The sequence below is a fragment of the Tachyglossus aculeatus genome, chromosome 7, assembly GCF_015852505.1.
Source record: "Tachyglossus aculeatus isolate mTacAcu1 chromosome 7, mTacAcu1.pri, whole genome shotgun sequence".
In the NCBI taxonomy this organism is placed as follows: domain Eukaryota; kingdom Metazoa; phylum Chordata; class Mammalia; order Monotremata; family Tachyglossidae; genus Tachyglossus; species Tachyglossus aculeatus.
The window spans coordinates 44,758,378-45,046,024 of NC_052072.1; the positions used below are offsets into that span (position 1 = coordinate 44,758,378).

Here is a 287,647-nt window from a genome sequence, read left to right on the forward strand (position 1 = left end):
AAATATTAATTATGGTATTTGTTAAGTGCTTAATTATGGTATGTGTTAAGTGCTTACTATGTGTCAGGCACTGCTCCAAATGCAAGATAATCAGGTTGACACAGTCTCTGTTCCACATGGGGCTCACAGTCTTAATCCCCATTTTACAGATGAGGGAACTGAGGCCCAGAGAAGTGAAGTGCTTAGAACAGTGCTTTGCACATAGCAAGCACTTAATAAATGCCATCATCATTATTATTATTCTTAAGTGACTTTCCCAAGTCAAACAAAGCAAACAAGTGGAGGAGCGGGGACTAGAACCCATGACCGCCTGACTCCCGGGTTCGAGCTCTATTCGCTAGGTCATGTGCTTATTATGTGCCCATATATTAATACACAATATTATGTGTATTAAGCGCTGGGGTAGATACAAGATAATCAGGTCCCACATAGGGCTCACAGTCTAAGTAGGAGGGAGAACAAGCATTGAATCCCCAACAAACACTGAAGCCCATGTGGGGCTCACAGACTCAATCCCCATTTTGTCCCCATGAGAGAACTGAGGCACAGAGAAGTAAAATGACTTACCCAAGGTCACACAGCAGGCAAGATGGTGGAGTTGCTATTAGAACCCAGGTCCTCTGACTCAGGTCAGTGCTCTTTCTACTAGGTTATGCTACCACTGCAGTAGGGGCTGGGGCTGGGAGGTCCTCAAATATTATCCATTAATCAGGTGGATAAGAGGGCAAGGAAACTCTAGGGCAGATTCTGTAGTGTAAAGAAGCAGCATGGTGTAGTAATAATAATAATAATAATGATAATGGCATCTATTAAGCGCTTACTATGTGCAAAGCACTATTCTAAGCGTTGGGGAGGTTACAAGGTGATCAGGTTGTCCCACGGGGGCTCACAGTCTTAATCCCCATTTTACAGATGAGGTAACTGAGGCCCAGAGAAGTGAAGTGACTTGCCCAAAGTCACACAGCTGACAACTGGCGGAGCCGGGATTTGAGCCCATGACCTCTGATTCCAAAGCCCGGGCTCTTTCCACTGAGCCATGCTGCTTAGAGCACAGGCCCGGGAGTCAGTCACGGACTCTAATCCCAGCTCTGCTACTTGTCTGCTGTGTGACCTTGGGTAAGTCACTTCATTTCTCTGGGCCTCAGTTGCCTCATCTGTAAAATAGGGATTGAGACTGTGAGCCCCATGTGGGACAGGGACTGTGTCAACCCGATTTGCTTGTATCCACTCCTGGGCTTAGTACAGTGCCTAGCAAATAGAAATCACTTAAATACCATTAGTAGTAGTAGTAGTAGTAGTAGTAGTAGTAGTAGTAGTAGTAGTAGGATTGATAGACCAGTGCCCCACACATGTTCCTGTTCTCCTCAGGTGAGTTACCACTTCCCCTCAAATGAGGATTGGCATGGAGTGTTAAATGCTTAGTTAAATGCTCTGCCCACAGTAAGCACTCAGTAAATACCTCTGCGTGGTTGATTGACTGATGTGTGTGAACAAGAGAGAGAGAGAAAGAAAGAAGGAAAGAAAGAAAGAAAGAAAGAAAGAAAGAAAGAAAGAAAGAAAGAAAGAAAGAAAGAAAGAAAGAAAGAAAGAAAGAAAGAAAGAAAGAAAGAAAGAAAGAAAAAGAAAGAAACAAAGAAAGAAAGAAAGAAAGAAAGAAAGAAAGAAAGAAAGAAAGAAAAAGAAAGAAAGGAAGAAAGGAAGAAAGGAAGAAAGGAAGAAAGAAAGAAAGAAAGAAAGAAAGAAAGAAAGAAAGAGAGAGAGAAAGAAAGAAAGAAAGAAAGGAAGAAAGAAAGAAAGAAAGGGAGGGAGAAAGGGAGGGAGAAAGGGAGGGAGAAAGGGAGGGAGAAAGGGAGGAAGGAAGGAAGGAAGGAAGGAAGGAAGGAAGGAAGGAAGGAAGGAAGGAAGGAAGGAAGGAAGAAAGAAAGAAAGAAAGAAAGAAAGAAAGAAGAAAGAAAGAAAGAAGGAAAGAAGGAAAGAAGGAAGGAAAGAAGGAAAGAAGGAAAGAAGGAAAGAAAGAAAGAAAGAAAGAAAGAAAGAAAGAAAGAAAGAAAGAAAGAAAGAAAGAAAGAAAGAAAGAAAGAAAGAGGAAGGGGAGAGAGGGAGAAAGAAGCAATTTGCCAGAAAGAGTAAATAGTTGTCTTTTTGAAATACCTGTCACACCTTTTTGCCTGAGAGGAAATGCCATTTATAAGTCCAACCAACTGGAAATGACAACATGGGATTTTGCCAGAGTTTCCTAACACAAATCACAGATGACAGCCAGCTAAAAGGAAAAAATAGCTCAAAAAGTCCATTTATATTACAAGGAAATTTGAAAAAGGCAGTTGAAAATAGGAAGAGGTCCTCAACCCCAGGTTTATGTCATACTAGAAGTGTCGTGAGTACTGTATTTTATACTTTTCAAACTACTGGCAACTTCTGGGGTTCAGATGGGGAGGAAGGAGTCCCACAAATATTCATTCAATCATATTTATTGAGCACTTACTGAGCTATGTCCTCATTACAACTGGACTGAATTTGAGGAGCTGCAGAAATTCTGTTTTCTTGAACTCTGTGCTCAGAGAAAACTGTTCAAATCACTGCATGAAGAAAACTCCTCTGTCCAGAATTAAGCCCAAGAGCTTTCAGTTACTTAGAGAAAAGCACCCCTTGAATGCAACAGTAACAATAATCAAATCATATCCTTGAGTCCCCGATTTTTGAAGGCAGTTATGGTCTCATCAAAATATTCACAGAAATTCTTTCTTGAACTCTGTGCTCAGAGGAAACTGTTCAAATCACTGTATGAGGAAAACTCCTCTGTCCAGAATTAAGCCCAAGAGCTTTCAGTTACTTAGAGAAAAGCACCCCTTGAATGCAAACAGTAACAAGAATCAAATCATATCCTTGAGTCCCCGATTTTTGAAGGCAGTTATGGTCTCATCAAAATGTTCACAAATTGCTACCATAGTCTCACCTAAAAAAACTGATGTTTCACACCTATCATTCCCCCTTGCCTCCAACCCTGACTTCTTACATTTAATCCAACCCCCGAAGTTAATCAAGCACAAGAGCGGTACCATTTTTGAACAGTCCTGGTCATTTTCATCTTATTTTAAAATAGCAACAAAGTTTTTCCCAGCCTTAAAGCCGTATTGATGTTTTTCACATTTTTCTCAGTACATTGCTCTCCCCTCTCCCTGAGGGTCCCCTTACCTCCATTTGCACCCAACGTTCACCAAAGCGCCTCTGATACCTCGACAATGAATGAAGCGGGAAATTTCCATGAAGCTGGCAGGATTCGGGTCCTTTGGGTAACTCTGGTGACTCGGGGATGGTTGTCCCAATTTGGAGTGGATGAAAGCAGTTTCACTCACATACGGAGCCAAGCAGATGGCTGGCACAGAAGGAAGGGTGGGGCCAAGTGGCAAAGGTTAGCAGTTTAGTCAATAGATAGCTTACCTGAAACTTAAGGTGATACCACAAATTGGGAAAACGGAAGGAAGGAAATGTTCTGCATTTTACAGCACCTGAAAATAGAAAGAGCTCCTCAACCCCAGGTTTATGTCATACTAGAAGTGTCGTGAGTACTGTATTTTATACTTTTCAAACTACTGGCAACTTTGGGGGTTCAGATGGGGAGGAAGGAGCCCCGCAAATATTCATTCATTCATTCAATCATGTTTATTGAGCACTTACTGACCTCATTACAACTGGACTGAATTTGAGAAGCTGCAGAAATTCTGTTTTCTTGAACTCTGTGCTCAGAGAAAACTGTTCAAATCACTGCGTGAAGAAAACTCCTCTGTCCAGAATTAAGCCCAAGAGCTTTCAGTTACTTAGAGAAAAGCACCCCTTGAATGCAACAGTAACAATAATCAAATCATCTGCCCTGAGTCTTAGACCCCAAATTTTTCTCCCTCACCCCAGCACCCCAGTTTCCCTCCCAAAGGACGCTGCGCTTGCCTGAGCCCAAGAAACAAAGAGAAGGAAGCTCTAACAGCTGCATTCTCCAAAGGATTATTTTCTATTTCTTATTGCTTAAACTGTAACCCTGAATTGCCCAAATGAAAGATGGGAATACTCTCAGGACAAAAGGCTGACTCTAGAAATAGAATATAATCTAATCTAGAGGCCCAAGAGAAGTGAAGTAACCTTAATGGGCCGGTGTCCTGAAACCTTATTCATTCATTTATTCACTCAATCGTATTTATTGAGCGCTTACTGTGTGCAGAGCACGGTACTAAGTGCTTGGGAAGTACAAGTTGGCAACATATAGAGACAGTCCCTACCCAACAGAGGGCTCACAGTCTAGAAGGGGGAGACAGACAACAAAACAAAACATATTAACACAATAAAATAAATAGAATAGATCGGTACAAGTAAAATAAATAGAGTAATATGTACACACATATATACATATATACAGGTGTTGTGGGGAGGGAAATGAGGTAAGACAGGGGGATGGGGAGGGGGAGGATGGGGAGAGGACGGACGGGGCCTGATGTCATGTTACTGTCGTATTTGCTGCTTATCTTTTATCTACCCCAGTGCTTAGTACAGTGCTTGGCACATACTGTTTAACAAAAAACACTATTGTTATTATTACTATTATTAATAAATTCATTTGATCTCCAGTTCCTCACCATATATCTGTCTCCTAGAGTAAAATATCCATCTCCCAGACTGAGCCCCCTTTTTCCTCTCCCCCTCCCCATCCCCCCACCCTACCTCCTTCCCCTCCCTACAGCACCTATATATATGTTTGTACAGATTTATTACACTATTTATTTTACTTGGACATATTTACTATTCTATTTATTTTGTCAATGATGTGCATCTAGCTTTACTTCTATTTATTCTGATGACTTGACAACTGTCCACATGTTTTGTTTTGTTGTCTGTCTCCCCTTTCTAGACTGCGAGCCCGTTGTTGGGTAGGGACCGTCTCTATATGTTGCCAACTTGTACTCCCCAAGCGCTTAGTACAGTGTTCTGCACACAGTAAGCGCTCAATAAATGCGATTGAATGAATGAATGAATGAATGAAAAAGTGAAGATGTCCCCTGATGAGGGTTACAAATATCAGCTCCCAATAACATTTTCAGGCAAGCAAAAATAGGTTTTTAAATTGTATAGACTGCAAACTCTCCCTTATAGCTCTTCAAATAGTTCAGACACCTTTCGTGTTTCGCTTACACCTCCCTTCTGTTCTCTGTTCGTTTGAGGAACTCAGAAACCACCAGTCAAGGAAGAGGAAGTTCCCATTCAATGCCTCTTTACATAATACTAGCGGCCCCTTGTCTGCTCAAGCTAATCTTCGGCATAAAATTCTGACATTTATGAAGATGTGATTCCTATTTGTGACTCAGAATTATTGATGGAAGGACCAGACTGGCCCTCGCCAGGAAAATGGAACCACTCCAGTGGGCAGTGCCGTGGTTGTGTGGATCACTCTGGGCTTGGCCTGGTCCAAGGGGCTCCTTACTAACGTGGAGTTTAAAGCGATCAAACATTGGCTCATAACCAGCTCGGAAAATTGCAGGCAGAAGTAGAGACACTTCAGCTCTTCAAATCTAACTTGTCCCTTGACCACCCCACTCCCAGGCCCACGGCATTCATGCACAAATCCTTATGCTCTGCCATTTCCCCTATCTGAAATTTATTTTTAGGTCTGTCTCACCCTGTAGACTGCATGCTCCTTGTGGGCAGGGATCATGTTATTATTATCATTATTATATTTTTAAGCACTTACTATGTGTCAAGTACTGTTCTAAACGCTGGGGTAGATACAAGTTAATCAGGTTGGATACGGTCCCTGTCCACAGGGGGCTCACAGTCTAATCCTAGCTCTGCCACCTGTCTGCTGTGTGATCTTGGGCAAGTTACTTCACTTCTCTGGGCCTCAGTTAGTAAGAACTTTAATGGAGTGCAATACAACGGAGTTAATTATCTGCTGTGTGACCCTGAGCAAGTCACTTCACGTCTCTGTGCCACAGTTTCCTCAACTGTAAAATGGGGATTAAATCCCTGTTCTCTTTTATTTCATTAATTGTGGTATTTGTTCAGCACTTAGTAGGTACCGGGCACTGTAAACTCTGGGGTGGATACAAGCAATTAGGGTTGGACACAGTCCCTGTTCCACATGGGGCTCGCAGTCTAAGTTGGAGGGAGGAGGATGTACTCCCCATTCTACAGATGAGGTAACAGGCACAGAGAAATTAAATATCTTTGCCAAGATCACACAGCAGACTAGTGACAGAGCCAAGATTAGAACCCAGGCCCATGTTGTGTGACTTTGGGCAAGTCACTTAACTTCTCTGTGCCTCAGTTACCTCATCTGTAAAATAGGGATTGACTGTGAGCCCCCCATGGGACCACCTTATCACCTTGTATCTCCCCAGCGCTTAGAACAGTGCTTTGCACATTTTATTAACTCATTTAAATGACCTCTGACTCCCAAGCCCAGGCTCTTTCCACTGAGCCATGCTGCTTCTCTAATAATAAGCACTTGAGTACCACAGTTCCTATTATTAATGAAGTTCTGGGTGTTTCTTTTACAGTATTTTTAATGGTGTTAAGCACTTACTAAGCGTACCAAGTGCTGAGATAGATACATGCTAATCAGGCTGTACATAGTCTCTGGCCCACAAGGAACTAACCATCTTAATCCTCATTTTACAGATGAGGTAACTGAGGCACAGAGAAGTTAAGTGTCTTGCCCAAGCTCACACAGCAACAAGTGGTGGAGACACTGACACAGCCTCTGACTCCCCAGGCCTGTTGCTTCTCAAAGTCAACTACATATCTGGGTTTGTTAGCGCTTAACAAATACCACAATTACTGTCATTAATGAACTTCTGTTTCTTTTTTCTGTATTTTCCCTCTAGCACAGTCAACTATATATCTGGTTTTGTGTGAGGCTTGGTATTTTTGGTTCTGGACAGGGGAAAACCACAGGCTGGTCTCAGTTCTAAAACGAATACGCTGTCTGTCAGTTTCGTGTCAACGCTTGGGAAATGGTCAAGCAACGGGGGAGAAATTTACTTTCAGAGGATGCCAAGAAGCCTACAATGTAAGATTCTGTTACTATTCTAGAAAAGGGAAGTGTAACAACCTTAGGGTTCAATAACCCACAATTAGAGACTCCTTTCGACTGTAAGCTGATGGTGGGCAGGGAACATGTCTACCAACTCTATTATATTGTACTCTCCCAAGCACTTGGTACAGTGCTCTGCAGACTGGAAGCAGCGTGGCTCAGTGGAAAGAGCCCGGGCTTTGGAGTCGGAGGTCAGGGGTTCAAATCCCGGCTCCGCCAATTGTCAGCTGTGTGACTTTGGGCAAGTCACTTCACTTCTCTGTGCCTCAGTTCCCTCATCTGTAAAATAGGGATTAAGACTGTGAGCCCCCTGTGGGGCAACCTGATCACCTGGTAACCTCCCTAGTGCTTAGAACAGTGCTTTGCACATAGTAAGCGTGTTATAAATGCCATCATTATTATTATTATTATTACTGTAAGTTTTCAATAGAGAAGCAGTGTGGTCTAGTGGATAGACTATGGGTCTGGGAATCAGGCAGTCATGGGTTCTAATCCCAGGTTTGCCACTTGGGCAGGTCACTTCACTTCTCTGTGCCTCAGTACGTCATCTGTAAAATGGGGATTAAGACCGTGAGCCCCATGTGGGACCAGGGACTGTATCCAACCCGATTTGCTTGTATTTCCCCCAGCACTTAGTACAGTGCCTGGCACATAATAAGCATTTAACAAATGCTATAATTATTATAAAGTATTATTATTATTATACATGGGAGAAGTTAGCCCTTACTGTCTCTTGAATAGGTATTGATGTGACCATCCAGACAATATCTTGATGAGAAAAGTTATCCTTCTTTCCTGGAAGTTCGTTTTTCTAAAAACTATCCTGTCCCTCTTCTTCCTCCTCCTCCTCACCTTCATTGTACATATGAGCACCATCCTGTTCTTCTGGGAAATTTTCAGCTTGGAGGTGCCTCGAGGGCTGCAGATGAACAAGATGTTGCACTGTATCTAGAAAGACGGCCTGTTTCCATTTGCCACTTGATACTCATAACCCTGGAGAATGTAAACACTAGACTGTAAACTTGTCTTAAGACTGTAAGCTCACTGTGGACAGGGAATATGTCCGTTATATTGATATATCGTACTCTCCCAAGTGCTCAGTACAGTGCACTGCACATAGTAAGAGCTCAAAAAATATGACTAACAACTGACTGGAGGAGCAGCCATATTGGTCCAGGGCAAGTTTCTGACTCCAGAAGAGTGGCCAAGAAGTTCCGATAGATGACCTCCTCCCCTCTCCATATGTCCCAGGAAGGAAGAATAATTCAGACAACCCAGGACGACCTGGAGATCAAACAGTTATGGGGTTTTAGGTTGGGAGGTTAGCCAGAAACTCTATTGGCAGAATCAGGAGTCCTAGTCTAAACATGTTTTGTATGTTTTGTTTTGTTGTCTGTCTCCCCGTTCTAGACTGTGAGCCTGTTGTGGATAGGGACCATCTCTATATGTTGCCAACTTGTACTTTCCAAGCGTTTAATACAGTGCTCTGCACACAGTAAGCGCTCAATAAACACGATTGATTGAATGAATAAATGAATGGTCCCCCGGAGAGACACTGGGCAGCACATGAGCCTGAAGCAGCGTGGCTCAGTGGAAAGAGCACGGGCTTTGGAGTCAGAGGTCATGGGTTCAAATTTGGCTCCGCCACTTGTCAGCTGTTTGACTTTGGGCAAGTCACTTCACTATGCCTCAGTTATCTCATCTGTAAAATGGGGATTAAGGCTGTGAGCCCTCCATGGGACAGCCTGATTACTTTGTAACCTCCCCAGTGCTTAGAACAGTGCTTTGCACATAGTAAGCATTTAATAAATGTAATTACTATTATTAAAGCCCAAGACACCTTGCAATAAAACCCACAATACAAGTTGCTACCCAGTGGTTTCCCACCCAGTTCCGCATCAAATAGAAACTCCTCACCATTGGCTTTAAAGCACTCTATCACCTTGCCACCTCCTACCTCAGCTCACTATTCCCCTATTACAACACAGCCTGCACGCTTCGCACCTCTAATGCTAACCTTCTCACTGTACCACAATCTTACCTGTCTCTCTGCCAACCTTTCTTCCATGCCCTACCTCTGGCATGAAATGCCCTCCCTCCTCATATCCAACAGACAACTACTCTTCCCCCTTTCAAATCCTTATTGAAGGCACATCTCCTCCCTGACTAAGCCCTCTTTTCCTTTTCTTCAACTTCCTTCTGCTTTACCCTGACTTGCTCCCTTTATTCATCCCCCCACTCCCAGCCCTCCAGTACTTACGTACGTATCTGCAATTTATTTATTTACATTAATGTGTGTCTCCTCCTCTGGACTGGAAGCTTATTGTAGACAGGGAATATGTCGGTTATACTGTTATACTGTACTCTTTCAAGCATTTAGAACAGTAAGCATTCAATAAATAGAACTGACTGACTTACTAGATGCTTGGGCCCCTTCAAGATCACATGAGGTAACTGGTAGAGGCTGCTAGGAAACCTTCCACCTTCTCAGTTCCTAGTGGCAGCCAGCTTGGGATCCCTCTTGCCGGAGCTGTCCTGAGGAGAGAATTTGTTTTGGGGCAAGGAGGCTGAGTACAGATGTGAAGCAGTGTGGCCTAGTGGCTAGAGCCCAGGCCTGGGAGCCAGAAGGACCTGAGTTCTAAACCCAGCTCCGCCACTTGTCTGCTGTGAGACCTGGGGCAAGTCACTTTACTTCTCTGTGCCTCAGCTACCTCATCTGTAAAATGGGGATTAAGACTGGGAGCCCTACGTGGGACAGGGACTGTGTCCAATCTTGCTCCAGAGCTTAGAACAGTGCTTGGCACATAGTAAGCGCTTAACAAATACCAAAATTATTATTATTATCATCTACCCCAGATCTTAGTACAGTGCCTGACACAGAGTAAGAGCTTAGCAAATACCATTTTAAAAAAATGTGGGAGATGAAGCGGACAAGGAAGAGGGTTGGAGAAGTGATGAGAGGAGTGTTTCAATCTGGAGCACAGGACTGGCGGGCTGGAAAAACCTTCGGCAGAAAACTACGGGGTCGATAAAGGTGCAGAAGGGGCTCTGAGCTGACTGTATTTGACGATGAGATGAGATCCGAGTTTTCCTGCCTTGTAACTCTTGTATCAACCACGTCTGTTTACCTGTGGATTTGGGCAGATTCCTCAAGAAACTTTATGACATTCCTTTGAAGTAAGAGCTGATGCAAGAATCAGTGTTAAAGTCCTACTAATATAGAAGCCCCATCAAATGGCAGAACAAGGAGGCCGTGGAAAAGAGACTGAGATGGCAGTGACAGGAACTAGGGTGGCATCCACCCCAAAAGCAGCAGGAAAAGCAACTGGAGAAAGACAACTTATGATCCTTAGAAGGGGGTGAGACCAAAAAAGCAGGTGGGAGGTACAAACTGTGAGGGTCCAGTTTCATCCTGTCTGCTGTGTGACCTTGGGCAAATCACTTAACTTTTCTGTGTCTCAATTACCTCATCTGTAAAATGGAGATTAAGACTGTGAGCACCACGTGGGACGTGATTACCTTGAACAGTGCTTGGCACATAGTAAGCGCTTACAAATACATAATTATTATTATCAACCTCTGCAGAGCACTCACTCATTAATTAATTCAATCATTCATTCATTCCATAGTATATTTTGAGCACTTAGTATGGACAGAGCACTGGGGGAGTGGGCAGTGGAGGATAAATTATTATTAGAACAATAATAATGATAATGGTGGAATTTGTTAGGCACTTACTGCATACCAAGTACTACACTAAGTTCTGGGGTAGATATAAAATTGGACATGGCCCCTGTCATTCATTCATTCATTCAATCGTATTTATTGAATATGATTGCCCCCTCGTCCCCCTCTCCATCCCTCCCATCTTACCTCCTTCCCTTCCCCACAGCACCTGTATATATGTATATATGTTTGTACATATTTATTACTCTATTTATTTATTTATTTTACTTGTATATATCTATTCTATTTATTTTATTTTGTTAGTACGTTTGGTTTTGTTCTCTGTCTCCCCCTTTTAGACTGTGAGCCCACTGTTGGGTAGGGACTGTCTCTATATGTTGCCAACTTGTACTTCCCAAGTGCTTAGTACAGTGCTCTGCACACAGTAAGCACTCAATTGATTGATTGATTGATTGTGTGCAGAGCACTGTACTAAGCGCTTGGAAAGTACAAGTTGGCAACATATAGAGACAGTCCCTACCCAACAGTGGGTTCACAGTCTAGAAAGGGGAGACAGAAATTACAGAAATCCCCTGTCCATGTAGGGCTCACAGTCCAAGTAGGAGGGAGTAGGATTTAATTCCCATTTTATGATGAGGAAACTGAGGCACAGAGAGGTTTTTGACTGGCCCAAAGTCACCCAGCAAGCAATAGGCAGAGCCCAGGTCCTCTGACTTCCATGGGCCCGGGCCCATGCCCATGCTTCTTCTATTAGACCATGCTGGGGAAGAGCTGGGGTGGGGGGATGAGGGGGGAGGGAGGGGGAGAGAGAAGAAGGGCAATAGACCCCCAAGGAAAGATTGACATGATAAAAAAAAGTACAAAACCACCGAAGAGCACAGTGGCGACAATAAAAATCAATAAAAGCTCATGCCAATAATGTGTAAAGGGGTAGTTTCCAGGTTTTTCATCGCTACGGCAATCCAGGCCAAAAGTAACAGTCCAGAATCCAACAGTAACAGGCTTCCAGGATTCCAAATGTTGAACGGAAAGCAGGAGCTTCTCTTCTTTTCCGCCCACCCGTGTCACCCCTCCGGCACTGCCAGCCGGCTGGCGTCCAAAACAGAGAGCGTGCAGGCCCGCCGCACTCTACTGCTGAAAGAGCAGTGGAAGTCAGCTGGTTCTGGGGGAGACCTCTCCCCGGGCCCTCCCTCTGAACCCCCTCCGGTCAGCTCCTATCCCGACAGGAGCAGAGAGCAATCGGAACTGAGACCACCATGGCCAGAGGCAGCTCTGTGGTCCACTGGGTTGGGGTCATGTCTACTACTCCTATCATACTCTCCCAACCACTTAGTACAGTGCTCGGCAAGGAACTTGATAAATACTACTGATGGATTGATTGAAGGGGAAGTGCCCGATAGTTGGGGCAGCATCCCCACTCCCGATCAACTCTTGGGAGTGAAATCCCAAAAGGAGACCCTTCCCCACTAGCAGAATACCTGGTCGGTGGTGGCTGTTCATAATTTAGGACTGTTTGCTTAGAGCATTGAGATATGCAGCTAAACCACCAAGTGGAGAACCTGAAAGCAGTCAACTCTCTCCATACAGTGGCTTAGCTGCATATCTCAATGTTGCTCATTTTTGATGATTGAATTCATAAATTGTAATTTCTGGTAATGTTTCTTTCACCTAGACTAACAACAAGAATGTGATTAAATGATCCAGAGTCTGAAAGATGTGTTTCAAATCCTGGTCAACATGGACATTTGGTGCAAGAGAGATGTTGAGTTCAGACCATAAACCATTTTGCTGAATTTTAATGGAAAATATATTGCCAAGCTGTAATAGATGTAACCAGCATGGTCTAGTGGAAGGAGCAGGGGACTGGGAATCAGCGGACCTGGGTTCTAATACTGGCTCTGACTCTTGCCTGCTATGTGACCTTGGACAAATCACTTAACTTCTCTGGAAACCTCAGTTTCCTCATCTACAAAATGGGACTCCAATACCTGATCTCCCTCCCACTTAGACTGTGAGTTCCATGTGGGACAGGGACTGTGTCCAAAATGATTATCTTTTACCTACCCTGGTGTTTAGTACAGTGCTTGGCACATAGTAAGCACTAAATAAATGCCATTATTATTCTTATTAATAATAATAATAATAATAAATTATTCATTCAATCAATCATATTTACTGAGTGCTTACTCTGTGCAGAGCACTGTATTAAGCACTTAGGAAGTACAAGTCGGTAACATATAGAGACAGTTCCTACCCAACAACGGGCTCATAGTCTAGAAGGGGGAGACAGACGACAAAAAACATGTAGACAGGTGTCAAAATCATCGGAACAAATAGAATTAAAGCTATATGCATATCCTTAACAAAATAAATAGAATAGTAAATATGTACAAGTAAAATAGAGTAATAAATCTGTACAAATATATACAAGTGCCGTGGGGAGGGGAAGAAGGTAGGGCTGGGGGGGATGGGGAGGAGGAGTGGAAAAGGGGGGCTCAGTTGTATACAGAGAAAATCAGCCACCTCATAGAAAAGATACCAGAAGTTTGCGCCATCAATTCCCAACTGTTCCCTCCCTATTACTGTCTTTTTTTATTTTTCTCTTGCAGTCTAATTTGCACTGCCAGCAAAAGGTGGGCAGAGGAAAAAGGTAATGAAACTCATAAGGATCCATTTTGCTATGCTTTAGTTGTGAGGAAATTTTAAAAGTTGACTGTAGGTGAAGGACTATAAACAGGGAATTTGGGGTGGGTAGTACTAAGGAAATTGAGACTCAAAGCAGAGTTACAAATCAGTTCCATGGCTGGTGGTAGCTGCTTGTGGAAAAAGTTGGGTGAGGTTCATAAGTATAATCTGTCCAGGAACAGTATGTTTTGCCAAAGGATTTAGACACCAATCATATTGAAGTTTGCCTTGGTTACTTTCAATTCGGTTCTTGTGGGAGGTAGACAAGTGAATAGTTTGTTTTCTTTTCCCTCAACTGATTTTCAGTCACTTGGATAATCGCTAGTATTTGCTGAAGCGCCTATTGTATGCAGAGCACTCTAAGTGCTTGGGTTTTGTTTGGTTTTTCATGGTGTGTTATCATCATCAATCGTATTTACTGAGCGCTTACTGTATGCAGAGCACTGTACTAAGCGCTTGGGAAGTACAAGTTGGCAACATATAGAGACAGTCCCTACCCAACAATGGGCTTACAGTCTAAAATACGTGTTATACTCGGTACCAGGCACTGCACTAAGCACTGCGGTAGATACGAGGTAATCAGATTGGACCGCAGTCATGAAACATCAGAAGATTTTTGGAGCTAAAAGTGGTTATTGGCTAAAGAGAACACACGAAGAAATATTCAGAGGCAGGGATTTGCCTTTTGTGCAGAAGGGCCAAACAAAAGCTGTTCTTGAGTAGTTGGTGCAAAAATAGTCGATCATACAATTTAAAAAGAAGAGGAAGGGGACAGGAGGAGAGGGAGAGACAGAGAGAGAAGGAACACACTTATTCCTCATTCTCGCCTGTCCCGCCATCGACCCCCAGCCCACGTCATCCCTCGGGCCTGGAATGCCCTCCCTCTGCCCATCCGCCAAGCTAGCTCTCTTCCTCCCTTCAAGGCCCTATTGAGAGCTCACCTCCTCCAGGAGGCCTTCCCAGACTGAGCCCCTTCCTTCCTCTCCCCCTCGTCCCCCTCTCCACCCCCTCTTCTTACCTCCTTCCCTTCCCCACAGCACCTGTATATATGTATATATGTTTGTACATATTTATTACTCTATCTATTTATTTATTTATTTTACTTGTACATATCTATTCTATTTATTTTATTTTGTTAGTATGTTTGGTTTTGTTCTCTGTCTCCCCCTTTTAGACTGTGAGCCCACTGTTGGGTAGGGACTGTCTCTATATGCTGCCAATTTGTACTTCCCAAGCGCTTAGTACAGTGCTCTGCACATAGTAAGCGCTCAATAAATACGATTGATGATGATGATGATGATTCCTGGGTTTTTTTTTCCTTCGGGAAGAAGGGAGAATGGAACTCAAAGTTGAAAATCACTATGCTTAGTATAACTGCATCTCCTCCTCTTCCTCCCTTCTCCTCCTCCTCCTTCTCACATGCTGCCAATGCCGCCGCTCAGGACCTAGGGCCTATGGGAGGTGAATCTTTCCTTACAGCACCTGGCACGGAGGCTGCTTTTTACCCCGGGGCTTTCCTGTCCAACATGCAGTTTACTGTTGCTGTGCCAGGCACATGATGCCCAGTGTCCGTCAGGGCGAGTGACCTCTTTCCCTGCCCAGCATGGCTGGGCAACCGCGGCACTGTTGCGGCTTGCTCAGGCACTGGTAGGGAGAGGAGGGGGGCTCAGAGAACCTCCAGCTCACCCTGTTATCCACTGAGGGTGTTGGGATAGTAATAATAATAATAATAATAACAACAACAACAATAACTGTGGTATTCGTTAAGTGCTTACTACGTGCCAGGCACTCTTCTAAGTGCTGAGGTAGATACAGGATAACTGGTTTGGACACAATCTCTGTCCCACATAGGACTCACAGTCTTAATCCCCAGTTTATAAAAGAGAGAACTGAGGCCCAGAGGAGTGAAATGACTTGCCCACGGTCACACAATGGATAAGCGGCAGAGTCAGGATTAGAACCCAGATCCTTCTGACTCCCAGGCTTGTGCTTTATCCACTAGGCCACGCTGCTTCTGATCCCCAGACCGGGTGGAGCCGTGCCCGGCCAGCAAAGGACAAAGACTGGAAGTCCCATCATGACCCATTTTACAGATGAGGTACTGAGGCACAGAGAAGTTGTGACTTGCCCAAAGTCACACAGCTGAACTTGACACTTTCTTATGGTATTACAGCGCTTACTATGTTTTGTTGCCAAATTTGGTGCCAAATTGTACTTCCCAAGCGCTTAGTACAGTGCTCCGCACACAGTAAGCGCTCAATAAATATGAATGAATGGATGAATGAATAGAGGGGAAATGGCCAGAGGAAAGTGAGACTCGGGATGACTATGAGAAAGTACAAAGGGTTCTGATTTACTCTATTTTATTTTGCTAATATGTTCTGTTTTGTTGTCTGTCTCCCCCTTCTAGACTGTGAGCCCGCTGTTGGGTAGGGACCGTCTCTATATGTGGCCAACTTGTACTTCCCAAGCGCTTAGTACAGTGCTCTGCACACAGTAAGCGCTCAATAAATACAATTGAATGAATGAATGAATCCCCCTGGGTCTATTTCTAGCTCTAGAGGGTGGGTCAGACCAGCTACTTCCAGCCAAAAGCCCTCCGAGCTATTGACGTTGCCCTCCAGATGCCAAGTCTGCCTGAAGGAATGGGCACTTCATAGTTGCCAATCACAGGTCTGGAGTGATGCCTGGAAATAAAAGAGGTTATTGGCTAAAAAAATATGTGGAGTGAGATCCGTGTTCCTGGAAGAACAAGCAAGCGCATAAGGAGGATTTGATGCTAAGGATCTGTGGAACAGGCTTCTGAGCAGCAGGATTAGGAAAGTAGGCCAGACTTTGAGGGAGCTCGGTGAAGCCAAACACCCAAGAAAACTAAGCCAAGGCAACTCCAAAGGATTCAGATTTAAATCTTTAGGGGAAAGGGAGGCGGGGTGGCCTATATCATGCTCTAAAACATTTTTTTAACACCACTTTCTTTTGAATTTCTACATGAAAAGCTCATTATTTTTCCCAACTGTCTCATATCATTATGGTTGGTTTAGGTCTTCCTGCGTGACCACTAAATAAATCCTTTTTATTTAGACAGACTGAGTGGATGTCATAACTTCATTAAACACAATCCTCTCCTCTTTGGTCAACAGAGAAGAGGCATGGGTCTCAACTTGCTATTCAGAGGTGAATAGCCATTCAAAATACCTCCAGCCAAAACGGCAACGACACTGCGATGTTTTTCAGTCTAGTGCAATCAACTTCCTATCTGGACATCCACCTTTTGCACTGTTATTTTAATCAGGTAAGGAAGTAAGGTGTCTCACATTTTAAAAGCTATGATAAATAATTCATACTGGTAGGGGAATATCTGTGGAGGCAAGGGCACCTTTCTAGTCTAAACTACTAAGGTGCTATGATATCAGTCAATCCATAGAATTTACTTAACGACACAGAAAACTGTACAAAGAAATTGGGAAAGTACAATAGAGTTCAAATCAATCAATCAATCAATCGTATTTATTGAGCGCTTACTGTAAGCAGAGCACTGTACTAAGTCCTTGGGAAGTACAAGTTGCCCATCCCTAAGGGGCTTACCACCTAGCGAGGGAGACTCAAAATAATTTATAGGTAGAAGAATAGAGAATGTAAAAATGGAGAAGCTGATGAATATTTAAACAGTATGGAAGACAAATTGACTTTACAGAACTGCTACGGGTAGGTGAGAGTGTATTACTATGTAGTGAAAGTGGCAGATGGGGGATATGACCAAGGGGAAGAAAAATAATCAGGGAAGTTCTCCTGGAAGAGATGTGATTTTTGAAAAGCTTTGTGCATGGGATAACTGAGTTTTGGTGGATTTTGTGTGGTAAGTATTTATTATGTGTGGGGCACTGCACTAAGCACTGGGGTAGATAAAAGCTAATCAGGTTGGACACGGTCCATGTCCCACGTGGGGCTCACAGTTTTAATCCCCATTTTATAGATGAGGTAACTGAGGCAAAGAGAAGTGACTTGCCCAAGGCCAAACAGCAGACAAGGGGCGGAGCCATCAGCAGAACAGCAACTACCAACCTGTCAGCCCTGAGAAGTGTCTCAAGACTACGACTCCTGGTTCAGACTGATTGCTGCTCCATGATGATGTGATTGGCTGTGTCTGATCCCCTCCCAATCTATGATGATGATGATGATGATGATGATGATGATGATGATGATGATGATGGAGTCTCCCATCAGGAACAATAGATGAGTCTTAGTCCTGTATCTTCAGGACCCCCTTTTAGACTGTGAGCCCACTGTTGGGTAGGGACTGTCTCTGTATGTTGCCAACTTGTACTTCCCAAGCGCTTAGTACAGTGCTTTGCACACAGTAAGCGCTCAATAAATATGATTGATTGATTGATTGATTGATTGACCCAGAACCTATGCAGAGGAATTGATTCTAGTACTAGTGACTGGTGCAGTAATACATGAGAAGCAGTGTGGCTCAGTGGAAAGAGCATGGACTTTGGAGTCAGGGGTCATGGGTTCAAATCCCGGCTCTGCCAATTGTCAGCTGTGTGACTTTGGGCAAGTCACCTCACTTCTCTGTGCCTCAGTTCCCTCCTCTGTAAAATGGGGATTAAGACTGTGAGCCCCCCGTGACACAACCTGATCACCTTGTAACCTCCCCAGCGCTTAGAACAGTGTTTTGCACATAATAGTAATAATGGCATTTATTAAGCATGCACTATGTGCAAAGCATAGTAAGCACTTAATAAATGCCATTATTATAATTATTATTTTTATTATTATTATTACTTACACTCTCTCATCCCTGTTGATGCCATTCTGACTGCAGCACAGAGGGCAACAGGTGAAGAGGCAGGCAAGGATGCTGCACGTTGCAGAGCACAATGTATAGTCTCCCCCAAGTTAGCCAGCTACAGGCAGAACTGGAATTAGAGCCCTGTTCTCCTGATTCTGAGAGCAATGCTCCTGCCACTAGAAAAGCAGCATGGCTCGGTGGAAAAAGCCCGGACTTGGGAGTCAGAGATCATGGGTTCTAATCCTGGCTCCCCCACATGTCTGCTGTGTGATCTTGGGCAAGTCACTTAACTTCTCTGAGCCTCAGTTCCCTCAGCTGTAAAATGGGAATGAAGACTGTGAGCCCACCGTGGGACAACCTGATCACCTTGTATCCCCTCCCAGTGCTTAGAACAGTGCTTGACACATAGTAAGTGCTTAACAAAGGCCAGCATTATGTTTCACCTGTCTACATGTTTTGTTTTGTTGTCTGTCTCCCCCTTCTAGACTGTGAGCCCGTTGTCGGGTAGGGACCGTCTCTATATGTTGCCAACTTGTACTTCCCAAGCGCTTAGTAAAGTGCTCTGCACACAGTAAGCACTCAATAAATACGATTGAAAGAATGAATCAATGAATAAAGCAAGAATGTCTTTGACATTCCCACGCAGCCATGCCCAATGTTGCCACAAGGGATTTAGAAGCTCATGGAAAAGCCTCTGGGAACCTCTCCCAATACAATAGGATAAAAGGATCATTGAAACTTCTTAAATTTGTCTGTCCTATAGCAGTTGAGCTATATGAGGATGACACTGCTCTAAGAAGTACTCAAGCAAGATGCCATCTAGATCTAGGCTCTAGCAGTAGCACGCTCCACCACTTGTCTGCTGTGTGACCTTGGGCAAGTCACTTCACTTCTCTGTGCCTCAGTTCCCTCATCTGTAAAATGGGGATTAAGGCTGTGAGCCCGGACTGTGTCTAACCCAAATATCTTGTATCTACTCCAGTGCTTAGAACAGTTCCTGGCACACAGCAAGTGCTTAATGCCATTATTATCATTATTATTATTATTATCTAACAGCTTGTTAATCAGTCATATATATTGAGCACTTACTGTGTGCCGGGCACTGTACTAAGTGCTTATTAAACAACTACACCTGCTGAGGACTAAGAGTTTAGTACCTACTAAGTACACTACAGACAAGGATATCCCGTAGCATAACTGTTAAATGCTACCCCAGACAACATTTTACCCAATTCATAGGATAAACAAACATGTAGAAAACCAGACTAGGAAAATCAATGGGTTTTCCTGGAGGCTGAAGGAGCATAGCACCAACATTGCATCGAGCTACAAACCAAACTGAAGATCTCTTGAGGAATTGTAGTATCGAATCTCCTATGAAAAATTTGAGCCCCTTGAGGGACAGTGTTTGTGTCTACTTTCCAACTGCATACTCTTTTCCAGAGCTGAATACACCAAGAGCTTAATAAATGCTATTACTACTATTATTACTACTAAATTTAGTTCTCTCAGCTAGGTAGAAGTCATACCTGAATTTCTTAGGTGGTTCCATCAATGCCATCTACATGCCATATGTATGAAATAACAATGCAGGGTTATAAACAGTTAGCTCCACTGTTATTATTGTTATTATGCTAGTTACTAAGCATTTACTATAGGTCAAGCCCTGTTTTAAGCATTAGGGTAGATAAAAGAAGCAGCATGGCTTAGTGGAAAGAGCATGGGCTTGGAAGTCAGAGGTCATGGGTTCCAATGCCGACTCCGCCATTTATCAGCTGTGTGACTTCGGGCAAGTCACTTAACTTCTCTGTGCCTCGGTTACCTCAGCTGTAAAATGGGGATTAATACTGTGAGCCCCATGTGGGACAGGGACTGTGTCCAACCCAATTATCTTGTATCTACCCCAGCGCTTAGAACAGTGCCTTGCACATAGTAAACAATCCCTTCTTCACACATGTAAATATTATTATTATTATTATTATTTAAAGTTAATCAGGTTGCACACTGCCCCTGTCCCACTTGGGGTTCCCAGTTTAAGTAGGAGGGTCAACAGATATTGAATCCCCATTTTAGAGTTAAGGAAACGGAGGTACAGAGAAGTTAAGTGACTCACCCAAGGTCACACAGCAGAAAAGCCACAGAGCCGGGATTAAAACCCAGGTCCTCTGACTCCCAAAGCCCATGCTCTTTCCACTGGGCCAGGCTGCTTCTTAGCTTTAAAGCAGTGCTTATCTTTTCACAGCTAGTCATAAGAGGAGAATAAATGATGATGGATTTGCAGAAGTCAGAGACTGTGAAAAAGGAAACAAAAGAAGTGTTAAGTTGTTTTAAGACAATTATAAAATCGCAGCAGCAGCCTTGTATTGCCAAGCCACCGTGAAACTGCCATCATCTTTTGCCTGTATTACAGTAAACATAGCTGATATATTGCATGCTTGAAAGGCTTAGGGAGGATGTTGATAACAGAGGAGCAGTCATTACCAGATCTTGCACATAGTAAAAGACATTTGCACAGCAAAGTACATTTTTTATATGTTTGTGGAAGGGATTGTTAGTCAGCCAAAAGGCTTTAAACAGTCACACTTAACACCAGTGGTTAGGGAGACTATTCAGTTCCCATTTATAAAGTGGAGATAAAATTGTATTCCTCTTTTGGCAATGTTGAGATTGTGAGATAGTCTGTAAAGGACTATCGCTCCTTTGAAGACAGGATCTATATAAAACTCGTTTTACAGGGCTATAGTCTCTTATGGGCTGTCACCCCCTGATAGTAAATTCCATATCTAGGGAAGTGCCAAGATCCTTATTGGAAGTGCCAAGATCCTTATTCTTCTCCATGATATCATGGAACTATGCGGTTGCCACATTCAGTAGGGCAAACTGTCAACAACTAGGTTGAGCTTTTTTATTCTACTTCCTATTTCTTTGTCTATCTGTGCATGACTGGATAGTGTACTACCCAGGTAACAGATTTTAGTAACTCCCGATAAGAATGCAAGAGCTTCTCTGAAAGCTGCAGGCAGATCCGCCAGGAAACTCTTCTACCTCAATAGTTTGTGAGGATCATCCAAAGTCTTTGAGACAACACTCAAGAACTGCTCCAGGCAGAAAACTGCTTTTTACACTTACACACACACACACACACACACATGACATGCAAATAATTATGAGTGCACGCCATAGTGCTGGAAGGGTTTCTGGCTTTCAAAATTGGTCCCAGAAAAAATACTATACTACAGCAAAGGTCGAAAGTGTGAAGGTAGGAGTGTTCAATCACAAATTATAGAACAATAGGGATCCTGACGTGCATAATGAAATTAGAAGCAACAAAATGTATTCAGTTTTTAGTACTGAACCATCTGACATAATGTAAATCATAATTAATTCTAATTTCTAATTATGGTATTTAAGTACTTAATACATGTCATGCACTGTTCTAAGTGCTGGGGTGGGTAGGAGTTTATCGGGCTGAATACAGTTGTTTTGGGGGTTTTTTAATGGTAGAGTTGGTAGACATGTTCCCTGCCCATAAGAATTTACAATCTAGAGGGGGAGACAGATATTAACATAAATAAATATATTATGGATATTTTCAAAAGTGCTTTGGGGCTGAGACTGTTGTGTGGTACTCTCTCAAGAGCTTAGCGCAGTGCTCTGAACAAAATAAGTGCTCAAATACCATTGATTTATTAATGAATGGGCTTCCACCTGTCATGGACTCTCACAAGCATTTAGTACAGTGCTTTGCACCCAGTAAATGCTCAATAAATATAAGTGGCTGACTGACTGAATTGTCGTAATACCAGATCAGCATCAAGATGGTTTGGCTTTGAAGGCACACCTCCTCCACGAGGCCCTTACTAAGCCCCCCTTTCCTCTCCTCCCACTCCCTTCTGCATCGCTCTGACTTGCTCTCCTTCTTCATACCCCCGCCCAGTCCCACAACACTTTCGTACCTCCTTCCCTTCCCCACAGCACCTGTATATATGTATATATGGTTGTACATATTTATTACTCTATTTATTTATTTATTTTACTTGTACATATCTATCCTATTTATTTTATTTTGTTACTATGTTTGGTTTTGTTCTCTGTCTCCCCCTTTTAGACTGTGAGCCCACTGTTGGGTAGGGACTGTCTCTATGTGTTGCCAATTTGTACTTCCCAAGTGATTGGTACAGTGCTCTGCACATAGTAAGCGCTCAATAAATACGATTGATGATGATGATGATCTGTAATTTAATTATATTAATGTCTGTCTCCCCCTCTAGACTGTAAGCTCGTTGTGGGTAGGGAATGTTCCTGTTCATTGTTGTAATGCACTCTCCAAACAGTACAGTGCTCTGCACACAGTAAGTGCTCAGTCATTATGACTGAATGAAATAATAATAATAGTCATCATCCACACACCTGCCAAGCTAGCTCTCTTCCTCCCTTCAAAGCCCAACTGAAAGCTCACCTCCTCCAGGAGGCCTTCCCAGACTGAGCCCCTTCCTTCTTCTCCCTCTCCCCATCCCCCCCCGCCCTGCCTCCTTCCCCTCCCCACAGCACCTGCATATATGTTTGTACGGATTTATTACTCTATTTATTTTACTTGTACATATTTACTATTCTATTTATTTTACTTTGTTAATATGTTTTGTTTTGTTGTCTGTCTCCCCCTTCTAGACTGTGAGCCTGCTGTGGGGTAGGGACTGTCTCTATATGTTGCCAACTTGTACTTCCCAAGTGCTTAGTCCAGTGCTGTGCACACAGTAAGCGCTCAATAAATACGATTGATTGAATGAATGAATGAATCCGCTAACCCTCACTGACAGAGCTAGCTGACAGAGAAACTGGGGAGCACAGATCAGGTCAATTCCCCTTATCAATTTCCTCTGGATACGTGTTCATTTATCATTCATTCCTTCACCCATTCATTCATCTATTTCATAAGTCAATCAATAAACATCCATTAAGTATCTGTGGCACTATATGGGGCTCTAGGGGAGTTAAAAAGAATGCAGGAGCCACGTTTCCTGCCTTGGGAGCTCACGATCTAAGGTAGCAGTGTGGCTTAGTGGCTAGAGCATAGGTCCAGGAGTCAGAGGACCTGAGTTGTAATCCCAGCTCCACCACTTGTCTGCTGTGTGACCTTTGGTAAGTCCCTTAACTTCTCTATGCCTCCTTTACTAAGGCTTTGAAGATGGGGAGAGTAATTGTTACTGCTTACATTTAAGTACTTACAATATTCAAGGATATGAATTCCTCCCACTAGACTGGAACTCTCTCCCACTCCATATAAACCAGACCACCACACTCCCCACCTTCAAAGCATTATTGAGATCACATCTCCTTCAAGGGACCCTCCCCAATTTAGCCCTCTTTTCCCCAGTTCCCTCTCCCTTCTGTGCTATCCATGCACTTGGATCTGTGACCCCTGGGAATTTGCTATTCAGCCCACCCTCAACCCCACAGTTCTTCCGTACATATCTTTAAATTATATATTATAAATTACTTATATTAAAGTCTATCTCCCACTCTAGATTATATATTATAAATTACTTCCTCATATTAAGGTCTATCTCCCCCTCTAGACTGTTAAGGTTACTCTGGCCAGGGCATATGACTACCATCTCTGTTCTGCTGTACTTTTCCAAGTGCCTAGTACAGTTCTCTGCACGTAGTAAGCACTCAATAAATACCATTGATTGATTGACTGATGGATGAATTCAGGAACAACTTTTAGTCCACAAGTGACTCATAATATAAAAGGTGGGAGGTAGAGAGGTTAACAGGTAGCAGGGAACGTAATGACAGAAACATAGGGAAAGAAATAACAGGGGAAATGGAGCAAGCAACTATTCATCAACAACATCCAAAACAGCAAGCTATCATTGCTGGGAGGGAATAGCCCACAGCTTTCTCCTTGCTCCTGTCAGGACCTAAATGTCACCATCAGATCGCACCCCACAAGTTCCTAAATTTCAGAGAATAACTTTAGGGTGAGATCTGTTGGTGACCTTAAGATCTAAGGTAGGTCTCTGCAGATGGTAATTGCTTTCTCCTGACCTGGCTACAGTCTACATCAATAGAAAAGAAGGAAAGAAATATGTGGGGAAGAGAAGGAGTGGGAAAGAAAAAGTTAAAGAGTAGAAGCAAGAGACACTGTTCCAAAAGAAATCTCCTTTCCAGGTGGAAGGAAATCTCGGAGAAAGGATGGCCACCTCCACCAGGATTAAAATAATAAGGCATTGTGAAGCACTTATTGGAAAGCAGAAAGCAGCAGGGACACTAAGGGAGAACCGTTATGCTGTTTATACGGTTCTCTGGCTGGCTGTTTGGGTTGGGTGAGTGTTGAACCTTTGCTATTTTTAAGAAGAAGGCGGCTCTTCTGACCAGAAGAGGAGAAAAAACAACAACATTGGAGTCAGGAAAGCCAGAATCAAACACCTCATCTTCTTTCTAAATGGTTCTCCCGAACCAAACCATCTTGATGCTGATTTGGTAATAAGGCAATTCAGTTGGTCAATTATATTTATTGAGCATTTATTGGATACAGAGCATTGTACTAAGCGCTTGGGAGAGTCCATGACAGGCGGAAGCCCATCCATTAATCAATCAATGGTATTCGAGCACTTATGTTCAGAGCACTGTACTAAGCTCTTGAGAGAGTACCATACAACAGTCTCTGCCCCCTAGCACTTAGGAACATATCCATAATATTTTTTAGACTTTAATTTTTTAGACTGTGAGCCTACTGTTGGGTAAGGACTGTCTCTATATGTTGCCAACTTGTACTTCCCAAGCGCTTAGTACAGTGCTCTGCACACAGTAAGCACTCAATAAATACGATTGATTGATTGATTGATTGATTGATAATGTATTTATTTATTTATGACTCCCCCTCGACTATAAGTTCTTGTGGGTAGGGAACATGTCTACCAACTATGTTATATTGTACTCCCCCAAACACTTAGCACAGTGCTGTGCACACAATAAGCATTCAATAAATACAATTTACTGATTCTTGTTCATTCCTTAAGATTTCTTACAACTGAAGTAAAGCTATTATAGTGAGCTTCAGATACCTTAATTGTTAGAACTTTCACATTTTTAATCTAGGACACTATAGAAGTATGCTTTGCACATAGTAAGCACTTAATAAATGCCATTATTAGTAGTATTATTAAGTACTTCAGAAGATTGTGGAAGGTGAAGAAAGTTGAAAAACAAAATAGAGAGAAGAGCAAATTGGATGACTGAAAAGAGAAAGTATTAATAATTATGGTAATAATTACGGTATTTGTTAAGTGCCTACTATGTTCCAGGCACTGTTCTAAGCACTAGGGTAGATATGAGATAATAGGGTTGGACACAGTCCTTGTCCAACATAGGGCTCACAGTCTTAATTTCCACTTTACAGATAAGGGAACTGAGGCACAGAGAAGTTAAGTGACTTGCTCAAGGTCACACAGCAGACAAGTGGCGAAGTAGGGATTAGAATCCATGACCTTCTGACTCTCAGGCCCATGCTCTATCCATTAGGCCTCACCACCTTTTATATTGTAAGTCACTTGTAGACCAAAAACTGTTCCTGAATTCAATCAGACGATCAATCATTGGCATTTATTGAATGCTTCCTATGTGCAGGGGTCTATCCACTAGGCCATGCTGCTTCTCTGATAAAAGAGAAGAGAAAGGAAGTCTGGAAAGAAGAGAAAATAAATACTTTGCATCTCCAGATTTATGGTAAAATCCATTGCTTCATTTTACTTGATAGGATGTTTACTGCCTTGAGTTGTCCAAAATATGATGAAATAAATTCACCCAGCTCCCACTCCTTCCCTAGTAATTGTGCAGAATTCATTCTGTTTCGAGAAAGAGCCCAGTCTTGGGAGTCAGAGGTAATCCCACCTCCGCCACATCAGCTGTGTGACTTTGGGCAAGTCATTTAACTTCTCTGTGCCTCAGTTACCTCATCTGTAAAATGGGGATTAAGACTGTGAGCCCTACGTGGGACAACCTGATCACCTTATATCTACCCCAGCGCTTAGAACAGTGCTTGGCACATAGCACTTAACAAAAACCATCATTATTATTATTGAAGAGGAAAGTGTGAGGGTAGTTAATCAATCAATAGTATTTATTGAGAAAATAGAATTACCTACCTAATAGAATTACCCTATCCTCAACGAACTTACAGTCTAGCAGGGAAGTTAGACAGAAATTAATTTCCAGATAGAGGAAGAAAATGGAAAAAAAAGGGGGGTATGTGTATAAATAAGTGCTTAAACAGTAGCTGATGTCTAACAATTCAGTAGAGATTTCCTCAGAGCTAATTGCAAATTAATCATTACCACAAAAAGTACCTGATGGTTTCCTGGACCACTTCACTTGGCCCTAGGCACTGTGTTACTACTCTAGGTACATGATCTGCATCGCTTATGCATCTGGCTATATATCTCTTAAAATCTTTGATTGCCACCCCAACCCCACAGCATTTATGTACATATCCTTCCACTCCATTTCCCCTAACTGCAATTTATTCTAATGTCTGTTACCTCCTGAAGACTGTAAGCTCACTGTGGGCAGGGAATGTATCTACCAACTCTGTTGTATGGTACTCTCCCAAGCACTTAATACAGTGCTCTGCTCATAGTAAGCACTCAATAAATACTATTGATTGATTAATGATGATGATGCTGCCATCTCCCAACAGGAATGACGGATGAGCAAAGGTTCTGTTAAAGGAAGGGCAGGAACATGAGGCAGGAGAGATGAGAGATCAATCAATCAATCAATCAATCGTATTTATTGAGCGCTTACTATGTGCAGAGCACTGTACTAAGCGCTTGGGAAGTACAAATTGGCATCACATAGAGACAGTCCCTACCCGATAGTGGGCTCACAGTCTAAAAGGGGGAGACAGAGAACAGAACCAAACATACCAACAAAATAAAATAAGTAGGATAGAAATGTACAAGTAAAATAAATAAATAAATAAATAAACAGAGTAATAAGATGAGATGGTAGCGAGGCAAAGTGAGTAGTCTATCTTGTAATCAATCAATCAATCGTATTTATTGAGCACTTACTGTGTGCAGACCACTGTACTAAGCGCTTGGGAAGTACAAGTTGGCAATATAAGAAATGAAGAGTGCAATTTGTGGTGTATTGGAAGACTGGAGTGCTAGACTGTAAACTCCTTGTGGGCAGGAAATGTGTCTACCAACTCTGCTGTATTCTACTCTCCCTAGCGCTTACTACATTCATTCAATCGTATTTATTGAGCACTTACTGTGTGCAGAGCACTGTACTGTGCTCTGCACACAGTAGGCTTTCCATAAATACTAGAGAAGCAGCGTGGCTTAATGGAAAGAGACTGGGCTTGGGAGTCAGGGGTCGTGGGTTCTAATCCTGACCCCGCCACTTAACAGCTGTGTGACTTTGGGCAAGTCACTTAACTTCTCTGTGCCTCAGTTCCCTCATCTGTAAAACAGGGATTAAAACTGTAAGCCCCACGTGGGACAACCTGATTACCTTGTATCAGCCCCAGGGCTTAGAACAGTGCTTTGCACATAGTAAGCACTTAACAAATACCATAGTTATTATTGAGTGAGTAATTGATTGATAAGAGTTGGGAGAGCGAGTTGATCAATTACTGGCATTTTTTGATCGATCCTTGGTATTTAATGAGCGCTTTCTATGTGCTAAGTACATGGAGTATCAAAGCCAATGATCAGGAGTTTCTGATGGTAACCATTGTGAATTTACAGAACTCAAGGAAAGGCACTCTCCAGCATACCTGCCTGCTGGGAACTTAAAATAAATGAAGCAATTTAGAATGAACTATTACTGGGCCAAAAAAAAAAAAAAAAAATTAAGCCACATCAGGAAACCCTTATGGACCAGGAACATTGACCCACTTATATTTCCTATTTAACTTTGTGTCAGAGAGCGCTGAGCACATTCTAGGAAATGGATTTTTACAAAGGAAGAATGTCAGGATGGAATAGCTGAATAAATATTTGAATGTAAAATTGGTTATGTGCATGCAGAGTGTGTGTGTGTGTGTGTGTGTGTGCATGCTGAGGGTGGATAAGTACACTTGTGTAAAGTGAGGCTTTTGGATTGCTACAACCTGGGGAGCTTGGAATTAAACAAAGAAGACTTCTTGAGGAGGTGGGATTTTAGGATAACTTTGAAGAAAGAGAGCTGTGGTCTAGCAAGTTTGAATGGGGATTGAGTTTGAGGCATCCAAGCAGTTGTCATATTTCACCATCAACAACTACCCTTTGAAAAAGTTCTTTATAGAAAGTAAATGTGTTCATTGTCCTTGGGACTAGATGAGTAATACACATAGTAAAGATCAAAAGTGCCTTGTAAAACTCTTTGGGCAAAGAACATTACTTGTGTGTTAAAGGGTTTCAGTCAGACTGTGAGCTCATGATGGGCAGGGAATGTGTCTGTTAATTCTGTTATATTGTGCTCTCCCAAGACCTTAGTAGAGTGTTCTGCACATAGTAAGCACTCAACAAATACCACTGATTGACTGATTACTTTCACTTTACATTTCTTACGTTCACATTTCTTTTGAAAGTTCATGCAAAATGCCAGCATTGACATAATTGAGCCCCATGAGGGACAGGGGGCTAATAAATTAGTCTGACCTAATTAATTTGTATCTATCCCAGATCTTAGAACAGTGCTTGACACATAGCCATGTTTAACAAATACAGTGATGATGATAACAATAGTAACCATAGTCTTATTTATGCAATAAGCATCAAAAACTGCTTAACTTCATTTTCATTATGTTCTTACAGTAGTGAAACAAAGTGGAATGACAACAGAAATAATAATAATAGCATTTGGTAAGTGCTTACTATGTGCAAAGCATTGTTCTAAGCGCCGGGGTAGATATAAGGTAGTCAGGGTTTCCCTCTTAGGGCTCACAGACTTCATCCCCATTTTACAGATGAGGGAACTGAGGCCCAGAGAAGTGAAGTGACTTGCCCAAAGTCACACAGCTGACAAGTGGCAGAAGTGGGATTAGAACCCACGACCTCTGACTCCCAAGTCCAGGCTCTTTCCACTAAGCCACGCTGCTTCTCAATAATAATAAATGCACACTGTCCAAAAGCCACATTCAATCCTTTGACATGAAAGGAGCTAAGCCAAGAAACTGAAGATCTGCTTTCTTTTAAAGGCTTGAGAAGGTCTGATTTGCTACCAGAGAAGCTAATTTTCTATTCTACTATCATTGGCATCCCACAGTCCATCATAAATAAAGAAGCTTCTAATAAGTTAAGAGCAAAAGTATCTGAATTACAAGTTAATCCCCATTTGCTTTCAAATTAGAAAACATCACCTGAAGAACATTCCTCAAATTCACCATGGTTGAGTCTAAATATCTCAGGTTTCAGAGTTAGGGGGAAAACTTAGCAGTAGATGCCAAGTGACATCTTTGGTTGACTGGGCAGCAATCTGTACTTTGATATAGAAGATGGCACTTGCATTTTTGTTTATCAAACAGTTATATTTATTCAGTGCTTACTACGTGCAGGACACCGTATTAAGCACGGAGCCCCATTTTTCCTCTCCTCCTCCCCATCCCTCCCCACAGCACTTGTATATATTTGTACAGATTTATTGCTCTATTTATTTTACTTGTACATATTTACTACTCTATTTTGTTAACAATATGCATATAGCTGTAATTCTATTTATTCTGATAGTTTTGACACCTGTCTACATGTTTTGTTTTGTTGTCTGTCTCCCCCTTCTAGACTGTGAGCCCGTTGTTGGGTAGGGACCATCTCCATATGCTGCCGACTTGTACTTCCCAAGTGCTTAGTACAGTGCTCTGCACACAGTAAGTGCTCAATAAATATGACAATGAATGAACGATCTTGGGAACATACAACACAATATAATAGGCACATTCTCTGCCCGCAAGGAGCTTCCAGTCTGCTTTTGAGCAACACCGTTATCTCTCTCAGCAAGAAAAAATAGTTAACTGGTTTAAGGCAAAAGATACCAGGGGAATTGTAATATGACATGGTTTTGTATAAGTTTAACTGATCCTTCCACCATCTATTCCTTAAATAATTGAATCAAATGGAAAACTAAGCAAAGCCAAACAATAATGGACAGCAGACCCCACAATACAGCCATGTTATGTTCCTTGAAAGTATGGCTATATTGTGAACGGCTCCAAGGGTACAATAGATTGGTACCAGGTGCTTGGGAGGTGTCATGTCCTTCACCAACCTCTCTCACAAGCAAAGACTGTGGAAGGTCCACAGTGGGTCAATGGGACACTCAGTTAAACAGTAAATGAAGCCAACATGTTCCTAAGATAGGCTGTTGATTCCAAGAAACAATAATAATAGTGATGGTATTTGCTAAGCACTTACTATGTGTCCAGCCCTGTCTAAGCACTGGGGTAGATACAAAGTAATCATGTTGGACACAGTCCCTGTTCCACATGGGGCTCACAGTCTTAATCCCCTTTTTACAGATGAGGGAACTGAGGTACAGAGAAGTTAACTGACTTGCCCGAGGTCACAGAGTAGACAAGTGGTGGAGCTGGGATTCGAACCCAGGTCCTTCTGAGTCCCAGGCTGGGCTGTAGGAAATCAAGCAGGAGGGAGAGAGGAGGGGGCAGCTCTAATCATCACCACTGTAACCATTTCTCAATCATTCAATGATATTGATTGAGCACTTGCTGTGTGCCCAGTGCTTTACTAAGCGCTTGGGAAAGTAAAGTATAACACATGCTCCCTGCTTACAAGAAGCTTACAGTCTAGAGTCTCACTCAAATCTCTCCCTAGCTTTGTACCTCATGAGAGTTGAGTGGAGGGAAAAGCCTTAAAAAAGTATATTTCCTGTCCTGTTATTTAAAAGCTTCCCCACTTCCAAAAGATAACATAGAGAGCTTGCATGCAAAGTTCTGTCTCTCTCTCTTTCTCTCTCTCTCTCTCTCACTGAGCTGAGTGACAGCTTTTTAGGGCAAAGAGAAGCAGGTTGTGTCCTTGTAAGGAGCAAAGACACCAAGAGAGAGTGAATCCAAACAGCCTGAACTTAGCCTACTAAAAATGGCATCATTCCATTATCAACAAAATGGTCAAATTGAACATCTGTCTCTGTTACTTCTCATCAAATACGATTGAATGAATCAAAGAAAACACATGACTCTCCTGCTTTCTCCAGGCTGGACAGTAAGACAGAGTAATACTACTACTAATAATAATAATAAATAGGTAAGTGCTTACTGTGCTTGCTGCAGTTAAGTGCTAGGTACATACAAGATAATCAGGTTGGACACAGTTCCCATATAGGACTATCAGACAGAGAGGAAGAGAGAACAGGTATTTAATCCCTATTTTCTATTGAGAAAACTGGCACCAAGCAGTTACATGACTTTGTCCAAGGTCTCATAGCTGGCAATGGTAGAACAGGTGATAGGACCTAGGTCTCTTTACTCTCAAGCCTATTCTCTTTCCAGTAGGCTACACTGCTTCTTGTGGGGACACAAGCTCTTCCTCAAACATTGCCAAGGCAGGAAGTTGTTGCTTCCTCTCAAATTCTTCCCCTCTGGACCCTCATTAACTAATAATAAAAACAGTAATTATAATATTTGTTACAGTTGGGTTTGCTCTTCATCTCCCTGCCTCTGAGGCACTCTGTATCAAGCACTGATCCGGCTTCTCAGAGAAATCACTCTCGCACTCATTCCTCAACATACTCTTCTCCTTCCTGTTTCCTTTACCCACGTACACAGTTGGATTGTGGGGAGATGAGAGAAGAGTCTGGGAAACTCAGCTTCAGATTAGTTTGAACCCGAGAGGTGGAGGACTCAAAGAAACGGAAAATTGCAAAGAAAAAAAGCAATTATTCAAGTACCAGTTCAAACTTCTAGATTGAATATCTTATTATGATTGAAAAGTTAGGGTTCCTCGTGTTTTGTATTTCTTATCTTGCAACCTGTTTCTTTATTCACTGATTAATGGTGTTTATTGAGTGCTAGGGAGGGCGGGAGGCCAGCGGGTGGACCGTTCTGGGGAAGAAGGGTCAGAAGGAACTGCTCGCTGCCAGCCCAGTACCCAGTGAGGACCAGAGGAGAGTGGCGTGCCTCCTTTTTTACCTTTTACTTCCTCTCCCATCCCCTCACCTTCCCTTCCACTCTTCCCTCTTCCTCCACTTCTTCCTCTCCCAAAGTCCCACCTCCTCCAACCTCCATCCCCAACTTCACCCCCCTGCTCAAAATTAAAAGTTGGCACACCAGACCCTGACTTTCCCTCCTCAGAGGACCAGGATTCTGCCTGTTTCTGGCCCTCTGCGCTGCCCTTTAGTCTTGGTCCAAACTGTATCCTATAGGCCTGTGCCCTCATGGGACCAAACTGGACCCTGATTCCAAAACCTGCTTTCTGGGCCTTTAACCCTCAGCCGTATCCTGCACCCTTGCCGAGCTTCCCCACCCAGGTTCATTCATTCATTCACTCAATCGTATTTATTGAGCGCTTACCGTGTGCAGAGCACACATGCAAATGCAAATAAATGTACTAAGCGCTTGGGAAGTACAAGTTGGCAACATATAGAGACAGTCCCTACCCAACAGTGGGCTCACAGTCTAGAAGGGGGAGACAGAGAACAAAACAAAACATATTAACAAAATAGAATAAATATGTACAAATGCACAATAATAGGTACAACAATAATAGAATAAATATGTACAAAGAGCACAATAATATGTACAACAATAATAGCGTAAATATGTACAAAGAGCACAAATGCAAATAAATGTACTAAGCGCTTGGGAAGTACAAGTTGGCAACATATAGAGACAGTCCCTACCCAACAGTGGGCTCACAGTCTAGAAGGGGGAGACAGAGAACAAAACAAAACATATTAACAAAATAGAATAAATATGTACAAATGCACAATAATATGTACAATAATAGAATAAATATGTACAAAGAGCACAATAATATGTACAACAATAATAGCATAAATATGTACAAAGAGCACAAATGCAAATGCAAATAAATGTACTAAGCGCTTGGGAAGTACAAGTTGGCAACATATAGAGACAGTCCCTACCCAACAGTGGGCTCACAGTCTAGAAGGGGGAGACAGACAACAAAACAAAACATATTAACAAAATAGAATAAATATGTACAAATAAAATAGAGTAATAAATACATACAAACATACATACATATATACAGGTGCTGTGGGGAGGGGAAGGAGGTAAGACTGGGGGGATGGAGAAGGGGAGGAGGGGGCTCAGTCTGGGTTCCAGTTCCAACACCTCTGGAGACAGAAGGAAGCGCTTTTCCTATGGCCAAACTCACTTTCTGGGTCCAGAGGAAACGGCTGACTGATTAACATGAACAAATGCCATCCATGAAGGGTCAGGCTGCACTTTTCTGGGGGAGAAGTGAAAAATGGAGGCTTTTTTTCTTACATCCTTCTGCACTGCCCTTGCACTTTCATTTGCAAGCATTATTCACCCCAGTCTCAACACCATAGTACTTACAGACATCTCTAAAATTTACTTATTTGTATTAGTGTCTGCCTCCCCCTGTAAACTGTAAGCTACAGTCGTGGGCAGGGAACATGTCTACCAATTCTATTATCTACAGCTCTATTACACTGTACTCTCTCAAGTACCTAGTACAGTGTTCTGCACACACAATAAGCACTCAATAAACATGACTGATTGATTGATTTAGGCTGTGTCTCCACCCCTCCCTCCCTAATGACATCATCCCTGATGCCCTCCCCTGAAACTCTGCCCAGTGGTCAGGTATTCTGAGAATTTCCCTAAAGCACCCACAGGAAGAAATAAATGCAAAAAATGTAAATCACAAGTACCAGTCTAATCAGTTACTTTTAATAAAATAAAAAATAAACCTATTTTTTACATAAAAATTTTGAGAATGCTTACTGGAAACAGAAAGTACAAGGACATTCTCCAACTGTTTTTTCCTCAGAGACCTGGGAAGTTCTCACTCTGGTAAAAGCCAAACAATGGCTAGGAGTTTACAGAATTTCATAAATCATAAGCAAAACAAAACTGCTGGCAATTAAAACCACACATGATAAAGACAAAGGTCAGACTGTGCAATCTGGTAGTATTTCACTAGACAGGTTCTTTTGATTCTCAACAAAATGTTCAAAAAAAGTATTATTATGGATTATCACAGGGAATGTTCTCATTCTTACCTGAGGAAGTGAGCTGTGGGTGTTTCTTCTTTCAGAAGCTCTGGAATTTATCCCATCACCCTAGTGGTGCCTAAATCAGTAGCTCCTCCATGCATCTTCAATGCCTCTCATCAAACAACGGATCCAACAATAATATTTATTGATTGCATCCTCAGTGCAGAACACTGCACTAAGCACTTGGGAGAGTACAATAGAGTCAGTAGCTTACAATCTATTGGGGTACACAGGCACTAAAATTACAAACAGGAGAAAACAATAGAGTGTAAAGTTATGTACATAGAAGGAACTATTGAAGCCTGTTTGTGCAGTTGGGTCTAAATCAGTCAATGGTATTTATTGAGCACTTACTATGTGCAGAGCACTGTACTAAGCGCTTGGGAGAGTACAATGGAATTAGCAGATATGTTCCCCGCTCGTAAAGAGCTTACAGCCTCTATCAGTCCTTCTATTCACCTTTTAACTTCTCTTGCCCGTTGAGTACCCAGGAGATAACTCATAGCACCTGTTTCCAAACCAGGTTATTTAGCCCTGCCTGCTCTAAGGTAAATACACCCACCCTGCAACATTCCCCACAGCTTTCTGTCCTCCAAACACACTGCTTCATTTCCCCATGCCCCATCCTTTATTCTATTTTTATTCTTTTAGTTGATTTTTTTTTAACAGCCCCAACACTGCTGGGGGAACCTCATGGTCCTGCAGCCCCCCTCACAGCATGCATGGCTTGTGGGCCTTATTGTCCAGGCTAAAAAGCCAAGGACCAGGCCCGGACCAGATGGGATGGGCAGAGGCGGGTGGCCACAGCTGTAGGGGAGAGCAGAAAGCCAGAGTGGAGAAGCAAATGAGAAGCAGCATGCCCTAATGGATAAAACATGAGAGTCAGAAGGAGCTGAGATCTAATCTTGTCTCCGCCACTTGTCTGCTGAGTGACCAAGGATAAGTCACTTCACTTCTCTGAGCCTCAGCTGTAAAATGGGGATTAAAATGTGATCCCCATGTGGGACAGGGACTGTGTCCAACCTGATTATTCATTCAATCATATTTATTGAGTGCTTACTGAGTGCAGGGCACTGTACTAAGCGCTTGGGAAGTACAAGTTTGCAACATATAGAGACGGTCCCTACCCAACAGCGGGCTCACAGTCCAGAAGACTAGCTTGTATCTACCCCAGCGCTTAGTACAGTACCTGTTTTGTTGTCTGTCTCCCCCTTCTAGACTGTGAGCCTGTTGTTGGGTAGGGACCGTCTATATATGTTGCCAACTTGTACTTCCCAAGCACTTAGTACAGTGCTCTGCACACGGTAAGCGCTTAATAAATGTGAATGAATGAAAGTGCTGAACAAATATAATAAATAAAAACTGACAGTGGTTCTGGGGGAGAAAAGATGGTGGCAGTGGTAGTGGGAAGGTCAGGGAGAAGGTGGGAGAGGAGGGGAAAGGGGAGACTGCCAAGGAACTTTTAGCCTTCTCGCCCCACTCCACTACCAGCTTCTCTCTGCATGGTGAATGGAGAAGCAGGAGGTGAGTTTGGGGTGTGGAAAGAGGAGGACAAAGAAGCCATGGGAATTCGGGGGGAGGTGGAGGGGAGAGGGAGACAGGAGCAGAAGGAGGAGCAGGGTTACTTCCATGGCAAATTCACCCAAGTGGAAACCTGAGTAGAAAACTCTTCAAGAGGACCTGATTTCAGTCGGGTTGATGTGGAACCCTTTGATACTTCTTGTCTTCTTGCCTCATGTCTAAATATTGTTCCATCAAGTGAAGAGTGAAATCCTGAAGATTTAGTTCCTGTTGGGAGAGTTGCTAGAGATGAAAAAAGGTTTTAAAAGTGCTCGGTAAATTCTCTCCCCAGTGTTTGTTTATTCTTATTGGTCATAACAAGCAGAAAGAAAAAAAACAACCCTTAAAGAGTTCCATTTAAGGATCTCTTTGAACAAACTACAGCACTGAGAATGCAAGTAATGTAGTGGATAAAGCAAGGGCCTGGGAATCATCATCATCATCATCATCAATCGTATTTATTGAGCGCTTACTGTGGGCAGAGCACTGTACTAAGCGCTTGGGAAGTACAAGTTGGCAACACATAGAGACAGTCCCTACCCAACAGTGGGCTCACAGTCTAAAAGGGGGAGACAGAGAACAAAACCAAACATACCAACAAAATAAAATAAATAGAATAGATATGTAAAAGTAAAATAAATAAATAAATAAATCCAATCCCTCTCCACCACTTGTCTGCTGTGTGACCTGTGGCAAGTCACTTAACTTCCCTGTCCCTCATCTGTAAAATGGGGATTAAGACTGTGAGTCCCATGAGGGGCTTGAACTTTGTCCAATGTGATTAGCTTATAGCTACCCCATGACTTAGTTCACTTCCTGGTGCATAGTATGTGTTTAACAAATGCCATAAAATAACTCCCTATAATTGTATTTTCTCATCTTTTTCATTCATTCATTCAATCATATTTATTGAGCGCTTACTGTGTGCAGAGCACTGTACTAAGCACTTGGGAAGTACAAATCGGCAACAAATAGAGACGGTGCCTACCCAACAACGGGCTCACAGTCTAGAAGGGGGAGACAGACAAAAGAAAAAAACAAGTATACCATCAGAATAAATAGAATTATAGCTATATGCACATCATTAATAAAATTAATAGAGTAATAAATATGTACAAATACACACAAGTGCTGTGGGGAGGGGAAGGGGGAAGAGCAGAGGGAGGGAGGGGGTGATGGGGAGGAGAGGAGGAGGAGAGGAAAAAGTGGGGGCTCAGTCTGGGAAGGCCTCCTGGAGGAGGTGAGCTCTCAGTAGAGCTTTGAAGGGAGGAAGAGAGCTAGTTTGGCGGATGTGCGGAGGGAGGGCATTCCAGGACAGAGGTAGGACGTGGGCCGGGGGTCGATGGCAGGACAGGCAGGAACCAGGCACAGTGAGGAGGTTAGCAGCAGCAGAGGACAGGAGGGTGTGGGCTGGACTGTAGAAGGAGAGAAGGGAGGTGAGGTAGGAGGGGGCGAGGGGATGGAGAGCCTTGAAGCCAAGAGTGAGGAGTTTTTGCTTGATTTGTAGGTTGACAGGCAGCCACTGGAGATTTTTGAGGAGGGAAGTGACATGCCCAGAGTGTTTCTGTGAAAGGATAATCCGGGCAGCAGCGTGAAGTATAGACTGAAGTGGGGAGAGACAGGAGGATGGGAGATCAGAGAGGAGGCTGATGCAGTAATCCAGTCGGGATAGGATGAGAGACTGAACCAGCAAGGTAGCAGTTTGGATGGAGAGGAAAGGGCGGATCTTGGAGATGTTGAGGAGTTGAGACTGGCAGGTTTTGGGGATGGATTGGATGTGCGGGGGATGTGTTTTCCAGCAGACACGCCTTTTATATTTGCCATTTTGCATTACATTTTGCTTTACACTTCCTTTGGTTCTCCATTTATTTCAGAGAAACAATGTCCAATGTATCCCACTAGCATATTTCAAAATCAATCAGTGATACTTATTGAGCACTTACAGGTGTAAAGCACTGCATTAAGCACTAGGGAGAATACAGTGCAATAGGGTTGGTGGACATAATTCCTATCTTCAAGGAGCTTACAGTTTAGAGTGGCAGACAGACATTAAAATAAATTACCAATGAAGCAAGCAAATGAAGTATAAAGATATGTACTTAAGTGCTCTGGGTGAGGCACTGAAGTGCTTAAGGGCTATAGATCCAAGTCACGCAGAAGGGAGGGCAAATAGGGTGGGGAAATGAGAGGTTAGTCAGGGAAGGCTTCTTGAAGGAGACATGATTTGACAGCCTTCACTACTGCATCTGCCTCCTCACTGATCTCCTGTCTCTCCCCACTCCAGTCCATAGATCACACTGCTGCACGGATCATTTATCAACAAAAATTTTCGGTCCATGACTCCCCACTCCTCAAGAACGTCCAATGCCTGCCCATCCACCTCTGCATCAAACAGAAAGTCCCTACCATTATCTCTAAAGCACTCAATCAGCTCACCCCATCCTACCTCACCCATCTCCCACTACAACCCAGCCTTAATACTCCGCTCCTCTAGTGCCAGCTTCCTCATTTTGTCCCAATCTCATCTATCTCGCTCCCACAGCCTCCTCCTTCCTCTTCAAAACAAAGACTACACCTTATATACAGTGATTTCCAGTAGGAAGCAAGTAAAAATCCTAGAAACAGTCTCTGAACCGTGTCACTGAAATCTCAAGGAGTCTAAGACATATCATTTTCAAAATCCTTTCAGTCTCAAGCACATAGGAAATAGAAAATCCTCAAAACCTCACAAACTACTTTTGCTACACTCCTTATCATAAAAATCAAGCATCTTTTTCTACTATGCAATCATTTTGGGTTGTTGTCCTTATGCAGATTTATATCGCACCCTTAGTATTTTAAAGGTATCTTTAGTGTCATACTACGCCTAAGAGGCAGATCAGAGGCAAATGCAATTACTCTGAGTTTTCACAGATTGATCAAACAACGGTATTTATTGAGCACTTATGGTGTGAAAGAGCACTGTACTAAGTGCTTGGAGAGGCCTTCCCAGACTGAGCCCCCTCTTTCCTCTCCCCCTCTCCATCCCCCCCACCTTACCTCCTTCCCTTCCCCACAGCACCTGTATATATGTATATATGTTTGTACATATTTATTACTCTATTTATTTATTTATTTCACTTGGACATATTTATTCTACTTATTTTATTTTGTTAATATGTTTTGTTTTGTTGTCTGTCTCCCCCTTCTAGACTGTGAGCCCACTGTTGGGTAGGGACCGTCTCTATATGTTGCCAACTTGTACTTCCCAAGTGCTTAGTGCAATGCTCTGCACCCAGTAAGCGCTCAATAAATACAACTGAGTGAATGAATGAATGAATGAATGAACGATACAACAGTCATGTTCCCTTCCCACTACCAGCTTACAGCCTAGAGGGGGATGAGTAATGATGAGTAAAAGGGGACATTAAATAACTTGCCCAAAGTCCCGGTGGAAATCAGTGATATCTAAGATTAGGATCCAGGTCTTCTGACCCCTCTTCTGGTATGCTACTCCTACCTGAATATCTCAGCTGCAGCAGAGTGTTAAAATATTTATGGAAATCGCAATTAGAACGGACAACACAAGAGTGACACAGTAATTTAGACACCAGTCCATTTTCAATCAACGGAATCACAAACCTCATTTGTCATTTATTTTCCTGAAATTTTCTTTAACTGGGTGCTCTCAAATTCAATAAAACTAAAATTAACCGAAGTGGATGAACTATGGCAAATACAAAACAACCCAAATGTTTAATCTTTGGCAAAGGTCAATAACATCACATTGTCCCAATGAATGGAAAAATACGTAGATAAAAAATAATTTGGTTTCCCAAAGTTGGGGGCAGTCCCCAAAATCTGTTGTTCTCAAAAATGATTTTTATCTAGATCAAGAGTTATCCTATGTAGCTCGTAGCAGACTGATGAGCTGGTGAAATTAATCGGGGACAACAGTCCCTCTTAGATGATTTGTTGGCCCGCAGAAAACCAAGTATGCTCTCAGTGCTGCTGAAAGCTACTTCACCCTATGACAGAATCAATCTTTCTGGTTCCTTGACCAAAGATGTTTTAGGATTGACCTATCACATGGTCTGATGAACAATGGTGGTCTCATTTACTGAATCTCCATCATAGCTGACTGGGATATCTATCTACTCTGTGATTCATTTCAGTGCCTCTACTCAAATCTTAGAACAATGCTTGGCACGCAGTAAACACTTAAACACCATAAAAAAAAACTCTTCCTATTTTGCAACACACATCTACTACTCTCCTATGCTATGGTGATCTTCCTCCACTACTGAGATTGTGTATTTTTGAAAATGGTACTCAAGTCCTTGCTATGTGCCAGGCACTCTACTAAGCACTGGGGAAGATACAAGATAGGTTGGACACAGTCCCTGTCCCACATAGGGCTCACACTCTTAATCCCCATTTTACAGATGAGGAAACTGAGGCACAGAAGAGTTAAGTGACTTGCCCATGGTCACAGAACAGGCAAATGGCAGAGATTTGCACCCAGGTCTTCTGACTCCTGGGCCTATGCCCTTTCCACTAGGCCACATGGCTTCCCTGTACTTGTGGGCTCTTCAACATGTTCCTGTATGTTGAACACGTTCCATATTCATGTATCAATCTGCCCTGTCTCACCACTTAATAATAATAATAATATAATAATGGCATTTATTAAGCGCTTACTATGTGCAAAGTACTGTTCTAAGCACTGGGGAGGTTACAAGGTGATCAGGTTGTCCCACAGGGGGCTCACAGTCTTCATCCCCATTTTACAGATGAGGGAACTGAAGCCCAGAGAAGTGAAGTGACTTGCCCAAGGTCACACAGCTAAGTGGCGGAGTCGGAATTTGAACCCATGACCTCTGACTCCAAAGCCCATGCTCTTTCCACTGAACCACGCTACTTCTTTACCTCATAAACTCCTGGAGAAAGGTGATTACACTGTCTCCTTTACTCTTAGCCCCTTAGAACAGTGCCATATATTCAGAAAGCTACCAATATGTGTTTTTAATGCTGTTGATCTTGTCTTATTACTTCACCTAATCAGTCAATCCAAGGTATTTACTGAGCACTTACTGTGTGCAGAGCACTGTATAAGTACTTGGGAGAGTATCCCAACCTACTTCTCTAGGGCTTCTTCCCTTCAGTTTCCTACAGAGTCGTTCAATGAGATTATCTGCCCTTCATCACCCTGAAAATGAGAAAGACTGAAAAGCAGGTGGAGGAGAAAAAACAAACAGGAAAGAAAAATCACTGGTGCAAATACCAAAGACTTGACCTTACTGAGATGGTGATATTATTGAATTTATTTGGGGGTCTACGTATTTGCCTACTTTAGACAGAAGTCCAGGGGGTGAGAACTAAGACTTTTTCATTTTTCAGTGGTGACTGATGAACCTAGGCAGGGCTGAGAGAACAGGTCTGGAGGAGGTGATGCGGACAGTTTCTAGCCATCTGCCTCTGAGACCCGGAGCTATGAGCAATCCCAGTAGGTGAAACGTTGTGTACAACATGAGGAACACCCCTCCCGTGAGCTCCCGGTGGGTGAAACTCAAAGTCGTCACTTCTTTGCAGGAAGCTGCATTACAAAGAATCAATATTGATTTTATTTTACTATGGACAGACTTATTAAAATCCGGGTGGCTTGATAAATCTTTTATACTTGCCTCTTAAGAACCATCAACACATCACCTGTTTCTAGTTTGCCTAGGCATGTATTTTCTAGACAGGGAAGGGCAGCCCAGCACAATGCTTTCTCTATCTCAATCAAGTCTTTATCTATGACCAGCTATCTTGGCCTTCGAAAGTGTTCAAAACATAACACCCTTCCCCGAGGCAGGAGCCTCACAGGGCTCTGAACTGCCCACAGGAGGCTGACCACAACGGACCAACAGGAGGAAAATGCTTCAGGCAGCTTAGCTCCTGCTTGGGGCTGAAAAGGCTGGTACTCTTCCTTTTTGAGGTTTGCTGGGATGTGGTCATGGTGGTCATGGTGGTGATGGGTCAGCAAGCAGTTACTGGGTGCCAGAAACTGGGCCAGTAGCCTGGAGCTCAGACCCAGTTTACTCAACAGACGTGAGGAATGAGTCCTCTCCTTCCAGCCCTCTCCTCCTGCTCCCACCACCATCCCTGGCAGGGGAAAATCCTCTCAGTAAGGCACTAAGGAGGGGAAAGGGTATGTATTGCCGATGTGTACTTCCCAAGCGCTTAGTACAGTGCTTTGAACACAGTAAGTGCTCAATAAATACGACAATGAATCTGTGTGTCTCTCTGCCACTCATCAATGTCGACCTCTACCTCCAGATTTCTACCTCTCCTGACTTCTCATATCCCCTCACACCCACCCCAATCATTAACATTGCTTTCACAAGGAAGTAATAGAGCTAGTTCTAGTCACCAATTTCATTTTTCTTCTGCTCAATTTAAGAACAATGTCTTAGGTTGCTGATAATTTCAGAATTAGTCATTTTCAGCATTTTACAAGCACTCTTTTTTTAGCAAGTGTATACCCTCAAAAGCAGTCCGTTCTCAGGACTGAGTTTCGTATGTCTGTTATAGAGATTTACTGACTTCGATCTGCTGGCATGGCCCAGCTCCAAGCAGGACAACAGGGGTGATGTGGCCAGACAGTTTATTTGCTTAATTTTCTCTCCCGACTAATATAGCAAAGCGGTGTTGGCTATTCCTGTGAGCGAACCCCTCCGATGGCAAACGTTTGCCGTTGCTGGGCAAAAGAAAAGCTGGCCATTTCTACACCTGCTTCTCAGCAGCCGTCGCAAAGGAGGAGCAGTGTCAGCGGGACACTGAGGGGGGTAGAGTCTTGTAAGGGTTCAAGATGCCTTTGGGATCCAACATGGCTTTGAACCGCTGCATTAGCAGGATGGCTTCCTGCGGTTTACTGTAGCCGATGAAATGCTTCTTTTTGAAGCCCAGCCCGTGCTCGGCACTGATGCTCCCATGCTGTTGGGCTGTCCATTCGTACACAAACGGCTCGATGGCCTCCAACAGGGCATGGCTATAGGATTCGGCAGTCACGTTCAAGTGCAGGTTTCCATCCCCTGCAGAAAAACCAAACGGAAAGGTTAGTGAGTGCAGGTTAAACTCCGACCTTTGGACACAACAAAAACGAAAAATGTTGCCTCACTGAAAAGGACTTATTTTTTTCTACACTGACTTCAATATGGATAGCAGTCGTTTGCCAAAAGAAGGGCCGAGGATTTTTGTCTATTTTTTTTTTGTCTAGATTATAAGGCCGTTGTGGGCAGGGAACATGTCTACCAACTCTGTTGTATTGAACTTTCCCAAGTTCTCAGTATAGTGCTCTGCAAACAGTAAGCGCTCACTAGATATGACTGATTGACTGAATTGTACTCTTCCAAGCTCTTGGTACAGTGCTATGCATGCCGTAAGTGCTCATACCATTGATGATGATGAATATCTAGGGCCAGATAGGGAAATGCTATTACAGTAAATTTCTTATTAAAGGGCACTTGAGTGGGCATCTGTAGACCCACCCTCAGATTAATTACTCTAGCCCTTTTCTGGGGAAGTGAGTTTCCTTGGTCTTCGAGTTTAATTTTATCGCTCATTTTGTAGAAAAGAGCACTCAGGAGCATTGATTGCACTGTCCTAACCCAACCACTTCGACTTGAACCATACTCACACCTACAGATAAACAGTATGGCTTAGTGGATAGAGGATGGACCTGGGAATCAGAAGTACCTGGGTTCTAATCCCAGCTCCTCCGCATGTCTGCTGTGTGAGACCTTGGGCAAGTCACTTAATTTCTCTGGGCTCAGTTACCTCATCTGTAAAATGGGAATTAAGAGTTTGAGCCCCATGTGGGACACGGACTGTGTCTAACCTGAATAACTTGCATCTACCCTAGAGCTTAGAACACTGCTTGGCACATAGCGCTTAACAAGAATCATTATTATTAATATTATTATTATTATAAATAATAACAATAATAATAACGATGGTATTTATTAAGCGCTTACTATGTGCAAAGCACTGTTCTAAGCGCTGGGGAGGTTACAAGGTGATCAGGTTGTCCCATGTGGGACTCACCATCTTAATCCCCATTTTACAGATGAGGGAACTGAGGCACAGAGAAGTGAAATGACTTGCCCAAAGTCACACAGCTGACAATTGGTGGAGTGGGATTTGAACCCCTGACCTCTGACTCAAAGCCAGGGCTCTTTCCACTGAGCCACGCTGCTTCTCAGCAGCTGCTAGCTCGCCCAAGCCTACCAGGTTGCACAGTAGAAGAAGGAGAAAGCCACAAGAAGCTGAGCCGTGGGTGATGGTAATTCATTCATTCGTTCAATCGCATTTATTAAGCGCTTACTGTGTGCAGAGCACTGTACTAAGCGCTTGGGAAGTACAACACCATAGTTTGAAGTGTTTGAGCAGAAAATGAAGGCTCTCCAAAAGTTAAGTTCACAGGAAGAAATCTGTTGGGTTTTGGGGGCACAAGGAGAGCACCCAGAAAAGCCCAGTGGGCAGGGGGATTAAGTAGCAGTAACAGTTGAAAAGCAGTTATATTTTTAACAGATGTTCATCCAGGAGAATAGTCATTGTCTGGCTGCTTTTGCTATAGATGTGACAACATGAAAGTGGAAAACACTTGTGTGTTATAAGCAGATCCTGGCTGCTGGTTAGAACACAAGATGGGGCTTTTCTTTCTAGCTCTAGTTGGTCATTGATTTGCACTGGGACTATCTGCATATTTGAAAGGCCCTGGTTTCCTCCTCAATCAAATGTATCCACTCCAGGTGACCAGAAATGAAAAGAATAAGTGAAACAGCTCCGTGGTAGCCAGCACACAAGTGAGAAGCAGGGGGGTCTAGTAGATAGAGCCCAGGCCTGTGAGTCGGAGGACCTGGCTTCTAAGCCTGGCTCCGGCACATGTCTGCTGAAGCTTCTTGGGCAAATCGAGGTCACAAGTCATTTGACTTCTCTGTGCCTCAGTTACCTCATCTGTAAAACAGGAATTAAAACCGCGAGTCCTCTGTGGGACACGGACAACATCTAACCTGATTACCATGCTATCTAACCCAGCGCTTAATACAGTGCCTGGCATAAAGTAAGTGCTTAACAAATACCATTTAAAAAAAAAAGTGGACCTGAGATTTCCTCTATCTTCACTCCCCTGACTCTGGGCCCATTAAGCAGATCCATGAGATGTTACTTGGATGGTAGCTCTCCTTCTACCTCAGAATCAAATGGGGCGGATTATATTTTCCTCTTACTGTCATTCCCATTTCCTAATGTTGGAACAGTAACATGCAGAGTGAGGGTTTGTTCTACTGGGTGGTGAGCTTCCCGTTTTTCTGTTTTCCTTTCTTGTACAGAATAAAGAATGATTTATGTGGCTCTTTTCTTCTAAACAACTCAAAATAAAGTCCTCTGAACATTTTCTTAATTCTCTCAGCCTTCTGAAGAGGCAGGCATTTGGTAAATGTTACTTTTCGCCATTTTCAAATGGGACAGAAGCAAGGTCGCGGTCATACGGAGGTGATGTGGCCTAGGGGAAGGAGCACGGGTTGGGAAATCGAGAGACCTGAGTTCTGGTCTGGGCTCTGACATTGGCCTGCTGTGCGGTCTTGGGCAAGTCACTTAACCAATCTGAGATTTAGTTCCTTCACCTAGAAAATGAGAATAGTAATACCTGCTTCTAGCTACCTCACAGGGATATTTTGAGGATAAAATGATATTTTCTTTAAAAAATGGCATTTGTTAGCACTACTGTGTGCCAGGCAGTGTACCTAACACTGGGATAGATATGAGCTCTGGGATAGATAAGAGCTAATCAGGTTGGATACAGTCCATGTCCCACATTCATTCATTCAACTGTATTTATTGAGCGCTTACTGTGTGCACAGCACTGTGCTAAGCGCTTGGTAAGTACAAGTCAGCAACATACAGAGATGGACCCTACCCAGCAATGGGCTCACAGTCTAGAAGGGGGAGACAGACAACAAAAAATGTAGACAGGTGTTAAAATCACCAGAACAAATAGAATTAAAGCTCTGTGCACATCATTAACAAAATAAATAGAATGGTAAATATGTACAAGTAAAATAAATACAGTAATAAATCTGTACAAATATATACAAGTGCTGTGGGGTGGGGAAGGAGGTAGGGCGGGGGGGATGGGGAGGAGGAGAGGAAAAAGGGGGCTCAGTCTGGGAAGGCCTCCTGGAGGAGGTGAGCTCTCAGTAGGGCTCTGAAGGGAGGAAGAGAGCCAGCTTGGCAGATGTGTGGAGGGAGGGCATTCCAGGCCAGGGGGAGGATGTGGGTCGGGGGTTGACGGTGGGACAAGCAGGAACGAGGCACAGTGAGGAGGTTAGCGGCAGAGGAGCGGAGGGTGCGGGCTGGGCTGTAGGAGAGAAGAGAGGTGAGGTAGGAGGGGGCGAGGTGATGGAGAGCTTTGAAGCCGAGAGTAAGGAGTTTTTGCTTGATTCATAAGTTGACAGGCAGCCACTGGAGATTTTTGAGGAGGGGAGTAATACGCCCAGAGCGTTTCTGTACAAAGATGATCTGGGCAGCAGAGTGAAGTATAGACTGAAATGGGGACAGACAGGAGGAGGGGAGATCAGAGAGGAGGCTGATGCAGTAAACCAGTCGGGATAGGATGAGAGATTGAACCAGCAAAGAGGCGGTTTGGATGGAGAGGAAAGGGCGGATCTTGGCGATGTTGTGGAGGTGAGACCGGCAGATTTTGGTGACAGATTGGGTGTGTGGGGTGAACGAGAGAGCAGAGTTGAAGATGACGCCAAGGTTGAAGGCTTGTGAGACAGGAAGGATGGTAGTGCTGTCCACAGTGTCAGGAAAGTCAGGGAGAGGGCAGGGTTTGGGAGGGAAGATACGGAGTCCAGTCTTGGACATACTGAGTTTTCGACAGTGGGCAGACATCCAGATGGAGATGTCCTGAAGGCAGGAAGAGATACGAGCCTGGAGGGATGAGGCTCAAAGTCTTAATCCCCATTTTACAGACGTGGTAACTGGGGTACAGAGAAGTTAAGTGACTTGCCCAAGGTCAGACAGCAGACAAGTGGCAGAGCCAGGATGAGAACCCAGGTCCTCTGATTTCCAGGCCTGTGCTCTTTCCATTAGGCCACAATGCTTCTCTGTCATAATTAACATGAAAGCACTTTGGGAAAAAGAAAGTACTATATAGAAAACAAGGTACTATTCTTTTTTAAGATGGTATTTGCTAAGCGCTTACTGTGTGTCAAGCACTGTTCTAAGTACTTGAATAGATACAAGTTAATCAGTGCAGACACAGTCTCTGTCCCACATGAGGCTCACAGAGGGAGAACAGGTCCTGAATCCCTATTTTGCAGTTGAGGAAACTGAGGCAGAGAGAAGTTAAGTGACTTTCCCAAAGCCCCACAGCAGGTAAGTGATGGAGCCAGGACTAGAACCCAGGTCCTCTGGCTCCAGGCCCATGCTTTATCCATTAGGCCATGCTGCATCTCTAATTCTTCTTCATATTTTAATATCATAAAAAGGAAGCAAAGATGGAAACCTAGCCTTGATCTTCTGATGCAATGCTGTACTCTGGAGCAAAACGGAAAGGAAACCTAAAATGTTTTCTCCCGTCCCTGCTCACCTAGGTGTCCGTAGCCCACCACGTTCTTGGCACTTTTTCCCAGACGGGCCCTGGTGTCAATCACAAGATCGTACAGCTTCTCCACGGGGAGCGAGATGTCATATTTGTAAACGTAGCCATCGTGACTCAGGGCTTCGGTGATCCTCTCCCTCAGAGCCCATAGCATCTACGAGACAGAGGTTTGGGAGTGAAATTTGGAAAAAAAATAACCACAGAAAGAGCAATCAAAAGGAGCCAAATATCTTGATGGTTAATGGATCAAAATTAAATCAAAGAAATTCTGCAGTTGATATGAATCCAACATATGTTTTTCCTTTTGATGGAAACTGCAGTAAATTATAGCAGTAAAGTGTTTATGCATAGAATAATAATAATAATATTTGTACAGTGCCTATTATGTGTCAAGCACCATGCTAAGCACTAGGGTAGATACAATCCGATCAGATTAGACACTGTTAGTCCCTGGTCCACACTGAGCTCACACTCTAAAGGGGAGGGGAAAAAAGGTATTTCATCCTCATTTTACAGGTGAGAAAACTGAGGTGCAGAGAAGTTAGGTGACGTGCGCAAGGTCACAGAGCAGGCAGGTGGTGGAGCCGGAATTAGAACCCAGGTCCCCTGACTCCCATTTATGTGCTCTTTTCACTAGGCCACTCTGTTTCTCACAACACCCTAGGCAACACGTTTCACTCCTCTCAAGCCAACCTATTCACAGTGCTTCATTCTCATCTCTCGCGACACCGACCCCCTTCACAAGCCAACAGACCACTGTTCTCCCCATCTCCAAGGCCCTCATGAAATGGCACCTCCTCCAGGAGGCCTTCCCTGATTACTCTCTCATCTCCTCACAACTATTGCCGTCCTCGACAGCCACTTCAGTACTCCCGTGCCATGTAAGCACCTGGGTTAGGCATACCTACCAGGGCCCATCATTGCACTTGTGTCAGTCAGCCAATTGCATTTATTGAGCACTTACCATGTGCAGAGCACTGAACTGAGCACATGGGAGAGTATAAGAGTATGACAGACACATTCCCAGCCCACAACAGGCTTACAGTCCAGACTGTGAACCCCAGGTGAGCCAAGGACTGTGTCCATCATGATTAACTTGCATCTACCCTATTGCTTAGATCAGTCCTTGACACACAGTAAGCTTTTAACAAATACTGTTATCATTATTATTATTTCCATATCTGGACATGCTATTGCTTCTTACTACCTGCAATTTATTTCAGTGTCTGCCTCCCCCGACTACGCTACAAACTCCTTGAGCGTAGATATCATGTCTACTAACTCTATTGTATTCTCCTGAGTGCTTAGTACAGTCTCTGCACACAGAAAGCGCTCAGTAAATAGTACCGACTGATTGATTTCAGGAACTTAACCCCTGTGGTGGCAAGGGAAACGGACAGAGGCAACTATCAATTGTCATAAATACAGCTATAGTAACATTTTATTTGCATTTGGTATTTGTCACATCCTCAGCCTCACAGCACTTACCTACGTAACTATAAATTCTGCATTATAAATTATTTATATTAATGTCTATCTGCCCCTCCAGTGTAAGCTCATTTTGGTCAGGAAATGTGTCTACTAACTGTTTTACTGTACTCTCCCAAGAGCTTAGTATAGTGCTCTCCGTACAGTAAGTGCTCAATAAATGACATTGATTGGCAAATACTTAAAATTCCATAACTGAATCATCATCATCATTTCCCAAGTGGAATACAGTCCCTTGCTATTTGATATAACTGGAATCAAGAACAGCGTAATTATCAGCAAAAATTTACCCATGCCAAGAGCAGCCATATCCAAAAATGGGGAGGGGAAAAAATACCTTACACCTTAATTCCCTCCCGGTTAACAACAAGCGAGAATGATTATGAAATTTCCTATTTTGTACCAAAATGTTTAGAAAATAATTCACAGAAAAAAATGTATCTGTTCTATAAATAGCTTATTCTCCCTGTTACCCCATCAAAAACTTCTAAACCACATGAAAACCTGGGTTCTACTCCCCCTCTTCCATTTGCCGGATGTGTGACTTGGGGAAATGGTTTTACTTATCTGTGCCTCAGTTTCCTCATCTGAAAATTAGGGAACCAATACCTCTATTCCCTCCCACTTAGAGTTTGAGTTCCAGGTGGGACAGGGATTATATCCGACCTAATTATCTTGGTTCTACCCCAGCACTTAGTACAGTGCTTGCCAGAGTAAGCACTTGGAATGCATATCACAATTATTATTATGTGATCCCCAACAGTGTTTAATATGTACATCCACACAAAAAGAAACTAAATATGTTCAGATAAAAGAGAAAAATCACCTTCACTTTCTTGTTATCTGTAGCAACTGTGCCATCTGTCACCAAACCTGAGTTCATGACGTGCCCTAAAAAGTGATTCAGTTTTTCTTCATCATGAGCAGCATTACAGCCTGAAGTTTCGATCAGAACATAAAAGGGGTTTTCTGGGAATGAAGAAAAACAGAGACCAAATAAGTAGGATTTTAGGGCTTTGTGTCGGCAAATCATTTCTTTTTAACTAAATTCCTGAAATATGAATCCCATCAGTATCTGCTGCTGGAATTCCTACAGTTCCCATTATCATTCCCAACAATGGGCCCCTGGGAGGAAAAGCTGACTCGGAACTGCTATGAACTGCAAAAATAATTATCACAGAAGTAATATTTATAAAATATGTATTAAATTTAGATGCATTTATTATCAAGACCAGGTTTCTTCAGGCGTGGCTCAGTGGAATGAGCCCGGGCTTTGGAGTCAGAGGTCCTGGGTTCGAATCCCGGCTCCACTAATTGTCAGCTGTGTGACCTTGGGCAAGTCACTTTACTTCTCTGTGCCTCAATTACCTCATCTGTAAAATGGGGATTGACTGTGAGCCCCACGGGGGACAACCTGATCACCTTGTAACCTCACCAGCACTTAGAACGGTGCTTTGCACAGGGTAAGTGCTTAATAAATGCCATTATTATTATTCAGGCAAAGTGAGGTGGCAAATTGAGGCTATTAACTGGATAATTTAGACAACAACACACTGATTTCTCTTTGCCAGCAGAGACCTGGCCCAGCAGCATTCATGGACTGCTTAGTACAGACAACTCTTCAGTGGAGTGTTTATTTGCTGAGATGCAACAAAATCCAGCAGACACCTAAAAGATCACATATACAGAAAGCATTTAGGCAGATCCTAAGAAGCACAATTCACATCCACGGTCACATCGCTTTTCTAATCTTCATTCAGCAAAGTCTTCAAGGAAAGCATGGAAAAGCTGAAAGAAATGAGTATCGAAGACTGAAGTGAAAGAGTACAGAGCTCTGAAGGCAACAGGCTGGAGAGTGAGTCAGATACACAAGCAGCCTGGGGAAAAAGAAGGAAGAAGGTGAGATGAGACAAGTGAAGCGGTCAGGGAAGGCCCGGGAAGAAGGAAGAGAAAATAGGAGTACACAAAAGCAGAAAAAGAGGCAGAATACAACATGACGGTCAGGAAAAGTTGGAGGAAAGTGGAGAGAAGCCCCAGCGCATAGTACAGTGTAGCTAGCGCAGCTTTGTGCATAAAGCACGGGCCTGGGAATCAGAAGGTCATGGGTTCTAAACCCGGCTTCACCACTTGACTGCGGTGTGGCCTCGGGCAAGTCACTTGACTTCTCTGTGCCTCAGTTACCTCATCTTGTAAAATGGGGATTAAGACTGTGAGCCCCATGCGGGACAGGTATTGTGTCCAACCCAATTTGCGTTTAAGCACTCCAGCGCTTTGGACAGTGCCTGGCACAGTGTAAGTGCTTAACGATTACCATAATAATAATTACAATAATAATAATAATAGTAGGCGCTTAATAAACACCATCAGAAAAAAAAGTCCTTGAGGGGCAGAAACGGGACCAGACTTAAGGAAACAAGTGATATATGGAGTCAGGGGGTTGAAAGTCACAGTCTTCGAGACAGTGAGCCCACTGTTGGGTAGGGACTGTCTCTATATGTTGCCAACTTGTACTTCCCAAGCGCTTAGTACAGTGCTCTGCACACAGTAAGTGCTCAATAAATACGATTGTTTGAAAGAAGTGGAAAGTTTTGGCAAAGGGAATTGAGCAACTGGAGAGGAAGAGGAGGCAGCTGCAGGACAACTGAAGAAGAAGTTGCGATATTTGATAAATAACAACCAAGGAGGGGCAGAGTAGAGGCAACAGAGAGGACCTGATTTCAGAGAAAACTCCTGTGACGATGATGATGGAATAACTGCTTAAATGATAAACTACTTCTGTGTTTCCTTTCCTTCTTTTTTAGAAAGAGACGATGCATTTGATAGCTTCTGCTGCTTATTTTAGGTGTTTTTTCCCAATAAAATAGTTTTCAATGTTGTGTAGGTTTACTCCAGAGAAACACTACAGAGGCACTATATATGGTTGATAAATCTAGTTTCCATTCAGCCCCTACTTTTGTTCCTCAGTCAAATCTTCCTTTCAATATACATCAGTATAAAGAAGCTACTTTCTTTTTAAATAAAACCTGCCCTGAGGCCTTCATAATCTCTGAGAAGTCTAGGCAAATCTTATTTGAAATACGGGCCAAGATCCAGAGCTTAAGCACAACTGGGAGAGAAGTTCCTGATAAGCATAGGGACAAAAATGCTTTTTTTATTAACCAATAACTGAATGGTTGATTTAATGCTCCTAGGACAAAAGTCAGCAACCTCTTTAGTGCTGAGTGACAACAGCCACACAATCAATCGACTGAATCCACTCTGCAGAGCACTGTACTGAGTAATAATAATAATAATAATAATGGTATTGGATAAGCGCTATGTGCCAAGCACTGTTCTAAGCACTGGGAGACATACAAGGTAATCAGGTTGTCCCACGCGGGGCTCACATTCTTCATCCCCATTTTCCAGATGAGGTAACTGAGGCACAGAGAAGTGAAGCGACTCACGCAAAGTCACACAACTGACAAGTGGCAGAGCCAGGATTAGAACCCATGACCTCTGACTCCCAAGCCCGGTCTCTTTCCACCGAGCCACGCTGCTTCTCTGGTGCAAGCTTATGCATTTGGTAAGATGAAAAAGGAAAAGATGACAAGAAGATGACAGGAGAAGCAGCTTGGCCTACTGTAAAGAAGACGAGACAGAGAAGTCAGGCAATCCAAGTTCTATCCCTGGCTCTGACACTTACCCTTTGGACGACCTGAAGCCTCAGTACCTCAGTGTCCTCATCTGTAAAATGGGGATGAAACCCACCGTCCCTCCCCCTTAGGCTGTGAGTCATGGGACAATCAATCAATAGTATTTACTGAGCTTACTGTGTGAGAAGCACTGTACTACTCAATTGGGAGAGTATAATACAACAGAGTTGGTAGACATGATCCTTTGGACATCTGATAGTCACCCCAAACCTACAACTTATGAGCTTATCTTTAAATTACATATTATAAATTACTTATTGATTCATATTAACGTCTGCCTCCCCCTCTAAACTGTAAGCCCATTATGGGCAGAGAACATGTCTGTTGCATTGTACTCTCCCAAATTCTTATGAAAGAGCTCAGCACATAGTAAGAGCGCAGTACCATTGACAGATTAATTGACTGATCCCTGTTCAGCGAAAGGTTCATCTACATGGACAGATATACAGGGATAGTCTACAGGATATCTCATCTGATATCTATGCCAGTGCTTAGCACAGCACTTGGTAGGTATAATAAGCCCTTAATAAATAAGAAGAGGAAGAGGATGGGAGAGAGAGGAACACAGGGAGAGGAAGAGGGGGAAAGGGCAGAGAGAAAAGAAAGAAGGAATTCCGACTAGTAGAAAGTAGAAATGCCACCAAAAATTGCCTCAGGTACCACACTGAGAAGTAGCATGGCCTAGTGGATAGCACGGTCCTGAGGGTCAGGACCTGAGTTCTAATCCTGGTTTCGCCACTTGCCTGCTGTGCAACCTTGGGCAAATCACTTAAGTTATCTATACCTCAGTTACCTCATCTGTCAAATGGGGTTTAAGACTGTAAGCACTATGTGGGACAGGGATTTTGTCCAACCTGATTAGCTTGTATTTACCCTAGCTCTTAGTAGTACTGTATCTGGCACTTAACAAATACCATAAAAGTATATATATTCTTTTGTTACATATACGGTTTTGCTTTGTGCAAATCCGGCATACAGCATTCATTAATCTAACCCACAGAGGCGAATGTTTGTAATAACCAATTGCTTCCCCACTGTCTCAAGCATGATGCCCCGATGGGCAATGTGAAAAACCCAAAACAGCACTCCTTAGCTTATAATGAAAATGGGGCCAGACTCAAGCAATTTCCTAATTTTACATTTTAAATCTGTAATGACTTCAATGAGAGGTGATAGTACGGTATTACACAGGAAGGTAATAATCCTGCTAGGACTATAAACCGTCAAGCCCAAGGTTCCAGGACTACAAAATGTCAACTCCAGAAATGCCAGAGCTGAGCTCTTGCACAAATTAAGCCCCCCAAAACAGTACGCCAGCACTCTCGATTTTGGCCGTCTGGAGGTATGCTGAGACCAAACAACTGTTCGGCTCCCACTTTTCCGGAAAAAAAATGAAGTATTAGAACATAGCTTCATGGTCTGTTGTCATGGAGATAAAAGCATTTGCCAGTTATTAGAGTTTAGGTACCTGTAACTGGGTTAGAAAGTTTGAGGTGGTGCACAACCAACTTCATACACTTGTCATCCATGAACTCATAAGCAGACAGGATCTCTCCCAGCATCCCCTTGCAGGTCCTGAAGGTTTCCAGAACTTGATCAAAACTTGAACAACCTTTCAAAAGATTGCCAACAGCATCAGGATTACCCACCCTGATCACCATCTGAAAGGCAACATTTGGTTAAAAATCAGGGACCAGAGTCTCATCCCACAAAACTCCCTTTAGCTTCTCTTTTAGGGAGACATACAATCTGGCTCAGTCGGAACAGGAGTAAATGAAATAGGTTTAAAGAAAATTAAAAGGAATGCTAAATGGGGTCGACATTTGGAGGATGTTCAACCACAGATTCAGTTGAATCCAAACATTATCAGTGTCATCTCTGAATATGAAAATCATTTATATCGACAAGCAACAAAGAAGGAAAGTCATACAATGCTTTGGAAGTGTCATGGGGAGCTATAGGCGACAGAAGGGATAAAAAAAAAGGAGAGGTGTAGCCAATCTCACAAAGCTCAATAGCGACCTTTTGAGTTGCTCTAAAACAAATTTAGAGATTATTAAACATGGAAGGTGGTAAAATTCACTTTTCTTCTCATATGAATCCAGACAACCGGCCCTGCAATATCTTACCGCCTCACCAACTGCCAGAACAGGGTTGAAGGTACATGAGGAAAACTATGAAAACTATGACACATTCTTACTACAGTTGTGTCTGTTATATAGTCTTTTGGAATTCACTCAGTTCTGCCATAGTGTATGCTTTCACTACATGTTTTGGTTAGAACTTTACTGAGAAATTAGGGAATATTCTATGGACAACGTTTGCCAGTTTGGATAGACTGCAATGCAGGGCTGGAAACAATATATGTAGACATTCATTCATTCATTCAATCATATTTATTGAGTGCCTACTGTGTGCAGAGCACTGTACTAAGCACTTGGGAAAGTACAATACAGGAATAAAGAGAGAAAATCCCTGCCCATAACGAGCTCATAGTCTGTGGGGGGAGAGAATGTATGCAGTGTCAATTTAGGTGTAAATACCACATTATTTCTCCTTAACACAAGATTCTACAGGAACATACGTCCCGCATAAGAGAATTGATTTTTTTTAAGCGATATTTGTTAAGTGCTTACTATGTGCCAAGAAATGTATTAAGAGCTGGCATAGATACAAGTTAATCATGTTGGACACTGTCCATGTCCCACATGTGGCTCACAGCCTTAATCCCCATTTTACAGATGAGGTAACTGAGGCACAAAGAAGTTAAATGACCTGCTTAAGGTCTCCCAGCAGACAAGAGGTGGAGATGAAATTAGATCCCAGGTCCTCCTGACTCACAAGCCCATGCTCTTTCTACTAGGCTGCTCTGCTTCTCATTGATTGTACTTAAATCACCTTTTCGAAGGTGATTTAAGAAATCCCTTAATAGAAATCATTGACAGTAAATTACTAAATGAAACTGTCCATTAGTGAAATCGTTTTCTTTCACTGCCATCTCCTTTCCTTCACATAAGACAATTAACCAAAGTAGCAAGTTGTGATTCTGCAGAAAAGATATTGTCCAGATGTGTGCTACAGGGATTGGGAGAATGAAGTGGAGTTTAGGGCCCCCGTGAATCAATCATATCCATTACTTTTAGCAATGTTGCGAAGGTAGAACTGAAAGGATTTGGTGAAAAATCAAATATATAAGTTGAATGAGAGATGAATCGAGGATATGAACTTCTAAGATACAAAGGACAATGGTGTTGTCTACAGTGATGGGAAAGGCAGGGGGAGGTCAAAGTTTGGGTGGGAAAATGAGGAGTTCCATTTTGGACATCATGTTTGGTTTGTGGTGTCGGTGGGACGCCCAGGTATATTGTGAGTGTAGCCCGAATAAGAAGGGAAGGAGGAGAGGGAAGGGAGAGTGAGCAGGAAACGCAGGATGGTCTTCTGATTTCGGTTAGGTTAGAAGCAGCGTGGCTTAATGGAGAGAGCATAAGCCTAGGAGTCAGAAGGACCTGGGTTCTAATCCCGGCTCCGCCGCTTGCCTGCTGTGTGACCCTGGGCAAGTCACTTACCTTCTCTGAGCTTCGGTTACTTCATCTGTAAAATGGGGATTAAGAGTGTGAGCCCCATGTGCGACCGGGACTGGGTCCAACCTGATTAACTTGCATCTACTCCAGTGCTGAGAACAGTACTTGGCCCACAGTAAAGCGCTTAACAAGTATAATAATAATACCGTATTTGCTCTATGAGAAGCAAATTGACACCAAAGGAGCTGAGAACCAATGGCCATGTCCCTGAGAATGCTCAGCAGGGGGCTGGGCCCTGCCCTTTCCCGGGATAAGTGAACCAGCACGAGATGCCGTCAAAGCGGCTTTATGTTCACTTTAAAAATTACGGCCGAACCTTCCACTAGACGATGCTCCCGGTTAACAAGTGATCGATGCATTTCTACCTAGGAATGCCAAATTGACAGCCTTGGGTTTCCGTGGACACAGGATGGAGGTGGCTGTGATGATGCCCAGGGTGCCCTCTGATCCTATGAAAAGCTGTTTTAGGTCATAGCCGGTGTTGTCCTTCCTCAGTGAGGTTAAGCAATCCAGAACTGTGCCATCAGCCAGCACCTCAAAGGGTAAAAGAAAGAGAATATAATTTATAGGTGGTGACCACATAGAATACATATACATTTCTAGGAAACTGTTGGCTCGCTGAGATTTTTTGACAGGTACTGAGAACTGAAAGGTGGAAGTGTAACAATAGGGAAGCATAACGGTTGGACAGGGGAATGTGTTTATTATCGTATTTTATTCTCCCAAGCGCTTACTACAGTGCTCTGCACACAGTAAACGCTCAATAGTTATGACTGACTGACAGTAGTGTGGCAGCATGGCTGCTGAAAGGGACACACTCAGAGCAGAGCTCTCTGGCTTGTCCGAATTTCTTTCTTCTCACGGTTCTAGTATTGCCACTAGAACTAACAGTGACAGTGAAAGTCGCCATAAACTTTCTTTGCTCCCCTGAGAAGCGTTATGATCTAGTGGGAAGAATACAGGACTGGGAGTCGAAAGACCAGAGTTCGGATGCCAGCTCTGCCATTTGCCTGGTGGGAGACCTTGGACAAGTCACTTACCTTCTCTGTGCCTGTTTCCTCATCTGTAAAATGGGGATTAAATGTCTGCTCTCCCTCCCCATTAAACCGTGAGCCCATTTAAGGCAGGGAATGTGTCTGATCTACTTGTATCAACCCGGGGCTTGGCACATAGTGCTTAGCAAACATCTCAATTATTACTATTGATATGATTATTTTTAATTGTCCTTTGGCAAAATGCATGGGAGAGGCATGGCACCCCGTCCTGTCTGAAAGATGTTTGTCACATGGTAACCATTCTGTGTCACCACAGGTGAGCGCTAGCTTTCTGATCCCAATAGGGAGATTAAAATAACTCACGGTAATTTTTATTATTACCTGCTGAGAGGCCAACAAATTAGGAGATGCAGAAAAACTGAGTTTCTGACCAACACTGATCCTGTAGCAAAAATGTATATATCCCCAAAATGTTTGCAGCCAAGCCCATATTGCAGTCAGGTATCAAACGCAAGGGCTGTCTCCCATCTCTCAACTTGCCAGTGCTATATAAAGTGATCCCTTAATTCTGTCAGTCTTCCCTTTCCCTAGAATGCACTTGCAATCCCTTTTCTTCCTTTAACTTCTTTACCCTGCCATCACTTCTAGAAAGAGAAAAAACACTATATAAATTCAAGGTTTTATTCTTTCTCCTAAGAACAGCTTTAGAGGAGCTGCAAGGCCTAGTGGAAAGAGCGTGGGTCAGAGGACCTGTGTTTGAATCCCAGCTCCGTCGGTTGTCTACTGTGTGACCTTGGGCCTCAGTTTCCCCACCTGTAAAATGAGGACTAAATTCCTGCTCTCCCTCCTCCTTATAATAATAATAATAATAGCATTTGTCAAGTGCTTACTATGTGCAAAGCACTGTTCTAAGCGCTGGGGGGATACAAGGTGATCAGGTTGTCCTACATGGGGCTCACAGTCAATCCCCATTTTACAGATGAGGTAAACTGAGGCTCAGAGAAGTTAAGTGACTTGCCCAAGGTCACACAGCAGACATGTGGCAGATCCAGGATTCGAACCCATGACCTCTGGACCCCAAAGCCCGTGCTCTTTCCACTGAGCCATGCTGCTTCTCTATATACTGTGAGCCCCACGTGGGAAAGGGACACTGTCCAACCTGATCAACTTTATCTACCCCAGAGTGTAGAACATAGCTTGACTTGCAAGCATTTAATTATAATAAGGATAATAATAACAATAAATGATAATAATTTAGAGCCCTGCCCATGTTATCTTCCGACCTAGCTCTAAACTCATATGTTGATCTTTATAGGCAGGTCCTCTTCTAGTAGAGTACTGCTGTCATTATCCCGGGAGAGTGACTTCTTTTCAAAAAAAAATCCTTCTTTATCAATACAGGAAGGGAACCAAGAGACCCTCATCCCAGCCTCTACTCTGATTCCAGGGGTAAGACTCTCTTTTCCTCACCATATATGTTGCCTATTTGTACTTCCCAAGCGCTTAGTACAGTGCTCTGCACATAGTAAATGCTCAATAAATATGATTAATGATGATGATGATGATATATGGGCCCTCACTAGGTAATCCTGCTCTACAAATACAGGTTGATGAGAGCAGAGAATGTATAAAAATGTTCATAATAGTTCTCAGGGGAGGTTCAGAAATTCAGTGAAGTCTCAAACAATAGCTGTGAGATTCACTACAAAATACGAGGTTCCAGGCAATAAAGGTTTTTATTCAGACTTCTTGAAATGCTTGGAGAAAACACCTGAGGGAGGAAAGTGAGGCATCAAAACTCAGAGAGCTGAGAGTTGTCCGGTCACAAGATATAGATCATCAGGCTGCCCAAGGGGGAGACATGCAGTGGCTAGGAATTTTCAGAATCAAGCAATCAATCAATCGTATTTATTGAGCACTTACTGTGTGCAGAGCACTGTACTAAGTAAGCACTTGGGAAGTACAAGTTGGCAACATATAGAGACAGTCCCTATCCAACAGTGGGCTCACAGTCTAAAAGGGGGGAACAGAGAACAAAACCAAGCATACTAACAAAATAAAATAAATAGAATAGATATGTACAAGTAAAATAAATAAATAAATAGAGTAATAAATACGTACAAACATATATACAGAAATATATATAAATATATAAATAATATATATAAATAAGAATACATTCAGAAATACTGTGACCTTGTGGGAACACAGCATGGGCTTGGGAGGAAGAGAACCTGGTGGGTTCTAATCCCAGCTCTGCCAACTGCTTGCTGCGTGAACTTGGGCAGGTCACTTAACTTCTCTGTGTCTCAGTTTCTTCACCTGTAAAATGGGAATTAAATCCTACTCCCTCCTGTTTAGACCGTGAGCCCCGTGTGGGACAGGGACTGTGCCCAACCTGATTAACTCATATCTGCCCCTGCACTTAGAACAGTGCTTGATACATAATAAGCACTTAACAAATAACATAAAACACGGTCAGCCGCCGATTTATTACATCTCACCACTTCCAAGCCCAGGACAGTCCCGCGGAGGGAGCCGTATCTCAAGAGTCGCAGGCCACCCGCGTTCGTTGCCACGTTGCCTCCAATGTGGCAACTGCCCTTCGCACCAAGATCAAGTGGCATGATGAAGTCCCGCTCCTCCACGTATCTGTTCAGGTTCTCCAGGATACAGCCAGCCTGGCAAACAAGAATTCCTGAAATACCAGATTCAAATTACTGGGTTACCCCCTAATGCATTCCTCTCAAGGGAAAACCGATCACCAGATAGATCCCCGTTTGTCCCCAGTCAAGAGAAAATGCTGGGAATCCATACACAGTCTCTTTCCCCAGGGCCATCGGTCACTTCTGGATCCAATGGAAAAGGAGGGAAATGGGTACTTCCCACTCATAAAGGAAATTATAAATGAGAGGTGCTCAGAGAAGGCTCATCCTCCCAGGAGCGTAGCTGACCCCACAGAAGCAGAACACTGAGCGAATTGCAATATAGATTTCCAATATAGGTTGCCACCAAAATCATTCCACAGTTGGTAAGGTGAGTTCCCTGTATCCATCCATCCATCTCCACTTCTTGGAAAGCTTCACTCGCTCCCTATCCCCATATCCCTTGAGCAGAAAGGCTAATTTTAGTCCACCTACTCCAGGTAAAGGGGCTGTAGATAACAGCACAGTTATTGATGTCACCCACACAAAGGTTCTGGTCTTGCAAGGGGGCAGGGGTCCCTGTCAACTTGGCCCTGGTTTGAAGAAACAAACAGGCTAATTCTGAACCAGTCCACAGCACAAAGTCAATGCCCATGGCCCCTGTAGCCCATGGTCACTGGCTTAGAGGTTTGCATGGAGTAAGAGATGGAAAGAAATGGAAATATATGAGAAAAGAAGGTGACAACGAAAGTGTCAGATAAGGTATGGAAATAGAAAGGGGAAATATAAGTCACGCGTATAAGTTAAATTGCTATACGCATGGCAAAAAGAAATGTTTTTCTCACCCTTTAATCTGGCCTAATGAAATCAGAAAATATTACTCACCGGGTGGCAAGCATAAGAAGCTTGGCTAAGAATTCAAAATGAACCTCTAATTGTCAAGGCTTCCTCATCTTCTGTATGAACTGGATTTTAGGGATTTTGCTAATGGCTCGTGAAATACTTCCGGTAACTTCCTTACTTTGGGTGCATAATAGATGCAATGATGAACGTCACTTCCCCTGGTTAATAGGTTCTTCTATCTACTCCCTTTTTCCCCCAAATGCTATTTTTCAAAAAAAGACCCCTAGAGAAAAGAAGGAATTATATATGTAGATGAACAGCAAAAAGGCCCAACAAACACTGATGAATTTGGAGAATTCAGGAAAGCTCTTCATTTTTTTTTGTTCTACAGATAACTGAAGAAAAGGTATATTTGGTGAAATACGTGCTTTAATTCTGGAATGGAAGGCAATGGCCAACCATCTCAAACTGAAAGTAAACAGTTTCTCTTTTAATAGAAAAGCCCTGGGCTCTCCGCGGCCCATGACTATTTTTAAAAGGTAGAAGTCGCCTTACCAGACACACTGTTGAAGCTGATGACTTGATTCATAAGAGCCGTGGAAAGGATGATTTCGTCAAAGACAGGAACACTGCCCCCCACCATACCAGTGTTCCCCCCTTGTGGATTTACGGCCAAGTTCCTCTCATTGCAGTACCTAAAAGGAAACACATTTTTAAATTGTCATTTTCCTTCACACCCATGCTTAAAAGCTCAGTTCTCACAGATCTGAAAGTCCAGTTACGTGAACTTTCTGAATCAAAGAACAGATCCGGATTTTCTTCGAGGTCAGAAACATGAATAAAATTAGTCCTGTTCTTTCTTTTGACTTGGTAAGGAAACAGTTTCTACTTGGTACACTTTCCACCGAGTACAGTTAGCCTGTGACATCACCTATCTTTGATGAGCACCTAAACAGAAAGATCTCTGGGGCAGAACCTCAAGTGGTCTAATGGCCTCACTGTATCAAAGCATTGCATCAGTTCTGACTTTACTTACGTCTTATTCAAAAATTTCACTAACTGGATAATTCTTTTTATTTGCCCTTCTATTCCTTTCCCTATTTTATGCTCCATCTACACCCACTCCCTTTGAGAAGTCATTCTCTCCCACGGCTTCAACTATCATCTCGACGTGGGCAATTCCCAAATCTACGTCTCCAGCCCTGACCTCTCTCCTCTGCAGTCTCGTATTTCCTCCTGCCTTCAGAACAGCTCTACTTTGATGTCCCACTGGAACCTCAGGCTAAACGTTTCCGAAACAGAACTCATCTTCCCACCTAAAACTCTGTCTTCCCCATGTCTCTCCCACAACGGTAAACACCGCCACAATCCTCCGCATTTCACAAGCCCAGAATTTGGCACTATCTTCGACTCATCTTTCTCATTCAACCCTGTCGATCTGTCACCAAATGCTGTTGGTTCTTCCTTCATGACATCGCTAAAATCACCCTTTCCACTCAATCCAAACTGCTACTAAGCTGAATCAAGCATTTATCTTATCGCGCCTCGATTATTATCCCACATGGCTTCCCTAAAATCTCCCCTGCTCCCTGACTGCCATTTTCAGCTATTCATTCTCCAATGGCTCTTTCCCCGACTGCTTTCAAACCTGCTCATGTTTCCTCTATGGTAAAAAAAAAAAAAACAACAACAAAAAAATTCCTCTCTGGACTCTATGGCTTCCTCCAGTTATTGCCCCATTTCCCTCCTACCATGTCTCTCCAAACTCCTTGAGCGAGTTGTCTAATCCCATAGCCTCAAGTTCCTCTCCTCCAATTCTCTTCTTGACCCCCTCCAAACTGGCTTCTGCCCCTTCACTTCACAGAAACCGCCCTCTCAAAGGTCACAGATGATCTCCTTCTTGCCAAATCCAATGGCTTCTACTCCACCCTAATCCTCCTCAACCGCTCGGCTGCCTATGACATTGTCAATCACCTGCTTCTCCTGGAAACGTTGGCTTCACTGACTTTGTCCTCTCCTGGTTCTCCTCCTATGTCTCCGGCCGTGCATTCTCAGTCTCTTTTGCAGGCTCTTCTTCTGCTTCCCACCTCCTAACTGTGGGAGTCACTCAAGATTCAGTTCTGGGTCCCCTTCTATTCTCCATCTGCACCCACTCCCTTGGAGAACTCATTTGCTCCCATGGCTTCAACTACCGTCTCTATGCAAATGATCCACGGATCTACATTTCCAGCCCTGATCCCCCTCCTTCTCTGCAGTCCTGCCTTCAGGACATATCTATTTGGATGTTCCACATATTCTGCCTTCAGGACATCCCTATTTGGATGTCCCACGTACAACTCACACTTAACATTTCCAAAACATAACTCCTTATCTTCCCACTCACACCCTGAACGCCCCCTGACTTTCCCATCACTGTAGACAGCACTACCACACTTTCTGTCTCACAAGCCCATGACCTCAGCATTATCCTTGACTCATGTCTCTCATTCAACCCACATAGTCAATCTGTCCCTAAATCCCATCGGTTCAACCCTTCACAACATCACTAAAATCTGCCCTTTACTCTCCATCCAAACTGCTACATTTATAATAATAATGATAATGGTATTTGTTAAGCACTTACTATATGCAAAGCACTGTTCTAAGCGCTGAGGAGGTTACAAGGTGATCAGGTTGTCCCACGGGGGGCTCGCAGTTTTAATCCCCATTTTACAGATGAGGTAACTGAGGCCCAGAGCAGTGAAGTGACTTGGCCCAAAGTCACACAGTTGACAGTTGGCGGAGCCGGTATTTGAACCCATGACCTCTGACCCCAAAGCCCGTGCTCTTTCCACTGAGCCACGCTGCTTCTCCAAGCAATAATCTAAACACTTAGTCATTCATTCATTCAATCGTACTTATTGAGCACTTATTCATTCATTCATTCAATCGTAATAAGCACTTGAAAAGTACAATTCAACAATAAAGAGAGATTATCCCTGCCCATATAGGGCGTATGCACTAGAAGGGGGGAGATAGACAGCAAAACAAGTAAACAGGCATCAATATAAATAAATAGAATTATAGATATATACATATATGCACAACTGCTGTGGGGCGGGGGGGAAAGAGCAAAGGGAGCAAGTCAGGGTGAAGGGGAGGGGAGTGGGGGCTGAGGAAAAGGGGGGCTTAATCTGGGAAGGCCTCTTGGAGGAGGTGAGCCTTCAGTAAGCCTTTGAAGTGGGGGAGAGTGATTGTCTGGCAGATTTGAGGAGGGAGGGCATTCCAGGCCACAGGTAAGATGTGGGCCAGGGGTCGAAGGCAGGACAGGCGAGAACGAGGCACAGTGAGTAGGTTAGCACCGGAGGAGCGGAGTATGCAGCTGGGATGTAGGAGGAGAGAAGGGAGTTGAGGTAAGAAAGGGTAAGGTGATGGAGAGCTTTGAAGTCAATAGTGAGGCGCTTTTGTTTGATATGGAGGTTGATAGGCAACCACTGGATAGTTTTGGGGAGGGAGGTGTCATGCCCAGAACGTTTCTGTAGAAAGATAATCCAGGCAGCAGAGTGAAGTATGGACTGAAGTGGGGAGAGACAGGAGGCTGGGAGGTCAGAAAGGAGGCTGATGCAGTAATCCAGTCGGGAAATGATCAGTGATTGTACTGACGTGGTAGCGGTTTGGATAGAGAGAAAAGGGCAAATCTTGGCGATGCTGTGAAGGTGAGACCGGCAGAATTTGGTGATTGGATATGTGGGGTGAATGAGAGAGCGGAGTCAAGGATGACGCCAAGGTTGCGGGCTTGAGAGACGGGAGGGATGGTTGTGCCATCTACAGTGATGGGAAAGATAGGGAGAGGACAGGGTTTGGGAAGGAAGATAAGGAGCTCTGTCTTGGACATGTTGAGTTTGAGGTGGCAGGAGGGCATCCAAGTAGATGGGTCCTGAAGGCAGGAGGAGATGTGAGCCTGGAGGGAGGGAGAGAGAACAGGGGAGGAGATATAGATTTGGGTGTCATCTGCATAGCTGATAGATGATAGCTGAAGCCTTGATTACTCCTTGCTGACCTCCCTGCCTAATGTCTCTCCCCACTCTTCTAGAACCTTCAGTGGTTGCCCATCCACCTCCACATCAAACAGAAACTCCTTACCATCGGCTTTAATGCACTCTATTGCCTTGCCCCCCTCCAATCTCATTCTGCTCTCCATTTACAACCCAGCCCACACAATTAGCTCCTCAAATGCCAACCTACTCACTGTACCTTGATCTCATATAACTCGCTGCCGACCTCTCGCCTGCATCCTGCCTCTGGCCTGGAACGCCCTCCCTCTTCGTATCCAGCAGATAATTACTCTCCCCACTTTCAGAGCCATATTTAAAGCACATCTCCTCCAAGAGGCCTTCCCTGCCTAATCCCTCATTTTCTCTACTCCCACTCCCTTATGTATCACCTTGCACTTGGATTTGCTCCTTTTATTCACCTCTCCCTCAGCCCCACAGCAATTATGTAGATATCCATAATCTATTAATATTAATGTCTTTCTCCCCCTCTAGACAGTAAACTCATTATGGGCAAGGAACGTGTCTACTAACTCTATTATACTGTACTCTCCCAAGTGCTTAGTACAGTCTCTGCACACAGTAAGTGCTCACTAAATACGATTGATTGATTAATATTGCATCAGCCCTCTAACTGACTTCGCTGCCTCCTGTCTCTCCCCACTCCACTCCATACTTCACTCTGCTGCCTGAACCATTTTTCTAAAAAAAACTGTTCCATCCACATCTCCCCACTCCTCAAGAGCATCCATGGTCGCCCATCCATCTCCGCATCAAACAGAAACTCCTTACCATTGGCCTTGAGCCCTCAATCAGCTCAATCCCTCCTCTCTTAACTACTTGGTTCCCACTCCAACCAAGTCTTTACTCTTCGCTCCACCAACGCCAATCTATTCACTGTACTTTGATCTCATCTATTTCTCCACTGACCCCTTACCCACAGCCTCCCTCTGACCTAGAACCCCTTTCTCCTTGTATACGACAGACAACCACTCTCCCCACCTTCAAACTCCTCCGAGAGGCCTTCTTCGACTAAGCCCTCATTTCCCCTCCCCACTCTACGTTTTGCATCGCCTATGTGCTTGGATTTGTATCCTTTATTCATTCATTTGTATTTATTGAGTTCTTACTGTGTGCAGAGCACTGTACTAAGCGCTTGGGAAGTACAAGTTGGCAACATATAGATGCATTTGATATTCATCCCACCCTCAGCCCCACAGCATTTAAGGACAGATCCATAATTTATTTTAATTTCTGTCTCCCCCATCAACTGTAAGCTCCTTGTAGGCATGGATCTCCCAAGCACTTAGTACAGTGCTCTGCACACAGACTGTGCTTAATACTATCACTACTTCTCCCCTCCATGGTGCCATTTAGTTTTGACCTTTTTTAACTCAAAAAACACAATTTGCCTCATTTTTTATCATCTTTAATTAAGGTGGGTGAGAAAACACGTTTTCTTTTTCCGATTCCATTGTAGCTTATGCGCAGCTAATATCAAAAATCTCAGAATGACTCAATTTTTCCTTACCACAAATGATTAAGGGCCCAAAAGGGGCTTGATAAGGAAATAGTTTGGAGTCACTCATTAATTAATCTAGCAGTAAGGCCCGCAGACTTGGTGAAGGAACCCTAGCTTGCAAAGCTCATCTAACATTTTAAAGGTAACTTACTTTCCCTCAAGGAAGTGTTTGAATCAAAACATGGTGGTCCGTGTGGCACTGCCATAGCTGTTCCTGGAGACTCTTGCCCCAGAGGGGCTCCTTCCCTCTTGACACGAGCAAACCCAGAGAGAATGCCCCCTGTTTCTCTGGTTCAAACAAAGCCGCTCTGGACCTATCTATTCTATTTATTTTATTTTGTTAGTATGTTTGGTTTTGTTCTCTGTCTCCCCCTTTTAGACTGTGAGCCCACTACTGGGTAGGGACTGTCTCTATATGTTGCCAACTTGTACTTCCCAAGCGCTTAGTACAGTGCTCTGCACACAGTAAGCGCTCAATAAATACGATTGATGATGATGACGATGGACCCTCCTGATTCTAAACCTGCCGTGGCTGAGGAAGCAGCTGGGAACCGAAGACGAGCACACTTCCCCAGACCACTCCCGGCCCAAGTTGGTCCCGACCAAAGTGGTGTTCACACTAAATGGCTAAGGACTCCTAGACAAGATCAAAAAGGAGCATAGTGGCTTCTCTTGGCAATATTATGGATGAAGCCGAAACCAGGCTGACTCAACCAACCCAAACAATTAAGCATTAGCATGACATACTTACTGACCTAAGAGGCCCTAAACCAGGGTAGAAAACTAAAAGTGGAAAATCTATAGTTCCCAGAAAATGGAAGTGATAACTGGAAGAGAAAGGAAACTCATTTCATAGACATCAACGTGCACGGAGAACTAGCCTCTCTTTTAACCTGCTAATTTATGTGTATCTCCTTGTCCTTTTTCCTCCTGTTTATACCCAATTTTAGTGATCATCTCCCCAGGTAGATTGTTAGTTACTTAGGGCAGGGATCCTGTCTACTTACTCTACGGTACTATCAATCAGTCATTGGCATTTACTGTGTGCAGAGCACTGTACTAAGCACTTGGGAAAGCACAAGCAAACTGGAAGACGTGATCCTTGCCCAAAAGAAGCTTACACTCTACAGGTGGAGACAGCCTTTAAAATATAATACAGGGAGGGGAAAGGGTACAGTATAAGGTTATTAAGTGCTTAGTAGTGTTCTACACACCGTAGTTGCTCAATAAACACAATTGTCTTGATTAAACTTACCTTCCACAATCTAATAAACAATGGCTAAGAAGGGATAGGGTCATCATTTATATTACTGTACAGTCTATGATCCACGTATCCCTTTTGAACACCTGATTACAGTCTTTTTCCCTATAACATTACTAATACTACTGGGTCTCTGTACTCTAAATTATGCCAATTTTTTTAATACCCAATGCATCAATTTCACAGTAAGCCCTTAAGAAACGTTTAACTCCCTGCCATTTCTCTCTCCTTCCTATATCATGATTCCTGGGAGCAAGAATGAAGGGAAAGTGGTCAAAAAGAGCCCACCATTCCCTAGTTAACCAATATATACTTTCTACTTGCAATTGAGTGTTTTGGACCTTTAGGGGTTTGTTGGTTTTCTGAAAGGGCATCAAGGAAGATAGAAGATTAATTGTTACCTACCTACCTCCTAAATTCTCAGCTCCTCAAATGCTATAGTAAACTTAAGAGTACAAACGTTAAACTGTTAAAAAAAAAACCTTTGCACTCCTGGTTTGATGTTTAGCTCAATTTTTATTGCACTTTCCTAAGCACTCACGCAGTACAGTGCTCTGCACACAGTAAACGCACAAAAAAACCCAATGACTTTGGCAACACTCAAAGAAAACTTTGACACTACTGCTCTGCTATAAAGTGGGTTCAGTTTTGCCTGTTAATGCCACTATGTGGTAAAATAGTATATTGCTGTTTTCCAGGAATTTTTCACGCAGAGCTCAGCAACATCCACAGAAGCATCCACAACTTCCCACACCAAGAGTTACTTGAATTTTCCTTTTATACTCCAAGAGTTATTTTCCCCTCTTTTCTATGCCTATTCATTCCATCCTTTGCTTCTTCCCTGTTCCACCAACACAACAGCATCTTCCTGGAGGTGCTTCTAAATGATCAAAGAGGACTGGAAAAACTGTTTGCTTTTTGTAGCTCAGGTGACAGTTCTTAAGAGAAACACAAATCCCTAACTTTATTGTGCGTTCAGTGGACTGTGGTTTTCATTCATTCATTCAATCAATCGTATTTCTTGAGCGTTTACTGTGTGCAGAGCACTGTACTAAGCGCTTGGGAAGTACAAGTTGGCAACATATAGAGACGGTCCCTACCCAACAGCGGGCTCACAGTCTAGAAGGGGGAGACAGACAACAAAACAAAACATATTAACAAAATAAAATACATAGAATAGTAAATATGTACAAGTAAAATAGAGTAATAAATATGTACAAACATATATACAGGTGCTGTGGAGAGGGGAAGGAGGTACGGTGGGGGGGATGGGGAGGATGAGGAGGGGGAGAGGAAGGAGGGGGCTCAGTCTGGGAAGGCCTCCTGGAGGAGGTGAGCTCTCAGGAGGGCTTTGAAGGGAGGAAGAGAGCTAGCTTGGCGGATGTGCAGAGGGAGGGCATTCCAGGCCAGGGGGAGGACATGGGCCGGGGGTCGACGGCGGGACAGGTGAAAACGAGGTAAAGTGAGGAGGTTAGCGGCAGAGGAGCGGAGGGTGCGGGCTGGGCTGGAGAAGGAGAGAAGGGAGGTGAGGTAGGAGGGGGCGAGGGGATGGACAACCTTGAAACCGAGAGGGAAGAGTTTTTGCCTAACGCATAGGTTGATTGGTAGCCACTGGAGATTTTTGAGGAGGGGAGTAACATGCCCAGAGCACTTCTGCACAGAGATGATCTGGGCAGCAGCGTGAAGTATAGATTGAAGTGGGGAGAGACAGGAGGATGGGAGATCAGAGAGGAGGCTGATGCAGTAATCCAGTTGGGATAGGATGAGAGACTGAACCAGCAGGGTAGCAGTCTGGATGGAGAGGAAAGGGCGGATATTGGCGATGTTGCGGAGGTGAGACCGGCAGGTTTTGGTGACGGATTGGATGTGAGGGGTAAACGAGAGAGCAGAGTCGAGGATGACACCAAGGTCGCAGGCTTGTGAGACGGGAAGGAGGGTAGTGCCGTCAACAGTGATGGGAAAGTCAGGGAGAGGGCAGGGTTTGGGAGGGAAGATAAGGTGCTCAGTCTTGGACACATTGAGTTTTAGATGGCGGGCAGACATCCAGATGGAGATGTCTTGAAGGCAGGAGGAGACACGAGCCTGAAGGGAGGGAGAGAGAGCAGGGGCAGAGATCTAGATTTGGGTATCATCAGCACAGAGATGATAGTCAAAGCCGTGGGGGTGAATGAGTTCATCAAGGGAGTGGGTGTAGATCGAGAACAGAAGGGGACCAGGAACTGACCCTTGAGGAACCCCTACAGTAAGGGGATGGGAGGGGGAGGAGGAGCCCGCAAAAGAGACTGAGAATGGACAGCCGGAGAGATAAGAGGAGAACCAGGAGAGGACAGAGTCTGTGAAGCCAAGGTTGGATAGCGTGTTGAGGAGAAGGGGGTTGAATGGCTTGCATCAACATTTGTTATCCATGACATTTTCTAATTATTTTGGGGGGATTTTCCTAGTACAAGCACATTTTCCTCGAGCTTTCAAGGCTGGATTGCAGGCAACTTCATTTGCTTTTACATGTAAGTGTATTATCCATAAGTGCTGGGAGACTTTCAAAAGAAACCTCCAAGCAAAGTCCCCTTCCACACAAAAAGAAAATAGCCACAGTTCGAATGAATAAACAGAAGTTACCTGAGTATCTGAGATATCTCTTCTGATGTCTGAGGTCTCAGTAACACCTTACTGCAGCCTGCCATAGAAACAAAACACAGTCGAGCCACTGAAGGTTTAAAACAGGCAAAATTAAAATCTGTTGACATTATTGTTTCTCATTATTTAAAGAAGTTTGTGCATGCTAAATCTATCTCTACCTTCATATTGCTTCGCAGAACTGGGTAAAGTAAATCAAGAACGAAATCTTGTAACATACGTCAGTACTGGGCAGCAATGACTATTTGTAAATCTTCTTTTGAAAATTAATCTTAAAATAAAAACAATCTTCTCTGGAGGTACTTGGTCAGTTTAACATGCTCATGACAAAGTATTTTAAAATAAAATATCATTTCTGCTCCCAATGTCACATGACAAGCCTCAGTTTGCCTATTAATGGACAAATACCAAGATCCATCATAGTCAAATCAGAACCCATCACAACTGAATGGACAACCAGATTCTCTTTTCTCTCCTCCGCCTCCATTATTTCTACATGGTGCCAGTTTTTGGATCCCGAATTAGTCCCAGACGTATTGGGGAGTAAGATGGGCGAGGGATGAACTCTGACATAGCCCCCCATGGGCTTCCCCAATGCAAAGACCCCACCGAAGCCTTAAACTGTCTCTAAATCTGCTAGGCTGGATTTAAACTGTAGAAGTAATCGTTTGAATTAAGTGCTTTAGGGGGACAATTTGAAATGTTTTCTCATGAAGTTTTCAGACCGGGAATTGTTCATCGGGAAAAAGGTTCCTTAAGAAGAAGCAGCACGGGCCTGGAGTCACAGGACCTAGGTTCTAATCTCACTCTGTCAGTTTCCAGCTGTGTGACCTTGGGAAAGTCACTTAACTTCTCTAGGCCTCAGTTTCCTCACCTGAAAAATGGGGATTCAACACCTAATCTCCCTACTACTTAGACTGTGAGCCCCATGTGGGACCTGATTATCTTGCATCTACCCCAGCGCTTATAGTACAGTGCTTGGCACACTGTAAGTCCTTAACAAATACCACAAAAAATACCATTATTATTAGTAATAATAATTGTTACTACTACTACTACTAATAATAATAATAATAAGTCTGGCTGACAAAACCAAAATTACCAGGACCACATATTACTTGATCCTATCCTCAGAACTGGTCTGGTAGAATTTTTCATGCTTTTCCTCACAACTCCACCTACTAACTGTGGTGTTAATGTCCTTAAACCTTGTTCCCAATCTTATCCCCAAGGATAAGTGTTGGGAACACTTATAGAGTTTATTACTCTATTTATTTATTTTATTACTCTATTTATTTATTTTATTACTCTATTTATTTATTTATTTATTTATTTTGCTTGTACAGATCTATCCTATTTATTTTATTTTGTTAGTATGTTTGGTCTTGTTCTCTGTCTCCCCCTTTTAGACTGTGAGCCCACTGCTGGGTAGGGACTGTCTCTATATGTTGCCAATTTGTACTTCCCAAGCGCTTAGTACAGTGCTCTGCACATAGTAAGCGCTCAATAAATACGATTGATGATGATGATGATGGCCTGCGGAGCAGTGAGGCCTAACACAAAGAGTACAGGCCTGGGAGCCAGAAAACCTAGGTTCTAATCCAAGTTCTGCCAGTTGCCTGCCTTGTGACCTTAGCCAAGTCACTCCACTTTTTCCGTGTCTCCGTTTCTTTATCTGTCATATTATGGGGTTCAATTCCTGGTCTCTCTCCAACCTAGACTGAGAGATCCATGAGGGACAGGGACTGTGTCCTATCTCATTAACTGATACCTACCCCAGTGCTCAGAACAGTGCTTGGAACACAGAGTAAGCTCTTAACAAATACCATAAGTAGTATTAATCTAGAATAAGTGAATATTTTTCATCATGGTGTTAGGTTGAACCTGTCCAGACACCGCACTGGTTCTTTTTCTTTTAAATGTAAAGTCTTTAGAGAGCCTGGAGCGTAGTTTGTGGGATGTGTACAGTTCCTAGCAAATTGTGAAGGTCTCATAAATACTAAAAAAGGGCGGCACCCACCTCGAACCATCTTCAGCCAGTCCACATTGGCGGGTTTCAGTTCATCCGGATCTGTGACGACTCTGCCAGGGATAACGTGTTCAAAGAAAGCTAGATCTTCGTCAGACACATGTGAGAAGGGCAACCTCTTCACTGCATAGCGATCGCTCGTCAGCATCACCTCTTGGGGACTGGCAGAAGAGATGCACAAGTCCCTCCGACTGAGGAAGCCGGCAATCCTGGCCGCCTGGAGGAACGAGGGTTTGGATGTCCTGGACTGGTCCTTACGTTTCCTCTTCCCTGTTTTCTGCTCAAGGGCTCTGGTTAATCCCACCGATGCTGTACAGTGGCTACTCACCATCCATCTTGGAAAGACTCCATGTCTCCAAACAGGATGCCTTGAAACAAGGCAGGAGATTGGCATGGTTTTCTAAAACACCAAACAAGGAATCAACTTTTCTTCAGGGCCTTATTACTGGGAATGGGAAAACCCTATGTGGCCGGCACTATCAGAATAGAAGATCCAAAAGAAATTTGTTAGAGAAAAGGCATCTCCCTCAAACAAAGGGTTGCCTCCCTCAAGTAAATCAATCGAAAGGCACCTCTCAAACAAGCCGTCGAGTGTGAAGTAAGGGGGTAATTGGGAATTGGCAATTGCTCTCCTAGGCTAGAAATGCCTGTAGGGATGGCGATTTAATCACTATTTCTGAAATTTTAGATTCTGCTAAATTGGTACACTGCTATACAGCAAGCTGCATGGCCTAGTGGGAGTCAGAGGACCTGGGTTCAAATCCCAACTCCACACTTGTCTGCTGTGTGACCTTGAGTAGGTCACTTCTCATTTCTCTGTGCCACCGTTACCTCATCTGTAAAATGGGGATTGAGACTCAGACCCCCGTATGGGACAGGGACCGTGTCCAACCCGATTTGCTTGAATCCACCTCAGCGCTTAGTACAGCCTGGCACACAGCAAGCACTTAACAAATACCAAAATTATTATTATTACCTCCTTGTTTAGAAGCCGCTTTTAGTGCATTCCTCTTCAGCGTCAGCTTTTGTTGCCCAACTCCTGAAATGAGAGATCAGTATTGGCTCCACGCACAAAGCAATCAATCATATTTATTGAGCACTTACTGTGTGCAGAGCACTGTACTAAGCGCTTGGGAAGCACAAGTTGTCAACATATAGAGACAGTCCCTACCCAACAGTGGGCTCACAGTCTAAATCCTTGCACCCTGACAGCAAAGGGAAATTTTGATTTCTAGTATGCATACAACAAGGCAGGATGGTTTAAAAATGAGTGATTTGGGGTTAGTGGAATGGATGGGGGTTGTTGGAGGGGGGGAGGTTGGACATATCAGAAATACTGAGCTGAATTTTCTCAAACACATAATTTCTCGTGAATCAAAGACCATGAATGCTTATATAAGTTATAGGGATGCCTCATCTTTTCTTTAAACTATGATCCTGTGGCTTGACATCAACATCAAAAACTATGACAGTGCCTATCTCATGGCACTGTCCTAAAATTAAGTTACAAACTTTTGACACAGGGCAGATTTCCACTGGGTGAAGCTTTATTTATTTATTTATTTTATTGGTACATATCTATTCTATTTATTTTATTTTGTTAGTATGTTTGGTTTTGTTCTCTGTCTCCCCCTTTTAGACTGTGAGCCCACTGTTGGGTAGGGACTGTCTCTATATGTTGCCAATTTGTCCTTCCCAAGCGCTTAGTACAGTGCTCTGCACATAGTAAGCGCTCAATAAATACGATTGATGATGATGATGATGATGCAACAGCAGAGTGATTTCCAAATCACACTGTACTTGGGTCTGCTGCTGCCTGGGCTTCCACACTTACCTTCCGAAAGAAATGGGCTCTGGGACAATTAAAATTGACGGTGGAAATCACTTTCTAACTAATCCATTACTGCTGTCATTATTGATGATGATGATGATGATGATAATGGAATGATTTTACAAGCAGGGAACTTGCCCACCAACTCCGTTACATCGTACTCTCCCAAGTGTTTCTAATCCTGGCTCCGCCACTTGTCTGCTGTGTGACCCGGGGCAAGTCGCTTCACTTCTCTGGGCCTCAATTCCCTCATCTGGAAAATGGGGATGAAGACCTCCTAGACTCGGAGCCCGTTGTTGGGTAGGGATCGTCTCTATAGGTGGCTGATTTGTACTTCCCAAGTGCTTAGTACAGTGTCCTGCACACAGTAAGCATTCAATAAATATGATTGAATGAATGAATCTTATTACTTTGTATCTACCCCAGCACTTAGAACAGTACTTGGCACATAGTAAGCGCTTAACAAATAATAATAATAATAATGATGGCATTTGTTAAGCGCTTACTATGTGCCAAGCACTGTTCTAAGCGCTGGGGAGGATACAAGGTGATCAGGTTGTACCATGCGGGGCTCACAGTCTTAATCTCCATTGTACATATGAGGTAACTGAGGCACAGAGAAGTTAAGTGACTTGCCCCAAATCACACAGCTGACAAGCAGCTGAGATGGGATTTGAACCCATGACCTCTGACTCCCAAGTCAGCAATACTACAATTATTATTAATTATTAGTAGTAGTACAGTGCTCGGCACATAGCAGGCACTCAGGAAATACCACCAATTGATAATAACACTAATTGGGGTATTTATTAAGCGCTTAAAATGTGCCAGGCACTGTACTAAGCTCTGGGATGGATCAAGCAAATCATCATCATCATCATCATCAATCGTATTTATTGAGCGCTTACTATGTGCAGAGCACTGTACTAAGCGCTTGGGAAGTACAAATCGGCAACATATAGAGACAGTCCCTACCCAACAGTGGGCTCACAGTCTAAAAGGGGGAGACAGAGAACAAAACCAAACATACTAACAAAATATAATAAATAGAATAGATATGTACAAGTAAAATAAATAAATAAATAAATAAATAAATAAATAAATAAATAAATAGAGTAATAAATATGTACAAACATATATACATATATACAGGTGCTGTGGGGAAGGGAAGGAGGTAAGATGGGGGGGATGGAGGGGGGACGAGGGGGAGAGGAAGGAAGGGATTGGGTTGGACACAGACCCTGTTCCATATGGGGCTCCGAGTCTCAATCCCCATTTTACAGATGAGGTAACTGAGGCCCAGAGAAGTGACGTGACTGGCCTAAGGTAACCCAGCAAGTAGCGGAGGCAGGATTAGAACCCAGGTCCTTCTGACTCTTAGGCCCGGGCTCGATCACTGCGCTCGGCCACGCTAGTTCCACAGAAGCAGTGTGGCTCAGTGGAAAGAGCCCACACTGCCTCTAAGTCCGGCCCACTAGACCGCTATTCATTCATTCATTCAATCGTATTTATTGAGCGCTTACTGTGTGCAGAGCACTGTACTAAGCGCTTGGGAAGTACAAACTGGCAACATCTAGAGACGGTCCCTACCCAACAACGAGCTCACAGTCTAGAAGGGGGAGACAGACAACAAAACATGTGGACGGATGTGAAGTCATCAGAATAAATAGAAGTAAAGCTAGATGCACATCATTAACAAAACAAATAGAACAGTAAATATGTACAAGTCAAATAGAGTAATAAATCTGTACAAACATATATACAGGTGCAGTGGGGCTAGGCCCCACCCACACTTGAACCCAGGCCCCACCCATTCTGCCCCTGAGCCCCCTTCCACTCCGCCTCTAGGCTCCACCCATTCTACCAGCTGTGTGACTTTGGGCAAGTCACTTCACTTCTCTGTGCCTCAGTTCCCTCATCTGTAAAATGGGGATGAAGACTGTGAGCCCCATGTAGGACAACCTTGATTACCTTGTATCCCCTCCCCGCCTGCCAGCGCTTAGAACAGCATGGCTCAGTGGAAAGAGCCCGGGCTTTAGAGTCAGAGGTCATGGGTTCAAATCCCAGCGCCACCAATTATCAGCTGTGTGCCTTTGGGCAAGTCACTTCACTTCTCTGGGCTTCAGTTCCCTCCTCTGTAAAGTGGGGATTGACTGTGAGCCCCACGTGGGACAACCTGATCACCCTGTATCCCCCCCGCAGCGCTTAGAACAGTGCTTTGCATAGTAAGTGCTTAACAAATGCCATTATTATTATTATTATTATTATTGTATCACCCCCCCCCATCCCAGTGCTTAGAACAGCGTGGCTCAATGGAAAGAGCCCGGGCTTTGGAGTCAGAGGTCATGGGTTCAAATCCCGCTCCGCCAATTGTCAGCTGTGTGACTTTGGGCAAGTCATTTAACTTCTCTGGGCCTCAGTTCCCTCATCTGAAAAATGGGGATGAAGACTGTGAGCCCCCCCGTGGGACAACCTGATCACCTTGTAACCTCCCCAGCGCTTAGACCAGTGCTTTGCACATAGTAAGCACTTAATAAATGCCATCATAAATACTATTATTAACAGTGCCCCCTCGCCCGCTCCTACCTCACCTCCCTTCTCTCCTTCTCCAGCCCAGCCCGCACCCTCTGCTCCTCTGCCACTCACCTCCTCACTGGGCCTCGTTCTCGCCTGTCCCGCCGTCGACCCCCGGCCCACATCCTCCCCCTGACCTGTAATGCCCTCCCTCCACACATCCTCCAAGCTCGCTCTCTTCCTCCCTTCAAAGCCCTACTGAGAGCTCACCTCCTCCAGGAGGCCTTCCCAGACTGAGCCCCCTCCTTCCTCTCCCCCTCCTCATCCTCCCCATCCCCCCCACCGTACCTCCTTCTCCTCTCCACAGCACCTGTATATATGTTTGTACATATTTATTACTCTATTTTCCTTGCACATATTTCCTATTCTATTTATTTTATTTTATTAATATGCTTTGTTTTCTGTCTCCCCCTTCTAGACCGTGAGCCCGTTGTTGGATGGGGACCGCCTCTATATTCATTCATTCAATCATATTTATTGAGCGCTTACTGTGTGCAGAGCACTGTACTAAGCGCTTGGGGAGTACAAGTTGGGAACTCATACAGACGGTCCCTACCCAATAGCGGGCTCACAGTCTAGAAGGGAGAGACAAACAAAACAACACGTATTAACAAAATAAAATAGAATAGTAAATATGTACAAGTAAAATAGAGTAATAAATCTGTACACCCATATATACAGGTGCTGTGGGGAGGGGAAGGAGGTAGGGCGGGGAGGAGGAGGAGGAGAGGAAGGAGAGGGCTTAGCCTGGGAAGGCCTCCTGGAGGAGGTGAGCTCTCAGTAGGGTTTTGAAAGGAGGAAGAGAGCCAGCTTGGCGGATGTGCGGAGGGAGGGCATTCCAGGCCAGGGGGAGGACTTATTATTGTAACCTCCACAGCGCTTAGAAAAGTGCTTTGCACATAGTAAGCGCTTAATAAATACCATTAGTATTATTATTAGAGCAAGTGCTTGGCACATAGTAAGCATTACTATTATTATTATTATCTCCCCCTTCTAGACTGTGAGCCGGCTGTTGGATCGGGACCGTCTCTATCTGTTGCCGACTTGTCCTTCCCAAGCGCTTAGTACAGTGCTCTGCACGCAGGAAGCGCTCAATAAATATGACTGAATGAATGAATGAATGTTGGGTCAGGACCGTCTCTACCTGTTGCCGACTTGTCCTTCCCAAGCGCTTAGCCCAGTGCTCTGCACCCAGGAAGCGCTCAATAAATACGACTGAATGAATGAATGAATGTTGGGTCGGGACCGTCTATCTGTTGCCGACTTGTCCTTCCCAAGCGCTTAGCCCAGGGCTCTGCACACAGGAAGCGCTCAATAAATATGACTGAATGAATGAATGGATGAATGATTATTATCTCCCCCTTCTAGACAGTGAGCCCGCTGTTGGGTGGGGACCGTCTCTATCTGTTGCCGACTTGTCCTTCCCAAGCGCTTAGCACAGTGCTCTGCACACAGTAAGCACTCAATAAATACGATTAAATGAATGAATGAGTTATTATTATCTCCCCCTTCTAGACTGTGAGCCCGCTGTTGGATCGGGACCGGCTCTACCTGTTGCCAACTTGTCCTTCCCAAGCGCTTAGTCCAGTGCTCTGCACGCAGGAGGTGCTCAATAAATACGACTGAATGAATGAATGAATGAATGATTATTATCTCCCCCTTCTAGCCTGTGAGCCGGCTGTTGGGTTGGGACCGGCTCTGTCTGTTGCCGACTTGTCCTTCCCAAGCGCTTAGCACAGTGCTCTGCACGCAGGAAGCGCTCAATAAATACGACTGAATGAACGAATGAATGTTGGGTGGGGACTGTCTCTGTTTCCGACCTGTCCTTCCCAAGCGCTTAGCCCAGTGCTCTGCACACAGGAAGCGCTCAATAAATACGACTGAATGAATGAATGAATGTTGGGTGGGGACCATCTCTATCATCTGTTGCCGACTTGTCCTTCCCAAGTGCTTAGCCCAGTGCTCTGCCCACAGGAAGCGCTCAATAAATACGACTGAATGAATGAATGAATGATTATTATCTCCCCCTTCTAGACAGTGAGCCCGCTGTTGGGTGGGGACCGTCTCTGTTGCCGACTTGTCCTTCCCAAGTGCTTAGCCCAGTGCTCTGCACACAGGAAGCGCTCAATAAATACTACTGAATGAATGAATGAATGTTGGGTGGGGACCATCTCTATCATCTGTTGCCGACTTGTCCTTCCCAAGCGCTTAGCCCAGTGCTCTGCACATAGGAAGCGCTCAATAAATACGACTGAATGATGGAATGAATGTTGGGTGGGGACCATCTCTGTTGCCGACTTGTCCTTCCCAAGCGCTTAGCACAGTGCTCTGCACGCAGGAAGTGCTCAATAAGTACGACTGACTGAATGAATGAATGAATGAATGAATGAATGTTGGGTGGGGACCGTCTCTATCTGTTGCCGACTTGTCCTTCCCAAGCGCTTAGCACAGTGCTCTGCACACAAGAAGCGCTCAATAAATACGACTGAATGAATGAATGAATGTTGGGTCAGGACCGTCTCTATCTGTTGCCGACTTGTCCTTCCCAAGCGCTTAGCCCAGTGCTCTGCACATAGGAAGCGCTCAATAAATACGACTGAATGATGGAATGAATGTTGGGTGGGGACCATCTCTGTTGCCGACTTGTCCTTCCCAAGCGCTTAGCACAGTGCTCTGCACCCAGGAAGCGCTCAATAAATACGACTGAATGAATGAATGAATGTTGGGTGGGGACCGTCTCTATCATCTGTTGTCAACCTGCCCTTCCCAAGCGCTTAGCAGCTTAGAGAAGCAGCGCGGCCCAGTGGAAAGAGCCCGAGCTTTGGAGTCAGAGGTCGTGGGTTCGAATCCCGACTCCGCCACATAATAATAATAATAACGATGGCATTTGTTAAGCGCTTACTATGTGCAAAGCACCGTTTTAAGCACTGGGGAGGTGCAAGGTGATCAGGTTGTCCCACCGGGGGCTCACAGTCTTCATCCCCATTATACAGATGGGGAAACTGAGGCCCGGAGAAGTGAAGTGACTCGCCCAAAGTCACACAGCTGACAAGTGGCGGGGCCGGGACATGTCTGCTGTGTGACCTTGGGCGAGTCACTTCACTTCTCCGGGCCTCAGTTCCCTCATCGGTCAAATGGGGACATGTCTGCTGTGTGACCTTGGGCGAGTCACTTCACTTCTCCGGGCCTCAGTTCCCTCGTCTGTCAAATGGGGGTGAAGACTGTGAGCCCCACGTGGGACAACTTGATCACCTTGTATACCCCCCGCAGCGCTCAGAACGGTGCTCTGCACATAGTAAGCGCTTAATAAATACCATCATCATTATTATTATTATTATTATTATTATTATTATTATTACTAGCGCAGGGCTCAACAAATCCGATTGATTGATCCCACCCCTACTCCTTCTTTACATCTCTTAATGTCTGGCTCCCCCTCGAAACTGTCGGCTCGCTGTGGTCAGGGAACGTGTCTGTTTATTGTGATATTGTATTCTTCCCAAGCACTTAGTACAGTGCTCTGCACACAGTAAGCAGATTGATTGAATGAGCAATCAATTGCCAATTTGTACTTCCCAAGCGCTTAGTACGGTGCTCTGCACATAGCAAGCGCTCAATAAGTACGATTGATGATGATGATGATGATGAATGAATGATTGAATGAATGCCCGGGCCCCGCCCCCTCGGGCCCCGCCCCCTCTGGTCCTCCGGGCCCCGCCCCCTCAGCCTCCAGGCCCCGCCCCCTCTGGTCCTCCGGGCCCCGCCCCCCTCCGGTCCTCCGGGCCCCGCCCCCTCTGGTCCTCCGGGCCCCGCCCCCTCAGCCTCCAGGCCCCGCCCCCTCAGACCTTCCGGGCCCCGCCCCTCTGACCATCCGGGCCCCGCCCCCTCAGACCTTCCGGGCCCCGCCCCCTCTGGTCCTCCGGGCCCCGCCCCCTCAGCCTCCAGGCCCCGCCCCCTCTGGTCCTCCGGGCCCCGCCCCCCTCCGGTCCTCCGGGCCCCGCCCCCTCAGCCTCCAGGCCCCGCCCCCTCTGACCTTCCGGGCCCCGCCCCTCTGACCATCCGGGCCCCGCCCCCTCAGCCCCCGCCCCCTCTGGTCCTCCGGGCCCCGCCCCTCTGACCATCCGGGCCCCGCCCCCTCAGCCCCCAGGCCCCTCTGGTCTTCCGGGCCCCGCCCCTCTGACCATCCGGGCCCCGCCCCCTCAGCCCCCAGGCCCCGCCCCCTCTGGTCCTCCGGCCCCCGCCCCCTCTGGTCCTCCGGGCCCCGCCCCCTCAGCCTCCAGGCCCCGCCCCCTCTCGTCCTCCGGGCCCCGCCCCCTCTCGTCCTCCGGGCCCCGCCCCCTCAGCCTTCAGCCCCCGCCCCCTCAGCCTCCGGGCCCCGCCCCCTCTGGTCCTCCGGGCCCCGCCCCCTGGCGGTAGCGCTCGTCCTCCGGGCGCTGTCAAGCGGCCCCCGGGACGCCCTGCGCGGCCCGGACGGCTGGGGGAGGCTCCTCCTCGGGCTCGGGGCCCCCCGTGGGCCCCCCCTCCTCCGTGCCCTCCCGTACCCGGCGCCCGACGGCCGTCCTTCGCCCACAGCCGGCTCCCGGACCCGGGGACGAGCGGGGCTGGAGCCTGCGCCTGCGCAGAACCCGGGTCCGAGCCGCCCCTCGCTCCGCGCGGGCGGGGGAACGGGAGGGGCGGGGCCTCGCTCCGCGCGCGGGCTGGGGGCTTGCGCCTGCGCAGAGCCCGTGTCTGACCTAAATAATAATAATAATGGCATTTATTAAGCGCTCACTATGTGCAAAGCGCTGCTCTAAGCGCTGGGGAGGTTACAAGGAGATCAGGTTGTCCCACGGGGGGCTCACAGTCTTCATCCCCATTTTACAGATGAGGGAACTGAGGCCCAGAGAAGTGAAGTGACTTGCCCACAGTCACACAGCCGACAAGTGGCGGAGGCGGGATTTGAACCCCTAACCTCTGACTCCAAAGCCCCAGCACCGGGCGACGCTCGCGCTTGGGGCGGGAACTGCGCCTGCGCAGAGCTCGTGTCTGCACCTCCCCTCGCTCCGCGCTGGGGGCGGGGCTCGCGCCTGCGCAGAGCCAGCGCCTGAGCCTCCCCTGGCTCCGCGCGGGCGGGGCTGGGAGAGGGTTCCGCGCCTGCGCAGAGAGCGGGGCTGGGGGCGGGTCCTGCGCCTGCGCAGAGAGCGGGGGTGGGGGCGGGTCCTGCGCCTGCGCAGAGCCCGGGCCTAAGCCTCCCCTGGCAACCGACCCTCCTCGGCCTGAGGGCGGGGGACTCTAATCATCATCATCATCACAATGATGCCATTTATTAAGCGCTTACTATGTGCAAAGCACTGTTCTAAGCGCTGGGGAGGTTACCAGGTGATCAGGTTGCCCCTCGGGGGGCTCCCAGTCTTCATCCCCATTTTCCAGATGAGGTCACTGAGGCCCAGAGAAGTGAAGTATGTTTGTATGTATTTATTACTCTATTTTATTTGTACATATTTATTCTATTTTATTTTGTTAATATGTTTTGTTTTGTTCTCTGTTTCCCCCTTCTAGACTGTGAGCCCACTGTTGGGTAGGGACCATCTCTATATGTTGCCAACTTGTACTTCCCAAGCGCTTAGTACAGTGCTCTGCACACAGTAAGCGCTCAATAAATACAATTGAATGAATGAATGAAGTGACTTGCCCAAAGTCACACTAGCTGACACTTGGCGGAGCCGGGATTCGAACCCATGACCTCTGACTCCAAAGCCCGGGCTGTTTCCACTGAGCCACAAGGTGATCAGGTTGCCCCACGTGGGGCTCACAGTCTTCATCCCCATTTTAGAGATGAGGTCACTGAGGCCCAGAGAAGTGAAGTGACTTGCCCGAAGTCACACTAGCTGACATTTGGTGGAGTCGGGATTCGAACCCATGACCTCTGACTCCAAAGCCCGGGCTCTTTCCACTGAGCCACAAGGTGATCTGGTGGTCCCACGGGGGGGCTCACAGTCTTCATCCCCATTTTACAGATGAGGGAACTGAGGCCCAGAGAAGTGAAGCGGCTTTCCCAGGGTCACACGGCAGACAAGTGGCGGAGCAGGGATTAGAACCCATGACCTCTGACTCCCGAGCCCAGGCTCTTGCCACTGAGCCACGCTGCTTCAGCTGTCAGCTGAATATATATTTAGAATCTATCTCCCCAGCTAAACTGCACACTCCTCGAAGGCAAAGATTATGTTTAATTGATGGATTGATTGGTTAAACTTACCTCCTTCCCTTCCCCACATCTTACCTCCTTCCCTTCCCCACAGCACCTGTATATATGTATATATGTTTGTACATATTTATTACTCTATTTATTTTACTTGTACATATCTATTCTATTTATTTTATTTTGTTAGTATGTTTGGTTTTGTTCTGTCTCCCCCTTTTAGACTGTGAGCCCACTGTTGGGTAGGGACTGTCTCTAGATGTTGCCAACTTGTACTTTCCAAGCGCTTAGTCCAGTGCAGTGCACACAGTAAGCACTCAATAAATACGATTGATTGATTGATTGATTAAACTTGATTCTACTAAAGCCTTTCCTAAACTGCAGCCTGTCTTTGTTATTTCCCTTTGCGGCTTGGTGATTTAGCAGAGGGGGGTGAAAGGCATGTGGATGATGGAGGGATTGCCACGATAGGCTAAAATGATGAGGACTCTGATGTGGAAAGCCCGAGGTGAACACATTAGTACAGTGCTGTGCACACAGTAAGCGCTCAATAAATATGATTGATTGATGTAAAGACGGGAAACATACCAAGTCATGAAGCAGGTGGATGAGGTGCACACATTTTTTCCATCAAATCCCACAGCTTTAAGACAAGGGGCATCCGTGAAAGCTTGAGAGTGGTAGATTCAAAATAGAGGGAATGTTTCTTCCCTCAGCTGGCGACCAACATATGAAGCCTATTGCCACAGTAAGTTTTGGAGGGAGAAAATATCAGCAGGTTCAAGGAGGCTTTGGAAGAATTCACGGATGGAAAGTCCACAGCGTTAAAGGTGAAGAGGGAAGAGTTTTAAAGTTTAGAGGTCATTCCCCGATCTTGATGTTAAAGAGATGGACCATGATATTATCCCTCCATGCATCCCATTGAAGCCAGCATATTAGGCTGAATGGATCACTGATTCCACCCAGTGATGGCACTTTATTCAACCTTGATAGCCTGTGCTCACCAACTTTGAGGCACAGGGTATCTATATGCAGTGCTTGACCTCTCCTTTAGGGAACCATGGTATTTTAGGGAAGCTTTTCTCAAGGCCAAATTCATTCATTCATTCAATTGCATTTATTGAGCACTTACTGGGTGCAGAGCACCTGCACTAAGCGCTTGGAAAGTAGCATATTTTTAGCTACCTTGCTCTTCAGATGAACAGCAATACAATCCATTTGAACATCTATAGTTTTCTGTCCTGCATTTTGCAAAACAATTTTCCTTTCCTGGTATTTTCCTACTGCACGCTCAACTTTTACTACTTTCATTAAAGCAAAGGTAGTATCGGCAATTTGGGTTTTACTTTTGCTACAGCATTTGCCACTTTGCAATTCCCATTTAAAGCTGATCAAAATCTTCGTCTGTGAATATTGGATATATAACTAGAAAATACCAAAACATAATATTAGTTGGGAACTTTTTCCCTATCCTGAGCTATTTAGACTGTGTTTCAATCAATTGAATCAATTCATTCAATTGCATTTATTGAGCACTTACTGGGTGCAGAGCACCTGCACTAAGCGCTTGGAAAGTAGCATATCCTTAGCTACCTTGCTCTTCATTTGAACATCTATAGTTTTCTGTCCTGCATTTTGCAAAACAATTTTCCTTTCCTGGTATTTTCCTAATGCACGCTCAACTTTTACTACCTTCATTAAAGCAAAGGTAGTATCGGCAATTTGGGTTTTACTTTTGCCACAGCATTTGCCACTTTGCAATTCCCATTTAAAGCTGATCAAAATCTTCATCTATGAATAATAGATATATAACTAGAAAATACCAAAACATAATATAAGTTGGGAACTTTTTCCCTATCCTGAGCTATTTAGACTGTGTTTCAATCAATTGAATCAATTCATTCAATTGTATTTATTGAGCACTTACTGGGTGCAGAGCACCTGCACTAAGCGCTTGGAAAGTAGCATATCTTTAGCGACCTTGCTCTTCAGATGAACAGAAATACAGTCCATTTGAACATCTATAGTTTTCTGTCCTGCATTTTGCAAAACGATTTTCCTTTCCTGATATTTTCCTACTGCACGCTCAACTTTTACTACTTTCATTAAAGCAAAGGTAGTATCGGCAATTTGGGTTTTACTTTTGCTACAGCATTTGCCACTTTGCAATTCCCATTTAAAGCTGATCAAAATCTTCATCTGTGAATATTGGATATTTAACTAGAAAATACCAAAACATAATATTAGTTGGGAACTTTTTCCCTATCCTGAGCTATTTAGACTGTGTTTCAATCAATTGAATCAATTCATTCAATTGTATTTATTGAGCGCTTACTGGGTGCAGAGCACCTGCACTAAGCGCTTGGAAAGTAGCATATCCTTGGCGACCTTGCTCTTCAGATGAACAGCAATACAATCCATTTGAACATCCATAGTTTTCTGTCCTGCATTTTGCAAAACGATTTTCCTTTCCTGATATTTTCCTACTGTACGCTCAACTTTTACTACTTTCATTAAAGCAAAGGTAGTACTGGCAATTTGGGTTTTACTTTTGCTACAGCATTTGCCACTTTGCAATTCCCATTTAAAGCTGATCAAAATCTTCATCTGTGAATAATGGATATATAACTAGAAAATACCAAAACATAATATTAGTTGGGAACTTTTTCCCTATCCTGAGCTATTTAGACTGTGTTTCAATCAATTGAATCAATTCATTCAATTGTATTTATTGAGCACTTACTGGGTGCAGAGCACCTGCACTAAGCGCTTGGAAAGTAGCATATCCTTAGCGACCTCGCTCTTCAGATGAACAGCAATACAGTCCATTTGAACATCTATAGTTTTCTGTCCTGCATTTTGCAAAACGATTTTCCTTTCCTGATATTTTCCTACTGCACGCTCAACTTTTACTACTTTCATTAAAGCAAAGGTAGTATCGGCAATTTGGGTTTTACTTTTGCTACAGTATTTGCCACTTTGCAATTCCCATTTAAAGCTGATCAAAATCTTCATCTGTGAATATTGGATATTTAACTAGAAAATACAAAAACATAATATTAGTTGGGAACTTCTTCCCTATCCTGAGCTATTTAGACTGTGTTTCAATCCCTCCTCAGAGCTCTAACCAAATAGAGCACCTAGAGATAGAGAGGTAAGACAAAGTTCTGTGCCGGAGGTATATGCACCCATTCCATCAACTGCTAATGGTAAAGAGTTTATTACCTCTTCGCACAGCTTTGAAACTTTACCCCAGTTCCCTGAAACGATGTGCTCTCAAACTTGTTTGTTCCCAAAAATACTTTTATTTATAACAATATATCCATAATCTATAACATGATCCAAAAATACAGATATACATCTTTACATTATTTTTAATAAAAAGATTTACATTATTCTCTTCCGTTTACAAAGGGAACAAATATTGAATTCCTTTGAAAATAAAACGTTACATTCATGTTAAAGCTGCATCACCTCCTCTCGGGATGAAATGAAGTAAAGCTGAACACCACTAAATGCACACGAGTGTGAAAAATCTTGTCTGTAATCTCTGGTGAAGCAGAACGTTTCTCTTTTAGATTTTCCCATAATTCTTCTAACCTTCTCAGCAAAGGTAATGAATATTCAACACTGTACATTATAACTTGGGGAGAATTATATCTTTTGATACCCAGAATCAAGCTTGATTCTTCACTTTGTTTAAAAAAAAAAAAAAGAGTTCACCCCTATAACCCTGAAATGAAGCACAGATACTGTTAAATCTGTGACAAGTGTGGGAAAGCGTCTTACTCTTTGGACAGCTTATTGCTCCGTGAAACCCCCTCTGCTATAATTCCAATGACTTGATGCATTTGAGAGGTTACAGCAGAAAACAGATCAATCAATCAATCGTATTTATTGATCAGTAGATCAGTGTGGTCCCTATACTAGAAATCCCTTTTTCTTTTATATACAGTGCTGTCCCTTGGGCTTTTGCTTCTCTAGGCAATGTGGAAGACATCCCCCATGTCCCCTCAATAGCCACTTAAAAACAGTTGCTAAGGATCTGTCTGATATATGCAACTGCATGTGTATCCCAGCGCTTAGAACAGTGCTGTGCACATAGTAAGCGCTTAACAAATGCCATTATTATTATTATTATTATCATTATTATTATTATCTAACTGTATATTCGGCCACCTCACATTATTGGGGCTATTGCTGTGATCTGGCTTTGGGTTGCATCTGTGCTGTAGCCAGCGACCCTCTGAAGACACTCTGAGATTTAGGGGAACTCCACTGGACAAATTATTGAAAAAGCATATGTTTCTCCCAGAGAAAAGTGGTTGACAGGTAATGTAGCATTAACAGAGAAAGCAAAGTAGAACCCGAAACTCGATTCTCCTTCTGAACAGAGCAAATTTCTTACTCGAAATGAAACATAATGAATGTGTAGGTTACATCACACTGGGCTCAGGGGTTTCCCCAGATGACAGTTCGGTTCCAGCTCAGGCCCAAGGAATGTGGGGGCAGATCACGGTCGGGTTGGGAGGTTCAGATCGGCCCTAGGTTATCCCTTAGTCGGAAGGACCCCATGAGATTGGGACTGGTCCCACTGACCGGTCCAGGGTTCGGTTTCGTTCTTGAGTGGGCCAAATGACCCGTTTCCGTCCCGAAGCCCTCCAGAGGGGATTCCAAACCCTAAATTAATCCCCAAATCAACTCTGCCTCTGCACGTCCTTTGGACTAGGGATGACCCAAGTACAGGCCCCTCTAGGTTGAGGAAAAAATAAAAAATAAACACAGGGCCCACTCTGGCCCAGGTCTGCAAGCCTGAGACTGGGGATGCTGAGGTCGGAGGAAAACGGCCCATCGCCCCACTGTGTTCTCTTCTGGATTGGATTACTATATGAATAGGCTTAATCTCTACACGAAAGTTAACTGTACTTTTCTAATAGCACATCAGGCTGAGAGACACCAAAATCACTCACTCTCTTTCCAAAAAATGCTTGGGGAGATTTTTCTATTCCGCTCTAAATTCTCCCTCTTTATTACATCGTTATGTGCATGTTGGTTGTGGTACTTTGTTATTTTTAAATGGCAAAATGGAGTCCTGTAAACACTGACACTTCAGAACATCACTGCATGGGATGTGTTACAACGGCAATCAGCATGATGTCACACTTTAAATAAAGCTGAAGAAACAGGAGTCAATCACCTTTCTTGCAAGTCTAACGTGACAGCAAAATAATTTAGATGATATAATCAAAACTTAATCAGTCACCAAAAACCTACAGTAATTGAGCATGAGTTTTCCCATGACCGCACTATCGTCTGTTCAGAGACCAGAGACAAACAATAAGTCAGATAACAGAGAACCGCGGGAAAATGTTAAAGAATCTGCCGTTACCGCATAAACTAATTGGGAATAGATCCAACTATGACACACTCTTCCCACATGGTTCTTGTCTTACAGAAAGGACAACTTTGACATCAACTTTTTTTTCACGTTTTCATTTTTCTAGACTGCAGAACTCCTCAGCACTCTTCTTTCATTGCTTTAACCTCATGATAGAGGACGTGCAATGCCGAGAGCACCGTCAAACCTCAACCTTATCTAGGAATCGGACAGGCATTTCACAGGATTAAAAATAAGCGATTCGGCTCCCAAATATGAATGATTTAAAATCTTTCCCAATCGATTTGCTTTAAATTAGTTTGTGATGAATTCTAATTAAGTAAAAAGTATACTTCGGTATAACTCAAGTCAAACAGCTTCAGAGCTGCTGCAGCATTACAAGAATTTCACACATCATATCACATTATTATATTCCCTAGGATTCAACTTGTTTTCTTGTTGATCTAGCAATGTGCAACATAAATCAGATATATAATCAGGCCTTAGTAGACTGGACTTTCACTTCATAGACACATCAGACCCCACTATCTTCATGCTCAAACACTAAACTTGTCTTCACAGTAAAAACTTCAGGAAATTCCAGAGAAACGGGCCATTAGTAAATCAGCTAGGACAACGCCGTCCCGCATTTCTGTTGACTTGCCCTTGGCTAATGAAGACCCACCTTTCTCCAGAATGGGTAAATCCAACCCTATTTAGAGGGAAGGAGTGAAAATTCCAACAAAAAGGGCGGGGTGCACGATAAAGCAGAAATTACTTCCTAAGGGTAAGAAATCTAAGACCCTCAACAGGCATATAAGAGTAGTCGTTACCAAAAGTACACAGTCACTGGCTTCAGAGTCAGAGATGACAGTTTAAAAAGAATCCTTTGCTGGCGAACACTAGGCCCCCAGAGTTCCTGTACACCACATGCATCTCACTCACAAAGGGGAAAATGTGCTTACAGTGGTAGATAAAAAGTGTTGGAATCCCCTGGTGCGATATGAAATATTTCTAGAAAACTACAAAGATATTACGCAAAGTACACTTTCCAAGAAATGGCAGTACACCAGGTTAAAAAGGTGCCCATCCACTTAATTTCCATGCACTCCTCTCTGGCGGTCCCACATCTCCTAGCATACTAGCAAATATCCCATCTGACTACAGCTGGGGTCACTTAGTGTTACCACCACGTTCAGTGCTAGACTGAGATCCATATAAAACAGAACTGAAAATAAAATCACTACAGCAATTTTCCCTACAACCTTCTCTCCTTACTCTCTTTCTCTCTCCTCCCTCCCTTCCCCAGCTCCCTCCGCTTCACTACCTCTTCAAGACGGCTTCTTTTGAAATACCGGGAATTACAACTGGCCAAAGGGTCATTAAATATAAATCCAACACAAGAAGGTAGTTTGGAAAATAAAGGTAAAATATTGCAATATGAAAGAAGGAATATATTAAATTATTCTTCATTTCAGTGTTTCTTCTTTACTTCTTCTTTCTCTTTTCCTGGACACAGCGGGGACAAAACCTGTTACAAAGAAGGGCAAAATGTATTAGTCTAGTTATTGCAACCATTATACCTGTGACCGGACCTCAATATTTTCCTTCAGAAAACTTGTGAAAATAATTGCTTCCATTGCCACGTTCCCACGATACCATCCCTACAGCAAGAATCAGATGAAGACAATTTTTCACCAAGAAATGAAATACTTCTACCTAGGGTAGCTATACAGTTCCACTATCCCCAGCTCCGCTACTTGTCTGCTGAGTGACCTTGGGCAAGTCATTTAACGTCTCTGTGCCTCAGTTACCTCATCTGTAAAATGGGGATTAAGACTGTAAGTCCCACGTGGGACAGGGACTGTGTCCGAACTGATCGGCTTGTATTACCCCGAGCTTAGAACAGTGCCTGGCACATGGTAAGCACTTTAACAAATACCATTTTTTAAAAATAGCCACATTCTCAACACTTACCATTTCCCTTTTGGTTTTGTGGTAAGGTCCACACAGGCAAAGTGAAACCACTCAATTGGACACTGCAAGTCAAGAAAAAGAAAAAGGATAATTAGCATTTGACATTCCTAGAAAGAGGAACCAAATATCTTTGTTGTCAAGTTTCAGTGCATGGTTTTTCCCTACCATGACAAAGGCACCTAATTCAGACTTAGCCAGGATAAAAAGAAGTACAGTGCTCTGTGCACAGTAAGCGCTCAATAAATACGAATGAATGAAAAATACCAATTTTTAACCACTTCTCCAAAGGACTTACATCTGGATTGTCACAACCAATCATTTCTCCATAAGACACCTGATGGCACAGGCAGTATGTTGGCTCATTGGGATCTACTGGCATGTCCAAAACATCAGAGGGGTGTACAGATAGGATGGTATCAGCGAACTCAGATCTACGAGAGAGAAAAAGTAAGTGGGTCTAGTGTAAAGCACAATGACCCGGGTGTCAAGAGATTAGCGTTTCATCCCCAGCTCCAAGTTGAATGACCTTTGACAAATTAACTCCCTACATCTCAGCTTTTCCCATAGGTTCCCATCCCTCCGTGATTTGAATAGTGAGATTTTTTTTTCTTTTATATACTAAAAAAATAGTTTGTGCAACTTGAAATTATGCACATCAGAAGTGCAATGTATTGCAACAATTTCTCTTAGTTATTAGGCTTCCAAAAACTTGCTTTCCTGATTTGTAAGACTCTGTCATTCTGACTGAAAAAATAGCTTCATAAATTATTTAATTTCTGGCCTAAAATCCTTTCCTCATGGACGGGCCAAACCAGACGTAACAAAGCAAACACGCTGAACAAGCAAATGACTGAAGGAAACCTGTGCCCCCTGAAAGGAATATCATCGTTTATGCAGCTTGAGAAAATATCTTTAAAGTATTAAAAACTTGTCAATTAAACCACCATAGTTACTAAATAAGGAGTGGAGAGAATGCAGTCTTACCCCCCTTTAAGCTTTTTTTTCTTCGGTGTGTCTTCCTCTGATGTTCTTCTTCCTCGACCTCGGGAGCCTCTCTTCTCCTTTTGACCTCGACCCTCTGAGAACAAAATTGGTCCAGACTGGTGTTTTGTGTGTTGTTTTTTTTAAATGGTGTTTGTTAAGCGCTCACTCTGTGCCAGGAAGTGAACTAAGCTCAGGGGTAAATGTAAATTAATCATTCACTCACTCATTCAACTGTATTTATTGAGCGCTTACTGAGTGCAGAGCACTGCACTAAGCACTTGGAAAGTACAATTCAGCAATAGAGACAATCCCCTGCCCATGGTGGACTTACAGTCTAGAAGGGAGGTGGCAGACATCAAAACAAATATACAGGCATCAATACAAATAAATAGAATTATAGATAAGTACATATATACACAAGAGCTGGGGGCAGAGAGAGGGCATAGAGCAAAGGGAGCAAATAAGGCGATGTGGATGGGAAGGGGAGCTGAGGAAAAGGGGGGCTTAGTCTGGGAAGGCCTTTAGACACAGTCCATGTCCCTTGTGGGTCTCACAGTATTAATCTCCATTTTACAGATGGGCACAGAGAGTAAAGTCACTTGCCCAAAGTCACACAGCAGACACGTGGCAGAGCCCAGATTAGAACCCAGGTCCTCTGACTCCCAGGACCGTGCCTTTCCATTAGGCCACACTGCTTCTCATTATTTAGAGTTATTTACTCATTAAACCCCAGGGGATGATCTCCCGTTTCTCTTGGAAATTCGGTTTAGTCAATTCTGGGTTCTAATTGAAACTCTCTCATTAATTTGCAGCTTCACCTTATTCCAGAAAGTCATTCCACCTCTCCGGACCTCAATCTCCCCATTTGTAAAATGGGGAAAATAAAACCCGCTCCCTCAGGATTACCCTCGGAGATGCTATGCACATTTAAAAAAGCATTTTACTGGAAGTTCTCCTATATCTCGGGGTTGTGTTCTTGAAGAGACTCACGTTATGGGAAAAATTGTCTTAGAGTAGCCATGGACTCGCTTGGACTCAATGGGCTATGGAATAAATGGTTTGAAGATACCACCATATCTGGCATTTTTTGATACAGATTCCTACGTCTAAGTATTTTGTTAGCAGAATGCTTAACACCCTTGCCACTCATTGCCCCTATACTGGATTAAATAGTATAATGTTGCAAAAACACAAAGTACTAGATGACCCAATACATTAATATTGAAGTAGACACTGAGCGGTAAGGCAGCCTCAGCGTGGCTCAGTGGAAAGAGCCCGGGCTTTGGAGTCAGAGGTCACGGATTCAAATCCCAACTCCGCCAATTGTCAGCTGTGTGACTTTGGGCAAGTCACTTAACTTCTTTGTGCCTCAGTTCCCTCATCTGTAAAATGGGGGTTAAGACTTTGAGCCCCCTGTGGGGCTCAACCTGATCACCTTGGATCCTCCCTAGTGCTTAGAACAGTGCTTTGCACATAGTAAGAGCTTAATAAATGCCATTATTATTATTATTATCATCTCATCTGATGCCTTGGGCCTGCAAACAATCATTTCCTTGTGGCAACCTGTTGACCGTATAATTCCAAAGCAGACTCATGCTGTGGGAAAACGTTCCCTAATCCTTCCTCTGTGTTGCATCTGAATAGTGTAGTGAAAATACGCGCTCTAGCCAAACTGGTTTATTTAACTACAAGGTATATTCAGCTTGAACCCATACATTACAATCCCGTCCCTCTGGAAATAAAGGTCTCACTTCTTGCAGATGCTTTCTTTCAGCTAAGTAGCAAAAATCTTGGGAAAGCAATGTTGTCGTTCAAAAAAGGTAAAGACAAGTTCCTCACTTCAAAAGTTCTTTCCCGTGTCAAAACGCCTCACATACTATATGACCTAAGGAGGTACCTTCCTTTGGAAATAAATGAGTACAGCAATGAAACATCCCAATACTCTCTAAAAAAGCAGCCTGGCCAAGTAGAATGAGCAAGAGCCTGGGATTCAGAGGACCGGGGTTCTAATCCCACCACTGCCAACTGCTTGCTGTGTGACCTTGGACAAGTCACTTACCTTTCTCCATGTTTCAGTTCTCCTCTTAGACTGCCCCACACGGGGCACGGACTGTATCCAAGCGATAACCAACAATTAGCTTGTCTACACCCAAGAGCTTAGTACAGTGCTTGACACCTAGTAAGCGCTTAACAAATATTAATAAAATAAATTTTTAAAATAGGGCAAAGCTTTCCCACTCCAAAAGAGACACTCAGCATTTAATTTACGGGCATACTTTTTAACCCTCGTCCTCCAGGATTTTCGAAATCGCTGCCATCCATCTTATCTTTCAGATCCGCTTCAAAGCGTGCCAGGTCTGCGTCGAGCCGCCGAATGTGTTTATCCACCTGTACACAAGGACGCTGAGAGTTTATTAAGGAATGAAAGAACTGACTACTTTTCCGGGGGTTTGCATGCACGAAGGACCAAAAATGGGGCACTTTAAAAGTACTCAACTCAACTCTCCAATTTACACTGTAGTGAAAAAGAAAACTGAAGAGACAATTGTTCCTCACAGGGTGTTCTGGAACTCTCTAGAGAAGCCTCGGGTTCAGATGATGTTACCAAGTGGGAAAAGACGGAGGATTAGGTAGAGGGACTGTCCGAGACTTTCTAAAGGGAAAGAAGCAGGTGACTGGAGGAAAGAGGGGAAACCAGGACATACTATGAGGATCCAATAAAAATGGGAAGGAATGTCCCAAAATTCAATCAGGAGGCAAGGTGGGATCTTGGAAGAAATAAAATAAAGGACTTAGTGAGCTAGATCCTACTAATAAAACACTATAACTTTGACTTTTATAGTTTCTAATGTGATTTCACTCTAGCCACGGTACTGGGAGGATATCACAGAAGATGACGTTCTGAAACTCAACAATACAAAACTATTGGCTCTAAAATGATATGAATGACAACTAATACAGAGATCCTAGCCCAGAGAAATAATTAAATCCAGCAACCGTTCAGCGATTAAAAATAAGTTTTATACTGTAGACAATACGCTGCCACTGAGAAATATTGGAACTTTTAGATCTCAAAAGATCAACTTCACCTCTCCAGGCCTGCTTTTCTAAACTATATGTTTTTTATTTGATCAAGAATTAAACTCTTGTAATTGAGTGCTCTAGCAACAAATGGAATGAACGGTGTTTTATTTTTCGTGTTTGACTTTTAGTCTTCTCGTTCGGAAATGACAAGTGATTGTCAGAGCAGTCCCCGTTGTAAAATAGAGAGAAGGGAAAAGTGCATCCGACTCTGAGGAAATCGTATTATGTTGCTTGGTGTAAGGGTATTTTGAAACTAACCCTACTACTACTCTTCTACCATGGATGAGTGGCAGGGAGAGGTTAAATTCTATGGACGACTGGGAAATCAAGGAGAGAGAACACACCCCAGATGAGAGTGCGAGTGAAACTTGTTGGATAGGAATAATCAAAAATAGGAATAATAATAAAGTCCACAGACAACTTGCTCAGAGACCTTTCCAATTACCAAACAGCTTTCTACCTCCACTTTTTGACAAGCAGAGGGGCATAAGAAATGTCCCTCCCCAATGTCAAATGAGGAAGGTCGGCCTCACCATTTCATAGGTCTGCATAGCCAGCTGCACTTTATCATCACTGTACTCTTTGCATTTGCTGTACGCATTCTGGATCTTTTGGAGGTGCTCCACTCGCTGCTCTGGCGAGAGGTTCTTCACAGTTGAAATATATTCTGCTGCAAGAAGATCAATTTCTGCTTTCTTATCTGACAAGCAAAGAAAGGCGGTTCAGCATTTTGGTGTCTGATGCCACCAATTATTTTAACAAGTCCTAAAACAGACAGAACCAAATCCACTACAATGTAGAGATAGCTAGTAAATAAAAACATTTCCTCAGTTTCCTTCTGGCTGAGAACATTCTGACTTCTGCCCTTTTATCCCCCCATCTATTTTCCTAACATTTGAAAACAGTCACTCTTTTCTGATGGATCTATTGAGTGTTTTTTGGATCCTGCTACATTTTCACACCTTCAAAACAGGGATCAAATTCACAGGGAATTTTCATTCTATCTTCAGTGTTCCCTTTTCTGATTTGCTTCCCATCAAAGGACCGGGCAAAAATACCTGCAAAGAGAGCCAATGCCATTTCTTCACAGTCTCTTAAACCTCAGTGGAGCACTTGTTGGGAGAAACCTCACCGCTTGCAGGAATGGAGGGTGAGAAGTCCACAAACCCCCAGCCTGGAGTCCCCTGACATCGGGGTCCTGGGATCCTACGGAGCTGCCTGAAATGTAAAACCCCACGTACACACCCCGCCCCAATCTCCTCTTCACGGTCCTGCTGTCTCTGGGGAGAAGGTTGTGATAGTTTTTTTCTCTCATTGGAACAGTTTGCCAGAAGTGGGGAGGTGCCTGAGCATTACGGACTCAAATTCTTTTCAGAATTTTTGCAGTTAAAACCACTGTGCTTCCCTCCGTTCTGATTCATTCAGAAGCAGCAAGGCCTAGTGGAAAGAGCAGAGACCTGGGAGACAGAAGACCCGGGTTCTAACCCCGGCTCTGCCACTTACCTGCTGTGTGACCTTGAGCAAGTCACTTAATTTCTCTGTGCCTCAGTTCCTTCATTTACCAAATGCGGATTTAATACCTATTCTCCCCCCTACTTAGAGTGTGGGCCCCATGTGGGATCTTGATCATCTTTTCTCTACCCCAGCGCTTATTATGGTGCTTGGCACATAGTAAGCGCATAACAAAGACCACTATTATTATTATTTTGATTGCCCATCTTTCCCTGGGTGTCTGTCATTCCACTCCACCTTTAGAGGGTGATCCCTTGTGAGCTGTGACTGGCAAAAATCCTGTATTTTGCATCCCTCCTAACCTAGCAGTACACCAGCACTGTCCAGGGCAGAGATCAGGGAGTGTGGGCCGGGGCAGGGCTGAGAGGGAAAGGACAGGGAGAAAAGAAATGAGGGAAGAGGGCAGGCTGACATCAAGGCAGGCCGCGGTGCAGTCCCAGCTACGGAGTACTTGGGGCAGCTTGGTGCTAGCAACAGTTACTGCTAGGCAGGCGGGATAAGGGAGATTCTGCCGGGGAATTCACTCACATAGAAACTCCTGACCCACCCTGCATCTTCGCTGCAGGTAACCATGGCTCACGTTGGGCAAATGGCAAGTATATAGGCCCTACCTATAGGCCAGGCCCTACATCTGATTTGTGTTGTCCCTAGTACTAAGTCCAGTGTTTTGCACATCGGAAACACACAGATGATATGGATGGACTGTCCCTGACCAGCTGGTACCAAGACACGGAGCTACTATGAGTCTTCATAGGTACTGCGTAAGCTTAAAATGGAACGCAAACTTTATACCACAATGGGTATCTTTGGTGACACGGGCCCAATCCCAAAAGATGAAAAGCTGGGTCCTCCATGCTTTCTCTCCCTTTCCCCTGGGGAGTTCTCAGTACCATGCCGCTGATGGTGCCTTGTTATCCTGGCTGGTTACTGGAATACCTGAACACACCTTCTGTTCTCTGATCCAGTTCGCGCATCAGCTGGAAATTCCTTTGTAGTTCACATGGAAGGTTCTCAATACCTGCAACACAAAGGCATCGGGACGGCATTCAGATCTCATCTGCAAAAATCCGAGTTCTCTTTCTTGTCAATGAAGTCCCTCGGAATCCACGGGATGCTAGAATACAATATGAATCATTTAGGTGGTGCCCTAATAAAATCCATACCTCCTAAATATGTATCGAGGTCACAGTGGCACAAAAAATCAAGCCCACTCAGGTTCTGGATGGTTCCCAGATTCCCGTTAAGTGTCCTGTTTATGGCAAGTGGTTAAAGTCTCGCTAAACTGAAAGAGGCCAGGCAGCTGCTTCTAAGGGGGCCCTGAAGTACATGAAATTGTACACGCTGAAGGGCCCGAGGGACCCCAACTCACTTGGGATTCAGTGGTGAAAGCCACTAGAGCCACTAGGCCTCAGCCAACAATCTATTCTATTTATTTTATTTTGTTAGTATGTTTGGTTTAGTTCTCTGTCTCCCCCTTTTAGACTGTGAGCCCACTGTTGGGTAGGGACTGTCTCTATATGTTGCCAACTTGGACTTCCCAAGCGCTTAGTACAGTGCTCTGCACACAGTAAGCGCTCAATAAATACGATTGATGATGATGATGATGATAATGAACCAGTGCCAGGCCAGACCCGGAAAGGGGCAGGGAGTGTGAATACCAACTCTGATATATTGTACTTTCCCAAGCGCTTAGTCCAGTGTTCTGCACACACAGTGAGTGCTCAGTAAACAACACTGGTTGGTTGATTGATTGATGGAGCTGGTGTGAGCCAGGCTGGGCCCTGGGTTTCCAGGCTCACCCTCTTGGATGTGGAGGTAAATAGCTTCCAGTTCTTCTTCTCCAATTAAAGGGAATTTTTACATGAGCCAACAATGGGAAGAGTTGGTCAACTGAGTTTTTAACCTAACTTGAAATTCACAACCTCGCTTGAGAAAAAGAAAGGAACCGGATCTATGTCCGTCTCTTGACCCAAGTGAGCCCGCTCAAATTAAACCAGAGGAAAAAGAGGGCAATTTTAAACAAAGGAAGCCAACAGATCCAGTGGCTTTTTGGGACTTTCTCCCTCCTCTTTTATCTCTGTTCCAGCCTCTCTTATCAAAAGACTCTATTTGACAATGACTCACTGTAGAGCAGGGAAGAATTAGGGTAATAGTTGGCTCACTACCGTAACAGGAAGGTCTCAGACAAACAGGGAAAAGTTCAAGGAGAATTCAGAATCAAGGGTAATAGAAAGATTAAGGAAGCCCCATCATCCCTTCGTCAATTAAACCCCAGAACCTCGTGTCCTACTGTAGACTATAAGCTCCCTCTGAGCAGGGATCATGTCTGACAACTCCATTATATGGTGCTTTCCTACACGCTTAGCATAGTGCTCTGCATACAGTACGCACATAATAAATACTTGATTGGCTACAAACCCATCAGTCATCGCTACCACTTCTGTAACTTTCTAATCTTCGGCACGCATATACACATACGATGATGATGATGATGGCAATTGTTAAGTGCTTACTGTGTGCCAAGCACTGTTCTAAGCGCTGGGGTACATACAAGGTAATCAGGTTGTCCCACATGGGGCTCACAGTCATCATCCCCATTTTCCAGGTGAGGTAACAAGCAATTACTTATTCTGAATACTCTACAAACACTGTTAAGTCTGTCTCCCCCATCAGAGTGTTTAGAAACTCATTGTGGACAGGAAATGGGTCACTTTGGTGCTTTCTAAAGGCTTTAATCCAGTGCATTGTTCCAAATGGGTGCTCAGCAAATACTCTCTAGTCAGTTCTTCTACAACTGAGGGGTTGTGTTCCTAAAGAACCTCACGTTCTCGAAAACTTGTATTCTCAAGCCTTGATTCATTCACTCATTAAATCGTATTTATTGAGCGCTTACTGTGTGCAGAGCACTGTACTAAGCACTTGACTGACACCTAGAACACACGCAAAACCATTTCTTCCACCACATCACGTTGTCTCCAGAAGTTTGTTGCAGGGAGAATATTGCCTAATTCCTTAACAGGGGTCTATCCAAAATGTGTAATGAAAATACACACTTAAAAGAACTGATTGTACCTGGCTGGCACTAGTCCTTAAATGGTTCTACACCTCCTGGCAGTCAGTCTTTGCTACCTCTGTAGAGTTGCTGGATCTCAAGAGAGATGGGGAAGAGAAAGTGGACAGTGACGCTAGGAACAACTAGAATAATTACTATCAAGTGTTGAGGAACCCCCAGGTTCGTAGTGATCCTTAACACTCAAACTCGATGGGGAGTTATCACAGATGGGTTTAAATTTAATCTGACCGTTGGTGAGATTGGTGGTTAGGGAAGAAGTGGGCTTACCATACGTACTGTCCCCTTGGCCGAAGAACATCCAAAAGGTAGCAAACAAGAGGAGGCGGCGGGCAAGAGAAAGTGAAGCTCCTCGGCCTCCCCCTTTTTAGAAACACTCAACATTCACACTTTGTATTATTTGCTCATTGTGGGCTCAGGGCTTCCTCCTCTGAGCTGAGCTCCAGGCATTCACATCTTGTTGCCCCTGATTGAGGCCTTAAAGAGTCTACCCACCAGACTTCAAACCCTTTATTGAGCTCTCTCTCTCAGGATGAATCTGGAGGGTAGAGCAAAACTTCAAACCCTTTATTGAGCTCTCTCTCTCAGGAGGAATCTGGAGGGTGGAGCAAACATGAGGTCTGAATTGAGGATTTTGTTCTACAAACTAGTTATATTTAATGATTCAAATATTCAGTGTGATACGACATATAAATTAGTTGTTTTTATGATGCCAAAAAGAAGCACCGGGGACTTAAGTTTTACTCACTGCACGCAGATCCAAGAGAAGCCATGAAATAATAATGAATAATAATTATGGTATTTGTTAAGCATTTACTATGTGCCAGGCACCTGTACCAAGCGCTGGGGTGGGTACCAGCAAATCAGGTGGGACGCAGTCCCTGTCCCACGTGGGGCTCACGGTCTCAATCCCCATTCTACAGACGAGGTAACTGAGGCACAGGGAAGTGAAATGTTTTGACCAAGGCCACATGGCATATAAATGGTGGAGCCGGGATTAGAAGCCTCTATTATTTACTTATTTTACTTGTACCTATGTATTCTATTTTATTTTGTTAGTATGTTTGTTTTTGTTCTCTGTCTCCCCCTTCTAGACTGTGAGCCCACTGTTGGGTAGGGACTGTTTCTATATGTTGCCAGCTTGTACTTCCCAAGCGCTTAGTACAGTGCTCTGCACACAGTAAGCGCTCAATAAATACGATTGATTGATTGATTGACCTTCGGGCTCACAAGTCTTTGTTCTATCCACTGCGCCATGCTACTTCCCATGAAAGATGGGCTCCACATCACCACCCGACCTATTTTGAGCATGTCTTCCAGGTACTGCCAGCGAAAGTGTATATGCACACCCCGCGCTTACAACAGTGCTTGACACATAGTAAGCGCTTAAATACCATTATTATTATTATTATTATTATTGTTATTATTATTATTATGTACCTAAACAATGGCTCTAGACAGATAATTTCCAAAGCTAATCTCACTAACCCCAACTTCTCCCCTCACTGGTTATCTCACACTTCCTCTTGTCTGAAAAACAGCTCCATTATGACTGTCCCACTAACACCTCGAACTCAGTATTTCAATGACTGAACTCATCTTCCCTCCTAAATCCTCTCCTCCAAACTTTCCCTCACCATTAGAGAGGCAGCGTGGCTCAGTGGAAAGAGCACGGGCTTTGGAGTCAGAGGTCACGGGTTCGAATCCCAGCTCCGCCAATTGTCAGCTGTGTGACTTTGGGCAAGTCACTTGGCTTCTCTGAGCCTCAGTTACCTCATCTGGAAAATGGGGATTAAGACTGTGAGCCCCCCGTGGGACAACCCAGTGGAAAGAGCACGGGCTTTGGAGTCAGAGGTCACGGGTTCGAATCCCAGCTCCGCCAATTGTCAGCTGTGGGACTTTGGGTAAGTCACTTGGCTTCTCTGGGCCTCAGTTACCTCATCTGTAAAATGGGGATTAAGACTGTGAGCCCCCCCTGGGACAACCTGATCACCTTGTAACCCCCCCAACGCATAGAACAGAGCTTTGCACATAGTAAGCTCTTAATAAATGTCATTATTATTATTATTGTTATTATTAATAACATTCCATCCTTCCCATTTCTGAAGTCCATGATTTTTCCGGTCGGTTGCTATATCCTGTTGGTTCTTCCTCTACAACACTTTCCAGGTCTGCCCCATCCTGTCCTCTTACAGGGGTACCACTCTGATCTGGGTGCTCTCGGCCAAATTTGACTACTGTATCGGCCTTTTCACGGGTCTCCCTGCCTCTCCGGTCAGTACTTCACTCTTACTTCTTGGATCATCTTTCTAAAACACTTTCTGGACACGGCTTTCCACTTCTTTAAACTTCCAGTGTTTACCCATTCATCTCAAACAAGCACATTTGAAGCGGAGTGCTTTAAAGCACTCCATCAGCACTCCCCCTTTAAACTACCCTCTTTCTCCAACTACACTTCAGCACACACTCTCCTTGCCCTCTCACTGTGTCTCATTTGAGGGCCCCCAACAACAATAATAATAATAATAATAGCATTTATTAAGCACTTACTATGTTCAAGGCACTGTTCTAAGCGCTGGGGAGGTTACAAGGTGATCAGGTTGTCCCACGGGGGGCTCACAGTCTTAACCCCCATTTTACAGATGAGGTAACTGAGGCCCAGAGAAGTGAAGTGACTTGCCCAAAGTCACACAGCTGACAAGTGGTGGAACCAGGATTTGAACCCATGACCTCTGACTCCAAAGCCCGGGTTCTTTCCACTGAGCCACGCTGTTTCTCCCTAGTACACCCCCCCTTCCTCTTGCCTGAAATGCTTCCCCCCTTCAAATGAGCTCTCCCATCTTCCAAATCTTTCTGAAATCAAACATCCTTCGAGGGGAATTCACTGATTGATTTTTCTTCTTTTCGGGTCACACTCATTCTAGCATCACCTCAACAACTTTTGCACCTTTGCAATCACTACTTCACACTGTACTTCCATTGTTTTCCATGCTGTGAGCAACCCTCCTCTTCTTTGTAATTATTTCTGCCTGTCTCCTTTACTATATACACTCCTTGTGATCAGGGGTGGTATCTTTTTCTATTGTATTCCAAGTGTTTTGTCACATTGTACTTCCATTGTTTTCTCTGCTGTGGGCAACCCTCCTCTTCTTTGTAATTATTTCTGCCCCTCTCCTTTACTATATACACTCCTTTGTGATCAGGGGTGGTATCTTTTTCTATTGTATTCCAAGTGCTTTGTATAAGGCTCTGTACACAGGAGGTACTCTGCTGCCTGGATCATTTTTCTGCAAAACTGTTCAGTCCGTGTTTCCCCACACCTCAAGAACCGCCAGTGGTTGTCCTACACCCTCCAATCAAAAAGAAACTCCTTACCACAGGCTTTAAAGCACTGAATCACCTTGCCCCTCCGACCTTACCTCCCTAATTTCCAAAGGCAACTCAGCCCGCAGAATTCACTCCTCTAATGCCAATTTACTCACTGTACCTCAATCTCATCTATCTCCTATCTGTCTATATATATATGTATATATATAGAGAGAGAGAGACATATATCTGTATATATATATATATATATATACACACTTTGGGCAAGTCACTTAGCTTCTCTGGGCCTAAGTTCCCTCATCTGTAAAATGTCCAGAAAGTGTATATATATATATACATATATATATATATATATATATATATATATATATATATGGTGATAGACAGATGATAGATAGATATATATATCTATCTATCATCTATCTATCACCATCCCCTCACCCACACCTTGCCTCTCGCCTGGAATGCCCTCCCTCTTCACATCCGATATTCGCTCCATCTCCCCACCTTCAAAGCCTTATTAAAGCACAACTCCTCCAAGGGGCCTTCCCTGAATAAACCTTCATTTCCTCTTCTCCTACTCCCCTTTAGGAGTCATCCTTGCACTAGATTTGCACCCTTTATTCACCCAACCTTATGTCCACTTATGTACACGCCTGTAATTTAATTTATTCATTTAAATTAATATCTGTCTTCCTCTCTACACTGTAAACTCGTTGTAGGCAGGGAACACGTCTACCAATTCTGTTATACTGCACTCTCCCAAGTGCTTAGTACAGTACACTGCACTCGGTAAGTGCTCAATAAATAGGATTGATTGTTGCTTGGGCACTATGATTTCACATTTATGCTATGGAAGAGCCACTTGATCCCAGAAACGTTTCTCTGAAGGATACTGTCAGGGCCTTAATTTGGCTCCTAATCAGAATAAACTGAAGCTATGAAGGCTGCCAGGCTACACAGAAAATACTATTGTGGCACAAAAAACTCCATCTCAGTCAGAATTTTTTCCACTCAGACAAAAAAATATATGTAGTGTCCCAGATAAAGCACTATCGATATGATGGAGCAGTCATCGTTAGAGAAGACCGGAAGAAAGACAAGAAAGGAATGAGTGCTGAAGATTACTCTGAAGAAAGCTGAGGAAAAGGCATTGCAGAAAGTAGAAAGTAATGATTGCAGAAAGTAATCATTCCTTCAATCGTATTTATTGGACGGTTACTGTGTGCAGGGCACTGTACAAAGCACTTGGGAATGTACAACAGTCACATTCCCTGCCCACAGCGAGCTTACAGTCTAGAAGGGGGGAGGTACAGATATGTACATAAATGCTGTAGGGCTGAAAAGGAGGGAAGAGCAAAGGGAGCAAGTCAGAGTGATGCAGAAGGGAGTGGGAGATGAGGAAAAGTGGGGCTTAGTCTGGGAAGGCTTCCCTTCCCCACAGCACCTGTATATATGTATATATGTTTGTACATATTTATTACTCTATTTATTTATTTATTTTATTTGTACATATCTATTCTATTTATTTTATTTTGTTAGTATGTTTGGTTTTGTTCTCTGTCTCCCCCTTTTAGACTGTGAGCCCACTGTTGGGTAGGGACTGTCCCTATATGTTGCCAATTTGTACTTCCCAAGCGCTTAGTACGGTGCTCTGCACATAGCAAGCGCTCAATAAATACGACTGATGATGATGATGATGTGCCGAAGTTGGATTTGAGGAAGGAGGGCATTCCAGGCCACAGGCAGGACGTGGACCAGGGGTGGGCAGCGAGACAGGAGAGACTGAGGCACAGTGAGAAGGTTAGAGGAGCGAAGGGCTGGGTTGTGGAAGGAGAAAAGCGAGGTGAGGTAGGAGGGGGCAAGGGGGTGATGGAGCCAACGGTGAGGAGTTTTCGTTTGACACGGAGGTGGATGGGCAACCGCTGGAGATTTTTGAGGACGGGGGTGACTTGTCCTGAACGTTTTTGTAGAAAAATGATCTGGGCCGCAGAGTGAAGTATGAATAGGAGTTGGGAGAGACAGGAGGCCGAGTGCTTTGCACATAGTAAGCGCTGAACAAATGCCATTATTATTATTATTATTATTATTCAGTAATCCAGGTGGGATAGGATGAGTGATATGGACGGGCCTCCTCCGCCCAGTTTCAGAGCCCAGTGCCCGGGCTCCTCCACCCAGGTGGCCCAAGGCCGCTGACTTGCCAATGGTCCGGTGGCTAGGGAAGCAGCGTGGCTTCGTGGAAAGAGCCCGGGTTTGGGAGTCAGAGGTCGTGGGTTCTAATCCCGGCTCCGCCACTTGCCTGCTGTGTGACTTTGGGCAAGTCACTTCACTTCTCTGCGCCTCAGTTACCTCATCTGTAAAATGGGGATTAAAAACCCCGTGGGACAACCTGATCACCTTGTAACCTCCCCAGCGCTTAGAACAGTGCTTTGCACATAGTAAGTGCTTAACAAATACCATCATTATTATTAGAGCCCAGGCCTAGGAGTCAGCAGGACCTGGGTTCTAATCCCAGCTCTGCCACTTTGCTGTGTGACCTTGGGCAATTCACTTACCTTCTCTGGGCCTCAGCTACCTCCTCTGTAAAATGGGGATTAAGATTGTGAGCCCCATGTGGGGCAGGTCATTGTGGGGAGGGAATGTGTCTGTTTATTATTGTATTGTCCTCTCCCAAGCACCCTCTATATGACTTCCCAAGCGCTTAGTACAGTGCTCTGCACACAGTAAGCGCTCAATAAATACGATTGATGATGATGATGACTGACTGCCTGAGTCCAATCCGATTAGCTTGTGTCTACTTCTACCCCAGCACTTAGTACAGAGCTTGACACATAGTAAGTGATTAACAAATACTATTAAAAAAAACCAACCGTGCTCCTAATCCCCTCCCCATTACCCCAACTCCCACCCTCTGCTGTAGCCCCCTCCTCACCCCACAACACTTGTGCATATATATATATATTTTTATTCTATTTATTTTATTAATGACATGCATGTATCTATAACTCTATTTATATTGATGCTATTGATGCCTACTTGTTTTGTTTTGTTGTCTGCCTCCCCCTTTCTAGACTGTGAGCCCGTTGTTGGGTAGGGACCGTCTCTAGATGTTGCCAACTTGTACTTCCCAAGCACTTAGTACAGTGCTCTGCACACAGTAAGCGCTCAATAAATATGATTGAATGAATGTGAGCCCGTCATTGGATAAGGATTGTCTCTGTTGCTGAATTGTACTTTCCAAGCACTTAGTCCAGTGCTCTGCACAGAGTAAGCGCTCAATAAGTACGACTGAATGAATGAATGAAGCCCCCTGAAAGGCCGCCAGTGGGTGAGCCCAGGCTTTGGAGTCAGAGATCACAGGTTCAAATCCCGGCTCCACCTATTGTCAGCTGTGTGACTTTGGGCAATTCATTTAATCAATCAATCAATCAATCGTATTTATTGAGCGCTTACTGTGTGCAGAGCACTGTACTAAGTGCATGGGAAGTACAAGTTGGCAACATATAGAGACAGTCCCTACCCAACAGTGGGCTCACAGTCTAGAGCGGGGAGACAGAGAACAAAACAAACATATTTACAAAATAAAATAAATAGAATAGATATGTACAAGTAAAATAAGTAGAGTAATATGTACAAACATATATACATATATATAACTTCTCTGTGCCTCAGTTCCCTCATCTGTAAAATGGGGATTAAGACTGCGAGCCCCCGCCCCCCCCTACGCCCCGTGGGACAACCTGATCACCTTGTAACTTCCCCAGGGCTTAGAACAATGCTTTGTACATAGTAAGAGCTTAATAAATGCCATTATTATTATTATTATTAGGTATATACATATATATGTATATCTAAATATATCCATATTTAGATAGATATACCTATATCTATCTAGATATATATCTATCTAGATATAGATATCTAGATATATATGTAGCTATATATAGATATCATCTATATCTATCTAGTTAGATATCTATCTATTTAGATAGATATATCTACACCTAGATTGATTTAGATGATATCTATAAATCTATATATCATCTATAAATCTATATATCATCTATAGCTGTATATAGATGCTATGGCTCAGTGGAAGGAGCCCGGGCTTGGGAGTCAGAGGTCACGGGTTCAAATCCCGGCTCTGCCATTTGTCAGCTGTGTGACTTTGGGCAAGTCACTTACCTGCTCTGTGCCTCAGTTCCCTATCTGTAAAATGGGGATGAAGACTGTGAGCCTCACGTGGGATCACCTGATCACCTTGTAACCTCCCTAGCGCTTAGAACAGTGCTTTGCATGTAGTAAGTGCTTAACAAATGCCATCGTTATTATTATTATTATTATTATTATTATTATTATGAGGGCGGCCGCCAGGGGGCGATCACGAGGACGAGCACGAGGGCAGCCGGCAGGGAGCGAGTACGAGGGCGGCCGCCAGGGGGCAAGCACGAGCCCGGACGCCAGGAGCCGGGGGGGGGGGGGCACGCACGAGGGCAGCCGCCAGGGGGCGAGCGCGAGGACGAGCACGAGGCCGGATGCCAAGGGAAGAGCACGAGGACGAGCGCGAGGTTGGCCGCCAGGGGGCGGGCACGAGGGCGGCCGCTAGGGGACGAGCACGAGGACGGGCGCGAGGGCGGCCGCCAGGGGGCGAGCGCGAGGGCGGCCACTAGGGGACGAGCACGAGGACTGGCGCGAGGGCGGCCGCCAGGGGGCGAGCACGAGGGCGGGCGCGAGGGCGGCCACCAGGGGGCGGGCACGAGGGCGGCCGCTAGGGGACGAGCACAAGAACGGTCGCGAGGGCGGCCGCCAGGGGGCGAGCACGAGGGCGGCCACGAGGACGGCCACCAGGGGGAGGGCACGAGGGCGGGCGCGAGGGCGGCCGCCAGGGGACGAGCACGAGGACGGGCACGAGGGCGGCCACCAGGGGGAGGGCACGAGGGCGGGCGCGAGCGCGACGGCGGCCTCCAGGGGGCGAGCACGAGGACAGGCGCGAAGGCGGCCTCTAGGGGGGCAGGCACGAAGACTGGCACGAGGGCGGCCGCCAGGGGGCGGGAGCAAGGGCGGCCTCCAGGGGGCGAGCACGAGGGCAGCCGCCAGGGGGAGGGCACGAGGGCGACCGCCGGGGGGAGGGCACGAGGGCGGGCGCCAGGGGGAGGGCACGAGGGCGGCCGCCAGGGGGCGGGCACGAGGACAGGCGCGAAGGCGGCCTCTAGGGGGCGGACACGAGGGCGGCCGCCAGGGGGCGAGCGCGAGGACAGGCGCGAAGGCGGCCTTTAGGGGGCGGGCACGAGGGCGACCTCCAGGGGGCGAGCTCGAGGGCGGGCTCGAGGGCGGCCGCCAGGGGACGAGCACGAGGACGGGCACGAGGGCGGCCACCAGGGGGAGGGCACGAGGGCGGGCGCGAGTGCGACGGCGGCCTCCAGGGGACGAGCACGAGGGCGGGCGCGAGCGCGACGGCGGCCTCCAGGGGGCGAGCACGAGGGCAGCCGCCAGGGGGAGGGCACGAGGGCGGGCGCCAGGGGGAAGGCACGAGGACAGGCGCGAAGGCGGCCTCTAGGGGGCGGACACGAGGGCGGCCGCCAGGGGGCGAGCGCGAGGACAGGCGCGAAGGCGGCCTCTAGGGGGCGGGCACGAGGGCGGCCGCCAGGGGGCGAGCGCGAGACGGGCGCGAAGGCGGCCTCTAGGGGGCGGGCACGAGGGCGGCCGCCAGGGGGCGAGCGCGAGACGGGCACGAGGGCGACCTCCAGGGGGCGAGCACGAGGGCGGGCTCGAGGGCGGCCGCCAGGGGACGAGCACGAGGACGGGCACGAGGGCGGCCACCAGGGGGAGGGCACGAGGGCGGGCGCGAGCGCGACGGCGGCCTCCAGGGGACGAGCACGAGGGCGGGCGCGAGCGCGACGGCGGCCTCCAGGGGGCGAGCACGAGGACCGGCGCGAAGGCGGCCTCTAGGGGGCAAGCACGAAGACGGGCACGAGGGCGGCCGCCAGGGGGCGGGAGCAAGGGCGGCCTCCAGGGGACGGGCACGAGGGCGGCCGCCAGGGGGAGGGCACGAGGGCGGGCACGAGGACAGGCGCGAAGGCGGCCTCTAGGGGGCGGACACGAGGGCGGCCGCCAGGGGGCGGGCACGAGGACAGGCGCGAAGGCGGCCTCTAGGGGGCGGGCACGAGGGCGGCCTCTAGGGGGCGGACACGAGGGCGGCCGCCAGGGGGCGAGCGCGAGGGCGGCCGGCGCGGTCCGGTCCGGGCCCGGGCCCCGCCCCCTCCCAGTTTCCATCCGGTGACGCAGCCGTAATTGGCGCCGTTGTGGGCTGGGCGGGCGGCCGGCCGGCCGGCCGGCCTTGCCCTCGGCCGCTCCCGGACCACGCTTCCCCCGCCCGCCTTCGTCCGCCGCCCCGGACCCGCCCGCCAGCCGGCCGGCCCGCCCCCGCCTCCTCAGCGGGGCTGCCACTGTAGGGGAGGGGGGGTGGGGGGCGCTGCCCGGTAACGGGACTCTCCCTCCCCCGCGGCCGGGCCCGAAGCCAGGGACGGACGGTGACACTTACTGTCCAGGTAGTGCTCTAAGTACATGGCGGTCGCCATCTTCCTCCTGTGGCCGCGGTGTCTGTGTGTGTGTGTTCTGTGTGAGTGTGTGTGCGCGCGCGAGCGGGGGGATGGGGGATGGGCGGGGGGGGGGAGGGGAAGAGGGTGTCCGCTTCTCGCTCGGCTCAGCCGCGCAGGGGCCGCCGCCAAAGCCGCCGCCGTGCCGTTCACTATTCATGAGCGGCGCCTTCTGATTGGACGCCGCGCACTCCCTATTCATGAGCAGCGCCTTCTGATTGGACGCCGGGCTCTTCCAGGGCGCCGATGGGGGCGCTCTCCTCCTCCCCGCCCTCGCGATAGGAGGGGCGGGGGGCGGGGGGTTCTGCTACTCATTTGGGGCCGCTGTCTCGTTCACTATTCATAAGCAGCGCCTTCTGATTGGACGCTGCGCACTCACTGTTCATGAGCAGCGCCCTCTGATTGGACGCCTCGCTCCAGGGAAACGACGGGGGCTCTCGTTCACTATTCATGAGCAGCGCCTTCTGATTGGACGCCGCGCACTCACTGTTCATGAGCAGCGCCTTCTGATTGGACGCCTGGCTGTTCCAGGGCGCCGATGGGGGCGCTCTCCTCCTCCCCCGCGCCCTCGCGATAGGAGGGGGAGGGGTCTGCTACTCGTTTGGGGCCAATGTCTCGTTCACTATTCATAAGCAGCGCCTTCTGATTGGACGCCGCGCACTCACTATTCATGAGCAGCGCCCTCTGATTGGACGCCTCGCTCCAAGGCGCCGACGGGGGCGGTCGTTCACTATTCATGAGCAACGGTTTCTGATTGGACGCCTCGCTCATCCTGGGCGCCGATGGGGGCATTCTCCTCCTTCTCCCTGCCCTCGCGATGGGGGGGAGGGGGTCTGCTACTCGTTCAGGGCCAACGTCTCGTTCACTATTCATAAGCAGCGACTTCTGATTGGACGCTGCACACTCACTATTCATGAGCAGCGCCCTCTGATTGGATGCCTCGCTCCAGGGCGCCGACGGGGGCGCCCTCTCACTATTCATGAGCAGCGCCTTCTGATTGGACGCCTCGCTCCTCCAGGGCGCCAATGGGGGCGCTTTCCTCCTCCTCCCCGCCCTCGTGATGGGGGGGGGGGAGGGAGTCTGCTACTCATTCGGGGCCACCGTCTAGTTCACTATTCATAAGCAGCGCCTTCTGATTGGACGCTGTACATTCACTATTCATGAAAAGCGCCCTCTGATTGGACGCCTCTCTCTAGGGCGCCGACGGGGGGGCCGCTCGTTCACTATTCATGAGAAGCGCCTTCTGATAGGACGCAGTGCACTCACTATTCATGAGCAGCGCCCTCTGATTGGACGCCGCGCACTCACTATTTATGAGCAGCGCCCTCTGATTGGACGCCGCGCACTCACTATTCATGAGCAGCGCCCTCTGATTGGGCGCCTCGCTCCTCCAGGGCGCCGATCGAGTTGTTCTTCTCCCCCGCCCTCGCGATGGGTGGTGTGGGAGGGGAATAAGAGAGGGAGAGAGAGTGAGTGTGTGTTTAGATAGATATTCATTCATTGAATCGTATTTATTGAGCGCCTACTGTGCGCAGAACACTGTACTAAGCGCTTGGGAAGGACAAGTCGTTAGCATATAGAGACGGTCCCTACCCAACAACGGGCTCACAGTCTAGAAGGGGGAGACAGACAACAAAACAAAACATGGAGACAGGTGTCAAAATCGTCAGAATAGAATTAAAGCTATAAGATGGATATAGATATCTATATATAATAATAATAATAATAATGGCATTTGTTAAGCGCTTACTACGTGCAAAGCACTGTTCTAAGCGCTGGGGAGGTTACAAGGTGATCAGGTTGCCCCACGTGGGGCTCACAGTCTTCATCCCCATTTTCCAGATGAGGGAACTGAGGCCCAGAGAAGTGAAGTGACTTGCCCAAAGTCACACAGCTGACAAATGGCGGAGTCGGGATTTGAACCCGTGACCTCTGACTCCCAAGCCCGGGCTCCTTCCACTGAGCCATATCATCTATATACAGATATAGATGAGATATAGATTGATAGATTTATGAACTATGAATCCCGGCTCCACCACATGTCTGTTGTGTGACCTTGGGTAAGTCACTTAACTTCTCTGAGCCTCAGTTACCTCATCTGTTAAAATGGGGATTAAGACTGTGAGCCCTCCGTGGGACAACCTGATCACCCTGTATCCCCCCCAGCGCTTAGAACAGTGCTTTGCACATAGTAAGCGCTTAGTAAATGCTATCATTATTATTATTGTTATTATTTATAGATACATAGATTTATAGATATATATCTATATCTATCTAGATTGATATAGATATATATCAATCTACATAGATTTATAGATATATATCTATATCTATCTAGATTGATATATATCTACCTAGATAGATATAGATGATTATATATAGCTACATATATATCTAGATATCTATATCTAGATAGGTAGATATATCTATCTAAATATAGATATATTTAGATATACATATATATGTATATATCTATCTAGATATAGATATATATCTATCTAGATAGATATGTTAGATAGATATAGAGGGAGGACCCATAGGGGCTCTCCCTGAGCACCTCAGCCATGGGCCCTGGCTCTGGGCAGGGGCCTAGTGTAGACGGTCTTTCATTCATTCATTCATTCATTCATTCATTCATTCAATTGTATTTATTGAGCGCTTACTGTGGGCAGAGCACTGTACTAAGCGCTTGGGAAGGACAAGTCGGCAACAGATAGAGGCAGTCCCTACCCAACAACGGGCTCCCAGTCTAGAAGTTAGACTGTGAGCCCACTGTTGGGTAGGGACTGTCTCTATCTCAATCAATCAATCAATCAATCAGTCGTATTTATTGAGCGCTTACTGTGTGCAGAGCACTGTACTAAGCGCTTGGGAAGTCCAAGTTGGCAACATGTAGAGACAGTCGCTACCCAACAGTGGGCTCCCGCGCGGGAATGAATGCGTTTTAGGATCTGGGATGTGTTCCAAGGTTACTGGGAATTACCTGCTGACAACAACGAGATCCTAGCCTATAATTTCAGTTAAGACTGGCTCAGGAACCCAGTATGTTTGTCTACCCTTTTCTCAGATAACATGGGGAATGTCCTTTTTTTAAAAAAAAAAATTGATCTTTAGAGATGGAATATCTTTTAGACTGTGAGCCCACTATTGGGTAGGGAGTGTCTCTATATGTTGCCAACTTGTACTTCCCAAGTGCTTAGTAAAGTGCTCTGCACACAGTAAGCGCTCAGTAAATACGATTGATGATGATGTTACAAGGAAAAAGAAAGAAGGTTTTGACAACAAAGTAAAAATTAGAAGCCATTCATCTGGAGGAGGATTAATAACACCTAGAACAGTGCTTTGCACATAGTAAGCGCTTAATAAATGCCATTATATAAAAAAAAGGCCAAAAGAAAGTTGGTCTGGAACTTGGGGCACAGACACGTACCCTCAGACTGGAAAAAGAGCAGGTATGATTAGGTTGTAGGCTCTTTGAGGGCAGGCGCTGTGTCTCATATTCCTCAGATTTGTTTCCTGGGTGTAACAGATATTCAATCATGGTGATGATGATCTAGAAAAATGCAATGTTGGAATTAAAAAATGCCCACCACAACTCCAAAGCAAGAGTTTGGAGGACACTCTGTGGTTTATGGAATGTTATAAAAGGACCATAGTTGAAGTGAAACACTGAACTCTGAAATCAACCCTGCAGTTTTAAGTGACGCTTTGCCTAGAATTTGGATGTGATGAAACTGAAGATGAAGCTTTTGAAGAAGGTTTGGTGGCTAACTCTACCCTTCTGATGCAGAAGTGGGCATAAAAGGAGATCAAAGTTTCTCAGCTTGCCTGAGAAGACTTTAGCAGTGAAGGAACAGGTGCACCTTCTAGCTTTCTATGACTGCTGAGGTGTTATCTAGTTATCACTAAATAGCAAGTCAGCGCTTCATAAAGAAAAATGATAAAAAGTTGTTTCTGATTTAATAAATAATAAATAAATAAATTTAATATACCCTCTTCCTCCCTTCAGGGCCCTACTGAGAGCTCACCTCCTCCAGGAGGCCTTCCCAGACTGAGCCCCTTCCTTCCTCTCCCCCTCGTCCCCCCTCCATCCCCCCATCTTACCTCCTTCCCTTCCCCACTGCACCTGTATATATGTATATGTGTTTGTACATATTTATTACTCTATTTATTGATTGATTTTACTTGTACCTGTCTATTCTATTTATTTTATTTTGTTAGTATGTTTGGTTTTGTTCTCTGTCTCCCCCTTCTAGACTGTGAGCCCACTGTTGGGTAGGGACTGTCTCTATATGTTGCCAGCTTGTACTTCCCAAGCGCTTAGTACAGTGCTCTGCACACAGTAAGCGCTCAATAAATACGATTGATTGATTGATTTAAGACGCACTTGAGCAAAGTTAGAACTGTTAGAGATTAGTTTTCAAGAAAACTCTGACAAGTCAATCTAATAGCAGGCAGTGACGCCAGTTCAAATAAACTTCCACTTCTTTTGATGAGGGAAAAAGACCAGAAACCACAAGCTTTTAAGACTAATAATAGCAACTGTTTGGTTATTGCTTATTTTGGTCAGAAAGATGCCACACTGAAAGCTGAAGCTGTAGAGATTGGTTTTTCCTCAGACTTTGTCCCATCATTCACATGCCATTGGCTTAGTACTGAGCACTTAGTACAGTGCTCTTCCCACGTAATTTCCCACGTAATATGCTTTGCACATAGTAAGCGCTTAACAAATGCCATTATTATTATTATTATTAATATACTTCCTCCACCTTGGGTCAAGGAATAATAGGAGCTATAATAGAATACAGTGTTTTGTGCACAGTAAGTGCTCCAATACGATTGAATGAATGAATGGTAGTACTAGTGGTGGTAGTAATAATAATTATGGTATTTGTTAAGCACTTACTACGTGCCAGGCACTGTACTAAGCGCTAGGGTGGATACAAGCAAATCCCATGTCAACCCCCATTTTACAGATGAGGTAACTGAGGTACAGAGAAGTGAAATGATTTGCCCAAGGTCACACAACAGACAAGTGGAAGAGTCAGGATTAGAACCCATGACCTTCTAACTCCCTGGGCCCATGGTCTATCCACTACGTTATGCTGCTTCACAATAGTAATAGTAGTAGTAGGAATTTATTAAGCCTGTGGCTCAGTGGAAAGAGCCCAGGCTTGGGAGTCAGAGGTCGTGGGTTCTAATCCTGGCTCCGCCACTTGTCAGCTGTGTGACTTTGGGCAAGTCACTTCACTTCTCTGGGCCTCAGTTCCCTCATCTGTAAAATGGGGATTAAGACTGTGAGTCCCACGTGGGACAACCTGATCACCTTGTATCACCTTGATCACCTTGGGAAGCAGGGTGGCTCAGTGGAAAGAGCACGGACTTTGGAATCAGAGGTCATGGGTTCGAATATTGGCTCTGCCACTTGTCAGCTGTGTGACTTTGGGCAAGTCACTTAACTTCTCTGGGCCTCAGTTACCTCATCTGTAAAATGGGGATGAAGACTGTAAGCCCCGTGTGGAACAACCTGATCACCTTGTATACCCCCAGCGCTTAGAACAGTGTCTTGCACATAGTAAGTGCTTAATAAGTGCCATTATTATTATTATTGTATCCCCCAGCGCTTAGAACAGTGCTTTGCATATAGCAAGCGCTTAACAAATGCCATTATTACTATTCTTATTATTAGCCTAACAATACACCCAGAAGCGCTTAATACAGTGCTCTGCACACAGTAAACGCTCAATAAAAACGACTGAATGAATGAATTCAGCGGTTTTTTCCAGCCGTTTGCAAAGGAGCGTGATGTAACTCTCTTCCTCCCTTCAAAGCCCTACTGAGAGCTCACCTCCTCCAGGAGGCCTTCCCACACTGAGCCCCCTTTTTCCTCTCCTCCTCCCCATCCCCCCCACCTTACCTCCTTCCCCTCCCCACAGCAACTGTATATATGTTTGTAATAAATAATACATAATGATGGCATTTGTTAAAGCGCTTTGTGCAAAGCACACACATTTATTATTCTATTTATTTTGTTAATGATGTGCATCTGCCTCCCCCTTCTAGACTGTGAGCCCACTGTTGGGTAGGGACCATCTCTAGATGTTGCCAACTTGTCCTTCCCAAGCGCTTAGTACAGTGCTCTGCACACAGCAAGCGCTCAATAAATACGATTGAATGAATGAATGAACATGGGGGCGCTGCGGAGGGAGGGGGCGCGGAGGCGGGAAGGAAAGGGGGACGGCGTGGCTGTTCCCGCTGGGCCCCCTCCCTCCCGCCGCTCCCGCGCCGCGGCCCTCACTGCGCATGCGCCCCGCCTTGCCTGTCCCACGCGTCGCCGGGCTCTACTGCGCACGCTCCCCGCCTTGCCCGTCCCACGCGGCGCCTCAGGCTGGAGCAGCCGCGGCCCCACTGCGCATGCTTTCCCCCCCACGCGGCGCCTCAAGCTGGAGCAGCCGCGGTCCCACTGCGCATGCTCCCCGCCTTGCCTGTCCCACGCGGCGCCTCAGGCTGCAGCAGCCGCGGCCCCACTGCGCATGCTCCCCGCCTTGACTGTCCCGCGCGCCGCCTCACCCTGGAGCAGCCGCAACACTAATAATAATGACGGTATTTGTTACGCGCTTACTATGTGCAAAACACAGTTCTAAGCGCTGGGGGGGATACAAGGTGATCAGGTTGTCCCACGTGGGGCGCACAGTCTTCATCCCCATTTTACAGATGAGGGAACCGAGGCCCAGAGAAGTGATTTGCCCAAAGGCACACAGCTGACAAGTGGCAGAGCTGGGATGTGAACCCATGACCTCTGACTCCAAAGCCCGGGCTCTTTCCACTGAGCCACGCTGCGCACGCTCCCTGCCATTCATTCATTCATTCGGTCGTATTTGTTGAGCGCCTACTGTGTACAGCGCACTGTACTAAACGCTTGGGAAGTACAAGTTGGCAACATTTGGAAACGGTCCCTGGAGAGACCGCAGCCCCACTGCGCACGCGCCCCGCCTTGCATGTTCCACGCGGCACCTCAGGCTGGAGCGGCCACAGCCGCACTGCGCACGCTCCCCGCCTTGCCTGTTCCACGCGGCACCTCAGGCTGGAGCGGCCACAGCCGCACTGCGCACGCTCCCCGCCTTGACTGTCCCGCGCGGCGCCTGAGGCTGGAGCTGCCACGGCCCCACTGCGCAGGCGCCCCGCCTTGCCGGTGCCACGCAACGCCTCAGGCCGGAGTGGCCGCGGCCGCACTGCGCAGGCGCCCCGCCTTGACTGTCCCGCGCGGTGCCTCAGGCTGGAGCAGCCGCGGCCCTACTGCGCAGGCGCTCCGCCACGCCTCAGGCTGGAGTGGCCACGGCCCCACTACGCACGCGCCCCACCTTTCAATCAATCAATCGTATTTATTGATAGTTTACTGTGTGCAGAGCACTGTACTAAGCGCCTGGGAAGTACAAGTTGGCAACATATCGAGACAGTCCCTACCCAACAGTGGGCTCACAGTCTAAAAGGGGGAGACAGAGAACATAACCAAACATACTAACAAAATAAAATAGAATAGATATGTACAAGTAAAATAAATACATAAATAGAGTAATAAATATGTACAAACATATACATATATACAGGTGCTGTCGGGAAGGGAAGGAGGTAAGATGGGGGGATGGAGAGGGGGACGAGGGGGAGAGGAAGGAGGGGGCTCAGTCTGGGAAGGCCTCCTTTCAATCAATCGTATTTATTGAGCGCTTACTGTGTGCAGAGCACTGTACTAAGCGCTTGGGAAGTACAAGTTGGCAACATATAGAGACAGTCCCTACCCAGCAGTGGGCTCACAGTCTAAAAGGGGGAGACAGAGGACAAAACCAAACATATTAACAAAATAAAATAAATAGAATAGATATATACAAGTAAAATAAAAAATAGAGTAATAAATATGTACAAACATATATACATATAAACAGGTGCTGTGGGGAAGGGAAGGAGGTAAGACGAGGGGATGGGCGAGGGGGAGAGGAAGGAGGGGGCTCAGTCTGGGAAGGCCTCCTTTCAATCAATCAATCGTATTGAGCGCTTACTGTGTGCAGAGCACTGTACTAAGCGCTTGGGAAGTATAAGTAGGCAACATATAGAGACAGTCCCTACCCAGCAGTGGGCTCACAGTCTAGAAGGGGGAGACAGAGAACAAAACCAAACATATTAACAAAATAAAATAAATAGAATAGATATATACAAGTAAAATAAATAAATAAATAGAATAATAAATATGTATAAACATATATACATATAAACAGGTGCTGTGGGGAAGGGAAGGGGGTAAGACGGGGGGATGGGCGAGGGGGAGAGGAAGGAGGGGGCTCAGTCTGGGAAGGCCTCCTTTCAATCAATCGTATTTATTGAGCGCTTACTGTGTGTGCAGAGCACCGTACCAAGCGGTTGGGAAGTACAAGTTGGCAACATATAGAGACAGTCCCGACCCAACAGCGGGCTCCCGCGCGGGTCCTGAGGCTGGAGCGACCAGGGCCCCAGTGCGCACGCGCATCGCCTTGCCCGTCCCGCGCGGCGCCCGAGGCTGAAGAGGCCGCGGCCGCACTGCGCAGGCGCGCCGCCTTGCCTGTCCCGCGCGGAGCATGAGGCCGGAGCGGCCGCACTGCGCAGGCGCGCCGCCTTTCCCACGCGGCTCCTGAGGCCGGAGCGGCCCGGGCCGCAGTGCGCAGGCGCCCCGGGCGGCCTTACCGCGCGTGAGGCGGCTGAGGCGGCTGAGGCGGCTGAGGCGGCCGAGGAGGCCGAGGAGGAGGAGGTGGCCATGGCGGCGGGGCGTCGCGGTGCCCTGATCGTGCTGGAGGGCGTGGACCGGGCCGGCAAGAGCACACAGTGCCGGAAGCTGATGGACGCCCTGAGGGATAGCGGGCAGCCCGCCCATCTCCTCACCTTCCCGGGTACGGCCTCAGCTTCTCCACCCGCCACCTCCTTCCCCTCACCACAGCATGCATTCATTCATTCATTCCATCGTATTCATTCATACATTCATTCATTCATTCCATCGTATTCATTCATACATTCATTCATTCATTCCATCGTATTCATTCATACATTCATTCATTCATTCCATCGTATTGATTCATACATTCATGCATTACATCGTGTTCATTCATTCCATCGTATTGATTCATACATTCATTCATTCATTCCATTGTATTTATTGAGCGCTTCCTGTGTGCAGAGCACCGGACTCTCTCCTCCCCCACTCCATCCCCCCCCCCCACCCACCCCGCCTTACCTCCTTCCCCTCACCACAGCATGCATTCATTCATTCATTCCATCGTATTCATTCATACATTCATTCATTCATTCCATCGTATTCATTCATACATTCATTCATTCATTCCATCGTATTCATTCATACATTCATTCATTCATTCCATCGTATTCATTCATACATTCATGCATTCCATTGTATTTATTGAGCGCTTCCTGTGTGCAGAGCACCGGACTCTCTCCTCCCCCACTCCATCCCCCCCGCCTTACCTCCTTCCCCTCACCACAGCATGCATTCATTCATTCATTCCATCGTATTCATTCATTCCATCGTTTTTATTCATACATTCATTCACTCATTCCATCGTATTTATTCATTCAATCGTATTTATTCATTCATTCCATCGTATTCATGCATTCATTCATTCCATCGTATTGATTCATGCATTCATTCATTCATTCCATCGTGTTGATTCATACATTCATTCATTCAATCGTATAGATTCATACATTCATTCATTCAATCGTATAGATTCATACATTCATTCATTCATTCAATCGTATTCATTCATTCCATCGTATTCATTCATTCCATCCGCCCAGCTAGCTCTCTTCCTCCCTTCAAGGCCCTATTGAGAGCTCACCTCCTCCAGGAGGCCTTCCCAGACTGAGCCCCTTCCTTCCTCTCCCCCTCGTCCCCCTCTCCATCCCTCCCTTCTTACCTCCTTCCCTTCCCCACAGCACCTGTATCTATGTATATATGTTTGTACATATTTATTACTCTATTTATTTATTTATTTTACTTGTACATATCTATTCTATTTATTTTATTTTGTTAGTATGTTTGGTTTTGTTCTCTGTCTTCCCCTTTTAGGCTGTGAGCCCACTGTTGGGTAGGGACTGTCTCTGTATTGCCAATTTGTACTTCCCAAGCGCTTAGTACAGTGCTCTGCACATAGTAAGCGCTCAATAAATACGATTGATGATGATCGTATTGATTCATCCATTTATTCCATCTTATTCATTCATTCATTCATTCCATCGTATTTATTCATACATTCATTCATTCATTCAATCGTATTTATTTATTCATTCATTCACTCCATCGTATTTATTCATTCATTCATTCCATCGTATTGATTCATACATTCATTCATTCATTCCATCGTATTTATTGAGCGCTTCCTGTGTGCAGAGCACCGGACTCTCTCCTCCCCCTTTCCATCCCCCCCGCCTTACCTCCTTCCCTTTCCCACAGCACCTGTATATACGTGTATATGTTTGTACGTATTTATTACTCTATTTATTTTATTCTGTTAATATGTTTTGTTCTCTGTCTCTGTCTCCCCCTTCTAGACTGTGAGCCCACTGTTGGGTAGGGATCGTCTCTAGATGTTGCCAACTTGTACTTCCCAAGTGCTTAGTACAGTGCTCTGCACACAGTAAGCGCTCAATAAATACGATTGATTGATTGGACTAACCGCTTGGGAAGGACAAGTCGGCAACATCTAGAGACGGCCCCTACCCAACATTCATTCATTCATTCAGTCCTATTTATTGAGCGCTTACTGCGTGCAGAGCACTGGATTAAGCGCTTGGGAATCAATCAATCAGTCGTATTTATTGAGCGCTCACTGTGTGCAGAGCACTGGACTAAGCGCTTGGGAAGTACAAGTTGGCAACAGATAGAGTCGGACCCTACCCAACAGCGGGCTCACAGTCTAGAAGGGGGAGACGGACAACAAAACATATTAACAAACTAAAATAAATAGAATAAATATGTACAAATAAAATAAATAGAGTAATAAATACGTACAAATATATACAGGTGATGTGGGGAGGGGAAGGAGGTAGGGCGGGGGGGATTCATTCATTCAATTGTATTTATTGAGTGCTTACTGTGTGCAGAGCACTGGACTAAGCGCTTGGGAAGTACAAGTTGGCAACATCTAGAGACGGTCCCTACCCAACAGCGGGCTCACAGACTAGAAGTCTATATACAGCACCTGTATATATGTTTGTACAGATTGATCACTCTATTGATTTTACTCGTACATATTGACTATTCTATTTATTTTATTAATATGTTTTGTTTTTTTGTCCGTCTCCCCCTTCTAGACTGTGAGCCCGCTGTCGGGTAGGGACCGTCTCTAGATGTTGACAGCTTGTCCTTCCCAAGCGCTTAGTCCAGTGCTCTGCACACAGTAAGCGCTTAATAAATACGATTGAATGAATGAATCACCCTCGCCCTACCTCCTTCCCCTCCCCACAGCACGTGTATATATGTTTGTACAGATTGATTATTGATTTTACTCGTACATGTTGACTATTCTATTTACTTTATTTTGTTAATATGTTTTGTTTTGTTGTCTGTCTCCCCCCCCTTCTAGACTGTGAACCCGCTGTTGGGTAGGGACCGTCTCTGTCTGTTGCCAACTTGGACTCAGTCCAGTGCTCTGCACACAGTAAGCGCTCAATAAATACGACTGAATGAATGAATACAACCGCGTGTGCTTGCCACGTCCTCCAGCCCAACCCGGAGGGCCCAGATAATAATAATAATAATAATAATAATAATAATAATAACAACTTTTATTAAGCGCTTACTATGTGCCAAGCACTGTGCTAAGCGCTGGTGAGGGTACAGCGTGGCTCAGTGGAAAGAGCACAGGCTTGAGTAAGATCACGAGTTCAAATCCCAGCTCTGCCAATTGTCAGCCCTGTGACTTCGGGCAAGTCACTCCTCTGAGCCTCAGTTACCTCATCTGGAAAATGGGGATTAAAGACTGTGAGTCCGTCCCATCCCCCCCCCCCGGACAACCTAATCACCTTGTATCTATCCCAGTGCTTAGAACAGTGCTTGGCACATAGTAAACACTTAACAAATGCCATTATTATTATATTCTGTACCCCTAAAGCTATACTATTCTCCTACAGAGACCTCTGCTTTCAGATAATAATAATAATTGTAATAATGATGGCTTTTATTAAGTGCTTACTATGTGCAAAGTACTGTTCTAAGCGCTGGGGAGGGTACAGCGTGGTTCAGTGGAAAGAGCATCCGCTGTTGGGTAGGGTCTGTCTCTATATGTTGCCGACTTGTACTTCCCAAGCGCTTAGTACAGTGCTGTGCCCACAGTAGGCGCTCAATAAATACGATTGAATGAATTGAGTAAGATCGTGGGTTCAAATCCCAGCCCCGCCAATTGTCAGCTGTGTGACTTGGAGCAAGTCACTTCACTTCTCTGGGCCTCAGTTACCTCATCTGTAAAATGGGGATTGACCGTGAGCCCCCCTGTGGGACAACGTGATCACCTTGTATCTACCCCAGCGCTTATAACAGTGCTTGGCGCATAGTAAGCACTCAACAAATGCCATTATTATTATTAAATTCTGTACCCCTAAATCTATACTATTCTCCTACAGAGACCTCCGCTTTCAGATAATAATAATAATTATTATAATAATGGTGGCTTTTATTAAGCACTTACTATGTGCAAAACACTGTGCTAAGCGCTGGGGAGGGTACAGCGCGGCTCAGTGGAAAGAGCACGGGCTTGAGTAAGATCGCGGGTTCAAATCCCAGCTCCACCAATTGTCAGCCGTGTGACTTCGGGCAAGTCACTTCACTTCTCTGGGCCTCAGTTACCTCATCTGGAAAATGGGGATTAAAGACTGTGAGCCCCCCGTGGAACAACCTGATCACCTTGTATCTACCCCAGCGCTTAGAACAGTGCTTGGGACTCAGTAAACACTTAACAAATGCCATTATTATTATTATTATTATATTCTGTACCCCTAAATCTATACTATTCTCCTACAGAGACCTCCGCTTTCTCGACCCCATCCATCTCTCAGCGCATCACACCCCAGCTAGCCTCCATACCCACTCTACCCACTCTTGAGGACCAAACAGATGCTCTCAACACCACCCTCTCTACTCAACTCATTCACTCCCTTATCCCTTTGTTGCTCTCGCACCATCATCCTCATCATCATCAATCGTATCTATTGAGCACTTACTGTGTGCAGAGCACTGTACTAAGCGCTTGGGAAGTACAAATTGGCAACATATAGAGACAGTCCCTGCCCAACAGTGGGCTCACAGTCTAAAAGGGGGAGACAGAGAACAAAACCAAACATACTAACAAAATAAAATAAATAGAATAGATATGTACAAGTAAAATAAATAAATAAATAAACCACTAAACCACAGCCCTGGATCACCTCCGCTCTCGGGCTCCTTCACTCTTACACTTGAGCCGCAGACCGCTGCTGGTGGAAATCAAAACATCAGGCTGACCTTGTCCACTTCAAGTTTGTCCTAGCTCTGCCCGGCAAAAGTATTTCTCTTCCCTTATTGACACCCACGCCCAACACTGACTCCGTCCTTTCCTGGTTCTCCTCTTATCTCTCTGGCCGTTGGTTCTCAGTCTCCTTTGCGGACTTATCCTCCCCCTCCCATCCCCTAAGTGCTGGGGAACCTCAAGGTTCAGTGCTCAGTCCCCTTCTGTTCTCCATCTACACTCACTGCCTTGGAGAACTCATTCGCTCCCACGGCTTCAACTATCATCTCTACGCAGATGACATCCAGTGTCTACCCAGTGGCTACCAATCAATCCAGCGGCTACCAATCAATCTGCGCCTCAGGCAGAAACTCCTCACCCTGGGCTTCAAGGCTGTCCATCCCCTCGCCCCCTCCTACCTCACCTCCCTTCTGTCCTTCTCCAGCCCACCCTGCACCCTCCACTCCTCCGCGGCTAATCTCCTCCCCGTACCTCGCTCTCGCCCATCCCGCCATCGACCCCCGACCCACGTCCTCCCCCGGGCCTGGAATGCCCTCCCTCCGCCCATCCGCCAAGCTAGCTCTCTTCCTCCCTTCAAGGCCCTAATGAGAGCTCACCTCCTCCAGGAGGCCTTCCCAGACTGAGCCCCTTCCTTCCTCTCCCCCTCGTTCCCCCTCCATCCCACCATCTTACCTCCTTCTCTTCCCCACAGCACCTGTATATATGTTTGTACATATTTATGACTCTATTTATTTATTTATTTTGCTTGTACATATCTATTCTATTTATTTTATTTTGTTAGTATGTTTGGTTTTGTTCTCTGTCTCCCCCTTTTAGACTGTGAGCCCACTGTTGGGTAGGGACTGTCTCTATATGTTGCCAACCTGTACTTCCCAAGCACTTAGTACAGTGCTCTGCACACAGTAAGCGCTCAATAAATACGATTGATTGATTGATTGACATCCAAATCTGTATCTCCTCCCCTGATCTCTCTCCCTCCAGGCTCACATCTCCTCCTGCCTTCAGGACATCTCTACTTGGATGTCCCCCTACCACCTCAGACGCAACATGTCCAAGACAGAGCTCCTTATCTTCCCTTCCAGACCCGGTCTTCTGAACTTTCTTGTCACTGTGGACGGCACTACCATCCTTCCCGCCATCCTTGACTCCGCTCTCTCATTCACCCCACGTATCCAATCCGTCACCAAAACCTGCCGGTCTCACCCCCGCGACATTGCCAAGATCCGCCCTTTCCATCCAAACCACTATCTTGCTGGTTACTGAAGACACACCTCCTCCAGGAGGCCTTCTCAGACAAAGCTCCCTTTTCCTCAGGTCCCCCTCCTGCGTCACCTCGACTTTCTCTCTTTGCTCTTCCTCCCCCGCCGCACAGCACTTATGTATATGTGTATATATCCATAACTCTATTAATATTCATGCCCTTTTACTTGTTTTGATGTCTCCCTCCCTCCACTAGAGATTATTGCCGAATTGTACTTTCCAAACAGTACAGTGCTCTCCACACAGTAAGTGCTCAATAAATACGATTGAATGAATGAATGTTGTTGTTAATGTGGAAATAGAAATCTAGGTTACCTTTTTGACAATATAAACCGATGGATTTTTGCTGTTTGTGATCTACTTTCTGAAAGGGCAGCTTCATATTAGGTTTTTAACCATTCTTCAGTTTTGATATATGTTATGTCGAGATTAATATTGCTCAACTGTCATTCTTGTTTTTGTTGAATCTCAAAAAAACTTTTAAATCAATAATAGACAAGGACTTAGTCCTTTAAAGTTATGTTGTACAGTCCCATCCCATAACCACGTAAATATATCTGTAAGGAATACTTTCGATTTATTTATTCTCTTTAATGTGACGTTAGGCAGTTTCCATCTACTATCTTCGAGGGCGTGATTGTGTCGTATTTCTATTGTTACCCAAGCCCCGTGTACAGTATTCTGCCACATATAAGCACTTGAAAACACTGTTGGTAATGAGAATGACTTTGATGACAATGAAGTACTTGAGTCAGTGCAAGGCTTTGAACAGAGACTCATAGGCTGTTTGGAAAATATAAAGCATTTTTCTAGGCAGAAAGTATAATAGTATATGTTATTTTTTTCATTATAGAGCGATCAACAGAAATTGGAAAGTTGCTCAGCTCTTACCTGGAGAAGAAAATCAATCTGGAGGATCACACAGTGCATCTGCTCTTTTCTGCGAACCGCTGGGAACAAGTGTAAAAAAAAACCAAAAACCAGTCAATCTTTTTCTCAAATGTTCAGCTAAGAATCTTGAACCGTTTAATTTCTGAACCAGTTCATCTTGAACCATTAGATTAAACTAATTTTCGTCACAAATTAGCAGCACTTTCCCATCAGTTTGCCAAACTGGGAGGAAAGGGACAAAGGTGCTACTCTGTCCCCAGCTGGTAGCAGCAGTCTGGGAATACATCACGGGGACTCTGGTGTTAGAGAGTGATTCAGTTGCGGCTGAAGTGCTTCCCAAGCGCTTAGTACAGTGCTCTGCACACAGTAAGTGCTCAATAAATACGATTGATTGATTGATTGACTGGGAGCCCTCTATGGGACAGAGACTGTCTGACCTCATCATCATCATCAATCGTATTTATTGAGTGCTTACTATGTGCAGAGCACTGTACTAAGCGCTTGGGAAGTACAAATCATCTTGCAGCTACCCCAGGGCGTAGTACAGTGCCTGGCATATAGTAAACACGTAACAAATACCACAATTATTATTATTACTCTCCCAAGTGCCTAGTCCAGTACTCTTCACATAGTAAGCGCTCAGTAAATATGATCGATTAGAACTCACAGGAAGCTTCTTCAGGTTTGGAGGGCCCCCAGATTCCCAGACTGAATTTGTTCCATTCCAATCTTTTTTTTTTCTTAAATGGTATTTGTTAAGCGCTTACTACGTGTCAGGCGATGTACTAAGCACTAGGGAAGTTAGAAGATAATCAGGTTGGACGCAAGTCCCTGTTCTACGTGGGGCTCCCCATCTTAATCCCCATTTGACAGAAGAGGTAACTGAGGCACAGAGAAGTTAAGTGACTCGCCCAAGGTCATACAGCACACAAGGGGCAGAGCTAGGATTAGAGTCGAGGTCCTGTGCTCTTTCCGCTAAGCCACGCTCTTTCTCCAGTGTGGCCTAATGGAAATCAATCAGTTATATTTGTTGAGCGCTTACTATGTGCAGAGCACTGTTCTAAACTCTTAGGAGAGTACAGTATAGCAAGAGTTGGTAGATAATGTTCCCTGCCCACAGTGACACATTCCAGATGGGATTTTACAGTCTAGAGGAAACCATGAGGAAATCGTCATCAATCGTATTTATTGAGCGCTTACTGTGTGCAGAGCGCTGTACTAAGCGCTTGGGAAGTACAAGTTGGCAACATATAGAGACAGTCCCTACCCAACAGTGGGCTCACAGTCTAAAAGAATAATAATGGCATTTATTTAGCGCTTACTCTGTGCAAAGCACCGTTCTAAGAGCTGGGGAGGTTACAAGGTGATCAGGTTGTCCCACGGGGGGCTCACAGTTTTAATCCCCATTTTTACAGATGAGGGAACTAAGGCACAGAGAAGTGAAGTGACTTGCCCAAAGTCACACAGCTGACAAGTGGTGGAGCCGGCATTTGAACCCACGACCTGTGACTCCAAAGCCCGGCTCCTTCCACTGAGCCACACTGCTTCTCATACAGCAGTAATAGTTTACACATGCTGTTAAGTGCCTTCTCCCTCCTTTAACCTCACTGTTCCCAGCTATGTCTCCTTACCTGCCCTGAGGCTGGGTTGGGGGGAAAGTGGACAAGTCGGGGGATCGTGGGCAGTCATAGGGTGGAGACCAGGGATTGATGCATTTGACCATCAGGAAATCGCAAGCATTTCTTAAATGCTTGTAATAACAGAAGCGTGTCCTGAACATGAGGGAGATTGTGATAATTGAGACGTGGTCCCTGGCCCTCAAAGGCCTACTCTCCCCTCCCACCAGCTCCGCTTTCCAAAGTATCTATTTTGAATCAGTCCTGAAAACTGGGGAGGGAAAGGAGACTTGCTAAATGAAAAGTCACCTGAGTCTGGTAAATTTTTATTATTTTAAATTCAACATATAAATGCGTTTCTGGGTACTTTCTGAAAATCGCTTTATAGGAAAGAGATGAAATGATCAGCTCCTGCTTTTCAATGTACCATCATCAATGTTTATAATGATAATAATGATGGCATTTATTAAGCACTTACTATGTGCAAAGCATCGTTCTAAGTGCTGGGGAGGTTACAGGGTGATCAGGTTATCCCACGGGGGCTCACAGTCTTAATACCCATTTTGCAGATGGGGTAACTGAGGCCCAGAGAAGTGAAGTGACTTGCCCAGAGTCACACAGCTGGCAATTGGCGGAGCCAGGATTTGAACCCATGACCTCTGACTCCAAAGCCCGTGCTCTTTCCACTGAGCCATGCCGCTTCTCCGTTTATCTTTCATAACTAGGTGTAAAGAATATGGGCTTCTTTTTTGTATTAGAAAAGTGGTGATAACTTTAGTATTGGAGAATCATTTTTCTTTCCTATATTTACATTTTTTTTTAGGCCAATGATGAAGGAAAAGTTAAATCAAGGCATCACCCTTGTAGTAGACAGATACGCCTTTTCTGGTGTGGCCTTCACAAGTGCCAAAGAGGTGAGTATTGGGAAACCCTAACCAACTTCTTGCAATTAAGGAAAAAGCAGCGATTTTATGTGTCCATTTAGGAGTGGTTTTAAACATTTGTAATAGTAGCAAAATGACTTTTCCAATAGGAACATTCCACGCCGTGATAAACCCTTTTAAATAATGCTGCCTATGGAGGATGGTGGCTCTTCACATTCCTATTACAAAGCTGATCATTTCTTTCAATCTTTGCTTGCCAATTCATTCTCTTCATTATTTCTCAACGCTCAAGTGGGTGCTTGGTTCCTGAGCTTACACACATCACGTAGATCACGCATGAAAACACAATACCTACCTGATTTGCTAGCCCATTAGACATAAAGATGGAGTAGTAAAGCCTAATGAAAAGACTACGGGAAGAGAGTAGGAAAGAACATTTGTAACCCAGAAGGCCTGTTGTTAAACGTGAGTTTTACTGCTGGCTTGCTGTGTGTCCCTGAGCGAGTCCCCTAACCTCTCTGTTTTTTCATCTCTTAAGAGGAGATGATAATATCCACCTCTCCCTGCCTCAGGGATGTTGTGAGGATAAAATGAGGGCGCCGATGTGAAAGTGCTTTGGATAAAAGTACCCTCCACACAAAAATAATATTATTTCATAAAGGAAAATTTGAAATGAAAGGTTGTCAGTGGTGGTAGCTGTAGGTAGCTCCAGCATTTTTTGAGCACCTCCTTCACTAGATGCTTGTACTAGATGCTTAACAAGTACAGTAGTAATAATAGTAATAATGATGATCTGTGGTATTTGTTAGGCATTTATTAGAGGGCTAAGCGCTGGGGTCGATCAGATACAATCAGATCAAACACAGTCCGTGTCCCACATGAGGTTCACAGCCTGAGGTTGAGGAAGAGCAGGTATTTATCCCAGTTTCACAGATGAGGAAACTGAGGCCCAGAGAATTTAAGTGACTTGTCCAAGTCACCCAACAGGCGGAGCCAGGATTAGAACCATGGTTTCCTGCCTCCCAATCCTTATAGAATAAACACGGGATACGTTCCCTGCACACGGGAGTTTACCCTCTAACGGGAGCTGAGCAAAAAAAAAATACAGCTAGAGTGGTCTTAATAAACTGAGTACACATACATGAGTGCCGACAAGGATTAAAAATAAATTCACATGTGTTAGAGTTGGCAGAAAGTATGACATTCATCATTCATTCAATCGTGTTTATTGAGCGCTTACCGTGTGCAGAGCACTGTAATAACCACTTGCGAAGCACAGGTCGGCAACATATAGAGACGGTCCCCACCCAACAACGGGCTCACAGTCTAGAATAATAATACAACTTTGGTATTTGTTAAGCTCTTTGCCAAAGCCCTATGGAGTAATCACAATAAGGACAATAATCAGATCAAACACAGTCCCTCTCAGTGCAGTCAATGAAAAAGAGAGCATGTGAGTTGAAGATGTGCTTTGGTTGTCACTTCCTGTATCAGTCAATGGCATTTATTGAGCACTTACCATGTGCAGAGCACTTACTAAGCGCTTGGGTGAGTACATGTAACGGTTGGGAGATAAGTTCCCTGTCCTCAAGGAGCTTACAGTCCTCTGCAGCACATTGTAGTGGAAAGGATCTAGTCCCAGCTCTTCATTTTAGTTGCCGAGTGGCTTGGGGCAACTCTTTTCTTAACCTCTTCTTTCCTCCATTTCCCCATCTGCAAAAATGGGGATCATTCAATCAATTGTATTTATTGAGTGCTTACTGTGTGCAGAGCACTGTACTAAGCGCTTGGGAAGTACAAGTTGGCAACGTATAGAGACAGTCCCTACCCAACAGTGGGCTCACAGTCTAAAAGGGGGAGACAGAGAACAAAACCAAACATACTAACAAAATAAAATAAATAGAATAGGTATGTACAAGTAAAATAAATAAATAGAGTAATAAATTTGTACAAACATATATACAGGGATGATAGTGGCTGCCCATCCCCACCTCACAAGGATGTTATGAAGGCAAAAATGGCTTATATAATGTCAAAGTGATTTGGCAATAGAAGCATCATGTAGGAATCAAAGTAGCGTTTTCAGTGGAACTGCAGAAGGCCTAGAAAAGCAGCGTGGCCTAGTGGAGAGAGAACAGGCCTGGGAGTCCGAAGGACCTGGGTTCTAATCCTGCCTCTGCCACTTGTCCGCTGGGTGACCTTGAGCAAGTCACTTCACGTCTCTGTGCTTCTCTTACCTCATCTGTGAAATGGGAATGAAGACTTTTCGTCCCATGTGGGGCAGGGACTGTGCCCAATCTGATTTGCTTGTATCCACCCCAGCGCTTAGTACAGTGCCTGGGACATAGTAAACGCTTAACAAATACCGCAATTATTATTATTTTTGTTGTTATGCTTATATCCCCCTCTCAGTCCAAGGGAAGTTCTGACTGCGATCAAGGTCCAAGTGAGACTAAGAATAAGAACAGGCTAAGGCCAGGACCTCAGTTTGGGAATGGTTGCCATACACTACACTGGTCTCTCTCATATATGTACACATTTATTACTCTATTTCACTTGTACATATTTCCTATTTATTTTGTTAATGATGTGCATCTAGCTTTACTTCTATTTATTCTGATGACTTGACACCTGTCCACGTGTTTTGTTTTGTCGTCCGTCTCCCCCTTCTAGACTGTGAGCCCGCTGTTGGGTAGGGACCGTCTCTTTATGTTGCCAACTTGAACTTCCCAAGCGCTTAGTACGGTGCCCTGCACACAATAAAGCGCTCAATAAATACGATTGAATGAATGAATGAATGAATGAATATAGACACTCCTATGCACTATTGAGAAATACAGACTGGACACAGGGTAACTACTTAACGCCACCCAGATGCAGCCGCACCCTCGTCTCCCCAAACAGAGGGAGGGGCGTCCGAACCCTGCTGTGTTCAGATACAGGCTGGACTAGGCGTTCAGGACACAGCCTATCTTTTAGACTGTGAGCCCACTGTTGGGTAGGGACTGTCTCTATGTGATGCCAATTTGTACTTCCCAAGCGCTTAGTACAGTGCTCTGCACATAGTAAGCGCTCAATAAATACGATTGATTGATTGATTGATTGGCCCCAGTAGGTTCTGCTACACCCAAAGTAAAGGGAGGAACCTCTGCCACCCATATGTACTGAGAGCTCACCTCCTCCAGGAGGCCTTCCCAGACTGAGCCCCCTCCTTCCTCTCCCCCTCCTCTCCCTCCTCCCCACCTTACCTCCTTCCCTTCCCCACAGCACCTGTATATATGTCTATATGTTTGCACGTATTTATTACTCCATTTATTTTACTTGTACATATTTATTCTATTTATTTTATTTTGTTCATATGTTCTGCTTTCTGTTTTGTTCTCTGTCTCCCCCTTCTAGACTGTGAGCCCACTGTTGGGTAGGGACCGTCTCTATATGTCGCCCACTTGTACATCCCAAGTGCTTAGTACAGTGCTCTGCACACAGTAAGCGCCCAATAAATACGATTGATTGATGTAGGGGAGTTGGGTAACTTCATATCACCTCAGTGGCTGGGCCTACTGGCAGAGGGGACCGTCAGAAAATTACTCATCCACCTCCTTGACCTCGATGCCCAAACAAGTGAGATTCAGATACAGCATGCCTTGAGGAAGGGAAACGTTAGAGAAGTAGCGTGGCTTAGTGGAAAGAGCACGGGCTTCGGAGTCAGAAGTCGTGGGTCCTAATCCCCCCTCTGCCACTTGTCAGCTCTGTGACTTAATAAATGTCATTATTATTATTATTATATGTTTGCATATAATTATTACTCTATTTACTTGTACATATCTATTCTATTTACTTTGTTAGTATGTTTGGTTTTGTTCTCTGTCTCCCCCTTCTACACTGTGAGCCCACTGTTGGGTAGGGACCGTCTCTATATGTTGCCAACTTGTACTTCCCAAGCGCTTAGTACAGTGCTCTGCACACAGTAAGCGCTCAGTAAATACGATTGATTGATTTGGACAAGTCATTTAACTTCTCTGTGCCTCAGTTAACTCAGCTATAAAATGGGGATTAAGACTGAGCCCCACTTGGGACAACCTGACAAACTTCTGTCCCCCCCAGCGCTCAGAACATAGTAAGCGCTTAACAAATACCATAGTTATTATTTAGTACTTCCCAGTATGGGCATTCGTGGAGGACATTTTCCAAGTCAGTGGAAGGAATGTTAAACTGAAACTTTTACACTTGTCCTTTTTTTCCCCTCTTCTTTCTTTGGGGGAGAATTTTTCCCTGGATTGGTGTAAGCAACCGGATGTGGGACTCCCCAAACCAGATTTAATCCTGTTCCTTCAGCTGAGGACAGTGGAAGCGGCAACCCGAGGGAGTTTTGGCACCGAGCGGTACGAGAACAATGCCTTCCAGGAGAAAGCACTGCAGTCTTTTCACCATCTGATGAAAGATACGACTCTGAACTGGAAGGTAAGGTGAAGTCTCCCTTGGAAAGTTGATCGTTCAGCTGGTTACAAGCAAGAGAAAAGTTGTAAAGACAAGCCAGCAGGCCTCCATGATGGTGGGATGAGAAGTGGCAAGGCACAGTGGATAGATTAATAGCCTGGGAATCAGAAAGTCATGGGTTCTAATCCTGGCTCTGCCACTTGCCTGCTGTTTGACCCTGGGCAAGTCACTTCACTTTTCTGGGCCTCAGTTTCCTCATCTGGAAAACGGGGATTTAGACTGTGCACCTCAAGTGGGACGGGGCTTGTGCCCAACTTGATTTGCTTGTATCCACCCCAGTGCTTAGTATAGTGCCTGGCACAGAGTTAAGCGCTTAACAAATACCGTCATTATTACTACTATTATTAACTTGTGTTACTGAATAAATTGTTATTGAGTAGATCGTTTCAGCAGCAGGCAGGCTAGCTGGGGGTAAAGCGCTTAACAAATACCGTCATTATTACTACTATTATTAACTTGTGTTACTGAGTAAACTGTTACTGAGTAGATGGTTCCAGCAGCAGGCAGGCTAGCTGGGGGTTGAGCGCTTAACAAATACCGTCATTATTACTACTATTATTAACTTGTGTTACTGAGTAAATTGTTTTTGAGTAGATGGTTCCAGCAGCAGGCAGGCTAGCTGGGGGTTGAGCGCTTAACAAATACCGTCATTATTACTACTATTATTAACTTGTGTTATTGAGTAAATTGTTATGGAGTAGATGGTTTCAGCAGCAGGCAGGCTAGCTGGGGGTTAAGCGCTTAACAAATACCGTCATTATTACTACTATTATTAACTTGTGTTATGGAGTAAATTGTTATTGAGTAGATCGTTTCAGCAGCAGGCAGGCTAGCTGGGGGTTGAGCGCTTAACAAATACCGTCATTATTACTACTATTATTAACTTGTGTTACTGAGTAAATTGTTACTGAGTAGATCGTTTCAGCAGCAGGTAGGCTAGCTGGGGGTTGAGCGCTTAACAAATACCGTCATTATTACTACTATTATTAACTTGTGTTACTGAGTAAATTGTTATTGAGTAGATCGTTTCAGCAGCAGGCAGGCTAGCTGGGGGTTGAGCGCTTAACAAATACCGTCATTATTACTACTATTATTAACTTGTGTTACTGAGTAAATTGTTATTGAGTAGATCGTTTCAGCAGCAGGCAGGCTACCTGGGGGTTGAGCGCTTAACAAATACAGTCATTATTACTACTATTATTAACTTGTGTTATTGAGTAAATTGTTATTGAGTAGATCGCTTCAGCAGCAGGCAGGCTAGCTGGGGGTTGAGCGCTTAACAAATACCATCATTATTACTACTATTATTAACTTGTGTTACTGAGTAAATTGTTATTGAGTAGATGGTTTCAGCAGCAGGCAGGCTAGCTGGGGGTTGAGCGCTTAACAAATACCGTTATTATTACTACTATTATTAACTTGTGTTATTGATTGATTGTTATTGAGTAGATTGTTTCAGCAGCAGGCAGGCTAGCTAGGGGGAAAAGAAAGCATTCTATTTCACATGAAATCTCCTTGTAATAAAGGACTTAATGAAACTTCCTTCAAGTCTCAGCTGCCTTCATTTCAGGCTATCTTTGGTCCTGATATAAACTGGATCCGAAAGGCTTACTATCCTGATCCCAAGAGTTTCCCAGCTGGTCCAGTGTACACTTCTCCTTCCTGTCCCAACGGCAATCCCAAGCAACTTGCCAACCATTCCTCCTCCACGTCATTCCCGCTTTCTGCAGTTTCAGCCGGGGGGTAAACGTCAGTCATTTGGGTGGATGAGGAGAGACCGAGCACTAAACAGCTGGCTTCCGGGGGGAAGCTTCCTTAACACTGCCCAGGTGAGAGAGAAGTCACGCTCTACCATGAAATACCATTGCAATAAATCCCGACCAGGAATCAGAAGCAGCGTGGCTTAGTGCAAAGAGCCCGGGCTTGAGTGTCAGAGGACGTGGGTTCTAATCCCCAATCCGCCACTTGTCTGCTGGTTGACCTCGGGCAAGCCACTTCACTTCTCTGTGCCTCGGTTACCTCATCTGGAAAATGGGGATTAAAACCGTGAGCCCCACATGGGACAACCTGATAACGCCATGTCCACCCCGGCCCTTAGAACCGTGTGGCGCATAGTAAGCGCTTAACCAATGCCATAATAATAATAAGTACAGTGAGATGGCTTGGACATGCCTGTAAATTTCAGCTGAAGATTAACCAGAACTATTTCCTCCGTTGGCTGGATTTTCTCCCCAACAAAAAATTCCTATTCAGACTGTAATTTCTGAGGTAGCCTTAACTTGCCTCACCGGGTTGTCTGCAAAATGGAATTGATGTAACGATTTCTTTAGAGAAGCAGCGTGGCTCAGTGGAAAGAGCCCGGGCTTTGGAGTCAGAGGTCGTGGGTTCAAATCCCGGCTCTGCCACTTGTCAGCTGTGTGACTTTGGGCAAGTCACTTCACTGGGCCTCAGTTCCCTCATCTGTAAAATGGGGATGAAGACGGTGAGCCCCCTGTGGGACAACCTGATCACCTTGTATCTCCCTCAGCACTTAGAACAGTGCTTTGCACATAGTAAGCGCTTAATAAATGCTATCATCATTATTATTATTATTATTATTTGTAAAAATGCCAGTACGCTTCTAGTTTAGGGGAGACTCTAAGTGCCAACAGCCATAGGGCCCGTTTTTAGAATTGGCAGGTTGCCACTGGCTTCTGGAAATTTCAGCTGGCCTATCCAACTACATATTTTTGCATAAGCGTCCCACGCAGTCCGATACGTGCATAAAAGGGCTTGGGCCGAAATCTTTACCTGTTAGCTGGTGCCGATTGGCAGGACGACTCAGGATCCCAGGTTCTTTTTTGGTACCTATTGCATTTTGGTCACGATGGACTACCAACCCTAGCAGGAACGTGCTGGCTAAGCCAGATCACCTTAAATAAGGCGGGCAGCCCTGCTGTCTAAAAATCACTCCATTTCGGAGTAGGCTGGTTAGGTTTCCATCTCTTAATTTACACACGGACCCTTAAAACGGCAAAATACAGTAAGCTCTTGATTCTTGGGCTCAGGCCAACCGGAACATTCAGAGTACGGAATAATTTTTATGGTGGAGATTGGCATTTTGCTGCTAGGGCAAGTCCCTTCGCGTCAGCAGGATAGACAGTTGCGAGGCATCCGGCCTTCGCCCCTCAGTTGGTGCAGCAAAGAGTGGAGGGATATCAGAGCGGGCATACTGCCCAGACCCGGCCACCTCCTCTTCACCCGTCGCCTCAAGGCCTGGGGCTTTGGAAGCAAGACCGGCCATCCCAAGCCCTGCCCAAGGCAGCGGCTCCTTCCCCCCGCCACAGCCCGACGGTCGGAGAGTCCGCGACTTAGCTCAGCTGCACCCGTGGGCCCGAGAGAGTCCTGTGTTTTCATTTTCAGCTGGTCCCGGAGACGGACGTCTAAAGCCGTCGTCCTCCGTCGCTCACGCAGGTCCGATGTCACTAGAATGGGGATAAAATGCCAAAAAAGATAAGAAACGTCTTGCCTGGGCACCCTGCCTTTGACTCGCTCGGCTGAAAGAGCCTAACTGGATAAAAGAACTGTCTCCATTGACACCTAAATGATATAATTGGGCTGTTTAGAGGGAGCAAATTAATTTGAGAATTGCTGTAGAGGGAGCAAATATGTGAGAATTGCTCATTTCCGGCGCTTAGAACAGTGCTTTGCACAGAGTAAGCGCTTAATAAATGCCCAAATATATGTGAGAATTGCTCATTTGTACACCTCATTTGGGCTAGGCAATCCAGGGCGTTGTCTTTTTTCAAATTTAATCCTTAAAATAAGAAACGTCTTGCCTGGCACCCGCCTTTGACTCGCTCAGCTGAAAGGGCCTAACTGGATAAAAGAACTGTCTCCATTGACACCTAAATGATATAATTGGGCTGTTTAGAGGGAGCAAATTAATTTGAGAATTGCTTTAGAGGGAGCAAATATATATGAGAATTGCTCATTTCTACACCTCACTTGGGCTAGGCAATCCAGGGCGTTTTCTTTTTTTAAATTTAATCCTTTTTTTTTCCCCCTTTCCCCCTCTCCCATTGGCATAGACGATTGATGCGTCCAAGAACATAGAAGACTTGCATAAGGAGATCCATTACCTCTCTAAAGAAGCGATTAAAGAAGCTGGAGAAAAGCCTTTAGAAGAACTGTGGAAATGATAGGAATAGATGTTTGCGTTGGGAAAAATCTGTTAAACAAGGATCCAAAAATTCCCCTTTGGTGAATGACGGGGTGAGGAGGTTAGCGGAGACGATTTTGGAGGGTTAGGACTCTTTGTAAAACAGGAAGCCGAGTTCTCAGTTATTTGTGGTCAGTCCAGGCCTCACAGTTCAACCTTATTTGTTGCTGCCCTCTGTTTTTTAAGTCGGACTATTGTATATATTAATGTCTTTTATATGCCCTAAATTAAAATATAGTGTTTGAACAGTACTGAAGTAGTTGACATTATTCTCAGGAACAGCACTCGCAAGAATAAATTCTGTATGTTCATCTTGGACTGGGCTGAGTTGGCCCTCAAAATGTGTGGGGTGGGTCTTTTTTTTTTTTTAATTCCGCTTTGAGATATTTAACGTTTTTGTACCGTAATTATTCTCAGTACCTCTAGAATTCACCCCTTTCCCTCCACCCAAACTGCCGCCATATGGATCCAAGCACTTACACCCCACCATGACGACTGCATCAGCCTCCTTGTTGATTTCCCCGCCGCCTTATTCATCCCCGGTCTACACTCCTCTACTACACAGATTCTTTTTTTAAAACCACTTAGTCCACATCTCCCCTCTCCTTCAAAACCTCCAGTGGTTGCCCATCCATCTCATTAAACAGAAACTCCTTACCATTGGCTTAAAGGCAAACAGTTCTTCCCCTCCTATCTTACCTCATTCATCTCCTGCCACAAACCCACCCACACGCTTCACTCCTCAAACACTAACCACCTCACTGTACCTCGATCTCGTTTTCCTTGCTCCCTACCCCTTGCCTCTGGACTTCCTCCGGCCTGGAATTCCCCCGCCTTCCTATCTGACTACCTCTCTCTCCATCTTCAAAGCTCTACTAAAATTACATCTTGTTCAGGAGGCCATCCCTGTCTAATCCTTCTCTTCCCTGTCTTCCTGCATCACCTTGGGTCTGCTTCCCTTAAGCACTTGGATATCCACCCTTCCCCCAACCCCACAGCACTTTACGTAAATATCCATCTGTAATTGATTTTAATGTCCATCTTCCCCTCTAGTATGTATGGGTTTTGAATTGTGCTCTCCACACAGCAAGTACTCAATAAATAGCATTGATTGATGGACCACTAGGCATGAGCTACAAACCATCACACAGTGCAGCCCACAGGAGGGCACAGAGGACAGGGAGAGCTGACAAACGGCAGCAGGTTCAATATTTAATACTCATATCCCGCTCATTCAAAGTGAAAAGCTTTTTAAGTTTCACAGTGGCCAGAGGAATTACGAAAAGTGCTCGGGTTCCCAGCAGAGCCAACCCCAAACCAGTCTGGATGCCAAGCTGAACTCTCAGATTGGCTCTTTATAAGCTGTCAATCCAAGGCATCTGTGGTAGCAAAATCAAATCTGGTCGTCACTGTTGGATTTAAGAGCAAGGGCCGGGGGGAATAGTTTTCTTAATCATTGGATTTGCACCCTTCATTCATTCACCCAACCCTTAAATTGAAACAGTGTGGATCAGTGGAAAGAGCCCGGACTTGGGAGCCAGAGGTCATGGGTTCAAATCCCTGCTCCGCCACTTGTCAGCTGGGTGACTTTGGGCAAGTCACTTCACTTCTCTGTGCCTCCTTTACCTCATCTGTAAAATGGGGATTAAGACTGAGAGCCCCACGGGGGACAATCTGATCACCTTGTATCCCCCCCCCCCCCGACCCAGCGCTTAGAACAGTGCTTCACACATAGTAAGCGCTTAACAAATACCATCATAATCATCATCTGTAATTTATTTTCATGTCTTTCTCCCCCTCTAGATTGTAAGCTCCTTGTGAGCGGGGAACGTGTCTACCGACTCTGTTATAGCTGGAACAGTGCTGTGCACACAGTAAGAGCTCAATAAATGCTGTTGGTAGAGAAGCAGCGTGACTCAGTGGAAAGAGCCCGGGCTTTGGAGTCTGTATATATGTATATATGCTTGTACGTATTTATTACTCTATTTAGTTTACTTGTACATATTTATTCTATTTATTTTGTTAATTTGTTTTGTTCTCTGTCTCCCCCTTCTAGACTGTGAGCCCGCTGTTGGGTAGGGACCGTCTCTAGATGTTGCCAACTTGGACTTCCCAAGCGCTTAGTCCAGTGCTCTGCACACACTAAGCGCTCAATAAATACAATTGAATGAATGAATGGTATTTATTGAGTGCTTCCTGTATGCAGACCACTGTATTAAGTGCTTGGGAGAGTACAGGAGATGGGCACACAGAGAAGCAGTGTGACTGGATACAGCGGGGGCCTGGAAGTTAAGGTCTAATCCCACCTCTGACAATTGCTTGCTGTTTGACTTTGGGCAAGTCACTTAACTTCCCTGTGCCTCAGCCTCCTCATTTATAAAATGGGGATTCAATTTCTTATCGCTTAGACTGTACCATGTGGGACAGGGATTGCGTCCAACCTGATTAGCTTGTATCTACCCACGCTTAGAACGGTGCTTGACATAGTAAGTGCTTAACAAATACCATCACCATTATTATTATCACTATTATTATTATTAGGAGCTAGAGTTTAGATGGGAGACATACATTAAAATAAATTACAGCTAGGTACATAAGTACAGTGGGGCTGAAGATGGAGTAAATATCAAATGGGGTAAATATCAAGTAGGGTAAATGAGCACTGAATAACCATTCAATTGTATTTATGGAGCGCTGTGTGCAGAGCACTGTACTAAGCGCCTGGGAAGTACAATTTGGCAACAAATAGAGACAATCTCTACCCAACAATGGGCTCAATCTAGAAGGGGGAGAAAGACACAAAACAAAACAAGTAGATGGGCACTGATACCATCCTCAGTGGGGCTGAGGATGGGGTAAACATCAAGATCCAAGTGCATGAGTGATATAGAAGAAGGGGAAATGAGGATTAAGTTGGGAAAGGCCTCTTGAAGATGTGATTTTAATAATAATAATGATGGCATTTATTAAGCGCTTACTATGCGCAAAGCACTGTAATAAGGTTTTGAAGGTGGAGAGAGTGGTGGTCTGTGCATATACAAAGCGAGAGAGAGAGGATCTGGGCAAGAGGTTGGGAGAGATAGAAGAGGTTGAGGTACTCTGTTCAATGAGATTTTTTTTCTTTTGAGAGCAAAGCATCAAAAAACAAACATTTAAGCGTTCTCCCAGTTTATAAGCTCCTTAATAATAATAATAATGGCATTTGTTAAGCGCTTACTATTTGCAAAGCACTGTTCTAAGCGCTGGGAAGCTCCTTGTGGGAAGGGAACATGCCTACCAAATCCGTTATATTACATTCTTCCAATGCTTAGTACAGTGTACAGCACACGGTAAGCGTTCAATGAGCGACTGATTGATGAAGAGGTGAAGTGCTTCAAGAGTGAAATACCCACCAAGATTGCTGAGGGTTGCCCTGCGTTCCATTCTTAGGGAGCCCTGTTTGCACTCAGGGAGGGAGCCCATATCATTAAAGCCACGAGGGACAGAGAATTATGTGAAGAGTTAATCAATCGTTCGTATTTATTGAGCGCTTACTGTGTGCAGAGCACTGTACTAAGCGCTTGGGAAGTACAAGTTAAGCGCAGAAGGCGACGATTACCACACCACTATGGCATCTTGGAAAGGAACTTTTGCAGAAATGACAATGCCACCAAGTTTAGGCCTTCTCATTCCCAGACTGAGCCCCTTCCTTCCTCTCCCCCTCGTCCCCCCCTCCATCCCCCCCATCTTACCTCCTTCCCTTCCCCACAGCACCTGTATATATGTTTGTACATATTTATTACTCCATTTATTTAACTTGTACCTATCTATTCTATTTATTTTATTTTGTTAGTATGTTTGGTTTTGTTCTCTGTCTCCCCCTTTTAGACTGTGAGCCCACTGTTGGGTAGGGACTGTCTCTATATGTTGCGAACTTGGACTTCCCAAGCGCTTCGTACAGTGCTCTGCACACAGTAAGCGCTCAATAAATACGATTGATGATGATGATGGTGATCCACACCGATGTAGCCTAAGCAATCCGAAAATGGAGTCGACAATGTGTGGAGTTCCACGGCTCACGGCCCCGTACTCCGTGTCTCCTGGGGTATTCATGGGCATAGCGTGATGTTACCAAAGGGTTTGCCTTGATAAATGAAGAGCCGTGGAATGTCTCAGGAGCCCAAGGACGCTAATATCAATAAATTTATTTATTTATTTTACTTGTACCTATCTATTCTATTTATTTTATTTTGTTAGTATGTTTGGTTTTGTTCTCTGTCTCCCCCTTTTAGACTGTGAGCCCACTGTTGGGTAGGGACTGTCTCTAGATGTTGCCAATTTGTACTTCCCAAGCGCTTAGTACAGTGCTCTGCACATAGTAAGCGCTCAATAAATACGATTGATGATGATGATGTTCAACAACAGGAAAGGAAACTATTTTGTTTCTTTTCAATGGTGTTTCTTAAGCGCTTATTATGTGCCAGGCGATGTACAGAGCGCTGGGGTGGATACAAGCAGGTATGGTTGGACGCAGTCCCTGCCCCACATGGGGCTCACAGTTTTAATCCCGATTTTTCATTCATTCGATCTTTATTGAGCACTTACTGTGTGCAGAGCGCTTACTGTGTGCAGCGCTTAGAACAGTGCTCAGCGCTTAGAACAGTGTTTTGCACATAGTAAGCGCTTAATAAATGCTATTAAAAAAACAGAGCACTGTACTAAGCTCTTGGAAAGTACAATTCAGAGAGAAGCAGCGTGGCTCAGTGGAAAGAGCCCGGGCTTTGGAGTCAGAGGTCAGGGGTTCAAATCCCGGCTCCACCACTTGTCAGCTGGGTGACTTTGGGCAAGTCACTTCACCTCTCTGGGCCTCAGTTCCCTCATCTGTAAAATGGGGATTAAGACTGTGAGCCCTACGTGGGACAACCTGATCACCTTGTAACCTCCCCAGCACTTAGAACAGTGCTTTGCACATAGCAAGCGCTTAATAAATGCCATTATTATTATTAATTCAGCAATAGAGACAATTCCTGAAGTAACTGAGGCCCGGAGAAGTTAAGCAACTAGCCCAGATCACACAGCTGGTAAGTGACACTTCTGGGATTAGGATTTAGATTAGAACTGGGATTAGAGAAGCAGTGTGGCTCAGTGGAAAGAGCCCGGGCTTTGGAGTCAGAGGTCATGGGTTCAAATCCCAGCTCCGCCAATTGTCAGCTGGGTGGCTTTGGGCAAGTCACTTCACTTCTCTGGGCCTCAGTTCCCTCATCTGCAAAATGAGGATTAAGACTGTGAGCCCCATGTGGGACAACCTGATCACCTTGTGACCTCCCCAGCGCTTAGAACAGTGCTTTGCACAGCGCTTAATAAGTGCCATAAAAAAACCCCCCAAAACTTGGGTTCTTTTGTATTTTTTTAAATGCTATTTGTTAAGTGTTTACTATGTACCAGGCACTGTACTATGCAGCAAGGTAGGCACGAGTTAATCAGGCTGGACACAGTCTCTGTCCCGTTTGGGGGCTCACAGTCTTAAACCTCATTGTACAGATGAGGTAACTGAGGCACAGAGAAGTGAAGTGACTTGCCCAAGGTACAAGGCAGACAAGCGATGAAGCCGGGATTAGAAACCAGGTCCTTCCAACTTCCAGGCCCGTGCTCTACCTAGCTCTCTTCCACCCTTCAAGGCCCTGCTGAGAGCTCACCTCCTCCAGGAGGCCTTCCCAGACTGAGCCCCTTCCTTCCTCTCCCCCTCGTCCCCCCTCTCCATCCCCCCCATCTTACCTCCTTCCCTTCCCCACAGCACCTGTATATATGTATATGTGTTTGTACATATTTATTACTCTATTATTTTACTTGTACATATCTATTCTATTTATTTTATTTTGTCAGTATGTTTGGTTTTGCTCTCTGTCTCCCCCTTTTAGACTGTGAGCCCACTGTTGGGTAGGGACTGTCTCTAGATGTTGCCAACTTGTACTTCCCAAGCGCTTAGTACAGTGCTCTGCACACAGTAAGTGCTCAATAAATACGATTGATTGATTGATCAAGCCACGCTGCTTCCTAATTGCGGCATTTTCTACGACTGTCAAAATCTTGGCACGTTTTCTTCGGTTGGTGGTTGCTGTGCAATTACACAGCGACAACCCCACGCTCCCTCAACTGTAGTAGGGATTTCGGCTACAATGCGGTAGAGCTGACATGATTTTTTGCAGCGTTAGATACAAGAAATATGGAGAAAACAGCAGCAAGGCCTCATCTCTGACCTTAACCTAACGATAGCTTCAGCAGATTCAAGTTCTGGAAGTCAGTCTCTCTCTAGACTTGGTTGTTCTGCCATTTACCAAGAGATTGAGACCACTTCAGCATCTTGTGTGTTCTCCCCCAGTACTACAACATCATCATCATCAATCGTATTTATTGAGCGCTTACTGTGTGCAGAGCACTGTACTAAGCGCTTGGGAAGTACAAGTTGGCAACACATAGAGACGGTCCCTACCCAACAGTGGGCTCACAGTCTAAAAGGGGAGACAGAGAACAAAACCAAACATATTAACAAGATAAAATAAATAGAATAGATATGTACAAGTAAAATAGAGTAATAAATATGTACAAACATATATACATAGATACAGGTGCTGTGGGGAAGGGAAGGAGGTAAGATGGGGGGGATGGAGAGGGGGACGAGGGGGAGAGGAAGGAAGGGGCTCCGTCTGGGAAGGCCTCCTGGAGGAGGTGAGCTCTCAGTAGGGCCTTGTACTTAGTACAGAGCTCAGCATATAGCAAGCGTTTTATACCATTACTATTCCTACTAATTATATTAGTGCCAGCAACAGTTGTCTGATCAGATTAAGCGGAAAGAGCGCAGGCTTTGAAGTCAGAGATCATGGGTTCAAATCCATCAAAGTCAGCTGTGTGACTTTGGGCAAGTCACTTCACTTCTCTGGGCCTCAGTTACCTCATCTGTAAAATGGGGGTGAAGACTGAGCCCCACGTGGGACAACCTGATCACCTTGTAACCTTCCCAACGCTTAGAACAGTGCATGGCACATAGTAAGCGCTTAATAAATGCCATCATTAAGACTAAGCCCCCCTTTTCCTCTGCTTCCCCTCCCCATCACCCCAACTCGCTCCCTTCGTTCTACCCCCCTCCCCGCCCCCCAGCACTTGTGTATTTATGTGCATATTTATAATTCTATTTATTTTTATTGATATCTACAATTTTTATTTATAATAATGCTACTGATGCCTGTTTACTGATTTGGAGGTCTGTCTCCCTCCTTCTAGACTGTAAGCCCATTGTGGGCAGGGATTGTCTCTTATTTGTTGCTGAACTGTCCTTCCCAAGCTCTTAGTACAGTGCTCTGCACACAGTAAGCGCTCAATAAATACAACTGAATGAATGAATCAATTTCTAGGGATTGTCTCTGTTGCTGAACTGTACTTCCCAAGCTTTTTTTTTTTTGATGGCATTTGTTAAGCGCTTACTATGTGCAAAGCACTGTTCTAAACGCTGTGGGGGGGGGGGATACAATGTGATCAAGTTGTCCCACGTGGGGCTCACAGTCTTAATCCCCATTTTTACAGATGAGGGAACTGAGGCTCAGAGAAGCGAAGTGACTCGCCCAAGATCACACAGCAGACTTGTGGTGGAGCGGCATTCGAACCCACGACCTCTGACTCCAAAGCCCGTGCTCTTTCCACTGAGCCACGCTGCTTCTCTTAGTACAGTGCTCTGCACACAGTAAGCGCTCAATAAATACAACTGAATGAATGGATCGATTTCTACTACCAATAGGCCAAGGCAGTGTTGTGCGATAAATCTAGTTTATTCAATTTATTTTAAGCAGTTGTGCTTGAAGACTTAGAAACCTGGAAGCATTCGAATTTCTAGGAAGTCTTCCACCTTAACGGGCTGAATTTACAAATAGCTCTGATGTTATGGAATTGTTGTTGACCATGTCCTGGAAGCAGGTACTTAATCGGGGTAACATTGTAGTGCCTTTTAGCAGTCAAAACAGTGTAATAGATAAACCAACTAATGGCAAGAAATGATCAGGATAAACCTCTTCTGCAATCTCAACCTTCAGGGACTACATTCAGAGCTGAAAACAGCCGTTGAATTCTGCTTCATTCGCAGTTCTAACAGTATATTGTGAGAACTGCAAATATATATATTTTATTGAGCGCTTACTATGTGCAGAGTCCATATGAAGAGTTCGGGAGGGTATAATGTAATAATAATAATAATAATGATAGCATTTATTAAGCGCATACTATGTGCAAAGCACTGTTCTAAGCACTGGGGAGGTTATAAGGTGATCAGGTTGTCCCATGGGGGGCTCACAGTCTTAATCCCCATTTTACAGATGAGGGAACTGAGGCCCAGAGAACCATCGTCAATCGTATTTATTGAGCACTTGCTATGTGCAGAGCACTGTACTAAGCGCTTGGGAAGTACAAATTGGCAACATAACTGGCAACAGAGAAGTGACTTGCCTGAAGTCACACAGCTGGCAATTGGCAGAGCTGGGATTTGAACCCATGACCTCTGACTCCAAAGCTCGGGCTCGATAGACACGTTCCCTGCTCACAGTAAGCTTACGGTCTAGAGATGAGCGTTTAGACTGAGCCCACTGTTGGGTAGGGACTGTCTCTATAGGTTGCCAACTTGTCCTTCCCAAGCGCTTAGTACAGTGCTCTGCACACAGTAAGTGCTCAATAAATACGATTGATTGATTGATTGATCAGCTTACCGTCTAGAGAAGTTTATGAAATGGTAAAACTCCTCCCCACCCCACGCCTGCCTCATTAATTAGGTCCTAAACTTTGGTCAGTGCTCACTGACATCTCCTGGCTTTGAAGCCATACGGGAAGATGGCAATAGTTTATTGATACAACGAAAATATGGAAAAGGGGGCAAACCCAACCCAACAGGCTAGAACTAGTGGAATTCACAGCACACAACTTGAATAACTGTGATGCACTATATGTCAAGCACTGTGGTAAGCGCTGGGGTAGATACATTATGTGTTGTGGGTACGGAATGTGTTAATTGTACTCTCCCAAGCAATTAGCACAGTGTTCTGCACACAATAAGCGTTCAATAAATACACCAGACTGACCGACCAACTGCTGGAAAGCAACCGCAGTAGGCCCACTACGTTGGGAGGCCGAAATCAAGCACGGAGCGCGGCAGAAACACGTAACGCAGTGTAGACTGAGATTATTTAGCCTACCCTCATGAAAATGGATCTCAAAACATTCAGACCGTCGACCCCTTGCCCTGATAGGCTCCAAGAAGCGATCACAATCACTAAACAGATTACATATGAACTCAGTGTATTGAAGCATTTATGAGTGGTTTTGTTGTTGCAGTCATACACACAAGTTGCCATGGATTCAGGGTCATTTTCAAATATGAAGGGCAATAAAATGAACACACTTAATATATGACTATTCCTTTCTCCCCAGTAGCTTTTTTTTTTTTTCAGGCTTTTGATTGGGGGAAGACAAACCACACGATCAAAAAACTGAAACTCGGAAGTCGATCCACGGAGTTCAAATCCTATTTAGAGGAACCTGCGACCTAAGCACCACACATATTTGTGTGATAATTCACAGATGTAAAGGTCTGTAGATAAGCACGGCAACCATAATTTCTGTGTAAAAAAACCCAGATTCTACCCTTAGGTTTTTGACAACAGCCCTTCCCCACATATCTGGACTTCTCAAACAAACTTCATTCCTACATTTAGGGATTGTTTATTCAATTTATGGTTTTGCCAGGCCCATAAATTCCTATTTTTCCCCTGATTTTTTCATTTCATATATCATTATCACCCCAAATAGAGGTGGGGGCAGAGAAACAGAAGACGAAACAGAAACCAGTTAGTTCAGTTAACAGATTTGATGAGAAAAAAAGTGATGGGGAGGGGAGTGGAAATTTAGCATAAAACTGCTTTTGTGATATTTGGGACTTAAACCAGATAATTGGCTACATAATGTCACACTGCCTATATACAGTTTCTTGCTCACAACTAGGGCCTAGACAAAGGATAATCTATCGCGGTATAATGCACTCTTGAGGAATGAACAGCAAGGGTATATAATGCAGGAGTCCCCTGAGATTTACAAATAGAAGTGGAAACAGGCCCCAAACTCCAAAGCATAAATTCAACTTTTTAAAGGACTTTGAAGAACACACCATTTGCGGCTTTCCATAGCAAACCTTTCCATTTTTAATTCAGATAACTGTCAGTGCATTTGAATAATCCTGCTGCTGAAGGACAAGCCCACCATCTGTAGTGTTCAGATTCCCTGCCCTTTCCTAATTTCACCTTTTTCCTTTAGGACAAAGCCTCTCTTCAACAGATCAGCCTTTGAAGGACCACAGAAGCCTAGCCCTAAATTGGAAATAAAACAGCGTGCACATGATGGGAGACGGCGTTTTCTTTTGTTAGCTATGAATTCCTCTATATCAGCACTCATTTGTCATGATCTTCGTTTTTTAAAAAAATTTATCATTCATTTGAAGCCACAGCTTTAAAAATAACTTCTGCATCTTGACTTCTCTTGAACCCAAGATACTAACTGTAAAATGTACTTGGATCTGAGAATTGCACAGCAGATTACAAGGAATGAATACATCACCGTTTCTCCTCACGTTTTCATAACCCCCCCACCCCACCCCGCCTAAAACATACTTAAAATATTACAAGCCCCTTGTACTCGTAAGCGTTTACGGTTTGGGATCCAAGGTGGACTTCAACTGACAACACATCCTCCCGAAGGGTTCATCACTCACAGTCTGTGTTCAGAGTAGAGCTTCAGAAACCCAAGGGCTTGGAGAAGCTTAGAATTTATTGAGTTAAAAGTGAAAAGCACTAAATGAACGGATAGCTTCCCCGTTCTCCTTTCTCCTCTCCCACCACCAGCCCGGGAAGATGGGCGGGAGAAAATGGGGGAGAGAAAATGGTACGGTTGAATTTGGTGCTGAGCGGGTTGGGTCTCCTCCGCCGATCGCCAGCTGCAGAACTGGATTCACGGCGAGGGGCGGGGAACCTTTGCAGCTATAGAAATGAACGTGAATCATTTCCCTACCTCCTCCACCCTTTAAGCGTAGCAGCCAAAAAGATAACGGCATTTTGGTATTTCTGCAAATACTGCGATTAATTTTTTTTTACAGATGAACAGCGTTGTAAACACGTCCCCTCAAAAGAGGGGCAACACTTCTTAACTACTTCCCCTAAGTGCGAGAGTAACGCACGGTGCCGTTCGCCTATTTACATTTCCTAACGGGGTGACCAGAGCAGTAAAGTGGCGGGTTTACACGGGAATGCAGGTGGAAGCGGGAGGCCGAGACCCAGAAAATTGTGGGTTTAAAATGGCTTGCAGCTGCATCCCGAGTGGAATTTGGAAGTGCCGGTTATCACAGTGGAGAAAGAAAACCAGCTGAAGCCACGTCACTGACTTGGCTTGGGTGATAGCCAACCGGTAATTTGAGTTACTAGGGGACTATCAATATGGAGCGATTTGCCTCGTCTTTTCAACGCTTATTTTTGCGGGGTAAAGCAGCAGGATGAAGAGAACCAGCTATTCGGCTCCCTTACTCAAGGTCTCTTACTTGACCTTTAAATATGGTAGGAAACCTACCTAAGAACAGTGGACATGGGTCATGAGTTACCTCCTCTTTCCAACGGCTTGGTACTGTGGGCACAGAGGCTCACTAGCGAGTCAGTATCACGGGGTTGCACTCCCCTAAATTGGATTTCCTGCTCGCACTCCTGCATGTTCCAATGGGTGCCAACCATTCCTTCTTTGGCGGAAACTCCTTTTCCTTGCAGGCTCTGTCCTACCCTTATGGAATAAAAACAAAAAAATGGCTGGAGGGCAACAATCATCATGGGGTGCGGCCCAATCAGTACAGAATACTTTACAAACAGACACACGCCCTACTCGCTCAAGTGTCCAGACTTCTTTGGAATAGCAGCAATCAGCATTTGTATTTTTTTGCCATTTTACTGTGGCGTGGCATATCCCACTGGCTTTCCTCTTTTACTGAAAAAATAAGCCATCTTCACCCTTCTTTAAACAGCCAGGATTGTGGTTAGGTTTTGCAATCGGTGGGGTTTTTTTTTAGGAAGAAGGAACCTATATTTTAAATCGTTAAACCCCATTTCCATAGCAGAAGTAGTCCTTTCTGATAGGAGCTGGGCTCGTTTAAATAAAAATAATAATAAAGCGCAGCATCAGAATGTGGCATATTACGGCATGACTTGTTTGACTTCTGATTCGGCAGGCTCTGCCTGTCTTTATCAACTTCAGCTTGGACCGCCCCAGCACAATCTTTCATTTCTCTCCACTGAAGTGACAGTGAAATTCCAAAGCAAGCCATAACCAAGGAGGCCAAAGAATAAAGGGGACATGAGATTCGTGTTTTCTAAAGAGGGGCTGGCAGTGTCGAGAGGAGAATTCTCCAGTGCTGCGTAAAGACTTCTGCTCTCAGAGCTCCAGACTACACTCGCGTGAGCTATTTGCTGCTCCAGCACAAGACCTTTCTTCACAGAGGCACCCACGCATCCGTTTCCTGAAAAAGTGTTTTGTGCCGAGGAATCCCGACGCCAAGCATTAAGGCTTCCAAGGATGACATCTTTCTCGATCCAAGTGCAGAAGGCGGACAATGCCCCCTCCGCCCTGAGGCCGCACACAAACATGCTGGGATGGATGAAACGCGGTGATGCCATCGGGAGCCTATGAAAACCGGTAGCCCCAGGCTCTCCAAGGAGCTTCCCTCCCCCCTTCCTCCCTCACACGTAACAAGGATGTGTCCGGTTAGCTGCTCGAGTCTTTTCAAAGGGTCAAAATTTCAAAGTCTTCATCTTCTGAGTCAAAGAACCTTTCCAGTCGCTCAGCATCTGAAGAGTCTAAAAGGCAAAGAACAGATCTGTAAGGGCTTTGTCCCCCGAGAGGGAAAGAAAAACAAGAGGAGAGCTGAGGGAGTTTCGCGTGCGGAAAACTCACCCACCAGGAGCCTCATCACAAGAATGACACAGTTGTCACACACCAATGGTCATGACATTTTTCAGCCCAAGAATACCTGAGACGTATTTTTAGACTGTGAGCCCACTGTTGGGTCGGGACTGTCTCTATATGTTGCCAACTTGTACTTCCCAAGCGCTTAGTACAGTGCTCTGCACACAGTAAGCGCTCAATAAATACGATTGATGATGACGATGACGACGGAGGGCCATCCACAGCCCAAAGGCACGCACACGTGTGTGTGTGTGTGTGTGTGTGTGCGTGTGCGTGTAAGAGAGAGAGAGTGTGAGAGAATATGAGAATGAACATGAGTGAGCGAAACCTGCTTCTGAAGGCTTTCACCTCTGAAGGAGTATCTGGGCTTCCAGCGCTCAGAGGGTGCAAACCTCCAAACTACAAAACCACTCCCTGCTCCGCCAATTCTCATCTGTGTGACTTTGGGCAAGTCCCTTAACCTCTCTGTGCCTCAGTTCCTTCATCTGTAAAATGGGGATTAAGACTGTGAGCCCCCTGTGGGACAACCTGATCACCCTGTACCCTCCCCAGTGCTTAGAACAGTGCTTTGCACATAGTAAGCGCTTAATAAATGCCATTATTATTATTATTATTATTATTATTATTATTATTATTATTATTATTATTATTATTATTATTATTACTCTAGAGAGGGCACCAGCTCAGGCAGGAGGCCAGGACCCTCTCCCAGAGGCGAGGGCTTCAGGAACGACAACGGTCACTAGGTCAGTTCCATGAACTGGGAATTTCAAGGACCTTATCCTGAGGTAAACAAAATCAGTAAAGGACAGCTTTCAGGGCATAGGATGGATATACATAATAATTACATTAATTCTATTGAGTACTTACTATGCACAGAAAACTGTACTAAGTGTTTGGGAGAGTACAATACAACAGTGTTAGCAGACACATTCCCTGCCCACGGTGAGCTTATGGTCTAGAGGAACTATATATTAAAAATACGTAATTTATATCACTTAAAGATACGTCCAAAAGTGCCGGGGGGTTGAGGGTGGGGCGAATATCCAATGTGCAAAGGTCACAAATCTGAGTGCATCTTGGATAAGCCACGCTCTTGACTCTTGAATGTCTAGACTGATTTAAGCATCCGATGCTTTTTGATTACTATTCCCTTTATTTGCAGTGGCTTTTGTCAAAACTTTGATTTTTTACTGCAGCTTCTGGTGCACAATTATTCATACAAACAGAAATGTATGCCATCTGAACACACAAAGCATCGTGTCAATTGATCCTCCGGCTGTTCTGGGAATTTAAAGAGTAACATGGAGACAAAGCTTTTGCTAGATATTTCACTAATCAAATTCATTGGATTTGTTGAGTGCTTACTGTGTGCACAGCACTGTCCTAATAGTGTATTAAGTAATATTAGTCACTGTACTGACTATTAATCAGCAAAGCTTTTGCTAGATATTTGACTAATCAAATTCATTGTATTTGTTGAGTGCTTACTGTGTGCACAGCACTGCAAAGTAATAGTGTATTAAGTAATATTAGTCACTGTACTGACTATTAATCAATCAGCAAAGCTTTTGCTAGATATTTGACTAATCAAATTCACTGTATTTGTTGAGTGCTTACTGTGTGCACCGCACTGTACTAATAGTGTATTAAGTAATATTAGTCACTGTACTGACTATTAATCAATGGTGTTTATTGAGCGCTTACTGTGTGCTCTAGTAATAGTGTACTAAGTAATATTAGTCACTGTACTACTAGTAAGCGCTCAATATGATTGATTGATTAGTATTAATCAGTGATATTTACTGAGCGCTTACTGTGTGCTCTGTACTAAATGCTTGGGGAGATCACAATACAGCAGATTTGGTAGTTATATTCCCTACTCACAAGGAGCTGACAGTCTAGGGGAGGAGACAGACATTAAGAAGTTGCCAGCGTGTACCCTAATGTTGTGGGGCTGAGGCTTGGGGGAGGGAATATCTTGTGCCCAAAGAACACAAATCCAAGTGCACTGGTCACAGGAAAGGGGGCTTTATCGAGGAAGGCCTCTTGGAGGAGATGTGACCATAGAAAGGCTTTGAAGGAGGAGTGAGTGATGGCCTGGTGTATATGGAAAGGGAAGGCGTTCCAGGCCAGAGGGAGGGTGTGGGAAAGGGTCGGCAGTGAGATGAACAAGACTGGGGCAATGAGCAAATTAGCGTTACAGTCTCCTCTAGACCATAAGTGTGCAGCCTCGGCTGTACTAGGAAATCAGTGAGGTAACATAGGAGGGGGTGAGATGACGGAATGCTTTAAAGCCATGGCAAAGCCAATTAATCTCAAAAAGTCATCTATTGCATCTTATCATTCACAGTAACCACAAATAAAGTGAGTTTTGGTAGCTACAACAACCAAACTGTCTCAAACGCATCTGGATAAAAAATGAGAAGGAACCAAGCGATGCAAATCTTCCCCAAGGCACAAATGAGGTGAAGGTGCAGTAGCACCTTCTAAAGGAGGCGGGGAAGGGAGAGAGAAGGAAGACAGGAAGGAAAAGGAAGGAAAGCGCGAAAAGACAGAGTGGTACTTATCCCCCGAGAACTAGTGAGGATTCTTCAAATTACTATTTTGCAACTTCTAATTCTCTTTCTGCCGTACTGGGGATTGCAAATGGCAGGGGCTCCTTGAGAGACGACTGTCGCGAAAAAGGGGAATACGAGCAGAAAAAGGATTGGCTGAGCACCCACTGAAGAAGGTCAGGCCAAGCCTGTATAGGTGTTATTTCTCCAGAAGAAAAATGTTACTGTCCCTTTGGAGTTCCTAGAGAGGCAGGCCACCTCTGAATTTTCCTGGGATAGGACATTACCTAATGAGAGGTTGAGAACATCGGGGCAGGTGAAGTGGGAGGGTTGACGCTCCACCAACTCGAACATCGGCAGGGCTCCTCGGATCAGAGACAGCTGTTAATCGAAACACACAGGGAACCTCAGAACAAACCCAGCCACGTTCAAATACTGGGTCTTGACCTGGGCATTAAGGCGAAGGACTGAGGCGGCAGGAAGGGAGAAAGCACGACTACTGAGAAAACGCTCTGAAGAAAGGCAACTCTATGAACCCACCTATCCCGCGAAACTGTGGCACATTTTAACAGATGGATAATTTCAACCAAATACGTTTAACTGTTTCTCAGCTCCGGTTCCTTAACTAGAACAGGGGAGGGGAAGAGAAAAATGTACAGTACATAAGTTGAGGCCAAATTCCATTTTATTTTCTTTTTTAAAGAAGAAAATGAACATTTTCAGGTTTCAAAATCAAAATAAAGCTCAGAATGAATCCTTCCTAACCTTTACATGGTTATAAAAAAATTAATTCCAGAATTATGTGTATTCTCAACAGCTCCTTGATGTCTTTCTTGGGAGCTCATAAAAGCTACATACTTCATGGACCAGAGAAAGATAATACTAACCTTCTTGATTTGCTGGCACCAGTCATTGAAGTCTTCTTCAGTTTTGCAGAAAAAACCCTAAATAAAAAATAATTTTAGGTGAAAAATCGTAGCAGTACCAAACACACCACACACCGAAAAAATGTACTGTGGGTATTCTCTCAGTGGCTAAGGCTTCTGGTTCCTAAAACTGCAAACACCATCCCCCGTTCTAAGGAAGAAGAGGTAACAGTAGCAACACTAATGTTTTCCAAGCTTACTGAACTTTCCAAAACGCTTAGTGCAGTGCTTTGACCGCAGTAAGCATCCCGTAAATCCTGCTGACTGATCAATGTGCATTATTGCCTTCTCAAAGCATTTTCCACATATTCAATTCTCACAGAACCCTTGTCATCCCAGTGTTATTCCCATGGCACTTTAGTGAGTGCCTACTGTGTGCAGAGCATTGTACTAAATGCCTGGGAGACTACAATATTATATGGTTGGTCATCATAATCTCTGCTCACAAGGAGCTTACAATCTAGAGGGGAAGGGTGATATGAAAATAAATTATAGAAGGGGAAAGAGTAGAGGAAACTGGTCTCTCTAAAAAGTCACCAACGACCTTCTTAAGGCCAAATCCAACAGCCTCTACTCCAGCCTAATCCTCCTCAACCTCTCGGCTGCCTTTCTCAGCGCAGCCAAGGTTAGATTCTATTTCCAGGAGAAGGGGGTGGTCCACGGTGTCACTATCCTCTTTTGATTCTCCTCCCATCTCTCTGGATGCTCAGTTTGAGTCTTTTGCGAGCTCCTCCTGTGCCATCCAGCCTCTAACTGTGGGAGTCCCTCATGGTTCAGTTCAGGATCCCCTTCTATTCTCCATCTACACCTATTTCCTTAGACAACTCATTCATCCCCACAGCTTCAACTATCAAATCTACATGGATGATTCCCATAGCTACATCTCTTGCCCTGAGCTCCCTCCTTCTCTGCAGCCTTGCATTTCCTCCTGCCTTCAGGAGGAATCCATTTGGATGTCCTGCTGAGACCTCGAACTTACCGCCTTCCCCTTAACTTTTCTAACACTGTAGACAACACCACAACCCTCTCTGTCTCATAAGCCCGTAGCTTTGGCATTATCGTTGCCTCATTTCGCTCATTTAACCAGTCAGACCACAACTAGTCATTTCTATTTTCACAACCTCACTAAAATCCACCCTTTCCTCTCCCAAATGCTACTACACTGATCCAAGCACTTTAATACCATCTTAATTACTACATCCGTCTCCTCACTGTCCTCACTACCTCCTGTCTCTCCCACTCTATTCCTTACTTTACTGCTGCTTGGATCATTTTTCTGGGGAAAAAAAAAGAGCTTGATCTATACCTCCCAACTCTTCAAGAACCTCCAGTGGTTGACCATCTAACTCTGCATCGAAACAGAAACTCCTTACCACAGCTTTAAAGCATTCAATCACCTTACCCTCTCCTACCTCACCTCATATTTTCTACTACAACCCAGTCCATACATTTCACTCCTCTAAAGCCAACCTACTTATTGTATCTCAATCCCGTTTGTCTCGCCGCTGACCCTTGCCCAGGTCCTTTCTCTGGCCTGGACCTCCTTCCTCCTTTCACATACACCTCTCCCCACCTTCAAAGCCATCCTAAAATCATATCTCCTCCAAGTGGCCTTCCCCAACTAAGTCTGCATTTCCCCTATTCCTTCTCCCTTCTGCATCACCTTTCAAGCACTTGATATTCACCTTACCCTGTCCCATGGCACTTATGCACATATCCAAAATTTAATTTTAATACCTGTCTCCTCTGGATGGTAACCTCCTTGTGGGCAGAGAATGTGTCTACCAACTCTTGTCTCTCCTAAATTCTTGGAACAGTGCTCTTCACACACAGAAAGCGCCCCAAAATGACACTGAATAAGGATATTTACATAAGTGCTGTGGAGATGGGGTAACAAAGGGCTTAATGGATACACAGCCAAGTGCATATATAGTTGACACAGAGTGGAGGGCAGGTAGGGGAAATGAGGGAAAGCTGTCCTAGAAATAAACAGGTGGGATGTGAGAAAACCACATCAGCCCCACTGAGGTAGAGAGGTTGGGCAGACCCACCAGAGAGAACAAAGATTAATACTGAAACACGATCACAGATACAAACCACTGCGATGGATGGGTCAAGCTCCACAATATTCATTCGGCAGGGCGGGTGCTGGCAGTGGAAACTCTCGTCAGGAATGAAACAGCTGCCACTGATCTCCACTGCAGGTTGGGTAGTGTGGGGGTCCAGATAAATCAGCTCCCCACCTGGTCAAGCACACGGAGACACGTTAGATGGCAAATCACGAGGCGCTCTCATGAGGAGGAAAACGGGCAGATGTGTTGCCCACTGGGTAGCCACATTATGTCCACCTATCAACTTAGGGAAACAGAGAAAGTTGGTGGGATGATAAACAGACAAGGAAAGAATGGACAGGCAATAATTACTCGAATTACAGATTGTTTGGGAGGTGAAGCAGCTAAAGAAGTGGGAAAAGAAATGTACAGAAATGGTTACACAAACAAACCTAGAGTAAATCAACTTGCAATCTAGGACAGAGAGAGGCCCGTAGCGACCTGCTTCCCTCTGGGATTTAAATGCAAGGAGAATGACGAATAATTCCTAGAAAGGTGGTACGGCAGAGCTGGTTTGAGGTCGCCTGCCTAAAACTGGAACCACCCATGACATCCTCACTTAGAGAGAAGCAGGCACCATCAAGTTTTACTTGGGCAAAGTGAACCAAACAGAAACTCCCCGGGAGTGGATAACTGGGTGGAGTGAGTTGGAAAGGCTGCAGCAGTGCTCCATGGCCATTTTTAAAGGAGACATAGAATTTTCACACTCATAAGAATGGTTGGGAGGGGGGCTCAACACAACCTGGACATCACAGTGGCCCATGTCTGTGGGTGACCAGTCAACTCACCGACATATCCAATGAAGTAGTGAGCACTGTTGGGTTTCCCGCCAATCACTCCCAGGGACTGGGGCATCATAAAACAGTGCTGCAGAAGAGACAGGGGGAAGAAAGAGAAAGAGAAAACCACTGAGACATAATATGGCTGATGTGGGCCACCAATGATGAAGAATTATAACAACACTTACACAACAACAAGCAAAAAAAAAAAAGCAACTATGATGGACGATGATTAAAAGTGACCCGAACTGAAGATGAATGGAGGATATGAGAGAGACGGACAGCTGGATTACTACAATTCCTGGTTCACAGGAAAAAGAAAGGGGGAAAATGGTTTAAAAAAGCATCAAATGCCTCCCAAAGATTGATTTATTTTAATCTCCAGAAAATTGAAAGATAAATCTTACAATAATTTGAACAAAACTTTAAATTCGGTCAGTTACGTCTAAAATTAGAGCTAAAAGCAAGAAAAGTTTGGTTTAGAATATAGGAAAGGGTAGAAAGACAGTGAAGTCTACTAGCTAGGGAAGTAAATAAATCCACCACCAACCCTCTAGGGCAAGTCAACATATTTGGAATAACCCCACCAGAATTTGTAAAATGTAGAATATCATCACCACACACACTCAACAAAAATGACGTCAAATTACAACATGCATCTTTACCCACTTGTTTTATTGCTTCTAACTACTCTCATTTCTTTGGCTATTATTTCATCAACAGAGAAGCAATATGGCCTAGTAAAAAGAGCACGGGTTTAGGAATTGGGGACCTGGGTTCTAATCCCAGCTCTGCCACTTGTCCGCTGTGTGACCTTGGGCAAAACACTTAACTCCACTGGGCCTCAGTTTCCTCATCTGCAAAATGGGGATTAAATCCTACTCCCTCCTACTGAGACTGTAAACTTCATGTGGGACAGATTGGGTCTATATGTGATAATCGTGTATCTACCCCAGTGTTCAGAAAAGTGTCTGGGACATAGTAAATGCTTTACAAATATTTTATTATCAAATATTACCAATTATCAGTTGTTGCCCGTTTTGTAATTGGTCAGAGGCATGGATGCATTTTTTATATTTCTGCTATACATCCTCCAAGCGCATACAATACACTGCACATAACGGGTGCTCAATAAATACTCTCGATGACCTGAATGAAGCACATCAAATCACTTGAGACCACAATTTGCAGCACAAAAATATTCAGTCATAATAAACAGCCATGTTCCGGAAAGCACTACATTGCATGCTCTGTGGTCAGCTGAACATGTCTACCAACTCTACCGTACTCTCCTAAGCACTTAGGACAGTGCCCTGCACACAGTAAGATCTCAATAAATTCCACTGTTTGACGGAAAAGCAAGCTACGCGTCTCCCGAGATTAAGAAGGATGGCAGGGATGCCAGTACCGGCTTCCCCAGCACCACAGGGCACTTGGTACCATCAATCAATGATATCTGCTGAGCACTTACTGTGTGCAGAGCACTGCTCTAAGCGCTTGAAAAAGTACAATACAACAAAGTTGGCAGCCAGAATCCCTGCTGACAATCAGCTAACAGTCTACAGGGGAAACACCCAGGGGAAGTTTAGGAAGGAAGAGGAGTAGTGGAGAGAGGTTTTCAATCGAGGTTTGAAGTGATTTAATCCTTTCCTCGAATTGGGCAGATTATTATTATTTTTTTAAGAGTTCATTTGTGGCTAGGTTCCTATTTTTCAGGTGGCAAGAGACAGTCTCTTTAGCCAGCGAGTAGTACAGTGCCTGGAACATAGTAAGCACTTAAATATTATTATTATTATTATTGTTGTGAGGAGCACCATGGCCTAGTGAAAAGAGCAGAAACCTGCCAGTCAGAGGACCTGGGTTCTAATCCCAGCTCTGCCACGTGCCTGCTGTGTGATGTTGGGCAAGTCACTTAGCTTCTCTGTCTCAGTTTCCTCATCTGTAAAATGAGGATTCAATACCTGTTCTCCCTCCTACTTAGACTGCAGGTCCCATTGTGGCACAGGGACTGGATATGACCTGATTATCTTGTAGCTTCCCCAGCAATTACAGCAGTGCTTGACACATAGTAAGGCACTTTAACAAATACCACGGTTGTTGTTATCCTGAGCAGGAAGAAAGATGGACAGACTTTCAAAGGAATGAACTAAGCGCCTGCCATTACCTCCCCTCCTGAGGAAGCTGGATCTGTTCTGAAAATGCCCTTTCCATTCCCTTGGGTTCTATTTGGCACCTTAAATACTGTGTGTGCAGTCGCATCTGTGGTTGACACCACTTGTGTGTTCTAAACCATTCTACCTGCTGTGTTGTTACAAATGCTGTTGTTGCTTAATATCTAGCTTTGGCCTTTACAGATTCAGGTAAATCAGCCATATTTCCCTTCTTCCAGTTGAAGTGTGGTGTTTTTTCATCTGAAAAAAACATTCCAAGTATATTGCTCCAGCACCTAAATTGATTATTGCTGTAAAATATAGCAATTCCCTCTTTTTGGGGCTTAAAAATGGTTCCTTTAAATGACTGTGTTTATTGGTTTCCTCTTCATACCAAATGAAGGTATTGAGATGCAGGACACAGGACTCACCGATATGTTTAAATTTGAGGAAAGGATGGGAAAAATCCCATTTTGGAATCTGACTCCAAATGGTTCAGCACATCACACTTGAACTGAAAAAGCAAAGCCTTCAAAAGACTACTGCTGGCAGGAGCATCCGCCAGGGTGAAATCTTCATTTAAGCGTCTGTAAAAACATGTTCTCATTCCATGGTTACAATCTTCAGAACTCCAGGGAGGCTGCTGAGGGTGGCTTGTAAATGAGGATGGGTTTCCAAGTAGCAGTGGGGAGTTTGAGGATTATGTTTTGTCATCACTGCCTTGGTTTGCTCATTCTATTGCTTCTTTCTGCTTGCAATCAATGGCACTGAAATCTGACCGTGGGCAGAGCCCTGTAGCTAAGCAGTGTTCTAAGCACATATCAATCATATTTACTGAGTGCTTACTGGGTGCAGAGCACAGTACTAAACGCTAAGGAGAGCACACTATAACAGCCGGGTTCCCAGCCCACAACAAGCTTACAGGTGAGAGGAAGCGCAATAGCGTAAGGAGAACAATACAATCAAGTTGACAAGATATGACCCCTACCCTTGAGGAGTTTATTATCTAATGGGGGAGACAGAAGTTAAAACAAATGATCGATGGGGACGCAGCGGAGCATAAGAGCTTTGTGGGGAGGGAGGGACAACATTAAAGTGCTTATGTCTATAATCCCACGTAGAATGTGAGCTCTGTGTAGGACGAGGACTATGTCTGATCGGCTACATCTCCATCTATCCCAGTGCTCGACACCGGGTGAGTGCTTAATAAACACCACAGATTAGTCACTGACAAGATGAAAATGGGGATTCCTTGGAATTCTCTCTCTCTGCGCACCTCTATTTCCTTAGATGTTTGCCACTATTCTAATGCTGAATTCAATACAGCCGTGGCCATCATTTGCAGCATTTAACCAACTGACTCTCGCTGAACTGCCCGATGGCTTCAAGGCGGGAAGAAAAGAAGGGACTTCGGTTTCGGTAACTTCAATTTACTTCAATTCGCCATTATCCCCGACGAAGCCAGGGATAGTGGAGTAGGGATAATAATACCAATCATTATATTTGTTAAGCGCTTACTACGTGCCAGGCACTGAGAGCCCAGCTGGCCCAGGGGTTATCCCCTCTGCCACACCCTGGCAGAATCCCAGCCCTTTGCTTTTTGTCTTTTCCCAAGCCCTGGCTCCAACCACTTTCTCGGGAGATCCTGAGGCCAGTCGGCTAGCCCCAGAACCACTTGCGTCTCTCCCTTCTCAAGTTCCGAGAAATGTGGTAGAAAGGAAATGGACTGGAGCCAACTGACAAAATGCTCAGAAGCCAGCAGAAACAGAAGGCATGCACCAGAAGCTTACCGTTTTTCATACTGTGCTTCGGGAAAGGGCAAAAAACAAACAAAAAAAAGCAGCCAGATTTGCTTCCGATCCCTATTGTGTCAAGATCGACGGACAAAGCGTTAGGGCTGCTCAGACCCTTACCTTCAATGTTTCGATGTAAGCTTCATTGATCTCTGTGAGCCCCAGGCGGAGAGGTATCAGCAGGACCAACGGTTTCCACTGTGTCGGTCTGTTAGTGACCTCAGCTCCTGAAGGGAACCCATTCAACATGAATTCTGACTCTGTAGGAAATGCCGAGGCACCTGCAGGGAAGTTGGGCTTGCATAACCTTCCTAAAAGTGGGGGAGGCAACACACAACAAAATTAAGAACTCCACACGGGACAGGGAGTGCCACCATTCTTCAGAGCAACGTTGAATCCCCATCAGAATTTTAAGAGGCTCAATCTCAATCTAAACACACTACAGGCATCGCTATTCAATTTCTCATTTCTTTGAAACACAAGCCTCTCTGCTTCGAAGAGCAATTTTTAATATGGATCCGACTAAGTTCAGGGTTTCTCGACTCAGTAGGGTGGAGTTTAATAAACTGCATGAAAAGAACCACGCCGGTGCTTAGAACAGTGCTTTGCACATAGTAAGCGCTTAATACCATTATTATTATTATTATTATCTGGACAAACGATCAAACTGCACGGCGAACAGGGCCAGAATTGAGAGTTAAGGCTACTGATGACACTCACAAGACGTGAGAGTCACTCAGATACCACCCAAGAATTACTACTCTTCCATTCTTTAATTTCACCTTTATAATCAAAAATTGGTACTGAGTGCTGACTACGCACAGAGCACTGTACTAAGTGCTTGGGAGAGTATACTACAACAGAGTTAGCAGACACTCTGCCTGCCATAACGAGAAGCAGTCTGGCCTAGTGGACAGAGCATGAGCCTGGAAGCCCGAGGGATCTGGGTTCTAATCCCGGCTCAGGCACTTAATACTAATAATAACGATGGCATTTATTAAGCGCAAGCACTGTTCTAAGTACTGGGGAGGTTACAGGGTGATCAGGTTGTCCCATGGGGGGCTCACAATCTTAATCCCCATTTTTACAGATGAGGGAACTGAGGCACAGGGAAGTTAAGTGACAACTGGCGGAGCTGGAATTTGAACCCATGACCTCTGACTCCAAAGCCAGTGCTCTTTCCACTAGCCTATGTGACCTTAGGCAAGTCACTTAACCTCTCTGTGCCTCAGTTACCACATCTGTAAAATGGAGATGAAGACTGTGTGCCCCATATGAGACAGGGACTGTGTTCAACCTGATTACCTTACATCCACCCCAGCGCTTAGAACAGTGCCTGGCAGAGTAGGCGCTTAAATACCATAAAAAAACAAACAAAAAACAAGATCAAAATCGAGAACTGGATAACTCAAATAAGTTATTGCCTATTCTTGATGATTTTCCACAATGATGCTATTAAGTGTTAATGCCAGTGTTTCTTACAAAATCCTCACTTGGTGCCACTGCATTTGTGTCCTGTGTGTTGGGCACACATAAACCCGCTGCAGGGTTGCCACAGGCCAGCACAGACTGGTGCTTTGTTTGACGCAGAATTTGTCCCCCAGTATACCCATGTTCATACAGAACAAGATGACTTCAAAGTATTACCAAAGCTACTGTTGATGGTGCAGAGAAAAACCCTAAGAACTTATGTCTAGCCACTGAATTAAATGGGCTGAAGTGTCTGGACTCAGCTGAGTGTCTACTTACTGTGCCCTAGTGGAAAGCACTCAAGACTAGGAGCCAGGAGACAAAGTTTAAGTACCAATTCCACCACTGGCAGCCCGTGTGTCCTTGGGTAAATCACTTAAACCTCTCTGTGCCTGTTTCCTCATCTGTACAGTGGAAAAGGTACCAGGTCCAATCTTATAAAACCAGTGCTTAGCACATTAGTAGCACTTATTAAATTATTATCACTACCCACAGTTTTTGGTTGGAGGGTGGGAGGCAATAGTGAGAAAGTTATGTTTTTTTTATGTGTACATGTGACCACTTAATTTTATACTCTTCCTTTTCTCTATCTTTAGTTAGACTTTGGAGACAACTTTTTGGAATATCTGTACACCTTTGGACCATGTTTTTTCTTACGTCTTTGCTAATACTAAACACCGGTAACAACTGCTTTTTTTTTCCATCTCTCTTTTTGTCATAATACTTGCTGGTTTGTTATAGATGGTACTTGGTAAAGCAAAAAGTTGTAAAACTATTATTATCCAAAGAGACTCATATCAAAGACAGCTCATAAGTTAATTGAGGTTCTTTTACTCACAGGATTTAATATCTGATTCCTTAGGCAGTCCTAAAATGGTTCCAGCAACTATTTCAATATTATAGGAGTTCTATATCCTGGGCTATGCAATGTATCCTCAGAATTCTCCAATATTTTTCATTCTATTCATCAGTATAAATCCTCAATTCTGACATTATGAGTTTGGGTTACTTACTAATTTCTTCCATCACTACTGTGTTGTCCATAGCTATATGAACTGCCAATGAACTCCATGTATCAAAAGTAGCAAGTTTCCTAATGTGAAGCAAGAACAAGAAAAAAAATAATCCACCCGTTTTAAAAATCACATTACTTTTTTCTGCTTACCCTCCAAATTTAAAAGTTGAAAATCGTGCATGGTATTCTAGTTACTTCTGCAGTAACTCCTCCCAGAAATCTTACCCATTTACTTCTACTTCTCTTACTACCTTATCCAGCTTTTCTTTTCCAGAAAAAGTGCAGAGAAAATGCTGAAGAAATGAACCCCCAATTAAGGCATTTAAAGTATTTTAAAAGAACAGGACTCCTTTAAAGATTTCTAATGTTTACTGGTCATTTCAAGAGTCTTTCCAAACCCACCATCCTGATGCCCAGAAGACATATTTGTGAGAATCATCATTTTCTTCTTTCAACAGTCACCCCCTTTTTTTTTTTTCCAAAACCAAACTTTACTTCTTTTCTCACAAGAAATTAAAAGATAAAATTCAATACATACTTGAGTACTTGGGCAACTGTGTTTGGTCCATACCACTGGCCTATCGATTTTCCTTCTCCAACACCCATTTGAGCTATAGCAAATAGAAACAAATTAGTAGCCTTGTGATCTTCCATCCTGTACAGAAATATTTGATTCCCTACTGGACTGAGGTGTCCAGGTGACTTGTTTTTAAAATATGTACATAAATGTGCAACAATAAAAGGATTATTACAAAAAAGAATGGACAACCCAAATGATTTGGTGCTGGCACAGCATCTGTGCTAAGAGAGGCTGAAAAGATAATAGGTTTTCCAGCTGATAAGATAAAGGCTGAAGAATGTCTGAAGAACACAAAGTCATGAAGAGAATGGATGGAATGAACACAGATCTGTTCACTAAATCCTACACCAACATGACTGAAAAGACTGCAATGAAGCTGCAGATGGCAAATTCCATCAATACTACATAATGAACATCTACTTTGAAGAGTTCACTAAAAGATACAGTTCCTGCCCTCAAGGAGCCTACAAAGCAGTGGGGAAGAGACAGGCACTAAAATAATCTACACAGGAGGAAGAAGGAAAAGCAGATCTGTGGATACATGAGTGCTTAGGAAGATGTCGGTTGATAGACACGGAAGTGCTACAGGCGGGTGTGAGTGAAAAAGTGAGTAGCTGGGGCAGAAATTGAGATTGTAGTTGGGTGCGGGGGGGAATAGAACCTGTAGAGAAGAGAAATTAACAGGGGAAGATTCAAGACAAACTAGAGGAACACTGCTTCACGTAGCTGGGGTCAAAATATAATATGTACTTTGTTCTCATATAACGATGCAATAGAAAACATCAATAGGAACAAGAAGAGTTTGGATACACTCCCAGGTGAAAAGTTCATAACAGGTTAAGGTAGGAAGAGGAGAGAGACGTTAGAGGCTCCATGAGGGTTTCAATAAATGAATAAATGAAAGATACAAAATTACTAGAGGGGGAAAAATTTAGGATCTTATGGTTAGAGATCTGTTTCCGTGGTTGGACACAAAGGGCACCTACTCCTGGTTTGGAGTTGATTTTGTTTGTTTGTTGTCTTATGCTATCGAGTCATGTTCGACCCTTAGCAATGCCATGGACACATCTCTCCCAGAACGCCCCGCATCCACCTGCGATCATTCTGGTAGTGGATCCACAGAGTTTTCTTGGTAAAAATACGGAAGCGGTTTACCAGTGCTTCCTTCCGCACAGTTAACTTGAGTCTCCGCCCTCTACTCACCCATGCCGATGCTGTTCAGTACAGGTGAGTCTGACTTGTAGCAGATTGCCTGCCACTCTCTAGCCACTGCCCAAGCTGGGAATGGAATGGGTAGGCCTCCGGTTGATTCTCCTTCCCATAGTCGAGACTGGTAGAGTACTGGAATCTCTCCAGGTGCGACCCTGAGAGGGGTTGCTTGTTTGGCATTATGCATTTCCTACGTGCCAGGCATGGTACGTAAGCACTGGGATAGATATAAGGTAATCAAGTTGGACACAATCCCTGTCCAACATTTTACAGTTGAGACACCTCAGGCACAGAGAAGTTAAACGACTTGCCCAAGGACACACAGCAGACAAGTGGCAGAGCTGGGATTAGAACCCAGGTCCTTTTGGGCCCCAGGTCTAGGCTCTTTCCACTAGGTCATGCCATTTCCCTAACCTGACCTAGCTTGTCGTTCGGTCTTGACCTAATTTATCTTTTCCTACATTTTTATGGTATCAGGAGGCGAAGAGAATAAAGAGGATTCTTAAGGTCCTCCCATCCTTAGGAGGCTATCCCTTTGCTAGCAATGCTAAGACAGGAGAAAGAAAATGAAAGTAAAAAGTTGACTTTTTCTACTCAATATAATAGTCCTTTTTTTCCTGAAGGTGAGGATATTTCACTAGTTCCATAGAGTGGACAAAAAAATATAGCTTTCATTGAAAAAAGAAATGCTCTTGTTCTTGCTCATCAGCAGAATTACAGCTGCTCAACAGTAACAGCAGTAGTTAGTAATTCTGGAAATTGTTAAGCATTACGTGGCAAACATTGTACTAGTGGCTGGGGTAGATACAGATAATTGGGTTAGACACAGTCCTTGACCATCATGGGGCTCACAGTCTTAATCCCCATTTTCAAATGAGGAAACTGAGGCGCAGAGAAGATAAATGAATTGCTCAAGGTCATGCAGCAGACAAGTGGTGGAGCTGGGATTAGAACCCAGGTCCTCAGACTCCAAGGTCCACTGACTTGGGATGTTGGGAATTCAGCAGGGAAGACTTGGACAAGGGGGGCTTTCTGGGGGGCTACTGACCTGTCAGATCTGGGGAGGGAAGGAGTTCTGGGCTGAGGGAATAACATGGGCAGAGAGATGAAGGCGACGGAGTTGAGAGCAAGGTATAGCTTGAAGAGACCAAGACAGTCGTTTGGCAGGGAGCAGGTGAAGAAAGCAGACATACAAAGGCAGGGTGAGATGGTGGACTACCTTGAAACCAATCGTGAGAAGTTTTTGCTTGACGAGGGGAGTACATGGGAAGCCAGCTGAGGGCTCTGAGGAGAGATGTGGGCAAAACAATGCTTCGGAAAGATGAACAGTGCAGTGGTGTGGAGTAGATATCGGAGAGGAAAAGGCTGGGAACAAGGGTCAAGGATGCTGACGTACCACTCTAACCGCGATATGACCAGAGCTTGCTCCAAAGTGGTAGTTGTTTGGGTGGCCAGCATAAGAGGATATTAAGTCACAGACGAAGACTTGGGCAGGATTTGCCACAATCTTAAAAACAATTTCAACTAATCTAACAGATTTACTGAAACAGTTCCTAGTGTAAAGCCGACGGGTCCGCAGATTCCTGGGAAAGAGTAATAGGCATGAGTTTTCCTATCCAACCTCTCTTCAGGGATTGTGCCTACCTATCTGGTGGATGGAGTAGTAGCTGTCCTTCTTGTCAATGAAGGCATTGAGAACGTTGAAATAGTTGTCTGTCTGTCTCCTTCCTGGTTTCCATCTCCAATCTGGGCAGAAATAAAGAAGTCTGGGCACTTACCAATGGCTGAAATTCTCCAAAACAGTTTTGTCTGATTCAATTATCTATGATAATGGCAGGGAGGGAGGAGTAGGGATGATATGGATATTTTTTAAAATCCACATATTAAACACAAATCTCCTGACAGTCAATAGTTTCAACCGTTTTCTCTTCCAAGTCACTGACATGAACTGCTAAGGAAGAAAATGGAATGATGTGAGGTTTGTTTTTTCTCCATTCCACCGCCCAATCTGCTCATCAGATGAACGTTCCCTAATTCCCTATCAACGTCCTAGCCAAAAGGTATAATGAAGAGACACACTGTGGCCTAAGTAGGTGCACTTCATTTTGACTTTATAATTACAAATCAAAAATAAACTGTTCTTCAGCACATGGGGGCAACTCTCGAGGATTTAACACATATTTTACAGTTCCATTTCCTTTGAGCGATCACCCTTTTGGGAAATGGACTCTGCACTAATTAGGCCGAGACAAGTAGGTGAGAGGTGGGTAAAAGTTATGATCCCAGATTTTTACCAATTTATTAAGGGTATCCTCCTCTTCAGAACTAGGAATTATACAGACTCTCGAGTTATACTCAGTTCTCTGCTAGCCTGGGGGTTCTATTCCTGACCAATTCCACGATAAGAAAAACTTGTCCTAGAATACATGTGTTTTGACCAACGTTATTCGCGTGCGTACAAAACCATCTCTTCCAACACTGCAATCGCAATCTACCTAGAACGCTCCCTAATGTCTTCATCATCAATCGTATTTATTGAGTGCTTACTGTGTGCAGAGCACTGTACTAAGCGCTTATGTCTTAAACATAGTAAAAATCACTTTGGTGGAAGAACCAGGAATATACTAACAGGCAATTACTTTAGAAGCAGCTTGAAAAATAGACACGGATCGGTAAAAATAACTATATACAAAGCATGAACATGCAGATATTTACTGACCAGCTTAGATTTTCAGTTTCCATAAAGAAGTTTTAAATAACTGAAACAAGGTTGGAAGGGCCCAATAATGGCCACTCAGGGGGCCGGGTCTGGCTACCAGAGGCTGGCCTCTATCATCCTGTCCTCTGAGTGCAAAAGGAAAATAATAACCAAGTTCTAGATTTAGAGCATTTATGAGTGATTCCAGCCCTCGCCATGCATTAGAGCTCCATCTTCACTTGGCAATTATTTATAAGTTCTAAGGCTCACCTCTGCCTAAATGCCTGCAGAGCAAGGCTTGGGCGAATATCATCTGTCCACACCGTAACATGCAGCCCCAGCCTGTGTCAGAGGTGGGGCCTGTTCCTCCTACAACCAAAGAGAATAACAGTCAAGGGACATTACAGCAATCAAGTCAAAGGAAATTAAATGTGGTTTATGAGGAGAACTGGCTTCTGGAGGAATTTGACATGTTAAGTTTCTCAGAGCAGAACCCACATCCCCCTACAGTCTGTCCATCTGTGGGAGGGTTCACAAACCAAGGTCAAATCACATTAATTAACAGCGATGGCCACCACTCTGGGAAGAAAGGAACTGCGAAGGAAAAGAATATACATTTACTACTAGCAGACTTTCAATCTTTAATCAGCTATACTTTTTACTTTGCTCTTTCGGAGCAAAAAAAGGAACTAATTGTGGGATATTAAAGAGCATGTAATAGTAAGTCAAAAACTTGCCTACTACCCCATGAAATCAATATTAATTGGAACAGCAGTGTGACCCCTACCTATCAAGTCTAAAATATACAGGATAATTTCCTGAGTAAATAGGGTCAGAGAGCTCATTCACTCCACTTAATTCACTGTGAAATCTGGAAGGGGTCACTTATGTAAATAGCTACTCTGTGAGGACAATAAGGATTTGATTTTGGGAGCTGGACTATTCAACTTGAGATTTAAACACATTTGAAGAGGTATCACCCCAACCTATCCTCATATTTATGATTTTCCCCCAGAATATTATCAGTCAGTCATATTTTTTGAGAGCTTACCGGGTTAAGAGCACTATACTTTGCGCTTGGGAGGTGAGGTAACAGATTTGGTAGACACGTATTAATTATGGTGTTAAGTGCACACAATATGCTAAGCGCTGTTCTGAGTGCTGAGCTAGATACAAGTTAATCAGGCTGGACCCAGTTCCTGTCGCACATAAGGCACAAAGTCTAGGTAGGAGGTAGTGGAATTGATGCCCATTTTGCAGATGAGGTAATTGAAGCACAGAGAAATTAAGTGACTCGCCCAAGGTCACACAGCAGCCAAGGGGCAGAGCGAGATTAGAACCCAGGTCCTTCTGATTTCCTCGCCCATGCTCTAGCCATCAGCCCACACTGCTTCTCAACAATATCTTCCCACCATTCCCTCTGGATGTCAAGAAGAGCAGAAGTGGGGAAAACAGAGCAAGAAACCTTAAACCAATCCCACTACAATAAGCAATACTTGAAAAATCAAAATATTTAGACCTCTGACCTTTCTCCAACACAAATTACAGAGCTATTTTTTTAACTCAAGTCAAAAATACCCAGGTCTCTTAAAAAAAATAGTAGGCACGACAAACTGTACCCTCCCCCAGAGTGCTTGGAAATTCCCACTGTTCTCCACTGCATCCTTTTCTGTCCCAGAGACATAACTCCTTTAGTCAAGCCAGAGGGTCCAATACAAAAAACCCATCAGTGAATGCTCAGTGGAGGGTTCCCTTGGCTCACACATCCAGGTCCCCAGGAGGCTCCAGAGACTCGGGAAATGCAGCTCTCCACAAGGAAGGACAAGGAATCTCCTCAATCTTTCAGCTCCACCCTCCCTCTTTCCCCATTCTTTTCCACTATATCCGCTCCACTCGTTTCATCTTCTCTCACGGCCTTAAATACCATTAAAACACAGACAATGCTCAGACTTACACACGCCTCCAATCCTGAACTTTTCCCCTCTTTCTACATCTCGCTCTCAATCATAATAATAATAATGGCATCTATTAAGCACTTACTATGTGCAAAGCACTGTTCTAAGCGCTGGGGAGGTTACAAGGTGATCAGGTTGTCCCACATGGGGCTCACAGTCTTAATGCTCATTTTACAGATGAGGTAACTGAGGCACAGAGAAGTTAAGTGACTTGCCCAAAGTCAGACAGCTGACAAATGGCGGAGCCGGGATTTGAACCCATGACCTCTGACTCCAAAGCCCGCGCTCTTTCCACTGAGCCACGCTGCTTCTCTGCAGCGTGAGTGGCTGGGATATCAAATCTGGCATGCTAAAATTAGCACAGAGGCAGATAGCTGTCTTTTTTCTCAAAGAAGAGCAGCGTGACCTACTGGAAAAAGTGCGGGGCTGGAAATGAAAGGACCTGGGTTCTAATCCCAGCTCTGCCATTTGCCTGCTGTGTGAATCCAGGCAAGTTACTTTTCTGTGGCTCAGTTTTCTCATCTGTAAAATGGGGATTCAATGCCTGTTCTCTCTGTGAGCCCAAGTGGGACAGGAATGGACCAGGAATGGGACAGGAATGGAGCCCAAGTGGGACAGGAAGTTAATCTGACCTGATTAACTTGGATCTACTCAGTGCTTAGAGCAGTGCATAACAATCGTCCTCCATATTCCCTCCCCAAATCACATCACTTCCCTCTCCACAGCATCCCTTTGATCTGCTACTTCCTTTTCATTTCCAGTGCCATTCCTCTCATGAGGCATGGCCTCTTGAGACTGTAAGCTTGTTGTGGGCAGGGAATGTGTCTACCAACCCAGTTGTACGGTACTCTCCCAAGCACTTAGTACAGTGCTCTGCATAGTCGATGCTCGATAAGTATTGTTAATTGATTAGGGTGCCTGATATTTTCTAATAGCTGGATTTTCTGCATCTGCCCTCCTGCAATTATAACCCACTCTTAACCTGACTGCCAAAATAATTTTTGTCAAGCGCTGCTTGAACCACATCACGTCCAACCGCACTTTTAGTAGTAATAATGGCTCTCTAACACCGTACAGACAAAAAAAATCCGGCCCTTGATCATGGACTTCCTGGTCCTAGTTATCCCCACTGAAGACAGGGGCCTGATCTTCGTTCCTCAATTCCTCATATATATATATACTATATGTATATATACCTGTATATATGTTCGTACATATTTATTACTCTATTTATTTTACTTGTACATATCTATTCTATTTATTTTATTTTGTTAGTATGTTTGGTTTTGTTCTCTGTCTCCCCCTTTTAGACTGTGAGCCCACTGTTGGGTAGGGACTGTCTCTATATGTGGCCAACTTGGACTTCCCAAGCGCTTAGTACAGTGCTCTGCACACAGTAAGCGCTCAATAAATATGATTGATGATGATGATGATGAATTGCAAGTATTTACTCAGGTTATTTCCCTTTCTAGAATATCTTTCCTTCTTACTCCTAAAGTCCTGCTATACGAGGCCTGCCTCAACGTATTCAAACCAACCCTCTTCCAACCATCTATTGCCACCTTCTCCTTATACTTTACACAACTTTACTTGCCCTGCTCTTACATTTAACATAGACTGCTTCACTGTCTGGGTTTGCTCCCCGTAAGGTCTCTGGCCGGTAGTCAGATGGGTGTGGACTGGGGCAAAGAAAGCCCTCTACCACCCTACCCATCCTTTAATTGGCCACACACCTGAGAAAGGGCAAGTTCCTATCCTTCTCCAGGCCATTACTGCTACATTCTTGGCCCTGCCTGCAGTGGAGAACAACGATGATGGCCAAGGGCGGTAAGAGCCACAGTGACCCTGTCTCTGGCCACGGTGGCTACTTAGAGAAATCGGAGCTATAGAACAAAGCAGGGCAGCAGAAAAAAATCTCTGCTTCCCTCAACGGCATTAGGATTCCATCTCCTGGTCTGTCTCATGCCTGTGCAGAGTGTGGGTTCATTTGTGTTTGTGCGCATGTTGTCACACACATATGTAAACTTTGTCTGGGAATGTTCTGGAGTTAATATATATCTGTTCTGGCTCCACTACTTAGATTGTAAACTGCTCCAAAGATAGGCACTGTGGTTTCTTTCAAAAGTACAGAATCCTATCCAAATATGAATTCCGGGCATAAACGGTAAACTCTCTATATATGTACTTTGGCAAGAGTGATGATGATCTTCTTATAGTCTACAAATACTGAATCACCTTTTATACATGACAAATCCAAGTACTTTCAGGGAACTTGGACAAGATCAATCCAGGAGAGAAAATAGATGACAAACTACTTGGGCAACTTACCAATGGCTGGAAAATTTTTCCTGTATGTGAACCAAAGCCGAGAAGTCACATCTGATAAGATATCTTCTTTTTCTAAGGATTTTTAGAAAAAAACAAAGCCCAGTTCAGTATAATAGCCTCAAATTGTATCCACTTAAACAAATGCCACACACTGCAAATACAAGAGGTATAAAAAGTGACAGCCTGAACGTTTTTGCCACATCTATAAAGATGATGGTTTTATGGCAGAATGCCAATATTTAAAATTCTTTCCTGCAGAGTAGATAATTTACTTCACATCCCAGGTCTATGGCAGCTAATTTAGCTAAACTACTAAATGGCTGTGCCAGATTTTATTCTTACAATGACATCAGGTGATTAAATAGAAACACTCAACAGTTAACTGGGAAAGCAAAAGGGATCAGCAGACAGAGCAGAGGAACTGGATTAGATTCTGGAACATCCGCATGATGCTTTAGATCCAAAAGGCCTTCTAAATGTTGTGCACCATTAAGAGAAATAGAAAACCAAAGGCTGGGTTCTGCCATTACATTAGAAACCACAATATTTCCATTTCTGTAATGCTGGCTACAGATCTACTCATCTCATCTTATAGGTTATAAGAGGGCTGGATGGTTCAGGAAAAGGACAGCCAAAATGATCACAAGGGTCGAAGAGCCTCCTTATAAGCATAGATCAAAACAGAAAGGTAAGGTAACATAAAAGTTGAGGGCTGGGAGAGGGGACGTGGTTGAAGCTTACAAAATCATGAAAGCTGGAACTAGGTGAATATAGACCAGCTCACTGACTCCCCAAACAGCAGGATAAAGGGTAACCAGGGGAAGCAACACGGCCTACTGCAAAAATAGGGATTCAATACCTGTTCTCCCTCCTACTTAAACCGTGAACCCCATATGGGAACAGGAACAGTTTCCAGCTTGATTGATTTGTTATCTATCCCAAAACTTAGAAAAGTGCTTGGTACATAGTAAGTGCTTAAATACCACATAAAAAGAAAGCTTGAAGGTGATAGGTTTGAAAAAAAAAATTGTGATAAGAAATTTCCAGGTAGAAAATAGGTTCAGCAGGGGCATGGATAAATTCAAGGACAAAAAGTCTATAATGGGCTGAGAGATGTTAATTACAGGGCTTACAGGAACATGCTGGGTTATCAGAGAGGAAAAAGTAGGTATATTTCAAGGAGGGCGACCACTATTTTGTTTCTCATTCACCTGATTCAGGATGACATTTTCGTTACTCTTAAATTCTTACCAGAAGCAGTTTAAAAGGGCTAAAAAAGGCATGTGTGTGAGAGTACTGGGGAAATGGAACGAGGATAATCAATGGCCATTTTGATTTCTTTTCCTTTTACAGCTATGACACCTCTGCATTTTCACTATTGTCAGAACTGTGGTTAAATAGCCACAACAAGTAAATTAAGAACACGGCAGGAGCGGGAAGAGGTTAGAGCTGTCGATCAGGCAACCAGAATCCATGCTTCTCTAGAAACTTCAAACACCAGTCCAGAGAGCATAGCTTATAAGAGGTATTCAGGCAGGAAAAGAGAAAAGACAAGAATAAGTCGAGAGGAAGTAGAGATGCTCGTTAGAAGGTTCACCAGTCAAAAATGGATGGCGTTCAACTTGAATTTGGTACCTGTGAAAATAGTGTATTTTCTACCCAGGATCCAAACAGGCTCAGTGGTCTCAGGGAAATCTTCAAACTCAGCAAATCTGAGTGTATCATAGGTTAAAGTAGCTGTTGAAAAGCAAAAGACACCAGTTACATCCAACAAATCATTGCTTTCTTTTAAATTATATGGTAAATAGAAAAACAAATTTGAGAGAATAAGTACAAAATGGTGTGAAACATTTAGAAATGATCTCTATCTAGTAAGTTATTTGTCACTATAAATCATAGGAATATTACCTTTCAGAATTTGGGAAAACAATATATATACATATATATATATATTCCAAATAAACTGAATTCTGCTCTAAGTAGAAGGCAGTCTCACCACAAAACATCTATCTCGCTGCCTAATGCCTAAAAAACAATCTTTATGCAAAAGATACTTAAATTAAAAACAAGCATTACTGGATTAAAATATCGGTTTTAATCATGTGTAAATGTCGTGTCATCAAATAAATTAAGGATTATTTTTCTTAACTCCCAAGCACTGGAATGTTAACGACTTACTTAACTTTATCATAAAGAACAGGGGTTTAAAAGGCAGATAGAGATTCCCGAGTGGCATGCTTTCTTTAATTCTAATCCTTAATTTATGGGAAATAATGGAAGAAATGGATGAAGTAGCATTCTCCGGTCCTATATTTAATTACATGTTGGTATCAATAAGCTCTAAAATGAGTTAATCTTTCATCTTGAACGACTCATCTTCTCTTCTAAATCTCCTCCTCCTGCTAATCTTCCTATTTAAGTCAACTACATCACCACCCTCCGTATCCCAGAAGTTCGGGACCTCAGCCTCATTCTGAAACGAGGGTCTCTGTCAGCTCACGTTTAATCTGCCGCCCACCCTGCCGGGTTTTTCTACACAACATCTCTCAATGTGCCCCCTTGTCCACCCACAAAGCTACCACCCTGGTTCAAGCTCTGGTCATAACATGGCTAGACTATTGTACTAGAGACCAGCAATCTCTAGCACTCATATTCTTTCTCACACCCATCTTCAGGACTTATGTATATGTGCATGTCCACTGTACACTGCTATTTATCTTGTTTACTAAGGTAGAGAGAAACATATAACCTATTTACAGTGTAAGACCCTTGTGGGGAGGGAATGTGTCACTTGCTTCTTTTGAACATCCCAAGATTTTATTAGTCACCCCATGGGTGGCTCAATAAATGCTATTATTACTACAAAACGAGGAGATTCACTATCAGTGTTGGGAGAATAATTAAGTTACAGAGATGCCCTTGTGCAAGAAGGAATTCCACCTCCATATGGAATAGGATTGTAGATAATGATCCCACATTGCTGTTAGATCAATGGAAAAAGCATATGTAGCTGGCTAAACTGGGCAAAGACTTACTTAGGAGACTAAATACAATATTGTCGGTAGACACATTCCCTGCCAAAAGGAGTTTACAGACTAAGGAAAAGAGTGAGTAGAACTGTGCAAGCCACTACTAGTTTTGTACTCAACCCCTCAACATGGGTCCTCGTCTGTCATTCCTGACAGGAGAATTCATCATCATCATGTTTCCATGCGCTCCCTAGCAGAAATGTTAAAATTAGGACAGGCCCCAAAGCCCAGAATCCGAAAATTAAAAAAAAAAAAAAAAGAGAAAACTAGGTAATGCCTAAATACAAGTCAATGTGTATTACTATTAGAAGCAGCGTGGCTCAGTGGAAAGAGCACGGGCTTTGGAGTCAGAGGTCATGGGTTCAAATCCTGGCTCCGCCAACTGTCAACTGTGTGACTTTGGGTAAGTCACTTAACTTCTCTGTGCCTCAGTTACCTCATCTGTAAAATGGGGATTAAAACTGTGAGCCCCCTGTGGGACAACTTGATCACCTTGTAATGTCCCCAGCGCTTAGAACAGTGTTTTGCACATAGTAAGCTCTTAACAAATGCCATCATTATTATTATTAAAAGGTTTTGGAGCGCTACTACTACATTTCACTGTCAGAAACACAACCAGTATGCCATTCGAAGCTGCGTATTGAGCTGATAGTATTTAATTCCTAACAGATGGTACACAATGAACTACAATGCTGCCATTCAGCCATAGAAAAAGCGATGGACTCTTTCAAACCTCATGAACAACCTGATATCCCAAACTTTGGGATCCCCACTTTCCTTTTCACAGCTCGAAGAAGTGGAAGGAAGAGATGGAAGATTTTATTTCTATGGTATTTTCTAAATGTTTACAATGTGCCAGACACTGTAAGCGCTGGGGTAGATGCAAGCTAATCACATTGGGCAGTCAAATGTCCCACACGGGGCTCACGGACTTATTTTCCGCTTTACAGAATAGGTTACTGAGGCACAGAGTAGTCAAGTGACTTGTCCAAGGTCACACAACAGAAAAGTGTCGGGGGCTGGGGCCAGAGAGACAACGTGGCTAGGTGGAAAGAGAATGGGCTTGGGAGTCAGAGGTCATGGATTCAAATCCCTGCTCCGCCACTTGTTAACCGTGTGACCTTGGGCAAGCCACTTAACTTCTCTGTGTCTCAGTGACCTCATTTGGAAAATGGGGATGAAGACTGTGAGCCCCACGTGGGACAACCTGATCACCTTATATCCCCCCCAGCGCTTAGAACAGTGCTTGCATACAGTAAGCACTTAAATACCAGCATTATTACTGTTAGAACCCGGGTCCTTCTTACTCTCAGACCCGTCTCTCTCTACTAGACCACACCGTTGCTTTCTTCTCTCTTCAAAATTCTTTGGATATACAATGGAAGAGAGCCCCAAAGCAGACTAGTAAAATTTTTGGAATATCAAATTTTTAGAATAACAATTTCCTGTGAACCTTTCCTGAGTATCAAACGGTTGCATACCAGGGGATCAATGAAGCAGCACCAATTGAGTAGCTATGCAGGATTTATATGCTCCGTAAAGGACAGGAGCCACATGTTGCCCCAAAGTTGTGATACATGCTGTTGATGACAGAGAAGCAGCATGGCGTAGTGGATAGAGCACGGGCCTGGGAATCAGAAAGTCATGTGTTCTAATCCCACCGCTGCCACTTGTCTGCTTTGTAACCTTGGGCAAGACCCTTAACTTCTCTGGGCCTCAGTTACCTCATCTGTAAAAATGGGGATTGAGACTGTGAACCCCACGGGGGACAGGGACTGTATCCAAACCACTTTGTATCCAACCCAGTGCTTAGTACAGTGCCTGGCATATAGTGAGCAATTAACAAATGCCATAATTATTATGAAGTCACTTAACTTCTCTGGGCCTCAGTTGCCTCATCTGTAAAATGGGGACTAAGACTGAGTACCATGTGGGACAGGGACTGTGTTCAACGTGATTAGCTTCTACCTACCCCACTGCTTAGAACAGTGCTTGACACGGAGTAAGCGCTTAACAAATACCATCATTATTTTAGGATGATGATGATGGCTTCATTTTGGTCCTCAAAACTATGCCCCTTCAAGGGCACCAGAAGTCAAGACAGAAGAGACCCAACAGAGGGAGGGTTTTCCTCCGCAAGTACAATTTTACTGCAGGAGAGGAACCCCCTCAGCAAGACACTACTCAAATGCAGTCGCGGTGGTGTGTTTTGCTTAAGCAATGCCAAGGATATGTCGGTATAATGAAGGAAATAATGTACTATGTCTGGGGGCGAAATGAGGCTGTTACTTGAAACCAAGCATAAATTCTACCATTTGAGGTGGAATTGCTCATTTCAAAGCAGGGAAATCAGTAGATTTAGGATTATCCTTCCTCTGGATCAAGATGAGGACATTTGTTCCTTGCAAATGAGCTTATATTAAAGCATAGAGATTTGGGCAGCTTTCCAATATGTTCTAAAGCCAAACAGCCCAGCATGCAAGCTATTTCCACAGGAGCCAAAGGAGAAAAACATCCTAGGCAGGGATCACAATTTTAGATAGCAAATTCAGTTGAACTCCGCTGTAATATCACTTTCAAATGTACCAGTTTAATTTCATCATCACCTTTTCTGAGAACCTTATTCCATGCTCCCTGGTGGACCTAAATTGACCCCTAATTATACCACAGCCTTTTGAAAACATCTTCCCCCGCAATTTTCCAAAAATACTACATTTTCCAAAAATAGAGAAGCAGCATGGCTCAGTGGAAAGAGCATGGGCTTTGGAGTCAGGGGTCATGGGTTCAAATTCCGGCTCAGCCGCATGTCAACTGGGTGACTTTGGGCAAGTCACTTCACTTCTCTGGGCCTCAATTACCTCATCTGTAAAATGGGGATTAAGACTGAGAGTCCCCCGTGGGACAATCTGATCACTTTGTAACCTCCCCAGTGCTTATGAATAGTGCTTGGCACATAGTAAGCGCTTAATACATGCCATCATTATTATTATTACTCAAATGAGGCACAGAGAAGGTGCCCAGTCTAAAGGCCTAGCCAAATTTAAAAGCTGATTTGCTTTCTAAAATCATCCTCTAGGATTAGTCACCATTTTTAAATGAGCTGGTTGAATTCCTTTAATAAAAATTAAAAGGAACAAACGTCTTCCTAAAATGAGTATGTTATCAACTAATGATAATCGTACTTGTTAGGTGCTATGTGCCAAGCACTGTTCTAAAAACTAGGAGAGATACAAATTAAACAGTTTGGACAGGTGGTTCCAGGTGACCCACATGGGGCTCACGGTCTAAGTAGGAGATGAGGTAATTGAGGCACAGAGAAGTTAAGTAACTTGTCTAACATCACACAGCAGACATGTGACTGAGCCAGGATTAGCCTCTGACTTCCGAGCCTGCGCTCTTTCCACTAGACTACACTGCTTCAAAGACTGACTCCTAGGATACAATTTATCCAGCTACCAAACCTTCATTTAACAGCGACAGTTTGGAAGCAACTGTTACATCAATTTCCGGATGGATGAGAATACAGGATTGGAAGTCAAGGGATTTCAATTTTATTTCCCACATCTCCACCAATCTACAACTTGATTGGGGACCAATGATTTCGACTCTAAGTGGCAGTTTACTTTCCTACAGCAAAGCGATAATCCTGTTTCAGAACAAAATGAACTGAGGTTGAGAAAGGACGCAGCCAAGCTCTTTGAAAAGCTACGAAAATATTATCTGACAATCTTACAACCGTTTGGCGTCAAACCGATTGATTCCTTCCATCTCTTCACAAAATATAACCTTTTCACTGTCATTACTGTTTCACTACTTCCCTTTATTTGTTATGGTGATCCAAATATTCAGAAAGTTTGTCATTGGGGGGAGGGAGGGAATCAGTTTGTATTTAAATTGCAAAATACTATAATCAACTGTATTTATTGAGCAATTATTATGTGTATAGCACTGTACTAAGCACTTGGGAAAGTACAACAGAGGTGTGGGACAGGATCCCTGCCCACAAAGAGCTTACAGTCTAGAGGGGGACACAGACAATAATATAAATTGCCGATATTCATTCATTCAATTGTATTTATTGAGCGCTTACTGTGTGCACAGCACTGTACTAAGCACTTGGGAAGTACAAGTCGGCAACATATAGAGATGGTCCCTACCCAACAATGGGCTCACAGTCTAAAAAGGGGAGACAGGCAACAAAACAGAACATGTGGACAGGTGTCAAGTCATCAGAATAAATAGAAATAAAGCTAGATGCACATCATTAACAAAATAAATAGAATAGTAAATATGTACAAGTAAAATAGGGTAATTAATCTGTACACACATATATACAGGAGCTGTGGGGAGGGGAAGGAGGTAGGGCGGGAGGGATGGGGAGGAGGAGAGGAAAAGCGCTAGTAGTACAGTACAAGCGCTTAGTACACTGCTCTGCAGATAGTAAGCGCTCAATAAATACGATTGATGATGAAAAGGGGGCTCAGTCTGGGAAGGCCTCCTGGAGGAAGTGAGCTCTCAGTACATAAGTGCTTGTAGGGCTGAAAAGCGTGCAAATCCAAGTGCAAGGTGTTGCAGAGGGGAGTAGAAGATGAAATGAGGGCTCAGTTGGGGAAGGTCTCTTGGAGGAGATGTGCTTTTAATATGGTTTTGAAAGTAGATGAAGTGATCGCCTGTCTGACATGAAGAGGCAGGGCCTGGGCAAGAAGTCAGTGGTGAGATAGGCGAGATCAAGGTACAGCGAATTGGTTAGCATTGGTGGAGTGATGTGTGCAAGCTAGGTTGGAGTAGGAAATCAGGGAAATGTGGTGGGGGGGACAAGGTCACAGTGCTTTAAAGCCAGTGGTAAGGAGCTTCTGTTTGATGCAGATTTTTGTTTGATGTCTGATGGCCTGGAATGCCCTCCCTCCACACTTCCTCCAAGCTAGCTCTCTTCCTCCCTTCAAAGCCCTACTGCGAGCTCACCTCCTCCAAGAGGCCTTCCCAGACTGAGCCCCCTTTTTCCTCTCCTCCTCCCCATCCCCCCTGCCCTACCTCCTTCCCCTCCCCACAGCACCTGTATATATGTGTGTACAGATTTATTACTCATTTTACTTGTACATATTTACTATTCTATTTTGTTAATGATGTGCATTTAGCTTTAATTCTATTTGTTCTGACGACTTGACACCCACCCACGTTTTGTTTTGTTGTCTGTCTCCCCCTTCTATACTGTGAGCCAGTTGTTGGGTAGGGACCGTCCCAAAATGTTGCCAACTTGTACTTCCCAAGCGCTTAGTACAGTGCTCTGCACACAGTAAGAGCCCAATAAATACGATTGAATGAATGAATGCAGAGATGGATGGGCAACCACTGGAGGTTCTTGAGGAGTGGGGAGAGACAGGAGGTCAGTAAGAGAGCTAGGTGCTTGGATGAAGGTGGTAGCGGTTTGAATCGAGAGGACAGGGCTGACTTTTTTACAAAGTTGTGAAGGTTGAAACTACAGGATTTGGTGACACTGAATATGTGGGTTGAATGAGAGAGCTGAGTCAAGAATCAGTCCCAGGTTATGAGCTTGAGACACGGCGGATGGTGGTGCTGTCTACAGTGATGGGAAAGTGAGGGGGAAGAGGAGTTTTATTTTGGACATGTTAAACTTTAGGCGTGGTAGGGTCATCCAAGTAGAGATGGCCTGAGGAAGGAGGAAATATGAGGTGAGAGATTGATTGATTAGAGCCAAAGATGTAGATTTGGGAATCATCCTCATAGAGGTGGTGGATGAAGCCATGGGAACAAATTAATTTTCCAAGGGAGTGGGTATAAATGGAGAAGAGAAGGGGACCCAGAACTAAGCCTTGAGGGACTCCCACAGTTAGCAGGCGGGAAGCAGAGGAGGAGCCCACAAATCTAGGCTACTCAGACACACTCACCTGGAAAAACAGCAACATCACACTCTCTGGGGCAGTTGGGGGAGAGGTGTCAAACCAGCCACCATCCTTACAAAAACTGAATCGGAAAACTAAATATTGATTTAATCAAAATAGTAAGCTAGCTTGCTATTACAGAACATCTCCCATGCAAACAGGGGGTGCTTAGTAAATACTGATTTAGAAACACAAATGAGTAGCCAGTGAAGTACCTAATTTGAATCTTTTTAGAACACTTTTATCTTCAAGATCTCTTGTCACACAAAAAAAATCTTTTTTTTTCTTTTGTTGGGACTTAAAAGGGAAAATAAATAGGAAAAGATGAAAAGGGCAATGTCCGGAAGTAGCTAATTTATAGTTTTTAATAGTCCCAATGCCATCAATCTTCACGATTGCTTTGAGTTTTATTGTTATTTAGGAAAGAGGTTAAATGCAGAGTATACGTATTTCATCTTTTAATCTTCAAGTTTTTAGGCCAGGAAGCCCCTTCACATCTTTCCCAGCACAGCACTTTGGTCAGGGTAAGCAAGATCAAACACTTCACTGCCTCTTCTAAGGTAACCAAGACATTTTATGAGTTAGCGTGGCCTCAGTTAGCTTAATAAATGGACAAGCACAAGAGCACTTCAAAGACAGGAAGACGTATGAGTATGAGAAAAGTTCCAGTAAAACAGTCCAATCAAGAGCGTGATTGAAGAAAATAGGCCTTTACTGGCTTACTGTTAAAATGGTTCATCATGTATTGCATATGAGGAGATCTGAGAAGAGAGGCGGGCTAAAAAAGTTACAGAACTAAATGACAAATCTTCACGGTGGGATTGGCGCTCTGCCTGGGTGATGGGCTTGGGTTTTCTAGATTGGTTTTCTTATCCAGCTTATCAATGGTATTGACTGCTGACTGTGTGCAGAACACTGCACTAAACACGTGGGAGAGTACGACACAACAGAGTTGGTAGACATGTCCTCTGCCCACAAGGACCTTATAGTCTGGGGAGGGAAGCTTGGAAAGCACTTTTCTTACTAAAGAGTAGAGAAGCAGCATGGCCTAGTGAATAGAGTATGGTCCTGGGAGTCAAAAGGACCTGGTTCTAATCCCAGCTCTGCCACTAGTCTGCTATGTGAAGTCACTTCACTGTGCCTCAGTTACCTCTTCTGTAAAATGGGGATTAAGACCACGAGCCCACGTGGGACATGGACTGTGTCCAGCCTGTTTAGTTTGCACCTAACCCGGCGGTTAGTACAGTGCCTGGCACTTAGTAAATGCTTAACAATTACCATAAAAAAAAAAATCTTCCTTCCCTCTCCAATCGGTCTGAAAGTGGGTCTATTTCCCCAGCTCCACTGGGTACAGATCAGGTTGGGGGACTCCTGGAGGGCTGACAGAGGGAAGCAAGCCCCAGGGAACATTTACTCTCAATACCTTAAGATTTGGAAAATTAAAATAATAATAATAATCATTACGCCATAGTCTACCCCTCACTTCCCTCAGGGACAACCAAGTGCAAGTTGCTGATTCCCAGGTAGTGCAATATCACAAAATGAGATTCATTTTCAGTGGAAAGCAAATATTCTGTAAGCTCAAGTACAAATCCAACTACAGCTGTAAAGAAGACTAGAACTGCTAATGAATGGTGGAAAACTTGGAGGTTGTCTAAATTTAATCTTTTTTCTAAGATTGAGTTACTAGATTCATAAAATTATGAGACCACCGTGGGACAGGTTCCATATTTAATTCCCAACTGCATATGCGTTCCCAGTGCTTAGTACAACGCTCTGTATACAGTGAGTGCTCAATATTTACTCATTCTTTCAATCAATACCATTGATTAATTGGTTACTACTACTACTCCTAGAATTTTATCGAGAAGGGCTTGCACACCTGTAGAAGATAACCGGAAATCACAATAATTCTTTCCTGTTCTCCAGTTCTCACAGGTCATGGGAGGACACAGAAAGCCAAGTAGCTCATAACCTAGGATGCCTGGGAATAGAAAAGCCAGCTGACGGCAAAGTTCCAAGAGCTAACTGGAGGATGGCTATTTCCCCATTTCACAGAGAGGTAATGAAAAGCAATCCCTTCTGGACTTCAGCAACTCTGTTTTTAACTACTCATCTATCCACCCCCAGTAGTCTGGGTATTTTCCTGTCCTATTCCCACGTCTGACACATCAACCACTGATGGGACTCTACAGCCTCCGATCCTTGCTGCTGAGGGTAAGAGAATAAATAGGATAGAATTCAATCTTTAAGACAAGCGATAATTTTTCAAGTATTTAAAAGGCCCACGATCTGAAAATTTATAAAAGTTAATATGAATGGAAAAGACTTCCGTGACTTGAAATTAACTTTATCTGGCCGAAGAAGAATCACATTTGGGAGTGTACAAGGAGGTGTAAAGAACTGTCAACTTGCCTGGGAAGTCTGGCAGAAAACTAGTCAACTTCAAAAGGAAGCAGTTGAAGCTGCATCCCTACAATTAAAAACAAACTGGATGGACAATCAGAAAATGACAGGAAACAATCTTTGTGTAAGCATTTAGGGATGAAAGTCAAAGTGGGGGTTTCCTCCACTACTGAGGAAACAGATCACATAATTTCGTGAATTTTTCCTCTCTGTCTTCTGATTTCTCTAGAGAATCTGATGTAGTTGAAGTTTCAGTGAAGTGCCCCTTCACTTTCACATACTCAATTTGCCTCGTCCCCAAGGTAGACATCTCCTCCAAGAGGCCTTCCCCAACTAAACCCTCATTTTCTCCCACTCCCTCATGCATCACCCTTGCGCTTGGATTTGTTTGCACCCTTTATTCACCCCCTTCCTCAGCCCCATACCATTTATGTACATAGCCGTAATTTATTTATACTAATGTCTGTCTCCTCATCTAGACTGTAAGCTCATTGGGGGCAGGGGACATGTCTACCAACTCTGTCATATTGTACTCTCCCAAGCACTTAGTACAGTGCTCTACACACAGAAAGTGCTCACTAAATATGATTTTGTACACATCTGTAATTTATTTATATTAGTGTCTGTCTCCCTATCTAGACTGTAAGCTCACTGTGGGAAGGGAGAGTGTCTACCAACTCTTATACTCTCACAAGCGCTCAGTACAGTTCTCTGCACAGTAAACGCTTAATATGACTGATCGATTGGTCGGTAAAAGAAAATTTATTTGCAGCTAATATAAACTACTCAGTCACCTACCAATCAATCGATGGTATTTATTGAGCGCTTACTGTACTAAACACTTGGGAAAGTACAATACAACAGAGTTGGTAGATATATCCCCTGCCCAGAGTGAGCTTATGACTTTCATTTATGCCCCCAAATGGCAGTCTAGTCAAGGGACTATCAATCCCAACTGGACAATGAAAAGCAAGGGAGCCTTGTCTTCTTAGAGAAATCAGGTCTGACAGGGTCAACCTGGAATTTCTACTATGAGTTCCTGCAAAATTTCAAATAAACAAGGGATAGTTTATCAAAGTTTGGAAGGATTTAGCATTTTGATACTAAAGCACCCTAATTAAATCCTCAAAAGCTCACTAGTGCTTTCTTCTAGAAAAGACAGATCTGTCACCATCTGGTGACCACCTGCAAATGTCTGATTAGCTGGGGGAGCTAGAGCATGGGAGAAGGGGGCAGTTGCCGTGCAAGCATCTCCTGTGCCCCAAAATGCAGATTTGAGCCTGTTCCCACAGGAATGGAACTGACAGAGCAGCTACTGCCAGGAGCACCCAGGAGGGACCCATTTTATGGCAGCCACTCAAACTCAAGTGAACTGAAGTACTTCTTTTCCCCTTAAACCCACTACTCTGAGCTTTTCCATCTCATCCCACCATCCCCTAACCCAAAAGCCCACAGCTTCAGTGGGCTGAAGCTTGAATCCTCACTGTCTTCCAAACCTGTACAGCCAGTCTCCTCCCAAATTATGGCCCTGCACCTCATCTCCTGGATCCACCCCTTCCTCTCCAAACTGCACCCACCCTGGTACAAGTTCTGGTCATACTGAGGCTACACTATTACATCAGCCTCCCCATCTCCCTAAATCCAACAGTCCTCAGCTCTATCCACAGGCTCCTAAAATCCCATCTCCCCCAGTAAACTTCCCCCAGTTTATATCTCTCCTCAACACTTTTCTATTCATTAGCCCTTGGTATTCACAGGGATCACTGCTAATACATCACAATAATTATAATAGTGATAGCTAAACACATGCTGTGTGCCAAGCACAGAACTAAGTGCTGAGGTAAATACAAGGTATTCAGGTAGGACACAGTCCCTGTCCCACATGGAGCTCACCAGTCTAAGTAGGAAGGTGAACAGCCAGTTAATCCTTATTTTACAGAAGAGGAAACTGAGGCACAGAGAGGTTAAGTGGTTTGCCTGACATCACATAGCAGGGAGTGCGGGGATTAGAACCCAGATCCTCCGAATCCCAAGCCTGGGCTCGTTCCACTATGCCCTGATTAGGAAGCACCCCCATATATGTGACGAAACCATGAATACCTTCTGTGCCCAGTGGCAGTTGGACATTAAGCGTTAGTTGTAGCCGGCGGCCATCCGGATGAACCAGGGGGCCACTGAAGAAGCATCAGCTCCGGCTGTTGGCAGGTGGGCAGACAGCCAGCAGGTGCTGGGGGCGAGGTCAGGGCCGACCGCCGCAGACGCAAGTGATGGTGGTACCCAACCATCAACAGGCGGAATTGTGAGGGAAAACCAATCTGTCAAGGTCAAGAAGCTACTGTATGTGTTTATTCACTCATTTACTTTGACTGCTCCATTTGTATGTACTTTTACGTTAGTATCTCCCATCAGACGTTAAGTTCCTCAGGAACATGTTGCTTTGTTTCATACTTCCTAAATGCTGGGTGCTGTGCACTGATCCAGTGGGTACTCAGTAAATACTACAATTACTAAACCACTCTCTTGGAGAGAGGGATGGCTCCAGCACTGGGATCCAACTGAGTTGTAGAGTTGAGCCCCGAAGGTTCCCTGGGTATCTCTCCCTCCTAGTCTCTCCTTCTCCTCCTCCTCCCTGGCCAGGCTGGGATCTCTCCTTCCCTGCCTCCCACACTGGTGTCCCTTCCTAGACTAGCCTGTTTGCTGTGCTGTCCATTATCCCCACTCAGGTGATCATCATCATCAATCATATTTATTGAGCGCTTACAGTGTGCAGAGCACTGTATTAAGCGCTTGGTGATGTAGGGATTTCTTTGCTAACCTCGTTTACAATCAAGTTCACGGTTCATGCTCCAGAGAAGCAGTGCTGCCTAGTGGATAGAGCACAGGCGTGGGAGTCAGAGGACCCGGGTTCTAATCCCTGCTCCCCCACTTAACCGCTGTGTGACCTTGGCCAAGTCACTAAACTTCTCTGTGACTCAGTTAAGATTGTGAGCCCCATGTGGGATGTGGACCGTGTCCCACTTGACTGGCTTGTAGTTACCCCGGCATTTAGTACACTGTCCGGAACATAGTAAGTGCTTAAATATTACATTAAAAAAATTTAGTGAAGTGGGGAAACAGCCCACCACAATCCTGATGTCTTCACTCGGGGTTCAATTACTTTGCATTTCAGAACAAAGACGCATAAAAGCTAAAAAGAAACCCTCACTATAAAAAGTCGTGCTTCTGTTAATCTATTATTTATTTTATTTGTACACATTTATTCTATTTATTTTATTTTGTTAATACGTTTTGTTTTGTTCTCTGTCTCCCCCTCCTAGACTGTGAGCCCACTGCTGGGTAGGGACCATCTCTATATGTTGCCAACTTGTACTTCCCAAGCGCTTAGTCCAGTGCTCTGCACACGGTAAGCGCTCAATAAATACGACTGAATGAATGAATGAATCTAAAACTGTATTTTTAAAAGCAGTTTGAATGTTCCTGAGATTTATATCCTAGAGATTTCCGTTTAGATCTCACACTGACTATACCCTATCCATGACCTGAAGGTCACTGTGGAAAACAGAACAGCATTCATCGGATTTGTAGTCTATGGTTTCTTTATTTTCCTAAATGGAGTCATTACTATGAGACCAATTGGCTATTCTAGAAATGCACAGACAAGCAAGGACTATGCTAAACCAGTTCTCCTTCCTGATCTCACCCTTTAGTACCAATTATCTCCAACCAGATTTAGAATCATGTGAGTACACCAAACATCAGTACAACTCCAAGAGCTGGACTAGGTCAAGCTTCAAGTAAAAAGTTTCACAATTTTCGATCTATATTCAAAACTTTCTGAAAAACCAGACATTTCGCAGATAAAATTTCAACTTAAGGGTGCCTTTTTAAAACTCAGGGGAAAAAAACAGATTGCTTTCATTAAGGTGTAAAATCTGTCTGTAATACAGTCCCCAAAGTAATTATTTTAGATACGTTTGGAGACCACCCCTAGCTTAATAACCGATCACGTAGGTTTTACTCAACTAGTGTGCGAAAATCTGGACTTCCCTTTACAGTAGCCCAGTCACCCCTGAAACTGATTCCACCCCTGTGCTTGTGTTTCTCATGTTTCAGAAAGTTCATTCAGAAGCTGAGATTCTTATACACTCCAGTTAATTGTACCTAATTTAAGAAAAAGTAAATGCACACTACAGCTCTAATCAACTATTTCCTAGAAGGCTTGCAAAGTATAAATAGGAAAACCTTTCCAACCCTCACTCATATTTGAAGATGGCCCACCAGCTAGAGTATTTCAAAAGCATCTCTAGGTAATAATAATAATGTTGGTATTTGTTAAGCGCTTACTATGTGCAAAGCACTGTTCTAAGCACTGGGGAGGTTACAAGGTGAGCAGGTTGTCCCACTGGGGGCTCACAATTTTAATCCCCATTTTACAGATGAGGTAACTGAGGCCCAGAGAAGTTAAGTGACTTGCCCAGAGTCACACAGCTGACAGTTGGCAGAGCTGGGATTTGAACCCATGACCTCTGACTCCAAAGCCCAGGCTCTTTCCACTGAGCCACGCTGCTTCTGGCTAGGTAAACAGTATTCTTGTGATTGTTTTTTCTGCTTATAAATACACACTTACAAATCTTTAAAAGAGGGAAAAGAGATAATGGAGTGGAGAAGAGAATACTCTTTATATGAATTTATACTCTAATTGCCAGGAGAAAGAAAACACACCATCATGCAGGAGGACATGTAAGGCTGGACCCAATAGATTTCCTGATGGAGTTGTCCACACTACGGACCACGGTGAACCAAAAGGGTCATAAAATAGAAGGGAGAGAAGAAATAAAGCTCTTAACTTTTTACCATCTAATCACTGCAATTTCCTACAGGTGCGAATGAAAAGAAAACAACACTGGGCAAATGCAGGACCCGAAAACTTCCAAAAATGAGTCTCCCTAAAAAAAAAGGGAACTTTTGAATTTTGAATACAGCAGAGGTAGAAGTTACTCTGCCAGTCTCTTTGCCTACTTTTGCTGTCTACCTGTAAGACAGCTGACTTGAGCATGCCAATTGTAGGTAAAATGCTTAGTACAGTGGTCACATACTAATAAATGAAAAAAAGTTAGTTCATCAGTAAAAGTGTTAAGAATGAGGGGAACGACAGCGTGAAAAGCAAACCCCTTCAAGTCCAAGCGTTCCAGTATAAAATGCTCATTCTGAGTGGTTTCAGTGACAGGAATTTGTATCATTTAACTTATAGAATTTGTACTGACTGTCTAGCAACCCTTTTGCTAGAGAAGCAGAATGGCCTAGACCTTACAGTAAAATGCGGATTAAGACTGTGGAACAGAACTATGTGGAACAGGGACTGTGTCCAACTTATCTTGTATCTACAAGATAATATTATTATTAGAACAGCGCCTGGCACAAAGCACTTAAATACCAATTTTTTTTGTACTATACTATTGATCCCAGCACCATTACGAGAACTTGCACTACATCACTCTTGTTACCAAGACCAAAAAAGTTACCAAAAATTTCATTTTGCTAACATGTTCTGTTTTGTTGTCTGTCTCCCCCTTCTAGACTGTAAGCCCACTGTTGGGTAGGGACTGTCTATATGTTGCCAACTTGTACTTCCCAAGCACTTAGTACAGTGCTCTGCACACAGTAAGTGCTCAATAAATATGATTGAAAGAATAAATGAAGACCGAAAGATAGTTGGATAGGCTACAAATATTCTCACATTTAGAATCCCTTTAGGTTTGGGATACAGTTTCCTGCTGGCCCTTTGACCCGCACACAAGGGCTATCAGCCTGGCATATGAAGAATACCATGCAAACTCTAGACCGTAAACGTGTCATGGGCAGGAAATGTCTGCTAATTCTGTTGTATGGCACTCTCCCAAGAGCTTAGTTCAGATCTCTGCCTATAGTAAGTGCTCGACAAACACCATTAATCGGTTATAAAAACATTACAAGGCAAAGGTAAAATATGCCACGAAAATTGTGATCGTTAAGGAAACCAAGTCAAGTCTGATGAAGCACGTATCCTACAATGAAAATGAAGGGACGTCTTCATTTCGGCTATGGAAAAGACACCAGGGGCTGGACTGGTTTAGGAAAAAAAAAAATCCACCAAAACACACTGCCTCACCTAAATCAGCCGACAACCTGACCACTGAGCTACAGCTTGGGCAGAGAGGGGAGAAGGAGGCTGCGGGACCAGAAGTTCTACTTTCACGGAAAAAAAAGACCTTTCCCGGCCTTCGATGAATATGCATTCATTCAGTCATATTTATTAAGCGCTTACTGTGTGCAGAGCACTGTACTATGCGCTTACGTACATAGATTCTCGACCCTGGGCCTCCTGTGGGATCTCAGAGCAACAAGCTGCACCCCCGGGGAAATAAGAACTGAGCAGCCGGGCATCCTTGGAGGTGCACAGAAGGAAAAGAGCACGGGCTTAGGAGTAAGAAGACGTGAGTTCTAATCCCGACTCCACCACTTTTCTGTTGTGGGACCTTGGCCAAACCTCTTCACTTCTCTGTGCCTCAATTACCTCATCTGGAAAATGGGGATTAAGACTGTGAGCGCCAGGTGGGCCAACCTGATTACCCTGTATCTACCCCAGCGCTTGGCACGTAGTAAGAGCTTAACAAATACCATCATCATCGTTATTAACATTATTATTACCCCCTCCCCACACCCCACCTCGGCACGTACCGTAGTGGACAAAGCCTGGGCTTGAGAAACAGAAAGTCACGGATTCTAATCCGGGCTCTGCCACTTGTCCGCTGTGTGACGTGGGGCAAGTCCCTTCCCTTCTCTGGACCTTAAGTCACCTTCTTCGTCAAACAATAATGTCGATGATATTCGTTAAGAGCTTACTATGTGCCAAGCACTGTTCTAAGCACAGGGGTGGATACAGGGTAATCAGGTTGTACCACGTGGGGCTCACAGTCTTCATCCCCATTTTACAGATGAGGTCACTGAGGCCCAGAGAAATGAAGTGACTTGCCCAGAGTCACCCAGCAGACAAGTGGCAGAGCCGGGATTAGAACCCACGACCCACGCCATGGGGAGGCTGTGAACCCCGCATGGGAGAGGGACCGTGTCCGATCTGATTGGCTCGGATCCACCGTAGGGTTCAGTAGGTGCCAGGCGCGTAGTAAATGCTTTTTATTTTATTTTGTTAGTATGTTTGGTTTTGTTCTCTGTCTCCCCCTTTTAGACTGTGAGCCCACTGTTGGGTAGGGACTGTCTCTATATGTTGCCAACTTGTACTTCCCAAGCGCTTAGTACAGTGCTCTGCACACAGTAAGCGCTCAATAAATACGATTGATGATGATGATGATGACAAACCCCATCATTATTCATTCATTCACTGAATCGTATTTACGGAGCGCTTACTGTGTGCAGAGCACTGGACTAAGCTCTTGGGAGAGTACAAATCAGCAACTTATAGAGACGGTCCCTACCCAGCGATGGGCTCACAGTCTAGAAGGGGGAGACATACAACAAAGCCAAACAAGTAGACAGGCGTCAATACCATCAAAATAAATAAAATCATAGCTCTATACCCATCATTAATAAAAATAAATAGTAAATATGTACAAATAGAGTAATAAATATGTGCAAATATACGAAAGTGCTGTGGGGAGAGGAAGGCAAGGCAGCGTGGCTCAATGGAAAGAGGCCGGACTTTGAAGTCAGAGATCATGGGTTCGAATCCCAGCTCCACCACTTGTCAGCTGTGTGACTTTGGGCAAGTCACCTCACTTCTCTGTGCCTCAGTCCCCTCATCTGTAAAACGGGGATGAAGACTGTGAGCCCCCCGTGGGACAACTTGATTACCTTGTCTCCCCCCCAGCGCTTAGTACAGTGCTTGGCACACCTATTGTTCGGTAGGGACTGTCTCTATATGTTGCCGACCTGTATTTCCCAAGTGCTTAGGACAGTGCTCCGCACACAGTAAGCGCTCAATAAAGACAACTGAATGAATAGTAAGCGCTAAATACCAACATTATTATCGTAACCTCCCCAGCGCTTAGAACACTGCTTTGCACATAGTAAGCGCTTAATAAATGCCATTATTATTATTATTATTAAGGGGGGAGATCATTATTATCCCAGAGAAGCAGTGTGGCTAAGTGGAAAGAGCCCAGGATTCGGAGCCAGAGGTCATGGGTTCTAATCCCAGCACCGCCACATGTCTGCTGTATGACCTTGGGCAAGTCACTTCACTTCTCTGGGCCTCAGTTCCCTCATCTGTAAAATGGGGGTGAGGCCTGCGAGCCCCACGTGGGACAACCTGATCACCTTGCATCCCCGCAGCGCTTCGAACAGTGCTCGGCACACAGTAAGTGCTTAATAAATGCCACCATCATCATTATTATTATCTGTAAAATGGGGGTGAGGCCTATGAGCCCCACGTGGGACAACTTGATCACCTTGCATCCCTGCAGCGCTTAGAACAGTGCTTGGCACACAGTAAGTGCTTAATAAATGCCACCATCATCATTATTATTATCTGTAAAATGGGGGTGAGGCCTATGAGCCCCACGTGGGACAACTTGATCACCTTGCATCCCTGCAGCGCTTAGAACAGTGCTTGGCACACAGTAAGTGCTTACTAAATGCCACCATCATCATTATTATTATCTGTAAAATGGGGGTGAGGACTGTGAGCCCCACGTGGGACAACCTGATCACCTTGCATCCCCGCAGCGCTTAGAACAGTGCTCGGCACACAGTAAGCGCTTAATAAATGCCATCATCATTATTATTACCTGCAAAATCGGGGTGAGGGCTGTGAACCCGACGTGGGACAACCTGATCACCTTGCATCCCCGCAGCGCTTAGAACAGTGCTCAGCACATAGTAAGCGCTTGATAAATGCCATCATCATTATTATTATTACTATCTGTAAAATTGGGGCGAGGACTGTGAACCCCACTTGGGCCAACCTGCTCACCCTGCATCCCCGCAGCGCTTAGAACAGTGCTCGGCCCATAGTAAGCACTTAATAAATGCCGCCATCACCATTATTATTATCATCTGTAAAATGGGGGTGAGGACTGTGAACCCCACTTGGGCCAACCTGCTCACCCTGCATCCCCGCAGCGCTTAGAACAGTGCTCGGCACATAGTAAGCGCTTAATAAATGCCATCATCGTTATTATTACCATCTGTAAAATGGGGGTGAGGACTGTGAGCCCCACTTGGGACAACCTGCTCACCCTGCATCCCCACAGAGCTCAGAACAGTGCTCGGCACATAGTAAGAGCTTAATAAATGCCGCCATCACCATTATTACCTGTAAAATGGGGGTGAGGCCTGTGAACCCCACGTGGGACAACCTGCTCACCTTGCATCCCCGCAGCGCTTAGAGCAGTGCTCGGCACATAGTAAGCGCTTAATAAATGCCATCATCATTATAATTATTACCTGTAAAATGGGGGTGAAGACTGTGAGCCCCACTTGGGACAACCTGCTCACTTTGCATCCCCGCAGCGCTTAGAACAGTGCTCGGCACATAGTAAGCGCTTAATAAATGCCATCATCGTTATTATTACCATCTGTAAAATGGGGGTGAGGACTGTGAGCCCCACTTGGGACAACCTGCTCACCCTGCATCCCCACAGAGCTCAGAACAGTGCTCGGCACATAGTAAGAGCTTAATAAATGCCGCCATCACCATTATTACCTGTAAAATGGGGGTGAGGCCTGTGAACCCCACGTGGGACAACCTGCTCACCTTGCATCCCCGCAGCGCTTAGAGCAGTGCTCGGCACATAGTAAGCGCTTAATAAATGCCATCATCATTATAATTATTACCTGTAAAATGGGGGTGAAGACTGTGAGCCCCACTTGGGACAACCTGCTCACTTTGCATCCCCGCAGCGCTTAGAACAGTGCTCGGCACATAGTAAGCGCTTAATAAATGCCATCATCGTTATTATTACCATCTGTAAAATGGGGGTGAGGACTGTGAGCCCCACTTGGGACAACCTGATCACCTTGCATCCCCGTAGCGCTTAGAACAGTGCTCGGCACATAGTAAGCGCTTAATAAATGCCGCCATCATCATTATCATCATCTGTAAAATGGGGGTGAGGACTGTGAACCCCACTTGGGCCAACCTGCTCACCCTGCATCCCCGCAGCGCTTAGAACAGTGCTCGGCACATAGTGAGCGCTTAATAAATGCCATCATCATTATAATTATTATCTGTAAAATGGGGGTGAAGACTGTGAGCCCCACGTGGGCCAACCTGCTCACTCTGCATCCCCGCAGCGCTTAAAACAGTGATCGGCCCATAGTGAGCGCTTAATAAATGCCATCATCATTATTTTCTGTAAAATGGGGGTGAGGCCTGTGAGCCCCACTTGGGCCAACCTGCTCACCCTGCATCCCCGCGGCGCTTAGAACAGTGCTCGGCCCATAGTAAGCGCTTAATAAATGCCATCATCATTATTTTCTGTAAAATGGGGGTGAGGCCTGTGAACCCCACTTGGGCCAACCTGCTCACCTTGCATCCCCGCAGCGCTTAAAACAGTGCTTGGCACAAGGTAAGCGGTTAATAAATGCCACCATCATCATTATTATTACCTGTAAAATGGGGGTGTTGGCACAAGGTAAGCGCTTAATAAATGCCACCATCACCATTATTACCTGTAAAATGGGGGTGAGGCCTGTGAGCCCCACTTGGGCCAACCTGCTCACCTTGCATCCCCGCAGCGCTTAGAACAGTGCTCGGCCCATAGTAAGCGATTAATAAACGCCATTATCATCGTCATTATTATTATTGTTATAAAGACGATTGAATGAATGAATGAATTCCCCCCCAGCCGGGAAAGGGGGTGCGGGGGGAGCAGAATGGCGACCCCCCCACACACCCAGACACAAAGCCTGGCCTGCCCTTTCCCCTCCCCCGACCGTCGTGAGGGCGGGAGGTCCGGGCCCTGACGGAAGGCCCTTCGGGGGGGGGGGGACGAAGACGAGAGAGGCCGGCCCTGGGGAGGCTCCCCCGCCATGGCAGGCCCCGCCAGCCCACAGCCACCGACCCCCTCAGGCCGCTCCTCACCTGCGTCCATCTTCCCTCCTCAGCCACCGCGTCGCCGGCCCGGCCGCCGCGGAGGCCGCCGGGAAGCCGCGGAGGCGGCCAATCGGGGCGCGACCCCGCGCGCGAGGGGGCCAATCAGAAGGCGCCGAGCCCGGCGGGGGAGGACGCCTCCTCCTCCGCTCCGCCATCTTGGGGTACGGCAACTGGGGTGGAGGGGCTCCCCAGGGGCTGGCTTCATTCACTCATTCATTCGTTCATTCATTCATTCGTATTTATTGAGCGCTTACGGGGGTGCCGAGCCGTCTCCCGAAACGGCCGCGGTGTGGTTTCCGCAAAGTCACACAGCGGACATCTGTATAGATGTATATTCATTCATTCATTCGTTCATTAATTCATTCGTATTTATTGAGCGCTTACGGAGTGCAGAACTGTCTCCCGAAACGGCCACGGTGTGGTTTCCGCAAAGTCACACAGCTGACATCTGTATAGGTGTATATTCATTCATTCATTCATTCATTCATTCACTCACTCATTCATTCGTTCGTTCATTCATTCATTCGTATTTATTGAGCGCTTACGGGGGTGCAGAGCCGTCTCCCGAAACGACCACAGTGTGGTTTCCGCAAAGTCACACAGCTGACATCTGTATAGATGTATATTCATTCATTCATTCATTCATTCATTCATTCATCATTCATTCATTCATCCGTATTTATTGAGCGCTTACAGGGGTGCAGAGCCGTCTCCCGAAAAGGCCACGGTGTGGTTTCCAACCAAGTCACACAGCTGACATCTGTATAGATGTATATTCATTCATTCATTCATTCATTCATTCATTCAGTCGTATTTATTGAGCACTTACGGGGGTGCAGAGCCGTCTCCCGAACCGGCCACGGTGTGGTTTCCACAAAGTCACACAGCTGACATCTGTATAGGTGTATATTCATTCATTCATTCATTCAGTCGTATTTATTGAGCACTTACGGGGGTGCAGAGCCGTCTCCCGAAACGGCCACGGTGTGGTTTCCGCAAAGTCACACAGCTGACATCTGTATAGATGTATATTAATTAATTAATTGATTCATTCATTCATTCAGTCATTCGTTCATTCATTCGTATTTATTGAGCACTTACAGGGGTGCAGAGCCGTCTCCCGAAAAGGCCACGGTGTGGTTTCCAACAAAGTCACACAGCTGACATCTGTATAGATGTATATTCATTCATTCGTTCGTTCATTCATTCGTATTTATTGAGTGCTTACTGGGGTGCAGAGCTGTCTCCTGAAACGGCCACGGTGTGGTTTCCACAAAGTCACACAGCTGATATCTGTACAGATGTTTATTCATTCATTCATTCATTCGTTCATTCATTCGTATTTATTGAGCGCTTACTGGGGTGCAGAGCCGTCTCGCGAAACGGCCACGGTGTGGTTTCCACAAAGTCACACAGCTGACATCTCTATAGATGTATATTCATTCATTCATTCATTCAGTCGTATTTATTGAGCGCTTATGGGGGTGCAGAGCCGTCTCCCAAAACGGCCACGGTGTGGTTTCCGCGGTCACACAGTGGACATCTGTATAGGTGTATATTCATTCATTCATTCATTTGATCGTCTTTATTGAGCGCTTACTGTGTGCCGAGCACTCTACTAAGCGCTTGAGAAGTACAAGTTGGCAACATCTACAGACGGCCCCTACCCAACAGCGGGCTCAAGTCTAGTAGGGGGAGACAGAGAACGAAACAAGACATATTAACAAAATAAAATAAATAGAATCAATGTGTACAAATAAAATAAATACAGTAATAATAAATAAATACAGTAATATAAATAGAGTAATAATGAATAAATAGAGTAATAGTAAATAATAGAGTAATAATAAATAAATAAATTCATTCAATCATTTTTATTAAGCACTTACTGTGTGCAGAGCACTGTACTAAGCATCATCATCATCATCATCATCAATCATGTTTATTGAGTGCTTACTGTGTGCAGAGCACTGTACTAAGCGCTTGGGAAGTCCAAGTTGGCAACATCTAGAGACGGTCCCTACCCAACAGTGGGCTCACAGTCTAGAAGGGGGAGACAGACAACAAAACAAAACATGTGTATATATGTTTGTACATATTTATTACCGTTTATGTATTTATTTTACTTGTACAGATTTATTCTATTTATTTTATTTTGTTAATATGAACAAAACATACGTATATACGTTTGTGCATATTTATTACTGTTTATTTATTTGTCTTACTTGTACATATTTATTCTATTTTATTTTGTTAATATGAACAAAAAACAAAATATATGCATATATGCTTGTACATATTTATTACTGTTTATTTATTTTACTTGTACATTTTTATTTCATTTTGTTAATATGTTTTGTTTTGTTGTCCGTCTCCCCCTTCTAGACCGTGACCCTGCTGTCGGGTAGGGACCGTCTCTGGATGTTGCCAACTTGTACTTCCCAAGCGCTTAGTCCAGTGCTCTGCACACAGTAAGCGCTCAATAAATGCGAAAGAATGATTGAATGAACGGGTACTTCTCAAGCGCATAGTCCAGTGCTCTGCACACAGTAAGCGCTCAATAAATATGATTGAATGAATGAATGAATGAATGAAAGAGGCGGTCGCCCCACCCGCGCTACCCCTCTGTTTTTAGAAGGGGGCCGCCATCTTGCCGTACGGCCCGGAGGAGGTGGGGGCGTCCATTTTGTCGTACGGACTCCCGCCGCAGGGCCGGGCCGGGCCGGGCCGGGCCGCAGCCCTCCCGTCGGCTTTCTCCCGGCCCCCCGGGGGGGTTAGAGGAGGGGGGGGGGGAGAGCCCGACCGGCGGGACCGGACGGGAGGGGAGGGGCGGGGCGCGGGGCCCCCACGGCGCGGCCGCCGAGGGGGAGCTGAGGGCAGCGGGCCTCGCCATCTTGCCGTACGGCGGGAGGAAGCCGCAGGGGCCGGACTTTTCTCATCCCTCCTCCTCCTCTCCTCCTCCTCCTCCTCCTCCTCGTTGTCGTCCAGCCGCTGGCGGCGGGGCCGTCGGGACGGACGGACGGAGGGACGGACGGACGGAGGGAGGGAGGGAGGGAGGCCCCGGGCCCGGCAGTCCGGCCGGCCGGCCGGCCGGTCGGTGGGTGGGTCCGCCCGTCCGTCCGGCCTCCGGAGATGGTGATCTGCTGCGCCGCGGCCAACTGCTCCAACCGCCAGGGCAAGGGCGACAAGCGGGACGTCTCCTTCCACAGGTACCGGCCTCCTCCTCCTCTGCCCCCTCTTCCCCGTTCTCTTCCTCTGCCCCTTCTTCCCCGACCTCCTCTGCTCCTCCTTCCCGGCCTCCTCCTCCTCTGCCCCTTCTTCCCCGACCTCCTCCTCCTCTGCCCCCTCTTCCCCGGCCTCCTCCTCCTCTGCCCCCTCTTCCCCGGCCTCCTCCTCCTCCTCTGCCCCTCCTTCCCCGGCCTCCTCCTTCTCTGCCCCCTCTTCTCCGTTCTCCTCCCCTGCCCCTTCTTCCCCGGCCTCCTCCTCTGCCCCCTCTTCCCCGGCCTCCTCCTCCTCTGCCCCCTCTTCCCCGGCCTCCTCCTCCTCTGCCCCCTCTTCCCCGGCCTCCTCCTCCTCTGCCCCCTCTTCCCTGGCCTCCTCCTCTGCCCCTCCTTCCCCGGCCTCCTCCTTCTCCTCTGCCCCCTCTTCCCCGGCCTCCTCCTTCTGTGCCCCCTCTTCTGCGTTCTCCTCCTCTGCCCCCTCCTTCCCCGGCCTCCTCTTTCTCTGCCCCCTCTTCCCCGTTCTCCTCCTCTGCCCCTCTTTCCCCGGCCTCCTTCTCCTCTGCCCCTTCTTCCCCGGCCTCCTCCTCCTCTGCCCCCTCTTCCCCTTTCTCTTCCTCTGCCCCTTCTTCCCCGACCTCCTCTGCCCCTCCTTCCCGGCCTCCTCCTCCCCTGCCCCTCCTTCCCGGCCTCCTCCTCCCCTGCCCCTTCTTCCCCGGCCTCCTCCTCCCCTGCCCCTTCTTCCCCGGCCTCCTCCTCCCCTGCTCCTCCTTCCCCGGCCTCCTCCTCCCCTGCTCCTCCTTCCCCGGCCTCCTCCTCCTCTGCCCCCTCTTCCCCGGCCTCCTCCTCCTCTGCCCCCTCTTCCCCGGCCTCCTCCTCCTCCTCTGCCCCCTTTACCCCGGCCTCCTCCGCCGCCCCCTTTTTCATTCATTCAGTCGCCTTTAATTGAGCGCTTACAGTGCGCAGAGCACTGGACTAGGCGCTTGGGAAGGACAAGTAGGAATCATATAGAGCCTGTCCCTACCCAACAACGGGTTCGACGGTCTAGAAGGGGGAGACAGACAACAAAACAAAACATATTAACAAAATAAAATAAATAGGTTAGTAAATATGTACAAGTAAAATAGAGTAATTCTCTGGCCTCGGCTGCCTTCTGCCTCCCGGCTGGATGCCCGAGCCACGTCTCTCCCTCCTCCCTTATTCCCCCGACCGCCCTCCCTTTCCCATCTTCCCACTTCTCAGAGCCCTCCCCAGTGAAGCAGAAATCTAACCCCCCAAACACCGCCTCCCCACTGCCGACCCCCCCCATTTTACGAGCGGGGAAACTGAGGCACGGGCCTCCCCTCTGGTCTCCCTCCCGCCAGAGGGGAAACCTGCCGGGCTGGGCCAAACCAGCAACTGCCGTAGGAAAGTGGCTCGGCTTTTCATTTCTTTGGGCACACTTCGAAGGTTTCCAAGATGTCCAAGGTCAAAAGACTTGATCCTGTCATTGTTCAACCGCCAGCCGCCTCCCCATTTTTGCTACTCTGGGTTTCTCTGGGAGCTGTCAAGAAAACACTATGCATGGCGGTCCCGACACTGTGGTTTTAAACTGTTTAAACCCAAGTAATACCAAGCATTGAGTACTCACGATAGGATACGATTAAACAGATGCCTAACCGCCGCTATCCTCTCCCTTGCGGTGACTATTTTGAGAGGTCCTTTCCCAGAGTACAGTCTTGAAATGGGATTGTGGTAGCGAATGAAGCTAATTCGCTGTAACCATTGAGTTTGACTTGCCCTCGACTTAAAAGTTCACGTTGTGGTTTCCCTGATTAGAAATGTTTCATGGATGTCGACATTCACACACCCCCTCCAATTCGACTTTCGAACGTGGGTGACGGTAGGTAAAAGAAACTTCATTGTAAAGGTGGACGGTCCACTTTTGAAGGGTGAATATACGCCGGATATTTTTTGAAGTGTCTGAAGGACATTAGTACGACGGAAATAAGCAGCTCCCGTTTCATCATCATCATCAATCGTATTTATTGAGCGCTTACTATGTGCAGAGCACTGTACTAAGCGCTTGGGAAGTACAAATTGGCAACATATAGAGACAGCCCCTACCCAACAGTGGGCTCACAGTTTCACGGCATCTGTGATAATATTACGCAGAGCAGTTGTGATTCTCCTTAGGGACCGTTGGAAATCAAGAGGTTTCAAAATGATTTTAATGTGGATTTTATTATAATAGTAATATAGTAATGATAATGATGGTATTTGTTAGGCCTTTGCTATGTGCCAAGCACTGTTCTAAGCGCTGGGTAACAATCATTGTCTTTGTTAAGTGCTTGCTAATAATAATAATGATGATGGCATTTGTTAAGCGCTTGCTATGTGCAAAGCACTGTTCTAAGCGCTGGGTAACAATCATTGTCTTTAAGTGCTTGCTAATAATAATAATAATGATGGCATTTGTTAAGCGCTTGCTATGTGCAAAGCACTGTACTAAGCGCTGAGGAGGTTACAAGGTGATCAGGTTGTCCCATGGGGGGCTCACAGTCTTAATCCCCATTTTCCAGATGAGGTAACTGAGGCCCAGAGAAGTTAAGACTTTTAGACTGTGAGCCCACTGTTGGGTAGGGACTGTCTCTATATGTTGCCAACTTGTACTTCCCAAGCGCTTAGTACAGTGCTCTGCACAAAGTAAGCGCTCAATAAATACGATTGATTGATTAAGTGACTTGCCCAAGGTCACAGCTGACAATTGGCGGAGCTGGGATTTGAACCCATGACCTCTGACTCCAAAGCCCGGGCTCTTTCCACTGAGGCACGCTGCTTCCCTAAGTGTCCAGTACCGTACTGAGCGCCAGTAGAGACGAGATCATCGGGTCGGGCACAGTCCCTATCCCATACGTGGGGCTCCCGGTTTCAGTAGGAGGGAGAACCGGTATTCTCCATTTTACAGATGAGGACACGCGGAGGCCCAGAGAAGTGAAATGACGTGTCCGAGGTCACACGGCAGGTAAGTGGCAGAGCTGGGACTGGAACCCAGGTTCTCGGACTCCCGAGCCTGTGCTGTTTCCACCAGGCCTCGCTGCGACGGTTGTGACGGTGGACTCCGAGCCACTAACCACAATACCCCGCAGATCTTTGGTTTGGGTTGCCTTAGTGTTTTGTTCCGTCCTTCCTCACGCGTCTGTCACCCATTCCCTCTCCCCCCCCCCCTTTTATTTTCAGATTGGGACAGGGACCTTGGTTAATTCCTACCTGTGTATTCTTTCCCAGTGCTTAACACGGCGCCCAACTTATAGGAAGCACTTAAGTACTATCGCTACTATTGATGCCACTTAAAATATATTTAGGCCTGTTGGACTTAAATTTATTTTTATAACAGTTTTTCCTAAGGTAACTTGGAAGCAAACGGGAAATTCCCAAATGGGAATTGAATCCTGCCAGCTCTGATTTGCTTGCTTCATGAGTCCTTTGCTTAGACCTTCCGCACCGAGGGTACTAGCTGGGCCATCCGAGCAAACCTACTTAAAGGAATTCGTACCAACTCTTTCGAGAGTCAACCTGAGCCCCTCGGGGTGAGGGGCCTGGCAGCTCCTTATGAGGGGGACAGCTGTGTCATTATTAAGAATGCATGAAGATTCGTACTCGTGCAGGGATGGCCTGCTGTTAGTGGTCGCCTCTGAGGCCTAATGTAAACTGAGCCACACCTGAGCCCAGCTCTAGACTGTGAGCTTGTTACGGGCCGAGAATCTGTCTGTTTATGGTTATATTGTACTCTCCCAAGCACTTAGTACTGTACTAAGTGCTCTGCACACGGCAAGCGCTCCGTAAATACAGTGGGCTGACGACTGGCTTAGGTTGGGGCAGAATCCCTTGCCTGGGTCTGCCCATTCTGGGCAAAATGAACAAAGCTGAATAGGTGGTACAGTACTAGCATTCAAAACCATCAGCAGGATAGGCTCTACTCGGTCCTTTCAGAAGTCTACCAGTGTGTTTCCATGGAAATGCCATTCAGAACGGGCGTTCTAGAAACGGAATTTTTCAATTTTTAGCCCCCTTAAAATGTTTCTGAATGTGATGGGTGTCACTTGTTCATCTCCACCATTTAAAATCGTTAGCACTCGGTTCACTGTGGAAAGAGAGGTGGCAACATAAGGTACCGTTTCTAGACACAGTATTAATTTTGAAGGGTGAATTCGAAAGGATCTGTAGAGTTTAACAGTCGGTATTACTGCGTTTTGATCCAGCTTTATAGTTTCATATCTCTCCCCTTCCTGAATACAGACAGCTAGTATTTTGTTTAGTCTATTAGAAGCCCATGTTGAGTTGCCGGCTATCTTAAACTCGAGCAACGGAAGAGTGACAACTAGGCCGTCACTGGCAAATTCCATACTAAAATCCTAAATCTACCCAAGAGAAGCAGTGTGGCCTAGTGGAAAGAGCCCAGGCCTGGGGGTCAGAGGATCTGGGTTCTAATCCCAGCTCCCTCACTTACCTGCTCTGTGACCTTGGGCAGCCCAAGGACTCAATCAGCTCACCCCACATTACGTCACCTCTCTGATTTTCTACTGCGACCCAGCCCGTTCATTCCTTTAGCGCCAGCTTACTCACTCTGCCCGATCTCGTCTATCTCGCCGCCGATCCCTTTCCCACGTCCTCCCCCTAGCTTGGAACTCCCTCCCCCTCCATATATGCCGGCCCACCACTCTCTCCACCTTCAAAGCATTAATAAGATCGCATCTCCTCCAAGGGGCCTTCTCCTATTAAGCCCTCTTTTCCCTGGCCCTCTCTCCCTTCTGCGTTGACTACACACTTCGGTCTGTGACCTTTGAACACTTGATATTCTCTCCACACCCAACCCCACAGCACTTCTGTATGTCTCTTTAAATTATATATTAGAAATTACATATTCATATTAATGTCTGTCTCCCCCCATGGACTGTAAACTCGCTGTGGGCAGGGCACGTATCTAATTCTATCGTACTGAACTCTCCCAAGCGCTTAGTACGGTGCTCTGCATATAGTACGCGTTCAATAAATACGATTGATTGACTGCCTGCACCTCATCAGTAAAATGGGGATTCAGTACCAGTTCTCCCTCTTACTTTGACTGTGAGCCCCACGAGGAACCGGATTGCTTTTATCTACCTCAGCATTTAGTATAGTACTCGGCCCATATTAAGTTTTAACAAATGCCGTTATTATTGCGGATAAAGTGTAACATAAAAGTTCAGTTGTTTAGTAATCACCCAGCCAACTAGAGGGAAAGAAAATAGTACTTGGGTAAAGTCTTGGAGACCGTGGAGCATTTGAAGTAAACAAAACAAGTTGACGATCCTAGCTTGTGGGGTTGTTTTTTGTTGTTGCCGTTCCAGGAGTCCGTAATAATTTTTCCTCCTCACCCATTGCCCCGCAGGTTCCCCTTAAAGGACTCCAAGCGGCTGATCCAGTGGTTAAAAGCAGTTCAAAGAGATAACTGGACGCCCACCAAGTACTCTTTCCTCTGCAGTGAGCATTTCACCAAAGATAGCTTCTCCAAGCGCCTGGAGGATCAGCATCGGCTTCTCAAGCCCACAGCTGTGCCTTCCATCTTCCAGCTGTCGGAGAAGAAGAGGGTCAATCGTGGCCATGCCCGAAGTAAAAGGAAGGAGGCCAGCCAAGTCCTAGTCGGGGCGAGAGACCCCTCCAAGGAAGGAGGCCGTGAAGCAGATAAGAGCTCATCGTTCTCTTTGGATCAAGGATCGATGGTCAAGCAAGAGACTGGAAAGATGGAGCGGGTGACTAGGAAGGCTGACATTGGGTCAAGATCCGGCCCAGGAGAAAATATTCCCGTCCAATTGGAAGCACCTTTGGTGAGGACTTTGAGCGATGGCTTGACTTCAACGCCGGGCACCCAGAGAAGGCCGGAGAGGCCCGCGGTAGAACTTTGCCCCTCAGCCAACACCCACAACGGGAGTTGGATAGCCGATCGGAGCGGCATTTCCATCGATGATTTTACCCCTCCGGGATCCGGGGCCTGTAAGTTTATCGGCTCGCTTCATTCCTACAGCTTTTCCTCTAAGCACACCCGAGAGAGATCGTCCCTTCCGAAGGAGCAACCGGACAGGAAGAGGCCGAAGAGGGACGCGGAGCCCAGCTGTAGCGGCAACGGCGCGGGACCCGAAAGGTGCTTAACGGAAAGCGGCCCTAGTTCGTCCCTCACCGCCACTCCGCAGAAACCTTCCCAGAGTTGGTCGGCTCCCCCCGCGGACTTGACTCCGAAGCCAGCGACAGAAGCGGTGCTAGGCCAAAAGGGGGACACCGACGCCAACCCCATGTCCATAAACGAGGTCATCATGTCGGCCTCGGGGGCTTGCAAACTCATTGACTCCCTCCATTCATATTGCTTCTCCTCTCGGCAGAGCAAAAGCCAGGTTTGCTGCCTGCGGGAGCAGGTAGAGAAGAAGAACGGAGAGCTCAAGCTGCTCAGGCAGAGAGTCAGCCGTTCTGACAGCCAAGTGAAGAAGCTGAGGGAGAAGTTGGATGAACTGAAGAGGTTCAGTTTCCCATTTTTGAGCAACCTGCTGTCCTCGAACTGCGGTCAGTACCTTTCCTCTTTTTCATTCTCAACTGGGAATCTATTTTATCTCTCTTAAGAATTTTTCTTGCATGGCTGCCTTGGTCTAGGGTCAGGACGGTGTCTGTTTCTTGTTCAGAGGAAGTTCTTTTCAGGCTACCGCATGTTTTTACTTTGGAGACTGTTTACCTCCCTCAAGGAAATATGGTGATGTGTTTTGTTGTTGTTGTCGTTTTTTTATAATGAGACCATTATTTATGCATCTGAGATGTCATTGCCAAGGCTAATCTCTGAACATATGCACCGCGGGAACGGTGTAACGGTGAACAGCCCGTTGAAGAAAAACTCTTTCTTATGGGAAGCGTTGCCTTCCAAAAGGTCGGCCTAGCATCGCGTGCAGAAGGTTCAAGTAGAGCTCTGTTGGGAAAAGGGAGAGAGAGAGAGAGAGAAAGCAATTCCTGAAGTGAGAAACTGGCTTGGAAAATGGCCTGACTGCGGATTCCTACTTTCTTTTTTAATAATATTTGTTAAACACAAACTACGTGTCAAGGCACTGCCCTAAGCGCTGGGAATGTTCGTCGGGTTGCACGCACGTGGGGTTCCCAGTCTAAGTTAGGGGAAGAACCGATACTGAATCCCCATTTTGCAGTTGAAGAAGCTGAGGCACACAGAAGTTAAGTGACTTGCCCCTGGTCACACATCAGGCAACTGGCAGAGCCGGGATTCGAACCCAGGTCCTCTGACTCCAGGGCCTGTGCTCTTTCCTCGCTGCTTCTAACTCTCTGCAGATGGCTCCCAAATCTACTATTCTCCTGCATTTCCTCCTGCTGCCGGAACATTTGTACATAGATGTCCTACCTGCGCCTCAAGGCCAATATGTCCAAAAACTACACTCCTCATCTTTACTCCCTTTTGTTCCTTCCACCCTCTCCTCCCATCATGATCAAAAACACCTCCATCCACCCCGTCTCTGAAGCATGTAACCTTCACATAATCTATGATTTCTCCCTGTCTTTTAACCCCCATATTGTGTCTGTCACCAAATCCTTTTGGTTTTCCTGTTATGACCTCTCTAGAATCCATCCCTTCCTCTCCATCCAAACAGCCCCGTCACTGGTCCCGTCAGTTTTTACAGCCCAGCTTAACTTCTGCCTCAGCCTCCTCACTGTCCTCCCTGCCTCCATTCTCTTCCCTCTCCAGTCCATACTTCATCCGCTGCCTGGATCACTTTTCTAAGACGATTTTCTACACCCGTTGCCCAGTCTTCTCCCCATAAAGCAAAAAGTCGTGAACATTGGCTGTAAGGCACTCTGTCGGCTCTCCCCTTCCCGCTCTCCTCCCGCTCATCTCAGCCCACACTCTTCCGCCCACTCAAACCAACCTACACACCGAACCTGGCTTCTCGTGTCTTGCATTGTCTACATATTGGTCACAGCCCACCCGAAACTCCCTCCCACTTCTGGTATCCATCAGACCACTGCTTTCCTCATCTTCAAAACTCTCCTAGAGTCTTCCCAGATTAATTTCTAATCTTCCCAACTTGTGTCAGCATTCATGCCACCTAAGTGTTTAACTGCTCCCACCTAGTGCTAAAGGACGTACCTTGTATTATCTGTAATTTCCACATATCTATAGTTTACTTTGTCTCCCCCTACTAGATTATAAGATCTCTGAGAACAGGACTCTACTGCGCTTAGTACAGTGCTCTGCACACAGTAAGCGCTCAATAAATACAATCGAATGAATTCTAATTCTTTTGTGTTCCCCCAAGCACTTAAGGATGGTGTCCTGCCTGCAGTAGGCGTCATCGAAGGGCAAGCGGTGACAGACCAATTTCAATTTCTTCTGTGACAGATTGCGTCTATTGCTTACTCCTAGTCCATTTAGATTTCTGTAAAGATGATATTGTTCCACCGATGCCAAGCTACAACATAATGTGGTTAGGTGGGCATACATCTGACTCAGGGGCTAGTCATCGCTGATTTGATATTGTGATCGCCCGTGTGATTCTAGTCATTGTCTTTTTTTTATAGCTCAGACAATGGAATGAAAAATAACCCAACCAAACGTGTACATGTGTGCTAACCCTTTGGAAGATAGAATTATGACACTTGTGGCCTCAATAAATTGGTAAACTGATTTTACAAAAACGTATTCGATTCTTATTCCCATTAAGCACCAGACAATGCATCCAGGCAACCCCCCACCCACCTTCCCCTGCCAAAAAACCCCCCCAAAAAACTACCAAAAAAAGCAGCCTAAATACAGGAAGGAAAACAAGAGTGAAGCACTTGTTCAGCAGGAGAAGACCTGGGGTTCATAGTTGACCTAAAGCTGAAAATGAGGTAGGAACCTAGTGCTTTTATTAAATAAAGCCACATGGAAATAGGCTACATTGCTGGGAATATGGCAGGCAAGACGCTCCGAAGCGCATTGGCCAGATGCTTTTAGAGTACTCTGGGCCGTCTTACTGCCCACATTTTAAAAGAATGCAAAAAAAATCAATCAGTGGTATTTATTGAATGTTTACTGTGTGCAGAGCACTGTATGAAGCGGTTGGGAAAACACAAAAGTTGGTAGACGTGATTCCTGCCATAAAGAGCGTACAGTCTAATGGGGGACACGGATATTAAAATAAATTAGAGATAGGGGAAATAGAGTGTAAGGATATTTACAATGTGTCATGAGCCTGGGGTGGCTCTCGAAGTGCTGAATGGGTACACAGCCAAGTGCATAGTCGACAGTGTTATACTCTCCCAAGCGCTCAATCGATACCAATGATGGATAGACACAAAAGGAAGGGCCAGTTGCAGGAGATGTGATTTTAGGCAGGTTTTGAGGTTTGGAGAATGGTGGATTGTTGGCTGTGAAGGGGAAGAGAGTTCTAGGCCAGTTGGCAGGATAGATGAGATCGAGGTTCAATGAGTAGGCCTGTGTTAGAGGTGCAGAGTGTGCAGATTGGGTTGTAGAAAGAGAGGGGCGAAACAAAAACCCTTTACCATTGGCTTTAAAGCACTCAGTCACAACTTGTCCCCCCTACATCTTGTACCTCCCTACTCTCATCCTACAGTCTAGCCCACACACTTTGCTCCTGTAATGCTAACCTTGTCACTTCCCGTATCTCGCCGCCGATCCCTTGCCTACATCCTGCCTCTGGCCTGGAACGCCCTCCCTCCTCACATCCAACAGACAATTACCCTCCTCATCTTCAAAGCCTCATTGAAGGCACATCTCCAAGAGGCCTTCCCTGATTAAGCCCTCCTCTTTTCTTCTCCCACTCCCTTCTGCATCCCCCCCGCTTAGCCCCACAGCACTAATGTACGTATCTGAAATTAATTTATATTGATATGTCTCTCCCTCTAGACTGTAAGCTCCATGTGGGCAGGAAATGTGTCTGTTTATTATGTTGTACTTTTATAAGCGCTTACTACAGTGCTCTGTATACAGCAAACACTCGAGAAATACCATTGCATGAATGAATGAATAAATAGAAGGGAGAGAGCTGATTTAAAGTTGATGATAAGGAGAGGATATAGAAGAGTAAATTGTGGACAGTCCAGAAAATGGCCAAAATGAAGTGGAATCCCTTTTCTTTAAAATTACAGGAATGAATAGATCACGCATCCTCAGTGATTGTCATTTTTCTGCCTTGCATCAGAGGGTGAGCCAAATAATCTTTTGAGATCCCTTCCAGCTCTGATTCCAAATTTAGTGACCAGTGACCATACCATTACCCCGTAATCAAACTTCCTATTGTCCACTTCTTAGTGGACACTGTAATGTTGGGTAGGGACTGTCTCTATATGTTGCCAACTTGTACTTCCCAAGCGCTTAGTACAGTGCTCTGCACGCAGTAAGCGCTCAATAAATACGATTGATGATGATGATGAAGTGGCAGTCATTACGTTTTGAATTTTACTCGATTCAACACAAAAGTAGCTTCAAGATCTTAAGCTGTAGTCAAGGATCAGAAAATTTTATTTGCTCACTTCTTATGTATTGTCTACACAAGTTATGTCTGAGGAACTGCTCAGAATTATGAATTATCCCTGAAGCTGAGTTGTCAAGTTCATCAATTTACACTGTTTCTGAGAAAAGTTCTCTGTGTACTCTGTGAAATCATCCAGATCGGGGAGAGAACATTTCTGCCATACCGATGTTTCAAGAAGCCAGCTATCTCTCTTTGAGTAACAAGTGATCTTAGAAATACTGCCGTCATAAGATTTTGCGTTATTTTTTTATTTTGTTTGGAATAATACAGACCGAAGGACATTTATTTCCTTTCTTACTGTTAAATCGTTTGGGTAAGCATTGGGAACATCCCCGACCTTCAGGCCAAAGATTTTTTTTCAGAGGGGAAGTCAGATCCAGGGAAAGTTGTAGAAGGAGGAGGAGGAGGAACGCCCTGCACACAGTAAGCGCTCAATAAATAGGATTGAATGAATGAACACCCAAAGGACTTGCCCTTTGGCTAGTTTGGACCTGGGTGGCCTGTGGCCTGGACAAGAGCCGGGATTGCAACAAGAAACTGTAGGATCAAGGTTTTCAAAGCGCACGGCCATGAGTGAGTTAATTGAGAGCTTGGACTAGCTGGAGTTATATGCTCCCCCATTGTCTCATTGGAAAGGTAGGAGTCAAATCGCTTCAAGCTTTTTTGCCCACTGTAATTTGAGTCACTGCTGTTCCTACTCCTTTTTGATTTCCTTTTCACTCCTACCTTCCCCCACTCTTCTCCTGTAACTTCCCTTCTTGGATTTCTTTTTCCAGTTTCTGTGTCTACATTCATATTTCTTCCTCTGAGGTCAATAGGTCTCCCGCTCCCCCACAACTCCTCTCCTCCTATGCATTCAGGGAAAAATTAGGTAGCAAAGGTCTCAGGTCCAGTATCCTAGGTCCAGGAACTTATTGGGTATAACTTCCCATCTCACTGAAAAATACTAGGTGTTTTGGGCTTTTTTTTTAAATGAAATCTGTTAAGTGCCTATTATGTGCCAGGCACTGTACCACTTGACAGCTGTGTGACTTTGGACAAGTCACTTAAGTTCTCTGGGCCTCAGTTCCCTCAACTGTAAAATGGGGATAAAGAGTGTGAGCCCCCCGTGGGACAGCCTGATCACCTTGTAACCTCCCTAGCGCTTAGAACAGTGCTTTGCACATAGTAAGCGCTTAATAAATGCTATCATTATTATTATTATTACTAAGCACTGGGGTAGATACCAGGTAATCAGGTTGGACACAATCCCTGACCCGCGTGGGTCTCATGGTCTTAGTCCTCATTTTACAAATGAGGTAACTGAGGCACAGAGAAAGAAAGTGACCTGCCCAGGGTCACACAGCTGACAGGCGGCAGACCCGGGATTAGAACCCAGGTCCTTCCGACATCCAGGCCCGTGCTCTATCCACCAGAACCCGCTGCTGTTTGGAACACATCTCAAAGTTTACCTCCTCTGTCACAGGCGTAAAAGGTAAGAATTCGATAGACTAATGCTAGTTTGGAATTTTGGTGTACTCCTTTTTTATTCCTTTTATTCCTTTATTCCTTTCTCACTCTCATGACTCTGCCTTGTCCATGCCGGTGGCCCACTTAGTCTTCTCCTTATGGCTCTGGCCCTGTTCCTCTTCTGGTCTTGTCTGGGTCTGGCTGCTTTCTAGCTCCCCGGGACCCGAGCGATTCTCACCTACTTCCGACTCCTCTGGCCCTGCTCAGTGGCAAAAGCCCGGGCTTTGGAGTCAGAGGTCATGGGTTCAAATCCCGGCTCCACCACTTGTCAACTGTGTGACTTTGGGCAAGTCATCTTCTCTGGGCCTCAGTTCCCTCATCTGTAAAATGGGGATGAAGACTGTGAGCTCCACGTGGGACAACCTGATCACCTTGTAAATTCCCCAGTGCTTAGAACAGTGCTGTGCACATAGTAAGCGCTTAATAAATGCCACTATTATTATTATCCTCGCACCAACCCTGTGGGCTTTCCAGGCCTGGGGTCTTCCTGCAGCTCTCAATCAATCAATCGTATTTATTGAGCGCTTACTGTGTGCAGAGCACTGGACTAAGCGCTTGGGAAGTACAAGTTGGCAACATAGAGAGACAGTCCCTACCCAACAGTGGGCTGTCACAGTCTTGAGTCTTCTCCCGTGGCCTGGCTTCTCACGGCTCCACTAGCTCGCTACTCAGCCATCTCCCAACCATTCTGAGCAAGACCATTGTTAGATTGATCTAGTGGCCAGCAAGAACCTGGCCTACCTTTTATAGGGTCTCTGATTTGGTGGCTGTTGCCTAAACCACTCTTCCGGACCGCTGATCTCACTGCCATCCGGACTGTTCAGACAGACTAATAAGAATAATAATAACGACGGAATTTATCAAGCGCTTACTATGTGCAAAGCACTGTTCTAAGCACTAGGGAAGTTACAGAGTGATCAGGTTGTCCCACGGGGGGGTCACCGTCTTCACCCCCATTTTACAGATGAGGTAACAGGCCCAGAGAAGTGAAGTGACTTGCCCAAAGTCGCACAGCTGACAGTTGGCGGAGCCGGAATTTGAACCCATGACCTCTGACTCCAAAGCCCGCGCTCTTTCCACCGAGCCATGCTGCTTCTCTAAGGACTACTTTTCCTTAAAGCTCCTTCCCCAAGTTCCATCTTTCCATCTTGCTCCTCTACCCTCTAACTCCCACGCTTGCCGTCCCTATGTGGGGCTTATGTCCCTAGGGCTTGTGTCCCTATGAGAAGCAGCGTGGCTCAGCGGAGAAAGCCCGGGCTTTGGAGTCAGAGGTCATGGGTTCAAATCCCGGCTCTGCCACATGCCTGCTGTGTGACCTTGGGCAAGTCCCTTCACTTCTCTGAGCCTCAGTTCCCTCATCTGTAAAGTGGGAATTAAGACTGTGAGCCCTACGTGGGACAACTTGATCACCTTGTATCCCCCCAGCACTTAGAACAGTGCTTTGCACATAGTAAGCGCTTAACAAATGCCATTATTATTATTATTATTATTATTATGTGGGAAAGGGATTGCGTCCAACCTGATGAACCTGTATCTCCCCCAGCACTTGACACATATTCAGCACTTGGCAAATACCATTATTATAATTATGTGATCTCAGGACAGGGTGTTGATGACAGCAGAATGTGGTGTCCAGATCTCTGGTCCCTTAGGAGAGATGGGATTAGGGTTTATACTGGGGAAGGAGGGGGAGATGAGGAAAGGGAAACAGCATGGCCTAGTGGAAAAAGCACAGACTGGGAGTTAGAGGACTTGGGTTTGAATTCTGACTCTGCCAGTTGCTTGCTGCTGCTGATGGTATTTGTTAAGCACTTACTATGTGCCAAAAATAGTTTTAAACGCTGGGTAGATACAAGGTTATCAGGTTAGACGCAGTCCCTGCCCCACGTGGGGCTCACCGTCTTAATCCCCATTTTACAGATGAGGTAACTGAGGCCCAGAGAAGTGAAGTGACTTACCAAAGGTCACGCAGCAGACAAGTGGTGGGGCCGGGATTAGAACCCAGCTCCTTCTGGCTCCCAGGCCCATGGTCTGTGGTGACGTTGGGCAAATCACTTCTCTGGGCCTCAATTCTCCTGTTCTCCTTATTTAGACTGAGCCTCATACAGGACAGAGATTGTGTCCAACCAAATTAACTTGCGTCTACCCCAGCGTTTAGAATAGTGTTTGACACATAGTAAGCCCTTACAGATATCATGTAAAAAAAAAATTAAAGAGCAAATAGAAACGGGTTAGAGTTAGGGCCACTACCACGTCTGCTTCTTCTCCAATCTGCATCCCAGACCCAACATTTCTGCCGAGCCGGTGGATTGCAGGTAGCAGTGAGCAGAAGGCGGTGGCCATCTCATTCTCTCCCGAGCGCTGAACATAGTGCTCGTCACCCAGTAAGCGCTCAATAAATACCACTGATTGATCAAAACTGTCCTTTCAGGGCCGGCGATGAAGGTCCAGTGCAGCTGGACGATGTGTTTCTGGCCACGCTAAGAAATATTCATTATTAGCCCAGAAAGGCCCGATTAATTACAGCGGCCACCACGCAGCTGCTCTCATTACAACTAGAGTCTGTTTATCATTTTATTGTACTTTCCCAAGCGCTTAGTACAGTGCCCTGCATTCAGTAAGTGCTCAATAAATATGATCGAATGAATGAGGAGGAGAAGAAGGAAGAAACCTCTGGAGGAGGCAGCCACCGCCACTGCTGCCAACATTGTGCCCAAAGCCGAGACTCATTAAGGGTCCCTCCCCCAAAAGTATAATGAGAAGCAGCATGGCATAGTGCATAGAGCGCCAGCCCTGGAGTCAGAAGGTCATGGGTTCTAATCCCGGGTCTGCCACTTGTCTGCTGTGTGACCCTGGGCAAGTCACTTCATTCATTCATTGTCGTATTTATTGAGCGCTTACTGTGTGCAGAGCACTGTACCAAGCGCTTGGGAAGTACAAGTTGGCAACATCTAGAGACGGTCCCTACCCAACAGCGGGCTCACAGTCTAGAAGGGGGAGACAGACAACAAAACAAAACGTATTAACAAAATAAAAGAAATAGAATAAATATGTACAAGTAAAATAAATAGAGTAATAAATATGTACAAACATATATACATAGTGACTTGAATATAGATAGCACACCCCTCTAAATGTTCATCACAACCAAAAATTTGGTAACGCAGTTTTCTGGATATGCATATGCTAGGTAGCTAAGCATGGGGACTTTCCTTTTTTCAGAGCAGTAGTTGCCCCAAATCAATCAATTAGTTAATGGTATTTATAATAAGAAGAATAAAAATGGCATGTATTAAGCGGTTACTATGTGCGGAGCACTGTTATAAGCGCTTGGGAGGTTACAGGGTGATCAGGTTGTCCCATGTGGGGCTCACAGTCCCAATATCCATTCCACAGATGAGGTAACTGAGGCACAGAGAAGCCAAGTGACCTGTCCAAAGTCACACAGCTGACAAGTGGCGGAGCCGGGATTTGAACCCATGACCTCTGACTCCAAAGCCCGGGCTCTTTCCACTGAGCCACGCTGCTTCCCCTGAGTACTGACTGTGCAGAGGTCTGTACTAAGCTCTAGGAGAGAACAATATAACAGAGTTGGTTCACTTCTCTGGACCTCAGTTACCTCATCTGTAAAATAGGGGTTGAGACTGTGAGCCCCAAGTGGGACAGGAACTGTATCCAACCCGATTTGTTTGTATACATCCTAGCGCTTAGTACAGTGCCTGGCACAAAGTAAGCACTTAACGAATACCACGATTATTGTTATTATTATTATGACTGTCCCATCCGTTTCAGGATGCCTGGAATTTTTACCAGCAAAAACAAGTCTGCTACTATTCCCAGCCTCCCCCCTGGGCTCGCCTTGACGAAGCCGTGTCCCACCACCTTTCGACTGGCTCCGTTTCGGTTTGCCCAGGCGAGCTCAGGGCGAGGTTGAATCAGCCTCTTCGGTCAGTATTTAAAACCTAACGTCGAGTCACGTGAGAAAGCTGTGGGAATTCGATGAGTTAGAGCACCTGCCCAACCTGTCCAATTCTCAAGATCCTGGCATCAAGTCGAGATTAATCTGAGGATTACGGGAATATGCCTTTACTCGGTGAGAGTCCAAGACAGCGATCTTTTCCCAATTAAAATTTATGATTGAAGGTGAAATAGCCACTTGATATCATGTAGGTAAATCAAAATACCCTGGACATATAATAGTTTGGTCTCCACTAGCTGTTTTAACTGGGCTTAGAAAAATCCTCCAATTAGCTATTCAAAAATTTCTGTCCACATTCCTCTCCCCCTCGTCCCCCTCTCTATCCCCCCCATTTTACCTCCTTCCCTTCCCCACAGCACCTGTATATATGTATATATGTTTGTACATATTTTTTTACTCTATTTATTTTATTTGTACATATCTATTCTATTTATTTTATTTTGTTAGTATGTTTGGTTTTGTTCTCTGTCTCCCCCTTTTAGACTGTGAGCCCACTGTTGGGTAGGGACTGTCTCTATATGTTGCCAATTTGTACTTCCCAAGTGCTTAGTACAGTGCTCTGCACATAGTAAGCGCTCAATAAATACGATTGATGATGATGATGATGATAATAAATTGTCTGATTTTATGCAGGCAGAGGCGCATATTTATAGTCTCTTGTGAAATTGGGGTGTGCTTTTCTAAGCTTTCCCTCTACACCTCCTCCCTGCTCTGGTATTCCAATTAAGTATAAGCCGACATTATAAGTAGGTCAAAATTGTTGCCACCTCCTGCTCTCAGCAGTGATACTTGCTAGATTGAAACTGTGAATGAAAGCATCCAGCATTTCATACCATACCAGCCTGCTGCAATTCACTGAAGCAACACTGCAAGTAGGTAATGCAAGTTTGATGTGGATTATGGGAAGCTAAAAAGATCCAAATTGGTAGAAATTCTATAGCTCTAGGGGACTTGTTCTCGAAGAACCTTGTGTTATGATGGCATAGTAGATGGAGCATGGTCCTGGGAGCCAGAAGATCGTGGTTTCTAATCCTGGGTCTGCTACTTGTCTGCTGTGGGACCTTGGGCAAGACACTTCACTTCTGGGCCTCAGTTACCACATCTGTAAAATGGGGATTGAGACTGTGAGCCCCACATGGGACAGGGACTGTGTCCAACCCCATTTGCTTGCATCCACCCCAGTGCTTAGTACAGTGCCTGGCACACAGTAAGCCCGTAACAAATACCATAATAATAATTATTGTTATTATTGTGATGGGAACACTTTTTGATAGAGTAATGGTTGATTCAATAACAATTCATGGGTTAAGAAATAGTTTGAAGGTACCACCATGATATTTTTCTGTGCCAATTTATTATTGGTATGTCTGCCTTTAGCAGAATGTTTCCCTCCCTTGCTACCGATTTTTAGTTTCCTGCCTTAAATGCTGTAAAGTGGCAAAACCATAAAGGTAAACAAGCTACTGGGAAGCATAGCAACATCATACCTTGTCCGTCACCAAGTGCTTAAACATAACTGTTTCTTTCTTTTCCACACCAAATTGACTGGTGCCAACTTGTGGGTCAGGTGATCCCACAACAGAAATGTAGAAGGAATATTCCCTAATCATTCCATTGTGTTGCATCCAAATCATGTGATGAGAGCCTGTATTTGAACAGAACTGGGAATGACTGATTGATCGATTCTGATTGATCTGAAGGAAAGGCAGATGGGCCTGATAAATCCAGCGGGTCCTTTTGTGCAACTCTGCCTGACCAATTTGAACTATCCTCCCCACCACAGCCTCAAATCTTAAAGGTGTCCCACAGTTGTAGAAATGGAAAATGGGAAAGACCAACTCCCCTGTCAATATCCCAGAGATAAGTCAAAACGGCTTCCAATAATTTGCACTTTTTTGGTCATTCTTTTTAATTGCTTATTCGAGTTTGTATAATACCATCTTTATAAGGGGCTCAAAGTAGTTGTCGTAAGTGATCTAAAATTTAAATAAATCGATCAAAATTAAGACCTAGTCTTAATTTTTAATGGCTTTATTGAGAACCTGGATAAATGGATTGAAATATGCTGTTGAAATTTGCCAAAATATTTAATTTGGCCAGCTTGCCTCAACTTCAGAAGGAATAAATGAAATGCAGAGCGACCCTGATAGCTTTGGAAAAGATTCCTACAAAGGAGGATTATAATGTAATACTAATAACAGAGGTCGTGGGTTCAAATCCCAGCTCTGCCACTTGTCAGCTGTGTGACTTTGGGCAAGGCACTTAACTTCTCTGGGCTTCAGTTACCTCATCTGGAAAATGGGGATTAAGACTGTGAGCACCCCGTGGGACAACCTGATCACCTTGTAACCTCCACAGCGGTTAGAACAGTGCTTTGCACATAGTAAGCACTTAATAAATGACATCATTATTATTATTATTATGGCATTTAAGCACTCACTATGTGCCAGGCACTGTACTAAGCATTGGGGTGTATACAAGGATAAAATTGTCAGGCCAGGTGGAAGGTAGGTGATACGCTTATGGATTATTGCTTATTTGCAAACCCCATCAATACCAGATGGGGAAATACTGGCTAAGAACTCCTCGATTTCTTTTCTACCTCTGAATTTGTGCTATCTCAATTTTAAGAAATGTCTCACCAGCTAGAATGCTTCTCCCAGTTTCTCTGGAAAAAGAGGCTACTTATCTGAACCTTATGCCTCCTGGTAATATAATGTTCTATCAGATTATATTTACCTAAATATTCCGCATTTTTTTTCTCCAATATGAAAGGTCACAATATTTTCTTATTTTTTCTATATTGCCTTCCTCATTCACATAGGCTCTTAACAGAAGGATGTGTTCAGAGCAGATGAGTAGGATGACAGTGGGAAAATTGCCTGTTAAACTCCTCTTGCAATGTGGACTAGTGGATAATAAGCACTTAACAAACACCATAAAAGTGTGCCAGGCACTATACTAAGCGCTGGGGTAAATACAAGATAATGCAGGTTGGACACAGTCCCTGTCCAACATAGGGCTCACAGTCTTAATCCCCTTAAACAGATGAGGTGACTGAAGCACAGTGAAGTGAAATAACTTAGTATGTTTCGTTTTGTTCTCTGTCTCCCCCTTTTAGACTGTGAGCCCACTGTTGGGTAGGGACTGTCTCTATATGTTGCCAACTTGTACTTCCCAAGCGCTTAGTACAGTGCTCTGCACACAGTAAGCGCTCAATAAATACGATTGATGATGACTTGTCCAAAGTCACACAGCAGACAAATGGTGGAGCTGGGATTAGAACCCAGGTCTTCTGACTCCCGGGCCCGCTTTCTTTCCATTAGGCCACTCTGCTTAGTAGAGTGCTCTGCACACAGTAAGCGCTCCATAAATACAATTGATTGATCGATCTTTGTCTCCCCTTCCTCTACTTCCTCTTTCCATTGAGCCCCTTTGGGATGGATGAAGGTGGGAGTGGGAAGGGGACTAACTCATCAGCCCAGGATCCCGCCCTCCCTTCCTCAATTCTTCCTCAGGCAACCTCCTCTTCTTCCCCTGCTACTTGCCTGCCGGTCCATATCGGGCCAGTCACTGAACTTCTCTAGGCCTCAGTTTCCTCATCTGTTCAATGGAAATGAGGCAAATATCTATATTCCCTTCCCTATATACTGTGAGTCCCTTGTGGGGCAGGGGCAGAGTCTGACCTGATCATCTTCTATCTCCCTCAGCGTCCAGTGCCATGCTTGGCATGCAGTAAGTGCTTAACAAATATCACCCATTATTAGGAGTAGTATGATTATTCCCCACCTTAGCCTGGGCCTGAGAGAACTGACTCTCTCCCAGGCTCATTGACTGCCAGTTTCTACCCTCTGCATCAAGTGGCCTCGAGAGAAAGGCGCAGATATAGGTGAGAATAAAATACCTTGGGCTCCCCACACCTCCAGGGAGGGAGGGAATGGGGCAGCCCTTCAAGACAGGAAAGCATTTCCTCCCACCCCAGTGTCCGTAAAGCGCAGGTGGGCAAACATTTTGCGTATGAAAGCCGAACAAAATGAAAACTTTGAACTGTTGAGGCCCGAGCAGCGATAGTACAATTTCAATAGACATTATCGTAGTTGACTTGACTGTGAAACTAATGGTTTTGAATGTTTCCCCCACCCCTTCCCTGTTTTGAGAGCCACATTTTAGTTCCCAAAAGAGCCAGATGTGGCTTCCGAGCCATAAGTTGCAGACCCTCGTCCTAGAGGAAGGAAGTCCTCCCTTTTATTCATTCGTATTAAGCACTTATGGTGTGCAAAGCACTGTACTAAGCGCTTGGAAGAGTACCATACAACAACAGACACATTCCCTGCCCACAGCGAGCTCACATTCTAGAGGGGGAGACAAGACATTAACATACATAAATAAATGATAGATATATATACATATTTATCATTCTATTTATTTTGTTAATGATGCGCATCTAGCTTTATTTCTATTTATTCTGACGACTTGAAAACTCTCCACATGTTTTGTTTTGTTGTCTGTCTCCCCCTTCTAGACTGTGAGCCCATTGTTGGGTAGGGACTGTTTCTATATGTTGCCAACTTGTACTTCCCAAGTGCTTAGTACAGTGCTCTGCACACAGTAAGCGTTCAGTAAATACAATTGAATGAATGAACGAATATGTGCTGTGGGAATGAGAGAGGATGAATGAAGGGAACAAGTCAAGGCGACGCAGGAGGGAGTGGGAGAAGAGGAGAGGAGGGCTTAGGGAAGGCTTCTTGGAGGAGCTGTATCTTCAATAAGGCTTTTGAAGGCTTCCCAGACTGAGCCCCTTCCTTCCTCTCCCCCTCGTCCCCCTCTCCATCCCCCCCATCTTACCTCCTTCCCTTCCCCACAGCACCTGTATATATGTATATATGTTTGTACATATTTATTACTCTATTTATTTTACTTGTACATATCTATTCTATTTATTTTATTTTGTTAGTATGTTTGGTTTTGTTCTCTGTCTCCCCCTTTTAGACTGTGAGCCCACTGTTGGGTAGGGACTGTCTCTATATGTTGCCAACTTGTACTTCCCAAGCGCTTAGTACAGTGCTCTGCACACAGTAAGCGCTCAATAAATACGATTGATGATGATGATGATGATGATGAAGTGGGGGAGAGCAATTATCTGTCTGACAGGAGGAGGGAGGGCCTTCCAGGCCAGAAGTAGGATGTGGGCAAGAGTTCGGTGGCAAGATGGATGAGATCGAGGTACGGTGAAAAGGTTAGCATTAGAGGAACAAAGTTTGTGGGCTGGCTTGTAGTAGGAGAGTAGCGAGGCGAGGTAGGAGGGGGCAAGGTGATTGACTGCTTTAAAGCCGATGGTGAGGAGTTTCTGTTTGATGTGGAGGTGGATGGGCAACCACTAGAAACACGGTCTGAATGATTTTGAAGGAAAATGATTCGGGCAACAGAGTGGTGTGTGGACTGGAGTTGGGAGAGAAAGGAGGCAGGGAGGTCAGGAAGGAGGCTGATAGAAGAATCAAGGCAGGATAAGTGCTTGCGTTAATGTGGTAGCGGTTTGGGTGGAGAGGAAGGGACAGATTTTAGCGATGTTGTGAAGGTGAACTGACAGGATTTACTGGTGACTCACCCCTGCTACGGTGCTCTCGGCTCTCGTGCCTTGGTGGCCCGAGAGTCTTTGCCAAACCTGCTTGCCGTGTCGGAGAGGAGGAGAGCTGGGACCACTTGCGTGCTGTGGGTGACGATAGGCCTGGCACCTGCTCTGGGGGTGATGAACACCAATCTTTGAGAGCTTTCCGGTGCTCACAGAGACTCCAGTAGCCTCAGCTTTCATTTCCTTTGTTGTGGAAGCTTCCCAGAAAAGGAAGAACCACATCAGTTTCCAAGTAATAATTATGGTGCTTGTTAAGCGCTTACTAGGTGCCAAGCACTGTTCTAAACGCTGGAACCGTGCCTATTTTAATGATGGCATTTATTAAGCACTTACTGTGTGTAAAGCACTGCTCTAAGTGCTGGGTCTGTTACTTGCATATTAGGTGCTGGCGTACGAGTTAATCAATTCATTGACATAAGTGATTCATTCAATCGTATTTATTGAGCGCTTACTGTGTGCAGAGCACTGTAGTAAGCGCTTGGGAAGTACAAGTTGGCAACATATAGAGACGGTCCCTACCCAACAGCGGGCTCACAGTCTAGAAGGGGGAGACAGACAACGAAACAAAACATATTACTCTAAATAAAATGAATAGAATAAATATGAACAAGTAAAATAGAGTAATAAATATGTACAAACATACACATATATGTATTAATAAAATAATAAAATAGAGTAATAAATATGTACAAACATATATATGTGTGTGTGTGTGTATATATATATATATATATATATATATATATATATATATATATATATATATACAAGTGCTGTGGGGAGGGGAAGGAGGTAAGGCAGGGGGGACCAGTGCTTAGAACAGTGCCCAGCGCTTAGAACAGTGCTTTGCACATAGTAAGCGCTTAATGAATACCATCATTATTATTATTATTATGGGGAGGAGGGGGAGAGGAAGGAGGGGGCTTGTGCTTTGCTCCACTAAATACGATTGAATGAATATATATATATATATATATATATATATATATATATATATATGTTTGTACATATTTATTGCTGTATTTTACTTGTACATATTCTATTTTATTTTGTTAATATGATTTGTTTCGTTGTCTGTCTCCCCCTTCTAGAATGTGAGCCCGCTGTTGGGTAGGGACCATTCTCTATATGTTGCCAACTTGTACTTCCCAAGCGCTTAGTACAGTGCTGTGCACATAGTAAGCGCTCAATAAATACGATTGAATGAATGAATGAAAGTGATTCTGTTTTTTAAAATTGAGATTTTTTTCATCCCACAGGGAAAATAGAATGTGGCACCATCCCCGACTGCCAAGGGAATCCTGTTGCACAGAACTACATCAAATACCATTATTAGGTCAGAGCAGTGGTCCAGCCAGCTAGCATTCCATCACTGATAGATGTCTGGAGAAACAGGATGGTAGTGCTAACCCTCAGCCACAGTTCGCGACGTACCATTTTATCTTCTAACTTTTCCTCTATTGGACTGCTCCTCCATGCATCAATCTAAACCCCTGTTGAACCTGCCTCCCCCCACTTCCTGTGTTAACCAATTCCAGGTTCAGCTGTTTTTGTTGGCTTTGTTACTCACCTAAAATGAACTCTTGCATTACAGCAAATGTGTCCAGTTAATAAAACTTGAATTCACCCTGTAGTTGAGGAGAGTATCCCTGGCTATTAGCAATCCATTCCATGTTCAGTTGCCCTCTTCATTTCCAGCTTTGAAGCGTTTTTTTGTGGGATTTGTTAAGCTCTTACTATGTGCCAAGCACTGTACTAAATGTCGGGGAAGATGCAAGCTAATCAGGTTGGATACAGGCCCTGTCTCGCTTGGGGCTTACAGTGTTAATCCCCATTTTCTAGATAAGGTAACTAAGGCTCAGATAAGTAAAATGACTTGCCCAAAATCACATAGCAGACAAGTGGCGGAGCCGGGCTCCGAAAGCAGGTCCTTCTGATTCCCTGGCCCATGCTCTATCCGCTAGACCATACTGTGTCTCACAGCATTTTTCTGGTAATTTCCTTTTGAACCTGTTGCTTTTCTCAGCAAATGATTGATTTTGCTTAACAGGCCATGTTTTGTTACCCTAGCCTTTCTGTATATGCGGAGAGAGTTGGGTTGCCTTACCAAGGGGCTCCACTCCAACCATGTTTATTTCTCAGTAGCTTCTATTTGCTCCTCAAGTTAGGGTTCCCCAGAAGTTAGACATACACTCCGATTTTGCACAGGGCAAGATAGCTTGCCCTTCATGAAAGTCTCCACATTAGACTGTATTTTCTACAGTACTATCGCTTTGTGCAAAACAGCTGCATTTTCCTGAAGCTTACATTGAAAACAAAAGTACAACTCAGCTGTATATCTGCAGATCACATTCTCTGACCATTGCTAAGTGCTTAGTACAGTGCTCTGCACACAGTAAGCACTCAATAAATACAATTGATTGATTGATTAATTGCTAAGAGCAAAACTCAAACCCACAGAGACTAAGTGCTCATTTGACTGTGGACTGTCCAGTCTACTAGACTACCACCACTCCTCTATAAACTCTTTATGGGCAGGAAGCGTGATAGCTAATAATGTTGTTCTCTCCCAAGCACTTAGTACAGTGCTCTGATCAAACTAAGTGCTCAGTAAATACAATTGATTGAGGTAATTCATTCAATCGTATTTATTGAGCGCTTACTGTGTGCAGAGCACTGGACTAAGCGCTTGGGAAGTACAAGATGGCAACATATAGAGACGGTCCCTACCCAACAGCGGACTCACAGTCTAGAAGGGGGGGACAGAGAACAAAACCAAACATATTAACAAAATAAAATAAATAGAATAAATAGGTACAAATTAAATAGAGTAATAAATCCATACAAACATATATCCATATATACAGGGGCTGTGGGGAGGGGAAGGAGGTAAGGTGGGGGAATGGGGAGGGAGAGGTAATGTCTTGCAGAGGTTGGCAATTTTTGTTAGAACTATACGAACAATGAAAACAGTGAAAATTTTCAATCGGTGATAGTTATTGAGTGCTTATGGTGGGCAGAACACTGTCGTAAGTGCTTGGAGAAATACAATACAGTATAGTTGACAGGCATGATCCCTGCCTTCAAGGAGCTTGTAGTCTACAGGGAGAGCCAGACATTCAAGTAGAATAGGGACAGGGGAAATAGTAGAGCATAGGACTATTTGCATATGTATTGTGGGGCTGGGGTGAGTATCTAAGTGCCGAAAGGCGTAGACAGCCAAGTACATAGTTAATGCAGTGGGGAGGGAGGTTAGGGCCCCTATCCTGAGCAGAGACAATGCCAGAGCTAGGCTCAGGCTGATTTATGAAGGTTTATATAATTCCCTCCAGCCGCAATTTATTTATTTATTTTTTTGTTATTAAGCACTTATTATAGGCCAGGCACTGTACCAAGTGTTGGGGTAGATATAAGTTGATCAGGTTAGACACAGTCCATGTCCCATGAGGGCTCACAGTCTTAATTCCCATTTTACAGATGAGGTAACTAAGGCTCTCTGAGAAGTGAAGTGACTGCCCCTGGTCACAAAGCAGACAGGTAGAAGAGTGGGATTAGAATCTAAGTCCTTCTGACTCCCATGCCTGTGCTCTATCCATCAGGCCACACGGCCGCTCCCACCCCTCTTTTGATTGTCCTTTAGGGAATCTCTTTTCAGGTCCTTCTGCTTATTGCCCAACAGGAGATATGTTGCTGGCTGCCTTTACCCTAATCCCACCCCAGGACCACCAAGCCTGAGGAAGCAAGCCCCTTCCCTCAGGATAAGTTCAGGTGAAAGAGGTGGGGACCTAACCCAGTCAGAGGGAGGAATCTGTTCATCAACGGTATCTTTTGAGCGCTGACTTTGTGCAGAGTACTAAGTGCTTGGGAGAGAACAGGATAGTAGGGTTGGTAGACACGTTCCCTGCCCTCAAGGAGTTTATCATCATCATCAATCGTATTTATTGAGTACTTACTGTGTGCAGAGCACTGTACTAAGCGCTTGGGAAGTACAAATTGGCAACATATAGTTTATATAGTTTATAGTTTATAAATTTAGTGGGGTGGAAGTTTCACATAGCTGCTCCCAGGAGGGAGAAGTTGTGTGGAATAAAGGTGAGCAACCCCTTGGGAACCAAAGGGGAGGCCAGTGACGATCAGAGAGTCCAGGCAAGCTGGTTCCTTTCCCTCTGCAGTGAGGACAGAACCCAGCCATCCAGACTCTATGAATTAGATAGCCTCAGCTTTGCAAGACTAATTAATTTACGTACTTGTGCACCCCTGTGGCTGCACACAGATGCAAAACTCCTCTTTACAGAGATGGCTTTGTTATATTAATCACACTCTTATTTGGTCGTCCTTTACTTATATGCATTACGCGGTAAATATCTGTTCCCTGGCTGCAGAACTTGATTGTTCCGTCGGAGCGTTCTTGCCGGGGACAACCCCGAAACACATAGCTCCTCCGGGCCAGTTTCGTGGTGGTTTGTTGCACACTGGTGCTACAGCGGCCTAATAGCATCCATGGCTCATTGGCCCGAAATCTGCAGCGGCACCTTAGAGCACTGCCCACTGCTCCTATGGGTGTAGCGACAGACCGGTGCAGTCACCTAGACCTGAGCAGATCTTTTGGGCACATACTTCCGCCGTGAAGTAGACGCACCAGGTGGCTTAGAGCTTGCACGACCTGACTGTTTCTCTCCGGTTTAAGGTCATCATTTGCATTTATTATGTGTCCTCAGCTTGCAGAACACTGGGCTAGTGCTTGGGAGCGTGCAGCGAAAGCAAAAAACACGGGCCTTGTCCTTGAGGAGCTTGATCTACTGGGAGAAAGGCAGACACACATGGCATGCATACTATGGAAACAGATGCAACTGGTAACAAGGAGCAAGCAGTGGATAAGTACATGACTAAATAAATGAATAAACCAACATGCGCACAAGTGCTGAGGGTGGCTGTTGGGATGACTTAATCAGGGAGGAGTCAGGGATTGGCTTTGTGGAAGACGCCGTGGTTTAGGAAGGCTCTGAAAGTGGGGAGGGATATGGTGACTTCAATCCGCAGCATCCAAGACGCACAGCTGGCGCAGTGATAGCATTCTTAGCCCAGTCCCAGAGCCTGCTCATCATCATCATCATCATCATCAATCGCATTTATTGAGCGCTTACTGTGTGCAGAGCACTGTACTAAGCGCTTGGGAAGTACAAGTTGGCAACATATAGAGACAGTCCCTACCCAGCAGTGGGCTCACAGTCTAAAAGGGATCTTTTGTGCTCATCACCCTACACTTGCAGAGTGGGGCAAAACTCTTGGAAGGTACAGAAATTCACTCGGTAATAAATAATAGACAATAATTATGGTATTTGTTAAGCGCTTACTATGTGCTAAGCACTGTTCTAAGCGCTGGGGTAGATACGAGGTAATCAGGTTGTCCCACGTGGGGCTCACGGTCTTCATCCCCATTTTCCAGATGAGGTAACTGAGGCACAGCGAAGTTAAGTGACTTGCCTAAGGTCACATAGCAGACAAGGTCTCTGCCTTCATGTGGGCATATTTAATCTTGTCCATTTGCTTACGTCTGCATGGTGGGAATCTCACCACTTTAGCCCCGAGTTGGGAAGTGGGATCACCTAGGAGAAAGAGCACCTGGGCTCTGATCCCCACTCTGCCACTCGTCTGGTGTGTGACCTTGGACAAGTCACTTAACTTCTCTGTGTCTCAGTTACCTCATCTGGAAAACAGGGATTAAGACTTTGAGTCCCATGTGGGACTTGGGCTGAGTCCAATCTGATTGCCTTGTAACTACCTCAGCACTTAGTAGAGTGCCTGGCACAGAGCAAGTGCTTAGCAAATACTGTTTTAAAAAAAAAAAGTTGTTTAGATCAGGCAATCTTTACAGGGCCAGATCTGAAGAAGAGCAAGGGGGTTGTTTTTTTGAACAGCAGAACTTCTCAGTTTGCTTCGTTCGGAGCTCGAGCAAGAAAATAGCCGCTCAAAACCATATGTGGTTGACATGGTCCACAAAGGGACCAGCCCTGAGTCTCTGCAGTTTATAGGCGCGCTATGATTGTTGCAAGCACTAACCTTAATTGTGTAATTTGCATGCATGCTGCGTAGGTCTTGGCTTTCTGCTCCGTATTTGCACCTGCACAGTGCTTTCAAAGCGATCTGCTGATTGCTCCATTTCTTCTTTACAGTGCAAATGAGTAGCAGATGCAGTGCTTCGCTCCCCGACTTAGGGTTGGTGGGGGACAATTACCCAGCCCTCTCTATAGGGCCTGTCATCCTTTCCCTTTAGGTGGTGGTTCCCTAAAGCAGGAATCAGGTATCTACTCAGACAGCGAGACCTCTAAATCTTCTCAAATCATACTCCCATCTTGGGATCACAGCCACCCGTCTCCTGGTGTGAGTTACGTGGCTCAGTGGAAAGAGCCCGGGCTTTGGAGTCAGAGGTCATAGGTTCAAATCCCGGCTCCGCCAATTGTCAGCTGTGTGACTTTGGGCAAGTCACTTAACTTCTCTGTGCCTCAGTTCCCTCATCTGTAAAATGGGGATTAAGGCTGTGAGCCCCCTGTGGGACAACCTGATCACCTTGTAACCCCCCACCCGGCGCTTAGAACAGTGCTTTTCACATAGTAAGCACTCAATAAATGCCATCATTATTATTATTATCTGCAGCCACTGGTAGGGTAGCCATTTATCTAGTTTTACACTGGACAGTTTGCTTTTTCAGCTGGCCTGTCCACAGTCCAGTGATTGTGTGTTTGTATGCTAGGGTTCAACAAAGGGGTGCCTGATATTCTTGAATGATATCAGTGGCCACCCTAACCACCTTGCTATTGCTACAAACTCTTTCCAATTTAAGACAGTTTCCCAAACAGCCTGTTGCTCAGCCTGATTGCTTCAGTGGCCCTGAGAACCATCCTTTCTGATCCCCCAATCTCCTGTCTTTCCCCGCTTCAGTCTATACTTCACTCTGCTGCCCAGATTATCTTTCTACAGAGACGCTCCTCAAAAATATCCAGGGGTTACCTATCAACCCTCCCATGAAGCAAAAACTCCTCATTATTGGCTTCAAAGCTCTCCATCACCTTGCCCCCTCCTAAATCACCTCCCTTCTCTCCTTCTACATCCCAGCACGCAAACTCCACTCCTCTGCCACCGCAGACCTTCTTGCTGTGCCTCGTTCTCACCTGTCCCGCTGTCGACCCCTGGCCCACGTCCTGCCTCTGGCCTGGAATGCCCTCCCTCCTCACATCCGCCAAACTAGCTTTCCTCCCCTCTTCAAAGCCCTACTGAGAGCTCACCTCCTCCAGTGGGCCTTCCCAGACTGAGCCCCCCTTTTCCTCTGCTCCTCCTCCCCTCCCCATCCCCCCTATTCCCTCCCTCTGCTCTACTGCCTTCCCCACTCCACAGTACTTGTGTATATTTGTACATATTTATTATTCTATTATATTAATGATGTGTATATATCTATAAGTCTAACTATATTGACGCCTGGCTACTTGTTTGGTTTTATTGTCTGTCTCCCCCTTCTAGACTTTGAGCCCATTGTTGGGTAGGGATTGTCCCTATCTGTTCCCAAATTGTACTTTCCAAGCACTTAGTTCAGTGCTCCGCTCACAGTAAGTGCTCAATAAATACAATCCAATGAATAGGCAGTCTTTGATCAAAGGCATTTTAGGTTCATTCCACTCACATAATCAATCTGTCACCAAATCCTGTTGGTTCTACCTTCACAACATTGGTAAAATCTGCCCTTCCTCTCCATCCAAACTGCTAAAGTGCTGATCCCAGCACTTATCCCGCCCTGACTATTGCATCTGCCGCTTCGCTGACCTCCTGGCCTCCAGTCCATCCCCACTCCAATCCACACTCTGCTGCATGAATCCTTCATCAACAACAACGTTGAGTCCATGTCTCCACTTCTCAAGACTCTCCAAAGACTGCCCATCCACCTCTGCATCAGAGCCCACTGTTGGGTAGGGACTGTCTCTATATGTTGCCAATTTGTACTTCCCAAGCGCTTAGTACAGTGCTCTGCACATAGTAAGCGCTCAAATACGATTGATGATGACAGGGTAGGGGCCTGGGAGTCACAAGGTTTGCTGCCATTTGTTTGCTGCATGGGGACAGGGTAGGGGCCTGGGAGTCACAAGGTTTGCTGCCATTTGGTTTTGTTCTCTGTCTCCCCCTTTTAGACTGTGAGCCCACTGTTGGGTAGGGACTGTCTCTATATGTTGCCAATTTGTACTTCCCAAGCGCTTAGTACAGTGCTCTGCACATAGTAAGCGCTCAATAAATACGATTGATGATGACAGGGTAGGGGCCTGGGAGTCACAAGGTTTGCTGCCGTTTGTCTGCTGCATGGGGACAGGGTAGGGGCCTGGGAGTCACAAGGTTTGCTGCCATTTGGTTTTGTTCTCTGTCTCCCCCTTTTAGACTGTGAGCCCACTGTTGGGTAGGGACTGTTTCTATATGTTGCCAATTTGTACTTCCCAAGCGCTTAGTACAGTACTCTGCACATAGTAAGCGCTCAAATACGATTGATGATGACAGGGTAGGGGCCTGGGAGTCACAAGGTTTGCTGCCATTTATCTGCTGCATGGGGACAGGGTAGGGGCCTGGGAGTCACAAGGTTTGCTGCCATTTGGTTTTGTTCTCTGTCTCCCCCTGTTGGACTGTGAGCCCACTGTTGGGTAGGGACTGTCTCTATATGTTGCCAATTTGTACTTCCCAAGCGCTTAGTACAGTACTCTGCACATAATAAGCGCTCAATAAATACGATTGATGATGACAGGGTAGGGGTCTGGGAGTCACAAGGTTTGCTGCCATTTATCTGCTGCATGGGGACAGGGTAGGGGCCTGGGAGTCACAAGGTTTGCTGCCATTTGGTTTTGTTCTCTGTCTCCCCCTTTTAGACTGTGAGCCCACTGTTGGGTAGGGACTGTCTCTATATGTTGCCAATTTGTACTTCCCAAGTGCTTAGTACAGTGCTCTGCACATAGCAAGCGCTCAATAAATACGATTGATGATGACAGGGTAGGGGCCTGGGAGTCACAAGGTTTGCTGCCATTTGTCTGCTGCATGGGGACAGGGTAGGGGCCTGGGAGTCACAAGGTTTGCTGCCATTTGGTTTTGTTCTCTGTCTCCCCCTTTTAGACTGTGAGCCCACTGTTGGGTAGGGACTGTCTCTATATGTTGCCAATTTGTACGTCCCAAGCGCTTAGTACAGTGCTCTGCACATAGTAAGCGCTCAATAAATACGATTGATGATGACAGGGTAGGGGCCTGGGAGTCACAAGGTTTGCTGCCGTTTGTCTGCTGCATGGGGACAGGGTAGGGGTCTGGGAGTCACAAGGCTTGCTGCCATTTGGTTTTGTTCTCTGTCTCCCCCTTTTAGACTGTGAGCCCACTGTTGGGTAGGGACTGTCTCTATATGTTGCCAATTTGTACTTCCCAAGTGCTTAGTACAGTGCTCTGCACATAGTAAGCGCTCAATAAATACGATTGATGATGACAGGGTAGGGGCCTGGGAGTCACAAGGTTTGCTGCCATTTGTCTGCTGCATGGGGACAGGGTAGGGGCCTGGGAGTCACAAGGTTTGCTGCCATTTGGTTTTGTTCTCTGTCTCCCCCTTTTAGACTGTGAGCCCACTGTTGGGTAGGGACTGTCTCTATATGTTGCCAATTTGTACTTCCCAAGCGCATAGTACAGTGCTCTGCACATAGTAAGCGCTCAATAAATACGATTGATGATGACAGGGTAGGGGCCTGGGAGTCACAAGGTTTGCTGCCGTTTGTCTGCTGCATGGGGACAGTGTATGGGTCTGGGAGTCACAAGGCTTGCTGCCATTTGGTTTTGTTCTCTGTCTCCCCCTTTTAGACTGTGAGCCCACTGTTGGGTAGGGACTGTCTCTATATGTTGCCAATTTGTACTTCCCAAGTGCTTAGTACAGTGCTCTGCACATAGTAAGCGCTCAATAAATACGATTGATGATGACAGGGTGGGGGCCTGGGAGTCACAAGGTTTGCTGCCATTTATCTGCTGCATAGGGACAGGGTAGGGGCCTGGGAGTCACAAGGTTTGCTGCCATTTGGTTTTGTTCTCTGTCTCCCCCTCTTAGACTGTGAGCCCACTGTTGGGTAGGGACTGTCTCTATATGTTGCCAATTTGTACTTCCCAAGTGCTTAGTACAGTGCTCTGCACATAGTAAGCGCTCAGTAAATACGATTGATGATGACAGGGTAGGGGCCTGGGAGTCACAAGGTTTGCTGCCATTTGTCTGCTGCATGGGGACAGGGTAGGGGCCTGGGAGTCACAAGGTTTGCTGCCATTTGGTTTTATTCTCTGTCTCCCCCTTTTAGACTGTGAGCCCACTGTTGGGTAGGGACTGTCTCTATATGTTGCCAATTTGTACTTCCCAAGCGCTTAGTACAGTACTCTGCACATAGTAAGCGCTCAATACATACGATTGATGATGACAGGGTAGGGGCCTGGGAGTCACAAGGTTTGCTGCCATTCGTCTGCTGCATGGGGACAGGGTAGGGGCCTGGGAGTCACAAGGTTTGCTGCCATTTGGTTTTGTTCTCTGTCTCCCCCTTTTAGACTGTGAGCCCACTGTTGGGTAGGGACTGTCTGTATATGCTGCCAATTTGTACTTCCCAAGCGCTTAGTACAGTACTCTGCACATAGTAAGCGCTCAATAAATACGATTGATGATGACAGGGTAGGGGCCTGGGAGTCACAAGGTTTGCTGCCATTTGTCTGCTGCATGGGGACAGGGTAGGGGCCTGGAAGTCACAAGGTTTGCTGCCATTTGGTTTTGTTCTCTGTCTCCCCCTTTTAGACTGTGAGCCCACTGTTGGGTAGGGACTGTCTCTATATGTTGCCAATTTGTACTTCCCAAGCGCTTAGTACAGTGCTCTGCACATAGTAAGCGCTCAATAAATACGATTGATGATGACAGGGTAGGGGCCTGGGAGTCACAAGGTTTGCTGCCGTTTGTCTGCTGCATGGGGACAGGGTAGGGGTCTGGGAGTCACAAGGCTTGCTGCCATTTGGTTTTGTTCTCTGTCTCCCCCTTTTAGACTGTGAGCCCACTGTTGGGTAGGGACTGTCTCTATATGTTGCCAATTTGTACTTCCCAAGTGCTTAGTACAGTGTTCTGCACATAGTAAGCGCTCAAATACGATTGATGATGACAGGGTAGGGGCCTGGGAGTCACAAGGTTTGCTGCCATTTGTCTGCTGCATGGGGACAGGGTAGGGGCCTGGGAGTCACAAGGTTTGCTGCCATTTGGTTTTATTCTCTGTCTCCCCCTTTTAGACTGTGAGCCCACTGTTGGGTAGGGACTGTCTCTATATGTTGCCAATTTGTACTTCCCAAGCGCTTAGTACAGTACTCTGCACATAGTAAGCGCTCAATACATACGATTGATGATGACAGGGTAGGGGCCTGGGAGTCACAAGGTTTGCTGCCATTCGTCTGCTGCATGGGGACAGGGTAGGGGCCTGGGAGTCACAAGGTTTGCTGCCATTTGGTTTTGTTCTCTGTCTCCCCCTTTTAGACTGTGAGCCCACTGTTGGGTAGGGACTGTCTCTATATGTTGCCAATTTGTACTTCCCAAGCGCTTAGTACAGTACTCTGCACATAGTAAGCACTCAATAAATACGATTGATGATGACAGGGCACGGGCCTAGGAGTCACAAGGTTTGCTGCCATTTGTCTGCTGCATGGGGACAGGGTAGGGGCCTGGGAGTCACAAGGTTTGCTGCCATTTGGTTTTGTTCTCTGTCTCCCCCTCTTAGACTGTGAGCCCACTGTTGGGTAGGGACTGTCTCTATATGTTGCCAATTTGTACTTCCCAAGTGCTTAGTACAGTGCTCTGCACATAGTAAGCGCTCAGTAAATACGATTGATGATGACAGGGTAGGGGCCTGGGAGTCACAAGGTTTGCTGCCATTTATCTGCTGCATGGGGACAGGGTAGGGGTCTGGGAGTCACAAGGTTTGCTACCATTTGGTTTTTTTCTCTGTCTCCCCCTTTTAGACTGTGAGCCCACTGTTGGGTAGGGACTGTCTCTATATGTTGCCAATTTGTACTTCCCAAGCGCTTAGTACAGTACTCTGCACATAGTAAGCGCTCAAATACGATTGATGATGACAGGGTAGGGGCCTGGGAGTCACAAGGTTTGCTGCCATTTGTCTGCTGCATGGGGACAGGGTAGGGGCCTGGGAGTCACAAGGTTTGCTGCCATTTGGTTTTGTTCTCTGTCTCCCCCTTTTAGACTGTGAGCCCACTTTTGGGTAGGGACTGTCTCTATATGTTGCCAATTTGTACTTCCCAAGCCCTTAGTACAGTGCTCTGCACATAGTAAGCGCTCAACAAATACGATTGATGATGACAGGGTAGGGGCCTGGGAGTCACAAGGTTTGCTGCCGTTTGTCTGCTGCATGGGGACAGTGTAGGGGTCTGGGAGTCACAAGGCTTGCTGCCATTTGGTTTTGTTCTCTGTCTCCCCCTTTTAGACTGTGAGCCCACTGTTGGGTAGGGACTGTCTCTATATGTTGCCAATTTGTACTTCCCAAGCGCTTAGTACAGTACTCTGCACATAGTAAGAGCTCAATAAATACGATTGATGATGACAGGGTAGGGGCCTGGGAGTCACAAGGTTTGCTGCCATTTGGTTTTGTTCTCTGTCTCCCCCTTTTAGACTGTGAGCCCACTGTTGGGTAGGGACTGTCTCTATATGTTGCCAATTTGTACTTCCCAAGCGCTTAGTACAGTGCTCTGCACATAGTAAGCGCTCAAGAAATACGATTGATGATGACAGGGTAGGGGCCTGGGAGTCACAAGGTTTGCTGCCATTTATCTGCTGCATGGGGACAGGGTAGGGGCCTGGGAGTCACAAGGTTTGCTGCCATTTGGTTTTGTTCTCTGTCTCCCCCTTTTAGACTGTGAGCCCACTGTTGGGTAGGGACTGTCTCTATATGTTGCCAATTTGTACTTCCCAAGCGCTTAGTACAGTAATCTGCACATAGTAAGCGCTCAAATACGATTGATGATGACAGGGTAGGGGCCTGGGAGTCACAAGGTTTGCTGCCATTCGTCTGCTGCATGGGGACAGGGTAGGGGCCTGGGAGTCACAAGGTTTGCTGCCATTTGGTTTTGTTCTCTGTCTCCCCCTTTTAGACTGTGAGCCCACTGTTGGGTAGGGACTGTCTCTATATGTTGCCAATTTATACTTCCCAAGCGCTTAGTACAGTACTCTGCACATAGTAAGCGCTCAATAAATACGATTGATGATGACAGGGTAGGGGCCTGGGAGTCACAAGGTTTGCTGCCGTTTGTCTGCTGCATGGGGACAGTGTATGGGTCTGGGAGTCACAAGGCTTGCTGCCATTTGGTTTTGTTCTCTGTCTCCCCCTTTTAGACTGTGAGCCCACTGTTGGGTAGGGACTGTCTCTATATGTTGCCAATTTGTACTTCCCAAGTGCTTAGTACAGTGCTCTGCACATAGTAAGCGCTCAATAAATACGATTGATGATGACAGGGTGGGGGCCTGGGAGTTACAAGGTTTGCTGCCATTTATCTGCTGCATAGGGACAGGGTAGGGGCCTGGGAGTCACAAGGTTTGCTGCCATTTGGTTTTGTTCTCTGTTTCCCCCTTTTAGACTGTGAGCCCACTGTTGGGTAGGGACTGTCTCTATATGTTGCCAATTTGTACTTCCCAAGCGCTTAGTACAGTACTCTGCACATAGTAAGCGCTCAAATACGATTGATGATGACAGGGTAGGGGCCTGGGAGTCACAAGGTTTGCTGCCATTCGTCTGCTGCATGGGGACAGGGTAGGGGCCTGGGAGTCACAAGGTTTGCTGCCATTTGGTTTTGTTCTCTGTCTCCCCCTTTTAGACTGTGAGCCCACTGTTGGGTAGGGACTGTCTCTATATGTTGCCAATTTGTACTTCCCAAGCGCTTAGTACAGTACTCTGCACATAGTAAGCGCTCAATAAATACGATTGATGATGACAGGGCACGGGCCTGGGAGTCACAAAGTTTGCTGCCATTTGTCTGCTGCATGGGGACAGGGTAGGGGTCTGGGAGTCACAAGGTTTGCTGCCATTTATCTGCTGCATGGGGACAGGGTAGGGGTCTGGGAGTCACAAGGTTTGCTGCCATTTGGTTTTGTTCTCTGTCTCCCCCTTTTAGATTGTGAGCCCACTGTTGGGTAGGGACTGTCTCTATAGGTTGCCAATTTGTACTTCCCAAGCGCTTAGTACAGTGCTCTGCACATAGTAAGCGCTCAATAAATACGATTGATGATGACAGGGTAGGGGCCTGGGAGTCACAAGGTTTGCTGCCGTTTGTCTGCTGCATGGGGACAGTGTATGGGTCTGGGAGTCACAAGGCTTGCTGCCATTTGGTTTTGTTCTCTGTCTCCCCCTTTTAGACTGTGAGCCCACTGTTGGGTAGGGACTGTCTCTATATGTTGCCAATTTGTACTTCCCAAGTGCTTAGTACAGTGCTCTGCACACAGTAAGCGCTCAATAAATACGATTGATGATGACGGGGTAGGGGCCTGCGAGTCACAACGGTTGCTGCCATTTATCTGCTGCAAGGGGACAGGGTAGGGGCCTGGGAGTCACAAGGTTTGCTGCCATTTGGTTTTGTTCTCTGTCTCCCCCTTTTAGACTGTGAGCCCACTGTTGGGTAGGGACTGTCTCTATATGTTGCCAATTTGTACTTCCCAAGCGCTTAGTACAGTGCTCTGCACATAGTAAGCGCTCAATAAATACGATTGATGATGACAGGGTAGGGGCCTGCGAGTCGCAAGGTTTGCTGCCGTTTTTCTGCTGCATGGGGACAGGGTAGGGGCCTGGGAGTCACAAGGTTTGCTGCCATTTGGTTTTGTTCTCTGTCTCCCCCTTTTAGACTGTGAGCCCACTGTTGGGTAGGGACTGTCTCTATATGTTGCCAATTTATACTTCCCAAGCACTTAGTACAGTACTCTGCACATAGTAAGCGCTCAATAAATACGATTGATGATGATAGGGTAGGGGCCTGGGAGTCACAAGGTTTGCTGCCATTTGTCTGCTGCATGGGGACAGGGTAGGGGCCTGGGAGTCACAAGGTTTGCTGCCATTTGGTTTTGTTCTCTGTCTCCCCCTTGTAGACTGTGAGCCCACTGTTGGGTAGGGACTGTCTCTATATGTTGCCAATTTGTACTTCCCAAGCGCTTAGTACAGTGCTCTGCACATAGTAAGCGCTCAATAAATACGATTGATGATGACAGGGTAGGGGCCTGGGAGTCACAAGGTTTGCTGCCGTTTGTCTGCTGCATGGGGACAGTGTATGGGTCTGGGAGTCACAAGGCTTGCTGCCATTTGGTTTTGTTCTCTGTCTCCCCCTTTTAGACTGTGAGCCCACTGTTGGGTAGGGACTGTCTCTATATGTTGCCAATTTGTACTTCCCAAGTGCTTAGTACAGTGCTCTGCACATAGTAAGCGCTCAATAAATACGATTGATGATGACAGGGTGGGGGCCTGGGAGTCACAAGGTTTGCTGCCATTTATCTGCTGCATAGGGACAGGGTAGGGGCCTGGGAGTCACAAGGTTTGCTGCCATTTGGTTTTGTTCTCTGTCTCCCCCTTTTAGACTGTGAGCCCACTGTTGGGTAGGGACTGTCTCTATATGTTGCCAATTTGTACTTCCCAAGCGCTTAGTACAGTACTCTGCACATAGTAAGCGCTCAATAAATACGATTGATGATGACAGGGCACGGGCCTGGGAGTCACAAGGTTTGCTGCCATTTGTCTGCTGCATGGGGACAGGGTAGGGGCCTGGGAGTCACAAGGTTTGCTGCCATTTGGTTTTGTTCTCTGTCTCCCCCTCTTAGACTGTGAGCCCACTGTTGGGTAGGGACTGTCTCTATATGTTGCCAATTTGTACTTCCCAAGTGCTTAGTACAGTGCTCTGCACATAGTAAGCGCTCAGTAAATACCATTGATGATGACAGGGTAGGGGCCTGGGAGTCACAAGGTTTGCTGCCATTTATCTGCTGCATGGGGACAGGGTAGGGGTCTGGGAGTCACAAGGTTTGCTACCATTTGGTTTTGTTCTCTGTTTCCCCCTTTTAGACTGTGAGCCCACTGTTGGGTAGGGACTGTCTCTATATGTTGCCAATTTGTACTTCCCAAGCGCTTAGTACAGTACTCTGCACATAGTAAGCGCTCAAATACGATTGATGATGACAGGGTAGGGGCCTGGGAGTCACAAGGTTTGCTGCCATTTGTCTGCTGCATGGGGACAGGGTAGGGGCCTGGGAGTCACAAGGTTTGCTGCCATTTGGTTTTGTTCTCTGTCTCCCCCTTTTAGACTGTGAGCCCACTTTTGGGTAGGGACTGTCTCTATATGTTGCCAATTTGTACTTCCCAAGCCCTTAGTACAGTGCTCTGCACATAGTAAGCGCTCAATAAATACGATTGATGATGACAGGGTAGGGGCCTGGGAGTCACAAGGTTTGCTGCCGTTTGTCTGCTGCATGGGGACAGTGTAGGGGTCTGGGAGTCACAAGGCTTGCTGCCATTTGGTTTTGTTCTCTGTCTCCCCCTTTTAGACTGTGAGCCCACTGTTGGGTAGGGACTGTCTCTATATGTTGCCAATTTGTACTTCCCAAGCGCTTAGTACAGTACTCTGCACATAGTAAGCGCTCAATAAATACGATTGATGATGACAGGGTAGGGGCCTGGGAGTCACAAGGTTTGCTGCCATTCGTCTGCTGCATGGGGACAGGGTAGGGGCCTGGGAGTCACAAGGTTTGCTGCCATTTGGTTTTGTTCTCTGTCTCCCCCTTTTAGACTGTGAGCCCACTGTTGGGTAGGGACTGTCTCTATATGTTGCCAATTTGTACTTCCCAAGCGCTTAGTACAGTACTCTGCACATAGTAAGCGCTCAAATACGATTGATGATGACAGGGCACGGGCCTGGGAGTCACAAGGTTTGCTGGCATTTATCTGCTGCATGGGGACAGGGTAGGGGCCTGGGAGTCACAAGGTTTGCTGCCATTTGGTTTTGTTCTCTGTCTCCCCCTTTTAGACTGTGAGCCCACTGTTGGGTAGGGACTGTCTCTATATGTTGCCAATTTGTACTTCCCAAGCGCTTAGTACAGTGCTCTGCACATAGTAAGCGCTCAAGAAATACGATTGATGATGACAGGGTAGGGGCCTGGGAGTCACAAGGTTTGCTGCCATTTATCTGCTGCATGGGGACAGGGTAGGGGCCTGGGAGTCACAAGGTTTGCTGCCATTTGGTTTTGTTCTCTGTCTCCCCCTTTTAGACTGTGAGCCCACTGTTGGGTAGGGACTGTCTCTATATGTTGCCAATTTGTACTTCCCAAGCGCTTAGTACAGTGCTCTGCACATAGTAAGCGCTCAAATACGATTGATGATGACAGGGTAGGGGCCTGGGAGTCACAAGGTTTGCTGCCATTTGTCTGCTGCATGGGGACAGGGTAGGGGCCTGGGAGTCACAAGGTTTGCTGCCATTTGTCTGCTGCATGGGGACAGGGTAGGGGCCTGGGAGTCACAAGGTTTGCTGCCATTTGGTTTTATTCTCTGTCTCCCCCTTTTAGACTGTGAGCCCACTGTTGGGTAGGGACTGTCTCTATATGTTGCCAATTTGTACTTCCCAAGCGCTTAGTACAGTACTCTGCACATAGTAAGCACTCAATAAATACGATTGATGATGACAGGGTAGGGGCCTGGGAGTCGCAAGGTTTGCTGCCATTCGTCTGCTGCATGGGGACAGGGTAGGGGCCTGGGAGTCACAAGGTTTGCTGCCATTTGGTTTTGTTCTCTGTCTCCCCCTTTTAGACTGTGAGCCCACTGTTGGGTAGGGACTGTCTCTATATGTTGCCAATTTGTACTTCCCAAGCGCTTAGTACAGTACTCTGCACATAGTAAGCGCTCAATAAATACGATTGATGATGACAGGGCACGGGCCTGGGAGTCACAAAGTTTGCTGCCATTTGTCTGCTGCATGGGGACAGGGTAGGGGTCTGGGAGTCACAAGGTTTGCTGCCATTTATCTGCTGCATGGGGACAGGGTAGGGGTCTGGGAGTCACAAGGTTTGCTGCCATTTGGTTTTTTTCTCTGTCTCCCCCTTTTAGACTGTGAGCCCACTGTTGGGTAGGGACTGTCTCTATATGTTGCCAATTTGTACTTCCCAAGCGCTTAGTACAGTACTCTGCACATAGTAAGCGCTCAAATACGATTGATGATGACAGGGTAGGGGCCTGGGAGTCACAAGGTTTGCTGCCATTTGTCTGCTGCATGGGGACAGGGTAGGGGCCTGGGAGTCACAAGGTTTGCTGCCATTTGGTTTTGTTCTCTGTCTCCCCCTTGTAGACTGTGAGCCCACTGTTGGGTAGGGACTGTCTCTATATGTTGCCAATTTGTACTTCCCAAGCGCTTAGTACAGTGCTCTGCACATAGTAAGCGCTCAATAAATACGATTGATGATGACAGGGTAGGGGCCTGGGAGTCACAAGGTTTGCTGCCGTTTGTCTGCTGCATGGGGACAGTGTATGGGTCTGGGAGTCACAAGGCTTGCTGCCATTTGGTTTTGTTCTCTGTCTCCCCCTTTTAGACTGTGAGCCCACTGTTGGGTAGGGACTGTCTCTATATGTTGCCAATTTGTACTTCCCAAGTGCTTAGTACAGTGCTCTGCACATAGTAAGCGCTCAATAAATACGATTGATGATGACAGGGTGGGGGCCTGGGAGTCACAAGGTTTGCTGCCATTTATCTGCTGCATAGGGACAGGGTAGGGGCCTGGGAGTCACAAGGTTTGCTGCCATTTGGTTTTGTTCTCTGTCTCCCCCTTTTAGACTGTGAGCCCACTGTTGGGTAGGGACTGTCTCTATATGTTGCCAATTTGTACTTCCCAAGCGCTTAGTACAGTACTCTGCACATAGTAAGCGCTCAATAAATACGATTGATGATGACAGGGCACGGGCCTGGGAGTCACAAGGTTTGCTGCCATTTGTCTGCTGCATGGGGACAGGGTAGGGGCCTGGGAGTCACAAGGTTTGCTGCCATTTGGTTTTGTTCTCTGTCTCCCCCTCTTAGACTGTGAGCCCACTGTTGGGTAGGGACTGTCTCTATATGTTGCCAATTTGTACTTCCCAAGTGCTTAGTACAGTGCTCTGCACATAGTAAGCGCTCAGTAAATACCATTGATGATGACAGGGTAGGGGCCTGGGAGTCACAAGGTTTGCTGCCATTTATCTGCTGCATGGGGACAGGGTAGGGGTCTGGGAGTCACAAGGTTTGCTACCATTTGGTTTTGTTCTCTGTTTCCCCCTTTTAGACTGTGAGCCCACTGTTGGGTAGGGACTGTCTCTATATGTTGCCAATTTGTACTTCCCAAGCGCTTAGTACAGTACTCTGCACATAGTAAGCGCTCAAATACGATTGATGATGACAGGGTAGGGGCCTGGGAGTCACAAGGTTTGCTGCCATTTGTCTGCTGCATGGGGACAGGGTAGGGGCCTGGGAGTCACAAGGTTTGCTGCCATTTGGTTTTGTTCTCTGTCTCCCCCTTTTAGACTGTGAGCCCACTTTTGGGTAGGGACTGTCTCTATATGTTGCCAATTTGTACTTCCCAAGCCCTTAGTACAGTGCTCTGCACATAGTAAGCGCTCAATAAATACGATTGATGATGACAGGGTAGGGGCCTGGGAGTCACAAGGTTTGCTGCCGTTTGTCTGCTGCATGGGGACAGGGTAGGGGTCTGGGAGTCACAAGGCTTGCTGCCATTTGGTTTTGTTCTCTGTCTCCCCCTTTTAGACTGTGAGCCCACTGTTGGGTAGGGACTGTCTCTATATGTTGCCAATTTGTACTTCCCAAGCGCTTAGTACAGTACTCTGCACATAGTAAGCGCTCAATAAATACGATTGATGATGACAGGGTAGGGGCCTGGGAGTCACAAGGTTTGCTGCCATTCGTCTGCTGCATGGGGACAGGGTAGGGCCTGGGAGTCACAAGGTTTGCTGCCATTTGGTTTTGTTCTCTGTCTCCCCCCTTTTAGACTGTGAGCCCACTGTTGGGTAGGGACTGTCTCTATATGTTGCCAATTTGTACTTCCCAAGCGCTTAGTACAGTACTCTGCACATAGTAAGCGCTCAAATACGATTGATGATGACAGGGCACGGGCCTGGGAGTCACAAGGTTTGCTGGCATTTATCTGCTGCATGGGGACAGGGTAGGGGCCTGGGAGTCACAAGGTTTGCTGCCATTTGGTTTTGTTCTCTGTCTCCCCCTTTTAGACTGTGAGCCCACTGTTGGGTAGGGACTGTCTCTATATGTTGCCAATTTGTACTTCCCAAGCGCTTAGTACAGTGCTCTGCACATAGTAAGCGCTCAAGAAATACGATTGATGATGACAGGGTAGGGGCCTGGGAGTCACAAGGTTTGCTGCCATTTATCTGCTGCATGGGGACAGGGTAGGGGCCTGGGAGTCACAAGGTTTGCTGCCATTTGGTTTTGTTCTCTGTCTCCCCCTTTTAGACTGTGAGCCCACTGTTGGGTAGGGACTGTCTCTATATGTTGCCAATTTGTACTTCCCAAGCGCTTAGTACAGTGCTCTGCACATAGTAAGCGCTCAAATACGATTGATGATGACAGGGTAGGGGCCTGGGAGTCACAAGGTTTGCTGCCATTTGTCTGCTGCATGGGGACAGGGTAGGGGCCTGGGAGTCACAAGGTTTGCTGCCATTTGTCTGCTGCATGGGGACAGGGTAGGGGCCTGGGAGTCACAAGGTTTGCTGCCATTTGGTTTTATTCTCTGTCTCCCCCTTTTAGACTGTGAGCCCACTGTTGGGTAGGGACTGTCTCTATATGTTGCCAATTTGTACTTCCCAAGCGCTTAGTACAGTACTCTGCACATAGTAAGCGCTCAATAAATACGATTGATGATGACAGGGTAGGGGCCTGGGAGTCGCAAGGTTTGCTGCCATTCGTCTGCTGCATGGGGACAGGGTAGGGGCCTGGGAGTCACAAGGTTTGCTGCCATTTGGTTTTGTTCTCTGTCTCCCCCTTTTAGACTGTGAGCCCACTGTTGGGTAGGGACTGTCTCTATATGTTGCCAATTTGTACTTCCCAAGCGCTTAGTACAGTACTCTGCACATAGTAAGCGCTCAATAAATACGATTGATGATGACAGGGCATGGGCCTGGGAGTCACAAAGTTTGCTGCCATTTGTCTGCTGCATGGGGACAGGGTAGGGGTCTGGGAGTCACAAGGTTTGCTGCCATTTATCTGCTGCATGGGGACAGGGTAGGGGTCTGGGAGTCACAAGGTTTGCTGCCATTTGGTTTTTTTCTCTGTCTCCCCCTTTTAGACTGTGAGCCCACTGTTGGGTAGGGACTGTCTCTATATGTTGCCAATTTGTACTTCCCAAGCGCTTAGTACAGTACTCTGCACATAGTAAGCGCTCAAATACGATTGATGATGACAGGGTAGGGGCCTGGGAGTCACAAGGTTTGCTGCCATTTGTCTGCTGCATGGGGACAGGGTAGGGGCCTGGGAGTCACAAGGTTTGCTGCCATTTGGTTTTGTTCTCTGTCTCCCCCTTTTAGACTGTGAGCCCACTTTTGGGTAGGGACTGTCTCTATATGTTGCCAATTTGTACTTCCCAAGCCCTTAGTACAGTGCTCTGCACATAGTAAGCGCTCAATAAATACGATTGATGATGACAGGGTAGGGGCCTGGGAGTCACAAGGTTTGCTGCCGTTTGTCTGCTGCATGGGGACAGTGTAGGGGTCTGGGAGTCACAAGGCTTGCTGCCATTTGGTTTTGTTCTCTGTCTCCCCCTTTTAGACTGTGAGCCCACTGTTGGGTAGGGACTGTCTCTATATGTTGCCAATTTGTACTTCCCAAGCGCTTAGTACAGTACTCTGCACATAGTAAGCGCTCAATAAATACGATTGATGATGACAGGGTAGGGGCCTGGGAGTCACAAGGTTTGCTGCCATTTGGTTTTGTTCTCTGTCTCCCCCTTTTAGACTGTGAGCCCACTGTTGGGTAGGGACTGTCTCTATATGTTGCCAATTTGTACTGCCCAAGCGCTTAGTACAGTGCTCTGCACATAGTAAGCGCTCAAGAAATACGATTGATGATGACAGGGTAGGGGCCTGGGAGTCACAAGGTTTGCTGCCATTTATCTGCTGCATGGGGACAGGGTAGGGGCCTGGGAGTCACAAGGTTTGCTGCCATTTGGTTTTGTTCTCTGTCTCCCCCTTTTAGACTGTGAGCCCACTGTTGGGTAGGGACTGTCTCTATATGTTGCCAATTTGTACTTCCCAAGCGCTTAGTACAGTAATCTGCACATAGTAAGCGCTCAAATACGATTGATGATGACAGGGTAGGGGCCTGGGAGTCACAAGGTTTGCTGCCATTCGTCTGCTGCATGGGGACAGGGTAGGGGCCTGGGAGTCACAAGGTTTGCTGCCATTTGGTTTTGTTCTCTGTCTCCCCCTTTTAGACTGTGAGCCCACTGTTGGGTAGGGACTGTCTCTATATGTTGCCAATTCATACTTCCCAAGCGCTTAGTACAGTACTCTGCACATAGTAAGCGCTCAATAAATACTATTGATGATGACAGGGTAGGGGCCTGGGAGTCACAAGGTTTGCTGCCGTTTGTCTGCTGCATGGGGACAGTGTATGGGTCTGGGAGTCACAAGGCTTGCTGCCATTTGGTTTTGTTCTCTGTCTCCCCCTTTTAGACTGTGAGCCCACTGTTGGGTAGGGACTGTCTCTATATGTTGCCAATTTGTACTTCCCAAGTGCTTAGTACAGTGCTCTGCACATAGTAAGCGCTCAATAAATACGATTGATGATGACAGGGTGGGGGCCTGGGAGTCACAAGGTTTGCTGCCATTTATCTGCTGCATAGGGACAGGGTAGGGGCCTGGGAGTCACAAGGTTTGCTGCCATTTGGTTTTGTTCTCTGTTTCCCCCTTTTAGACTGTGAGCCCACTGTTGGGTAGGGACTGTCTCTATATGTTGCCAATTTGTACTTCCCAAGCGCTTAGTACAGTACTCTGCACATAGTAAGCGCTCAAATACGATTGATGATGACAGGGTAGGGGCCTGGGAGTCACAAGGTTTGCTGCCATTCGTCTGCTGCATGGGGACAGGGTAGGGGCCTGGGAGTCACAAGGTTTGCTGCCATTTGGTTTTGTTCTCTGTCTCCCCCTTTTAGACTGTGAGCCCACTGTTGGGTAGGGACTGTCTCTATATGTTGCCAATTTGTACTTCCCAAGCGCTTAGTACAGTACTCTGCACATAGTAAGCGCTCAATAAATACGATTGATGATGACAGGGCACGGGCCTGGGAGTCACAAAGTTTGCTGCCATTTGTCTGCTGCATGGGGACAGGGTAGGGGTCTGGGAGTCACAAGGTTTGCTGCCATTTATCTGCTGCATGGGGACAGGGTAGGGGTCTGGGAGTCACAAGGTTTGCTGCCATTTGGTTTTGTTCTCTGTCTCCCCCTTTTAGATTGTGAGCCCACTGTTGGGTAGGGACTGTCTCTATATGTTGCCAATTTGTACTTCCCAAGCGCTTAGTACAGTGCTCTGCACATAGTAAGCGCTCAAGAAATACGATTGATGATGACAGGGTAGGGGCCTGGGAGTCACAAGGTTTGCTGCCATTTATCTGCTGCATGGGGACAGGGTAGGGGCCTGGGAGTCACAAGGTTTGCTGCCATTTGGTTTTGTTCTCTGTCTCCCCCTTTTAGACTGTGAGCCCACTGTTGGGTAGGGACTGTCTCTGTATGTTGCCAATTTGTACTTCCCAAGCGCTTAGTACAGTAATCTGCACATAGTAAGCGCTCAAATACGATTGATGATGACAGGGTAGGGGCCTGGGAGTCACAAGGTTTGCTGCCATTCGTCTGCTGCATGGGGACAGGGTAGGGGCCTGGGAGTCACAAGGTTTGCTGCCATTTGGTTTTGTTCTCTGTCTCCCCCTTTTAGACTGTGAGCCCACTGTTGGGTAGGGACTGTCTCTATATGTTGCCAATTTCTACTTCCCAAGCGCTTAGTACAGTACTCTGCACATAGTAAGCGCTCAATAAATACTATTGATGATGACAGGGTAGGGGCCTGGGAGTCACAAGGTTTGCTGCCGTTTGTCTGCTGCATGGGGACAGTGTATGGGTCTGGGAGTCACAAGGCTTGCTGCCATTTGGTTTTGTTCTCTGTCTCCCCCTTTTAGACTGTGAGCCCACTGTTGGGTAGGGACTGTCTCTATATGTTGCCAATTTGTACTTCCCAAGTGCTTAGTACAGTGCTCTGCACATAGTAAGCGCTCAATAAATACGATTGATGATGACAGGGTGGGGGCCTGGGAGTCACAAGGTTTGCTGCCATTTATCTGCTGCATAGGGACAGGGTAGGGGCCTGGGAGTCACAAGGTTTGCTGCCATTTGGTTTTGTTCTCTGTTTCCCCCTTTTAGACTGTGAGCCCACTGTTGGGTAGGGACTGTCTCTATATGTTGCCAATTTGTACTTCCCAAGCGCTTAGTACAGTACTCTGCACATAGTAAGCGCTCAAATACGATTGATGATGACAGGGTAGGGGCCTGGGAGTCACAAGGTTTGCTGCCATTCGTCTGCTGCATGGGGACAGGGTAGGGGCCTGGGAGTCACAAGGTTTGCTGCCATTTGGTTTTGTTCTCTGTCTCCCCCTTTTAGACTGTGAGCCCACTGTTGGGTAGGGACTGTCTCTAAATGTTGCCAATTTGTACTTCCCAAGCGCTTAGTACAGTACTCTGCACATAGTAAGCGCTCAATAAATACGATTGATGATGACAGGGCACGGGCCTGGGAGTCACAAAGTTTGCTGCCATTTGTCTGCTGCATGGGGACAGGGTAGGGGTCTGGGAGTCACAAGGTTTGCTGCCATTTATCTGCTGCATGGGGACAGGGTAGGGGTCTGGGAGTCACAAGGTTTGCTGCCATTTGGTTTTGTTCTCTGTCTCCCCCTTTTAGATTGTGAGCCCACTGTTGGGTAGGGACTGTCTCTATATGTTGCCAATTTGTACTTCCCAAGCGCTTAGTACAGTGCTCTGCACATAGTAAGCGCTCAATAAATACGATTGATGATGACAGGGTAGGGGCCTGGGAGTCACAAGGTTTGCTGCCGTTTGTCTGCTGCATGGGGACAGTGTATGGGTCTGGGAGTCACAAGGCTTGCTGCCATTTGGTTTTGTTCTCTGTCTCCCCCTTTTAGACTGTGAGCCCACTGTTGGGTAGGGACTGTCTCTATATGTTGCCAATTTATACTTCCCAAGCACTTAGTACAGTACTCTGCACATAGTAAGCGCTCAATAAATACGATTGATGATGACAGGGTAGGGGCCTGGGAGTCACAAGGTTTGCTGCCATTTGTCTGCTGCATGGGGACAGGGTAGGGGCCTGGGAGTCACAAGGTTTGCTGCCATTTGGTTTTGTTCTCTGTCTCCCCCTTTTAGACTGTGAGCCCACTGTTGGGTAGGGACTGTCTCTATATGTTGCCAATTTGTACTTCCCAAGCGCTTAGTACAGTGCTCTGCACATAGTAAGCGCTCAATAAATACGATTGATGATGACAGGGTAGGGGCCTGGGAGTCACAAGGTTTGCTGCCGTTTGTCTGCTGCATGGGGACAGTGTATGGGTCTGGGAGTCACAAGGCTTGCTGCCATTTGGTTTTGTTCTCTGTCTCCCCCTTTTAGACTGTGAGCCCACTGTTGGGTAGGGACTGTCTCTATATGTTGCCAATTTGTACTTCCCAAGCTCTTAGTACAGTACTCTGCACATAGTAAGCGCTCAATAAATACGATTGATGATGACAGGGTGGGGGCCTGGGAGTCACAAGGTTTGCTGCCATTTATCTGCTGCATAGGGACAGGGTAGGGGCCTGGGAGTCACAAGGTTTGCTGCCATTTGGTTTTGTTCTCTGTCTCCCCCTTTTAGACTGTGAGCCCACTGTTGGGTAGGGACTGTCTCTATATGTTGCCAATTTGTACTTCCCAAGCGCTTAGTACAGTACTCTGCACATAGTAAGCGCTCAATAAATACGATTGATGATGACAGGGCACGGGCCTGGGAGTCACAAGGTTTGCTGCCATTTGTGTGCTGCATGGGGACAGGGTAGGGGCCTGGGAGTCACAAGGTTTGCTGCCATTTGGTTTTGTTCTCTGTCTCCCCCTCTTAGACTGTGAGCCCACTGTTGGGTAGGGACTGTCTCTATATGTTGCCAATTTGTACTTCCCAAGTGCTTAGTACAGTGCTCTGCACATAGTAAGCGCTCAGTAAATACCATTGATGATGACAGGGTAGGGGCCTGGGAGTCACAAGGTTTGCTGCCATTTATCTGCTGCATGGGGACAGGGTAGGGGTCTGGGAGTCACAAGGTTTGCTACCATTTGGTTTTGTTCTCTGTTTCCCCCCTTTTAGACTGTGAGCCCACTGTTGGGTAGGGACTGTCTCTATATGTTGCCAATTTGTACTTCCCAAGCGCTTAGTACAGTACTCTGCACATAGTAAGCGCTCAAATACGATTGATGATGACAGGGTAGGGGCCTGGGAGTCACAAGGTTTGCTGCCATTTGTCTGCTGCATGGGGACAGGGTAGGGGCCTGGGAGTCACAAGGTTTGCTGCCATTTGGTTTTGTTCTCTGTCTCCCCCTTTTAGACTGTGAGCCCACTTTTGGGTAGGGACTGTCTCTATATGTTGCCAATTTGTACTTCCCAAGCCCTTAGTACAGTGCTCTGCACATAGTAAGCGCTCAATAAATACGATTGATGATGACAGGGTAGGGGCCTGGGAGTCACAAGGTTTGCTGCCGTTTGTCTGCTGCATGGGGACAGTGTAGGGGTCTGGGAGTCACAAGGCTTGCTGCCATTTGGTTTTGTTCTCTGTCTCCCCCTTTTAGACTGTGAGCCCACTGTTGGGTAGGGACTGTCTCTATATGTTGCCAATTTGTACTTCCCAAGCGCTTAGTACAGTACTCTGCACATAGTAAGCGCTCAATAAATACGATTGATGATGACAGGGTAGGGGCCTGGGAGTCACAAGGTTTGCTGCCATTCGTCTGCTGCATGGGGACAGGGTAGGGGCCTGGGAGTCCCAAGGTTTGCTGCCATTTGGTTTTGTTCTCTGTCTCCCCCTTTTAGACTGTGAGCCCACTGTTGGGTAGGGACTGTCTCTATATGTTGCCAATTTGTACTTCCCAAGCGCTTAGTACAGTACTCTGCACATAGTAAGCGCTCAAATACGATTGATGATGACAGGGCACGGGCCTGGGAGTCACAAGGTTTGCTGGCATTTATCTGCTGCATGGGGACAGGGTAGGGGCCTGGGAGTCACAAGGTTTGCTGCCATTTGGTTTTGTTCTCTGTCTCCCCCTTTTAGACTGTGAGCCCACTGTTGGGTAGGGACTGTCTCTATATGTTGCCAATTTGTACTTCCCAAGCGCTTAGTACAGTGCTCTGCACATAGTAAGCGCTCAATAAATACGATTGATGATGACAGGGTAGGGGCCTGGGAGTCACAAGGTTTGCTGCCGTTTGTCTGCTGCATGGGGACAGTGTAGGGGTCTGGGAGTCACAAGGCTTGCTGCCATTTGGTTTTGTTCTCTGTCTCCCCCTTTTAGACTGTGAGCCCACTGTTGGGTAGGGACTGTCTCTATATGTTGCCAATTTGTACTTCCCAAGTGCTTAGTACAGTGCTCTGCACATAGTAAGCGCTCAATAAATACGATTGATGATGACAGGGTGGGGGCCTGGGAGTCACAAGGTTTGCTGCCATTTATCTGCTGCATAGGGACAGGGTAGGGGCCTGGGAGTCACAAGGTTTGCTGCCATTTGGTTTTGTTCTCTGTCTCCCCCTTTTAGACTGTGAGCCCACTGTTGGGTAGGGACTGTCTCTATATGTTGCCAATTTGTACTTCCCAAGCGCTTAGTACAGTGCTCTGCACATAGTAAGCGCTCAAATACGATTGATGATGACAGGGTAGGGGCCTGGGAGTCACAAGGTTTGCTGCCATTTGTCTGCTGCATGGGGACAGGGTAGGGGCCTGGGAGTCACAAGGTTTGCTGCCATTTGTCTGCTGCATGGGGACAGGGTAGGGGCCTGGGAGTCACAAGGTTTGCTGCCATTTGGTTTTATTCTCTGTCTCCCCCTTTTAGACTGTGAGCCCACTGTTGCGTAGGGACTGTCTCTATATGTTGCCAATTTGTACTTCCCAAGCGCTTAGTACAGTACTCTGCACATAGTAAGCGCTCAAATACGATTGATGATGACAGGGCACGGGCCTGGGAGTCACAAGGTTTGCTGCCATTTATCTGCTGCATGGGGACAGGGTAGGGGCCTGGGAGTCACAAGGTTTGCTGCCATTTGGTTTTGTTCTCTGTCTCCCCCTTTTAGACTGTGAGCCCACTGTTGGGTAGGGACTGTCTCTATATTTTGCCAATTTGTACTTCCCAAGCGCTTAGTACAGTGCTCTGCACATAGTAAGCGCTCAAGAAATACGATTGATGATGACAGGGTAGGGGCCTGGGAGTCACAAGGTTTGCTGCCATTTATCTGCTGCATGGGGACAGGGTAGGGGCCTGGGAGTCACAAGGTTTGCTGCCATTTGGTTTTGTTCTCTGTCTCCCCCTTTTAGACTGTGAGCCCACTGTTGGGTAGGGACTGTCTCTATATGTTGCCAATTTGTACTTCCCAAGCGCTTAGTACAGTGCTCTGCACATAGTAAGCGCTCAAATACGATTGATGATGACAGGGTAGGGGCCTGGGAGTCACAAGGTTTGCTGCCATTTGTCTGCTGCATGGGGACAGGGTAGGGGCCTGGGAGTCACAAGGTTTGCTGCCATTTGTCTGCTGCATGGGGACAGGGTAGGGGCCTGGGAGTCACAAGGTTTGCTGCCATTTGGTTTTATTCTCTGTCTCCCCCTTTTAGACTGTGAGCCCACTGTTGGGTAGGGACTGTCTCTATATGTTGCCAATTTGTACTTCCCAAGCGCTTAGTACAGTACTCTGCACATAGTAAACGCTCAAATACGATTGATGATGACAGGGTAGGGGCCTCGGAGTCACAAGGTTTGCTGCCATTCGTCTGCTGCATGGGGACAGGGTAGGGGCCTGGGAGTCACAAGGTTTGCTGCCATTTGGTTTTGTTCTCTGTCTCCCCCTTTTAGACTGTGAGCCCACTGTTGGGTAGGGACTGTCTCTATATGTTGCCAATTTGTACTTCCCAAGCGCTTAGTACAGTACTCTGCACATAGTAAGCGCTCAATAAATACGATTGATGATGACAGGGCACGGGCCTGGGAGTCACAAAGTTTGCTGCCATTTGTCTGCTGCATGGGGACAGGGTAGGGGTCTGGGAGTCACAAGGTTTGCTGCCATTTATCTGCTGCATGGGGACAGGGTAGGGGTCTGGGAGTCACAAGGTTTGCTGCCATTTGGTTTTGTTCTCTGTCTCCCCCTTTTAGACTGTGAGCCCACTGTTGGGTAGGGACTGTCTCTATATGTTGCCAATTTGTACTTCCCAAGCGCTTAGTACAGTAATCTGCACATAGTAAGTGCTCAAATACGATTGATGATGACAGGGTAGGGGCCTGGGAGTCACAAGGTTTGCTGCCATTCGTCTGCTGCATGGGGACAGGGTAGGGGCCTGGGAGTCACAAGGTTTGCTGCCATTTGGTTTTGTTCTCTGTCTCCCCCTTTTAGACTGTGAGCCCACTGTTGGGTAGGGACTGTCTCTATATGTTGCCAATTTGTACTTCCCAAGCGCTTAGTACAGTGCTCTGCACATAGTAAGCGCTCAATAAATACGATTGATGATGACGGGGTAGGGGCCTGCGAGTCACAACGGTTGCTGCCATTTATCTTCTGCAAGGGGACAGGGTAGGGGCCTGGGAGTCACAAGGTTTGCTGCCATTTGGTTTTGTTCTCTGTCTCCCCCTTTTAGACTGTGAGCCCACTGTTGGGTAGGGACTGTCTCTATATGTTGCCAATTTGTACTTCCCAAGCGCTTAGTACAGTGCTCTGCACATAGTAAGCGCTCAATAAATACGATTGATGATGACAGGGTAGGGGCCTGCGAGTCGCAAGGTTTGCTGCCGTTTTTCTGCTGCATGGGGACAGGGTAGGGGCCTGGGAGTCACAAGGTTTGCTGCCATTTGGTTTTGTTCTCTGTCTCCCCCTTTTAGACTGTGAGCCCACTGTTGGGTAGGGACTGTCTCTATATGTTGCCAATTTGTACTTCCCAAGTGCTTAGTACAGTGTTCTGCACATAGTAAGCGCTCAAATACGATTTATGATGACAGGGTAGGGGCCTGGGAGTCACAAGGTTTGCTGCCATTTGTCTGCTGCATGGGGACAGGGTAGGGGCCTGGGAGTCACAAGGTTTGCTGCCATTTGGTTTTGTTCTCTGTCTCCCCCTTTTAGACTGTGAGCCCACTGTTGGGTAGGGACTGTCTCTATATGTTGCCAATTTGTACTTCCCAAGCGCTTAGTACAGTGCTCTGCACATAGTAAGCGCTCAATAAATACGATTGATGATGACAGGCTAGGGGCCTGGGAGTCACAAGGTTTGCTGCCGTTTGTCTGCTGCATGGGGACAGTGTATGGGTCTGGGAGTCACAAGGCTTGCTGCCATTTGGTTTTGTTCTCTGTCTCCCCCTTTTAGACTGTGAGCCCACTGTTGGGTAGGGACTGTCTCTATATGTTGCCAATTTGTACTTCCCAAGTGCTTAGTACAGTGCTCTGCACATAGTAAGCGCTCAATAAATACGATTGATGATGACAGGGTGGGGGCCTGGGAGTCACAAGGTTTGCTGCCATTTATCTGCTGCATAGGGACAGGGTAGGGGCCTGGGAGTCACAAGGTTTGCTGCCATTTGGTTTTGTTCTCTGTTTCCCCCTTTTAGACTGTGAGCCCACTGTTGGGTAGGGACTGTCTCTATATGTTGCCAATTTGTACTTCCCAAGCGCTTAGTACAGTACTCTGCACATAGTAAGCGCTCAAATATGATTGATGATGACAGGGTGGGGGCCTGGGAGTCACAAGGTTTGCTGCCATTCGTCTGCTGCATGGGGACAGGGTAGGGGCCTGGGAGTCACAAGGTTTGCTGCCATTTGGTTTTGTTCTCTGTCTCCCCCTTTTAGACTGTGAGCCCACTGTTGGGTAGGGACTGTCTCTATATGTTGCCAATTTGTACTTCCCAAGCGCTTAGTACAGTACTCTGCACATAGTAAGCGCTCAAATACGATTGATGATGACAGGGCACGGGCCTGGGAGTCACAAGGTTTGCTGCCATTTGTCTGCTGCATGGGGACAGGGTAGGGGCCTGGGAGTCACAAGGTTTGCTGCCATTTGGTTTTGTTCTCTGTCTCCCCCTTTTAGACTGTGAGCCCACTGTTGGGTAGGGACTGTCTCTATATGTTGCCAATTTTTACTTCCCAAGCGCTTAGTACAGTGCTCTACACATAGTAAGCGCTCAATAAATACGATTGATGATGACAGGGTAGGGGCCTGGGAGTCACAAGGTTTGCTGCCGTTTGTCTGCTGCATGGGGACAGTGTAGGGGTCTGGGAGTCACAAGGCTTGCTGCCATTCGGTTTTGTTCTCTGTCTCCCCCTTTTAGACTGTGAGCCCACTGTTGGGTAGGGACTGTCTCTATATGTTGCCAATTTGTACTTCCCAATCGCTTAGTACAGTGCTCTGCATATAGTAAGCGCTTAAATGCGATTGATGATGACAGGGTAGGGGCCTGGGAGTCGCAAGGTTTGCTGCCATTTGTCTGCCGCATGGGGACAGGGTAGGGGCCTGGGAGTCACAAGGTTTGCTGCCATTTGGTTTTCTTCTCTGTCTCCCCCTTTTGGACTGTGAGCCCACTGTTGGGTAGGGACTGTCTCTATATGTTGCCAATTTGTGCTTCCCAAGCGCTTAGTATAGTGCTCTGCACATAGTAAGCGCTCAATAAATACGATTGACGAAGATGATGATGACAGAAACTTCTCATCATTGGCTTTTAAAGCACTCAATCAGTTCGCCCCATCCTACCTCACCTCACTAATCTACTTCAGTCCAGTCTGCACACTCCACTCCTCTAGCACCAGTTTACTCCCTCTACCCCGTTCTCATCCGTCTCGCCACCAACTGCTTTCTCACATCATCCTCCCAGCTTGGAACTTCTTCCTCCTCCATATATGCCCAACCACCACTTTTCCAACATTCAAAGCATTACTAAGGTCACATCTCCTCCAAGCGGCCTTCCCCAATTAGGCCCTCTTTACCCCTGCTCTCTCTCCCTTCTGCATCTGTACACTTTGGCCTGTGACCTTTTGACGCTTGATATTCACCCTACCCCCAATCCTCTTTAAATTATGTATTATAAATTATTCATTCGCACTAATGTCAGTCTCCCCCTCTAGACTGTTAGCACATTGTGGGCAGGGAATGTGTTTGATGTTGTATTGCACTCTCCAAGCACTTAGTATGGTGCTTTGCGCACAGTAAGCACTCAATAAATATGATTAATAATTCCTGCACATAGTAAGTGCTTAATAAATATAGTTGATTGATTGAGTTACAGTGAATAGCACTATAATTCTTCTAAGTTCATTCCCAGTTTCACCTTTACAAAACTAGCCTCCTTTTGGCACTAGCTTGGGGTCTCTGGGCAGTGGGCACCTGAGAGCCATGGGAAAATGGCAAAATAAATTTTAAAACTGCAGGTGGGTGGGCCGGGGCGTGAGGGGAGAGCCTTACTTGATCACCAGGCTGAGTCACTAGGGAGAGTCAAACTGTCCATTTTATGTCGTGAAGTAAAAAAGTCAGCTCTACGAAAGTGAAACCTTTGATTCAATGTAAATACATTAGAGTAACTATATACCTGCTCTATTATTGAATGAGTTCCCAGTTCTGGGTAATTTGGGTAGAAATAGGGTATTCAACCTTGGTTCAGGGCCGAATCTCCCATTTATAACATTGTTTCTAAAAGAAAATTGGTTTTCAGTTTGCAACTGTCTGATATAAGACCCAGTTTAAAGGACCCCATTGTGTTTCATAAGTCTGAAAATTATCTCTACCTTCACCTAACTGTTGTCAAGCCAATAGACCAGGTGATAATAGTCTTCATTCCTTCCCCTGGCTGTGTGTGTACATCCCAGGGCCTCTCAATTGTAAGACCTCATGCCATCATCGGGCCCGCTCAGACCATTCCCCATTCTTTCTCCATTTCCCCTGGCGAGAATTCCAGATTGTAGAGCCAGCATATCAAACACCTTCCTGTGCAGGATTTGAACATATGATTACACATCTGTATATGGACCATACTTAAAAAAACTGCAAACTACCAATAAATTGTTTGTAAAATGATTTTCAGCCTGGTGCGCATTACTAATTCGGACAAATATTTCAGTTGGTGAATAGAACCATATAGATTATTTTCTTGCAGGTACGATATTAGTGGGTGTGGGTAGTGCTCCAAAATTGAAAAGAAAAAGGAATAAAAGAGACCGAAAGAGCAAAGTCACTATTATCCATAGTGCAACTGGAAAGCAGCTGCCATGGGCCCTGAGGCCAGGCAGCCTACAACCATATAGATTATTTTCTTGCAGGTACGATATTAGTGGGTGTGGATAGTGCTCCAAAATTGAAAAGAAAAAGGAATAAAAGAGACCGAAAGAGCAAAGTCACTATTATCCATAGTGCAACTGGAAAGCAGCCGCCATGGGCCCTGAACAATCTGTCAGCAGAGGCACAATCAGTTTCCATTTTTGCTACTGATTTTAGAGTTGAGATCCCAAAGTCAAATCACATGCGTGCGTCAGTGTGTGCCCTCATGGTTTTACAAGGAAGGGGGATTTTCCCAGAGACGTCACACTGTCCACTTCTAGTCATTTATAGCTAGTTTTCCCTGTTCAAATGAGCTGTCCTTCCCCCACCCATGCTATTTTCATGAACTATTCTTTTCCCCGGGGAAGCAATCCTTTAAAGTAAAACTACATCTCCCAGGATGCACATCCCGATAATACTTAGGAGATCATTTCCTGTTCAACCATTTAAGAGCCTGGTGCAAGGCATTTCCTGGTGAACAGTCTGTAAAGGACCTTGCCAAACATGGCCTCCAGTGCAGGAAGCACAGGTATGGTAAGCCTATTTTACGTTATCAAAAGAGAAATTAATTTTTTCCAGACACTTTAAATAGGCTGGTATTGTATCTAGATTTTGAGCCAGGTCCTCTTAAAGGTATTTGAGAGAAAAACACCAAATCTGAAGGGTTGCCATGTAGGTGACCTTCCTGAGTTATTTGAAAACTCCAAGTACTTGACAAGAAGGTTAGGCCCCAAATCTAATTCCTTGCAATTGAGTTTTTTTTAGAAAATCCAGTGCCAATACTCTTTTGTCTTATTTCTGTATTGTAATAATAATAATGGCATTTGTCAAGCGCTTACTATGTGCAAAGCACTGTTCTAAGCGCTGGGGAGGTTACAAGGTGATCAGGTTGTCCCACATGGGACTCACAGTCTTAATCCCCATTTTACAGATGAGGTAACCGAGGCGCAGAGAAGGTGTGTGACTGGCCCAAGGTCACACAGCTGACATTTGGCGGAGCCGGGATTTGAACCCAGGACCTCTGACTCCCAAGCCCGTGCTCTTTCCATTGAGCCATGCTGCTTCTCCTGCTGCTGCTTCACGCTACTCTTAACTACATTAAGAATTGTAGCGAAGGAGGAGCAGCGTGGCTCAGTGGAAAAGAGCCCGGGCTTTGGAGTCAGAGGTCATGGGTTCGAATCCCGGCTCCGCCACATGTCTGCTGTGTGACCTTGGGCAAGTCACTTAACTTCTCTGAGCCTCAGTTACCTCATCTGGAAAATGGGGATTAAGACTGTGAGCCCCATGTGGGACAACTTGATCACCTTGTATCCACCCCCAGCGCTTAGAACAGTGCTTTGCACATAGTAAGCGCTTAACAAATGCCATCATTATTATTATTATAGTGAAAATTTACACAGCTCAAGAACCTGGTAATGATGTAAGGAGCTCTTCATCTGTTTCTCTAACCTAAGGCCAAAGGAGATTGGAAGACAAACACCAGGAAACAGATTTCAGAAGCAGAGCTGCCTTTGGTTGAGACATTGCCACCCCATGTGTAATACGTGTTCTGCATTCTGTCGTCGAGCCCTAAACTGAAGAAGATGAAAACAGCCAGGTCGGAGACCCAACAGTTGCCACAGCAGATCTGGTTGGGTCGCCAGAGCAATCTGAAAAGTTCGCCTTTATATCCCTGAGTCCCTAAATTCACTTAAATCCTAATACTGTCAATGAAAAAGCTTGTGTGTGTTCTTGGACATAAACACTTAAAGAAAATCATAACTTTCCATTTAAAATGGATTCTTCTCTGAAAAATCAGTGTTTGGTATTCCCTGTATTGTTTTCAGATATTGAATAGTCGCTCATTTTAACAGATTCATTCATTAAAAACAAGACTGGACAGACCCACCCGCATTCTGCAAAGAAGCATGTTGCGTTTTTGCAGGTTTCTAGTAGATGGATTGTCAGAAGTATAATTATTGGCCTCATTGATTGTTCAAACCTTATTCTGAAAAACTCGATAGATCATTTATAGGAAATTACAGTCTTTAATCCAGTAATTTCAAAGTTGAAATCAATGGTATTGGCTCAGTGGGTTTCTGAAATAGCCTAAAACCAATTTTACCATCAACTTACAATGACTGTGACTCAGGTTGCTTAACCTTTTTGAGTCTGTTTACCTCTTTCCTTATTTCTCCTACAGTTTCCCATTCTCAGCTTATTGTTCCAAGAAATCCCGTTCCCCTCCGATGTTTTGTGAAGCTTGTGAATATTGCCCAAATCATCTTAAACTTTGTTTACACTTTATATGTTCGTACTTACCTAATAAAACCAGTTACTCTTAAGTGGTGTTAAAGCACCCTTGTCACATAAATCACATGGCATAGAGAAGCAGCACTTGGGAGTCAGAAGATCATGAGTTCTAATCCGGACTCCACCACGTCTGCTGTGTGACCTTGGGCAAGTCACTTCACTTCTTTGTACTTCAGTTACCTCAGCTGTAAAATGGGGGTTGAAACTGTGAGCCCCACATGGGACAGGGACTGTGTCCAATTAGATTTGCTTGTATCCACCCCAGCGCTCAGTACAGTGCCTGACACATAGAAAGTGCTTAACAAGTACCACCATCATGGTTATTATAAAACAGTCCCCAGGTACGTTAGGACTAGAATCTCAGGTGCTGCTGTTCTAAGAGAAAGACTTTCAAAACATCACAAAACGTTTCTTTCACACCCTCCCTTGTGCATCAGCAAGAATACAAAAAAAAAAAAAAGATTTAAAATTAAGCTAAATTCAAAAGCAGGCTTGTGCTTTGGTTTATTCTTGTTTATTATCCAAAAGCCCATTTTCATTATCATGTAAGCGCCCACACAACAGCTTTCTGGTAAGTTTTAAAATCAAATGTTAATTTTGGAGTAAAAAAATGGGAGCCCCCAATTTCTAAAATGCTCAACTAAAACTCAACAGACCCCTCCATAATCCCTTATCACAGCTGGAATGCCAAGTGTATGCAGATGGGAAGAACCCCAACAAATGAAGAGATGGAATGAACTCTGTTTTACTGTACTCTCCCAAGTGCTTAGTACAGTGCTCTGCACACAGTAATAGCTCAATAAAACCATTGATGATTTTGTTTTTTGTTTTTGTTTTCAGGATGGGCTAATTGGACTAGCATAATCAACCTCTTTAGATTGTAAATCACTGGATGGGTTGGCGGGGTGGCAGAGAGGGCAAATCTCTTTAATGCCAATTTGTCAGAGCTCAGTAAGTGATCAATTCAGGTTTTATTGTGTTTTTCCAAGTCCCAGGATCTCTCATTTTTAAAAATTGGTCACATAGATCCAAATTGATCCCAGAGGAAAAAGTTATGCAGTATTGAATCTAAAATGAAAAGAGACAGAAAACAAAGATGATGCAAATGGGTGATTTAGTAGAAAAAACAGACAACTTAAATCTTTGGAAACTTTGTTTTCCCTTTCCCAAGCCTACCTTCCTCTGTGCCCTCTTCTTCCCTCTCTTTCCCTTCCCCCTGCATACCAAATCAACTACTTAATTAACTTTGGAATATCTTGATGGAAAACTCTCTTGAGACGGCCCCCTGCTTAAATCAAATTATGTCTTAGGAACTACCTTTTATACATTTTCAAGAGTACCCACCTACGTAGGGAACTTGTTTTTGTCTAGGTTCTTTTATTAATTCTCACAAATTACTGTGTATGTTGGAGGCAGATATTATTTACTAATCCCAGAAAATTTTCCGAATATTTTTCTTTAGTCAATAACATCAGCTCTTTTTTTGTGTGTATCTTGTATCCAGTCCTCTCCTTGACCCCCTCAAATCTGGCTTCCGTCCCCTTCACTCCACAGAAACCACCCTCTTGAAGGCCACAAATGTTCTCCTTCTTGCCAAATCCAAGAGCCTCTACTCCATCCGAGTCTTCCTTTGACCGCTCAGCTGCCTTTGGCACTGCCCACCACCCCCTTCTCCTGGAAACATTATTCAATCTAAGCTTCACTGACCCTGTCTTCTGCTTCTCCTATCTCTCTGACTGTTCATTCTAAGTCTTTCACGGGCTCCTCCTCTGCCTCGCACTCCCTAGCTTTGGGTGTCCTTCAAGGTTTAGTTCTGAGTCCCCTTCTATTCTCCATCTCCATCCACTCTCTGAAGAACTCATCCGCTCCCATGGCTTCAACTACCACTCTATGCTGATGATTCCCAAATCCATACCTCCAGCCCTGATCTCTCTCTTTGCATCTTGCATTTCCTCCTGCCTTCAAGGCATCTCTACTTGGATGTCCTGGCGTCACCTCAAACTTAGCATGTCCAAAGGAGAACCTTAACATGTCCAAAAGAGAACTCCTTATCTTCACATCCTCCCTGACTTTCCCATCACTACAGACGGCACCACATCCTTCCTATCTCACAAGCCTGTAACCTTGGCGTTCTTCTTGACTCCTCCCTCTCATTCATTCATTCAATTGTATTTATTGAGCACTTACTGCGTGCAGAGCACTGTACTAAGCGCTTGGGAAGTACAAGTCATCGTCAACATACAGAGACGGTTCCTACCCAACAACGGGCTCACAGTCTAGAAGGGGGAGACAGACAACAAAACAAAACATAACTTTAATCCTCCTTTCGCAGATAAGGAAACTCTCATTCAACCCATGTATTCAATCTGTCACCAAATCCTATCCGTTCAACCTTCACAACATGGCTAAAATCCACCCTTTCCTCTCCATCCAAACTGCTACCACATTAATCCAAAGTTACCCCATCCCACCTTGATTACTATATCAGCATCATTGCTGACCTCCCTACCTCATTTCTCTTCCCACTACAGCTTATATTTCACTCTACTGCCTGGATCATTTTTCCACAAAACCATTCAGTCCATGTTTCCCTTCTTCTCAAGAACTTCCAGTGGTTGCCCATCCACCTCCGTATCAAATAAGAAACTGCTTACCATGGATTTTAAAGCACTCAATCGCCTTGTCCCTTCCTACCTCACTTCCCTACTCTCTTACTACAACCCAGCCCACACTCAAATGCTACCTAAGCACTGTACCTTGATCACGTCTATGTCGCTGCCAACCTCTTGCCCACATCCTGCCCGTACTTGCTCCCTTTATTCACCACCTCCAGCACATGTGTACATAACCGTAGTTTATTTATATTTATGTCTATCTCCCCATCAAGACTGTAAGCTCATCGTGGGCAGGGAATGTGTCTGTTGTTGTGTTCATTCAATCGTATTTATTGAGTGCAAAGCATTGGACTAAGTGCTTGGGAGAACTGTGTTGAACAAAGTAAGCACTCAATAAATATGATTTTTTGATTGGTATTGTGAATAATATCAGAAGTTGCATGACCTAATGGAGAGAGCATGGGCCTGGGAACCAGAAGGACCTGGGTTCTGATCCCAGCTCTGCCACTTGTCTGCTGTGTGACATTGGGCAAGTCACTTTGCTTTTCTGTGCCTCAGTTGCCTCATCTGTAAAATGAGGATTAAAAGGCTGTGAGCCTCATATGGGCCGTAGACTGTGTCCAACCTGATTAACTCGTGTCTAGATCAGCGGTTAGTACAGTGTCTGGCACATAGTAAGCGCTTAACAAATACCATAAAAAAATGTTTAGGAAGGTGAGAGTCCAGTCCCATGCAGTCAATAGTATTTATTGAGTTCCTTCTGTGTGCCAAGCACTGTACAAAGCACCTGGGAGAGTAAAGTAGAGTAAGTAAACAGGGTCCATGCCTTCAAGTAGCTTCCAAGAAAAGTCCGGAAAGGCGATAGGGATTAGGGAGTTTGGGGACCCTGGACTAAGAATCAGAGATTTTAGTGAGGCTGGAGAAATCAGAATTTTCCACATTTAGGCCATTTTACCTCTCTGAACCACGTTAAGCCCGTGGAAAAGTAGCATCTAGTTCCTGTCAAATGGTTTTGCTTTGTCATTATTTTATATGTGGTTTCTGAAGTTAAAAAATCTGACCAAAGATTTTAAACTGTAGAGTTGTTAAAGCCTTCTATGGTCACTAGGGGGCAGGCTTTACCTAGTCTAATGATTAGTCTGCATTGTTGGAACTTAGCTGTTTTTAGAATAATAATAATAATTATTATTATTATTAATAGTGGTATTTGTTAAGCTCTTACTATGTGCAAAGCACTGTTCTAAGCTCTGGGGAGGTTACAAGGTGATCACGTTGTCCCACGGGGGGCTCACAGTTTTAATCCCCATTTTCCAGATGAGGTAACTGAGGCACAGAGAAGTGAAGTGACTTGCCCAAAGTCACACAGCTGACAGTTGGCGGAGCTGGGATTGGAACCCGTGCCCTCTGATTCCAAAGCCCGGGCTCTTTCCACTGAGCCACGCTGCTTCTTTTATCACTTGAAAGCCAAAGTGAGTTGCCGGGAATTCCTTTTAGAGTTATAAATATTTTCATCTCATTTTAATTGAGTTAGATTGAGAAAGCTTAGAAGAAAAATTTCCATATGATTTTCTAAAATGATATAGCAAGCTGCCCCGACTTGTGACAATAGCAGCGTGGCTCAGTAGAACGAGCATGGGCTTTGGGAGTCAGAGGTCATGGGTTCTAATCTCGACTTCTCCACTTAGCCGCTGTGTGACTTTGGGCAAGTCATTTAACTTCTCTGTGCCTCAGTTACCTCATCTGGAAAATAGGGATGAAGACTGAGCCCCATGTGGGGCAACCTGATTACCTTGTATCTCCCCCAGCGCTTAGAACAGTGCTTGGCACATAGCGTTAACAAATACCAAAATTATTATTATTATTATAACCTGAAAATTCCACTGTGTGAAGTTTTAAAGGAGTTTTATGACCTTAAAATATGACACGATTCATAAATGTGAGTCAGCCCTATATCACTTTATTTAAAAAGTTAAAAAGTGCCATATACAGGTTTTGGGCCTTAACATGTACAACAGAATTAACAGACACATTACCTACCCATAATGATCTTACAGTCTGGAGGGGGAGATAGACATTAATATAAATATTAATAATTATTGTGGTGTTTGTTAAGTGCTTACTGTGTGCCAGGCACTGTACTAAGCACTATGAGGGGGATACAAGCGAATCAGGTTGGACACAGTTTCTGTCCCTTGTGGGGCTCACAGTCTCAAACCCCACTTTACAGATGAGGGAACTGAGGCCCAGAGAAGTGAAGTGAATTGCCCAAGGTCACACAGCAGATAAGTGGTGGAGCCGGGATTAGAACCCGTGATCTTCTGACTCTTAGGCCCGTACTCTATTCACTAGCCATGCTGCTTCTCCATAATAATGGCATTTAGGTACTTACTATGTGCCACACACTGTACTGAGAGCTGGGGTAGATGAAGCAGCGTGGCTCCGTGGAAAGAGCCGGAGCTTTGGAGTCAGAGGTCATGGGTTCAAATCCCGGCTCCACCACTTGTCAGCTGTGTGACTTTGGGCAAGTCACTTCACTTCTCTGTGCCTCAGTTACCTCATCGGTAAAATGGGGGTTAAGACTGTGAGCCCCCCGTGGGACAACCCGATCATCTTGTAACCTCCCCAGCGCTTAGAACAGTGCTTTGCACATAGTAAGTGCTTAATAAATGCCATCATCATTATTATTATTATTACAAGCAAATAAAGTTGGACACAGCCACTGTCCCATGTGGGGCTCACAGTCTCAATCCCCATTTTACAGATGAGTGAACTGAGGCACAGAGAAGAATAAATAATTTATAATATATAATTTAAAGATATATACACAGGTGCTGTGGGGTTGAGGATGTCAGTGCCCAAAGGTCACAGATCCAAGCCCATAAATGACGCAGAAGGGAGAGCGAACTGGGGAAAAGAGGGCTTAATAGGGGAAGGCCTCTTAATTTCCAGTTTCTGGAAATCGTTATCAAGTTCTCAGAGAGCAGATGAAGTGTCCAGTGGCTAGGCAGAGGGGAAGGATGGAAGAGGAGGAGTAGGTGTTTCCCGATCCTGGCTTTGCCACTGACCTTACTTGGGCTGTGAAGAGGCATTAGTATTCACCAGTTAGATAAAGGAGTAAATTTCAGCCACGTCCCTCATCATTCAGGGTGGGAATTTTCCTCAGAGCCGAGTCCAACCTCCCTAGTCCAGACAAGCTAGTGGCATGTCCCTGCTTCTTGCTGGTACATTTAGTATTGCGTAGAAAATGGTTCTCTTGAAGAGGTTTCCAAACTGCTGTAGGTCCAAAAAAGGTTCTTCCACATTTGGATAAGGATATGCCATGCTATTACACGCTTTAGATAAGTACAGAAGAGATTGCTTAACTCGATTCCTCTGCAATATGTCAGAGACTGTGTACTAGTCATGCTTGCTAGATTGGGCTCATCTCACTTACGCAGCTAAATGTGGATTTTCGTTTCCCGGAATCCTTTCAGTAGTAGCAGTAATAATATTTATCAAGTATTTACTGCGTGCAGAGCACGTACTGTGGAAGCAGCGTGTCTTAGTGGAAAGAGCATGGGCTTGAGAGTCAGAGGTTGCGGGTTCTAATCCCAGCTCTGCCACTTATCAGCTGTGTCGCTTTGGGCAAGTCACTTAGTTTCTCTGTGCCTCAGTTACCTCATCTGTAAAATGGGGATTAATCAATCAATCAATCAATCGTATTTATTGAGCGCTTACTGTGTGCAGAGCACTGTACTAAGCGCTTGGGAAGTACAAGTTGGCAACATATAGAGACAGTACCTACCCAACAGTGGGCTCACAGTCTAAAAGTTAAAGACTGTGAACCCCATGTGGGACAATCTGATAACCTTGTATATACCCCAGCACTTAGAACAGTGCTTGGTACATAGTAAGCGCTTAACAAGTGCCATCATTACTATTATTATTGTTATTATTAGTGAGCCCCAGGGAGAATATACGTGTTGGAATTAGATCATGTTTCTGGTCCCTGGCCCTGGTTTGGGGGTAGGGCGGTCTCAATTTTAGCCCATCTTCCATTATGACTTATGAGTTCCCATGACCATTTCAGAGCCAACTCAAGACATTTTGGCGTCCTAGGCAAAACGAAGAACGCAGACAGCAGTTAACTGCGGAGTGGAAATCTGAAGGAAAAAAGAGACTCCCTTCCCCAAATAGCACCCTGGGGAATTCCCTAGTTTGTCCCCAGGGTAAGGCTGACCGCCAGTCCATTCACCATCCTGCGTTTAGTGGACAGCCAGAACTATCATCATCAATCGTATTTATTGAGCGCTTACTGTGTGCAGAGCACTGTACTAAGCTTTCTGAGAACAGCAAGGCAGTGTCGCTGAGTGGAAAAAGCTTAGAAGTCAGCAGACCTGGGTTCTAGTCCCAGCTCTGCCACTAGCCTCCTGGGTGGTCTTGGGCAAATCTCTAGGCCTCAGTTGCCTCAAACGTACATACATATCTTTAAATTTTGTGTTATAAATTACTCATATTTACGTCTGTCTCCCCCTCTAGACAGTAAGCCCGTTCTGGGCGGGGAACGCATCTACTAATTCTGTGGTGTTGTGCTCTCCCAAGCGCTCAGTACAGTGCTCGCACATAGGATGCACTCAATAAATACCGTTGATTGGCTAATTGATCGAAGCCGTGGGAGCGAATGAGTTCTTCAAAGGAATTGGGTGTAGTTGGAGAATAGAAGGGGACTTAATAAGTGCCGATATTATTTCACTTTTTTTATTGTTCATTTTACAGTAACTGTTGCATGAAATACTATTGTGCCGAAAAGCCTGTATCTTATTTTACAAGATTCTTTCTTTTTACAGGAATTAAGGGACTGCCAGCCTATATCGTCTTTTATGAGATCCTTTCTTTTAGTGGGAATTAAGGGATTGCTTTTTACCTTTTTTTCATGGGCTGGGCTTTGGTCGATTCAAAATATATTCTGAAACAGCTCTACCTCCTTAGCAAGCCGGTGTTCTGTTTCTCTGCTTTCATTGATTAATGTTTTTTTTTGTTATTCTCTTACAATTCCTGACTTTTATCAGGTATTAAGACAGTGCCCTGAAAATGTAATTGTCACTGTCTGTTCATAGGTTTGCAACCATGTCATTACTTAGTACCCTAGTATTAATTTTTGGCTGCCTGGTTGTTTCTTTCGGTGAACCTCTGATGTGGTATATAAAACAAGTAGAGAAATGAATAATAATTTATATCCACCTTTCTACACCATTCAGCAGTCTGAGTGGTTTCATGTGTAGGTCACTTTCCAATGCATATTGGGTAAGAGAGCCCCATTCTTTGTGGTAGCATAAACACTTTAAGTAGTCCTATCTTCTTATCATGGCTGAGAGATCTAAATTTAAACATTTTGTGCTTAAAGTAGTTTTAAAAGTCCCCAGGTAGTTGGTAACATTTCCCTCCTTTCAGTTCTTTATCTTCACATACACATCTCAGCAGTATTGCTTAGCTTCGGACTGAAGAATCTGTATTTTCCAAGGGACGGGAAGTTGCTCACCTGTTACCTAAGAGAGTGTTCAAGGATGCTAGATTTGACTCATCTCCTTTCTGAAACTGAGCGCAACGTTCGTGTTCTCCGTTATGCCAGTGTGCCAGAGCCCAAGGTGGGCCTGAAACCTGTTTCCCACGCCGCTAGCCTTTGCCGATGGTCTGACCACCATCACCCCCATCCCACCCCAATCTCTCTGAAGTACATCTAGGGTGTCGGAACTAGCCAGAAATTATTGTAGCATGCACCCACTGTAGAAAAAAATCTCCGTTCAGATAACACCCCTTGCACGGCAGCCGTTGCGTATAAAGTGTCGCAGTAGCAGTCTGACTCTGTCCTCCTTCTTGTCCTCAGAGACCCCCAAGATGAATCCTGTTGTGGAACCTCTATCCTGGATGCTAGGCACCTGGCTCTCAGACCCCCCAGGAGATGGCATCTTCCCTACGCTGCGGCCCTTTCAATATCTGGAGGAGGTGCATATCTCCCACGTGGGGCAGCCTATGCTGAACTTCTCGTAAGTCTGGAATCTCGTTTCTCTCCGTAGAAGCCTGGGAAAATGATGGGAGCCGCCTTTAATCGGGAGGGACTGTCCCGCAGCAAAGGAGAGTTAAGACCCCTAAAGATGCAAAGCCATTAGGAGAGAGAACGAAAGGAATTTGGGAAGTACATTTCGGAAAGATACTTAGCGCTCTTGCTTCCCTGAAAACAGCCAGTTGTGTATCCAGCTAACTGGCCGGCAGTTAGCCTTTTGATACCACTCTTGCGTCCTTGCGGTTGTTGTTAACATAAAATTAACAGGTGCCTTGAGGTGAGCCCAGAAGTAAATGGGTGTGCTTGAAATGGTGACCCAGTAAATAACCAGTATGCATATGTTCAACCTAATTAGGCATTAAATTTAGTCACTTGCCTAGTCACCGAATTAACGGTGCTGAAAACTGCCCCTTGAGAAAAGCTAATAATAATAATGGCATTTATTAAGCGCTTACTATGTGCAAGGCACTGTTATTGTTCACTTTTCAGATGTGCATAACTCTTTCAGGCTATAGTAATGTTGACTAATGGTTCTGGATGGAAAATAAAAAATTGACAAAGAGTTTCTTTGTAAGAACCCTTTTTAGGATTGATTACTCTCTCTTTTATGATAAAAGATGGAACATGCCCCAAATTTTTAAGTCCCTTAAAAGTTTATTGTGATTTTTGCTTTGTTATGCTTTTATGATTGGTGGAAGAAAGGTGACTTAAAAAAATCCATCACACCCAAATCCCTAAATCAGTTATAAGAAGTAATATAAAGATAGAATAAACAATATGAATTGTAACTAATTCATCAGAGCGCTCACTTGTGGGTAGCACGTTCAAACAGTAACTCATCATCCTAGGGGTTGGAAATGAAATTATTGGGAACAAACTGCAGTAACATTCTGGGAAAAGAGTACATGACTTGACAACATCCAGAATGAAGTATTTGTGTTATGGAGCAGCCATAGCTTAGTTCTGAACACATCAAATTTTATAAATGTTATTTCTGTGGTAAATTCGACTGAAATCAGACATTCTCTTAGTAATGCTAATAATGATACCTTGAATTTGTATGATACCTTTATTTTTTCCAAAGTCCTTTTTACATGACATGTCTCATTTGGTCCTCACAACATCACTGTGAGGTAGGAAGAAGGTGTTATTATTGTTCCCATTTTACAGATGAAGATAATCAATAGTATTGATTGAGGGCCGACTGTACTGTATTAGGTACTTGGGAGGGTACAAAGGATCAATAGACCCGGTCCCTGCCATCAATAAGTTTGCAATGTAGTGGAGGAGATGGACACGAAATTACAAACAGGAGGAGGTAATGGAGTATAAGGAGAGGAGTGAATACAGTATGCTTATGTGCAAGGAAGTGCTAAATTGGGAGTTAGGAAGGATATAGGGATATTTGATGGACGGAGGCTTGTCTTCCTTCTCTCCCCAACTTTCTTAAATTGCAGAATTAAATTTCCGGTTTTTCCTGTTCTTGAAGTTGTCCAAATTGAGATTTGTACTGGTGCCACTTATTTCAAACATTGGGAAGACTTGAAAGACGCAGCGTGGCCTAGTAGAAAGAGCACGACCCTTGGAGTCAGAGGGCCTAGGGTCTAATCCCAACACTGCCTTTTGTCTGCTCTGTGATCTTGGGCAACTCACATAACTTTTCTGTGCCTAAATTACCTCATCCGTAAAATGGAGGTTGAGACTTTGAGCCCCAAATGGGACATGGACTGCGTCCAACCTGATTAGTTTGTATCTACCCCAGTTCATAGTACAGCAGCAGGCACATAGTAAAAAAAAACTAAGGAGGTTGAAAGATAAGGGCAAGATTTTTGGTTGCTCATTGTACTTTGGACCACACTATGTGCTAGGTTGTTTCTGAGGCCTAACATCGTATTGGGTTTTCTGCATTAGAATCCGCAGCCGGGTACCCTAAAGTTCAAACCAATGGATGGGTGGAAAAGGATTCTCTTAAAGAGCAAACAAGGGAAAACCAGCACTTCATTGATTAATAATTAAGCCTTGATCCCATAGCATCAACGTGGTGAGATGGACACAGGGGATCTGGGATCTTCCCCTCTCTCCATCCTCTGCAATTGTTCCTTCAATGTGGTTTGCTCTTTTTTTTTCCTGCCAGTGTTCAAATTTTAAAACAAAACACTGAGGAGCTAACATGCTAAACCCAGAGCAGACCAGGAGCACAAGTGCAATTTCTTCTCGGTGCAGGAAGCATAGGATGAACAACTTATTTCTCAGTCAGTAGAGACAGAGCATGTTATGGAAGTGATGATCTCATTAAGAACATGAGTCCCATGTGGGACAGGGACTCTGTCCAACCCTATTCTCTTGTACCCACCCCAGTGCTTAGTACAGTGTCCAGCATGGTAAGCTTAACAAATATTAGTATTAGTATTATTGTCAGTGTCCGTTGTTGCCGAGAACAAGGAAGCATGCTGTAAGGCCATTCGGTGAGTGTTGAGGGCTGAGTTGTGAAGTGGAAGCAGTAACCAAAGTGGAGGAGGTTTGACCAAGACCTAGAAAAAAAATGCCAAAAAGATAGTTATTTTCTTAAGAAAGAGAGAGAAGGTAAAGCCATGTCAAGCTGACTTTGGAATGGCGGGGTAACCCAGACCAGTTGGCTCTGTCAGGCTTTGGCTGACCTCAATTCACTGCCATGTGGGACACAGATGTGGAGTAGAGCTTGGTTCTAAACCCAGACCACTCCCCAAAGATGCTGGAATGGTGGGCCGGTTCCGGGTATTTCAGTCTTCCAAGGTTATATCTTAGGGAATTCAGACCAAACCAACCTGCTCCAAACAGCCTCTTGGCAAATCAGAACCTCCCCAAATCACTCCTGGAGTGGGAGCCAACTTGGGCCCAGAGCAGGGCTGGGCAGTGCACTTGACCACCCTGGAAGTGCTCTGGATTAGGCAACGACTGTGACAAAATACTCTTGTGTTACATTTCATGGCGTAGTGGATAGAGCACAGGCCCGGGAGTCAGAAAGTCACGAGTTCTAATCCCGGCTCAGCCACACGTCTGCTGTGTGACCTCGGGTAAGTCACTTAATTTCTCTGTGCCTCAGTTACCTCATCTGTAAAATGGGGATTGAGACTGTGAGTCCCATGTGAAACAAGGGACTGCGTCCAACCCAATTTTCTCATATCCACCCAAACGCTTAATACATGGGACAGAGACTGTGTCCGACCCGATCTGCTTGTATCCACCCCAGCGCTTAGTACAATACCTCGTGCCTAGTAAGACACTCAACAAATACCATAGTAATAATAATAATGATTATTATTATTTCCCAATTTCCCGCTTAGGTTCAACGCCTTCCATCCAGACACTAGGAAACCAATGCACAGGGAATGTGGATTCATTCGCCTCAAGCCTGACACCAACAAGGTGGCCTTCGTCAGCGCCCAGAACACAGGTATTGACCCAATCTGTTGCCCTTCAGACATTCAGAAGGTCATGGGTTCTAATCCCAGATCCACCACTTGTCTCCTGTGTGGCCTTCACTTCTCTGGGCCTCAGTTACCTCATCTGTAAAATGGGGGTTGAGACTGTGAGCCACCTGGGACAGGGACTGTGTCAACCCCAAGTTGCTTGCATCCACCCCAGCACTTAGTACAGTGCCTGGCATTTAGTCAGCACTTAACCACTAACACAGTTATTATTATGATGATTAGATCTCTTCAAATGGCTTTTGCCTGAGTGAGAAGAGAAAAGCTTTGTCTGGAGTGTCACCTTTATTCCAATTAATCGGCACTGGCAATGTCATTGTTACTTTGCTGCTATTAAAATTTTGAAAGGTATGAAGAGAGTGTGCGAGGTACTTTGCCGCTATTATTAAAGTTATTAAGCCGCATGTATCTCCCTAACTTTTTCCACTCACTGTTCAAAGTGAGACCTGTGTCCTTGTGGGTAAGTACTGCAGTGGCAACATAAAATTTTGCCATAATGGTTTCCCACACTGGAGTTCCTCAATATATTTTGTCATTTATGAGCAGAGAGTTGTAACTAGGGTTATTAAGAAAGAAAGGCCTATTTAGTCCTGGCTCTGGCAGGAAGCAAACAATCACATCACTTTAAATTTCAAATGTGACATTTTGACTACTTCCTTAGAGTTCAGAATTGGGTGTGGCCTAAAAGCTGCAAGTTAATAGCTTACAGAACCTGTGTCTCCATTTTTATTTTTACTGTGAATGTGAAAGCCAGGAGGAGAATAAGTAAAAATTGGCCGTTAGTAACCCATTTTTTGTGTTTTTTTGTGCAAACTGACAGACTGGCTTTTTGGAAGATTTTTCAGTAACATCGCAGTACGTGCACCTGACGGTGACTATTAATTGCACTCCAAATTGTGCCAGTCATATTTTCCAATGAGTCTGGCGTGATGGAGCAGTATCTGTTATCCTTATCGGTATGTTATTTTATTGATGGAAAATAGAAACCATCAATATTACATTTTAATCAATCAATCAATCAATCAATCAATCAATCGTATTTATTGAGCGCTTACTATGTGCAGAGCACTGTACTAAGCGCTTGGGAAGTACAAATTGGCATCACATTTTAATCACTACTCTATAGTATTTACACCACCCATTTAAGTTAAACTCCCCTCCTTTTAATACCTTAACTGGCCATTGCCTATTCCAGACTCCAGTCACACTTCCTGGAAGCAAAGGACAAAATAGGTGGAAGATATAATAATAATAATGATGATGGCATTTGTTAAGCGCTTACTATGTGCAAAGCACTGTTCTAAGTGCTGGGGAGGTTACAAGCTGATCAGGTTGTCCCCCGGGGGGCTTACAGTCTTCATCCCCATTTTACAGATGAGGTAACTGAGGCCCAGAGAAGTTAAGTGACTTGCCCAAAGTCACACAGCTGACAGTTGGCAGAGCTGGGATTTGAACCCACGGCCTCTGATTCCAAAGCCCGTGCTCTTTCCACTGAACCATGCTGCTTCTCTCGGCAGGAAGAGGTACTTGGAGGGCATGCTCAGATAACGGAATTTGTAATCCATTCCTTTATAAACATGTCCCTGGAACAAAGTGCTGCCATTCTGGCCAGTTTTGGGAGAGGGGCAGCTCTGAAAATTGTGAGTGTGGATGACAAAGTGAGGCACTCTGCACATCTGTTACACCAAAAAGTGGATGTCTCCGAGTATGGCTTAGTGAAAAGCTGTGTGGCTGATTTAATAATAATAATAATAATAATGATGGCATTTAGTAAGCGCTTACTATGTGCAAAGCACTGTTCTAAACGCTGGGGAGGTTACAAGGTGATCAGGTTGTCCCAAGGGGGGCTCACAGTCTCAATCTCCATTTTACAGGTGAGGTAACTGAGGCCCAGAGAAGTTAAGTGACTTGCCCAAAGTCACACAGCCGACAGTTGGCAGAGCCGGGATTTGAACCCATGACCTCTGACTCCAAAGCCCGGGCTCTTTCCGTTGAGCCACGCTGATTTAGCCTGGTATCACCTCCAGCGTCTGGAACTAGTCATGGCCTCCCTTCAAGGAGATAACCCGAGAGAATGTATTTCCTCTTGAAAATTTTTAGGTTGACCACAAGTAGGAAGCAGCGTCTTGGCCAGGGTCGATTTTATTTCCAATTGTGATATATACTTGAGAGGAAACAAAAGAAGTCGTGAGCAACTCATCTTCTGGTAGCTGCTAGAGGTGAAAGTAACACGATTATCCCTCCTCTTTCAGGTATCGTGGAAGTGGAGGAGGGTGAAGTGAACGGACACGAACTGTCCATAGCATCGCACTCCATAGCTAGGATCTCCTTTGCCAAGGGGCCTCACGTCGAACAGGTGAGCATCTTATTAACAAGCAGTGGGGACAGGTAAGGGAAACACCGAGGAATCCAACAAGAAGAAATTTTAGCACAGGGACAGATAATGAGAGTGCTTGCTTTAGTGCCCCAGGCTTTGAGGCATGTAAGAACTGTTTTCCTTTATCATCTATTCAGCTGTTTCAGCTCTCTGCTTGCCTGTAGTACTAATTACTGGGAGGAGTGTGTAATCAGGGTGCTTAAACAGTGGTGTGGAGGAGAGGCCCCGGTTCGGAGTGGATGTTCTCGGGGTGGGTGGGAGAAAACGTTGAAATCACAAAGGTACGGTTTGTCAAAGGCTCCGTTCCAGGAAACGAACAGAACAACGTGGCCCTTAACTCAATCTATTGAGAGTGCCTTCTATAGGAGTCTGACTTCCTTGGGAGCAATCAGTGATATTTATCGAGTGCTTACTGTGTGCAGAGCATTGTTCTAAAGCGCTTGAGAGAGGTTAATACAATAGAATTGGTAGACCCAATCGCCGCCCTCAAGGAACTTAGAGTTCCCGTGGTTCATGCTACACAAGTTCCCTAGGTTTTCGCTTTTTCTTGAAATGTTTAGTTCAAGCCTCTCCAGGACAACAGAAGCATAATACGGCTCTGTCGGTGAGGTATGGAGGTAAAGATTCCTTACAAATGCAAAATATTTGACTTTTGGCTTGCGGTAAAAAAAAACCATGATGGAGAAGATCTCTTTGTTGCTCTCAGAAAGTCTTCCTGAGGCTCTTGGGAATGTTACTTAGAGCAGAATACTCTGTTATGTTTGCTGTTTTTCCATCATTAATTCACAATTAACCACTAACCAACTCACTAACTTTTCCTCCGAGTCAGTAATAAGTAGCATTTGAGTAGGGGTGAGTTACGTATTTGCTTTCATAAAGACCTCTTTACATTTGCTCATTACTTTAGGGAAACTTGCCCTTTTAGTTGATTTGTCAATCTGAAGTCATAAATTTAAGCTTTGAGACATGGGATGCAAGTTCCTAATAAAATAGTGCAGTACATTTTGTACATAATAGTTGATGCTTGATTGCCTTTTCATTACTGGATGGCGGCATCATTATGGTGTTTTGAATTCATAATTTCAGGACTACATTTAAAGTGTTCCATTCATTCTTAAAATGAATTCTATAAATCTCGGTGTCTGGTGTCTGTGAACGGGAGAAAGGTATTCCTCAGGGGACTCGCCCATGGAGAACCTGTCAGACCAACTATTTTTCTCTAAGGTGATTTATGTTGCTACAATCTTGGGTAAAATTTTTATTCTGCTCCCTAGGATACTGGCAGGGGAAAATCTTCACATCTTCAGTCCTCGTGGACTAAGCTTCTCCAAGTAAAGCTATTTCCAATTTCCCCCACCCATAGATTTGTCTTCCTCACTGTGCCACTGCTCCCTTGAAGGCAGAACTGTTCCTGGCTGTGAGAGAGTAGTTAAGCAGGTCACAGTCTGCTGATTGAGTCTCTCAAGGCGTGTGTGAGATCATAGAGTAGAAACTGAGGGAAGGGATTATCCAGATTGAGGCTAACCCAGTTTTACAACTCTACACTAAAATTATTATACTGTTTATCATTTGAGGGTGTACATTCCCAAAATGTATGAATTGCTCTGTGATATGATATTTAGGGATATAAATGCTAGCCTCTATTATATCCAGATACCAACTTCTCACCCTGTTTTTTCTTTTGCTCATTTACTACCATTCACAATATGTCACCTTTAGTCTGCTGTTTCTTCAATGCCTACCCTATAGCAACTTGGTGTCTTAAACAATACTTTAGTTAGAGGCTTGAGAATTGAGAAGGAGTAAAGAGACTTTAAAAGTAACCAGTCCTACTTTTAGGCAACTCTTTCCGATTATAAGCAGTAAAAGTGAATCAACAAATACAAGGGCATCTATTTGAGGTATTCATGAAAAATCTCCATGAAACATCAGGTCCCGGCTCTTTAAGCACATAGTGGGGTCATGTAGAAACAGACCCAGCAGGATGTTGGGGAATAAAAGGGTCATTTAAAATGACCATTTACAGTATTTTATTTAGCCACTTTTAAATTTAAGAAATTTGTTTTCGAGTGGGCAGCTCAAGTTCAATTTAGAACCTGAAGGTGGCAACAGCAGATTCAGTTTACTTTTTACTATGTTATTATGTTCCTGTGATTGGAAAAGACATTGACCTTTAACTATGGTAAATCCTTTTTCAACATAAAACCAAAAATGAATTCCACCACCTGGAACATATCTTCACCCAGGCAAAGAAATTCGTTCAAGTTTTCACCCCGCTGTAGAAATCTCTACTGCTTAAGTCTGAAGCCCCAGTTTGTCAATTCTGAAGTACCTAAAGCCCTTTTAAACATTGTTTTAGGGGTGCTGGGAGAGGTTTGGGGTTTTTTTTCTTGTTTTGGAGAGCTACTTCCCTTTCTTGTTTAGTATCATTTATGTTAGACCAACAAATCAAACTGAAGCTTCCGAAGAAGCTTTATTCTTTCTGTTCTTCACCCCCCGTTAAAGCAAGACACTTCCTCCCCGCGCATACACATTCACACTCGCTCCTCCACCTTTTTCTCTGTAAAACTATTCTCTTTTCATGAGAAGGTGGCAATGAAAATAATTCTTTTGACTTTTAGCACTTTCCTATTAAAAGCATAAAGCTAAAATAACATTTTTTTTTTTAATTCCTCAAAGGACCCCCAAATTTCATGTCAATTTTCCCACTATGGCTAGTACAGGCACTTGTCCTGGCGTAACTACTGAGGCAACCTGATTACCTTGCCTCCAGTCTCTCCCCACTCTAGTCCATACTTCACTCCCCTGCAAGGATGATGTTTTCTAAAATATCGTTCTGCACACATCTCTCCCTTCCTCAACAACCTCCGATGATTGCTCATTGTTTTCCACACTAGCAGAAACCTCTATGTTTTAATAGTACTGGCGTTTATTAAGTGCTTACTATGTGCAAAGCACTGTTCTAAGCTCTGGGAAGGTTACAAGGTGAACAGGTTGTCCCACAGGGGGCTCACAGTCTTAATCCTCATTTTACAGATGAGGGAACTGAGGCACAGAGAAGCTAAGTGAGTTGCCCAAAGTCACACAGCTGACAATTGGCAGAGCCGGGATTCGAACCCATGACCTCGGACTCCAAAGCCCGTGCTCTTTCTACTGAGCCGCGCTGCTTCTCTGTTTGTCAAGGCGTCTACTATGTGCCACGTACTGTTCTAAGTGCTGGGGTAGATATGGGCTATTCAGGATGGACAGAGTCCTTGTCCCACATGGGGCTCACAGTCTTAATAATATTGCCCAGTCTTCTGTTTATATAATATCTTTGCTTTATATAATCCTTTGCACCTCTATTTTGCAACGTGGCTCAGTGGAAAGAGCACGGGCTTGGGAGTCAGAGGTAATGGGTTCAAATTCCAACCCCGCCAACTATCAGCTGTGTGACCTTGGGCAAGTCACTTAGCTTCTCTGTGCCTCAGTTACCTCATCTGTAAAATGGGGATTAAGACTGTGAGCCCCACGTGGGACAACCTGATCACCTTGTATCCTCCTCAGCGCTTAAAACAGTGCCTTGCACATAGTAAGCTCTTAGCAAATGTCATTATTATTATTATGATTGTTAGTACTAGATCAGAAAAATTGTTTTCCTTCAAAGTGTAAGTGGATGCTAGCTTTAAGTTCCAAGAATATCTTTGCCATGCTATGGAAATTACTATTTGAGTCATGCTGGGTCCATTCATTGATGCCTTAACCATGTTGCCTCAGATGAAGAGAATATTTATTCTTTATGGTGGAGAGGCAAGGCAAGGTTTGTCCTACTTGCATTTAACTTCAGTGCCCACATTATCAATATTTTCATTTCAAACTGTATGGCATTTCCAGAGTTTTATTCAAGAGTGGTTTATGACCAACACATGTGTTTATAGAAATCGATGGTAAAAAACTGCTAATAGGAGCATGAGCTTGGGAGTCAGAAGTCCTGGGTTCTGTTTCTGGTTCTGCCATTTGCCTGCTGTGTGACCTTGGGCAAGTCACTTAGCTTTTCTGTTCTTCAGTTTCCTCTCTGTAAAATGGGGATTTAAACCTTGCTTTCCCTGTTGGCCTGTGAGTTCCACTGGGTCAGGGGCCATGACTGACATAATAATAATAATAATAATGACATTTGTTAAGCGCTTACTATGTGCAAATCACTGTTCTAAGTGCTAGGGAGGATATAAGGTGATCAGGATGTCCCACATGGGGCTCACAGTCCCCATTTACAGATGAGGCAACTGAGGCCCAGAGAAGTTAGTGACTTGCCAAAAGTCACACAGCTGACAATTGGCGGAGACGGGATTCGAACCCATGACCTCTGACTCCCAAGCCCATGCCCTTTCCACTGAGCCACGCTGCTTCTCCACGCTGACATGATTAACTTGTGTCTACCCCAGGACTTAGAACACTGCTTGACACATAGTGCTTCACAAATTCCATAGTTATTAAAAGACAACTAAAGCAGAACTGGGGTTAAATTCAGCTGCCCTAGCTGTCAGCTAAAATATCTCCTTTCTGTACATTGGAAAGCACCTGGCTTTAAGCCAGAGAACAAGCGTCCAACCTCCTTACTATTATGTATTTATATTCTCTTTTGGAGTGGAATTGTGCTCTGAAGCATTAAAAAACTCCAGATGATATGGGCACTCTTTGCTCGGCAGTTATTTAAAACCAAATCCACAAAGCAGTTTCTCTAAAAATTCTGGAAATGTTTACTTAAACTGAACTTTTAGAACCAAGGAGCTTTTACTGCACTTTATTCATGTACGGGGATTTGGGGTTTTATTTTTTGTCTGTTATTGTTTAAGAATCTTTTTGAGAAAGCTTTTTAACTTTTTCTCTTCCCTCTAATGGGTTAAAACTCAGAAATGGTCAAGCTAGTGAGAAAATCAGCCAGTTACCCTGGTCTAGTAGAAAGAGCTCAGGACTGGTAATCAGGAGACCTGAGTTAACTCTACCAGTTGCCTGCGGTGTGACCTTGGGCAAGTTACTTACCCACTCTGTGCCGAAATTTCCTAATCTCTAAAATGGGGTTAAAACATCCCTTCTCACACCCTCTTAAATGGCAAACCGCATGTGGAATAGGGACTGTGACTGATCTGATAAGTCTTGTAGGTATCCTAGTGTAGTATGGCATGTAGTAACAAATATTGCTGTTAAGACTGTGTGTAGAATTATCCTAGAGTGATTGTCTTGTATCCACCCGGGGCAACCTAGTGCTTGGCACATAGTAAGTGATGATAAATACTATTTTTATTATTAATTATCCTGGTTACCCTGATTTGGAAGGAGGGGAAAAACTAGACAATTTTCCCCAAACTGTACTATCCTTTCTGTATTAACTAAAGTTTAGTTATTCATCTGTCTTACTGTTAGAAATCTGAGCCCCCAATTTCTATTATGTTGTGATCAGTGGTCACATGAAGAGCCCAGGCTGCTTAGGAAATGAGGAAATTCTCCATTTTATCCACCCTCTTCCTTTTCTCAGAGTAGATGATTAACTAAAATTCCCCTTCCTCAAGTCCTATATCTTCAACTTTGTCCTTTCTATTGATTTATTTAACAGATCTACCACAGAATCACTAAAACGTACAGAGGAAACTCATTTCTCCTCTTTTTCTGTGAGATTGGAAGCTAACTTGACCGAATTGGAAATTGTCGGGCCATCAGAGAATCTTTTGTTCTCTGTATTGCTAGCCAAATTTGGCAGAGCTCAATGAATTCCACTTCTGACAAACAAGAGAAAAGAGCAAGTCTTAGATCAGTGTAGCCACTAAAACCAAAAGTACTTTGTCTACTGAGTTTCCCTGCAGTTTTTGCCCCAAAAAGGCACAGGGGAAAGAAAGTAGTAACTCTGGGGAAGAGTCCATCGTGTTTTTTAAGAGAAAGATGACAACAACATATTTTTTTTTACAGTCAGCAGAATTAGGAAAAGACTAGCCAGGATCATCCCTAAAACTTTTCATTATGTTGCCAATTTGTACTTCCCAAGCGCTTAGTACAGTGCTCTGCACATAGTAAGCGCTCAATAAATACGATTGATGATGATATGCATGGATCCCAATGCACATTCAGTCTTTGTCCATAAAAGGGAACCCCAGGCCATCCTACTGAAAGAAACTGAGTAACCGGAACTGGATCCAAAAAAACTCATCTTTTATTCAAATATTCACCGCTTCAGCAAGTATCACTCTTGAAAAACGCCCACACTATTACCAAGCAGAATCTTGCCTCATGCTGGCTGGGTACCAAACCCTTGGGACTCCCTCTTGTAAAAATCTGTTTTCAGCTTTACTGTTTAGCATTTTGGAATCGGCCCTAGTGAAAGCTCTCTGCCTTCCACACTGCTCACTTCTCAGTACAGTCAAGGTGAATTTCAATTACATCCTTTCATTCTTGACCTTCAAGTTCTGCAACACCTATTAGTACCTACTTTTTCTTTTTCTCTTTTTTTAAAAAAAATCTTTAAGCTGCCTCCTCCATTATGTGTGCTCTTGAAACTTGGTCTCTCTAGGGGCTTTAGGGGCAAGGTATGTACTCTAGCAGTATAAACTTAGAGTTTAATTTGTAAATATATACATTTAGGAATCTCCCCCTATAACATTTAACAATTACATCGTTCATGCCTGAGTTAGCTCATTATACAGTGCTTTGGGAAGGGCAGGAATTCCCTGATTCAGAAACACCTAATAAGTGGGAGGGTACTGAATGATAAAATGCCACAAAAATTAACACACACTATAGATCTGGAGATTTGCTCCTTCACTTGAAATGTTCAATTGTGCTGGTATAGACCAGTTTCAAGGTGACCTTTTCTGTCTTTTTTTAGGTTGTTGTTGTTTAAAAGCTTTAAACCAAGGCTGGCTGTTGTTGTCAGTCCATTGGTTGACCGACCAAAATGGTCTGGGTACCTGCCTTCAGATGTAGTATTTATTGAGCTCTCCGTTGGTGTGTGCACTGTACTAAGTGCTTGGGAAGTAAAAAAACATAAAAAGTGACATTCATTCATTCATTCAATCATATTTATTGAGCGCTTACTATGTGCAGAGCACTGTACTAAGCGCTTGGGAAGTACAAGTTGGCAACATAGAGAGAACGGTCCCTACCCGACAGCGGGCTCACAGTCTAGAAGGGGGAGACAGACAACGAAACAAAACATATTCACAAAATAAAATAAATAGAATAAATATGTACAAGTAAAATACAGTAATAAATATGTTTCTAGTCCTCAAGGGGCTTGGATTCCAATGAGGAAGACAGACAAAAATATTCCCAAATAGAGTAATCATATATAATTGAATGTACAATTGAATAAATATATAGACAAAAGTTCCAAGTTAGGGTAGTAGTAAATTAATAAATTCTAGAGATGGCTGATAGGTTTTGTCTGATTTAGGGTGCTGGGAATTCCTTGGGCAGGACTTGTTGGAGGAAGAGGGATTTTAGGAGGGCTTTCAGTTTATTGTGCACTTAGTACAGGGTTCTGCCCTCAGTAAGTGCCCAGTAAATACCCTTGATTGATTGACTGATTTGGGGAAGGGAAGGAGTTCCATGCCAGGGGAAAGGCCTGAGTAAGGGAACAGAAGTAAGAGAATCGAGAGTGAAGTACAGTTAGATGGTTAGCTTGGGGGCGGAGGGGGTGGGGGAATAATGGATGAAGAGAACAGAAAGGTCAAGTTGAGTGAGTTGGTGGTGGGGCTTGAGGCTGATTGTGAGGAGTCTTCCTTGAAGCAGTGTGGCTCAGTGGGAAGAGCGCTGGCTTGGGAGTCAGGTGACCTGGGTTCTAATCCCAGCTCCACCAATTCTGTGACCTTGGGCAAGTCACTTAACTTCTCTGCCCCTAGGTTACCTCATCTGAAAAATGAGGATTAAACCCTACCCCCACTTACACTTAGACTGTGAGCCCCATGTGGGACAAGGATTCTGTCCCACCTGATTGTCCCTACCCCTGTGCTTAGTACAGTGCTTTGCAGATAGTAAGCACTTAAGTACAGTTGAAAAAAAAAATCACCCTGAACATTTTATTGCCATTACGGTCTTTTTTTGAATGCTAGTATCTGGACAGAGAAGTCTGTCAAGTGACAGTCTCAGTTTAACCCACCAATTCCTGTAAGACTTCACAAATTACCAATCTAGAAATACAATCTTTTTGAAGCAGATGAAAAAAACATCAAGGCCAAGTGCTGAAAATGTAGCTCTTTCTTTTGGAACAGATCCAGAATGGTTCCCCTTTGTTCAATCTCTCTGGCCTCTGGGTTAGCTCATTGGCTGTCTCAAGGGAAAAGCTAGCTTCATTGTTCTAGAGGTGGAGGGTTTAATCCGTGTAGAGCATTTAGGCTTCGAGTTTAGTTCCTCATAGACTTTGAGTGGTGTATTTACTCAGTGCTCTGATGCCCAACACTTCCTGACTATGTCAAGAAATAGTATTTGTTCCCTGAGTTCCTCCATCAGGGAAAAAGGCAATATCTGCCGCTTGGATTACCAAAGATTTGGGGGCAACTGTAAGTGAAGCTAATGTTGGTTGTACTCTCCCAAGCGCTTAGTACAGTGCTTTGCATAGTGAGCGCTTTATAAATGCGAGCTAATGAATGAGTGAAAGTCATTGGTTGGTAATCAATCAGTGTTTTTATGGAGCATTTACTATGTGCAGAGCACTGTACTTAGCGCTTGGGAGAGTACAGTCCAGCAGAATTAGCAGAAGTGTTCCTTGGCTTCATTTTCTACTGGTCAGAAGTTTGAATTTGGGGCTGCTTTCAGTAAAATTAGTTGAAGGGCCTGCCAGAAACCCAACATTTCTAAATGATTGTGATCACAACCCATTTGCAATCAATCAGTGGTATTTACTGAGTGCTTACTGTAGGCAGAGCTCTGTAGTAAGCACATGGGAAATTGCAGTACAGTAGGGTTGGTAGACACTGGAGTTGGTAGACACCTTCCCTGTCCAGAATGGGAAAAATCAGCCAGGGATTATCTAAGAAAAAGGTAGAGATTGAGTTTACCAAAACAGAGATTAGGAGGCTCTTTTTTCCTTTCCTAGGAGCGGGTAAAACATTTTCCCAAACCTCGCCTTCCACAAAGCTCTACTGTGTCTTCTGTTAACCATGGTAGCTGGGGAATAGGCAGAGCTCCTGGACAATCACGCTAGTTGTGATCCCGAAAGTCAGCAAAACTTTGTGGTATTTTTGTAATTGTTGATCAGAAACATAGGTTCTGTGTCATTCAATATGTATTTTTGAAGGTCTGACAGAATTACCACAATATTAAATGATTGTGTCCCAAGCTAGAATTAAGAATGAATTTTTTATAGTATAAGCAGTAGTATCTCATTTGCTTCAGGATTTCTTCAAAAATCACCTAAAATCACACAACTCCCTTTCCCTTCTTCGTCCCCCTAGCCCTTCAAAAAATAAAGAAGGTTGAGAAAAATATCGGGACATTCTCATATCCTCCATCAGCATCAAACTGAACTTTTCTCCTTTGGGTTTGTGGACTCTACCTACAGAAGGATCAGGAAATTTACTTAAAATAAGAACTTTAGAGCATCCATTGAAATATATCTTTCCCCAAATTTAAATGGGTTCACCAGACTTCTCTGGTTGCCAGTGAGGGGTTAACTTCACTTACATTGATTGTTGTTTAAAAGCATACTGATTGAAGCTGTCTTTGATTGTGTAACAAACCTCAAAATTCTTAATTTTGTATTATGAAAGAATTCTCCCCAAAAGTACCGAGTTGAATCAGGCATTTGCCCCAGTCATCCAGTGGGTTAGCCATTGACCCTTGATAATTAACTAATTTTGTGTCTTCCTCAAAGGATGACCAGAGGTTACTGGTCAGAATGTGCACATTAAAAATGAAAAATGAATGTGTTTCTGAGCTATGACACCAGAGAACAGCCTGCCAGCTTCTTGTAATCCCAAACAGTCCTCCTTTGGAGTGAAAGATAAGCATGAGAAATTCCAGGCAAATGAAAGCTCTATGGGTGAAAAGTGCAAGGGGGAATGAACTCGGTCCTCTGACTTTTATGAAACTGGCATTACTGAAATCTCCACGGTGTTTCGAGAACATTTGAACTGGTTATGAAGCAGAGTTTATTCAACAGAAAGTCTTAAGAAGTTGCATAGTTCAATATTTTATGTCCACAACACCTGGCAATAAAATTGGTTTTGCGTTTATTGTATACAGAACCTTTGATGATTTTCTAGACATTTTCCCTTCTAAACCATGTGCAGTGAGGTTCAAATCCACTCATTCTACAGATGAGAAACACGTTTAAACTAATCCTCAGTGATAACATATGTTTATTTATGGTGGATCAGATAAATTAATTGCTAGCTACTCAGGCTCCCAGGCTATATTTAGCTCCCTCAGGCATTAGAAGCATTGCCTTCCATTATCTAGAAGTCCATGCAAAGTGGGAATGCGATGGAACTTGGAAGACTGATGCCTCCTTTCTCAAGGTGAGAGGATAGTGTGGTAATCCATCATGTCATCTTGTTTACCCCTTAAATAGTCAAAAACAGCATCTGTTCCAACGACCGGTGATGGTTCCGAAACTATGAACTGAAAGGATTGTAGGTAAAACTATCAAGAAAAAGTCAAATCTTTTTCCCATTTATTTTTTTCAAGGGAGATATGTATGGCAACCTTTTTTTAAAAAAAGTTCAGATTAAAAAAAGTCTTGCTTTTTGAGTTTAAGAAACCATGTTAGGTGATTGTCCTGAAGTTTATGCTTAGCACTCAGTTGATGCGGTATTAGAAGTTTTAAAATAATAACAGTTAGTGTAGTTGTAGATGTTCTTGGGCTCCCTCAGTGCCTGGTGGCTTGCCTCCATTTTCTCTCTAGAATGTAAGCTCGTTGTGGTCAGGGAATGTGACTGTTTATTGTTGTATTGTACTTTCCCAGCATTTAGTACAGTGCTGTGCCCTCAGTAAGCGCTCAATAAATATGACTGACTGAATGACTGACTGACTCTTCCTGAAACAGAAGAGAAAGGTCCTGTAACAGAAACCAACTGTAGGCTGACATGTACAAAGTCCACACTTCAGTTAAGTCAGGAAGCAACTGCTAAATGTTTGGAAACAGCCAAGATATCTTATGCTGTGCAGATTGTTTAGGGGGAGTCATCTACCCTTGATAAGCCATGGTAGCTTTAGCCAGTCAAAACTGGATGCAAAGAATATTCTTTTTCTTTGGGTTTTTTTCCCCCCCCATTTTCCACTTGCAAGGTTTTTTTATTTTTGGTTTTTTTTTTTTAATCTAAGCACTAGCTGGATGATATTGGAACTCCAAAAATTGAAACAATGCAAGAGTGGTTTATATAACACACTAAGAGCTCTGGCATCTGTAGCTAGCCCTAAAAATGTCCTTCAGTACTGCAAAGATGCACAATTGAAGCTATAAAGAGTTTCCTCTCAACAATTGTCATACTTTCATACTTTCTACTTGGTAATAAATTTTGACGGATTTACTTAAGGCACAGATGAATTACACTTTCCTATTCTGAGTATGTAGTGTATTCTTAGTTTGGGATTGAACACTACAGATTTGTTTCGGTTTCGAAGCAACTGCTCTAACTGTGCCCTGATTTACCAATGACTCCTTAGAGATCTTACTGTTTCTCCTGAGAACATCAGCTTCAGGCGAGTGGCCCTGAAGTCTGGTAGGTAGAAGGTAATGAGTTGAAGAATAATCTAAACAAATTCATCTGTGTATCTTGTTTGAAAAATTGAAAAAGGCCTAGATTGCTTTTAAATGAGGAAGAAGATATGCTCCAGTCATCCTCTGCTGAGCAAAATTAAGGTTTTTTTTTTTTGTTTTTTCTTGCTTAGATTACCCGAAAATTCAGACTGAATTCCGAAGGGAAATTAGAACAGACTGTCTCCATGGCAACCACTACACAGCCAATGACTCAACATCTTCATATCACCTACAAGAAGGTGACACCTTAAAGTGGGGAGACAGTTCCCCCACCGAGACAGTGAAGCCCAGACACTGCAATGAGGACAGAAGCAGCTCAGGAAGGAAACACAACAACTTGTATCACAACAGCCCAGATCTGCTGACACAACTGGGAAGTAAAGTTACCCACGGGATTGAGAATGTTACTACGATATTCATGTAACAGTATAGAGAAACCAAATAAAAGGCCCTTATTTTTATGGCTGTGGTTTTGAACATTCTCACTGTGTATGATCTACATCTCTTTGCTGGTGATACTCATTTCCCAAATTCTTGTTTCCTGAAGAGTGGTCAGGAACAACATTCCTCTTTCTAGTAACATTATATGTTCTGGTTTTGTGAAATCTAAAACAGTGGCACAGAGGGATGAACGAGAAGGCCCGGGCTTAAATCGCTGCAAGAATTTGATCAGACATAAGGAAGAGCACATTGACCGTAAGGATGATAAAACATTGGTGATGTTTTTTAAAGAAACAGACGTTCTTCTGATCTCAATAGTTCAAACATTTGCCTGTAGTACTAATGATATTTATTGAGTGACTACTGAGTGCAACGCTTGAGAAAGTACAACAGAGGCAAAGGACACGGTCCCCGCCCACAGAGAATTTACTTTTTACCGGTGGAGGCAGCATCTTTGTGAGTGGAGGAAAACCACTGGGCTAGGTGGCCTTTGGGAAATGGGAAGAATTTGGGGGCAAGAGGAGGAAGAAAGAAGTGTGCTACCTAGTGTGAGATATGTAGAAGATATCAGGAACTCATTATTGGGTGTTTAAGGAAGCTGAATAGATTAGTGACGGCTCTCTTCCACTCAGCAATATTACTTCTCCCTCTTTGACTCCCACGCCATTTGCCCCCATCAATTATTACAGGTGCTTAACTCCCCTCACCCCTGGTGACTTCACTAAACACTTTGTTGATCGAAACCGTCAGCCGTGAGCTCCCCCAAGTCTCCCCACTCATCTTCCCAACTCCCATATCCATTCTTACCTGTTCAAGAAATCTCCCACCTGCTTTTCAAAATCTATCCCCTCTACCTGTGCTTCTATTCTTCTCCCTCCTCACGTTTTCAAAACACGCACCAACTTTTCTCTCCTCTGACCTTCATCTTTAACCACCCATTCTGTTATGACTCCATCCCTTATGCCTTCAAACATGCCCACATTTCCCTTACCCTAAAAAACAAAATCTTCTCTGGAACCTACTACACCCTACGGCTGTTTTCCCAACTCCCACTCCCCGTTCCTGTCCCAACCCCCAGAATGGGTGGCCATACCCATGCCTCTGCTTCCTCTCTTCCAACTCTCATCTTGACCCTCTAAATCTGGTTTCTGTGGTCTTCACTTAGATTGCTCTCTCCAAAGTCACTAATGTCCACTTCCTTGTTAAATCAAGTAGACCTATCCTATCCTCTCCTACGCCTCTGCTGCTTTCAACATTGTGGGCCACTCCTTTCTCCTGGAAACATTACCTAATCTTGGGTTTACTGTCACAGTTCCGTCCTGGTCTTCCTTTTAACCCCGACCCACCCTCAGTCTCTTACATCAGCTCTTCCTCTGCCTCCCACTCCCTTACTGCAGCCTTCCCTCGAGGCGCTGTTCTGGACCCCCCTCCTCCTCCTCAATTTAGGCTCACTCTCTTGGGGAACCCATCCTATCCCATGGCTCCAACTACCACATCTTTGTCGACGACTCCCAAATCTACCTCTATCTGACCCCTCTCCTCTGCAGTGTTACATTTCCTCCTGCCTCCGGAGCATATCTCCATGGATGTCCAGCTGGCACCTCAAACTCAAGAGGGCCAAAACTGAACTCATCTTCCTTCCCAATCCTCTCTTTCACCTAACTTTCCCATCACAGTTTGTTCCACCATCCTCTCTGACTCTGGATTCTTCAATATTGACATTATCCCTGATCCCACCCTTTCTTTCAACCCCTGTCGTGTTGGTTTTTCCTCCACAATCTTTCCATGATTCCCCACCACAAACACACACACACACACACACACACACACACACACACACGTATTTCCATCTAAATAGCCACCACTCTAGGTACCATCCTTGCTATAACGACTTAACTATTGCATCAGCCTCCACACTGCTCTACTTTCTCCACACCATGCTTCACTCTGCTATCCAAATCATTTTTCCAAATCATCGTTCTGCCAACAGCTCCCCAGTCTTCCAAGGGCTAACCTTTCCTTTTCTCACCAAACAGAAACTCCAGACGGTCGGCTTTAAGGCACTCAATCAATTCTAGTCTTCCTACTTCTCCACTATTTTCTCCCATTATACCTAAATTTGTATTATTTGTTCCTGTCAAGCTTACTCACCGTACCTCATTCTTATCAGCTTTCTATCACCCACCTCCTGCTCGTGCCCTTCTCGCTGCCTGCAGTTGCCTCCCACTTCAAATCCGATCGACCACAGTAGTCCCCATCATTAAAGCTCTCCTGAAAGCACATCTCTTGAAATCTAATCTCATCAGGTTAAATCCCTCCACTGTCACTTTATCACCTCTGTGCCACCGAAGCACTTGTCTGCTCATAACTTGGCGTAGCATACGTACATAGCTTATGTAACCTATTAAGTGCTAACTCCTATCCGTATTCCCTTTCCCTTCTTCCTCTTATCGGTATTTTAGTGGCTGTTTCCTTGGCTAGATTGTAAGCTCCTTGAGGGCAGGGATTATGTCTAACTATTGTACTCTCCCAAGTGCTTAGTGCAGTGCTCTGTACCCAGATGCTCAATAAATGCAGTTGATTGACTTGTTCATTCGTTTAGCTTTATTACTATAGTGATGATATTTGATAAGTTTTTACCTTTGTGCTAGGCGCTGGACTGATGATAATGATGATGGAGATTTCAGGACTGAGAATCTGCGCCAAGGAATTGATGAGAGTGCTAGAGGTTTGTGCATGCTTTCACTCTTTTTCATCCCTGCCAGGCGGGTACTGTAAGGGCACGGAGAATGTGTAGTATGTACATAAGTCCCACAGTACTACTACTAATAATAATGATGGCATTTATTAAGTGCTTACTATGTGCAAAGCACTGTTCTAAGCGCTGGGGAGGTTCCAAGGTGATTAGGTTGTCCCACGGCGGGCTCACAGTTTTCATCCCCATTGCCCAAAGTCACACAGCTCATAAGCCACACAGCCACAGCTTCATAGAGAAGCAGCGTGGCTCAGTGGAAAGAGCACGGGCTTTGGAGTCAGAGGTCATGGGTTCGAATCCCGGCTCCGCCACATGTCTGCTGTGTGACTTTGGGCAAGTAACTTGACTTCTCCGTGCCTCAGTTACCTCATCTGTAAAATGAGGGTGAAGACTGTGAGCCCCTCGTGGGACAACCTGATGACCTTGTATCTATCCCAGCGCTTAGAACAGTGCTTGGCACAGAGTAAGCGCTTAACAAATGCAATCATTATTATTATTATAATTGGCAGAGCCGGGATTTGAACCCATGACCTCTGACTCCAAAGCCCGTGCTCTTTTCCACTGAGCCATGCTGCTTCTCTACGGTACAGTACTTATGTACATATTTGTAATTTATTTATATTAATGTCTGTGTCCCCCTCTCTAGACTCTAAACTCATTGTAGGTAGGGAATGTGTCTGTTACTGTTAAATTGTACTCTCTGAAGCACTTAGTACAGTGCTCTGCACACAGTAAGCGCTGAATAAATATGATTGATTGGCTTTCACCCATGTTTACTAAACCTAGGCAGCACTGGTACTAGAACCCAGGTTTCCTGATTCCAGTAATAATAATAATATTTGTTAAGCTCTTACTATGTGCCAAGCACTGTTGTAAGCGCTGGGGTAGATGCAAGTTAATCAAGTTGGACACAGTCTCTGTCCCACATTGGGCTCATATTCTCAATCCCCATTTTACAGATGAAGTAACTGAGGCCCAGAGAAGTTAAGTGACTTGCCCAAGATCACACAGCAGATAAGTGGCAGAACTGGGATTAGAACCCACAACCTCTGACTCCCAAGCCAATGCTCTTGCCACTAGGCCATGCTGCTTTCCCCGAACAATGCTCTTGCAACTAGACCAACCGCAAGACCAGATACTGCACTAAGCACAAGATAAACATGTAAGACACTTGGATATCCCGTTAATAAATTGGTTCTTGGTACTAGGCTTGAAATGTGCTGAAAATTTACCTCAGAGAAGCTTAATCTGGAAGACTGTTGGTTCTGGATGGTGCAGTATAGAGTGAACATATGTCTAATTGGCTATAATTATTATTTTCCCCAGCAGGCTGCTGAAGGGGCTGGCTGGAGGGAAATAAAAGAAGCTTTGAGCATAATTGACAGGTTGTTTCAGGATAGCATGAGAAAACACAAGTGTTTGTGATTGTGACCTCGTTGTGGGAGGGAATGTGTCCGTTTATTGTTGTGTTGTACTCTCCCAAGCGCTTAGTACAGTGCTTTGCACACAGTAAGTGCTCAGTAAATGCAAATGAATCGAAGTTTGCCTACACAGACTAGAAAAAGATGTATTAGAGGAAGACGAATGGAGGGATTTGAAAGAGAAGGTGGCCTGCAGAAAGACTTAGAAAGAGAGTGGGAGTGATTAACGAGGATCTTGATGTCTGCATTTTGGGTTGAGTGGAGGCAAATTGGTTTGAGAAAAGAGGAGTCTTACTAGAAAATAATGACAGGTGCCTCTTGATTGGAATCGATTGACCTGAAAATGGAAGGAGAGAAAAGACTTAGAAATAGATCCTATAGATAAAAATAGAATTGTAACTGCCTTTTTTTTTAACTGTCTGCATTTATAGGATAAAACTTTTCTTAAAGGACTTCACGATAGTAGAGAAAGGGGAATAGGAATGATTTGACAAAAGACTCAGTGTGGAATGCCTAAGGAAAGCAAAATGGGGATAAGGACAGGTTTGTGAATGCACAATTACCAGCCAACACAGTTCTATCAGCACTCCTGTACCCATGGAGGTTCACTGGCAATAAACACAGAATTCACTGACTTTTCTACTTGCCCAATTTAAATTGTTACACAGCCTAGGTACATAAGTGGCTATGACTTAAGCTAATTATTAGGTTTAGCTTCCCTATAGTTAAAGACTTCTAAACTACTGGGAATGAAAGGTCCAATTAGAGCCTATCCTCTGCTATGTGTGTGGTACAAAGTATGATTAAAGAGATTAAATGTCACATTATGCTAAGGTTCAGATATGGGGCACAGTCTGCATATAAAGATCACAAGACAAATAGCACTGCCAGAAAAATGAAGGGCATCATAAATAATTCTCAACAATAAAATGAAGTAGCAGCCCAAGAAAATATGGGACTAAAGTAAGGAAACCCCCTCTTAATCACTGGAAATGAATGTCCAAGAGCCAGTTCTTCCTCAGAGGGAATTCAAAGGACTTAGAGGACTGCTTCTATTAATGCAGTTGGCTTAAACTTCCTTTTAATAAGTTTGGTAGCATTTTGTTTCCAATTAGTTTCCAAGCACTTATGAGAAAACAGTAGAATTAGTAGGTCTGAGCCCTGCCCTGGGGCAGCCTACCATCTAATAGGGAGACCAACACGTAGCAAATTATAAATAGAAGGAGATAAGATAAATACAGAAAATGCTACATGGGTTATGAGTAAGAGCTTAAGCTCATTGTGGGCAGGGAACATGTCTGCCTGCTCTGTTGTGTTGTACTTTCCCAAGCACTTAGTACAGTGCTCTCAGCACATAGTAAGCACTCAGTAAATACCAGTGATTGGTGTGGAAGTTTTGACAGAGGGGACAAAGTGGGTATGTTAGAAATTAATGAGGGAAGGCTTCCTGGAGGAGAGGTGATTTCAGAACAGCTTTGAAGATCGGGAAGGTTATGAAGGTGAGGGGAATTCCACGTGGGGTAAAGGAATGTAAGGAAGAGTTTGGAGGCAGGAAAGAGAGGAGATCAAAGCACAGTGAGTAGGTTAGCTTGCAAGGAAAGAATCATTCAAGAGAGTGGGTGAGGAGAAAGTGAACTGACTGATTTAGTTTCTCCTTGATGAAGAAAGGAACAGGCAATTGAAGATTTTTGTGGAACTGTGTGAAGAATGATGTTTCAGAAAATGATCCAGGAAGCAGAGAGGAGGGAGACTGGAAGCAATCAATCAGTCAATCAATAGTATTTATGAAGTGCTGACTTTCTACAAAGCAATGTACTAAGCACTTGGGAGAGTACAATACAATACAGTTGGAAGAGAAAATCTGTCCCCCCATGGAGCTTGCAAACTAGGCAGTTGTCAAGTCAGTACAATTTGTAAGTCTGCATTCATAGGTGGAGTTAATGCCAAACATCCTATGTTGGTGAAAATTCTTTATTGGCTATATATTCAGTGAGAATCATTGCATAGAAGGAATGAGAATCCTGCTAAATTCTTAATATTGCAAAATTTGTTCAACTTCAATAATCCTGATATTTTTTACATGAAAAAAGTAAGATTGGATAGCAGTCATATAGTGTAATTTCAGAGAATTGTTTCTTCAGTAATGGAGTTCCTGCTTGGATGTGGGAAGAGTTAGATGGCAAATAAAGAAGCCAGAAAGTGGTGGATGAGAGATTCTCGGATTGTTCTCATCCCTATTCTTTTTGGAGAGTTCAGAATAACAGAAAGGCCTCCTTGGTGTTCCTGAGAATTCTTTGTGGAAGAACCCTACATTGGTCTTATCTTTATTGATCAGGAAACTGAATCACTGCTCTACAAACACTAGGAGTAAAGTTGATTTTAAAAGGTCCGCATGCGATTAACCCTTAAAGTTTTGGAATAAGTTGGACGGGAAATCCTGCAATAACTCTCCTTATACTCTCGGATTGTGAGCTCCTTGAGGGCCAGAGACCATGTCTAATTCTCATTTCTTTTTCTTTATACCTTCCCAAGGCTTAGTACAGGGCTGTGCGCACAGTAAGAACTTAGTAAATGCTATTACTACTATTCTGAAGTGTTAAAGGACAGAAATCAATCCCTGACATCCCTGTGGTTTCTACTCAGAGATAGATGCTATGCGTGCTTTTGTATCCCAAGAGATTTGCTGAAAAAACAGATTTAGGAAATGAACTAGAGAAAACTTTTGTAGTTTTCCCTAACAGGGCCAATCCAAACCAAAAAGGAAAAGGCAGAGGAAACTTAAAGAGGAGACGACATGTGGAAATCTGCACAGCTTCTTCTGTTTTCAGATTCGGGCGTTAACACTCGCTAGTAAGGCGTAGGTTTGGTTTTCCAGCCAGTAGCCCTATTGTATTCTTCCCAACTGCTTAGTACAGGGCTCTGGACACCTAAGCACTGAATGAATACACAGTGATGGGTAGTAGCTTGCCTAGAGAGCTAGCGCCTGGTATTCTACAACATCATGGCCTAGTGGCTACACCACGGGCCTGGGAATCAGGAGGACCTCGGTTTTAATCCTGGCTCTGCCACTTGCCAGTTGTGTGAACTTGGGAAAATCACTTGACTTCTCTGTGACTCAGTTACCTGCAAAATCAATCAATCAATCAATCATATTTATTGAGCACTTGTGTGCAGAGCACTGTACTAAGCGCTTGGGAAGTACAAGTCGGC

The 287,647-nt window shown here is 45.1% G+C and overlaps 5 protein-coding genes across 13 annotated transcripts; 2 read left to right on the top strand and 3 right to left on the bottom strand.

Annotated features, from left to right (window-relative positions):
- Positions 1 to 42,630: 42,630 nt before the first annotated feature.
- On the bottom strand, positions 42,631 to 81,374 carry D2HGDH (D-2-hydroxyglutarate dehydrogenase). The gene is made up of 11 exons (XM_038749110.1): positions 81,314 to 81,374; positions 73,344 to 73,406; positions 72,359 to 72,767; positions 70,321 to 70,378; positions 61,446 to 61,585; positions 59,907 to 60,100; positions 56,773 to 56,941; positions 54,295 to 54,438; positions 49,958 to 50,100; positions 47,632 to 47,797; positions 42,631 to 43,069 (listed from the first exon to the last, which is right to left on the bottom strand). The coding sequence occupies exons 3-11, from the start codon at positions 72,759 to 72,761 to the stop codon at positions 42,804 to 42,806; spliced, it is 1,683 nt and encodes a 560-aa protein (XP_038605038.1). The 5' UTR covers positions 72,762 to 72,767; positions 73,344 to 73,406; positions 81,314 to 81,374; the 3' UTR covers positions 42,631 to 42,803.
- Positions 81,375 to 88,252: 6,878 nt separating this feature from the next.
- ING5 (inhibitor of growth family member 5) lies at positions 88,253 to 108,927 on the bottom strand. The gene is made up of 8 exons (XM_038748834.1): positions 108,823 to 108,927; positions 96,831 to 96,902; positions 94,906 to 95,072; positions 93,565 to 93,676; positions 91,289 to 91,382; positions 90,600 to 90,735; positions 90,305 to 90,366; positions 88,253 to 89,858 (listed from the first exon to the last, which is right to left on the bottom strand). The coding sequence occupies exons 1-8, from the start codon at positions 108,857 to 108,859 to the stop codon at positions 89,816 to 89,818; spliced, it is 723 nt and encodes a 240-aa protein (XP_038604762.1). The 5' UTR covers positions 108,860 to 108,927; the 3' UTR covers positions 88,253 to 89,815.
- An 8,639-nt stretch (positions 108,928 to 117,566) lies between these two features.
- On the top strand, positions 117,567 to 146,174 carry DTYMK (deoxythymidylate kinase). Of its 6 annotated transcripts, none has more exons than XM_038748828.1 (6): positions 117,567 to 117,617; positions 117,651 to 117,792; positions 124,532 to 124,640; positions 127,009 to 127,099; positions 131,327 to 131,530; positions 135,637 to 136,018. In XM_038748828.1, the coding sequence occupies exons 2-6, from the start codon at positions 117,660 to 117,662 to the stop codon at positions 135,745 to 135,747; spliced, it is 648 nt and encodes a 215-aa protein (XP_038604756.1). In that variant the 5' UTR covers positions 117,567 to 117,617; positions 117,651 to 117,659; the 3' UTR covers positions 135,748 to 136,018. The 6 variants fall into 6 exon arrangements, with proteins under 6 accessions (XP_038604756.1, XP_038604758.1, XP_038604755.1 ...); XM_038748830.1 differs by lacking the exon at positions 135,637 to 136,018 and adding exons at positions 145,232 to 145,369; positions 146,091 to 146,174 and having other exon boundaries at positions 117,599 to 117,792; XM_038748827.1 differs by having other exon boundaries at positions 117,599 to 117,792.
- ATG4B (autophagy related 4B cysteine peptidase) lies at positions 145,063 to 192,810 on the bottom strand. Of its 2 annotated transcripts, none has more exons than XM_038748826.1 (13): positions 192,760 to 192,810; positions 171,980 to 172,081; positions 170,345 to 170,416; positions 166,332 to 166,430; positions 165,008 to 165,109; positions 162,113 to 162,185; positions 161,573 to 161,652; positions 159,210 to 159,316; positions 155,156 to 155,234; positions 154,354 to 154,499; positions 152,218 to 152,274; positions 151,618 to 151,711; positions 145,063 to 148,663 (listed from the first exon to the last, which is right to left on the bottom strand). In XM_038748826.1, the coding sequence occupies exons 1-13, from the start codon at positions 192,767 to 192,769 to the stop codon at positions 148,590 to 148,592; spliced, it is 1,095 nt and encodes a 364-aa protein (XP_038604754.1). In that variant the 5' UTR covers positions 192,770 to 192,810; the 3' UTR covers positions 145,063 to 148,589. The 2 variants fall into 2 exon arrangements, with proteins under 2 accessions (XP_038604754.1, XP_038604753.1); XM_038748825.1 differs by having other exon boundaries at positions 159,210 to 159,400.
- A 3,071-nt stretch (positions 192,811 to 195,881) lies between these two features.
- THAP4 (THAP domain containing 4) lies at positions 195,882 to 280,284 on the top strand. Of its 3 annotated transcripts, none has more exons than XM_038748937.1 (6): positions 195,882 to 195,980; positions 201,400 to 202,562; positions 262,075 to 262,234; positions 265,575 to 265,684; positions 267,971 to 268,074; positions 279,952 to 280,284. In XM_038748937.1, exons 1-6 carry the CDS (start codon positions 195,904 to 195,906, stop codon positions 280,069 to 280,071), a joined length of 1,734 nt encoding a protein of 577 aa, XP_038604865.1. In that variant the 5' UTR covers positions 195,882 to 195,903; the 3' UTR covers positions 280,072 to 280,284. The 3 variants fall into 3 exon arrangements, with proteins under 3 accessions (XP_038604865.1, XP_038604866.1, XP_038604867.1); XM_038748938.1 differs by lacking the exon at positions 195,882 to 195,980 and adding an exon at positions 198,968 to 198,993; XM_038748939.1 differs by lacking the exons at positions 195,882 to 195,980; positions 201,400 to 202,562 and adding an exon at positions 251,787 to 251,833.
- The last annotated feature ends 7,363 nt before the right edge of the window (positions 280,285 to 287,647 follow it).

Excerpts from the sequence above, each read along its gene's own strand:
- ING5 (XM_038748834.1), bottom strand. The coding sequence starts at position 108,859 with ATGGCGACCGCCATGTACTTAGAGCACTACCTGGACA. Across the intron at positions 96,903-108,822 it reads CTTAGAGCACTACCTGGACA|GTATTGAGAACCTTCCATGT; the intron begins GTAAGTGTCACC and ends TTTGTGTTGCAG. Across the intron at positions 91,383-93,564 it reads TGGAGGACGAGGGTTAAAAA|AGGGTCGAGGTCAAAAGGAG; the intron begins GTATGCCCGTAA and ends TTTTGTTCTCAG.
- THAP4 (XM_038748937.1), top strand. The coding sequence starts at position 195,904 with ATGGTGATCTGCTGCGCCGCGGCCAACTGCTCCAACCGCCAGGGCAAG. Across the intron at positions 195,981-201,399 it reads CGGGACGTCTCCTTCCACAG|GTTCCCCTTAAAGGACTCCA; the intron begins GTACCGGCCTCC and ends ATTGCCCCGCAG. Across the intron at positions 262,235-265,574 it reads CAGCCTATGCTGAACTTCTC|GTTCAACGCCTTCCATCCAG; the intron begins GTAAGTCTGGAA and ends TTTCCCGCTTAG.
- DTYMK (XM_038748828.1), top strand. The coding sequence starts at position 117,660 with ATGGCGGCGGGGCGTCGCGGTGCCCTGATCGTGCTGGAGGGCGTGGAC. Across the intron at positions 117,793-124,531 it reads CCATCTCCTCACCTTCCCGG|AGCGATCAACAGAAATTGGA; the intron begins GTACGGCCTCAG and ends TTTTCATTATAG. Across the intron at positions 127,100-131,326 it reads CCTTCACAAGTGCCAAAGAG|GGGGAGAATTTTTCCCTGGA; the intron begins GTGAGTATTGGG and ends CTTCTTTCTTTG.
- ATG4B (XM_038748825.1), bottom strand. Across the intron at positions 170,417-171,979 it reads AAAATACACTATTTTCACAG|AAAAAGAAGATATCTTATCA; the intron begins GTACCAAATTCA and ends AAAAATCCTTAG. Across the intron at positions 159,401-161,572 it reads AGTAGTGATGGAAGAAATTA|GAAGGTTATGCAAGCCCAAC; the intron begins GTAAGTAACCCA and ends CCCCACTTTTAG.
- D2HGDH (XM_038749110.1), bottom strand. The coding sequence starts at position 72,761 with ATGCCAATCTCCTGCCTTGTTTCAAGGCATCCTGTTTGGAGACATGGA. Across the intron at positions 56,942-59,906 it reads CTGTCCTGGGCTTGGAAGTG|GTGCTGGCTGATGGCACAGT; the intron begins GTGAGATGTAAT and ends TTACCCTTTGAG. Across the intron at positions 54,439-56,772 it reads TGTCAATTTGGCATTCCTAG|GTTGTTCAAGTTTTGATCAA; the intron begins GTAGAAATGCAT and ends ATCTTTTGAAAG.